Source organism: Tachypleus tridentatus, chromosome 6, assembly GCF_004210375.1.
Source record: "Tachypleus tridentatus isolate NWPU-2018 chromosome 6, ASM421037v1, whole genome shotgun sequence".
NCBI classification, from domain to species: Eukaryota; Metazoa; Arthropoda; class Merostomata; order Xiphosura; family Limulidae; genus Tachypleus; species Tachypleus tridentatus.
In genome coordinates, this window is record NC_134830.1 from 118,950,807 (window position 1) to 119,156,731 (window position 205,925).

At 32.9% G+C, this 205,925-nt stretch overlaps 4 protein-coding genes and 1 long non-coding RNA gene across 43 annotated transcripts in view; 1 reads left to right on the forward strand and 4 right to left on the reverse strand.

Moving 5' to 3' along the window:
- The window catches only part of LOC143253431 (uncharacterized), a 75,748-nt gene extending 61,016 nt beyond the window's left edge, over positions 1-14,732 (reverse strand). For 20 of the 33 annotated variants that reach the window (XR_013029586.1, XR_013029587.1, XR_013029627.1 and 17 more), the window contains exon 1: positions 14,504-14,732. This is a non-coding gene — a long non-coding RNA (uncharacterized LOC143253431). The other 13 variants (XR_013029592.1, XR_013029588.1, XR_013029595.1 and 10 more) reach the window with 4 other exon arrangements.
- Positions 14,733-17,456: 2,724 nt separating this feature from the next.
- On the forward strand, positions 17,457-45,927 carry LOC143253434 (uncharacterized). 2 transcript variants are annotated; one of them, XM_076507307.1, is made up of 6 exons: positions 17,457-17,627; positions 28,079-28,140; positions 36,271-36,441; positions 41,629-41,715; positions 43,651-43,694; positions 44,651-45,927. In XM_076507307.1, the coding sequence occupies exons 1-5, from the start codon at positions 17,519-17,521 to the stop codon at positions 43,684-43,686; spliced, it is 465 nt and encodes a 154-aa protein (XP_076363422.1). In that variant the 5' UTR covers positions 17,457-17,518; the 3' UTR covers positions 43,687-43,694; positions 44,651-45,927. The 2 variants fall into 2 exon arrangements, with proteins under 2 accessions (XP_076363422.1, XP_076363423.1); XM_076507308.1 differs by lacking the exon at positions 43,651-43,694.
- A 2,344-nt stretch (positions 45,928-48,271) lies between these two features.
- Positions 48,272-77,408, reverse strand: LOC143253433 (beta-galactosidase-like). Its single transcript, XM_076507306.1, is given in 16 exon segments — positions 48,272-49,023; positions 51,066-51,326; positions 53,695-53,829; positions 56,430-56,537; positions 58,913-58,996; positions 59,846-59,923; positions 61,312-61,430; positions 61,959-61,999; positions 65,687-65,867; positions 67,488-67,668; positions 72,954-73,048; positions 73,949-74,012; positions 74,987-75,022; positions 75,024-75,138; positions 76,491-76,660; positions 77,178-77,408. Coding segments are annotated over 16 exon segments (1,998 nt in total). The 5' UTR covers positions 77,265-77,408; the 3' UTR covers positions 48,272-48,780.
- Positions 77,409-82,644: 5,236 nt separating this feature from the next.
- LOC143253432 (dedicator of cytokinesis protein 3-like) lies at positions 82,645-178,395 on the reverse strand. 5 transcript variants are annotated; one of them, XM_076507303.1, is made up of 45 exons: positions 178,202-178,394; positions 176,925-177,008; positions 172,310-172,350; positions 170,401-170,456; positions 169,951-170,047; positions 161,139-161,287; positions 160,191-160,275; positions 159,489-159,524; positions 157,008-157,153; positions 156,634-156,694; positions 154,939-154,999; positions 153,411-153,476; positions 152,447-152,528; positions 150,936-151,027; positions 149,420-149,542; positions 148,684-148,808; positions 143,181-143,279; positions 141,263-141,326; positions 139,381-139,484; positions 137,625-137,841; positions 136,854-137,044; positions 132,337-132,572; positions 130,970-131,081; positions 129,111-129,297; positions 128,240-128,517; positions 127,346-127,557; positions 125,904-125,982; positions 125,293-125,393; positions 122,499-122,557; positions 119,858-120,006; positions 119,321-119,406; positions 116,527-116,544; positions 115,815-115,916; positions 105,223-105,283; positions 104,136-104,378; positions 101,903-101,992; positions 101,005-101,109; positions 100,300-100,441; positions 97,595-97,761; positions 97,019-97,366; positions 95,679-95,905; positions 94,396-94,546; positions 89,619-89,868; positions 87,891-87,979; positions 82,645-87,587 (listed from the first exon to the last, which is right to left on the reverse strand). In XM_076507303.1, the coding sequence occupies exons 1-45, from the start codon at positions 178,236-178,238 to the stop codon at positions 87,234-87,236; spliced, it is 5,862 nt and encodes a 1,953-aa protein (XP_076363418.1). In that variant the 5' UTR covers positions 178,239-178,394; the 3' UTR covers positions 82,645-87,233. The 5 variants fall into 5 exon arrangements, 3 of the variants coding, with proteins under 3 accessions (XP_076363418.1, XP_076363419.1, XP_076363420.1); XM_076507305.1 differs by having other exon boundaries at positions 87,412-87,583; XR_013029632.1 differs by having other exon boundaries at positions 87,556-87,587; positions 87,891-87,995; positions 178,202-178,395.
- An 11,782-nt stretch (positions 178,396-190,177) lies between these two features.
- On the reverse strand, positions 190,178-201,444 carry LOC143253435 (uncharacterized). Of its 2 annotated transcripts, XM_076507309.1 has the most exons (4): positions 201,259-201,444; positions 194,574-194,645; positions 193,950-194,074; positions 190,178-190,508 (listed from the first exon to the last, which is right to left on the reverse strand). In XM_076507309.1, the coding sequence occupies exons 1-4, from the start codon at positions 201,296-201,298 to the stop codon at positions 190,326-190,328; spliced, it is 420 nt and encodes a 139-aa protein (XP_076363424.1). In that variant the 5' UTR covers positions 201,299-201,444; the 3' UTR covers positions 190,178-190,325. The 2 variants fall into 2 exon arrangements, with proteins under 2 accessions (XP_076363424.1, XP_076363426.1); XM_076507311.1 differs by lacking the exon at positions 194,574-194,645 and having other exon boundaries at positions 201,259-201,427.
- Between the last annotated feature and the right edge of the window lie 4,481 nt (positions 201,445-205,925).

Below are 205,925 nucleotides of genomic sequence, written 5' to 3' on the forward strand. Positions count from 1 at the left end.
ACTCAAACTCCTGTAATTAATAAACCTTTCAATACACACTGTTCAAAACTCTCAGTATCCTTTAACTAATAAACTCATCAATATACACCGTTCCTCACTCTCAAACTCTTGCAATTAATAAACTTTTCAATACACACTTTTCCACACTCTCAGTATCCTTTAACTAATAAAATCATCTAAATAAACTGTTCCTCTCTCTCAATATCTTATAATTAAAACACTTCCCTATACACAATGTTCCACACTCAGTATCCTTTAACTAATAAACTCTTCAATAAACACAGTTTCTCACTATGAATGTCCTGTAATTAAAAAAATCTTTTCAATATATAATGTTACTCACTCCCAATGTTGTCTTACTAATAAAGTTTTCAATATACACTCTTCCTCAATCCCAATTTCTTATAATTAGCAAACCTTCCAGTATACACTTTTCCTTGCTCTCAATCTCATTATATTAAGAAATATTTCAATATACACTGTTCTTAATTCCCAATTTTATGCAATTAATAAAGTTACAAATACACATAGTTTTTCTTTCCCAATGTCCTATAATTAAAACACTTTCCAATATACACTGTTTCTTTCTCTCAAGGTTCTGTAAATAATAAACTTTCAATAAACACTGTTCCTCATTCAAAATGTCCTGTAACATATAAGCTTATCAGAATATACTATTAATCACTCTCAATGTCTTCTAACTAAAACTTTTCAGTATACATTATTACTCACTCTCCCACTCCTGTAATTTATAAACGTTCCAGTACACACTCTTCTTCCCTTCTCAACGCCCCTTAAATAATATACATCTCAATATATACTGTTCCTCATACTAAATGCCCTGTACTAAATATACTTTTCCTCATACATGGTTCCTAACTCTTAATGTTCTGAAACTCAAAACTTTTCAATATACACTATTCCTGTCTCTTCATGTCGTGTAATTATTAAAGTTTTCAACATACACTTTTCTATTTAAAAATGTCTTGAAATTAATGAGCTTTTCAATATACATTGTTAATAACTCTCAAAGTATTGTAATTTAGAAAATTTTAAAAATTGACTACTCCCCATTATCAATGTCTTGTAATTGATAAGCTTTTAATATATACACAGTTAGTCACTGTAAGTGTCCTAAAATAAATCTTTCTGTATACACTGTTCCTCACTCAAACTCCTGTAATTAATAAACCTTTCAATACACACTGTTCAAAACTCTCAGTATCCTTTAACTAATAAACTCATCAATATACACCGTTCCTCACTCTCAAACTCTTGCAATTAATAAACTTTTCAATACACACTTTTCCACACTCTCAGTATCCTTTAACTAATAAAATCATCTAAATAAACTGTTCCTCTCTCTCAATATCTTATAATTAAAACACTTCCCTATACACAATGTTCCACACTCAGTATCCTTTAACTAATAAACTCTTCAATAAACACAGTTTCTCACTATGAATGTCCTGTAATTAAAAAAATCTTTTCAATATATAATGTTACTCACTCCCAATGTTGTCTTACTAATAAAGTTTTCAATATACACTCTTCCTCAATCCCAATTTCTTATAATTAGCAAACCTTCCAGTATACACTTTTCCTTGCTCTCAATCTCATTATATTAAGAAATATTTCAATATACACTGTTCTTAATTCCCAATTTTATGCAATTAATAAAGTTACAAATACACATAGTTTTTCTTTCCCAATGTCCTATAATTAAAACACTTTCCAATATACACTGTTTCTTTCTCTCAAGGTTCTGTAAATAATAAACTTTCAATAAACACTGTTCCTCATTCAAAATGTCCTGTAACATATAAGCTTATCAGAATATACTATTAATCACTCTCAATGTCTTCTAACTAAAACTTTTCAGTATACATTATTACTCACTCTCCCACTCCTGTAATTTATAAACGTTCCAGTACACACTCTTCTTCCCTTCTCAACGCCCCTTAAATAATATACATCTCAATATATACTGTTCCTCATACTAAATGCCCTGTACTAAATATACTTTTCCTCATACATGGTTCCTAACTCTTAATGTTCTGAAACTCAAAACTTTTCAATATACACTATTCCTGTCTCTTCATGTCGTGTAATTATTAAAGTTTTCAACATACACTTTTCTATTTAAAAATGTCTTGAAATTAATGAGCTTTTCAATATACATTGTTAATAACTCTCAAAGTATTGTAATTTAGAAAATTTTAAAAATTGACTACTCCCCATTATCAATGTCTTGTAATTGATAAGCTTTTAATATATACACAGTTAGTCACTGTAAGTGTCCTAAAATAAATCTTTCTGTATACACTGTTCCTCACTCAAACTCCTGTAATTAATAAACCTTTCAATACACACTGTTCAAAACTCTCAGTATCCTTTAACTAATAAACTCATCAATATACACCGTTCCTCACTCTCAAACTCTTGCAATTAATAAACTTTTCAATACACACTTTTCCACACTCTCAGTATCCTTTAACTAATAAAATCATCTAAATAAACTGTTCCTCTCTCTCAATATCTTATAATTAAAACACTTCCCTATACACAATGTTCCACACTCAGTATCCTTTAACTAATAAACTCTTCAATAAACACAGTTTCTCACTATGAATGTCCTGTAATTAAAAAAATCTTTTCAATATATAATGTTACTCACTCCCAATGTTGTCTTACTAATAAAGTTTTCAATATACACTCTTCCTCAATCCCAATTTCTTATAATTAGCAAACCTTCCAGTATACACTTTTCCTTGCTCTCAATCTCATTATATTAAGAAATATTTCAATATACACTGTTCTTAATTCCCAATTTTACGCAATTAATAAAGTTACAAATACACATAGTTTTTCTTTCCCAATGTCCTATAATTAAAACACTTTCCAATATACACTGTTTCTTTGTCTCAAGGTTCCGTAAATAATAAACTTTCAATAAACACTGTTCCTCATTCAAAATGTCCTGTAACATATAAGCTTATCAGAATATACTATTAATCACTCTCAATGTCTTCTAACTAAAAATTTTCAGTATACATTATTACTCACTCTCCCACTCCTGTAATTTATAAACGTTCCAGTACACACTCTTCTTCCCTTCTCAACGCCCCTTAAATAATATACATCTCAATATATACTGTTCCTCATACTAAATGCCCTGTACTAAATATACTTTTCCTCATACATGGTTCCTAACTCTTAATGTTCTGAAACTCAAAACTTTTCAATATACACTATTCCTGTCTCTTCATGTCGTGTAATTATTAAAGTTTTCAACATACACTTTTCTATTTAAAAATGTCTTGAAATTAATGAGCTTTTCAATATACATTGTTAATAACTCTCAAAGTATTGTAATTTAGAAAATTTTAAAAATTGACTACTCCCCATTATCAATGTCTTGTAATTGATAAGCTTTTAATATATACACAGTTAGTCACTGTAAGTGTCCTAAAATAAATCTTTCTGTATACACTGTTCCTCACTCAAACTCCTGTAATTAATAAACCTTTCAATACACACTGTTCAAAACTCTCAGTATCCTTTAACTAATAAACTCATCAATATACACCGTTCCTCACTCTCAAACTCTTGCAATTAATAAACTTTTCAATACACACTTTTCCACACTCTCAGTATCCTTTAACTAATAAAATCATCTAAATAAACTGTTCCTCTCTCTCAATATCTTATAATTAAAACACTTCCCTATACACAATGTTCCACACTCAGTATCCTTTAACTAATAAACTCTTCAATAAACACAGTTTCTCACTATGAATGTCCTGTAATTAAAAAAATCTTTTCAATATATAATGTTACTCACTCCCAATGTTGTCTTACTAATAAAGTTTTCAATATACACTCTTCCTCAATCCCAATTTCTTATAATTAGCAAACCTTCCAGTATACACTTTTCCTTGCTCTCAATCTCATTATATTAAGAAATATTTCAATATACACTGTTCTTAATTCCCAATTTTATGCAATTAATAAAGTTACAAATACACATAGTTTTTCTTTCCCAATGTCCTATAACTAAAACACTTTCCAATATACACTGTTTCTTTGTCTCAAGGTTCCGTAAATAATAAACTTTCAATAAACACTGTTCCTCATTCAAAATGTCCTGTAACATATAAGCTTATCAGAATATACTATTAATCACTCTCAATGTCTTCTAACTAAAACTTTTCAGTATACATTATTACTCACTCTCCCACTCCTGTAATTTATAAACGCTCCAGTACACACTCTTCTTCCCTTCTCAACGCCCCTTAAATAATATACATCTCAATATATACTGTTCCTCATACTAAATGCCCTGTACTAAATATACTTTTCCTCATACATGGTTCCTAACTCTTAATGTTCTGAAACTCAAAACTTTTCAATATACACTATTCCTGTCTCTTCATGTCGTGTAATTATTAAAGTTTTCAACATACACTTTTCTATTTAAAAATGTCTTGAAATTAATGAGCTTTTCAATATACATTGTTAATAACTCTCAAAGTATTGTAATTTAGAAAATTTTAAAAATTGACTACTCCCCATTATCAATGTCTTGTAATTGATAAGCTTTTAATATATACACAGTTAGTCACTGTAAGTGTCCTAAAATAAATCTTTCTGTATACACTGTTCCTCACTCAAACTCCTGTAATTAATAAACCTTTCAATACACACTGTTCAAAACTCTCAGTATCCTTTAACTAATAAACTCATCAATATACACCGTTCCTCACTCTCAAACTCTTGCAATTAATAAACTTTTCAATACACACTTTTCCACACTCTCAGTATCCTTTAACTAATAAAATCATCTAAATAAACTGTTCCTCTCTCTCAATATCTTATAATTAAAACACTTCCCTATACACAATGTTCCACACTCAGTATCCTTTAACTAATAAACTCTTCAATAAACACAGTTTCTCACTATGAATGTCCTGTAATTAAAAAAATCTTTTCAATATATAATGTTACTCACTCCCAATGTTGTCTTACTAATAAAGTTTTCAATATACACTCTTCCTCAATCCCAATTTCTTATAATTAGCAAACCTTCCAGTATACACTTTTCCTTGCTCTCAATCTCATTATATTAAGAAATATTTCAATATACACTGTTCTTAATTCCCAATTTTATGCAATTAATAAAGTTACAAATACACATAGTTTTTCTTTCCCAATGTCCTATAATTAAAACACTTTCCAATATACACTGTTTCTTTCTCTCAAGGTTCTGTAAATAATAAACTTTCAATAAACACTGTTCCTCATTCAAAATGTCCTGTAACATATAAGCTTATCAGAATATACTATTAATCACTCTCAATGTCTTCTAACTAAAACTTTTCAGTATACATTATTACTCACTCTCCCACTCCTGTAATTTATAAACGTTCCAGTACACACTCTTCTTCCCTTCTCAACGCCCCTTAAATAATATACATCTCAATATATACTGTTCCTCATACTAAATGCCCTGTACTAAATATACTTTTCCTCATACATGGTTCCTAACTCTTAATGTTCTGAAACTCAAAACTTTTCAATATACACTATTCCTGTCTCTTCATGTCGTGTAATTATTAAAGTTTTCAACATACACTTTTCTATTTAAAAATGTCTTGAAATTAATGAGCTTTTCAATATACATTGTTAATAACTCTCAAAGTATTGTAATTTAGAAAATTTTAAAAATTGACTACTCCCCATTATCAATGTCTTGTAATTGATAAGCTTTTAATATATACACAGTTAGTCACTGTAAGTGTCCTAAAATAAATCTTTCTGTATACACTGTTCCTCACTCAAACTCCTGTAATTAATAAACCTTTCAATACACACTGTTCAAAACTCTCAGTATCCTTTAACTAATAAACTCATCAATATACACCGTTCCTCACTCTCAAACTCTTGCAATTAATAAACTTCTCAATACACACTGTTCCACACTCTCAGTATCCTTTAACTAATAAACTCATCAATATAAACTGTTCCTCACTATCAATGTCCTGTAATTAATAAACTTTTCAATACACACTTTTCCACATAATAAACCTTTCAATACACACTGTTCAAAACTCTCAGTATCCTTTAACTAATAAACTCATCAATATACACTGTTCCTCACTCAAACTCTTGTAATTAATAAACTTTTCAATACACACTGTTCCACTCTCTCAGTATCCTTTAACTAATAAACTCACCAATATACTCCGTTCCTCACTATCAATGTCCTGTAATTAATAAACTTTTCAATACACACTTTTCCACACTCTCAGTATCCTTTAACTAATAAAATCATCTAAATAAACTGTTCCTCACTCTCAATATCTTATAATTAAAACACTTCCCTATACACAATGTTCCACACTCTCAGTATCCTTTAACTAATAAACTCTTCAATATACACAGTTTCTCACTATGAATGTCCTGTAATTAAAAAAATCTTTTCAATATATAATGTTACTCACTCCCAATGTTGTCTTACTAATAAAGTTTTCAATATACACTCTTCCTCAATCCCAATTTCTTATAATTAGCAAACCTTCCAGTATACACTTTTCCTTGCTCTCAATCTCATTATATTAAGAAATATTTCAATATACACTGTTCTTAATTCCCAATTTTATGCAATTAATAAAGTTACAAATACACATAGTTTTTCTTTCCCAATGTCCTATAATTAAAACACTTTCCAATATACACTGTTTCTTTCTCTCAAGGTTCTGTAAATAATAAACTTTCAATAAACACTGTTCCTCATTCAAAATGTCCTGTAACATATAAGCTTATCAGAATATACTATTAATCACTCTCAATGTCTTCTAACTAAAACTTTTCAGTATACATTATTACTCACTCTCCCACTCCTGTAATTTATAAACGTTCCAGTACACACTCTTCTTCCCTTCTCAACGTCCCTTAAATAATATACATCTCAATATATACTGTTCCTCATACTAAATGCCCTGTACTAAATATACTTTTCCTCATACATGGTTCCTAACTCTTAATGTTCTGAAACTCAAAACTTTTCAATATACACTATTCCTGTCTCTTCATGTCGTGTAATTATTAAAGTTTTCAACATACACTTTTCTATTTAAAAATGTCTTGAAATTAATGAGCTTTTCAATATACATTGTTAATAACTCTCAAAGTATTGTAATTTAGAAAATTTTAAAAATTGACTACTCCCCATTATCAATGTCTTGTAATTGATAAGCTTTTAATATATACACAGTTAGTCACTGTAAGTGTCCTAAAATAAATCTTTCTGTATACACTGTTCCTCACTCAAACTCCTGTAATTAATAAACCTTTCAATACACACTGTTCAAAACTCTCAGTATCCTTTAACTAATAAACTCATCAATATACACCGTTCCTCACTCTCAAACTCTTGCAATTAATAAACTTTTCAATACACACTTTTCCACACTCTCAGTATCCTTTAACTAATAAAATCATCTAAATAAACTGTTTCTCTCTCTCTCAATATCTTATAATTAAAACACTTCTCCTATACACAATGTTCCACACTCAGTATCCTTTAACTAATAAACTCTTCAATAAACACAGTTTCTCACTATCAATGTCCTGTAATTAAAAAAATCTTTTCAATATATAATGTTACTCACTCCCAATGTTGTCTTACTAATAAAGTTTTCAATATACACTCTTCCTCAATCCCAATTTCTTATAATTAGCAAACCTTCCAGTATACACTTTTCCTTGCTCTCAATCTCATTATATTAAGAAATATTTCAATATACACTGTTCTTAATTCCCAATTTTACGCAATTAATAAAGTTACAAATACACATAGTTTTTCTTTCCCAATGTCCTATAATTAAAACACTTTCCAATATACACTGTTTCTTTCTCTCAAGGTTCTGTAAATAATAAACTTTCAATAAACACTGTTCCTCATTCAAAATGTCCTGTAACATATAAGCTTATCAGAATATACTATTAATCACTCTCAATGTCTTCTAACTAAAACTTTTCAGTATACATTATTACTCACTCTCCCACTCCTGTAATTTATAAACGTTCCAGTACACACTCTTCTTCCCTTCTCAACGCCCCTTAAATAATATACATCTCAATATATACTGTTCCTCATACTAAATGCCCTGTACTAAATATACTTTTCCTCATACATGGTTCCTAACTCTTAATGTTCTGAAATTCAAAAACTTTTCAATATACACTGTTCCTGTCTGTTCATGTTGTGTAATTATTAAAGTTTTCAACATACACTTTTCCTATTTAAAAATGTCTTGAAATTAATGAGCTTTTCAATATATATTGTTAATAACTCTCAAAGTATTGTAATTTAGAAAATTTTAAAAATTCACTACTCCCCATTATCAATGTCTTGTAATTGATAAGCTTTTAATATATACACAGTTAGTCACTGTAAGTGTCCTAAAATAAATCTTTCTGTATACACTGTTCCTCACTCAAACTCCTGTAATTAATAAACCTTTCAATACACACTGTTCAAAACTCTCAGTATCCTTTAACTAATAAACTCATCAATATACACCAAACTCCTCACTCTCAAACTCTTGCAATTAATAAACTTTTCAATACACACTTTTCAATACACACTTTTCCACACTCTCAGTATCCTTTAACTAATAAAATCATCTATATAAACTGTTCCTCACTCAAACTCCTGTAATTAATAAACCTTTCAATACACACTGTTCAAAACTCTCATTATCCTTTAACTAATCATCTGATCAATATACACCGTTCCTCACTCTCAAACTCTTGTAATTGATAAACTTCCCTATAAACAATTTTCCACACTCTCAGTATCCTTTAACTAATAAACTCTTCAATATACACTGTTCCTCACTCAAACTCCTGTAATTAATAAACCTTTCAATACACACTGTTCAAAACTCTCAGTATCCTTTAACTAATAAACTCATCAATATACACCGTTCCTCACTCTCAAACTCTTGCAATTAATAAACTCAATACACACTGTTCCACTCTCTCAGTATCCTTTAACTAATAAACTCACCAATATACTCCGTTCCTCACTATCAATGTCCTGTAATTAATAAACTTTTCAATACACACTTTTCCACACTCTCAGTATCCTTTAACTAATAAAATCATCTAAATAAACTGTTCCTCACTCTCAATATCTTATAATTAAAACACTTCCCTATACACAATGTTCCACACTCTCAGTATCCTTTAACTAATAAACTCTTCAATAAACACAGTTTCTCACTATGAATGTCCTGTAATTAAAAAAATCTTTTCAATATATAATGTTACTCACTCCCAATGTTGTCTTACTAATAAAGTTTTCAATATACACTCTTCCTCAATCCCAATTTCTTATAATTAGCAAACCTTCCAGTATACACTTTTCCTTGCTCTCAATCTCATTATATTAAGAAATATTTCAATATACACTGTTCTTAATTCCCAATTTTATGCAATTAATAAAGTTACAAATACACATAGTTTTTCTTTCCCAATGTCCTATAATTAAAACACTTTCCAATATACACTGTTTCTTTCTCTCAAGGTTCTGTAAATAATAAACTTTCAATAAACACTGTTCCTCATTCAAAATGTCCTGTAACATATAAGCTTATCAGAATATACTATTAATCACTCTCAATGTCTTCTAACTAAAAACTTTTCAGTATACATTATTACTCACTCTCCCACTCCTGTAATTTATAAACGTTCCAGTACACACTCTTCTTCCCTTCTCAACGTCCCTTAAATAATATACATCTCAATATATACTGTTCCTCATACTAAATGCCCTGTACTAAATATACTTTTCCTCATACATGGTTCCTAACTCTTAATGTTCTGAAACTCAAAACTTTTCAATATACACTATTCCTGTCTCTTCATGTCGTGTAATTATTAAAGTTTTCAACATACACTTTTCTATTTAAAAATGTCTTGAAATTAATGAGCTTTTCAATATACATTGTTAATAACTCTCAAAGTATTGTAATTTAGAAAATTTTAAAAATTGACTACTCCCCATTATCAATGTCTTGTAATTGATAAGCTTTTAATATATACACAGTTAGTCACTGTAAGTGTCCTAAAATAAATCTTTCTGTATACACTGTTCCTCACTCAAACTCCTGTAATTAATAAACCTTTCAATACACACTGTTCAAAACTCTCAGTATCCTTTAACTAATAAACTCATCAATATACACCGTTCCTCACTCTCAAACTCTTGCAATTAATAAACTTTTCAATACACACTTTTCCACACTCTCAGTATCCTTTAACTAATAAAATCATCTAAATAAACTGTTCCTCTCTCTCAATATCTTATAATTAATAAACTTTTCAATACACAATGTTCCACTCTCAGTATCCTTTAACTAATAAACTCTTCAATATACACTGTTCCTCACTCTCAAACTCTTGCAATTAATAAACTTCTCAATACACACTGTTCCACTCTCTCAGTATCCTTTAACTAATCAAATCATGTATACACTGTTCTCACTATCAATGTCCTGTAATTAAAAAATCTTTTCAATATATAATGTTACTCACTCCCAATGTTGTCTTACTAATAAAGTTTTCAATATACACTCTTCCTCAATCCCAATTTCTTATAATTAGTAAACCTTCCAGTATACACTTTTCCTTGCTCTCAATCTCATTATATTAAGAAATATTTCAATATACACTGTTCTTAATTCCCAATTTTATGCAATTAATAAAGTTACAAATACACATAGTTTTTCTTTCCCAATGTCCTATAATTAAAACACTTTCCAATATACACTGTTTCTTTCTCTCAAGGTTCCGTAAATAATAAACTTTCAATAAACACTGTTCCTCATTCAAAATGTCCTGTAACATATAAGCTTATCAGAATATACTATTAATCACTCTCAATGTCTTCTAACTAAAAACTTTTCAGTATACATTATTACTCACTCTCCCACTCCTGTAATTTATAAACGTTCCAGTACACACTCTTCTTCCCTTCTCAACGTCCCTTAAATAATATACATCTCAATATATACTGTTCCTCATACTAAATGCCCTGTACTAAATATACTTTTCCTCATACATGGTTCCTAACTCTTAATGTTCTGAAACTCAAAACTTTTCAATATACACTGTTCCTGTCTCTTCATGTCGTGTAATTATTAAAGTTTTCAACATACACTTTTCCTATTTAAAAATGTCTTGAAATTAATGAGCTTTTCAATATACATTGTTAATAACTCTCAAAGTATTGTAATTTAGAAAATTTTAAAAATTCACTACTCCCCATTATCAATGTCTTGTAATTGATAAGCTTTTAATATATACACAGTTAGTCACTGTAAGTGTCCTAAAATAAATCTTTCTGTATACACTGTTCCTCACTCAAACTCCTGTAATTAATAAACCTTTCAATACACACTGTTCAAAACTCTCAGTATCCTTTAACTAATAAACTCATCAATATACACCGTTCCTCACTCTCAAACTCTTGCAATTAATAAACTTCTCAATACACACTGTTCCACTCTCTCAGTATCCTTTAACTAATAAACTCATCAATATACACCATTCCTCACACTCAAACTCTTGCAATTAATAAACTTCTCAATACAAACTGTTCCACTCTCTCAGTATCCTTTAACTAATAAAACTCATAAATATACACTGTTCCTCACTCTCAAACTCTTATAATTAATAAACTTCTTCAATACACACTGTTCCACTCTCTCAGTGTCCTTTAACTTATCAAATCATCTATATAAACTGTTCCTCACTCTCAATATCTTATAATTAAAAAACTTTTCAATATATAATGTTACTCACTCTCAATGTTGTCTTACTAATAAAGTTTTCAATATACACTCTTCCTCAATCCCAATTTCTTATAATTAGTAAACCTTCCAGTATACACTTTTCCTTGCTCTCAATCTCATTATATTAAGAAATATTTCAATATACACTGTTCTTAATTCCCAATTTTAGGCAATTAATAAAGTTACAAATACACATAGTTTTTCTTTCCCAATGTCCTATAATTAAAACACTTTCCAATATACACTGTTTCTTTCTCTCAAGGTTCCGTAAATAATAAACTTTCAATAAACACTGTTCCTCATTCAAAATGTCCTGTAACATATAAGCTTATCAGAATATACTATTAATCACTCTCAATGTCTTCTAACTAAAAACTTTTCAGTATACATTATTACTCACTCTCCCACTCCTGTAATTTATAAACGTTCCAGTACACACTCTTCTTCCCTTCTCAACGTCCCTTAAATAATATACATCTCAATATATACTGTTCCTCATGCATTGTTCCTAACTCTTAATGTTCTGAAACTAATAAACTTTTCAATACCCACAGTTCGTTATTCCTAGTGTACTGTTATTAATGAACTTTTCAATATACACCAGTGTCCTGTAATTAATAAACTTTTCAATATTTATTAATGTCCTGTAATTAATGAACTTTTGAGTATACATTGTTTCTCACCCCCAATGTCCCGTAATTAATAAATGTTTCATTCTGAGAAAAAAAAGAACGTCCCACGTTGAACAGCAGCTGGTTTGTCTATCCCCAGTAGTACAGAGGTAGAAGTAGGTATAATGTTCTCCCAGTAAAACTAAACAGGAACCCCGACCTCTTCCTCCAAATAGTATATTATCCTCTTAACATACGAATTTATTTTGAATTTCACGCAATATTACACGAGGGCTACCTGCTCTAGCCGTCCCTAACCTAGCACTGTAAGACTAGAAGAAAAGCAGCTAGTCATCACCACCCACCAACAACTCTTGGGTAACTCTTTTACCAACGAATAGTGGGATTTACCGTCACGTTATAACGCCATCACAGCTGAAAGGTTGAGCATATTTGGTGTGACAGGGATTCGAACCCACGATCCTCAGATTACGAGTTGTGTGTCCTAACCACCTGGCCATGCCAAGCCCTTAACATATGAAATATAACTTTTATACCAGTACATTGGGCCCGGCATGACCAAGCGTGTTGAGGCGTGCGACTTGTAATCTGTAGGTTACAGGTTTGAATCCCCGTCGCACCAAACATGCTTGCCCTTTCAGCCATAAGGGTGTTATAGTGTGATGGTCAATCCCACTATTCATTGGTAAAAGAGTAGCCCTAAAGTTGGCAGTGGGTGGTGATGACTAGCTGCCTTCCCTCTAGTCTCACACTGCTAAATTAGAGATGGCTAGCACAGATAGCCCTCGAGCAACTTTGTGCGAAATTCAAAACAAACAAACCAACCAGTACTTTGAACATATTATACTATTTATAATACAGTTGTGTTCTATTATTTTAATTTGAAAACATGATTACATAAATAGTGTATAAATCATGATAAATTATATTAATATAAACTTCCATATCTAATTAAAATGTTTACTCACAAAATAAATAAAATGTTTCTAATTATGATAAAGACTATGCTTCCTGATATACAAATACTTAAATAATTGCGTTCTGTAGCGTGATAAATTATTCAGTTTTTATTTGCATACATTTGTTGCTTATTGTACTTGGTAGCCTGGAAATAACGTAATTTAATAAAATAAAGAAACTACATTTATTTAAAATTCCTTTATAATTAAAACTGAAAAGCAAGAAATGTCATTATTATTAGCAACTGTCATCAAAATGAATCTTTCTCTCCATTATTATCACACAAACTACGTCCTTCTACTAAATGTAGTATTTGCTCAAATTAAATTAGGACAAGCAAATAAATAAAAAGTATTCACCATAACGACTGTTTTACTTTTAACTTTAAACCACGTTTTTCAACAAAACTTTAAACTTCAAATAAGTTAAACAAAGAAAAGTCCAACTGCATTATTGTCAACGAGAATTTGAAATTAACTTTATGTTTAGGCCTAAGCAAAGTAAAACGATTGTAGTTTCTTGTTTAAAGGTTTAACACTTACTGAATTTTTAGATATTAATTACTAAAAACTAAATATGTAACCTGCACATTCTAAACTGTTACACCTTGAACACAATTTTAGCCAAAGCGAACAAACATTGAAAGTTTAAAACGCCAAACAGTTTTCTGTTCCAAATTAGGCCTACTTCAACTAGCCATAAAATATGGCATGAGAAAAGGTAGATTAAATACTAAATTTGACATATTTCAAATTGAAAACTCATAGTACCAAATATCACGAAGCTTATTCAATCTATGTGTAATCAATTTTAAAAAGCATAAAGGAGTAAAACTAAATAACCCCAAAGTTCAAGTTACACTCTGGGAAATTATGAAGTGGTAATTAGTTTTCAAAGTATCCACCTGCAGGAATAGAACACACATAACGGTAAAAACAAGTGCACTCGAATTCAGCTCTATTCATCAATCTAACAATCTACTTCGCGCTCTAGAGGAACATTCTCAAAAAGTAAAATTTTGCAAAAATAATACATTAATTTTGTTACCAGAAAGGCAGACAAGAATGTTAAGAGTTCTCACTATTCTTAATGAACTGTCTTTAACCCTTAAACAGCAGGAATATTGAAATTAGCAGCAACAATTTATGAAGGCCACCATTTAACCGTTAAGTAACTTGAGGAAATGACGAAATTTGAATAAACGAACGACAACTGTCTGTATAGTCTTCTAAGAATTTCGAAACGTCATCCGCTTACGTGTGTTTTTACGACAGGCAGTTGCCGTCGATTCAACTAAATTTCATCGCGAGTGCTCTCGCTAAATAATATATCAATGAAACTTACCAGAGTTGAAAAACTGGCAAGCATAGACATGAAACTCTCCTAAAATTCTAAGCAAATCTTATTTAAAGCCTTTGAAACTTCTGTGATAAACTTTTGAAAACCTAGGTAAAAATATATTTATATATATGAAACAAAATCTGGTCTACTACGACCCAACACCAATTTAAATATAGCAACAAGCTCTCCAGTTTCTAACACAAGAAAATGGTGATTTATGCCTATTAGATCAATTCGATAAAGGGCTATAGAGATCATGAGCGATACTACCTGAACCAAATAGTTTCTATGGAAAGTATAGTTAAAGTTAAAAAAATTGCTCGAGTTATGCTATGTTCCAAAGCTGAAATTTTTTTTGAAGCAAAAAATTTTATTAACTTTTAATCTAAAATAAGTAAAAAAACCATTTAACACAATTCAGAAATACATTGCATAAGCAGAGGTGCAGATGCCCTGCATCATTAAAGTTGTTCACTGTAAATATTTGTGAGGAGGGACTTCTTAAATAATTATTATGCAAAAAAAAAATTAAAACAACCTCTGAGAATGATAAGAAAACTTATCGTCTGTGTTTACATTGTAGCCTTATGCCAGTTAAATAATGAAATACAGCATGTTACTGGGATTTCTGAAACATGACTGAATTAAATTTATGTAAGATTTATATGAGAAATTAGTCTATTACATTTTCTCTTCTTCAAAGTTGCTACAAAGAAAAAGCTATTTCTGTGTAATTCATTCTCGATTTTAGGGTTAGAAAGAAAATCTTAGAAACAAAAGCATCGTCTGGTAATTATATGGAGTTTGTTTGTTTGTTTTTAATTAACGTTTTAATTCTGTTAAGTGAATAGAATTGAAGCTAATTTTATCTCTCTCTTTACGTCACGAAATGTTGTAAGCAGCTTATTGAAATAGTTAGTGAAACTTGGTGGAGGAAGTTGGTAAAGCTTCTAAAGATAAAATTCAGTAGATAAGTAATCAAACAAACGGTTTAATCTTAGCAATGACACGAGCATTAAGCATGTTCTAACATTTCCCTCAGGTTTATTTTAACCTACGAAAGTTGTGTGCGTCATTCATATACACCATTCCATCGTCCTTGCAAAGTTAATGAAATAAATTCCGCGCCAGATGCGAATACTTGCTAATTATGTATGTTATGTATTAATATATCATTTCAAAATTATACTGTCATTCTTATATGTTTCACTAGATGGCGCGATATAATTTACGAAGGTTTTCGTTTGTAAGTTAATGCAAACTGAAACATTTTGGTCATTAAAAAGTATAATTCATCAAATTAAATTAAAACAACCAAAATAGTTAATATATATCTATTATTATCGTGGTAAAATAGTCGCATACAAGAACAAAATGCAACATTTATTGTCTACCGACAAGTTGCAATGTCTGACTTTTCTGTAACACCAGTGTTTGAACTGTTTATCACCGTCTACCCCAGTGGCTCAGCGGTATGTCTGTAGACTTACAACGCTAAAATCCCGGTTTCGATACCCGTGGGGGGTAGAGCACAGATAGACCAGTGTGTATCTTTGTGCTTACTTCGAAACAAAACAACAAAAGCACTCTCTATATTCAATTAACTAAGCTAAGATAATATTAATTAACTTATAAAGAAAAACTGATATATCGAAATGCCGCGTGCGTGTGTAGATGTGAAAAATCTGCAATCTCCTCTAGAGAGTCGTGGAAAAGAAATCTGAAAAACAAAATATCCATCCTAATAAATTTAGCATTATATATAACGTTCAGGCCATTTTATTTTTTAATTTATTTGGCATAATCTTTATTGTGACATTTGTTCTTCATACAAGATAATTAAAAAATATATTAATTCAAAGCAAGAAATAGGGATAATAAAACTAGGGACTCTAAAAAAGTAAACAGACTAGGCTGGAAATAGTGTATACATTATTTTCTGCAGCTACAAATTCCTATTTTGACTTCACTAAAATTAATAAGTACTGTAGACATACAATTACTAAGTCTTTCGTGATGATGAGAAACTCACTTCAAATAAAAATGTTTTAATACCCACACCAGCCGTCTTGGGAATACAATTACCGAGTCTGTTGAAATATTTCAAGACACACTGACTTTATAAATGTAGTTTCACTTTTACGCTTTTACCTCAGTTTCTTATATATTTGAGTAATATCATTGTCACGTGCTTTTCTTTAAAAAGTGTGGCATGTAAAATCGAATGTCACAGACTGTATATGCTTGTGTTCTCTTGTAGCTACGGAACGTATTTGTGTAGTTAATTGTATCCACGATATTGTTTAGAATGGATATATATATGTAAAAGAGCACAATCAAATAAAAACCAAAGACAAGACAAAATTGTTATAGATTTATATATAACTTGTTCATTATATATTAATTGTTTTATGAAAACGGAAAGAGCCACACAGTAGGCCCACCACTGGTATAACAAACAACTTTTTAGCGTTGTAAGCTTTCATGCTAGCCGTTATGCTACGGGGAGAACAATTCTATGAAGAAAAACCTATTTTAAAGGTAGGAAAAAGACATAAAGAGAAAACTCATTAACGATAAATTACGTGTATCGTCGATCAGTGATCGGTGGAAGAACTTGTGACGTCGTCAATGACGTGTTCTTCAAAGTGTCGACAGAGTCACTGGATGGTTAGTGCTGGGGTCTCGTGCTGTCTGTTCTGGTGGTGAGGGTCGAGAACAATGAAACCAATTGTGTTTTTAGCTTATCTAACCATCCTAACAACAGAGATACGAACACACCAAGTGCCCACCGTTTACGATGTTCTGTCTCTTGTATATAAACTCTGCGGTAAGCATTAGTTAATACTATTATTTTACTGTCAAACCAGTTGTTACGTATAACTTGGACACGATAAAATTACGATATTAGTATTTCGTTGAACGCAAATAAAAATAATAATACTCCTGACATAATAATATATTTTGTCTTTACGTTGTTAAAAAGAATAGTGTGTTTGTTTTTCTTATAGTAAAGCCACATCGGGCTATCTGCTCAACCCACCGAAGCGAATCGAATCCCTGATTTTAGCGTTGTAAATTCGGAGACATACCGCTGTACTAGCGGGGGTTTTGAAAAGAATAAACTCATGTTTGATGAGGAACATTCAGAGCTGAATGATTAATTAAAAATTAACAGAAACTTTTACAATAGACATGTTTTTATCGTATTTTGAATAAATAAACTCAGTTTAACATAATAGTTGTTTCGGGCATTAATGTTAGCTTCATCTTCATGTTTTGAACAAATATAAATTACTCAAAGTCGTTCACGTATTTTAAAGCGTGTTTTACTTTTTTCAATTTTAAAACTTTGTGAATTTTGTTTAAATTGTGAATGAAAGTTTAAGATGAAGACTTCGTGCTGTACGTTGTGGAATGATAAGGTCTAAAATTCATAAGAATAAGTGAGCTGTTGATTTCTTCTGCCATCGCCCCTCTCTCTATATGTGTGTGTATGTATGGAAAGAGGGGAGTGCTGTACAAAAACGTGGTTAGGTTAGGTTTTTGGAATTTCGCACAAAGCTACTCGAGGGCTATCTGTGCTAGCCGTCCCTAATTTAGCAGTGTAAGACTAGAGGGAAGGCAGCTAGTTATCACCACCCACCGCCAACTCTTGGGCTACTCTTTTACCGACGAATAGTGGGATTGACCGTAACATTATAACGCCCCCACGTCTGGGAGGGCGAGCATGTTTTGGCGCGACTCGGGCGCGAACCCGCGACCCTCAGATTACGAAGCGCACGCCTTAACGCGCTAGGCCATGCTAGGCCCTAATGTACAAAAACATAATATGTGTTTGTATTTTACCGTTAAATCGGACTATCTTCTGAGTCCACTGAGCAGAACCCGGAGTGAGTTTTAATGTGAAATGAAATCGATTATATTATTACACATCTTTCATTAAAAAACAAACAAACTATAAATCAAATTGTAGAGTTTATTGATACAAACATTTTTTAAAACTTGTATCGACACAAGCATGTCTTAGATTTTAGTGTAATTTAGCTCAAAATAAAAAAATACATTATTAGAATTAGCAGATTATATGCGTTAGTGACGTAACGTGAGGTTTTACAATTGTTTAACTGCGTCGTCAGTATATTTTTATAAAACCTAGAGTAACATTAATCTATCCACGGCCTCTTGGACAAGGAAATTGGAATTTTGAAATGCTAATTAGTTGCTAAAACAAATTATAGCTCATATAATAATAAATTGTTTGTTTGTAGTTAAAGAGAAAGCTGCCTATGCTGTGACAACCGCGTGTATTTATTTATCTCTCGTTTTTCATGTTATAAACTTTCAAAGTTGCCGCGGTGCCACAGGAAGCTTATTACAATTAAACCATTTGATATATTTCATTACGAGTCTAATTAAAAAATAAAAAACAATGCGGAAGGTTTTAATTAACATTTGAAGCATCATATAATTAATATATGTAGGAAATGTTTATCTTGTTTTATAATAGGGGTTCCTTTGAAATACAGCCATGTACACCCAGGTGAAACGGGTCAACGTGTTTTAATGTACCGCTTTGTAACAACAAGAAAGTGGAAGCAGCAACTCATTATATCTTGAACTTTATTTAGTACTAATCCAGGTGATGGTCTGATGTAGTATGGTGGTTAGGACCATCGACTCGCAAGCTGTGACTGATAGATTCGAGTCCTGTTACATAATACGTTCGCCCTTTCAGCCGTAAGGGCGTTACAAATATAACGGTAAATCCTACAGTTTGTTGATAAAATACGAGCCTAGGAGTTGACTGGCTGCATTCTTCTGGTCTGTCACTTCTAAATTACGGACGGCTAGCGTATATAACCCTCGACTATCTTTGTGTAAACTTCAACAAACAAACAAATGTTTATCAGACAGTCAATACCAATGGCGCTAGTGCAGACTTGATTAGCATCGTTTTTATTATGGTTATGGAGGATTTTTTTATAAGCTTTGTTTCCATATAATAAAGCAAAATAATTACTGAAAGCTATTTAACGTTCAAGGTAAAAAACCGTTCTGAAAAACAAACAAAGCCTTTTTTGTTGTTGTTGTTTTTGAATTTCGCACAAAGCTACTCGAGGTCTATCTGTGCTAGCCGTCCCTAATTCAGCAGTGTAAGACTAGAGGGAAGGCAGCTAGTCATCACCACCCACCGCCAACTCTTGGGCTACTCTTTTAGCAACGAATAGTGGGATTGACCGTCACATTATACACCCCCACGGCTGGGAGGGCGAGCATGTTTAGCGCGACGCGGGCGCGAACCCGCGACCCTCGGATTACGAGTCGCACGCCTTACGCGCTTGGCCATGCCAGGCCTCCAAACAAAGCCTAATGTTAATCTCGAGATATAAACTCCAGCACAACATGCATTCGACCCTCGGACTAGGAAACTGTTAAGTTCATTCTCAATTAAACAAACTTTTAGAAGTCCAGACTACAAAAAAAATGAAGTTTAACAAACAAGCAAGCAAAAAAGTTAACTGACGGTTTCTGTTTATTTTTGAATTTCGCGCAAAGCTACACGAAGGCTATCTGCGCTAGCCGTTTTTACCAACGAATAGTGGGATTGACCATGACATTATAACGCCCACACAGCTGAAATGGCAAGCATGTCTGGTGATGAAATTCGACCCTTTAACCCTCAGATTACGAGTGGAGTGTCTTAACCAGCTGGGCCTAACAAACAATAAAGTTAACTGACGGTTTAAGAACCACTATCTTGTGAACTACTGAAATAAATGCCAGAAAAATTCCTACTCAAACCGAAATAATTCGACGGTAGAAATGCTCTCCAATAGAAAGGGTGAAAATAGCAAACGTGACAAAAAAGAAATTTTTATAGTTATGAAAAGAACATAGTGATTAAACTTACAGAATTATATAATCCTGTTTAGTACCAACTAGAACATAAACAAATTAGTCTAGTTACGTAAGGCAACGACCTTCCCCCTCATTGAATTAAAACTGACTTTCACAGCTTTCATTTTCTCGTAAGACGAATAATGATTTTTTAAAATTTGTGAAAATGATTTTAGTCTAAAATATATTAATTTATCATTTAATGTAATAAAAAATAACAATGCATGGAGGAATGATCCAATACTAAATACAATATTATTTGATTGTTACGGTTGTCTCTCGACGACAAGGTGGTTAAGGCACTTGACTCGTAATCCGAGGGTGGTGGGTTCAAATCCCCGTCACACCAAACATGCTCGATCTTTCAGCCGTGGGGGCGCTACAATGTGACAGTAAATCCCAATATTCGTTGGTAAAAGAGTAGTCTAAGAGTTGGCGGTGGGTGGTGATGACTAGCTGCCTTCCCTCTAGTCTTACACTGCAAAATTAGAGACAGCCAGCACAAATAGCCCTCATGTGGCTTTGGGCGAAATTCAAACCACTTGTTTGTTTTTTTGCTTTTTCTACCGGAATATAACGTTAATTAATGTTACTTGAATAAAACGATGCAGCGCATACATAAACAGTCGTAAGAGCGTCACTGTGTTTCAGGTATATAGGAAATGCATTACAATTGATTTATCAATTATAGGAACTGATATCTGTGTCTAAAACTAATTGAAGCTAAGGAATGTGGGGCACAAGTACATCTGTTATAGCAGAGGCACAGGGGTTGCCTGGGGGTTCTTGGGACCTGAATAAAATCTTTCTCTCGCTTTTACTGAGAATAATTATCACAATATTTACTGGAATAGATTTTTTTTTAAAGTGGGGGACAGGACCCCCGCTTCCTACACCATTTCATAGAGGTTGATAAAGTATAAACTAGAAAGCATTGTTGACAGATAAAAATTGATCCCAATGGTAGGAAACAATAGATTGATGCGAATAAGTATTCTGTTTGACATCTGAAGAGCGCCCCCAGTGGCACAGTCTGTACTCACTCCGTAAGAAACCGGGCCTCGATACTTGTGGTGGGCAGTGCACACGTAGCCCATTGTGTAGTTTTCTGCTTTTTCAGGTGTTTGTTTAAAATTAAGCAAAAAACTAAACCTCGAATGTTCTAGAATAACAAAATATCTCGTTATCTTTTATTACATTAAAATTGCACAATACTTTAGAACCTGAGTTCAGCTTAATAACGTATAATTCTAAAACAGGTTTCTTTGCATTCCCTGAAGGAAAGCCTCCTTTTTAAAATTTGTAAATCACGTGTTGTAGATTTTTTCTTTGTATGTACAGACTTATGATGTTGTCTGAAAGAAAAAAAAAATCGACGTGTGTTAATTTCTTAAGAAAGGTCCTTTGTTATTCAGGCATAAACACTGTCTGGGACAAAAAAACACACTTGTTTTACGGCACATTTTACGACTCAGAATATTTATGAGTCCTTCCAAAATACTCTGTTTTCGTTTTGTTTTGTACTTTCTGACATTCAAAGTTTTTATTCATATATTCTTTATGTTTCTACAGCGTAGCTCTGTAAATGTTTTTGTTCCCACGTGTAGATGCCATTGCATATGTTTAATCTTACCTGTCCTGGAACCTTGTGTAAATCAACTGAGATCCAAAGGTTCGGTTTATTTTGAATTTCGCGCAAAACAATTCGAGCGTTATCTACCCTAGCCGTCCCTAATTCGGCATTGATAGATTAGAGGGAAGGCAGCTAGTCAACACTACCAACAGCCAACTCTTGGGCTACTCTTTTGCCAACGAATAGTGAGATTGACCCTTACATTATAGAGTCCCCACAGCTGAAAGGGTGAGCATATTTGGTGTGATGGAGATTCGAACCCACGACCCTCGGATTACGAGTCCAGCGCCCTAACCACCAGGCTCGAGATTTAAAGGCATTGGTACTTCAAAATGATTCTAGTAGTTTTATACTGTTATCGAAAGTAAATTATATGTTCAAAATAGTTTATATCTTCCGGAAAGCCGGGCGTGGCCTATTGGTTACTGTGACCAGACTGTGAATACCAATGCTTCCGCATTATGGGTGCGTTATAAGAGTGATAGTCAAATTCCATTGTTTTGTTTTTAAGAATAGCCCAGAATTCGGCGGTGAGTCCTATTTACCGCCTGCCTTGGCTGTAATTTAAAGACAGTTATAAATAGTTTTGCGCGAAATTTTTGAAACAAACCCTCGGCGTGATTGCATATATTTTGAAGTTTAGTTGTCACATTTTGTAGGTAAAAGTCTGTTTGATATTTTATTGTTTAATGTTTTAATATACATATAATTCGGTGTACTTAAGAGACTTTCAAATGTGTGCATAGGGTCATTTGTCACTATTTTCGCATGGTTGGTCTGGTTTTGAATGTTAAGGCGGGTTTGGAAGTTTCCCATGAAATTATCCATCATGACATGAGGGAAATGAACCGACGTATGAACGTTGAACTAACCAAGGTGTGAAAATAAACGACGAGCCAGAAAACTTAGTTAATCACTGTTCGTGCCCGAAAAATGGCGCTTTAATTACTAGTTTCTTTGCAGTGGTTTTAGGTTACTTTGTAAACGATTGTTGTTTGCTTTTAGTTAAACAGGAAGTTCCATAATGGGCTCTCTGTGCGTATGTAGGTGATTTTGTGTTTGTTTGTTTGTTTTTTGTATAGCAAAACCACATCGGGCTATCTGGTAAGTCTATTGAGGGGAATTGAATCACTGATTTTAGCGTTGTAAACCTGTGAACTTACCGCTGTACCAGCGAGGGATTAACTATTTTTACCTCACCAAGTGCATGGAAACCGAGTTTCTAGCGTTATAAGTACGTAGACTTGCCGCTGGGGGCGAAACCATTAATAATAATTTTAAAAAACTTCACTATTTAGTCCTTTAAGTTTTACGATAACATTTAACCTGATATCACACTATTAAAAATGATCTTTTTTCTTATAAAATGCACAGATTTTCAACGTTACTTTGCAGTTTGTCCCTCGTGAATAAAGGTCTGCCGCTTTTCAAAATCGCCTGGGTTAGAGGGTTTCTTAATTGTTTGTTTTCTGAATTTCGGGCCAAGCTACACGAAGGCTATCTGTGCTAGCCGTCCATAATTTAGCGATGTAATATTAGAGGGAAGGCAGCTAGTCGTCACTACCCACCGCTAACCTTTGGACTACTCTTTTACCAACAAACAGTGGGATTTACCATAACATTATAACGCCCCCACGGCTGAAATGGCAAGCAATGTTGGTGTGACGGGGATTGGAACCCACAACCCTCAGATTACGGGGTCGAGCGCCCTAACCTCCGTGTTTCTTATTTTTGTTTTTAATCTACTTCTTTCTCTAATATCATGGATTCTGATAATGATGTTATGTTTAAAGTGAGAAATAAACAAAATTTTAAGGTTATTTCTTTACGCAAACTCTCCTTATTTTGTTTCTTCTTAGAAAAAACAAAACATCTAAAGCATGTGGTTACTACTTTGGCTAGTATTTGGTTCTTTCATATTGTTGTACTACATCAAAAATTCGTTATTTTTCATATTTGATAAGTATCTTCCACGAGTAAGTTATTTTAGCTTGTATTCCGATTTTCACTAAAAAATGCACGTGAGTAAATATATGATTCTGAAAGTTCTGAAGTCACAGTGACTATTTTTTTACTGCTCATCTCTTATTAATACCTGCCACCCCTTCACAGTAGAAATGCAGTTCTCATTATAATAGAGTTTTCAGTTGAATAGATCACTTCATGTTCTTCAGTGTATTGTCTCTTCTCTCGTTATCAAAATACTTCTGTTGTCTATCGTAGAAATGGTTAACTAGTCCATCCTAGCTCCCACGTGGTGACTATTTTCATGGGTATTATTTCATAACAAGCTGGAGTACCCGTTCCTGGACGGAAGTTATGTTTATTTGTGATTAATGAAAGGTTATGTTAGGACATGAAAAGTTACTTCCCTTATATGTAGTTGCAAAAATCTCCATAAAACTGCAAAACACAAAATGTAAACCCTCATATTTGCTCGGATCTATGCATGGACCCGATGAACCTCTTTTCCAAATTAGGTGAAGACCCATCCAGAAAAGTTAAGTTTGCAGTAAAACACACAAAAACGCCCATAAAAACTGCAAAATGTAAAACTTAAAATGTGTGTGTGTACCTCCTTATGGACCTAATAAACTTTAATAACAGTTTTGGTGAAGATCCATCCACACCCTGCAAAGTAATTACTTGGACATACAACAGACGAATACTATCAGCTCCATAGTGGCACAGCGGTATGTCTACGGACATACAACGCTATAAACTGGGTTTCGATACCCGTGTGGGGCCGAGCACAGATACTAATGTGTATCTTTGTGTGTGTTTTCTTATGGCAGAGCCACATCCGGCTATCTGCTGAATTCACCGAGGGGAATCGAACCACTGATTTTAGTGTTGTAAATCCTTAGACTTACCGCTGTACCAGTGGGGGACGTGTAGCTTTGTGCTTAACTACAACCAAACAGTACTATCATGTTAATATAGAATCATTTATATAAAGGTATTTAAAATACATCAATAGGTAAAAGGAGACCAGCCTTTCGAACCGGCCCAGCACAGCCAAGTGGTTAAAGCACGGGACTCGTAATCCCCTTCTCACCAAACATGCTTGCCCTTTCAGCCGTGGGGGCTTTATAATGTGTCGGTCAATCCTACTATTCGTTGGTAAAAGAGTAGCCCCAGAGTTGGCGGTGGGTAGCGATGACTAGCTGCCTTCCCTCTAGTTTTGCACTGCCAAATTAGAGACGACTAGCGCAGATAGCCATTGTGTAGCTTTGCGCGAAATTCACAAACAAACTGCCAAATTAGAGACGACTAGCGCAGATATTCTCCATATAACTTTACGCGAAATTCAAAACAAACAAACATAAAACGAATACACAATTCACCAAAGAATAAAAAATATTATTTTATCTTTCTTATACTGGTTTCCTAAATTATTAATAATACAATTTTGTTGATTGTATTTTAATGCCAAACCTTAAGTGGAAATCAAGGGAGAAAAAACCAAAACAACTAATTGTACTCTTTCATTATACATTCATCTGCCGTTTTCGCTGCGAAGAGAAAAGTTGACCAAAAAGTTGTTTTGCTTACATCTGGGTCACATCTGTCGCGGCGTGCTCTCATTTGTTTCGCTTTCTATTTGTAATGCATAAATCTTATAAATGTAGTTCACTCGTAATGATTTATTACGAGTAATGGGGTATTTGTACACAAAATATTATCTTAACAACAGTTAAACAGGTGGCGAAATGTGTCTCTATTATCGTACTACTAAAAACAAGAATCTACCCTCCCCCCAAACACATTGTTTATTCTAAAAATATTTTATGAACTTGTTTTATTATTAAACCCGAAGTTGTTGCAATACGAGTTATACTAGCTGGAATATGGCAAAGTGTATTCCTATAGTCTGATCTAGCAGTAATTCGTTGACTGATAACCTAGAAGCCATCGCATGTGTTATAGCCATACTTTGAAATTTGATTTTGAAACTATTGCGCATTGCAACTTAATGTCCCCTGGTTTGAACGCAGTAAATCTGTGGACTTACGACGCTAAAATGCGTTCCCACGGTGGATACAGCAGATAAGCCAATGTAACTTGTTCTAAAAAAACAAACTACAGTTTAATACATAGTTTAACGACTTGCACTGTCTTATAATTAGTTGCAGATGGTTCAGTATATTACGTTAAACCGATTTTGAATGTCCAAATAAAGTGAAATCAAGTGACAACTACAGCTGATATCAAATCGCGATGGAACAGATTGTACCACAACTACATTTTGACATTGTTTGACATTTCGTACGTTGTGTGATAATGACAAAAACAGATCACCTTTTCCACACCACAGTGCCATTCAGATAATAAATATGTGTTCAGGCAGCATTTGCTACAGCAATACTGTTCTTAAAACTAAAAAAAAAAAAGATTGATCAATTTGAGTACCCAAAACCATTCAGGAAAAGACCTGCAACAAGTCATATCTAAGCTTTGGTGAGTAAAGTATGGAGTATCATAAAATATGAGAATCCACAAACACAAAAGTCAGTAGCAAAAGTAATTTACGTGTTCCAACGCAACATAAATATTTTAGTCTTACTTCCAGTTCAACCGTTGCAAACCTCAAGCATCAGGGAAATAAAATAGGTATTTATGCTATTCCATAACAATCAACTTACCTGACGCAGTGTCTAACATTTATTATATGTTCAGACTGATGAACATGAACGGACATGACGACATAGACTGTAACAACACAGTTAAGCTTCAAAATGGTTTTACAGTAACATACTCAACTATGTTTACTGTGAAGCCTGTCAAGAAATGCACAAACTCTATTGAATGTAACATGTTCCAAACCGACATTGTCCACTTCTAAGATACCTTTTGGCTTGTATAGAATTTTCTCGTCAGTTTTTTCGTAAAGTATTTAGACCTCGGTAGTTGAAGAAAAAGCCTCTGTGAATATAATTTTCTACTTACTTAGCTTTGTCATAAAATATCTAGATCTGAGTACACAAGAATATCATCTTGTCCATAAATGTTTACTTGTTCTGGTATATTTTAATTAAAAATTTGATTTGAAGCTTTGAATATAAATAAAGAGTTAATATATATACATTTACAATGAAAATCAAATTATATTAAAATGTAGCAAGTAAAAGAATCTTTCTTGACTAGAAAAACTCATTATTCTACCCCCTTGTATAAATTATTTGTCATGATTGGCCGGGAGCGCATCATGTGGAATGAAACATCATAAATGTTGCCTTGAAAGCCGATTATCAATGGAGCCTGGTTGTCAAGACCATTACCATCTATGCACGAGGTCACAGAAGGCTTTTGCAGACGAAAATTTTTTTCATAATCTCAAGTGAAAACACGCTGATTTATTTAGAAATAATTTACAAATGACATCATAAATCTCCCTAGCAATCTCTAGGGAAATTTTATGTTAAAGACAGATAAGTGCTTCTTTTGTACGTTTATTTGAATGATCAAAAGATGATGGAATGTTATATTTTGAATATGAAATAAGTTATAAACCTTACTAATTTGTTATTGATTCTTAAAATCAGATCCACATATTCAACAAAATATTAAACTTTTAATTTTACAGGAAGGTCTAAGGACGTCAAAAAAAAAAAAAAAAAGAAGAGAGAATATAATAAATAGTGACTAATAATTTCAGACAACTTATCTGTTGCCTTCATAATTAATCAATAAATGCCCATTGTTTTCGAATGCTAGTCATGAAAATATTCATCTTTTATATGCAGCTACAAACGAATTACAAGTAGAGACAAAGGTTGGATGCTTGGAAGAACGTTTGGCTAAAAAGGTAAGAGTTTGGTTTTTACTAGTTTCTGGTAATCTTTGTAAACGGAACTCGAGTGCATTTAGTAGATGCCCATATTCGTGATGTTCGCTATATCAAACAGTATCGTGTCACATATCGGTCGTTATTAAATGCTTTGTTTTAAAACGCTGGTAAACAACACTACACAGTATCTTATAACCTTTGTACACCTTATTAATTCTGCTTTATCGAAAATATTTTTGATGAGAAACACGAGAACTTGAACACTATACTAAGCTATCTGCCTGTGTAAAGTTATTAACATATATTTTAATCAACACATACATAAAAGCAAATTATAAATCAGAAATAAGACATTTAAAATAATGCTAGTAGGCCCGGCATGGCCAGGTGGTTAAGGCACTCGACTCGTAATCTGAGGGTCGCAGGTTCGAATCCCCGTCACACCAAACATGCTCGCCCTTTCAGCCGTGAGGGCGTTATAATGTGCGGTCAATCCTACTATTCGTTGGTAAAGAGTAGCCCAAGAGTTGGCGGTGGGTAGCGATAACTAGCTACCTTCCCTCGGGTCTTATACTGCTAAATTAGGGACGACTAGTGCAGATAACCCTCGTGTAGCTTTGTGCGAAATTCAGAAACAACTAAACAAAATGCTAGTAATATTCAACGCTTCTTGTCTTTGGGAAAATTGTACCTAAGCCTCTGCATAGCAGATTTCAACAAATCGTCGGGTAACTCTTGACATTAATTAAATCATGATCGCTTAATGAAAATACACTTAAATGAAGTATCGCGGTCAATCATATATAGAACAAATAGATCAAAAGTAAGTTAAACCAGGTGATAACAAATTAAACATCGCTGAAGTTTTGAGGTTGGTTTAATAGCTCAAATCATACCAACGAAGAAATATAATTTTTTTTAATGTTGCTTATGTTGACAAATGTTTTGTCCCAGAATAAGATATAGTTTACCATAAGCACCGTTCCGAATTAATCACTCTTACTAAATATTCATGTTATACAGTAACTTTTTATCAGTGATGTCGAGAAACCCACTTGTTGAGAAATTTATATGCAAAAACGGCTCGTTTGGGTTAAGAAGATATTTTACATAGAAGAGCGAACAACGTTTCGACCTTCTTCGGTCAAGTAACTTTTTATCGCTCCCAGTGACACAACAATATAAACATTAAAGTTATTTAGTAACTTTTTTATAATATCCCAGCGGCTCAACAACAAGTCTCGGGAGTTATGGCGTTCAAAATCACGCTTAACAACGAATAAACAAACGAAATTTTGACCATGATGTCACCTGGAGGTTAGGACAAAAATCCTCCATCTCATATGTTTGTACTAACAGGGGTCGTCTTTTAAATCTCTTGATGACATATAAACAGCAGTCAGAAACGTATTATCAAGCCATGACTTTGTAGGTTCTAATCCGTTCAGATGTTTCGGTTTGAAGTTGTACCCGTGCTAAGTATAATGTGATGTTTATTTAAGTTATAAGATACGGTTATGATGTAACAAGTGCCAAAGACACGATGTTATTTACTTGTCCATACAGCAATGTCAGTCTTATCCTGTTAGGCCCCGGCATGGCCAGGTGGTTAAGACACTCTACTTGTAATCTGATGGTTGGGGGTTTGAATCCCCGTAACACCAAATATGCTCGCCTTTTCAGCCGTGGGTGCGTTATGATGTTACGGTCAATCCCACTATTCGTTGGTAAAAGAGTAGTAGCCCAAGAGTTGGCGTTGGATGGTGGTGACTAGCTGCCTTCCTTCTAATCCTACACTGCAAAATTAGGGACGGCTAACGCAGATAGTCCTCGTGTAGCTCTGCGCGAAATTCCAAAACAGAAAAGAACAAAAACAATTTTATCTCTTTATACATACAATATTAACTCAGATTTGGATGGCTGTGTATATATATATTTTTTAAAGTTCCCGTCGCATAATCCACATTATATTCCTGAGAAACAAAAAACCTCATGATTTGATAGATATTTGATTTATTCTCCGAATCGTGGCGTGTCTGCTGACTTTGTAATATCTCGTTCTTAGAGACGTTTGTAAAAACAAGTACTAACAGGAAAAGAAAAGTGGAAAGTTCGGCGAGGATTGTGCCAAGAAACAGAATAAAATAAACAGGCAAAGAAAATACCTATACCGAAGTGTTGCTTAACGCGTCACATGGAAGTCATTGTTTTGGTAATATAAATCACACATTATTTGTCCACAAAAACACAAAACCTGAAGAACTTTTATAAAACCCAAATAACATATTTTAACTGTTCTTCTCCTATCGGGAATTCCCGTCTGACCTTTCAACAATCTGTGGAGGTGGAATTCTAATCAGTGATGTCGAGAAACCCACTTGTTGAGAAATTTATATGCAAAAACGGCTCGTTTCGGTTGAGAAAATATTTTACATAGAAGAGCGAACAACGTTTCGACCTTCTTCGGTCATCGTCAGGTTCACAAAGAAAGAGGTAACTGACCGGAAGCTGACCACATGTTTGAAAGGGGTTGTGTAACTGAGTGTCGGAATGTAGAGGGCGGTATTAGATGTTTGAATATGTAATTTTATTTATTTTATTATATTAATATAGGTATAAAGGCGTTCCTTTATATTGGTTTATTTTGGGTTTAAGTTGTTGTATAAGTAAGGCTTCTTTAATTTTGCGTTTGTTTATGTTTGTTTCTTTATTTGGTATTTGAGTGTTTTCTATGGTTATGTTGTGTTTATTTGACTTGCAGTGTTCGAAAACGTGTGAAGGTGACTTTTTATGTTCTTTGAATCTGGTTTCCATTTTTCTACTTGTTTCTCCAATATAGAAGTCGTGGCAGTTATCACATTTTATTTTATAAATAATGCTGGTGTGGTGTTTGTCAGTGTAGTTTTTACATAGTATAGACCTCAGTTTTGTGTCTGGTTTTTGAATAAATTTGGTATTAACTGGAATGTCATATTTTGTTACTAGTTTTTGCCAAATGTTGGTTATTTGTTTGCTGATGTCAGGATTATATGGTATACAGCAGTATATGGTTTCGTGATTTTTTGATTCGTGAGATATATTTACTTTAGTTGGTTGATTTTGCTTTCTGTCTAGGTGTGTGCGTATAATGTTTTCTACGGTTTGTGGAGGAAACTTATTGATGTTGATGAAGTATTGTTTTATTTTGTCTAATTCATCGTTAATTTTTTCTGGTGAGCATAGTTTTATGGCTGTGTTTATTTGGTTTCTTAGTATGTTGAGTTTTTGTTTTGTTTCATGCTGAGTCCCAAAGCAGATAAAGGTAACGCTATAGTCATAATGAACACGAATGAATACATCCAAAAAATGAATAACATCCTATCAGACACGAACAAATTTAAACCAATACACACAAATCCAACAAAGACACACGAGACACAACTGAACAAATTGCTACTACAAATGAAAAAAGCCAACACAATTTCACAAACACTTTATTCCTACCTACGTAAAACCGACTCACGCACACCGCAAATATACGGCATCCCCAAACCTCATAAACCAGATTGTCCACTACGATCAATAATGTCCACATATGAATCGTTTAATTACAATCTTGGTAAATTCATAGCATGGGCATTCTCCAAATATGTAACATCAGCCACTCATTCATCAAAGACTATTTTAATTTCAAGTCTAATCTAAATCAACTTAATCATAAAGCCTTAATGGCCAGTTTCGATGTTATATCCCTCTTTACAGAAGTTCCAACCACTGAAACCTGCAAGATAGCCTTAGAACTCTATATCCGAGACCCTAACCCAACTATAGACATTCCCAGTAACCAATTAGCAACCCTCATAGAATTCACCACGATAAAGACAAACTTCATGTTCAACAACCAAAACTATATACAAACAAATGGCCTAAGCATGGGCAACCCAGTATCACCAGTTCTAGCCAATATTTTTTATGACACAAGTTTAAACACAAGCAATTAACACAGCATTACATCCACCACTATACTGGTACAGATATGTAGATGACACGGTTGCGGGATTCAAATCTACAGAACACGTACTTAATTTTTTCAATCACATTAACTCTATACATCCCAACATGAACTTCACATGTGAACAGGAAGAAAGCAATCAAATATCATTTCTTAACCTCAAAATTACAAGAACCGACACACAATTCAAAACAGAAATCCACCGAAAAATCACCCATACTGGACTATACATTCCTTGGGACTCAGCACATGAAACAAAACAAAAACTCAACATACTAAGAAACCAAATAAACACAGCCATAAAACTATGCTCACCAGAAAAAATTAACGATGAATTAGACAAAATAAAACAATACTTCATCAACATCAATAAGTTTCCTCCACAAACCGTAGAAAACATTATACGCACACACCTAGACAGAAAGCAAAATCAACCAACTAAAGTAAATATATCTCACGAATCAAAAAATCACGAAACCATATACTGCTGTATACCATATAATCCTGACATCAGCAAACAAATAACCAACATTTGGCAAAAACTAGTAACAAAATATGACATTCCAGTTAATACCAAATTTATTCAAAAACCAGACACAAAACTGAGGTCTATACTATGTAAAAACTACACTGACAAACACCACACCAACATTATTTACAAAATACAATGTGATAACTGCCACGACTTCTATATTGGAGAAACAAGTAGAAAAATGGAAACCAGATTCAAAGAACATAAAAAGTCACCTTCACACGTTTTCGAACACTGCAAGTCAAATAAACACAACATAACCATAGAAAACACTCAAATACCAAATAAAGAAACAAACATAAACAAACGCAAAATTAAAGAAGCCTTACTTATACAACAACTTAAACCCAAAATAAACCAATATAAAGGAACGCCTTTATACCTATATTAATATAATAAAATAAATAAAATTACATATTCAAACATCTAATACCGCCCTCTACATTCCGACACTCAGTTACACAACCCCTTTCAAACATGTGGTCAGCTTCCGGTCAGTTACCTCTTTCTTTGTGAACCTGACGATGACCGAAGAAGGTCGAAACGTTGTTCGCTCTTCTATGTAAAATATTTTCTCAGCCCAAACGAGCCGTTTTTGCATATAAAAAAGGTGGAATTCTGTCCCATTAGATACCCAGTGGTTAGTTTGGGTGATGTGCTTCCATGCTTGTGAAGTTCGAGCGCTTTCCGCTAAGCGGCAGCACTTAGTGAGTAAAGTAATTACACAGCGGAGAAAACGTTTTAAAAATACTGTGTTAACAGTCGTTGAACAGTGTTTTTATTAACTCAACTTTAATTTATACGACGCCTGTTGTTATTCACACGCGCATGTATGAAATTTTCCAACTACCTCAGCGATGCTAGCAGTTATCAGAATTATAGTCGGAAAGCGCGTGATTAGTAGCACTCATATTTAGATGATAGGTAACAAAATGTTGACTACATGTTGTGTGGGTCAACACTGTTCATAGCATTACTAACGTTAACTTGGTATACATTTACGTGTCAGAGCTTAGATTCCAAAGAAAGGTGATGGTTAGTAAGGATTTCTGGAAATTACTTATGAATTCTAGTGAATTTTTATGTCTACCTATAGCAGGGTTTCGTCCTATTGTGTCTAAAGCTTCTACACATTAAACTGTTGGTTGTGAAAAATGCTAAAGTTTATAATAGACAGAAGATCTGACAAAAATCTAGGATTAAAGAAATGTATGTTTTGAGGAACCTACAAATAAGTTTGCCTGTAGTATGTTGTAGAATGTAGCGAAGTTTATACAATACATGATGAGGGGTGTGGAATATTAGAACATTTTTTTTTTTATATATTTTTGGAATTTCGCACAAAGCTACTCGAGAGCTGTCTGTGCTAGCCGTCCCTAATTTAGCAGTGTAAGACTAGAGGGAAGGCTGCTAGTCATCACCACCCACCGCCAACTCTTGGGTTACTCTTTTACCAACAGATAGTGGGATTGACCGTCACATTATATCGCGCCCACGGCTGGGAGGGCGTGCATGTTTGGCGCGACGCGGATGCGAACATGCGACCCTCACATTACGAGTCGTACGCCTTAACGCGCTTGGCCATGCCGGGCCATATTAGGACAATGATGGACCTTAGTCACGTTTGGAGTCTACGTCTCAAATTCTGATTATTTTTCAAACTTACATATTATAGGATTTGAATTTTAAACACGATTGGAGTTTGTATATTAAATATTGTACATTCTGAGTAAATTTGGTGTTTGTATGTTTTAGAAACATGGCGTTTATTAAGCTCGTGTTAGTTTGTCAAGAAGGCGTTTGGTTACCTGTGGTACTAGCTTTGAAACTTAATATATGTATATGTACGTTACTTGTAATAAATTATAGAACATAAATGAAATGGTATGTTTATTTGTAATAGACCAGTCCAGTGAAACATCGGGCAATATTACGCATTCTTAGAAGTGGAATTTAATTTTTATTGTATAGAACACGTGATGTTGACCGAGTTGGTTCTGTAATGCTATCTGCCCTTGTCTGTAGTAACTTGTAATGAGTACATTACGAAATGCAAAGTCTGTAGGTTGTACCCGTCCTTTTTTTAAGGCTCGAACAAGTGTTAATTTTTTCCTCATTTAGTTTTTTTAAAGTTTCATAGATGTTTTCTTTAGTAATTAGTCCTCAGATAATTAGCGAGAAATGATCAGTCCAGAATGGACCTGTGAGAATAACAACTCACTTTATATTTGTCAACGTCCTCATAATAACTTAAGCCAGTACAAAACTAGGACAAATGACTAGCGTTAAAGATTACGTTTACGACATCTGTAAACGGAATAAAGAGGGTGTTCACTCTACATCAATCTACATATTGAGATCACCTTAAAAACCTAGCACTTTCAACAAGGTTACATTTAAAACTGTTCTAACGTATACATGTCAACAAACTGTCACAGCCTGACTTCACAAATAAAACCAATAAACAACCTGAAGTCTCTGTCAACATTCACATATTATGTAGTTTTTCTAAAGATGGTTAAAGTACAGATAATTAAACTGGTAAAAATACCATAGTGGTGATAACGTTTTTATTTTCAATAAAACTGCATCTTCCTTTTCTTTCTGGATTTGCAGAAAACGCCAAACCTGACAACGAATCCATCAAACAATCCGAGTTGTCGTTTCCCAAACGAGATCAGCTGGCTGTACAACTTCACTCTAGAAAACTCCTGGACTTAACAACCAGACAAAACTAGCTGTACACCATGGCTTTACAAAACTCTTGGAATTCATACCAGACAAAACTAGTTGTACAGCTTGACTTTAGAAAACTCCTGGACTTAACAACCAGACAGAACTAGCCGTACAACTTGACTTTAGAAAACTCCTGAATTTAACAACCAAACAGAATTAGCTCTACAACTTGACTTCTAAAAACAACTCCTGGACTTAACAACCAGACAGAACTAACTGTGCAACTTGACTTTAGGAAATTGCTGAACACAACAACCAGACCAAACTAGCTACACAACTTGGGTTTAGAAAACTTCTGGATTTAACAACCAGACAGAACTAGCCGTACAACTTGACTTTAGAAAACTCCTGAATTTAACAACCAAACAGAACTAGCTCTACAACTTGACTTTAGAAAACTCCTGGACTAAACAACCAAACAGAACTAGTTGTATAACTTGACATTAGAAAACTTGATAGTAGCATATACTGAATGGTACCATTGTAGCCGATGGTCCAGAGTGCCCAGACAGCGAAACTGGGTATTCCAGTTTGTGAACAAATTCAATAAACTGGTTAACAACGTGACATGTATTTTAATAACATTTGATGAGCGTGTGGAAATTCTAAACAAAATTTATGCACGGTGACATAAAGTGCGAAAAATTCTCGGTAAAGTATGGGTGAATATATCCAAAAGCTCCAGACAACCCTATTTCATAAGTAATCACGCGTTCCATAAGTGTTCACCTCTCGTGTCACTCGCGACACGTGTGCCTCAGGTTAGCCACGTATGTCCTAAATTGTACAGTTATATGTTTAAGTGAATTTCTAAGTCTGAAAATATAACTTATTGTTCAGTTTGGGTGTCTTTCACTAATTTGCTTTAACAATAAGGTATTTATTTCAGGTAACCCCAGCTTTTCAGCAATGTTTTAGGGGAGTCCTGACAGAGGCAGGGGTTAATAAAAACAATCAAACACTTCACGTGGAGAGGTTAATAACCACACTCTGCTTCCAATCAACATTTGTTCCTCAGTGGCTCACAAAATATCACAAGGCACCTACACCTTTAACAACCGTAAGTTTTATTTTTGTGGAATATGTTTTTGTTTGAGTCGAGGACGACGTGTAAGGTACATTAAACAAAAAACGGTCCGCTATTATTATACTACTGTTGTAGGAGATTTTATTGCGCTAAAATAATCTTTGTTTATTAGGGTCTGAATTTATCATTCTTTAGCAAATTTAAAGTTCGAGTACATATGTTTTTTTTTTTAAACAATGGAATCAAAGGATTCAATCTCTAGCATGATTGGTCCGGCATGGCCAGATAGTTAGAGCACTCCATTCATAATTCGAAGGTCGCGGGTTCGAATCTCTATCACACCAAACATCCACGCCCTTTCAGCTGTGGGGGCGTTATAATGTTACGGTCAATCCCACTATTCGTTGGTAAAAAAGTAGCCCAAGAGTTAGCGGTGGGCGGTGATGACTAACTGCCTTTGCTCTAATCTTACACTGTTAAATTAGGGACGGTTAGCGCAGATAGCTGGCGTGTAGCTCTGCGCAAAATTCAACAACAAAAACCTCTAGCATGATTATATTTCCCACACCATTATTTTAGTTCCAGAAGCTCTCTTATATATATATATATACATAAAATACCCGAATTCCTCTCTGTGACGCTCTAAATCACCTGGCCTCTCAATGGCACATCGGTAAGTTTGCGGACTTTCAGTGCTAAAAATCAGGTTTCTATACCCTTGGTGAGCAGAGCACAGAGAGACAGAGAGTCCTATATATAGCTTTGCGTTTAACTACAAACAAAGTGTATTTCCTAAATTTATAAAATAAATTATGTATCAAAGTGCTTCTTTTCAAGAGTACATTAGAAGAAAAGTTTTCGTATGTGCTGAACTATCAATTTGAGAAGAAAAAATGATTAAGAACGAAACTGTTACTTTTTTCTGAGGGAATTTCATGGGCGAAAACAGGACTTCCTCCGTCGACTAATTAAAATAAATATTTTGAAGATAGAAACATGACGAAATAAAAAACGCATGTCGAGGGAAACGTGTTTTGAGTATCTATTTGTTGTTGTTCAGTATATGTTTTTGATTTTACTATTTCTAATTAACATGCATGATTTTATTGTACCATGTCGAATAAATTGATTTATATTGAATTGAATACGTCCCCATTGGCACTAATAGAAATGACAACTGTCAAAAAACACTCACTTCAGTAGCCTTATTTTCTTGCACTCAGTATATAATAAGGAATGATGACATCTATTGGAAAAAAAAATCCGCGGTTATTTGGTGAACTTGACACTGTTGTACTAGATGCGCCCATTTGTATCGAAACTCAAAACAATTTTGCCAATAATGTATTGCAGTGAGTCTCCTTTGCTTATAAATAAACGCGATGTAATTTTTCGCCTTGAAGTAACACATGGAATGACAAAAAACAAAGGTTATAAACGACCCGCTAGACCAGGGGTGTGCAACAGGCGGGCCGCGGGCCACAACCCGGCCCGCCAAGCCATTTAGTGTGGCCCTAGTTGTTGTAATCTAACCATGTGGCCTGATCTGTAATCCAACGCAAATGGAATATTTTTAGAAGCATCGATCCTACGGGATTCCCAGGCTTCGACTCGACAAACTTCTAAAATTATCTTTGCTAGAGAGGAGCAGGCCGAATTCGATTGGTCGGCCTCCTTGGGGCATGAATAGGTGACGTGCACTAGCACTATTGTCTACGACTCAACGTCATGTCCTGAACCTCGCCTTCGCCCGCTGGCGACAATTTTCCCTAACCTCTGCTGTCCGTCATTCATTATTGGTGAAAATTTTATTACCTTTTACAGTTACTACAAGAGATTGAAGGTAAATTGATTATTATTTAGCATATTGTTGTGACTTTACTGAATTTATTAAAATTTTTGCTTTCAGATGCATCTGATTCTATGTACAGTGTGACCTCGTTATTCGCGGGGGTTACGTTCTTTACCCTCCCGCGAATAGCGAAAACACCGCGAATATTGGACGCAGTTTTAAAACGTATATGTATGCGATTATATACTATATGAAATGCTTCCCAAACACTAATGATACTTATACTCATTGATGCAGTAATAATGTAGCAATATTGCATACTGTTATGTATTTCACTAAATTGTACCGTGCGTTACCGGGCTGTGCTTTGCCGTTTGCGTTGTTGGGGAAGCTGAGGCAGTCAGCCAATAGCAGTCCAATCTTGTTTGGTGAAGACGACAATTGATAAAAACGGCTTGATTGAGTAAATACAACAGAAATCTCCTCGAAAAGCCCTTTCAGTCTCTGTGACTTACAAAAACACAGTTCGCGCATAACCCGCGAATATGCGGGGCCGCGAATGGCGAACCGCGAATAGGCGAGGTCACACTGTATTTTGCTATTCTCAATTAATTTAAGTACCGGAAGGCTATGATCGGGATGCCAATTTAGAAACATGTGTTTCTGTCCATAAGAGGTTCCATGTGTAAATAAATTCTATGTTTTTTTCTACTTTGCTATTTTCGTGAGAATAATTTTTGTTTTGATTTCAGGGCTAGTAAAATGTCAGCAGTTAAGAAACGAAAAATTGATGATGAGGGAAGGTTATTCAACAGTGAATGGTGCACAAAATATCTTGTTGTCCCACATAATCAAGGTGTTGTCTGCCTCGTCTGTCAAACTACAATTGCAGTCATGAAAGAGTACAATATTAAGCGACATTACGCAACTAAGCACTCCTCCCAGTTTGATGAAATTGTTGGTCAGGCACGAAAGGACAAAATTGAACATTTAAAAACATCCATTGAAAAGCAACAAGGTGTTTTTACCACTTTCAAGAAAAATTCAGAACTGGTGACAAAACTGAGTTTTAAGCTTTGTGAATGTATGGCAGAAAAGGAAAGCCTTTCAGTGATGGAGAATTTATTAAAATTGTTTAACAATATTCACAGAATATGCATGTCCAGAGAAAAATATTTGGTGGAGCAAACTAGCCTTTCCCGCTTTACTGTCTCACGCAGGACAAAAGATCTTTCAGAGGACATCAAAGAAACTTTGAAAGAGAGATTGAATTCGTGTGAAGCTTTCAGTCTGGCTTTGATGAAAGCACTGATATCAATGACACATCCCAACTTGTCATTTTCATCAGAGCTGTTACTGCAGGCTTTGATGTTTTCGAAGAGTTTTAGATATGGCAAGCCTTTCCTCCACAACCACAGGACAGGATATTTGTGAACAAGTGCTTAAGGTTGTAGAAAAGTTTGAACTGAATCCTTATAAATTATGTGGTGTTACAACAGATGGTGCTCCTTCCATGACAAGTAGGACAAATGGATTCACCAATAAATTTCTAACTGCAATTGGAGCACAAGACGTAGTTGTAAGCCATTGCATTATTCACCAAGAGAGCTTGTGCACCAAAGTTCTGGATTTTGCAGAAGTCATGAAAAATGTCGTCCAATGCGTAAATTATATTCGAACACGAGGATTAAATCATCGACAATTTAAAACTTTTTAGATGAGCTGGACAGTGAGTATTCAGATGTTTTGTACTTCTCTGCTGTACGTTGGCTTAGTAGAGCTGCTACTTTGAAGAGATTCTGGAATCTGCGAGAGGAGATTAAGTTCTTCATGGAGAGCAAACGTCAGAATGTGGACTTCTTGAGCAATGAGAACTGGCTGAATGACTTAGCATTCCTCACAGACATTACACAGCATCTGTCTGATTTAAACTTAAAACTACAAGGGAAAAGTCAACTTGTGAATAAGTTGTTTGAGCATATTTGTGCTTTTGAGAAGAAATTGGAACTTTTCCAGGTTCAGTTGAAAAGAGCCATATTGACCCATTTTACATGTCTTGCAACCAGGAAACTGGAATTTCCTAATCTGGATTGCACCAAATATGGAACCAGTGTACAAAAGCTGCGTGATGAGTTTGGAAACAGATTTCCAGATTTCAGACAAACTGAAATTAGATTGAAATTGTTCGCTCAACCTTTTGATTTGGCAGTGGAAGACAGTCCTGATGATTGCCAAATGGAACTCATTGAACTGCAGGCTGACATGGACACTAAAAGGAAATTCTCTGAAAACAGTTTGCTAGACTTTTTACAAACTCTGTGTACGTGAAAAGTTTCCCAATTTGTCCCGTCATGCACAAAGAATTGCCTCCCTTTTTGGTAGCACCTACTGCTGTGAGCAATTTTTCTCCAAAATGAAGCTCATCAAAACCAAATGTAGAAGTCAGCTGACTGATGAACATTTGACCAGTCAGTTAAGAGTGGCAACCACTTCTGTCAAAGCTGATATTGACAAGCTCTGCAAGGACTCTAAATTTCAAGTGTCGCACTAAAATGATCACTCATGCAAAAATATAAAATATTATTGCTTGCATTTTGAGAATTTTTTTTAATTTATTGTGCATGTACACGAATAAGCTTGTTTTTTTAAGTGGCCCCGCTTGATTGATGAAGTTGGTTATATGGCCCACCGACGAAAAATGTTGCACACCCCTGCGCTAGACAATCATATTGAATGTACGCTATTATCTCATGGATTGGGTTTGACTGCACATTTTATGTTTACGGAAGAACTGCCGTTGGAATATTTCAATCGGCATTTGCTAGTGAATTAATAAAATCATGCTTTCCTGTTTACAACCGAGATAAGCTGTTGACTGTCAAGCAATGGCTATTTTAAGGCAGTTGTTCAGTTGAAAATATTTTTTTGGTACTTGGTGCACTTTAAAGGCCTATCTAATCATTATTTATCTCAGCCTGGCAGGCATATTCTTTTTTGATAAGTACTCTTATGCCTTTTTAAAAATCAGAGAAGTTATTTTACCTATGTTCTTGCAGATTTACCATGATATAACTAAATTTCCAAATTTATAGAGTTAAGGACACCAATCTCCTATAACATTATGTTGTTGTTTTTTGCATATGTAAATAAATACAGTGCTTCATGAACGTATGTAGGGCGTTTATAAAGTTTCCAATCAATGTCAGAAACTTTTGTTAACTATTATAAAACATGTCGAGATATTTTTCTTCTACTTTCTGACCTAAGTTCCATGACCTCAAAATCCTTTCTTTTTGTATATGGTTGTGCAGCTCAACTATGATAGTTTATTATTAAATGTCTAGTAAGAAATCTTCAATATTTCGTGCCCATAAATTACTATACCCTCTTTCACAATGTGCAGTAACTGTTTCCTTCACTTTCCACAGGTTATTAGCCTAACAGCTTTGGGACGAATGGCGTGTGTGATAGGAGAAATTCAGCGTCCTCTAGTAGTATGGAAGTTAGCATTTTCGGTAAAATATTTTTTATAAATCTGCATAATACATTATTCTTTGTTATAGAACGTGGAGTAATTATAAAAGTAACACTGCAAAATTTTCAAAAGAGGTAGACATGTTTTAAAATACCTGAATGCCATTATAACATGATTAAGTTAATTAAGGTTTTCTAAGAATCTGAGGGTTGCGGTTCGCATCCCCGTCGCAAAAAACATGCTCGCTTTTTCAGCCGTAAGGGCGTTATAATGTGACGGTCAATCTCACTATTCGTTAGTAAAAGAGGAGCCCAAAAGTTGGCGGTGGTTGGTGATGACTAGCTGCCTTCCCTCTAGTCTTACACTGCTAAATTAGGGACGGCTAGCGCAGATAGCCCTCGAGTAGCTTTACGCAAAATTAAAAAACAAACAAACTAAGAACAAATAAATATATTCATCATTGATCCACGCGTGCAATGTTTATAATAGTAACTCAAACCTAGTAGCTTGTAGGCTAAAGTTTGAAATTCGCTTCCTCCCGATGTATATAGCACAGATAGCTTATTGTGTAACATTGCGCTTAAGTCTCCTAGAGGACCAACAACAAGCCTACATACCCACAACTCTAATATCCGGGCTTTGATTCCCACTAATGAACCAAGTGGCTAAGGCGTTCAACTCGTAATATGAGGGTCGCAAGTTCGAATCCCCGTCACACCAAACATGCTCGTCCTTTTATCCGTGGGGGCGTTATAATGTAACGGTCAATCCCACTATTCGTTGGTAAAAAATAGCCCAATAATTGGCGGTGGGTGGTGATGACTAGCTGTCTTCCCTCTAGTCTTACACTGCTAAATTAGGGACGATTAGCGCAGATAGCCCTCGTGTAGCTTTGCGCGAAATTCAAAAACAAAACAAACAATTAAGGCTCATTCCAGGGGTGTGTGAACTGACAGTTTGTCCTTCGTGCGCATGCATTCCCAGTGAAGTTTAATGTTCCAATTATTGAATAAAAAATCTATTTACATAACAAAAATAATTACTTTACTAACTATTGTACAAGTTTTTCGATGAAAACGCCTTTAAAATTATTGCTTCTCTACTCACAATAAACTGGCCGAGCTTAAGAAACAGTCCCTGAATGATATGTTCTAGTACTTGCAATTCAATAATCTGGGTTTCAATAGTCGTAGTTGACAGAATGCAGATAGCCTATTGTGCTTCAAAATAGACAAACACACACACGCGCGCAGGACGCCATAATCATGACATAACAGAAAAATGTATTTATAGTAAAAACATCAGCGCTGCTTGAGGTTAAATTTCAGAAGCAAATTATTGTTAAGGTCAGGTCCAAAGAAACTGTTTAATTTTTTTAAATTGAAAATACAATAATATGTATCCTATCATTGGATTGTACCGCGACTTCACAGCACAGACAGTAAAGTCATAAAACTGATATGTCTACTGTCAGGTTGTCGCAATTAACGCCTTTTCCCACAGTAATGGGTTTATTCACTTACGATCAAGTTACAGATATGACGGAGTGATTAGCTAGCTTTCTTACACAGTGAAATCGATAGTTCGTGGCTCATCAAACTTTTTAAAAAGGTCTAACGTTAGGTCGTAGAATCATAGTATAATTTATTTATTAACAGTATTAAGCCCATTAAAGTTTAGCCCTAACTAAACTAAAACAAAAAAATGCATACAAGTTATAGTTTTAATTTATCTCTCTCGATTATAGGCCGTGCATAATAAAGGCTTAACTCATGTTAGGCCTAAAAGTGGGCATATTAAATTTCAGTGACTGAGATTACAAAACTTTTGTAATTAGTTTAGCACTCCAATACTTAAATAAGTGTTTTTCCAATAAAGGTATTAATTTTATCGCAAAAGTTTTGCGGGTCTCTCTGTTAGTTTGATAATAATATTTTACTCCCATTCCTGTTGATTTGATTTTTTTTTCTTGCAGAAATGTTTCCCTCGTGATGACTCACAAAAAAATTAAAAATTCTGGTAAGTAAAGTTCTCAAGAATGTATTCATAAAGTCGCCAATTTGGCCTAAAGTAGTTAACCTGTGATACAAAGTTATTTCAACAGGTAAAACCATCGCCTAAGCCAGTGGTTCTTAACCTTTTTCAGTGTTTGCACCCCTTTCAAATCAGTAATCATTTCTCGCACCCCCTGGAGAAATATAAAGCATACTCTTATGTAAAAATATAGATTTGCTTTAATTATTCATGGGCATCCTCGCACCCCTTGGGAATCATCTTCGCACCCCCTAGGGGTGCGGGCACCCCTGGCCTAAGCTATAATTACTACATTGTTGAGGCACGTGATTACATAATTAAAAATCTATTGGTTGGTTGGTTGGTTTGGTGTTTCATGGCGCAAAAATTCTATTGACACTCAACAAGTAGTGCCTCACATAATGAAACGGTTTCTTATAACAACAGTTGAAAAACGGCGCATTTATTACGTTGATTTCTGAAATATAAGCAGTATTTTGGTTGTTTTACCAGAACGGTTACAAATATGCGTCATAAATATAGGTGTCGTTGTGCAGCGGAAGCTTTTAACAATTATAAACAAGTTAATTCTCAATAATATGGGTGTGCAGATGTAATTTTCGGTGTACAAACATAAAAAGATGGAAGGCGAAATGCAGTTTACAAACATTAAAAAAATGGACGTATACAATAAGTAGACTTAAATGCCAGTATGTAATATTTTGGTAGTTTATTTAAGTATAACATTCGTCAAATATGTAATTAGTGTATAATTTAAAATATTGACAAATATTGTAAACTATGTATATTTATTGTCATTTTAGATAATTCTATTGTCAGTAATTTGCGATGTGTAAAGAGGGACGTGGCTGTTTAAAATGTGTTATTATTCATAATTATAACTTTTCGAACTGTTCTAGCATTTACTTGTTTCAAAGTAACATTGATAATTGTTCTTTCAGGACAAGAGTTGATCCAATGAAAAATATTCATCTCTTATTGACTGAAAAAGTAATAATCGAACACCAGTAGCATATAAATAAACGATAAAAAGTTATCTTGTTTTTCCTTTTCGAAGAATCGCCTCGAAATTCTGAGCACGTCTATTTTCTGCTTATCTCACGTATGCTAGATAGAACAGCCACATGACCTGAATTTTATTTTGAAGTTTCAAGACACAGTTACTTATTTAATATAACTATTGTACAAGTTATTGAAATTTATCATTCATTTGTTGAATAGTGTTTACTCACACAGTGGTTACAAGCTGCATGTAACTATTTGTACATTACGACTGTGTATTAAAAAAAACGTGAATTCCATGTATGTAAAACATAAAACGACAGTGACAACATTGTATATTAATATAAATTACTCAATATATCTTTATAATGCGTAAGACTAACATTGAAAATATAAATGATTAGAATTATTCGTGATTCCATTACCTATCTTATAAATTGACTGCGAAGGTTGGATGTGACGTACTCTTGTCAGCTTCCAACAAAACTAAATAGAACCTTCTTAAATACAAACTAAAATAAGATTTTATTTATAATCCGTGTACGAAAGAACGTTGGACACAAAGAACTACTAACGTCCATGAAAAAAAAACATACGTTTTTTACATAACGTCATCTGCTGCTATTTTCGCTTTAAGTAATGTTTTGTTTTTAACTAATTTACAATCTTAATGTAACATGACTTCTACAGGGTGGCCCGTAAGTCCCTACCCATCCATATGTTATACTAAAGATGAGTTGAAGGCAGCTGTTGCTGTGGCATTTAGAACAATAACCCCTGCTATGTTGAGGAAAATGTTTCACAGAACATGGCGTCGCATAATATTATGCAGCGAGAATGAGGGACAGCACACAGATACACTGGATGGGTAGGGACTCACGGGCCATCCTGTACAAGCTAGGCCTAATAACCTTCTCCGCTCTTTTCATATTAGTTCAACCAATAGCAGATTACGTTTTTTTCAATGTGTCTCATGGATGCAGCGAGTATATAGTTTTATGGGTTTTAACTCGTTTTAAATCATTACTTTCCATAAGCCTAAAACTTATTAGCGTTTAAATTTCTGCAGTTTCATGCATTCCGCATAAATGCATGTACACATAGTTCATTCGGTAAATTGTTTTTATTACTAACAGAAAGCAGTCTGTATTAATTAAAACTTACACTTATGGGCTTGGTGATTAAGGCACTCGACTTGTAAAATGAAAATAAAATGAAGGTCATTGTGATGATAAACAAGTACTTTTATTTACTATTCTAATTAACTGGTCTTATTGCTTCACTAGCATGATTAAAGGTCAAAGGTTGATTATCACTTATTCTTATTGCCTATTGTGTGCCTCTTAACAAAACGTGCCTAACACGAGCGAGTGATTTATTACCAATGTTTATATTTAGACTGAACTAGATCATTTGTATTTGGGGTTTTCGTTCTCTCATCTCCCCTCCACCCTTCCTTGCCGCGATAACTCGCAGAACATTTGAAAAGTGTATGATTGTATTATTTTTAACTGTATATAAAGATACTCAACACAGGTAACAGTAGCAGATACCGCGAAATATAAAATCGTAAACTGTCGTTATTGTAGTTAAGGGACATTATCCGCGTTAACTTCGACTAATGGCGGGAAAATGTAGCAATACTTCGTGATCCCGTTGCTAAGCTGGTGACGTCATTGTTTACTGCTTAGAGAAATGGAGGAAAGTCTAGAGTTCTGTCTGGAATATGATTAATCTCAATATATGAAAAAATCTTGGGGGGAAAAAATCATAAAAGCTCAAAACCTCCACCCTAATTCAACGTGGTATAATGCCCTCAGCCGCAAAGATAACGATATAGTTACAAAATAGAACTTCAAAAAACAAAAAAGGTCGTAAAATGGAAACTATAGCATATATCCTTGCATCAATTGAAAAAACTTGTACGTTGTCTGACACTCTCGTCATTATTACGTTTGTACTCCCACATTGTTTGTTTTGGAATTTCTCACAAAACTACTCGAGGGCTGTCTGTGCTAGCTGTCCCTAATTTAGCAGTGTAAGACGAGAGAAAAGGCAGCTAGTCATCACCATCCACCGCCAACTCTTGGGCTACTCTTTTACCAACGAATAGTGGGACTGATCGTAACATTATAACGCCCCCACGGCTGGGAGGGCGAGCATGTTTAGCGCGACTGGGATGCGAACTCGCGACCCTCAGATTACGAGTCGCACGCCTTAACACGTTTGGCCATGCCGGGCCCTGTACTCCCACATTAAACCTTTAAAACTTAAACATAAAATAAAAGATATCAACAGCAAATACATAGATAAATAAACATCGCTACATACTATGTTTATCCAACGCAAAATCACAGATTTTGAATAAAAAAAATAAATTATATTATTACTGTTATCTTTTACATGTATTTCACTTTAAAGACTGGCTGTGGAACTTTTGAAGTTGTATCCATGATCTATATCTATCCAGTTGAAAACTAAGATTTACGGTTTTTAAAATGTTTTTCTATAAATAAATTCACAAGAAAGCGACGCTAAATAATCACACAACCCACATTTTTATACACATAAGGGGCCACACAAACCAGTTTTGTATAGATAAAGCTTTACACAACCCACATTTCTGTACAGATAAGGGACAACACAAACCACAGTTTTGTATAGATAAAGCTTTACACAACCCACATTTCTGTACAGATAAGAGACAACACAAACCACAGTTTTGCTAGTTGGTAAGATTATACTTATTTGTTGATAAGCATTGAGCTACACATGGGCTATCTGTACTTTGCCCACCACGAATACTAAAATCAGGTTTATAAAATTATGTGTAGAACATATCAGATCCCATTCATCAGACAGATTGTTACAAGTATCCAATGTAGCACTACTGTATACAATATGCTCAACGTTACATAATGCACGTTGCACAAGGTGCCTCTTTCTTGCTTCTGATTGTCATGTCCTACCTCACGTGGAATCTGTTAAATAGTGAAGTTTACTGAAGGTATGCCTCATATCGCTGTATGTCACATCCTACTTCATTTGAAGTCTGTTATGTAGTGCACGCTAAAGAAAATAACTTGTTAAAATGGGCAAAGAGCACACTAGATGTTTATCTTAACTTGCATTCATACCATTGTACTCTTAATACGAAAGATCTGTTGTACATGAAAATAATGTACAGCTATCCTGTTGTTTTTTTTTAAACATGTTCCATCTTCTTTCACATCTTGCATACATGAATTGCAACGGACAGACACACTGCACATGAAAGAATCTACCAGGTACACCCACAAGACTCGTTATTTCTTCAATAGTTAGTTCAGCAGAGAATTGAAGTGTGTTCATTTGTTCTTGTACACACACAAACTGGGTCTTATTATTATATACCAAATACACTAAACTTGTTAAGTTTAGACAATTAGACTTCTACACGCAACTACCTAAACTGATAGTTTTCATCTTTTCTAATCTGTATATTACGTCAAAAATAAGGACTGAAATATAGCACTAAGTCTCCTAATTTGATCCAACATAGAATCTGAAAGTGAAAAACGTTTAAAAAAAAGTGTATTTTATTATATATTTTTTGTTGTGTTCAAAGCAAGTTTGAATTATATTTTTCAGTTACAAAAGTCATTTAAAGTAATTACTATTGAATATAAAAATTTAATTTTCCTTATGTCTTTGGCATAAATTCTAGCTTTCATTTATCTTTGAAAACTTTATTGTTTATACATATCTTTAACTGAATTTATTAATTAACTAAAAATACACACGTATTAATAAGTTGATGATTTGTAATTTTTACATAACTAATACATATACTAGCTTATTAACATGATATAATACGATAGGTAACATCCCAAACTGTATATCCAATCAGACCAACTGTTCTATAAGCATTTTCCTGCCCATTGTTCAGATATAAACAGTTTTCACCATTGGTATTTGGGGAACGTTACTTGTCCTTCAATAGTTATGATCTCTATTTTTCTTACACAAATTAAAATAATTTTGTTCACTTGGCTGACAATCAAGGAATTAACGAATAGCTACTCCTGTTTCACGAGTCCAGTTCATTCATCTCAATGCTGTTAGGAGTAAGGCTGTTAATCACTGGTTTTGCTACAAACTCCACTGAACAGGTTGGCTTCACTTCACATGGAGACCGTTCCTGCTCCATGACTGTGATGGTGTTGATGGAAGGATAAAGTCTGAAGAAACTTCCTGGGACGTATAGAGTTTCCTGTGGTCCAACAACAGGCCAGTAACGACCAAGGCTGTAGTTATTTAGAGACACCACACCCTGAAAGATAAATACATTATTGATTAATGCACAATCACATTTAAATAAGTAACATGGCCAAAAATGACTATTATTTTTCTTGAAATTCAAAAAATAAAATAATTATAGTCAATCACTGGGCTTGGCAATTGGTGGTACTTGCTAAATATTATTAAGCAGTGCTACCACTAATGTTAATAAAATTATAACCCATAACCACCAATGTTAACTAAATTATAGCAGGTTACCACCAATGTTGAGTTACAACCTACAACCACTAATTTTAATTAAATTATAACCTGCAGTTGCTGTCATTAAAAAGTCTGTATGCTTATTGCAATGACCATATAAACACTTTCAGAAAGACAATACACCTTTCTAAAACAATCCTTATTTAACAAACAAAAACAAAAAACAGCATCAAAACAGATAAATGCAGAGATGCCAACTATTTCAAATGACTGAGTGTAATGATTGCAGACAGAGCCCTTTATCATTTGCAGGTACTAGGCCTGACTAATGTTTCTAAGCTGTTTATTAATATATTATTATTATATTTATTATCATTTATTACTGCTATAGATTGCTCATTTATGACTATTTTTTCGCTATATTAGTCTGGGAACATTTTTCTGAATAGATGTGCTGCATGATCGGCTACAGCTAGGGGTAAATTATGAGCAATGACGAATTGCGTGAACATCACTTCTGCATTTATGGTTTCATATTCTGAATTCTTACTCATAAATGTTGTTATCTGCATCATTTTTGTCTTCGCCTCAGCCTTTTGTTGGTGAGATGCCAATTTTGTATGTCTGGAACAATCATTTATCCCGCCATGCACCACAGAAAAATCGATGTGACAAACTGTACAAAATGCATGACTGTCACTGACTTTTGATGCAATTATCAGATATTTTGCACTATACTCTTTCCTAAATTTTTGATTCACAGTTTTAGTAGTTCTTTTAGATTTGCCAGAAACAAGACAATCTGGTGAACGAGGCCTCTTTTTTTCCATCTCATGAATGATCACATTTGTGTTTCTATGCCACTTAGAAAACGAGAAATACCCATCTACGCGAGCGTTGATTGGCTGACAAGCACTGATGACGTAACTATGGATTCCCCCACGTACCCAGTATGGAGAAGCACCACACTCAAACTATTGATAGACGTAGGTGATACAAATATTTTTTTATTATTTCAAGCACAAACATCATTATCGCAAGTAGCCATTTCGACTATGTCTTTTATTTATTATCAAAATTTATTTGTATCTCACTAGAAATTTTCTTTTCACCCTTTTCAAGTCCTGGGAGAACAATTTATCACTTTATTGTATAGGCCTATATAATATATAATAAGTTGGGAGTTGCAACAAGTCGTAATATTTGTCTGTATGAGCGTATAGTCGTAATGTATACACCAAAACCATAATGATTATGCTCAACTCATTATGGTTGGCATCTCTGTAAATGTCTGCCACCTATAACAATTAAAATGATCCTTTTAAACAGTATGAACTCTTATCAAGCCACATGCTGTGGATTATACTACACACTATCTAATAGAGCTAATTGCACTTTTACATGTGGTTCGGTTTGTTTTGAATTTTGTGCAAAGCTACACAAGGGCTATCTGTACTAGCAGTCCCTACTTTCTCAGTGTAAGACCAGAGGGAAGACAGCTAGTCATCACCACCTGCTGTCAACTCTTGGGCTACACTTTTTACCAACGAATAGTGAGACTGAACATCGCATTATAACACCCACACGGCTGCAAGGGAGAGCATGTTCGGTATGATAGGGATTCGAACCCATGACCCTCAGATTATGAGTGCCTTAACCACCTGGCCATGCCATACCTTTTTCCATGTGAAAGACTACCAGATTTGAGTAGATTCTGTTACATTCTCAGGAGATTACAAAATGGTATTAGACCTACAACTTTCTTGGTGACATCACATTCAGTTTAATCCTATGAAAAAACAAAAAACAGTGTAATTCCTCAAACGTATAAGAATAATTAATTTTTTTTTAAAATAAACAAACAGATAGTACCTTATGCCATCCATCTAGCCTCAGAAACGTATCAAAAGACAAATTAGTGATGTCCTCTGGTAGAACAAAGCTTCCTCTAAAGACTGACGGATAAATGACCTTGTCATTGTTATTCCATAGTCCTAAGTTTACATTCTTGTTGCTATGTTTGAGCAGAAGTTTTTCAAATAAAGTATTCTCATGCATGAAGTCTGGATTCCAAGGTAAAATTGTCCAGTTTGTCAAGAGAACAGATCCTATTGTCACATTGTCTATGATTCCCTAGACATAGAGAAAAGAAACTAAAACAAGAGAATTGTGACAAAAACTAATTAATCACTAGATCTATAACACAAGTTTCATTGTTAAAAAACACTGTCAGTCTAAAATGGAACCAATTCATGTTTCTAATGACACTATACATAACAGAAACCTTTTAATAAGAAAAATCTTCAGTTGGCCTACATTATACATTATTAAGCAATTCTTACAATAGTTCATCAGAAAAATTAAAATATTACAAGATAAAAATCCTTTACTTGGGGGTCATGTTTGTTTAAGAAGCTAAAGATATAAAGGCACAAAAAAGTGCAATTAATCTAGTAAAAATGTTAATTATTGTATGACACACATACCTGTAATAAACTTACCTTAACACTCCTACGAAAAGTGGGGCCTAATAGGCCCCAGAGCAACTTGAAAGGTTATTAATATTAGGCTAATAATTTTGTATTTAAATGAAATTGCCATTTAAATCCATTAATGAATGGATTAACGAGATTCCCACTGTCCCTATCTACTATCTAGCGAAACCACAGCCAGGGGTACGGGCTTGGAGAAATCAGGACTAGAAACGTCTTTTCGTAGGAGTGTTAAGAATTCTAAATAATAATAGCTTTAAAGCAAAAGAACAAAACCATAAACAAAGTGTTTATAGGTGTGCATAGGAACACACACTTCCCAAGAAGAAAGTAATTTACTTAAACTGTGGGAAAGATCAACTGGAGCCAGAATTCCAGCTAAACTATAACTATAGTTTTAAAAACACGTTAACCAATGCCAAGCCTTCATTTTTAATACCAATATTGTGGCTATGTATTTTCAATTGGATAACATTGCAAAATCAATGACTGGACAGGACTTGTAAACAATGTTCACTCTAATTGTTTTTAATTCATGTGTTGAATGAATTTTTTCATATGCATCAGTATCAAGGCACTGTGAAGATGTGTGCTACCAGTTTTATTTAGGCAGAGGGTATTATTAGATCATTGACCTGATTGGATCATTAGATCACCTTGCAATGCTACCAGTTGGTTACTTGGGCTTTAGACCTATCAACTTCTCAGATCATTAAGGCCATCAATGCGTTGAGAATACTCACCATTCTTGAGGATGTAGGGTCTGGAATAACGAAGTGTGTGGCACTTGATTAGTTATTATGTGTGCATGTAGCTTAGAAAGAACACTGTTCAAAAAGTTAGGCAGTATATACTGATAGGATTAGAAAAATAATTACTTTGGTTATATCAGATGACTAATAAACCGAGTCCAAAGTTATGAAAGTTTTATTGTGTAAAGCACTTTTGCTTTATTTCATGTAATATTGTTAATAATTCACTCATTCTGAACATTTAACAATCTAGAGTTGAGTCTTTTTTTCTTCTTTTATTCATTGATATACTTTAATAAAAATGCTAAATACAAATATTTGACTATGAAAAATCTTTTTTGTTTTAATACTGAATTCACCTATTAACCATTCCTCTCTACAAACAAAAATAAAAAAAATTGCTAAAATATGACAATAAATTTTCACACCATTAGATCCAGAAGGGTTAAATTTTTCAGTTTTGATTGTTATATCATTTATACCAAGGTCTTAAACCATCCAAAACTAGCACAAAAACTGAAATTAATTTCAATACAACTTTCACAATGGTTTGTTAACATGAGTCGACTGTTGTCTTTGGCTTAAACCTGACCAGAAACTTTGTTCTAATAATAACAAGTATCAAAGAATAAGGGCAGTACCAGATGAAGTAAATGAAATGTCTCTTGTAAGACAAACAACTGTCAACCTTCATTAATACCTGAATAATTATATTCAAGATCCAACATAAGAGTAACTTTCTTCTTTTCTTCATTTTTTTAAGTTTTCCATTTAAAACGTTTTGATAACTTTGTTTAAATGAATATCTCATGATGGTTACATACACATCAACTGAATTTATTTAACTTGGAACACCTGTTCATTCTACAAATGGAAGCAATATGTTTTGATACTGTTCTACACTCATTTTATATACATTAAAATAGCAAATAGCACAGAAAAAAAAACTGACTTTTGGCCATAAAAAAATCAAGAAAGGAAAAAATCAATCCAGGGGTTGGGTAAAAATGTCCAATAATTTTCAGTGCAAAAAAAATATTACTAACATTTCATCCAATCAAAATGAAAGCATTAATCTAAAGTTGTCATTCTAGTATACTTTTAGCAAAAAACAAAAAATAAAAGAAATTTCAAGTGTTACACTACTTCAGAATTATCACTAATCTAGCCTTGATTAAAATGCAAATTTAGGGTTCACAGCTGCAATCAGTTAAACAAGTATTTTGCAAATTATAGACTTAAGTTTTAGTCACCTACTTTTCTGTCATGAATGCCATCTCCAAAACAGACACGTCCTTGGTTTTCTACAAAAATTGCTAAGTTCTGACTTTGAGAAATCTTAATTGGCAAAGTGAAAATCTTTTCCCCACGATCCAAGATTCCTTGTAATTCCTAAGAATAAAAAGATACGTCTTTCTGTGTAGAGTTACACAAAATGACTGTTAGATTAACATACCTTTTCAATGTCATGCAACAACTTGAATATACTTGTACAAAAACAATTCAAATTTTATATTTGACCAAAATAAACATAACGTCACTAACAATGAAGTGACCCAAACACACATAATGTCACTAACAATGAATGAATATAAGTCAAAAAATTATTTATTACTGTAGCTTCAATGTCAAATTTTATTACTCCATGGGGATTAAATCACGTGAAGAAAATTGTATTAAATGTCTTTAAATTTCCTTTATAATAAATGAGTGGACTAACAATAAATCTTACAATCGAATCAGATAGTTCTTACAATTACACACATACATCTGTAAATACTACTAAGACTATACAGATGGTTTGTTTATACCACTTAGCCACAAGAACAGGCACTGCAGAAAATCTTGTAAAAATCACTTGTAGAATCAGATATATAAGCACAAAAAATTAACATGACCAAATATGACCCAAAGTTTACACCATTAGCATGCACTGACAGATAGCTATATGCAATTCCCACTTTACACAACTAGCAATCACTGAAAAATAACTCACAAAGATCGGTATCAAAGTTTACAAGTTTAAAAAACACTGAATTAAGTTTACAAGAATAACAAAAAGTGAAAGATCTTTTTTTTCATATTCAAAAAAAGATACATCTAAGAAATTCTACTAAAATTGACTGTTACATCATCACAGGTAAGGACGGGCAACCATCTGCACAATGACCTTTGAAAGGTCAGTAATACTGTTCTGTTCAGTATAATTTTTTTGTCACATTGGATCATATTCACTTCTGATAATTTCAACAGTTAAAAATTTGATACAGCAAACTCAAAAATAATAGTGACAACATAATTATGTTAATATGTCAAAAAATATTTTACATTCAACTATAATAAAAGTTCCAATTATCTTTTGAGTTTATGTGCATTTTAGGCTAGATCACTGTGTGGACTGGTATCATCATTTATAGATTAAACCCAACAGAAGTTGGGATTAAACCACAAGGTTTCACAATGTTCTTTTAAAAACGTTTTGAAGGTCAAAGAGGAAAGACACTTCTGCTTTAACCAAATGTGCACAGGGTCAGTTGATCCTGTATCAGAAAAGGAATGTTGACTTTAATTCTGTGTTTATTATATACATCTACAAAACTAATCCAGCAAGTTGTTAGTAAAGTGAACACTTCTGACTCGGATTGTGAGCATTTAACTGCAAAGTGATGTTTAAGTAAAAAATAAAAATATTTTTTTCCATCATTTAGTTCACATAACCTCGAACTTCTGAAATGTACATCTGTAATTCTTTTCAGTTTCCCTGTATAATGTATATCGTATTTACTCTCCTCAAACCCTACATTATTGACTTAATGACAGTTTAAAATAAACAGTTGATAACTCTGACATCAAATAAATATCTATCATGTTAAATGGCAACTTGTAAAAAGTCATGACATTCACACTCTGATTCACACCCATACACAGAGAGTTAAATAGTTTTCCAACCTTAGTTTCACAGTAAATTATAAAGTACAACTGAAACTACTACTTGTAATACAAGTTTGAGCAGCCCATGGTTGCTTACATACATAAATAGGATGTTATGTTTTTCAACCCTTTAACCATCAGAAAGTTTGTATTTCTAGGAACCAGAAAGAAAAAGGGGAAATTTGACAAATTATTCATCAAATTTATTGTACTTTTTATTGAAGAATAGCTTTATAAACTATATATCATTTGACTGAGCATGATAAAACCTTACCACAGTAGGCCTATTCATGGTCTTTGGGTAAAGTATTATGTTTAATGTTCAAGCTTTATAAATTTAGCTGAAGTTATCTCACTGACAAAAGTTAAAAAACAAAACATAGACAAGATAGTTCTTGACAATAAAACCTAGTGTTTACCATAACATAGTCAAAATAAATTATGTCTCACAGTAAAACTTACACAAATCAAGCATAACAGATAACAATACAGCTTATTCAAATTAACATGTATACAAGTTAACAATGTAACAAGCACAAATGAACTTGAGGATAAGAATGAGACGTGTCACCTGCAAAGAGACTGTAACAATGCAACTTAGAAAAATCAAACTGTGCAAAACAAAACAATACAACTTATTCTAAGTTTGTTTTTTTTTTTTTTTTGTTAAGAACAAAGCTACATAATGAACAATTTATGTTGTTTATGAATTTTGCTCATGAACTCTGAAATCCAAGACTCTTAATTCTTTAGTGAATATAATTAGGTTTGTTTTTTTAAATTTGAAAGCATTAAAAAAACAAATAACTGCTAGAAGAAAAATAAACATCCAGTTACTACCACGAAAATTGCAAATCAGGAATTACAAGAATTTCTAAGAAGTTTTAGAAAGGTATTGAAGATTTTAAATGTTAATGTCAAACAGAATTTATTAGTACCAAGTACCTCACACACATATGGACAACTTAAGTTTTTTATCCAAGTAATATTAGTGTCTCATAATAAAAAGGTGTGTTTATAAAAAAAAAGAAGTTAAACTACAAGTACAAAAAAACAAATACCTTTTCCACAAAAATGTAACCTCGATCCCTTAGGCCTGGAATGTTTAATATAGCTGGATCAGTAGGAAGAAAGTCCACTTTTGTGGTATACATTAGAAAACCATCTCTCTAATAGATAGAAAAAAAAAATTAATTATTATTTTTTTAATAATTTTAAAACAAACATATCCACAGTTATAACTACATATTGTAGTAAAAATTGTCATGTTGAAAAAGAAAAACGTCTCGCATAGAGATCTTTGTTGCCATGCTGCTCTCTAGTGATACAAAAACTATAATAGCTGTTTTTATTAGATTTAAGTTTTAAAAAATTCCAGCCTCGGGTAATTATACATTGTTATGAGTAGTAGTTATGGTCTGTACACGTTTATACATTATGTGGTTCTCTATCTTCTCACACTGGATCTTGTAATTTTCCTACAAGAAGGCTTTTAAAAACAATAATTAAAAATATTTTACATCTAAACATGGAGATATTGGTAGTAAAATTACAGAGTATCTAGCTGTCTATATGTCACTTTAATTAGGTGACATAATGCAGTCGTCATGTTTCATGTATGTACACAGAGGGTTAAGTACATTACATTAAAATGACTAACACGTAACTCGGCGATTCAAGCAGTGACCATAACCAATATAAAGTCATGGTGAAACATAGAGAACTTCATTTACACATTGATGTTTACCAAACAATGTGATGCTATTGAAAAGCAACTCCTTTGGGGAAGGTTAAATAACATTCAAAACTGAAATATCCCTTTACCTAACTGCACTAGAAAACAAAAATTGAAAATGGAACAATTTAGGAAACCAGGAACATCCAGAAAGGGACCTGCAACAAGTCATACCACAGTCACAGTAAGAAAAGTGTGAAGTCTTGTTTTATTTGTTTGTTTGTTGACTTTTGTGAAACGTTATTCAATGACTAGCTGCATTAGCCATCCTTAATTTTGAGATGATAGACTAGTGGCCAGCTAATCAACACTTGTGAGGCCCAAGTAATGAGATCTGACCATCAGTTTTAAAATGAGCCCTCATCCCCAAAGTTCAGAGTACAATTTTGTTATTTGATTTTTGTGGTAACACAATGCAAACTATGGAACCTTTAATTCACTACACTAACTCTATGGCATCTTGTAACATGCAAGAATTTACCAACACAAAGGTCAGTGGCAAAATCCAGCTACATGCTCCAGGCAATGTGATCAAGAAGGATCTCCAGAAGAACAACACAAGTGGCATAAGCACTAGTTCCTTCAAAGTCATAGCCATTCAATCATTGCACACTTCAAACAAATGGAAAATTCCACATGGAAACATACTGATCAAGTTAATGGGCACAACATTTATGGATTTCTGTACAATCAAAACACTGAAATTAGACCTGAGATACCATATTTTCTTACACTAGATGGATTAACCAATCTACATATATGTAGATATGTATTTTTTCCAAAACACATGAAATATGATCACTTCAATACTTGTACACCATGCTCAAACAAACTGACATTTAGGTACTGCTGTTTGAATAAGTAATCAGAAAATAAGTTTCTTTCAGTTAACATGTTAAGAAGAAGCTTCATGATGTGACAAGGATGTAAAATCTACTTAAAGATTTGTTTCCCTGCAACCATTTTCTTGGATTGAGGGATGGGATTTACAGAAGCTTTACAGAGTGTTCACTTGGATATAAAGTGTTATTTACAGAAGTTTTAAGGCTCGACACGAAGTGTTCACTTGGATCTAGAATGGTATTCACAGAAATTTTAGGGCTAGTCATGGAGTGTTCACTAGGATGTAGAATTGTAGGTTATGTTTAATGCACAGGCTGTGGCTACAACTATCATTGGCAGAAAATGTACCCAAATGAGAGATCACAAAAGTTCTTGCTATACAACACTGCATAGTCTAGTTAAATTAATTCTAGGTTAATTCTTAGTTTGTATATAAGCAACTATAACTAGCTTAGAACAGCAGCTAATGAGAAATATTTAAGAATATAGTATCCTTTACTCTATTATGTTCTTATTAAAATTAAAACTATATAATTTAAATGCAACATTATTCTACTTGATAAAAGATGTTAGCAGACACAAGAATACTTTAAGACAACTTCTATTTCCCAATCAAGGCTTTTAATACAACTCTACAAATAAAATAATGACAAAGTAAATATGCATGTTTTAACACAACCCAAGAAACATTCAGTAACCTAGTAATAACAAGTACTTATCTTGAATAATTAAGTAATGCTAGAAAGATATATGTATAATACAAAATACACCTAAATATCAAAATATATTGATGCTTACCAAACATTTTCAAAAATGGTTTCGAGTTGTTGTTTGTTTTTTAATCAATCAGTTTCACATATTCTTGGAAAAAAGAACAAAGACATGAATTACCTTTTCTACAATTACTTATGAAACCACAGCACTAAAAACTTCACATTTTAAAACCTAAAGAAAAGAAACAGTTACCTGCCCAATATCCTCAAATGATAAAGGGTATTTACTTTTGAAAGATTGTACCATGTAAGGCAAAAAGTCCAACAAAGGAAACCACTGAAAGAGAGAACATTCAGTAATTCAGAATACAAAAATAAGTAAATCAACAGACATTAAAAACAGTTCCTATTTCATTTACTCATCTACTACATTCTAATTTCTCTGATTAACTAAACACGAACATTATACTGAAAACTTCACTAAGAGAAAAGTTATGAAGAATACATTATACATGTTAATTATAATTTATTATCCTCTTCACTAAAATGTTTAATTTCAGTGAAGAAAAGAAAGAATCCATAAATTAAGTTGAGCCATAAATAGCCCACTCTTCGTTTTGCTTACTTCCTTTGTAGTAGACCAGTTTCATTGAATGCACATCTCTTCACTGCTGCTTAGAAGAGTGAACCAAAGAATTACAGAAGTCACTTACAGTGATAAAATGTGAATTACAAGATATATAGTTTATTGACAGCTATCACACAAAAATGTGGGTATATGTGAAAGTTGGTATCCCACATCTTAAAAATAAAGTATTCAAATTTTTGTATCAGTCTCAACTAAATACTGTTGAATGTCCCTAGGAACAACACCTTGCTTTGTCTCTGCCCAAGAACCACATGCACTTCAGTTGTTTCTAGGAAGTACATGTTGTTTTGGTCAAGTCTATTGTGACAAATAGCTATTTTTGTATAACATTCACATCTTTTTTTTTAATCAATATGAATGTTATGTATTTAAGTTGTTCGTCATATAACGTAAACATTTTATACAGAACTATAACTTGCTTGTCAGATTCAGTGTTATCTTATCAAAACTAACAAATGAGAACTCATGCTTTTAAACTCTAGCATGATTATTATACATTTCAATTTTATATGATTTAAGTTAATTTGAAAATCTTACAGTGGTCTTCATGTCCACAGTTCCAAGAGCAAGTTTCACACTCGGCCCAGGCACTGGTTCTGATGGAAGAGGTAAAAACTGAAAAGTAAACCATTGTAAAAACATGAGGATAGAATTACAATCAAACCTTTAAAAAAAACAAAAACACATTACATGAAGAATGAATACACAAGTGTAAATATTAGACACCTGAAAACAAACAAACAGGAATAATAAATAAACAAAAGTTACCACACTCCAATGTTTAAAAATACTATTAAAAAATGAAGCATTGGAAAAATTATGGTAATATTTCAGATTCTATTTAATTCTGTGTAACAAACTAAAGTCATACAAATAGCAAAACACAGGCTAAAAGTAACATATCTTGAAAAGACGGATTAATTTATTATCAATATTTATTTTGGTTGTTTCACTAGGGAATTACTTAACTGATTAGCACATAGAAACCAATCTCACGAGGTTTTTAATGCATTCACTCGGTTTGGTTTGTTTACGATTTTGTGCAAAGCCACATGAGAGCTATCTGTACTAGGCATTCTTAACATAGCAGAGGGAAGGCAGCTAGTCAACACCACAAATTCTGAGGCTATTCTTTTACCAAATGCTGAAAGGGTGATCGTGTTCAACATGACAGGGGTTTGAGCCTGCAACCCACATATTATGAGTAATGTCCTAACCACCAGGCCAGCATTTACTGACAATCAAACAAAACACTATAAATTGATATATTTCTTGCCTCGTAATACACTTTCGTGATTAAGATAAACAAACATACCAATACCATGATCAAATTAAACTGGTATATTTTCCTACTTGTTTCAATCAAGAAAGAGGGATTCTGTTTTTTAACTAAGTACGGTTGGAGAATGTAATCCTTATTACTAAAATATTCCCAATTTTTTCATTTATTTTACTTTTAATACATCATAAATTATTTCTATACTATTAGTACTCCAAATTTCTTAGGTTTACCGTGGATGGGTTATTTATTCTTTATTTGGTTTTATTATTTCAAACTACCTTCCTATAATTAGTTGAAGACAGTGAATGAATAGTTTTGTTCAATAAATCACAGGTACAGCCTTTAACAATATTGAATGTTTTCATCTGTTACTGCACAGCCAATTTTTACCCAAGCTGATGAATACACACACATGCACACTTTGTCTTTTCACATTTCTGGATTACATTTTTAAGATGTTTTCACTTCATTGTTTTGTGGTTGTTGACAACTTTCATCCCTTTATATATACGTCAAATACTCCTCTCTCTTACTTGTATCTTCATTATTGTTACTACATCCACAGACAGACACACGTTTTAAAATTGGAGACTTCAAGATAATCCAAACATTAAGAAATTTTCTCACAGATAAACATGTAAAACTGGCTTCAACAAGTAATTTTACACAAACATTTTGAACAAACTAACAAGTTAGTTACACAAACACCAGTAGCACAAACCTTGCCAATAACTTTTCTCATACTAAAATATTTTTCAGTAGGATCTCCAGCTTCAGATAAAGGTGCATCATAGTCATAACTGGTTGGAGTAACTTTGAAAATGCGGTCAAGACCAGCACCTACAGAAATACAAGAGAAAACACCTATTTGAACCTTGTAACAGCAATAAAATTTCATCCACTGATACATTTCTGAAATGAACTTCTTTCTCTTAGAAGAGAAGTAATTAAAATTGCTTTTGTAATATCCAACATTAAACATTCTCAAAGCCTAAAAATTACATTAACCTAGAAGTCTTGTACTTATCAGTTTTGTAAAAATACACGGACATACACACAATAACATATACATTATATAAATTATTACAAAACATCTTATAATAAGAAAAACGTTAATACTATGGAAAATTATTTATTTAATGGCAAACTTTAAAACAAACACTACCAAGCTTTAAGTTATTTTTCCAGATAGTTCTGTATTCTGAATTTCAAAAAAGTACAAATGAAAGAAAATTCTAATTTGAGATTGACAATGTTTAAGAAACAACCACAAGTTTGTTAATCTTTTTAACAACAACAACAAAAATTATAAATTCCAGTCTGTAAGAAAAGCAAATGAAAATTTTTGAGTTATTGAAAAAAACTTACCACTTCTAAACCCAAAAGAAGTTCCTCCATGAAACATGTATCTGCAGAAGACAGAAAAACAAAATTATACATTTAGTTTTTAGATAATAAAAAAACTGTACTGAAACATAATGACAAAAACTCCCCACCAACAGAAGGGTGACAACATTTATACACAGTATCCCCTCTTATGCACTTGTGATAATTTCAATCTTTGATGAAGGAAGAATAGTAAGATGTACTTAAAGTGGAAAGGGTTGGTTGTGGAAGGACCAGTACAATATATTTAAAACTTAAATGAGCTCCTATCTTCTGAACAGAAAATCAGTATCATGAGATATCCAATAGCAGGGTTTACATAGGGACACATCCATAGAACACCTCATCTCATCATGACCAGGATAAAAGAAAGGAACAAATGAGCCTCAAGTGTTACAGTGACTAGTGAAACAAGAACATGACTATTCAAGCACTTGAACATAAGTGGTCAAGGAGCCAGTATGTGTAGCAAGGTTGGGACACAACCATGTGCTCACCTTAACTCTACTGAACAGACTATAGCTGTAGGAGAAGGGTATAATAGTTTAGTGGTATTTTAAGGGGTACCCTTTACTGTAACAACAGTGTTAACAAAGCTCCATGTCTCCCCATGTTGTGTTAACCCCAATCAGTGGGGATTTTCCATGGACCATAATCCCTACAGCTAAGAACTATTAAGTCGAAAGGGTCTCCTGTGCTCTACTTGATGAAAAGAGAAGAATTAGCATCAAAGAGACACAGAAATGTCTGGATCCCCAACAAACCATCATCCACAAAGGTCTTTCAGTGGAGATGGGGCAATGTCACTGTGAATTTATAATCTTTAAAAGCTGTCAAACGACAGCCAAATAACTCGACAGAACACTTCTCCATGGAATCAATATGATCTGGACTGGACAAATGAGTAATAATGAATACTGCAAGGATACCTCAAATGATCATGTATATCACAGTGGTGAGCACTGGCAGAACCAGAGTGATTGGTCTGAGCTGAGTGCTTTCCATTATCCTGGCTAAATGGGCACTTTGGAAAAATAACCAGAGACAGCACCAGCCACCTGAATGGATCTAATAAAGACAGAATGGATTTAAAAATTGAAATTGTACTTACCATTCTCAAAGATGATATGGAGTGTAGAGTAGTAACTAGAATGAATAAAAAAAAACCTTGCAGGAAACAAAACAGTTAGATGAAGAAGATAACAAAAGATCCCATTCAAGGGTGGGTGAAATTGAGGTGGAAGAAAGTGAAACAGATGGAGAAAGTAATGTGATGAAAAGTGAAAAAACAATAAGGGAAATGCTTATGTCAAATAACAATGAATAATCTAAGCCACACACACAAAACAATACAAGGCCACAGGAAGTTTTATTATGTGGATGTGAAATGAGAGCTTCATGGGAACTCCACACACGAGGTCACTTAGACAGACAACCAATCCCAACAGAGAACCATCTGTGATCAGATTGATATTCTGTCAGGTAGAGAACAAAGGGATGTCCCACCATGGTGATAACACAGTCAAAGTACTAATAAAAGTCATTAAATGGAGGAGAAATAAACACACAATGGACGACATCAGAGTTTTAAAGAATTCCAAGGTACCTGCAAATACTTTTGGAGGCATTACGTGTTCATAGCCCAACAAGATTGGCATTAGGGAAGACAAAAGGTTCCAAAAGTAGAGTGCAAAGAAAGCAAACTTTGGGAACAAAAGATTTAAATATTGGCAGGAAAACAGGTAAAGACCAAGACTGATGAAGAAAGTTGAAAAACACATACAGAAGTAACAAATGGAGGGCAGGCATGAGAACAGACATGGAATCACAGCCCTGATCTGCAAAATGATATAGACAAGTGGGACCCTCAGGGCCAAACTTGTAAGGGTAAACATCAATGTGACAAGCAGTTATCTCAAGATAAGGATAGAAAGGAAATAAGGCTGGGGAGCTCATAAAAAGGTATGCAGGGGTATGTAGAGTCAGAAGGCCTAGAAGTAGGAATAGAATGGTAAAGAAAGAAAGACAAGAAACTATAGTATACAATTGGGCCAGATGTTGGGCCACCACAGACTGGGTCTCCAGTAATGTGGTAAATATCCCTGAAGACCTATGGGCAAGTAAAAGAAGCCTAATGAAAACAATGGAAAGATGTGTGAGGGAGGTGTACATAAGATGGAAAAGTATCCCCACCCAACAAGTACCAAAAGAGGAGACAAGTAAGGCATAGTAGATCAGAAAAACTAGAATAGTTTCATGTAATGAAAAGAACATATCTCTCCAGATAAGTAGGAGGTAATGCAGGATGGTAGTAAAGAAGAGAAAAATGTACAAACTGAACACTAAACACAGAAGAAGTAAAGTTTATCTCTTCTAGCTTGTAAAGAAAAAGTTTCCAAGACTGCAAGATGAATAACTGAAAAAAAGAACAGATGTAAGCCAGAATAAAGGAGGTCAGTGAACAACAAGGATGAAGCACAGTAGTATAGGTGTAAAGTTATTTGAAAAACCAGACAGTGTGGATTATAAAAGTATGTGTATCAGGAAAGTTTGTTTGTTTGTTTTTGAATTTCGCACAAAGCTACTCGAGGGCTATCTGTGCTAGCCATCCCTAATTTTGCAGTGTAAGACTAGAGGGAAGGCAGCTAGTCATCCACCCACCGCCAACTCTTGGGCTACTCTTTACCAACGAAAAGTGGGACTGACCGTCACATTATAACTCACCCACGGCTGAAAGGGCGAGCATGTTTGGCTCGACGGGGATGCAAACCTGCGACCCTCGGATTACGAGTCGCACGCCTTAACGTGCTTGGGCATGCCGGGCCATTATCAGGAAAGAAAAAAGAGTTATGGGTATGAGTAACATATGGTAATATAAGGGTAGGATAAGAAGGTAAAGGGTAAAGAGAAAGAAAGAAACATCTGTAAAACAAGGTCAAGGAAGAACTCAAAATGGTGAGAATGTCTGCTCACAGATCAAGCAAGGGAATCAACAACACATCAGACAGTGACCCTTACATCCACCCTGTATACATGTGACTCCCTCCTGTCAATAAAAAAAGACCTTGTGTTAGGAAAAGAGTCACTGCCACTTCAAAAGTTATCATGGGCAAATATTTACAAAATGCAAATACAAACAAAATTGACTTTTATGTCTTCAGTCACGAAAGAAATTAGTGAAACAAAATGAAAAGTGTCGGAAACTATTTCAAATCTCACATAATTGAATAAGAAATTTAAAACATTTTCCAGACTGAGTCAAGGGAAAGAATGAAGTTACTTACTGCTCATGGAGGTTGTGTCACCCTCCTATTGGTGGAAAGATTTTATTGCATGGTGATATTAGCACAGTTCATGTTAAATAACTGAATTTAGGTAAGAGTTAGCTCAAGGCTAGTGGTATGCAAATTATCACCTTGGAAACAATGTTTTTCAGCTTCTCCATAGATGGAAACACAATGACAAAGACTAACACATACGAGAGATTCTTTAAGCATACTGTTCATTTTTTACTATACAAATAATTTCACGTAAGCTTGCATTATATCTGAATAAAGGTTGACAATGCAACCTGTTCTGTAAAATAACCTTTTATTCTACAAAGATAAAATGCTGTATGTAATAGGTGAATCAGTAGGGTTAACACCTCCCAGAAAATGTTTAAATGTACTTTTTCACAAAAAAAAATTATTTTAATTACAGATTCTTACATATTGACAGATGCATCCATGGAAAGAATTTCTTCAAGCGTTTCACACACAGACTCAGTGCTGACATTGGCATGTGGGTAGCCCCAGTGGTCAAGCCAACCTGGATAAAACTCTGAATTGACCAGTGGTCCTCTTGACTGGTGAAGCCTTTGATGATGAAAAGCATGAGTAACGTTTGTTTCTGATAAAAATTAAAAAGTGTTGTTACAATTTAACAGAATACACTCATAGTTTACACTGTAGTTGCGAGTGAAATATTTCATTCATAAATAACCTTTCAGTAACTACTATTATAACCAAAACCTGTCAATAAACTTGTAAATAATAAGCCTTACAATTATGACTTGCAAATAAACAATAATATAGCTGTAATCAGTAATAATACTAAACTATAAATATACAGTAACCAATAACACTATTACATGGTTTGGTTTACTGTTACTGAAGAGAAATTATCATATTTGACATTAACCTGTAATTAACTACATGACAAATAGCTATTTCAACATTTTGATGATCATACAGTTCACCATCTTGGGAGTGGCACCATGTGAAACTACAGACAACCTAAAACAACCACGGTTCCTCTTAGCAAAACAAATTTTCAAATAATTGTACATTTGAAGCCCTATACCAAACAAAGCAACAACCAAGACAGATAACAAATATACAGCTTGGAACCATACAGCTTAAATAAGCCTATTTGTTCCACTAAGATAAAACACCTTTATATCTCATAACCACACGTCATAAACAAATCTGTAAGAGCTTCATCAGTGAGTATTTGTTTTCCAAAATCTCTCTAACTTATCTAAGTTATTGTGTAACCATCATTTTCTTTACAGCTGTAATTTTTCAGTTATATTGGTAACACAGTAATAGAGATACCAAGTACATACAAGAAAAATGGCAAGTGGAATTACTATGTTACGGCTACAACTCATTGAACACTGGGTTTGTTACATAAAACCATGTAACTTGTAGTAGAAAAAATAAAATGCTTTCATTAAGTGGAAAGGATTTCTCATCATTCTGTTTTCACATAAAACCGAGTAAACAATACATAGAGAAATCATATCTAACCTGAATTAAGATACGAGTAGAATAATATGCAAAAAGTAATAATTGATTGTTTGAAAAAAATTATATATTAGTTAAAAAACTTATTCAAAATAAAAATAAACTAAAGATACTGACTTTTCATTGTTTTCTCATTGAACTCACAAGAACAATTAATCACTGCATCACATTAAAACAACATACAGAAATATTTAAGCTTTCTTGGACACATTAGAAAATTATTACATGTAAAGACAAAAAAAAGTTAGATTATTTTGTCAAATGCTAATATGTCTTACTCACATTACAATGTCCAAATGTTATTATACTTTTGTGTAAAGCTGTTCACAACTGTCTCCAATTTTGAACCAATAAAATAGGAGGAAGGCAGCTAGTCAACAGTATTTGGTGCAAACTTGTTTCACCAAATACTGAATTCTTATAGCATAACCACATTCCCAAAAGTCGCACATTTTTTTGCATCAATGGGGTGAACACTAAGATCCCTAAGATTCACAGCATGAACACTTACCACCAAACCAGTCTGATGACGCACTCAGTGGTGGAATAAAACGTATCTTTACTTTGTTCTATACTATTTAACTAGCAAGTATAAATACTAAACCAGCACACAAAATACAGTACGCATGTACAAATCACAGAAAGTAATTTTGTTGCCATGAATATTTATATTAAATGGTACAGAAAGACAGCAAGAAAATAAGTGAATGTTTACTCTTACCAATTCCAAAGTCAACAGTTGAGAAAACTCCATCAATCTTTCCACACATCAAGTCAGAGTCCGAGTAGCCATCGGTGGTAAATAACACAATGTTGTCACCCAGAAACTTTATGAAAAGGTCTCTTAAATAAGCAGTGTAAGCAAAATCACAGGCCAAATAGCTTCCATATTCATTTTCTACCTGATAGTGATAAAGAAATTGTCATAATCTCAAGAATTAAGCTATTTTCATACAAATTTGTCTGATCTACTGGTTTATTAAAAAATTGTGGGAGATGTAAAAATAAAAAGTTGGAACTCTGAAAATCACACCTTACTTAATTTTCAATATAACAGCTCCAAACACTATCAACCAAGTGTTGGTCATGAAACGCAAAAATTATATATTTAGCCCTGAAACTGCCCATCCCCATCAACTGATTAAATACATTTTTCTAACCTATTTATGTACCAACGTGGTTGCAGGTCCATGATTGCATTGGTCAGAGAGTCCTTAAAAACATACAAAAAATTGAGAACAAATATATCAGTATTGCAAATAACACTTCTAATAAGTGATGCAGTTTCCTATGTACATTTTACATACAGAATGAGCAATTTTTAGACTGTATTGGTCAGTTTTTTTATGCCAAGTGCTGTAATAGGAAAACATGTGAAAAACTGACTAAAAACAAAAACAAGGTGTAGATTTAACTGGCAAACTTTATAAAAGGATTAGTACATGCTTACAGTTGAGGCATCCAGTCAAAACGAAAGTGGTGAGTTACATAAAGAAACTGTATTTTTTTAAATTGAAATATGAAAATGTCAAAACAACTGATAATTTAAAGATTTCAGTTACAAGATCAACTGTAGCAATAGAAATAATTTTTATCAAATACTGTATACTCAAGCTTTCTTCTTCATTTCTGATGACAGTGTTATAAGACTAATAAATACTATACCAGATATTAGGAATAACAACAGTTGATTAGTTGGTTGGTTGATTTGGTGTTTTATGGCACAAAGCAGCTAAGCTATCTGTGCCAAACATTCAGTAAAAAGTTAAAATTAAAGTAAAATTAGGAAATTTATAAACGGAATTTAAGGTAAAACAAAACAAAGTAAAAATAACAACATAAAACCTATGTTTACATCTTGTCTACAGCATTAAGAGATAAACTACAGCAATACAAGTGGTAATTATCTGAAGCTGCCAGGAAGACTAACAGGTAAGTACAAAAACCACAGTCAGTCACCTTAAGTTTTGGCCTTTCCAGTCCTGGTTCCAAGTTACTTGACATTATGACCATTTTCAAAAAGTAATAAAAATTTTAAGACTAGTAGCAAAATTTTAATAATAACTCACCAGGATGACTAACAGGTAGTTCGAACAAAAGTGTTAGTCAAATGAAGTTTGCCTTTCTAGTCCTAGTTAAGTTATTTGACTTTACAGCCATTTTCTAATTTCAAATCGAACTAGATAGACTGTGATTCTTAAAAGGGAATCTCATTAAAAAGGTCTAATGTATAAATTAAAAAACTTATACAGCATTAAAAAGATTGATGGCCTTTAAAAAACTAAAAATATTTCCAAGGTAGACAATGTCACCATCAACAATAATGCTGTCTAATGTTATGGACAAACCTTGGGAAAGAATATGGTGAAAATGGTGCCATCGTTGAGAGTCATAACGGCAGCAAGAAAGTAAAATGTGGTTTACTGTGACCTCAGTATCACACAGACAACACATTAGTGCATCATTGAGATAAAAGAAAATGATGAGTTAAAAAACTGTGACCAATATGTAGTCTAGTTAGAACAACTTCCTCTTTCTGATCCTCATGGAAGTAAGACGGCCAAAGTCCAATATAGGGTTTTATTTAGAAAAGCTTGTTTTCACGTTACTCACTCCGAGCCCACTGCCAAATGGCACGGAGCCGAGCCTTGAATACAGGACCACAGTCTATGTATGGAACAGGCACAGCAGTGATAGTGGCAGAGCAGATAGATTTAGCTGCTGTGTCTGTGACCTCGTTCCCAGGAATACCAACGTGGCCTGGTATCCAGAAAAACTGGATAGAAATAGATGTCAAAGAGAAATAGGCCAGTCAATTTTGAATATCTGCGAGAACAAAGTGTGAACTAAGGTGAAGCGATTCCAGGGCCAGTAGAGAACTAAGCAAGTCAATATAAATAGTGCAGTTTGAATACTGCTTAGCTTCTATGTGATCCAGGGCAAGAGAAATGGTGTACAGTTCAGCAGTAAACACAGAAGCTGTAAAGGGGATTCTGCACGCAACCACTGAACCACAACAAACCATGGCAGAGCCCACACCGTCACCTGATTTTGAACCATCTGTATAAATAGGAATGGAAGGATGGTTCGAAAGAGGTTCAGCAAATAACAAACAGTATTTCCAATCAGGAGTGTCTGCTTTTCTCAGATGACTTAAAGATAGGTCACATTGGGGGACCATAAGAAGCCATGGTGGGATGGGCTGACCAGTGGATACAGCAATGTTATCCAAGGACAGACCCAATTCATCCAACTGTGCCTGGATACGAAGGCCAAAAGAAGGAATGGCAGATCGTCTGTTCTGAAAAAGTATGGTCCACTAAGGAAGGAAAACACAACCTCAGGTGGGATGCTTTGGTAAGGAACAAAGTTTTGAAGCATATAGTAAAGACAGTTGCAAACAGTGGAAGTGCAAAGAATGTTCACAAGACTCTACATATAAGATCTGAACTGGGGAAGTGTGGAAATCCCCAGTGCAGAGCTGAAGTCCTTGATGATGAATGGGGTCCAACATCTTTAAGGCCGAAGTCCTAGCAGACCCATAGACCAGTGATCCATAGGCAAGTTTCAAACTAATAAGAGCATGATATATCTTTAGCATAGATCATCAATCCGATCCCCAGGTGGTGGAAGAGAGGACATAGAGAATGTTCAATGCTCTTGTACATTTGACCCATAGCTGCTTGATGTATGGTATAAATGTCAGCTTATGGTCAAAGATAAACTCCAAGAACTTAAAGGACAGAGATGTTTGTTCTGCTTGAGTCTTGATGGCTAAGAAGGTGAAGGAAGAAGCAGAAGTGCTAGATACCCAGGAAAAGCTTTCATCTAGAGTATCAGCTATTTTCTGGCCATCACCTTTAGAATCTTTTCCCATATGACTTTGGAACTGGTAGTAGAAGATATGCTGGTTGTGAACTTAATCCAAGATTCCTTCTGGCTTTGACATCTTACCCACCAAGCATGTGCACAGGCCTGCTGGAAAGCAATGTGGTGCGAGAGTGTGGAATACCTACAAAAAGTATCCCAGGCCCATTTTTGAGCCTTCCATGCAGGATTCCACCACAGACAAGGATATCATAGAAAATGTATTGAGGTTTTAGGAATACACTGAGCAACTGCCTGTATAATACAGTCAGTTACTACTGCCACACAGTCGTCTATTGATGGCTGACAGATAATGGCAGAATCAAGTTCTGCAAGAGCAGCAAGAGAGGGCCAGTTTGCTTGATCCAGCTTCCACAGCTTTATGTGGGTTGGGCGGCATTGACCACAGTCAGTCTCTCTCAAAGTTATAGGAAAATGATCACTGCTTCAAAGATTGTCAACCCTCCATGAAAAATGGGAGAATAGTGAAAGGAAGCAAACTGAAAGATCAATAGCAGTAAAGGACTGACTAGGTGTATGAAAATAAGTAGAAGAATCAGTATTGAAAAGAGAAAGGTTGTGATCAGAGAGCATATGCTCTATGGAGTGACCTCTCCTATCAGTATCAGCACTTCCCTAGAGGGGATGATGTCCATTAAAGTCCCTCAGGATTAAAAAGGGAGACAGCAACTGTTCAATGAAAGCATCAAAGTCTGATTGATCATAAGTCTCCCCAAGTGACAGGTAGAGACTAAAATAGTAATGGTACGACCCAAGGAAACACAGATGGCTATGGCCTCCAAGGACGTGTCGTGTGGCAAAGACAGGGTGGGCACATGCTGATCAACCAACAATGCCACTGGTACTTGGCTGACCCTAGCCCAAGTGGACCAGCCAATGACCCAAGGGGGGCTACCCCAAGTCCACCCATCTACAGGGATTCAAGGCCAAAGTGGTGTGTTAGGGTTGGACCCCTCAACCACCAGGATCTTCTCCTCCCCTTCACGGGTTGCCACACACTACAAACACGTGGGGGGATGTTTAAATCCCAGAGGAGGTAAACTGATAGAATAGAACCTTTCCTGGGAGGTCCCCTCACCATGTACAGAAATCTACAGTGAGAGGAACAACAGTTGAGAAAAATCCATTATGGAAACAACTGTCAAGCCTACACACACTCTCCAACCAGGTGTGAAAATTAATGTCAGGGAATTAGTACACAATACATTTTAAGAATTATTCCACTATTAAAGCTCTTCAATGTACCACTTTGGGAGAATTTTTTGAGAAAACATTGTAGTTGCAAGGAAATATTTAACTCAAGTCAACAGCTACTTTGACTACAACCTACAGAAATTTCACCTTCCAACTTCCTACTCCAATTACTGCAAGTGTAATGGATAACATGAAAAGAGATGAGAAAATCACACTAATAACGTTCACTAGTTAGTTATTGACTAAATACAACCTTAATAGGACAGTAAGTTACTACCAGAAGAAATTTAAGGTTTTTTTCCCTGCAGTATCCATAAATACACAAACAAAATGTTGGTGTTGCAATTCAAAGTTGGTTGGTTCTGTGAGAAAAAGATGTCAGAATAAAACACATACTGTTTAGGGTGTGTGTGTGTTTCATTTTCATCAAGTTATAATCACAAACTCTAGTGACATAAATGTATTTCTAATTAATATCACATTTTAACAGATGTACCAGCTAATTCAACAGATACGGGTCTTATCGTATAAAAGTATGAAAAAACATATCAATGGTATCAAAAGTTTCTTAAAATATATTAATAATACTAAAGTAAGAGCAAGTTTTTAACAGATTTGGTATGTAATACAAAATTTACTAATCTTATATATGTGTAAACTTTTTAATTTAATTATAGAATAAACTATAATTAACTAAAAAACTAGAGCTAAACAAAAATCATTTAACAATATCAAGTTTCATGTCCAAATGATTGTTCACTTTATCTCACAATAAATAATAATTATAATGTGCTATTAATCCTTCTCCTAATTATAGCTGATTTACAACTGACTTAAACTGATAAAAATTGCATTTCACAAACGTAATATAATCCACACCATTTGGTAATACAAACAGTATCTCAGTCACAGCTGTCTGTCATATTCTACTTGGCCAAAATATCTCTAGTGTCAGAAGAAGGGTGTCATCAGTACTGTATTTACCATGATTCATAACCTTTTTTACTTTATCTTGTAATTTCTCATAATTGTACTCCTTAAAAAATAAAAATTATTTTTAAAAACTCTCATTTTATCTTCTATCATCTATAGACCCAGTGCTCACCTGAACAGCAATGACTGGGCCTCCATTAGAGTACAGTAAAGGCCAAATCATTGGTAACAGCTTGCTGAACCATCGATCCACATAGTACATGTACTCTAAAAACACAATGGTAAAGTTTGTTCTATGAAAGGAAAATAATATTCGACATGTAAACAGATTTAAAAAAACAATTCCACATCTTTAATATTTACTCAAAACACAGAAATAAGAGTACTACTATTGTAAGAGTTATGTTACGAGTTAATTTCTATTGGCAGATGCACCCCTCTGGTGATAAACAACTGTTACATCTTACAATCCAATTAACCAAAATATTCCAACATATAAGCATAATAATACAATTATTGCAGAATTATAGGTAAAAACTGATAAAACAAACAAGTGAGAAGTTTATGAAAATCATGAATGATTAAATGATTAGTGGAATGGTACATTATTTTATGATGAAAATCAAAACGTAACTAGAGAATCACAGCAGCATCAAAATAGAAGGCTGAACACAAACCATGTATTTTATCCATCTCCATGTAAAGTTGCTGCCTCTACAAGACAGAAATAAAAAGACACACTGTTCCCATATCTCAAATGATAATAGTAGCATCCAAACAATAATAATAATAATAAAATATAAATTCCAATCACATCAAATATCTGAGAATGCTTTAGAGATGTGGACTCCTGAGATATTTTTTAACCTTGATAAAATAAGCTAAGCTTACATAACTCCTAAAAGTTCTAATGACATTCTACAGTAAATGTGTTATTTTTGCTATAAAGTGAATCTAGTTGGTAAATCTACAAACTTTGAAAAGTTTTCTAGTAAATATAATTTAAATAACTCACAATAAAGTAGTTTAATTTATCTAAAAACGTTTATTCAAAATTACTGTGTACCAAATAAAAACAAAAATACAGAATATGGTACATATTAACCTAACTAGCAGCAGACAGTTTAAAATATAACAAAATTACCACAGTCAAACACACCAGCATACCTGGGTCCATGGAACGGAGTTTTATGTCCCTCTTTACTCCAAGTAGCCAAAATGGCAGACCTCCCTTGAATTATAAACTGTTGTTACCTTTTGTTCTTCAAATAACACTAAAAGGTTTTATGATAGTAGTTTTTAAATCAAAACATACATAAAAAATTTGTGTAGATGAATACACTGGCAAATTAAAACAAATACATCAGCATTTAAAGCATTTATTTTGACAAAAGTACAAAATATGTTATTTTTTCTTTTAATTTAGGTAAAACAAAGCACATAGCATAGAAGCCTACAAACTTTATTAATAAATCTCCTGGACATTTAATCTGTCTGAACTACACAGTTGGAAGAACCACCACAGACTCTTTAAATACTAATAACCCTATTTTTGTTATTAAGTCAGTAAGGAAAGATGAGAAATGAATTAATATTTATGTGAGTTAATCAGAAAGATATAAAGCAAACTACAGTGACCAGGTGTAATCACAGTAGCATGTAAGAATAATACATTTGTTTACACATCTGCTAAGCAAGATGGAGGAATCCATGTATGGCATTTAAACTATAATGAAGTGTAACATCATTGGTTAAAAGAATCACCACTTCCTACTTCCATTTGTCAAACTAAAATCCTTATTTCCCAAAGATTCATTATAACAGTGCAAAGTTTTTAACTAGTTCAAACACTGCAGCAACAATGGCTATTTTATTTAAGTTGAAACTTACTGTTAACATAATAAAATATGTACCAAATGTGCCTCCAAATAATTATTTTATGAAAGAGAAGTTATAAAAATACTAGAAAAATGTAACTAATGAAAACTTGTATATATACACGAATTTCAGCTAACTCGTACCATACCACTGGCAAATGAATTTAGAGGTGATAAAGTTTTACCATTAATTCTTTGTTTCAAATTTAAAATATTACACAAAATAGTGTAGTGGAATTTTTTCCATTATTTGTATTCAAATTCTTATACACAACACCGAAAGATAAGAACAACAATTAGTTATCTTTCTTAAAAAAGAACTGGTTACCATGTCTCTCTCTGCATCAATATACGGGCCAGGTCGAAAGTATCACAAGTAACCCCACCTCTTGTGCTGTTTTAATGTACTGCACCAAGTCGTAATCTCCTTCAAAATAAAACAAACCAGGCTGGACCTCATGACTGCCCCATTCTACATATCTATGTGTGGAAATGTAAACCTTAAGTACTTTATATGCCTCATTCATGTTAGTTGTGCTTTGACAACAACTTGATAGGTACAAATAAATAACATATTACTCCCCAACTTTGTATTTTAAATCACAGATCCTATATACTGAGAAACTTCTCAGTATGTTTTAAGTTTCAATGACATAATAATTAACAATTTCAAAATAAGACATTTCCCACAAATTTATGTCTCGTTGATGTTTCAACATTACCTTTCTCAATTTAAAGAGTTACACAAAGATGAAACACAAGTATCTACCTCACAATGTGTACCTAAAATAGAAGCTACAAGAAAAAAATTATAGATTTAAAAATGGCTGGTATAGATAGAGAAAGCACTAGTAGAGGAGCAAACAACATTTCAACCTTCTTCAGTCATTGTCAGAAAAAAAGAACTCGCACACAAAATATATGTTATTACAAACATGGAGAAAACAAATATCAAACAATGAGTGTTTTTTTAATTTTTTATATATATTGGAAATTGAATTAAAAATATATCTATGATTTTCATAATTTCATGGTATATCAGATTCATAGATTAAATTACAAGTTTGCTTTCCACAATCCATGTTTCTCTGAACTTTAAAGAATTATAAAAGTACAGTTTAATACTCCTTGTATATTTCCCTAACTCATCTTATGAAAAACGAAAACCATAACTGATTAAATAACAAACCTCAAATTCTATCAAACAAGCAACCACTTTTAAATCTAAATCAGCTAAAAATCAATAAAGATCATATTTGAACCAAAGACTGACAACTTGTGGTTTCCATCAGACTAGCATAGTTATATGGCACAAATTTATTATACACACTTCACGTCAGCTGTCTCTCACTAGAAGAAGCTGCACACACTTCATACCAACTGTATCTCACCAGATAGAGCTGCACAAGATTCATTTCGACTGTCTCTCAACAGATACGGTCACACAAACTTTACATCAGCTATCTCTCACCAGCTGGAGTCACACACAATTTATATCAGCTGTCTCTGATCAGATAGGATTGCACATACCTCATGCCAGACACAGTTACAGAACTAGATCTGCACGTACTACATATCAGTTGTTACCACATAGTGTGTGTTTTCTTATAGCAAAGCCACATTGGACTATCTGCTGAGTCCACCAACGGGGGATGTTACCAGATGGATCTACATAAATTTCTTGTACTAAGCTGTGAAGTAATCTAAATAAAAGAACTGAAAAAGGGTTATAAATTATGGTGTACAATCATTACAACAATAGAACTAAAATTTAATCTAAGTGTAAATACCTGGTAAGTTTTTGAAATTAGAATTAAAATGTTGTTACATACGTCTGTAGTGCATTTAGACCTGCTGCTTTCATTTTGGCCATCCTATCTTTCCAACGGCTTCGTGGGACACGAAAGTAGTGCATGGAACCTGATACATAGCGAAATGGCTTGCCATCCTTCAAGAAGCAGTTGTTAGTATAATCAATTGTGAATGATGGAGACTGTTCCACCTTCATAAAATTAAAACATGCATGATATTTTATTAAAGCTTAGCATATATTCAACAAGAAATTGTATTGTTACTTTTTTCGACTGATTTATCAATAAATAATTGCACTATAATTTATAACAACAGTATTGTTTTATCTTTAATATAATTTTCAGCAAAAAAAATCTATATGCTGTTAATTTCCGAGTACCATAATTTAATAACTTATACGGTATCAATACCAGTCAGCCATAAATTTCAACTTCAATACACAGAAGCCAACAAATAAAAAACTCTCAATCAAGTTAAAAATATTATTTCTTATGCCGTAATGCAAATATGTATATTTTTATATTATATACACTATTCCGTAGATTTCGCTGCTCACTGTTAAAATAATTGTGCTTAGTAAATACTGTTACAATTAGTACAGTTGTACAACTATGTAGCTATACTTTTAACGTTATTTAAAATAATACACAATGACTTATCAGTAAATTATTCAAGTGTAAAATTTCTGAAAAGTTAATTAGGCTTACCCATATTTCATTTCCATTTGCCAGCGGCACTAGTAATTTTACCGTAATAAAAATTACTAAAAGAACTATGTGATTCATTTTATTCATTCTGGCTGTTCACTACTTCAAGAATGAATCTTAAGTTAACTTCGTATCTAAACTACCTCCTCTCACTAACAACGTTTAATACACTACTTTCTTTTCCGTGTAAATGTTTGGTATCCTCTGTGACACGTGATAACAACGACGCTGTAGAAGTTCAAAGTTTGGTACTGACTAACCACTAGTCTAGCCTACAAAGCAAAACGTCAACAAGAAGAGGTAATAAAGTTATGAATACTATATGATTATACTTTTTAAAACTAATTGTCTAAATTATTTTCAGCTTTTGTGAAGTATTAAATATTAGATATTTCATGAATGGCAAAAGACCAAAATGAATTAAATTGTGAGAAAACCAAGAAAGTATGAGGAAGTTCGTGTATCTTATACGATGGTGTATTTCTCGTTCTATGGGGTCAAGTAATAAATTATGTAATTTAAACTTATAAAAGTATAAAAACAAAAAACAAACAAACAAACAAACTATTTATTATCTTGTGAATAAATTATGTTCTTATTTACGCAAGCACTTGGCTTCGCTCGTGTTGATAGAGTGATGTAATCTAATCCTATTTTAACATAAAAGTATAAACCTTTATTCTTTTCTTATTAATCAATATGATATCTAGCCATTGTTAGAATGCATTATTGCCCTATGGATAAGATAAGTAATGCACAGGTGTGCACACCGGGGTTCATTTAGTTTGTGCACAAAATTTAAGGCTTCTAGGCTTTTCTTCATGAAAATACAGCAAACCTATATTCTTTTCTAAGTAATAGCACTCCAGAGCACACCCTCAAGGTCCATTTAGTACGTGTGAACAACTTAGTTATGACAATCGCGCAGATTCATAGACACGCCCTTTTACTATTATATATTAGCTTGTTTTGGAATTTCGCACAAAGCTACTCGAGGGCTATCTGTGCTAGCCGTCCCTAATTTAGCAGTGTAAGACTAGAGGGAAGGCAGCTAGTCATCACCACCCACCGTCAACTCTTGGGCTACTCTTTTACCAACGAATAGTGGGATTGACCGTCACTTTATACGCCCCCACGGCTGGGAGGGCGAGCATGTTTAGCGCAACGCGGGCGCGAACCCGCGACCCTCGGATTACGAGTCGCACGCCTTACGCGCTTGGCCATGCCAGGCCCTTTATGTAATGCTGGTGCTAATCTTCTGAAAATTTTAGATAAATTCTACATGCATTCTGTGAAAATTCTGCTGAAATCTGTGGAAATTAAGCTTCTTTAGGCCTTAATATTGTTTTAAATTTGACAATAAACTCTCAGATTTCTGAAACAATAAAATAGTGATTGATGTTTCATTGATCATTGGTAAATAGGCTGCAACGATAATGCCGAATCCACTTACAACTATATACTGCCAAGTTTGCCATTAAGGATAACCCAATATGATAATTTATAAACAAATTTTTATTCTTGTAAGAGAATCGGACAAGAAGACTTTTAATTTGCACTTGATCCACTTAGCTCCTAAAACAAATAACGTTAGGAACTGTCTCGAGCAGCATTACATTTAAATTTTGAGAATTATAGAGAGAAATAAAATAAATTTGGTGAACTTAACTTTGAGGAAGAATGCAAAAGAAGATATTTAGTACAACCCAGTGCTACAGAAACATAGGATCAATAGATATGCTTAACTTTTTAAAAGTTACCTTTAACTTGAGAATTATTGATGAGGCTCAGGGCGCTATTGGTTTTAAACACCTCTTCTCTGAATTATTTATGCACAAAATTTCCTATGAGTCCATAGATTTGAATCTGTTAGATCTATAGTACAATTCATATACACATACACAATCCCCACCACAGACATAGTAGCTCAGCAGTAAGCCTAAGGGTTCATACAGTCCCAAATAGCTCAATGCGTAGCTTTGTGCTAAACAATGAATAAACAAACAGATACAATGTAAACAAAAATGCCATGCCACCAGTATTGTATTTGATATAAGTAAGAGCTATTAGAGAACTTTATGATTTAATGTAGTTTTTGTTTTCTTCTATTCAGTTTTTCTATATGCACACATACTTCACGCTTTACTTCGATTTTATGTTTAATGGCATTTGTAAACTGATCTGTACCAATGCATTAATAAATTGTAGGCAGTTCAAACACCCACACTACCCATGAAGCTGATGCCTCTGGTGTGATGCAACATGTAGACTCTAATAGCAATGAATGGTATAAAAATATAAGAAGGGATTGTAATTTGAATTAAGGTTACATCAATTACTCTAAATTAGTCAAATACTTCTATGCTAATTAACTGCTTTAGTGAAAATATTGTATGATGACCAAAAGTAATGAAAACGAGACAAGACGAGCAAGAGGAAGATAAACGAGAAGTTATGATCCAAAAAGAAAGCCATATTAATGTTATCATATTTACCGTGATCAGGGGTAGCTAACTGATTAGAAATGGTACAAAAAAGGACGTTTTATACAATATATTTTTTAAATCCAACTCTGTCCACACGTAGTATTCTTGAACACAAAAGAAAACTGGTTTCAGAAGGTGTACATAAAATCGTTTGATTAAAACAAACGTATGAAAAGATCGTTGAAAGTATTGCTTTATCAAAACGAGTTCCTTTGTTTTAAAACCTAGTGTTTGTGACATAGAACCTGTTCGAAAATTTAATGATTATCAAATATCGTTTAAAAGTATAGAATAAGTAAGGGTAATAATTGGGAATAATAGGATGAACGAGAAACATACATTAAGATCAAATACATTAATTAATAAAGTTTGAATAAACATATATAGAGTTAGAAGAGGATCAGATTGAGATGTTTAAGACTGTAAAGGGAATTGATACTGTAAGACTTGGGGACATAAGAACAAACCTTTGACAGGGCAGGAGTCATCTTCAGCTGAAACCATTTCACTTTTCTAACAGGGTGATTTGCTTTTGGAATGGGTTACTTTCTGATGTTGTGAAGCCAGTAAATTGATGTGGGTGAGAAAGGTTGATAAATATATGAATGATAAGGGCTGGGTTTAAGATATTTTTTTACTTTTTAATTATTTTAATTTAGTTTAGAGGATGAAACAGCAGAGATGGACTAACAGGTTTCATGTTGTCCTAAAATGTTGTTATATTTGATATTGAATACAAAGGACATTTACTTGTATAATACAAAAAAGGTTTTCGTTTATTGTGGGACACATGCATAGAATACAAAACAAGCTCGAAAAATTACACAATCGCATTGATGTCATCATTTTCTTTTCTTGTTGTTCCTTTAAAATGCAAATTGAAAATAATATGAATTATTTTGTCACGCATTACGATTTGAAATAGCTTGAAGCTGAGTTAAAATGTATAATTTAAATTTAGAAATGAATTAGATGTTGATATGTATCAAATTTATGATATTTGTCAACAAGATTGACACACAACTTTCTTTCTAAAAACAGATATATTTTAATGTAAAAAACAATAATACAATTTATAATAACGGCTATTACGAATAATGATTTATATACAAAGGTTTTACAAACTTACAAGCAATATTGAGTCTTCTATCTGAAACGGAACTTCCTTGATATCCTATTGGGGATCACAATGTGTGAATTAATTTTGCGTTGATATCGGTACAGTTTGCTGAATGGGGAGCTAGCTCGCTCTTCGTTTATCACGCGCGAGTTAAACAGTTTGTAATGTCTGAAATATATAAACGTTCCTGTTCACATATCTGTAGTTTCTCGATTAATAAGCGTATATCACAATTATAGCTTCTGAGATTTATAGTATACCAACTATAACAAACCAATTATACATACTGTTTTATGGTGCATTGCATTGGTTAGTAAGTTATTTTTGAATTTCGCACAAAGCTACACAAGGACTATCTACACTAGCTCTCCATAATTTAGCAGTGTAACACTATTGGGAGGACAACTAGTCATCATCACCCACCTCCAACTCTTTTACCACCGAATAATGGAATTGACCAAAACATTATAAACGCTAACACAGCTGAAAGGTGAGCATGTTTAGCATAACGGGGATTCGAACCTGAGACTTACAGGTTACGAGTCGCGCGTCCTAACCACTTGGCCAATCCGGGCCACCTTGGTTAGTTTTATAAGCGTTAAATGAAATTACAGAAAATTCAGTTAAAACAACAACAGTGATATTTACACGCACGTATACATTGTTCATTCTTACTCGATAATCTTCCAAAACTTAAGTAAACAGGTAAGAATTTTGCAATACGCATTTAACAGTATAAGTTACATGCATTTCTAAATATATATTTAACCTAAACAAACATCTTTATTAAATATATAATGGTAAATCAGTGGAAGAGAACAAGTTCTTATCGAGTATAATTCAAAGTTAGTCTTAAGTTCTGAATTATAGATGCATAATATTTTACTTTTTATTTTAGTTAATTTTAGCATATGGAAATCGTGTTCCTTCAAATTCTAATAATTAAAAGTAAAATAAAACAAGAATTTATAAAAATATGTCATCCACTATGTATGTGTTAAACCAGTGCCTTTTTCCTGATGAGTCCTGATATTAGAGAAAGGCCTCATAAGCGATGTATATTTCAGATTAATGTGGTTTACACATGTACTTTATGATTTTATGTTTTAAACAATGTCAATGTTAAGACATTTTTAGATTCTTACGAACTTGCCAAATCATGTGTACATATTGTTGAGTGTACAATGGCACAATTATAAATGATTTCCCCAATCGCGTAAGAAGTAACTGAGCTCCCTACATTTATTCCGCTGGTCGACAATTCTTAACCTTATCAGGTCTTTCTAGCCCCTTTTTAACTTTGCCCTAATTATGGGGGTTGCAGAGGCTTACTTATGCCATTGACAGTGTGATACTTATAGTCGGGCGAAATATTTTTGTTCTCTTTGCAGTTAAGCATAAAGCCACACAATGGAATATCTGTGCCGTTCTAAACAAAAGCATCGATACTCAGTTTTTAGCGTTGCAATTCTGTTGTGTGTTTGTGCGAAAAATCGATGAATTTTACATAAAAACAGTTAAAGTTACAACAGTAGTTAGGTGAGAAACCTGCTTAAGTACAGGCCTTCTTTATTTTGTAAACAACATTCATTTGTTAAATGTTTACAAATTCAGTAAATGTTTTGTGTGCATATTTACTTATATTTTAATCTCATTTGTAACAGCCTCCCAGTAACACATTGTTACATATTATACTTCTTAATTTATCCACCTTTTTTTTTAATTAAGTCTTTATATATTTATTATACGTTCACAACTATTCTCACAAACCTGTATATTTTTATATAATCTCTGAACAAGTGGTAGTTCTCACCTAGTCACAGAGTTGGTAGCATTTAAATAAAGACACGTAGAAAAATTGTCAATGTTTTAAGGTTTTTTTTATTGGTAAATTAGGTGATAATAAATACATGCAGGTTTGTAGTTACAACGTACCAATCAGTTGGAAGTGACTGTTGATGAATATAGTAAAAAAAAAAACAAACAATTTCCAAAATAAACAATATAAAATAACCTAAAATGATTTATAAGTATCTACCATAAATATTAGTTTTCTTGGTCATTCTATCAGCAATATAATTAACTGGCTTAGTACAAAATATTTGTCGAATTAATCTCTCACAAAATCATGTTTTACCAATTCAACTCGCAAAGTTTTACACAAAGGTTTTATACTCATATAGGTTTTGTAACAGAAACATCTTTAAAAATTAATTTTTATCATACACTGATTAAATTATATAGAAGCGTTAAATAATTTATGCAAAAATTTCAGACCACTTTCTTGCCAGTAGAGTGAAATACATCAACAAGTAGATACATGTGTGCTATTCATCTGAATACTTAACTTCATACACATTTGAATTTAACTGTCCACATAGAATGAACCCTGTTTAGTTGTGGATTGTCCCTACATTTATCCATCATAAGGTATACAACTGTCCTTTCCTTACCTTAAAAAAAAATAAAAAAAAATCACAAATTATTTTTAATATGGCACACATGTTCCTCATTTTGAAAAACAAAACCTAGACCTATCACGTACATACTAAATAAAGTTTTGGCTATAATTTGTCTAGAAATGTGATTCGGTTATACCAGCATTCAAACTGTCTTCCAGATATCTAATACAAGTGCCAAATGTTCATAACTTATTCTCCGTTTCTTAACTTTGAATAATTACATTTTTGTAAATAGTTTATAAGATACCACATATGAACATTAGGCTGTGAAGAAAAGTTCTGAAATATACATGAATACTTAACTAAATTCTCAGTACATAAATCAAGTTGGAGGTGTCTTCACTTACACATTTAACTAAAACAGAATAAGGGCAACTTTTAAAAAAACTGAAATTATTACAAAAGAAAAAAAACATAACAGTGAACATAACATAGTAACAGCAATTCTAAAAAAAATGCACATATATAATAAAAAACAACAACAATAAATAAACCATAACAATGACCAGTCTCTTTTCCTCACACCAATAAATATGACTTCAGTACCTTTCGGTTAGTAATAATTAAAGTTACCTTAACGTTTTTACATTATTACTATTTTAAACGTAATTAAGATACTAGAAATTTTTCTGCCTTGTTGTCTAAACATAAACAACGAAATTTGTTTTTATTCAAGTTTATAGTTTCCCTCTTTTAACAGCAAATAGGAAAAACTTGCCCTATCATTTAAGAGACACTAGTCACTTATCTCGAGTTTTTTAATAAACTAAATGCCTGAATACAAGAACATCATAAATAAGTAGAATCAGACTATGATTAGAGTACAAGGCTATGTGAAGTTATATAACAGCAAGGAAGCAAATTAATAGTGCTAGTTAACTAAAGTTTTAGCCTTAAAATGTAAAGCTTCACATTATAACATTCAGAAATAGTCACATGAAATAAGATTCAAAGTGATTATCAAAGTAAACATATGTGTCTCCTATACTCATAATCTACAAGCTGAATAATATATTTATATTATTTGAAACAAATATTTAAAAAAATTATATAATAAAGACCCACATAATGTTACTTAGCTCATTATTATTTAAAGATGAACAGAAATGGGGGGGGGGGTGAGAGAGATAGCAATGACAATTGAAATTCCTTTTAATCTAGACCTACAAACTTTTAGTCTTAAAACACTTTACCAAACCAATGAGCATTTCTACTCAACTTAGGGCACAAAACTTTGGTCAAGGGAAGGTGGAGGTTTTTATTACTGAGATTTAAACTAACAGAAACTGAACAGTCGTAATCCTTCCTTTATGAAGACTGAATATTTAGTTATTTAATGCAACAAGATGAAGTTTAGAATTGAGTTAATTATGACATAATAAATCAAAGTCTTGTAATGGTGTAAAACCAGTAAGGATAAAATTAAAAAAAATATTCAAGATATCAAAAAACTGTTGGATATTCTAGCAACATATCCTCTATACTCCTGTAAAATGAGTTGAAGTAACCCACAGTCTACAAAATTTTCCAATCTAGTATTTCTACTTTCATAAAATTCACTCATTAAATATTTACATTTTCAGATACAAAGATAGCAAATAATTTGTATTCATTGACACATAACATTTAGGTCATGAATCCATTCACAACTGGACTGACTAGTTGCTTCCTTCACAATTTAAAACTCAAAAGTTAAATTTTCTTATAAAAATTTGCTCATAAAAAAACAGTTTGTACTTTATATTTAAAAATGTTCTAGTATATTACTTATTATTTTGGAAATTTCTTCTCTATTCTAATACAAATTGAAATTGGTTTAAAACACTTAGACAACAAAAAAATTAAAAAGTAAACTTAGCAAAGATATTCAAGTTAAATACAGAAGACTACATGCAAAAAAAAAACACGTATATTCATACACTCAATCCACGTTGGTGTATTATTAACATACTATCGATTTTGCCTTCTATACACCTATGAAGAAATATGTCTGAGTAGGTGAGTTTCAAATTTTAGCTTTTTCGTGTATTAGAAAGATAATCACAACATATATGAATTCAGTTCATGTTTGTGTATGTTTGACTAAGCAGGTAGCTTTGTAGTACATGTTGTAAAGCTTTAAAACAGAAACTTGTCACAGGTGACCAGCACACTGTGTAGAATTACATCAGGACTCAGGGCTGGCAAGCTGTTTCCACTTGTCTGTGTAGCATCATGTTAATGTTCATGAATGAACCTAAATGAAGGTTTCTAAATACTTTTGTCAAAGCTTATTGTAAGGGTTAACTTACACTTTGTGTAACATTGCAAGGATACTGGTGAACATTCTTTTGAATGGAACACGGTTAAGAACAAAGCATCAAAATTTACGCGAGACAGCTAGTAAGCTGTGGAAATCCAAAACAAAAAAAATAACTATTTACCAGCTGGAATGAATACAGTAAAGGAGGTATTAATGCTATTGTAATAATATGTTAGTGTTTACACTAATAGCATCAAAGATTTTAAAAGTCCACCATATCAAATTATAAACTTAAATAATTCACATTTATATTTTCACTTGTAAAAATAAATAAAAAAATGCTGGTCTACCAATGAATTCTTCTCACAATAAGTTTTTTAATTACCAAGAAGAATAACACATTTTAATCATGAGAAATTCTTGTTGTCTTTTGGTAAATACTTTACACTTCCTGATTCCAATTCCAAAACTCCTTAATTCTATTCAACTGTGTGACAGACTCTTAATCTTTCATTTGTTACAATCCAGATATTGGCACATTGAAAGTGATATGAAGACAACTCACATTTCATAGAACATGGTGGAAAATCAATAGGCTTAACAAATTTAAGAGTGCTTTTTGTGTAAAATACACTCAATACTATTTCATAGTGTTCCTGTAATTTTGTGTGAATTTAAAACAGTCAGAAATGGAAAGAAAATGCAAATTTACTCCAGTGGGTTTATATTGGTGATGGTAGGATAAACTTTACACCAGAATTCCAGTTTCAAGATCTGGGTTAGCATCAGATAACTTTATTAAAGTGTGAGGAGATTTCAAAACCAGTGACACAGAATGGTATAACTGATTTCATCAAATTTCATGAGTTAAATAAAAGCTCATTTAATACTTCAGTAATAAATTGTTTGACCCATGTTCATGAACTTGAAAAAAAAAAAAACATTGTTCACAGAAGGTAATCACTATGAGAGTATCTAACGAGTTTGATGACAAGGCCCAAGGTTAAAAACTACACACTTTCAGTCTGTTTAAGGTAATTAATAACTTACTGATATTAAGGTTTGTCAATTAATTTAAACTGTAAGGTATCTAATGTTCCAAAAACAAGTTTTGTCTTTAGCATTGTTGAAAAACAATTTATCCTAAAAGTCCTAGGAATGTTATATTACAAGGGTTTTACTACTGGACTTTGTCAAGATATGTAGATTCTCACAAAATTTCAAGATAAGAAACAGTAACAAATTGGTATTTGCTAGTCTATTATCTCACATCAAAGTATGAAGGTTTTCTTTAATAAATAATAACAGCCTAGTTATGTATTTTACAACACAATAATTTACGGTTATATCAAACAAGACATCAAATATGGTTCTTACTACTATTAAACAATGTTTTGTGACCTACAAAAGTGATAAAAGAGGTATGGAAAAGAATAACAGTGTTGTTCACATGAAGATTTGAAAAGATTGAAAAAAACACACAAAAAATATCAATGAAATGAATAGCATCCCGTCCAGTGGGGAAGAAAAACTGACTTAATCTGAAATATTATTCACATACATGTTTTGATGCAACTTAGAAGGACAAGAATGAGTGTGATCTAATAAAAAACAAACACCGATATCTAGTCAATTTTTCCATAGTTTTTGGCTACGACCAACAAGTGAGGAATACTTAATGGTCCTACATTAAATAACACAGCATGATATGTGGAACACGACCCTCAAGCATCACTTTATTAACAGTTAGGAGTCATGGCTCGCTGACGATGTACTCTGACCTGACACAGAAGTTCGACAGGAAGTCACAGAGCACACATTTCGAAATGGGGAGTCCGGAGTTACTGATGGAGAATCAAGAGGCGTGTTTGGAGGTGAGGGAGGGTTGAAATTTCTTCCACCGTTAACAGATCTTTTGGCTGGGATGGGAGGAGGAGGGCGAGGCAGCTCTCGAGCAAAAGAGACAGAAGTCTCTGGGGTCTGTACAGGAGAGGAAGGTACTGGTGATGCCTCGTACGATGAAGTAACTACAGAATCTGAATATACCGATAAAGATGGAGTTTCTTGTGTCTGAAGCATCACTGGTGGAGCTGACCCTTGCTGAAAAAAAGTATATAGTTTTAGAACAGTTAGCAATTATGTTACTGGACTTAATGATTAGACAATACCAAGATGCTGATGAACACAAATATTATGCCACCAAGTTTATGTGCAATTTAAGGAATAAGGTAATGAAATATGAAATGACAACTGACAATAAAATACAACATATCCTGTGCTTCTTTTGCCAATATTATATGCATGTCAAAATCATAAGCTGGGAGTTAACAGAACTTCTAGTGTTACAAAGACACCATTTTCAGTTGAATTTCTTTGGTTTTGAAACTAAAAATTTGGACTTACTTTCCTGACCACACGATGAGGAAGTGCAGGCTTTGATTCGTCAGTACTTAGTGAACCATTTAAAGTTGTGGTCAATCGTTTTTCATTTCCTGGAATGATAAGAAACTAAAGAAGTGAACAGTTTAGTTAGTTAAGGCTAGAAAGAATGTACTTTCCACTTTAGAATAATTCTTAATCAAATAGTACATGTAAACAAGTAATACATCTACTGTAAAATAAAAGAAAAACAACAATTTTTGGGATGTTAATAAATTAAATCATGTAAGTACCTTAGCAACAGAAAACTAAACTACTTATGAAATCTAGTAACAGTAACTTAGCAACAGAATCCTAAGTATCAGTCATCATCTCTCATCAAACAACCAAACAAAATTTTCACAGTTAAATAACCATGAATTTTTAACAGAAGACAACAAATTATCAACTACATAAAATGTTATTTTGAAAACTACAGAATTCATAACTATAAGTTATTAAACACAAAATAAAGGAGAATTATAAATGTGGAGATAAGTTTTGCTTAAAATCAAGAACCTAATTAACTATGTAATATATGTGTCTGTTAATAAAAAAAAATCAGTGTCTGATGCAGAAAGACAGGTTGTGTTATTACATATGAAGCTCGCATTTCTTATTGGTTACCAGAAAGTTGCACAGTGGACTATTAGAATTGCATCTGCATCAGGAGTGAAACCTGCAATTATAGCTTCACCAGTCATAATGTTTATGAATGTATATATAAACTGGTTTTAATTCTCCAACAAATTAATTTTTGCAAGATACAGATGTGACAAGTATGTATAAGTACACAAACAACAAAAGAAATATTTTGCTGAAGAAAACAATGAATAAAAAACAAAAAATATAAAAATTACTTTAACAATACTTAAATAACTATTTATTTATTACTCTTAACTTATAAAATTATTTTATATTATTCAATCTGTAATAAAACTCTCTAACAAAACCAACTTAACAACATTAAATCTTACATTGTTCAACATACAGAGGAAGTTTAATGTTGTGAAGTTGGTCTTGTTAGAGAGTTTTATTACAGATTGAATAATATAAAATAATTTTGTAAGTTAAGAGTAATAAATAAATAGTCATTTAAGTATTAACAAAATAATCTGTTCTTTTCACAAGAAATGCCTGCAAAAAAGGTTCTACCAAAGTACGATATTTTTCAAGAATACACTTATTAATGGACTTCATAACAGGTAATGGGCTAGTATTTGCATTTTTGACACAAGATTTATGTAAATTTATTCTCAAACATAAATTTTCTGATTCTTTAACATATATTTGCTTACACAAAATACAAGATAACATTATGTGAATTACAACTATATGTAGAGTTCAAAAAAATATTTTCTCTTATTTCCATACTTTAAAAGAACCATTTTGTTCCCAAATATTTCCATTTTGGTGTTCTTATGTAAAGAATAAAAGGTTATTTTATGAAAATTATTTTATTAATAAATATAAAACCACATTAAATGTTACAAAGTTCAACACACAGAGAAAGTTTTAAAACATATTAAAGCTTTAAATTAAAAAATACAGGATGTTTTATTGTAGAAACTGAAGCATACTTTAAATGGTACAAAATTGTTTTTATTTATTTATTTTATTAAATTAACAATAATAAATGAATAGTTATTTAAATATTGTCGAAGTCATTTTTATATTGTTTCAGATATTAAGGCTCAGCTCTACAGTACTGACCTTTATCTGAACGTGGAGGTAAGGGCGGGGCATCATCTGGACAACTTGACTCTGACCAACTCTTTCGGGTCATTGAAGACGGTGAAGTGTTTCCAGAAGAATGGGACCACCTGTTTGGACTTTCCTCTTTACAAGCTCCATGTTGCTGGGGTGAAGGTGACGCATAGCCAAAGAAGTCTTCAGCTGAATCTGTAGGAGGCTGTGAAAAGTCTCGAGAGTTGGAAACTATTCGAGAAGGTCGCTCAGATCCCTGAAATCCACAGCATAATTTCAATAACAACAAAATGTTTGAAGTTAGAAATTAACCAAAGAAAATATTAAATTTGAAAAGAAAAAAAGTGAGATAGTATAGAAATATAACAGTTTAATTTTATGAAGACTGTAATACAAATAATATTCACTGATGTTTAGAAGCACAGAATTTCTAGCAGACCCATTACAGTATAAAAAGCCAGAGAAAGATTTATAAAACAAATGAAAAAAACTATTGAACCTAGGTTAAGCCAAAAAGGTTCACTTAATGAGTGATATTACTTATTGAATTATTTTAATCCAAAGCACATTCTAAACACATCATCAAATAAAAATGAAATACAAAGTGGCCCAAAAGTTAATGAGCCCCTAGTTAACTGAAGTTTTAATTTACCCAGAAGAAAAAACAAATAGGATAACTCAATGTAATTTAAACCCAAGATGTTATTCTGAAGTGAGAAAACTTTCCATAATTTGATAACATGCAGATAAATTGATAATTGTTCTGAGGGCATCCAACTGTAGAGCTACAACCTAGTTACAAAGACAAGACCAAACATAATACAGATCTTATGCAATCGTCAGTTATTAAAAGCAAAACAAATAAAATTATTTCTAAGTAGGTGAAAGTACCTCATTGGACAAAGTTGAAAAACTGAATCAATCAGTCTTGATTTCAGAATTTTCTTTATATTAGAATTGAACAGTAATGGAAGTATCTATGTTATCAATAATTGATGACAAAAAAAAGAGAAGAATTTTGCAAAAATAATTTCTCTTCTCAACCATTCTGGTTCAAATTTCAGATACAAGAGATCTTTGGTATAGTTGAAACTTTCTCTTAGAGTATAAAGCAGTGGTGCACAAAGTCCAGCCCACAACGAGTCACCGAGTGGCCTGCAATGACCAACAGGAAAGTTCTTGTGCTTAGAGTTTGTGCCTGTGCGAAGATTATATTAATCTTCTATTAATGCATAGAAGAATATGCATTAGATTAGATACTGGATGGTTCCATATTTGTGACGAGCAATAAAGAAAATTTAATAAGCAAATCTTGTTAATGCATAGGCATTTAATCATTAGCGCAGTGACGTAATATTTCCGTAATTACGAAATCTCAATTCTTCTGAAAGATTCACTTACGAGCCCTATTTGATATTATTTTGCAACAAAAATGGCAGCTAAAAGAAAAGTTAACGACAAAAACCGACAGTTTCATGATGATTGGACTGCGCAATATTGTTCTGTTCAACAACAGAAGAATGTGATTTGTCTGCTGTGCCATTCGATAGTAGCAGTGGCGATGGTATCCAATATAAAGCATTGAGTCGAAGCATAAAGATTTCCACAATGTTGTCGGTGATGAACGAATAGCTAAAATTGAATCCCTGCGGCGGTCGCTGAATCACCAGCAGAATATTTTCCCAAAGCAGTCAGCAGATTTAGGTGCAGCATGTGAGGTCAGTTACGATATTTTGTTGATGATAGTGAAATCTGGCCAACCATTCACTGATGGTGATTTTGTCAAGCAATATATAATTACTGCATCGGAAAAGTTGTATCTGGAGGCAGTTCGCAAGCTACAGATGGTGGCTTTGAATCGTATGACAGTTCAACTAAGAATTTCACACCTCTCAGCAGATGTGACAAGGCAGCTTACAAATAAAGAGCCAACTTTATCTACTTCTCTTTGGCAGCAGGCGAGTCAACTGACATCAGTTCAACAGCACAGCTACTAGTTTTTGCTCGTGGTGTGTTGTCATCGTTTGATATCACAGAGGAACTAATCAGCATGGGTTCCATGAAGGGTCAGACAGCTGGGTCTGCTCTATTCGAGGAGACAGTACAACTGTGTAGTAGTGTTTCATTGGATTTCATGAAACTGGTAAGTGTGAAATTGATGGAGCACCATGACTGGAGAAAGTAGCTGGCTGGTAGCACTGTATTATTCACCAACAGAACCTGTGCAATAAAGAATTTGGTTTTCAGGCACTGATGGCATTAGTGACGAAAACCGTTAATTTCATCAAATCACGAGGGCTCAATCACCGTCAGTTTCAAAGTCTTCTTGAAGAAATTGATTCAGACTATGGTGACCTTGTGTATCACTGTAAAGTACGTTGGCTGAATCGAGGGAAGATACTCAGAAGATTCTGGGAGTGATTTCCATGACTGATCCAGCATGGCAAGCTGATTTGACCTTTCTTGTCGACATGACACAACACTTGAATGATAAAAATTTGAAGTTGCAAGGCAAAAATCAGCTTGTCTGTCTGCTTGCAAATCACATCTCAGCTTTCAAGACAAAGCTGTTCCGGCAGCAACCAGCATCAGGCAACTTTGTGCACTTTCCCACTTTTCAGTCACAGCTACAGAAGAATCAGGACATTGACACAGAAGTTTATGTTGGGAAGCTAGATATCTTGATACAGTCCTTCAACTCACGGTTTCATGACTTTGACCAATGCAGATTGTTGATGAAACTTTTTGCTGATCTGTTCAGTGTGTCAGTGGATGACTTGTCAGCAGAAAATCAGCTCAAACTTACTGATCTCCAGGCATCTGAAGAACTGCGTGCTATTTACCGAGAAAACAGTTTGCTTGACTTCTACACAATGTTGCCTGATACATTTGCTAATCTGAAAAAGAACACACTTGTCCACACCAGCATGTTTGGCAGCACGTACTGCTGCGAACAGGCTTTTTCGCATATGAAACTGAACAAAAACAACACTCGCAATCAGCTGACTGATGATCACCTGAAAGCAGTCTTGTGTCTTTCAACGTCAAACATCAAGCCGGACATTTCTAAGCTCGTAGATGACATGCAGCACTATCTATTGCACTGACTTTGTGACAGTTGATGCATTATAACATTTCTTAGAATAACATGCAAACTCTTTGATGTAATCGTTATTTGTGTGTTCTTAAATGTGATGTCCATCTTGTGTGAAACAACTGTGGGACGATTTTAATCTTCACTTTTTTGTGGCCCCCAACAGTTATGAGAAGTCTGTTTGTGGCCCCTGACTCAAAAAGTTTGTGCATCACTGGAATAAAGTAAACAAATATATAATTCTGCTGTATTATCAATACTACATTCAACATCTTATGAAATACTGTTAACAATTAAAGTTCATATTAGTGAAACGACATTTTGATCTTCTCGTAAGTTATATACGAAAAAATTTGGACTTCATTTTTGTTGAACATAAAGTAAATCAGTTAAGCCTTATTTAGCACAGTAATAGTTATATTCAGATTATTAATGAACTTGTACTGAAATATGTAATAAAGTAATACAAACTGAGCAGAAATTCCAGTGTACCCTGTAATTAAAGGTTGTTACACTACACAGCTAACACTGGATTTAGGAATTTATCTACAATGCCATTGTCTATTGTTGAAAAACATCATGAACATCTTGGTAATTTATTTTTTCAGAGCTCTCATGACTGAAATAATGTCTAACAAAAGTGTGGCCTACTAAGTGTAAACAGCCATTCTTATAAAAAGGCCTAACCATTCATTAATATTGAACAACGGGACACCTACTTAAACTAGAAGACGAATTTTTATCTTAAGTAATTTAAAAACATTAATAGCAAATACTAACAGATGAAGAAAAAATCTATGAAGAAAAACAATAACTAATGACACATTTGACAGAGTAATTTATATAAGATTCCTTATTCTAGAAAAGTTTGATAATATTTAATATTCATAACACAAAGAAGGAAAGTGATTACATACATTTCAGACAATAACAGCAATCATGCAGTGAATGCTGGATTCATCACTATAAATAACATAACATTCAATTGCTGAAAACAAGTTACCCTAGTATCAGTTGAGGGACCCAGGATGACTGAGCGGGGTCGAGTAGGAAGAGGCGGGGGACCACCAGGGGGTTAAAGTCCTAGGGCTCGTGTAGGGGGTTGGGAAAGAGGCCTGTCAACTATACTCCTAGGCTCTGCATAGTCCTGACAAAAGGTCAACATAAAAGTTCATGACAATTTTGTCTATCATATTAGATTGTTAAACTCTACTGGAAACTCTTTTTGGCATTGAGAGACCAGTAGTAGTAGGTAGGTTTTAGTTTACATTTTACTTCCTTAATTTCATACAACTTTAATCAAACAACTTACTGACAAGCGTATAGAAATGTTACGTTTATGTGCTTTAAAAACAAGCTTTGAGGTAAAAACTAGGTGTGAGGAAAATACGAAGGTTCACAAATAGAGTGTGTTTAGTGAGTACAAATCATGCTAAAAAGGTGAAAAGTAAATCAAAAGTCTCACAGATAAATTAATATTATATGTAAACGAACATTCAGATGCTTCAAACCTAGTGTGGGTGAATAAAATTCAATGCATTCACATATTATAAAACCTTATTTTGTACAGTTAAATGTGAAAGAAAAAAATCTTATAAACAATCAGAATGAAAGAGATGTTAACACTGTTAAAAAAGGTGATAGTCCACATTCTCCAACATATATCTAACATCTGGAAGTGGGACATACTTGAGGCTTAGTATAGAAATCATCATCATCTGACCCTTCTGGTAAAATCTGACCATATCCACTTGACCCTGAGGAAGAAGATCTATTACTAGTAGAGTCTGGTGGAAGCTTCTTTAAGGGAACTTCTGATGGAACCGGAGGCAGGGGAGTGCTAAAAACAAATAATAACAACTAAGTATCAGATGCAGACAGCTGCCGTTCAATGAACAAGAGTACTGATGCAGACAGCTGCCGTTCAATGAACAAGAGTACTGATGCAGACAGCTGCCGTTCAATGAACAAGAGTACTGGTGCAGACAGCTGCCGTTCAATGAACAAGAGTACTGGTGCAGACAGTTACCGTTCAATGAACAAGAGTACTGGTGCAGACAGTTACCGTTCAATGAACAAGAGTACTGATGCAGACAGCTACCGTTCAATGAACAAGAGTACTGATGCAGACAGCTACCGTTCAATGAACAAGAGTACTGATGCAGACAGCTACCGTTCAATGAACAAGAGTACTGATGCAGACAGCTACCGTTCAATGAACAAGAGTACTGATGCAGACAGCTACCGTTCAATGAACAAGAGTACTGATGCAGACAGCTACCGTTCAATGAACAAGAGTACTGATGCAGACAGCTACCGTTCAATGAACAAAGAGTACTGATGCAGACAGCTACCGTTCAATGAACAAGAGTACTGATGCAGACAGCTACCGTTCAATGAACAAGAGTACTGATGCAGACAGCTACCGTTCAATGAACAAGAGTACTGATGCAGACAGCTACCGTTCAATGAACAAGAGTACTGATGCAGACAGCTACCGTTCAATGAACAAGAGTACTGATGCAGACAGCTACCGTTCAATGAACAAGAGTACTGATGCAGACAGCTACCGTTCAATGAACAAGAGTACTGATGCAGACAGCTACCGTTCAATGAACAAGAGTACTGATGCAGACAGCTACCATTCAATGAACAAGAGTACTGATGCAGACAGCTACCGTTCAATGAACAAGAGTACTGACGCAGACAATTACCATTCAATGAACAGAACTACAGATGTATACAGTTATCACTCAATGAACAGAAGTAATAACATAGATAGTTACCACTGAATAAAAAAGAAGTACTGATGTAAACAGTTATTGCTGAATGAACAGAAGTACTGATAAACATACCAACCTATGTTCATGATGCACCAACCTGAAATTACTAAAAAAAAATCTAATATAACAAAACTCAAAACATGAGGCTTATTACTACAAACAAAATCGAGTATTGTTACTAATACGTACTGGACAATTGATGTTTTTTTTGCATCTCCTGTTTCCCCTACACCAGATATGTGGGGTAATTCTCCTTTTCTTCCAATATTTAAGCGTGCCACCATGTTTGGGGAGCCTGATTCTCTGATTGATTGCTTCATGGCAGCAAACCTGTCAACAAGTCGGTGGTGTAGGGGGAGGACTTCTGGAGGAGCCAGTCTTCCATGGAGAGACAAACCACCTTCCAGGATCTGAACCTGAAAAAGTACATATCTATGAGCAAAAATCTGAACACACACAAGAACCTAATGTATATGGAGTAGAAAGATCATACAATTAACATAAATAATGTAAACCTGAAAACAAGTAAAATGGAATCTTTAGAATGGAAATAAATAACTAAATTAAATTTTAAAAAATAAACTTAAAACTTCTTTAAAATATAAATGTGTGAATATGTTGAATTTTAAATTATAGATAAAATGTGATGAGAACAAAAAAGTATAAGCATGTTCTCAGCTTCAGTTGACTCTATGTACAAAACATAAATAGTTTTCATGTTCAATGTGTCAAACTATAATGTTCAGAGTTAAACAACTTAAGTAATTAAACTCGGTGCATATTAAAAGTCCAACATTGTCAGAAACAAAACATCATCTTTGTTGTGCTGAATACAGTGATAAAAGAACTATGTACATTAACTTATATTCTATGAAAATGTAAAAATTCAGAAATTATTCTATTTCAATCTCCTGATGTTTTGTTACTAATCTTATTTAATCTCATTTTTGTAACCAATCTTATTTTAATTTAAAGGAACTGTTCATCAACTTACATACATGTTTTTGAGTTTAATCAAGTATTGTCATGTAATTAGAAATCTTTACACGGACTTTTAAATATGTAATTTTACTTGCCATTAACAAATATTGTAAATAGTAATAATGATAAACAGGAGATATTCTATAATGTTGAGCTTCATGTGTGAACTATCCAAGTGCACACACAAGAGATGTTCCATAATGATGACACTTTGTGTGAACAGTTTGTAAGTTAACACACAAGGGATGTTCTCTAATGTTGAGCTCTGCTTGTAAACTGTCTGTAATAAAATGCACAAAAGATGTTCTATGATGCTGAGCTTTATGTGTAAGCTGTGTAGGTGAAAACATAGATGTTCTATAATGTCCAACTTCAAATGTGAACTCTCCATAGGTGAACACACCTTTCAGTTTTTCTTTTACTAACAGATGTTCAGTTCTTTATTATTGTTTATAAGTATATTGAAACAGTTACCTTGCACATGTTAGGCCTATTTCTTAAAAAAATAAAATATCAAGAAATGAAAAGGGAAACGAACTAAGCCTCACCTTTTCTAATATGAGGATCTTAAGTCTGTCGATGTACTCAGTCTGTTCAGGGTTCTGAGTAGCAAAACTAGTAGTGAAGAAAGCTTCCTGAAACTTGGCAATACCACCATTTACTGCAGCTTCAATCACTCCTTGAAGTCGCATGCTGAGTGGGCTAATGGACCGTTTGGGGTCATTAGTATACTGGGCTATTAGTCGTCGCAGTTCCTTATTCATATGATCGACAGTTTCGCAGGCATGTGCAATTGGTGAAATTTCCTCTACTTGACGATCAGTCACTTCAAACCATCGTAAAATCCCTGGCAGACGAGAACCTATGGTAAGAGTTGTGCGTTCGATCCATAAACTCTAAAAAACAGCAGTAAAAACAGTAATGTAGATTAACGCTTTTTAAAATTAAAACATTATTACATTTTGAAGAGCAAAGTTTTTTTTTTTATATACATAGTGTCTGAAATATTTCAAGTTCACAGGGAAGAATACACTTCACAAAAATACAACTTGTATGATAATCTAAGAAAATAAATGCTCCATAAATCTTATTATAAACACTTCTGCATGCTAACCCATATATACCTTAAATTCATTATCTTTCGATATTGGACCCTTGTGGACAGGTCTATCAAACTGAAACGTTCGAACATCATTGACTAAGTAGTAGCTTAAAACCTTCTCGGGAACATGCTGACCCTCAAACTCGGGACGTAGTTCAGGAATTGGTTTGACATTGCAGATCTGAATATCTAATAATGAGCTCAAGAAAAGTATATTGCCAGACTAATCATGTTTGTCAACCAAAAGCTGATTTAAACACTATACTTTTTAAAATGAAACAATTATGGCCTACTAGAGATATGAAAATAATGCAGTATTCCTTAAATGTATAAAGTCTATTTCAACCACTACTTTTACTTACTTTCTGTTTTTCCAATGTCTATTAAACCACAGAAATCATTTTAACATAAATATTTTGTGTTAATTTGTTGAACCTATGTATTTTCTTAACATCTACAAAGAATTATTTATAAATGAATCTTCTACAATTCCATAAAGAGATTGAATTTTTTGGCATGAATCTACTGTGTTCATGTATACGAGTTGTTTTTCTTGAAAATAAGAAATCAAAAACTTGTACAAAAACATTATTCTCGTTTTCTACAGATCCTCCAGAAACACTTCTGTATAAACAATGATTTCACTTTTAACTAAAATATATTGTGCAAAGAAATAATATGTATATTGCTTATCAAAGCAAAGCTACAGTCTGAGAACAGTTTCACATGCTGATACTGACTGCTTTGTTTCTGTCATATATTTGAGTCATATATGAAAAATATTGTATTTGAACTTAGTTGTTTTGTTAACATGTAAGTTATGGTTGATAAGAATATATATATATAAAACATAGCAAACAATTAATTATATATTTAATTACTGTTGTTTTCTTTCCTAAAACGAATGTGGTAGTTAATGATCAAATCTTTGCCGAGCACTTTACTGAGTGGCATGAGCGGATAATAATGGTAATGTATTACTTGTGAACAAAGTACCAGTCAATCATAAGTTAATACCCAGGTAAAAGATATAGATGGGTAGTCTAAAACAATCAGGGTAAATCACTTATCTCAAAGAAACAATGGCACAACACAAACCAGTCTCAAAATCTTAGTAATATGACTGTGAGTCCAAGGTGTGAAGACAGTGAACTATGCTTCCCATGATGGTTAATAAGGACATATAAAAATATTGAATTACATGAAAATATTGATCATTGTATTTGAAACACAGCATTTAATTTTTATTGCTATAGTAAGCAATGTTCAGTTTTAGACATCTCCGAGAACATGCATCTACAATGTCATATTTTAAAAATAAATACTAGATATAATAACAACAACAATTTTGAACACTTAAACTAGGAAGAAGGGCACCTAATCAATAGCAAGATACCTCGTCAACAGTACTCATCACCAACTCTTAGGATACCCTTATCCAATAGTGGAAGATGATTATCACTCTTATGATTATCAAACTCACAGTCAAAACTGTGGAGCACAATTTTGAGGTAAAAAGTAAACATGTATGAATCATCAAGTCCATAGTATGCATGGTAGGTATTATACTATGCCCAGCCCTAAGAACAAGTACACAAGTTTTAAAACTGTGAATAAAATTTACAAATGTATACATGGAAGTATCATACAATAAAACCAATTACTGGTATACAAGTCCTAGAGAAAAATGAGATATAAATTCTTATTCAGTACATTTCCTACAGGACTATAAGATATTATTTCTTTTCACACAGAATCCTACATATCTATATCATTTCTTATGATGTATAGGACTAAGAAACATTTTCAAGGGTAGATAAATAACTGTTAAGGAAAGCAAAATCTAACTGTTAAGTTCAGAGATAAGTAAATAGCTTTCAAGTAAGTGGCTTTGTTTATTGCTGTTTTATGATGTGATAAGCACAAGTCAGCAGTTCAGTAATTAGATATTACTTATTTATTGTAATTATTAAATATTAAAACAACAAAAGCATGGAGTTACATTTTTTCACAGAAAATTACCTTGAGCATTATATTTGGATATTTCTTTAAGTTATTATTCAAAAGTTATACACTAAATTGTTTAGTCACATTTCGTTAACAGTAAGTAGTGAACACAGCAAATAATGTAAAAGTAGTTTGTCACTGTGTTAAAAGCATAAGGCACTTCTTGATAACCCAGTTAAGAAATCTAAGTATTCTTCACAATGGCCTATTTATCCTTGTAAGTGAAGGAAAAACAAAAGAAAAAAATAATTCACAAGAAAGCCTGAATTTAATAAAGGTTTGTAGTTTATTTTCAAAAATCAAACTTATAGATTTTTTCCCCCATAAATCCACAAAATATTTTTTACTTTTTGATACACAGAATAGGAAAACAGGAAATATAGATTTTTTTTTAAAAATCAAGCAATGCTGGGTAGCTTTGCTAAAGTTATGTAAAGTGGAAACACTATAAAATTATAATTCTGAACCATTGTTTTCACATTTCTCTCTTTTAATATAATACGAAGATTAATAGTAAAAGTCAAATTTCAATATCCATAATCACCATAAATTCCACCTTAATTTCCCAATTGAAATACTTATTAAACAATTTTAGTTCCTGACTTTCACCAAATTCACTCAAGGACAACATAATTTTACAGCAGACTATCTTAAAACATTAGATTTTGAAGAAAATTCCAAATGGAAAAATTGCTTTCATGCACACAAAAATAAGGATACACTGTCCATCTGAACTCATTATACTTTCATCAGGGGGTGTACTCTTCATGAGAATCTGTGCTTGTGGGAACTCCGTCTGTAGTCTCTGAGTGAAAGCTCCAATACGCTCATATTCCAAGCCACGGTAAACAAAAACTCTATTCTGAACCACAAAATGGAAGACTTGAGCAAAGTACCACATCATATTTAGTGTTACAACAGAACTGAAATACAGAATTTGTTTCTGTACAAATGTTTAATGAGCAAATATTATGCTCATTACATATCATGTGGATTTACTGTTAAATTCTATTCCTCATGTTCATGAAAAATGCATTTGAGCTTTTTTTTTAAAACTAAATCAGCATTTCTATGTATTAATTAAACCCTGATATTATATTTCACCAACAGATTTTTTCTGGTTACATTTAATTAAAATATATTAAAAATTTCACATAAAAATATTACAATTCAGCAAAAATATCAAAAGTAGATTTTAATTACAGGAAAAGTTATTACCTTGTTTGATATCTTAAAGAAAAAGTGTCTCTTTACCAAACAATACTTCAATTCGCAAAAACATTGGGCCATAAAAATAACATTCTCCAACAAGATCTAATCAAGTTAAAGTAGGCTTACAGAAAACACTGCTATAAGACTCAGTAAAACTCCTTAAACAGCAGATGTCATGGCTACTGTTATTTAATAAACAGGATATGTACTGACCCGCAGAAAGAGAGGAAAACCCATTCCATAAAATCCAACCCGAAAATACTCTGGTTCTGGCCTCAACTGGTTAAGGATGTTGTCAAAAAACGTTGCCTGTATTTTCTGTATTGGAATTACATAGCATAAATATTCTGTCAAATCAGATATATATTTCTTTCTGTTTATGTTTCTTCATCACATGTTCAGTTCAACTTCAGAAACAACAAATAAAACATATATATATACACAACTGAAAAATGATATTTTTCACATTGAATCAAAGTCAAAACTTAAATTTTCTAAATGTACCAAGTGCTATAATCTAACATATAGCAAACTCGGTTACTTTGTAACATTACAGTCATTTATATGGCCAGCTATAACCAATTCAATACAAAACAACAGAAAAACATTTAATTGCTTTTAGTTTTTAAAATGTTAGTAAATAGAATATTCATTATAATTATGCTGGGTTTTAAATATGAAAGTAACAAACAAGTATATTGTATTCTTTGACAGACTGTTTAGGCAAAGTATTCATAATGAAACTTTATAAAATGGACAGCAACTGTCTGTTGTGGAGACACAGTAGGCAGTTGCCATCCATTCTACAAAGTTTCAAGTATATTGTAGTAAGTTTAATTCTAACAATGTTGAAGGATCTAACTGTCAATGAAACCACAATCAGATTTAATCTATTGACTGCAGTTGGTCTAAGTGTACATGGATTTTGTACAAGCCAAACACCTCCTGCAGCACACTCCCATTCAACTGCCAGATGCAGACCATACCATACAAGACAAATCAGCAGTCAATGGGTCAATTCAAAATCTGAAACACAGTACTTTTATATTTTAGTTTTTTTGAAATAGTAAAGGATATTCTATTTCATTTCCATACTCATAAATGAACTTACCAAAATTGAGCTAAGCCTAGCATAATCAAATAATTTCTTCTCATACAGTTTGGCCAGTTCTTTACACAGTGGAATGCCTTCTTCCCAGCACTAAATCAAAGATTCATACTTTAGTAATGTAAACTAAACAAGCTTTAAACTACAACAAAAACTGTTTTATTTTCATTTTGAAAAGCTTTACAATTTTAATGACTTGTAATTGTGTTAATTTTAAACGTTGTATGAAAATATCTAAAAAATATTTTTTAGTTTCATCTTGAAATGATCAAAATGCTTCACTCGCTTGTGTCAGGTGAAGATCTGATTGATTTATTATAAACAATGTGTATAGATGACTGCTTACTAAAGCAAAAACGTAATGGGAGTACAACCTTAGAAAATACACACACACAAAACTGCAAACTTAGACTGAAAGACTGGGGATCACGGCTAACAGTGTTGTTGTTTTTTTTGTTGTTGTTGTCAATGCTCTGCCCACTGTATGTACCAAAAGAGGGAACTCTGACAAAAACAACAACAACCTCTAGGTTTGAAACATGTTTATCCATCTAAAACCTCTTAAAAAATTTAAACTGGTATTTAACTCATTACCTACTAGTTTTCCATTTACATATCTTTACTGATTAATCATTCCACATAATAATTTCTGTTTAATATACTACTATCATAAATAAATCACCAGTGACCTTTTAAATAGTGTTAAAAACACTCATGGTTAGTTGACAATATTTTATTATTGAAAGGTATTATTTAGATTAGTTGGAATTAAGTACAAAGCTACACAATGGGCTGTCTGTACTCTGACCACCATTGGAGTTGAAATCTGGTTTTTAATAGTGCAAGTCCATAGACATGCCACTGAGAGGCACTTTTATTTAGGACTTATTTCATTATAATAAGTAAATGTTTTATAATATAAAGCGTATACTGCAAAAATAACTTTAGATTATAATTTATTCACTGTGAAAACAGACCACATAAATTACAAATTTTATATTTTGGAACATTACAGGTTTTTTTTAATAAAGAAACATTTTATTGTACCTGAGTTTTCGCATTTGGTAGTTTCAGCTTTATTAGAAATAGTAACTTATCATACAATTTATTGTTAAATGGTTGTATCTTAGTGTGGAAGTTAACAGATAAAAATAAATCCTTCCTCTATTTTCATCACATAATTATGATGGAATATAACTTGTACTTTTATCATATTCTTCAGTTATTTAATGATTAAACTGAAAATAGATCAAGCACTCGTGGTTTTATTCATATTATTATAATTCACACAGAATTATTTATTAAACTGACTGTTTCATAGATCTCAGCTTCAACATAATTATTCTACACACTTACTGTTATTCAACTTCATACTTCAGGCTTTAAATTCAACCAATAAATCTATAATATGACCATGTGCAAAAATACAACTATATATTTAATCTACAGTTACACAATTACTGTTTTAGAAGTATTATGCATTTTGATTTGACCCTTGTAAAGAGATTTTATATTAAGTAACCAAAACTAATATTACAAGAAAACTGCCATAAACAAAAAAGCTTTATAAATTTAAGTTTTCAACCAACGAGTTTAATGAGATATTATACACACTTCTATTCATTATTACTTTTAGTTATCTTTGCATGCACATACATATGGCTAAACACCATAGTTTCTTGAGATAACACCTAAATCTAGGAATATGCTGTTAAGTCATTTGAGGTAGCACCTAGTTGCAAAAACACAGTGTTAAGATGACTGAGATAGCACCTAGATCTAGAAACAAGGAGCTAAATTTCTTGAGATGGCACCTAAATCTTACTAGGTGGTGTTAAGTCACTTGTGGTAGCACCTAAATGTTGCTGTACAAGTGTTAAATCATTTGAGATGACACCTAAATTTTATCTATATGACTTTACATCTCTTGAGACTTTTCCCATAGAAAAAGTAAGACTGAAAAGAGATGAATAACTGGAGTCACTAAGAAACAAGTGAGAATAAATGCACCACTTTCTGAACGACTCAAGAGTTATCAGTTGGAGAAAACTTTGTTAGCAAACCTTAAAGAAACACACAGCACCACAATGTTCAGTCAGTTGTCTCTATACATTTCTTACAATATATAAACCGTACAAAGTACAGTACTGCATCCAATAGTTTTATAAATGTTAAGCCTAATATTCTTGTTTTCTGTTTATATTTCTTTAGGTGTTCACAGACTTTTAATACAGACCTTTCCTTTGTCAAAATAGTCAATTATTTTTAGATAAAGAGCTTCCTTCCTCTGCCATTCTTGTTGTTCTCGGTATCTCTGGTCAACTGGAAGAATGCAGTTGGACCAAGACAACAGATCTGCATGCAGCTTGAGGGTGAAGGCTGCCTCTGTGTAGTTCTCTGCAGGCAGATGAATATCACAAAGCTTGTAGATGTATCGGATGTACATGTCTTTCCTGTTGATTTCATTTTTGTAGAAGTTCTAAAACAATGGCAGATATTATGACAACTGTTCTCATGTGGAAGAGTTTTCTTAAACTATATACAAATCACAACAGTCATAGAATTTTCAGCAATTGCTAAATAGGAAAAAAAGATGAAGTGATAAGATTAAAAAATAACAATTCAAACAGTTATCTGAATTCATGAACAGTATCAAACATTCTTGTTTTAACTTTGAGAGAAATATTTACATCAGTAATTTTATTCCAAATAAAGATGAGGGTAGATGAAAAAAAATTAACAAATTTTAGTAACCATAAATATATTAATTTTATCTATGTATTACCTACAGTATATAAACTATACACATCACAGTAGAGTATCCCATCTCAATTTTAACCTTCTGAGCTTTAAATATTTCATAATAAAGTTTCCAACATTTTTACAAATGTTAAATGTAATATTCTTGTTCTGTATTTATATTTCCTTGAGTATTAAACACACTGTTGTAGTAAAAGAGAGAGAGAAAACAGTTTCAAAAGAACTGAATGTGAAATGTACAAGTGGGATGTAATATGATAATAACCACGTGTTGATGTAGATTTTATATCTAAAATCTGATTACAAAAGAAGTTACAAACTTCACTGTTACTGAAAGTACCCCCTATGAGATATCGTAACATCAAAGATAGATCAATAAAATTAATATTATAATAAGTTATTTTCTTTTGTTACACTCTAGGCTGGAAGAAACAAACCCACATCATGTATAGATGGTATAGAGAACTAACTTACCAGCAATGTTCACTACATCATCTGTACAGCTCATTCTCTTGTTTGATTCTCTTCACATTATATCTGGAAGATGTATAGAATTAACTTACCAGCAGGTTAACTGTACAACTCATTCTCTTGTCTCGATTCTCTTCACCCTCCATGACATTCCTAGATTGACAGTCAGTGTAAAATTCATATTAACAGTTTCCAAAATTTAATTTCATTATTAGTTAAAAAAATAAGTGAAAGAAAAATGATAAAAAAGCCATGTAAGGAATAACCTTCTCAGTGTCTTAACAATACACAGAAATATAATTTTAAGTTTTGTTTCTCTTTTTAATTTTATATAAAGCTACATGAGGGCTATATGTGCTAACCATTCCTAATTTAGCAGTGAAAGACTTGAGAGAATAAAACTAGTCATCAACACCCACTGTTAACTTGTGGGCTACTCTTTATGACACAACCCCACAGCTGAAATGGTAAGCCTGTCTGATTGAATGGGGATTTGAACCTGTGACCTCACATATTATGATTTGAGCACCCTAATCATCTAGCCATACCAGGCCAATAGGTTAAGAAAAACTGGTCGTACTTCATCAAAATGATGAAGAACATATCAGAGATAATTATTAAGGGTGAGAAACACCTCACCTGGTAACAAAGTAAAAATGAAATACTTAGAACTTATTTAAAAAGACTTCTGACAGAAGTGCATATTTCAGATAGAGAAAATGAAAGTTAAACAGTCCTCTCCAATCACAATGTCAAGAAGAACAGTGTTTGCAAGTTTGATGGGAAACTAAAACATGTAATTTTTCAAAATAATGTGATCTTCACACTCTGATGATTCCCTTTACTTCTTGGTTTTTTAAGAAGATTTGGAGGCAGCAGTTGGTTCACAACTTACGTTTACCAGACTCTTTGGTGTTATTAGCTCGAGAAAAAAATTTTAAATTGCAACAGACTGTATACAAAGATTAGACTAAGGATCTCTTTCTAGGTAAAACATATTGATGCATCTCCCTATGAAACCTGGTCGATATGAAATCAAGGTTAGTGAAAGAAAGTTAGTTCAAATGGTATCCTTTTCTTTAAAACTTGACATTTTAATCCCTTCTTTTTAGAACAATAACTACAAATGATGCTACTACAATACAAAAATGTGGATACAAAGTACACACTGAAAATATTTAAAATTATTTAAATACTGCAGGTTATATATGAATTGCTTATATGTTACCTTTCTCAACATAGGCACAGTCAATTTCGCCAACCATGTGACCTCTTTGCACTCACAAAGTTATTGCAAATTTCATACCACTACTATCTTTTATATATATGTGTGTGTATACCTTCACGAAATCTGGAAGACTTTCATTAAATGTTGTAAGTCTTTCACACGTACACACAAAATTATATTTTATTAGTGAAGTATTTTGAATAAATTAAAGAGATTTTTTCCACGAATATATCAGGTATCTTTTTCTTTTTTAAAGTCTGAATGCAGTGATTTGTTTTGTTAAGACTGAAAATAATTTTCTTCATCTCAAAAATCTGAAATTTCATTTATGTAATCTCTAAAACCTCCTAAATACATTTCAAATGTTTGTTTTCAGTAAAACAGATGTTTTATCTGTTATTTTCTCTTTATTAACTGTTGTTGGTCACTTTGACCGACAAGATAACCATCAAACAAAAACTGATAAATCAAATTTACCTTTTTCTTCTTTGCAGAATAACTTCAAATTGTGTCAAAACTATATTTGTTTATCCTAAGTAGATTTAAACTTGTAACAGGATACATCTATTTATACTTAAGTTATACTGTTTTATTATTCTTTGATTTCTCTTTGATCCATGTATAACTACTACTTTTCATGCCATTATAAGTCAAAATCACTTGGGTACATGCAGCTCACAGTATACTATTGAATTATATTACCCATAAGCTACAAGCTGCTCGTGTGAGCCTTACAAAACATTTTTTATAGTTATTATTTATTTTACTTAATAAACCTTAAATAAACCTAAAAATATCCCTATTTTTGCATTTTAGTTACTTTAGAATAATAAATAAAGAATAAACATGACAAGGTATTTACCCCAATTTCTTTTTTCTCATTGATGACACTTAACCCTACTTTTTATACTTATGTTAATAATTCATTAAATACTTATTTAATTAAATAATACATCAAAGAACATTGACTAACAACACGAAAATAGTAGACAATTTCTACTAGCTCTCACAATTTTTTCAGATTTCTAACTATGCAACAAAAGCTGTTACAAATTCAAGGCTTGTCATTATCTTTTCCATGGGAACAAAACTTGTGTTGACAGAGAAACTGCCAATTCTCTATTCAGAAATAATGTAATATAATAGGTCACTTGACAGACAAAAACCTTGGCTTTCTATTTGCTATACATAATATAGTATTAAAAATAAGAGAGAACTACTGACAAATCCTGAAAGAGAGGATGTGACTGGTGGTTATAGCAAGAGGGGTCTGATTTTCCATTTGATAACTCTGTAACTGAACAAGATTGAAGACTATAAAAATTATGGTTTGTCTGAACAATGATGAATTTATAATGAGTGATTTATCTTGAATTTTTTACTTATTGGAAGGGTGGTGAAAAAAATATAGAAGATGGGATGTCTAGAGAAAATATGCAATTTCTCACACTAGGGAAACTTCAGAATTTTTAAATATTTTCTTATAACATTAAAAACTTAAAACTTATATACTATTAAAATAAGGTTGATTGATTGATTGATTTAGTGTTTTATGGCACCAAGCAGCTAGGCTATCTGCACCAAACGTCCAGTGAAAAGGTAAAAATAAATTAAATGTAGTAAAATATATAAAAGGAAATGAAGGTAAAACAAAACATCATTAAAAAACAGAAAAAGTATAAAATCAATGTTGACACCTAGTCTACAATGTTAAGAGAGAAAGCAGAGTAAAAGAAGTTGTAAATGACTTCCTGTAGCAGAATGGTAATGATCATAACCCGCCAGGAAGACTAACAGGTAAGTACAAGAACCACCATCAGTCACCTGAAGTTGGCCTTTCCAGTCCTGGTTCTGGGTTATGTTGTCAGCCAACAAAAGGTAAAATAAGAAAAGTGTTAAAAGACCATTATCAAAAGGTAAAAAAATAAGAAAAGTGTTCAAAAGACATATAGCATAAAGTGTAATAACAACATTCAGTCTAAAAGTTGTAAAGGACTTCCTGTAGCAGAATGGATGACTAATGGGTAGTTCAAACCTAAAGCAGTTCTGGGTTTAGTCACCTGAAGTTAGCCTTTCCAGTCCTGGTGTTGAGTTATTTAATGTTCTGGCCATTTTACAATGTCAAATTGAACTAGAGAAATTGAGACTGAAAAGGGCACCACAATTAAAAAGATGTAATGAATAAAAAAGAAACATTTAAATGAGGTTAAAAAGATTAATGGCCATTAAAAAATTAAAAAACTTTATCAAGGTGGGCAGTGTCACTATCACCAATAACACTGTCCAATGTCACAGACAAACCCTGGGACAGAAAATGTTTAAAATAGTGCTGTCCATGAGAGTCATAACAATGGCAGGAAAGTAAAATGTGGCTTCCAGTGATTTGAGTGTTACACAAACTACACAGTGGTGCATCAGTTCCAGATAAAAACTGTGACCAATGAGTAGTCTAGTTAGAACAACTTCCTCCTTCCGATCCGTACTGAGGCAAGACGGCCAAAGCCCAATATAGGGTTTTATTTGAAAAAGCTTGTTGTCATGTTGCTCACTCCAAGTGGACTGCCAGCTGGCACGGAGCCGAGCCTTGAATACAGGACCATAGTCCATGTACAGAATAGACACAGTGATGATAGTGCCAGAGCAGATAGATTTAGCTGCCATGTCTGCAAGCACATTCCTGTGATTACCAACGTGGCTCGATATCCAGTAAAACTGGATAGAAGTAGATGTTAATGAGAAATGGGCCAATCAGTTTTGAATATCAGCGAGAACAGGGTGTGAGCCAACGTGAAGTGATTCCAAGGCCAGCAGAGAACTAAGGGAGTCAGTATAAATAATGCAATCGGAGCACTGCTCAGCTTCAATATAATCCAGGGCAAGAGATATGGTGTACAGTTCAGCAGTGAACACAGAAGCTGTAGGGAAGATTCTGCGCGCAACCACCGAACCTTAACAAACCATGGCAGAGCCCACAGAGTCACCTGATTTTGAACCATCCGTATAAATTGGAATAGAAAGGGTGTTCAAAAGATGTTCAGTAAATAAAAGACGGTACTTCCAATTGGGAGTATCTGCCTTTTTCAGATGACTTAAAAAAAGGTCACATTTGGGGGCTGTAATAAGCCATGGGGGGATGGACTGACCAGTGGATTCTGCAATGTTTTCCAAGGACAGACCCAGTTCATCCAATTGCGCCTGGATGTGAAGGCCAAAAGGAGCAATAGCAGATTGCCTGTTTTGAAAAAGTAAGGCCCCACTGAGGAAGGAAAACACATCTCCAAGTGGGATGCTTTGGTAAGGAGCAAAGTTTCGAAGAATGCAGTGAAGACAGTTGCAAATGGCGGAGGTGCAAAGAAGGTTCATGAGACTATGTATCAGCTCTGAACTGGGGAGGTGCAGAAAGCCCCTGTGCAGAGTCAAAGTCCTTGATGATGAATGGGGTCCAGCATCTTTAAGGCCGAGGGTATGGCAGAGCCATAGACCATTGATCCATAGCTGAGTTTTGAATGACTAAGAACATGATATATCTTTAACATAGAACATCGATCCGCTCCACAACTGGCAGTAGAGAAGATACGGAGGATGTTCAGTGCTCTTGTGCATTTGACCTGCTTTAAGTGTGGTATAAAGGTCAGCTCACAGTCAAAGATAAGCCCCAAGAACTTGGTCTCAGGGACCACTGGCAGCGAAACTTCACCAATATGGAGTTCGGGATCAAAGTGGATACCCCGTTGGCAGCAAAAGTGCATGCAAACGGTTTTAGAGAGAGAAAAATTAAAGCCGTTTACCATAGTCCACTTCAGTACATGATTGAGGGCAGTTTGTAGTTGCTGCTCAATATATCTCATGTTCGACGACTGATGTGAGATGTAAAAGTCGTCAACATAGAGCCCGTTTGCAACAGTGAGAGGGAGTTGCTCAGTGATGGCATTTATCTTTACACTGAAAAGTGTGACACTCAAAACACAGCCATGAGGGACCCCAAGTTCCTGTACAAAATAACGGGAAAGTGTCGAACCTACACGAACTTGGAATCTCCTGTCCATTAAAAAATTTTTTAAGAAGCATAGGTAAATGGCCACGTAAGCCATATATATGGAGGTCTCACAAAATGCCATACCTCCATGTTGTGTCATAAGCCTTATGTCATAAGATGTTGGCGTTTGAGAAAGGCGAATTAGGTGGTCCGTGGTGGAATGCTGTCATTGGAACCCACACCGGTGGGTGAGAGGAGGTTGTTTGATTCAAGGAACCAAATAAGACGAGCATTAACCATCCTCTCGAAGGTCTTACAAAGAGAGGTCATCAAAGCAATTGGACGGTAGTGTGAAGGAATCTTGGGATCTTTCCCAGGTTTAGAGAAGGGTAAGATAATAGCCTGGCACCAGGCATCAGGAAAAACATTCTCCTGCCAGATCCGGTTAAAACAAGTAAAAGAAGCAGGAGAGAGATAGCCCAGCATGTCATAGTGTACATCATCAGGTCAAACAGATGTACTGCCTGACTGATGAAGGGCCATTTTCAGTTCCACCAGTGTAAAGGGACAATTATAGTTAAAAAGACAGTCAGTTCGAAAGGAAAGAGGTGAACACTCTCCCCGAGCCTTGATGGCCAAGAAGGTGGAGGAACAAGCAGAAGTGCTAGATACCCAGCAAAAGCTTTCACCAAGAGTATCGGCGATGCTCTGGACATCAGCTACCTCTTGGCCATCAGAGAGCAAGATGGAGAGGGGGACAGAATTGTAGTGTCCACTGACCTTTCAAATTCTGTCCCATATGACCTTGGAATTGGTGGTAAAAGATATGCTAGTTGTGAACTTAATCCAAGATTCCTTCTGGCTTTGATGTTTTACCCACCTAGGATGTGCACGGGCCCGTTGTAAAGCGATGCGGTTCAAAAGTGTGGGATATCTACAGGAAGTATCCCAGGCCAGTTTTTGAGCCTTCTGTGCCAAGTAGGATTCCACCATGGACGAGGATATCGTGGGAAATGTGTCAAGGTTTCAGGAATACACTGAGTAACTGCTTGTATAATACAGTCAGTTACCGCTGCCACACAGTTGTCTATTGATGGCTGATTTACAATGGCAGGATCAAGTTTTGCGAGAGCAGTGAAAGTGGACCAGTCTGCCTGGTCCAGCTTCCACCGGGGCACACGGGTAAGGTAGCATCGACCATGGCCAGTCTATCTCAAAAGTATAGGAAAATGATCACTGCCTAGTGGATTATTGTCAACCCTCCATGAAAAATTGGAAAATAATGAAAAAGAGCAAACTGAGAGATCAATAGCAGTAAAGAACTGACTATGTGCATGAAAATAAGTGGAAGAACCAGTATTGAAAAGAGAAAGATTGTGATCAGAGAGCTAAGCTCTACAGAGCGACCCCTCCTATCAATAACAGCACTTCCCCAAAGGGGATGATGTCCATTAAAGTCCCCAGGATTAGAAATGAAGACAGCAACTGTTCAACGAAAGCATCAAGGTCTGATTGATCATATGTCTCTCCAGGGGACAGGTAGAGAGAACAAACAGTGATGGTAAGACCCAAGGAAACACGGATGGCTACGGCCTCCAAGGGTGTGTTGAGTGATAAAGACAGGGTGGACACATGCTGATCAACCAATAGTGCCACACCTCCATGTACTTGTCCATCACACAGCCTGTCATTTCTGTACAGAGAAAACTGTCGAATGGTGACTGTATCAGCAGGTTTCAGAAATGTTACTTGTAAGGAAAGACAAACAGGATGGTAGGAAGCAATCAGTGTTTTGGTATCATCCAGATTAGAACATAAACCTCGACAGTTCCATTGTATTAAGGTGGCCATTTTTAATGATGGGTAGGTGAAGTGGCTGGAGAACCCTTCTGTTTACGACCACGTCTTTTTTCCTTACTGTCCTTATTCGGAGGAGGTCTATCGACCTTCATGGATCCTGCCCTGGGTCAATTGGGCAGGTCCTTGTTGTTGGAAGAGGATTCCAGTGACTGAGAATGCAAACAAATGATTGTTTTGCATCGTGGGGTTGGAGAAAAGCATGTATCAGAGGAACTGCCTGTATTTGAAACTGAAGGATGTGGATCTTGAGATTTGTTGGACTGTATGAAAGGAACAAAGATGGGTGTAGAAGTCGATTCATCAACCTTTTTAACCATGGAGGTCAAAAGGCTTTTCATTTGTTTTGAAAATGATTCTCTGTACTCCCACTGTAGTTGTGGAACGAAGTGCAGCAGCAAATGTCCGAGATGGAGTGGCGGACAGCAATTTCTGAGCCTCAGGATAACTAATGTTATGAGTCGTTTTCAAACGCTGAACCTCTTTTTCCTCCAACCATTTTGGGCAAGAACGAAAGTAGGAAGGGTGGGAACCATTGCAGTTGACACAATGTGGGTCCGTGTGACACTCATAGGCATCGTGGTTCTTGCCACCTCAATGAGTACATTTCAGGGAACCACGACAGGACGTCTTTGAGTGGCCAAACCTCTGACATTGGTAACATCGAAGAGAGTTTGGAATGTACGGCCATACCCTGCAAATTAGATAACCTGCCTTGATGGTGGCAGGTGCACTTGGTGATGTAAATGTCGAAACAAGGATATTTGTCAGCAGTGTAATTCCATCTTTTCAAGTGGAGATGAGCCTCACTGCAGAAACTCCTTGAGTGGAGAGACCAGCGAGAATCTCTGACTCGGGGACGTTCTTCAAGTCTTTCTCAACAATAATTCCTTGTGATGAATTCAAGGTAGCATGAGGGGTAACCTCAATAGGTACATCCCCAATTGCCTTTGAATTCAAGAGGAGTTCACTGTGTTGGGATGTGGATGTTTCAACCAATATGTCTCCAGATCGAAGCTTCTTTACTGACTTTGAAGAGCCAGCAAGTCCCTCTAGTCCCTTCTGAATAAAAAAGGGGGACATTTGCCCTAAACATTTTTCTGAAAGAGAATGTAATATAAGAAAATGGGGTACAGGTGTTACAGATGTTGAAGATTGCTGCTCAGAGTCTTCAAGACATGGTCATTCACCTATTGACTGTTTTTTCACTATTTTATTTACATTTTTTGTTGGAGGATCCATAAAAAAAAAGGAAAATTTCAGTACCCACTGACTCCACCCACCATGGAGCCATACAAGGGGATGCATTACAATGTCATGCAAGGACATTGCAGCAACGCCAGGGTTTTGTGAGCACTATACCCAAAACCAGTATCAGACACAATGTCCACAACACCCATTGAGAACTTCCAACACTGGTACTTGGTTGACTCTAGCCCAAGTGGACCAGCCGATTGACCCAAGGGGATCCACCCAAAGGCCACCCGTTTACAGGAATTCTAGACCAAAGTGGTGTGTTAGGGTTGGACCTCTTGACCACCAGGATCCTCTCCTCCCCTTCACGGGTTGCTATGCACGGCAAACACGTGGGTGGATGTTTAGATCCCAGAGGAGATAAACTGAAAGAACAGAACCTTCCCTGGGGTCCCCTCACCACAAACAGGAATCCACACCAAGGGGATTAAAATAAGGATTATTAGCTATGATTTTATGCTACACTAATTGGTACAACAGAAAGTGACATGTGCAGTATATAATGCAGACATGCCAATGACATTTATGAAAAAAAGAGGAAAAGGTATATAGCCTGGTGCCAGAGGCGCCACAGCGCCGCAGCCGTGCCTGACTAGGGGAGTCATTTACAGTTTTTAGCAGATTGATTTATTCTTTTAATTTGCATTCATTTTTTAGAAGATATATCAAAATATCTAAAATTAACAAATAAAATAAAAAGTAAATAAATGAAATTTAAGATTGTTTATTTGCTATTTATTCAGTTTAATTTTTTTCTAAATCAAAATATATTAGTAATATGAGTTAATAAAGCCAAAATAACTCAGTAAATATTTCAAATACAAATCATTTCATTATTATCCTTTTTGTCATCAATAACATCATCATCATCAACTACTGGTATGCTGCCAATTAAATGTTTTACAGTCATTGCCAATAACTACTTCTCTGCTGCATATATTCCATACAATTTTCAAATCACATAAAATTACTCTTTTGACTAATCATGACTACCTACAGTAAAACTTGTTCATCTATACAATCATGTAGGTAAATTACTGGTACCTCAATATCAGTATATTTTTCATTCTTTCACAATACAAACTGAAACAGCAAATCAAGGAAAGCTTTGACATTGCTTCAAAATAAAATTAATGATATGCTTTAAAATAAACCACTGGCACTGTATGCTGCAGATAATAATAAAATGTTTTTCAGTCACTGATATCAACTTCTGCTCTGCTGCATAAATTACAGTCAAATTTCAAATCACATAATTTCCTTTAATCAATCTTGGCTACTTTCCTCTTTTTCGAGACAAGGGTTTCCAGTGCTCTCTTCCAAGCTTTTTTTCTCTCCTTCTCTGAATGGCCAGCTCTCTGTGCCTCTGCGGCTTTCTGGACTTTTTCATTAGCCAAGGTGGCTGGGCCAGATTTCACAGAACCATAGGCCTCAAGCCTTTCTGCCCTTTTCTTCTGATTCTCCCTCAGCTTTGAGGTATACTTTGAAGCTGCTGATCTAATGTCCTTACACATTCTCTTGTCTACAGGATCAAAATGAACATCTTTCCTTTTAAACATTTCAATCGCTGTTGTTTCTTTGGAGCGTAGATAATATTTTATCGTCTGGTATGCACACGATACCAGACCACGAGACTAAACGAGACTGCCTCCAAGATGGCAGTCAGATTTTTTTTTTCTGCAATAAACATTGAAAAAATATGATTTCTCCTCAAAAACCACCTACCCGGCCCCCAAATCGCTCATATTTTCTCCTCAAATTTACACGAATCTCGTGGGTGATTGTTGGCCGTTTGAAAACTGCGGAAATCCGTGTTTCAGTGGAAAAATGGCACGCATGATAATGTGAGTGGTAATAGAATTAAGGCAATGTCCTGCAGCCTCTTTCAAGTGGTATTTGGACCCAATGGTGAAAAAAAGGTTTATAATTTCTCCAATTTTCAGAAATGAAAAAAAGATCTTAATAATTCTAAACCAAAGAAAATCAATGATTCAAGAAAAATGACATAACTAGGTCTCCATAACTTTCAGTATTTGTTGTGGTTTTTCATAAAACTATTGATTTTCTTTAGTTCCAAATTATAGCAGCAATTCCAGAGAAATTTCATCAAACTTAATAATTCATTAAAATTTCAATCAAAAGAAAGCTTTGTGTTTGTGTTTGAAAAATAAAGTAATTTTATCAATTCAATCTGAAGTACTTTAAATGTAATGTAAAGCTATCTCTCCAAGATTGATTATTTAAAATACAATAAGTAATTTAAGTAATTCACAATAAAAGAATTTTTACTTGTAACTTATAAATTCCCAGGAGTCTGATGAGCAAAATTAGAATAAGTAACTTAGGTGGTCTAAAGAAAAATGGTTTACCTGTAATCCAAAAGCCTCTCCAGAAGTCTGGTGACTGAATTAATGAAAGCAATTCCATTCTTTCTCCATACTGGATCATTTGAACGGACCTTTTCCAAGAGACTATTATATAAAAAGAAATTTAGTTAGCTTTGCCCTTTTTATAAATATATTTTTGGGTATTACTAAAAATATAGAAAGTTAAAACAAGCTTTTATTTCTTTATGGAAATTTCAAACCAAAACAGAGAGGCACCATTAACCAACAAATTTAAATTTCCTCAAAACCTTTGCTTGTATTATTCCCTTTAATAATAAATACTCTTATTTTTAAGCATTACATCCTTTGTTTCCCCACCTCACAAACAAACAAACACAAAATTTTCTTCAAATTATTTTATTTCTGATGAAATTTGATTTTCAGTTTAAATACATCCATGTTTCACAAAAATAATAAAAAACATTAATATATTTGGATTCAAATAAAACTGTCTCAGCAGTTCTAGTAATATGACCTAGAATTTATAGCACATTTATATAACTACACCCATCAACCCTCCTCCTTCATAAGTAAAAACTATATCTAATGATCATATATAAAAACTTATATAAAGAAAAAAGAAATTTTCCCAACTGCCAAACTATTATATACAATGGACTGATTTAAAAATATTTACACCAAGCTGTAAAGAAATCACAATTTTGTAAAATGAACAAACGAAGCATCAACTTACACAGCACTCAAATGTTCCCTGGTTGCAGCATTGAACAAAATTAAATAAAGTCGTTAAATGATTTTCAAATATTAAATAACGTTACATAATAGTAACAAGTCATAATTCTAGACAACAGACGAGTAAAACAGCTTTTAGAACAAGTATGTAATGCACATAACATAGCATCAAACTGTTAACAAACAACTGAAGTAACCTTTCAAGTACTCATAAAAAGTATATATACAATAATTGTAAGTTAATGTAACACTCATAATACTTAGAACTGGAAGTGTGAATGTTCATTATACAGCAATAAAAACATCAAAGCAGCTCTTCGTAGTAAGCAAAAATACTTATAATGTTTTGAAATTACAAACTGACATTAAAATCATGTTCACATATCTTAAAGTCTCATTTCAAAATTATATTAATATATTCAATAAATATGTCAACCATACAAATTATACTGAAGTGTTGATAAAATAAAATCCAATATCAAAAGTTATGTTCAAGTATTAATGAAATTTAGTCTCATGCCAACTTATTTTTAATATGAATAAGATACAGTTTAACATAAACAAATATAACCAATAGTTAGTTGTTTGTCAAACAAAAGGTGGATGAGGCAAACTGGATGTAATCAAGCGAAGTGCAAGAAACAGTGAAATGACATCACGGCAGACTATCATAATAACCTCTTACGACAGATAACACAACAACCTGTTACAGAAAACTGCCATGATAACCCCTCGTGGCTGACCACCACAACAACCTGTCATGAGAAATCACCATGACAACCCAGAAATCTTTTGGATAGCTTTCAAGTGCTGTAAGTGTGTTTCATTACTGTTCTGCAGTGCAACAGGAAACTAGAAAGTTGGATACAAAGAGGTTTTGTTTCAAAACAAACATGTCCAGGGAAACTATACTGAGCACTAATAAAGTAGAATAAAATTCCAAATTTAACACTAAATCAGAAAAGAATACTAAACAAAAGAATTAGAAAGATATAAAAAATGAATGCAGAAAATTACCCTAAATAAATAAATAAATATTAAGAAAAAAAACTTTGGAGTAGAAATAAAGAATTCATACCACACATGAAAAACAAAGAACATTTTTCTGACAGAGAAATAATTATAATTAATGATAGTAGATCATTGATTGCATGATTTAGATTCATTATACAAGACTGAATGGTATTCATAGCAGCAACCCAATAAGTGTTTGGTTTCTAACAGCTTTAATTTTGAACAGAAACACACCATTAATAGAATAATGAGAATGATTTAAATGTTTGGTAACTGGAAGGAATGTTCTAGCATTAATGGAAGATTTATGGTTGTTAAAATATTCTTTAGCCATTTGAATGTGTTCTACAACAGTAGTGACTGTATTTTTACACCATCTGGGGCAAATTAATTCTTTAGGAATTTTGAAGTGTTTTGATGGGAAAAAAAAAAGTTGATAAATTTTATGAACTTGCAAGTCGTGCAGCTGTGCATTCAACACTCGGGAAGCTCTGACTGGTCATAACAGGATTAGAACATTTCTAGTATCAGACTCACTTAAGTATTCATAGTTCCTGCAGAGAACCCTAATGTCATGTTGTGAGTAACTATAAACATGGTGAAAAGAAATGACATGTATCTTGAAATTTTCCACTCTTTACATTGAAAGACAAAGGTTCTTATGATTACAAACAATATTAATTACAATTATTACTGATTCCTTTTCACAACCACTTTTCATTGTTAGGGTATTACTGTATCCATGGATCTAAGAACTAATGTAAACCTTCAAATAAACAGGATTACTTCACCCAGAGTACTGTTGTTTTGTCTATTTAGCAATACATTTGGGGAACAGAACTGGCATATATGGACAATACATTGATTTAACCTACACGTACAATGGAATTGTTCTTTCTGCATAAAAATTATGAAATTTTGAAATATTTAATTGGACTTATAAACAGGAGTGAATTAGTAAACATTATTAATGTGACATATTAAATAAACTCCTAACAAACAGTATTTATAAAAATACCAGTTAAACAGTAATTATTTATGTCATTTCAGACAATTTTTCCTGAGTGCCATGCAGAATAACTTATTTTGTTGCAAACTGTTTAAATTCTTATCAACACTTATAACCAACAACTGTTTACTTTATTTCATGTTGTTTTAAGTGTGCTGTCTCATGAATTATTATTCCTAATATCTTAAAAATTAAAAAATAAACTATATTCTCACAAATCCAGGTGGCTTTATTTTCACTGATCCCCAAGGTGACCCAATAGGGAGCTTCATCCCCTTCACCCATGGTATTTGCTAATAGATTTTTAACTGAAAGCTTTTTTTTTTTACAAAATTTTGTTTTATTTCTAACAACTTGTTAGGAATATCTAAGCTGTACTACAATGTCTTAAATTTTACTGAAAGGTGTGTAACAATCATTACGTATTAATGGGTAATATTCATTACATATTAGTGCAGATAGCCCTTGTGTACCTTTGCACGAAGTTCAAAACAAACCAAACAAATCATTACATGTTAATCAAGTATTTATCAAACAATTACAAAGATTTATTTCAAAACATTGATAATGGATTCTTTTCGATGACATAAATTTTAAAAGCTACTTAAACATGTGCATTAAGATGTCAAATTAATGTAGTGGCAGCTTTATGTTTTTAAACAGCTGTCTGCATTCAGGAAAACAAACTGTGACAAAGGCTGCAGTGTTTATCCAAGTAAATACTCTAATAAGATAATTTTTTAGGTTCTATACAAACACGAGTCAAGCTCACATAGTGTTAAACAGCTGTCTGTACTCATCCTCTCCTTTGTTTTCACTGACAAGAATGTCTAATTTATCTATCAGCTCAGATTCCACCTAAAACAATAAATTACAAACTACTGTTAGTTGTTGCCTAAAAATCTATCTGCATGCACACATTTGAAACAATAATTAATTTAATAACAAATACAATTATCACTTAACTTTTCTTTAGTTAGGGTTAGTACAGTTGTTTGAAACATATCTACTGCATACTAATTTTTCTAATAATAATACCAAATTTAATTTTCATATTTTCAATTCTCAGATAGTACATTTGACAAAATCATTTCACAAGGCTAAATAACTATCTGTACAGTTTAAACAAGTCATAACATTCTACTACTTACACACACCTGTTTAAACAAGTTATAACATACCACTACTTACACACACCTGTTTAAACAAGTTATAACATTCTACTACTTACATACACCTGTTTAAACAAGTTATAACATTCTACTACTTACACCTGTTTAAACAAGTTATAACATTTTACTACTTATACCTGTTTAAAGTTTCCCCGAGTTTTTTGTTCACATTCCATCATATCAAAGAAAATAGGTAAGGTCGCTTTCCTTAACTCCATTTCCGGAACGAGTGTTACTTCCAAAAATGGCCCAACCATGGCAGGAATGAAGAACACTTTATGTTCTTCTGTAAATATGAACCAAGTTACAAATTACTGTTATCTCAGTCTGTTACTGGTCCTTATATCAATTCTTAAAAAATTTACTTAATTTAAAACATTGTTGTTTCAAACAAAGAATTTTAATTGTGAGAAATCTTATTTCAATGTTTTATAGCTTATTTGTCAAATTAGTTTATATTACTTGAGCAACTAGCAAGGAAATAAGTCATAATTACTGTTTTCATTAAATATATCAGATATTTAATGTTTAGCATTTAAACATACATCAAACTACAAAGTAAACTGTACAATATTAATTGTAAAGTTAAATAATGGTAAAAGAGCTATGTTTTTATTAAAGCAAATTTACAATGAAGCAACAATTAAATATATGGCCTAAGAACAAGTCATGTTTCAGGGGGAACAATTGCTTTCTACTTTATCAAACTTGTACATTAATCATGTCTTGAAATGTTGGTATTTTTTTATGCTTTAGTATTGTACATATCAATGTGTAAAAGTAGGAAAGGATGTTCACTAGTGTTTTCTATTTTTAGATGTTCTTTATCACAAAACAGACTCAACACAAACACATTAAGTTACTGTTCGATGTCACTCGACAAAGTTAACTTTATGCTGCAGATATTTCTGTAATGAATATCAGCAAAGTGGACAAAAATAGAACATTGTACATCAAATACTTACTGTTATTAAATAAATATAATCACATCTATACTACTAGCAGTTAAACATGAAATTACAAGAAAATTCCATATTACTTTAAGCTAGTTTAAATATTTATGCTTTCATATTAAGAATACATTCTAGACTTTCACTATTATTAATGTAAAATGAGATAATATCAATTAACCTTCTTCCACAGACGTTTGCTTTCTGTGTACAACACAAGGTTTTTAGTGAATTACATTCAAAAGTTAGTGTACTTTCGTTTCATGGTACATCAATAATTATAGCATAAAAACATTGCTAATAATAATAATAATAATAATTAATATTTTAATAATATACAAGTTTTAATTTCCTACTTTTAAATGTCAATATTTTAAAAAAATAATAATTTATCTTAGTTTGAGAATTTTGACATTTGCTCTTTAGGTATCCCCTCTTCTCCAATTTAGTTACCACCCATCCAGTAATTATGAAACTTAATACAAAGTACTTGTTATAATAGTCACCACCAGGTAATGCATAATTTTTTTTTTCTTATTTGGTTACTGAAATATGAAATAAACAATCAGACCTCTGTTGCCATGCCCACCTATCACATACTCTCTTTCAGAAATTACCAACAGTTCTCTCTAATGTTTAATACTATAATACTGATAACCAATAGAAAGCCAAGGTTTTCATTTATCAAACGACATACTGTATTACACTGTTTTCTATAAAGAGAATTATCTGTTTCTCCTTAAGTTCAAGCTTGACTCCCATGGGAAGCAAACGAATGAGCTTAGATGAAGTTTGAACAGCTCTTTTTTGTATAGTTAGAAAGCCAGAAAAATTGTGATACTTATGGGACATTGCCTGCGTTTTGCATTATTTAATTAAATAAAACATTAATTTGTTTCACACTACTATAAGTGTAAAAAAGTAGGGTTAAGTGTCATTGGCAATCAACAGCAAAAAAAGAAGATCCGGGTTAAATACTTTTATATTGTTTTTCATATTTATTATAATAAAAATTACTAAAACATAAGAAGAGGAATCTTTTTGTGTTAGTTAAGGTTAGATTGACTGAAATAAATAAAATTTTTCTCGCAAGATACTCTCTTAATAGCTTATGCACTATATAATTTTATTGCATAACATGAGCTGCATGTTCACTAGGTGATTTACAATCTACAATGACATGAATAGTAGTTATACCAGGTTCAAAGAGCAATAAAACAATAAAGATTTAAATACATATAGATATTATGGGTGTACAGCTATTTAGGATAGACAAAAGTTTTATATTACAATTTGAAATCATTCTAAAAGGAAAAAAAATAGCAATTGAGATTTATTTAGGCATTTGTTTTTTTTTGGTGGTTACAAGGTCAGTCAAATTGACCAATCTTTATGTCGTAATATTGGTCAATTTGACAGACTTTGTAGTGAGAGTTAATTGAAGATATGTTTTGTTTCCAATAACTCATTTATCAAATTTAAATGCACTTTGCTCATCACTTATCTCCAATAGTTAAAAATGCATTATATTTATCCAATAGCATTGATAAAATTCCCATATTTTCATGGATCTATCACCCTCACAACAAATTTGAAGAAGAGTCCTTGAAGCTGTAATAGATTTTACAAACACAAAATACTGTAGTAACCAGAATATTTTAAAAGGTACTGTATTTTAATTTACCATTAAGATTACACAACATACTACTTGATGCAATTTAAACAAAATAAATACAAACTGTACAATGTTTATTTCACAGAAATAAGAAGTCAGCTCATCTACTTGTTTAATTGAACTTATGACTAAGGTATGAAATTTGTAGGTTACCTAATTTATCCCACATGGAAAGTATTTGAAAACCCATTAATACTCGCATGTCTCCATATCTAAAGAAAAACAAAAGCACATTATTATTAATACAATCTTTACCAAAAACAAACTTATCTGTATGCTTCATGTTCAACAACAAAAAAACAAATCAACCCTATGAATAAAATAAAACAAAGTTGGTGAGGTCTGATTACCCACACAAAGTTTTCTATAATAAATTTGTTTAATACTTCTTTACTGATTAAAAAAGTAACAAAATAGACACTTTTCTAAACCGTTGAACACACAAAAAAAAAACATACATAAACTATATCAACCAATTTTACAAGATTATATTACATATACTGAAACTATTAATAACCCTACCCTGTGTAACATAGTGTAGTGTTGTGTTATGTAGTTTATTAGAATATCTTTCAGCTTCTTGAGACGGAGAAAATTAAAAATACTGCAAAACCTTAACCACATAATATGTTTGACTTTACAGTGTTTTATTTTTACTGAGAATATAGCCTCTATAAACTGTTGGATAACACAACTCTTTGTATCAAAATAAAGCCAAAAAAAACTTCATAGGTAAAAATACTTTTGTTAAGAATTACTGATGCCAGATGTGTAACTGTTATCTTATAAAAACAGCTGAAAATACATCTTTCACAGTCAAGAAACTCTCGTAGGGTTCTTGTTACTTTTCAACAGTTATGGTTACATTATTTGATACAGCATCAGATACTTCATGGAAACATAATCATTTTTATAAGAATGACATATTGGTAGAACAGCCTGTTTCAGGTTGATTAAAGCCTCAAGAACCAGAATAGACAAACGTATTTCCAAACAAATAACAGTTTTTTGTGTTGTTTTTTACATTATGTGTTTCCTCTCCATGAAGTTCATGACTTTCTAAGTACCTATAAATAAAACACAACATTCCACTATTTATGACAATGAATTGGAGAGATTCAATGATCCATCCCTGTCTGGCTAAAATAATACAAACAAGGCAGAAAAAGAACAACCATGATATATTTACATCACCCTTAATGTCATGTGTTCAGGAAAATGAAAAACTACAATATGGAATGAATATTTGGTGATAGACTAAGTAGTGTACTTGATAAGAAGAAAATCTAAAGATGCCATTACCATAGTGGTTAAGAAAACTTACTCTTTCCAGGTTCAGTGAAAATAATAGAGAAACATCACTAAAGTCTTTTATTGAAGTTAAAAGTACTGCTACAGTTGAATCTAAGATTCTGTGATAATTAAATTATAGGTATAAGACTAAATTATCTATAAAAATAACAATTCTAATAGATGTAACATTTTATTAATAAGTTGTGTTAAAACTGTTAATGTTTTGATTAATTATCTATTTTTCTAACCATTTAGGTAGATGTCACTGTTGTTACTAAGAGATACTTTGAACTCAATCCAATTATGATTTTAAACAATATACTCTGTTTTAACCACAATATCCTTCCAATTAAAAACAAAAGTAAGAAAGCCGAGTGTAAAAATACAATTGTTTCTGTAGAAATTTATTAGAGTTTCTTAATATAGAAAGAGGTTATACTATACTCCAGTTTAAAAATATGTTTTCAATGAAGATATTAAAAATGAATAATTACAAACAAATGAAATGTAACATATTGTAAAATAAGTTTAAAGCAGGTAATCTAGCAATGCAACTTCAATCAACATACCAACTTCATCACTGCAGGTAATGAACAATCAGACAATAACATAATTCAATTCTAACTTTTATAAAATTAAGGTGATTAGCCTTTATATCTATGTAAGTAATAGTAATAACAGCCATTCCATACATATGTCAGCCATACATTCAAAAACTACATATAGAGGATGTCAATTTCAATAAGAAAAAGGTAGAAGTCCATTTACATATAAAGTATTATTAACCAAACAATGAAACTAAGTGAACAAACTTTTGTGGCTCATTCTTGTGAATTTTAGACAGTTTTACTTCAAGTTTTTTTCTTCTAGCACAAGTTTACTAAATTTGTATTAGAATTATCACATACTTAAATACAAGGTTTTTAAGTAAAAATAGCTTTTGGCAACCAAGTGGCTCTGTTCTCAAAACTTCAAGCAACTGATTAAGTGTCAAAAGAATTTCAAAATAAAGAAATACAAGGTATAATCTATTATCAACAGACAGCATTTGAAATTTCCTTAGACAAAATAAAAGCAAATTAATCTACGTCTTTTTTTTTTAACCTTTTTAACAGCTATATTTTTATACACCAGAAATACCAAGCATCGGTCACACACATATATCTGACTCAATATTATTACTCATTAGAATTTCTATCAGCTTACAGTCAAACTGAAATTATTTTGGGCAAAATTAAGTAAACTGATGTGTGAGACCTTAGGCTTGGAAAATATATAAACTGAAAAGGTTTGATCTCTTGAGACCAAAACTATAAATAGATCTCAAATTGGTCAAGAGATGATGGAGCTACATGGTAAAAGTTTGCACTTGAAAATAAAAAAACAAAAAATTCAGAACCATTCTATGAGCTGTTCTTAGCCTGAAGATGACCTAGGAAGGTCAAAATGTTGTTCTCTCCTTATTAATAAAAGTGTTAATACCCATACTATTCATTGAGACATTTTATTTCCAGTGGGTTTCTTGTCAGCAAGGATATCCTATGAGCCGCTATGCCACGACTAAAAAGTTAGGTGATAAAATATTTGTGTTAGTTTCACGTGTACAACAAATTAATGATGCTCACAACATTTTGACATTTATCAAAATACTCACTTTCCCAAAATCTTGTCTCGTTTGGCCTCCAAGAAGGTTTCCAGTTGCAGTGATGGTTGAGTGAGAAAGGCTACAGCTAAGGTGAAGTAATTACTCCAGAGCTGAAAATTACATTACACAAAGTACAATAATGCTCAGTCAAACCTAACACACAGTTCACAAACATTTCACATCACATGTGTGTAAACTTATCTTAATACATTTATTCTTCAGATGTGTTGAAAATTTCTTATAAATACAAATAATTAACAGTTGCTTCTTCAAGCAAGGAATTATTAATTCCTTACAATGATATAGCCAACAAAAAGAGAACATTTTGTTTCACTGATTTCATTACAAGACCAAAATGTTCAGGTGAAAGGTTGGGAAATATTTGACCTCAGTTTCACTGTTTGCCACTGTTGTGTTTGACTGAACCAGTTAAACTTTTTTTAAAACACATTTATAGCTTAGTTATAAAAACCAAATAAATTATGTTCCTTATTGCATATTTCAAATATAAAAATTATTATACTGTAGAAAATCAAGATAATTAAAAACAAAGTACTTTTATGGTCCTATATTTCTGACAGCAAAAAAAAAGGAAAAAAAGAGCAGATTGGCTGTATTACCTGGGCATCAAAAGATCCATTCTCCAAAAAATAAATTGTCAGTGGTTGAGCAAACTCTTGTAAAGCACAAAGAATGATGCTGAAAATAAAATAACATATGCAACTATTATCTTACACTTAATAATAAACACTAGTAACAATAAAGTTATGGAATAAATAATATTCATATCTCATAGAAATCACATACAAAACACATAATCAAATCCTATTACTTTTATAGTAACTTCAGTCAGTCAAATAAATGTATTTTTCATTATTATATATTTCAGCCCAACTATTAAAAATATAATACTTTTCAGAAGGTAGAACTTTATGACAGTTATACTTGTAACAAAAGCACATTCTTTAATATAAAATGATAGATTAGAATCTGATAACACTTTAGTGTCGCAATCTATGTGGAAGTTCTTCCAACAAAAGTACTACTGTCCTTATTGTCATATCTACTATTCTTGTTACTGTTTCAGTAACTGGGAACTATAAACTTTGTGATTTAATGTCCTAGTTCCTTGATATTGCTTGTTTGTTTCAGTATCAAAGTCTTTTTATCAACAGACTAAGGTTACAAACTTGGTATTTCTGTCATTACTTAAACTTATCCTGACAAAACCATTTTAGTGAATATTGCCAAGGCTACAAAACAGGCTAACTATGCTGTCTGCAGGTATCAAAACCCAATTTTTAGTGTTACAAGCCTTCACTGCTGACCCACTAGAGGTATTTAAGTTAGTAAACACATGAAATAAGGATTTAAGTGTTAAGTAATCATTTGAAATATCTAACTACATCTTCCTTATATCATATTTTAGTGCTAGGGTTATAAATTATATTCAAATATTACCATTTATTACACTATATTCACATTTTAACAAAGTATCTAATTATTAACCTGTAATACTGCTGTAACAGTAAAATAAGGATTATTACTTTTATAATAAAAATGTTGATAAAGAAATAACAACAAAAATTACAATCTAAGACATGATTATGTATTAAAGAAAGCAGACATTTCACAAGGTACACATTAAAAGTATGTTATTTTGTGATAAACATCTGTAGAATCAAAAAATATAATAAAAAAATAATTTTCATCCCTCAATAAGATATATCATGTTAGTTATAAGTTAAATGGTTATTTTACTTTGTTTTCAACAACTGAACCTCAAACTAAACTCCACTGTTTAGAATTAGACAATAAACTGGATTAACCACAGATAATGTTCATGTTATAATACACTAAAACAAAACCTGTATCTCTTAATATGAACACTAGTGTTGGCTACAACAGCAAATGAACTGCTGTTCTTGTGACTAGAAGAGTATTTATGTGTATAAATACAGTGAATTTAAAGTAACATTTGAGGTAACACAAATCAAGTGATTAAACTGTTATGTTCTGACACAAGTTTTGTGGTGGTAAGCCAGACACTAATTTAACTTACTGATTGGTGACCATTTTCATAACAACCCAATCTCGAGGAAAAATGTCCTGCTTTAGAAGTTCACGAAAAACGATGAAAACTTGCAGCAAGAAATCTTTCAACTCTCTATGATCACTCATCTGGTGCCTGTCACCAAATTTCTCCCACAAATGGGAGTAATGTTGTTCGTCCATTAGACGAAGCAAAGTGATAAGGTTTGCAACTAAGGGACCCTGAACAATAAATACAAAAATTACATAAAAAATAATTCTTAAACATGAAAAAAGAACATTTTTCAAACCTACCTAACTCTTAGTAGGTATCTACCAACAAATCTTTTCCAAAGATGGCACTGCTGTTGTTTATCAATGTTTAAAAACAACATACAAGACTGAAACAAGTCAAGAAACTTTAATATATATCTGACAAACATGAAACATATCATACTGAAAATATTTCAACACTAAAACCAAGAGTATGTTTTCTTTTTGTATTAATTATCTGTTCCTTACTTATAACATGTTGTTCAAGAGCTCTGTAATGATTGAAATAATATCCAGGAACTAAGTTTCAGTCTCTCAACATTCTTTTATCTGGTCACATAAAATAACTACTATTAGACCTACAACAGACATTAGCAAGGTGTTTCAAACACACATATCATACAGTAGTAATACTCCAACAGAACTTTCTATCATATAGTTTAATTTGTAGTTTTCTCCACAGCAGTTTGAGTACAAGTCATACAAAAAGAAAAGAGAAAGAAGTCATTGTTAAAAGACATAAAACTTAATTACAGCATGACTGAACACACATGACTCATTTATTTACAGCATGATTGGACACGCGCGTCTCATTTATTTACAGCATAAATGGACACACACATCTCATTTCAATATATTTTATGACACTTACAGCAACAGTAGACGTCCTGTCAATGTCCCTCACACTACGAATAAGGGTTTCTAAGATTCTCGTAACTAGAATGTCAACATCCTGGATGACAGAATGATCAGAGAAACCTAAGGCACTGCTTATACTAAGAGGTCGATTCTGCTGCTGCTGGTCTTTCTCCCAGTATAAAACCTTCAAGATCTCCCCCAACATGTCAGAACAGAGCCGAAGCTCTTGCTGGTGTGACATGTGGTCCTGTAGGTGCCATGTCAAGATTTCCAACAATTCCTTCCGACATTCTGCAACCAGCATCAATAACAGTAAACTCTTCAGAACATACATACAGCTCTTGCTTGTGCAACATAGGGTCCCAAAGGTACCATGTCAAAATGTACAATAATTCCTATTAATATTCTATACTCAACATTAATAACCAGTAAACAGAAAACACTTCAGACAATACATACAGCTCTTGTTTGTGCAACACAAGGTGCTGAAGATGCCATGTCACGACGTACAACAATTCCTGTTAATATTCTATTACCAACATTAATAACCAGTAAACATAAAAACAGATGTGCCAAGTTGAGACCTCCAACAATTCCTGTTGATATTCTATAATCACTATTAATAATTAATAAATGTAAAACTCTCAGTGAACTTTCTGAATTATACATCTACTCTCAACAACAAAATAATAATAATAAAAAACTAGTAATTCACAGGATAAAGCTAGTATTATCATACATATAGACAAAATCAATACAAAAGTCAGCAAATAAAATTCACCAGTCTACGTTTATTAAATTAACTCATATAAGAATTCAATTTTCAGTGTATCTTTTTTTTTCACAATTTAATTAAAAAAAAAAACACACTGGTAATAACTTACTTTGTTTCTGAAAAATAGGAGACTTTACAATACAATGGAAACATTTAAGTTTAGACTGAACCAGAGGAATAGGAAGGTCACCAGGAAGTTGTCCAACAGTCTCTTTGATAAGAAAAGTAACTTCCTGTACACTAAGGACTTCCAGAAGTTGCTCAAACACTGAACTAAGACTGTTGACCAGAGCCACCTACATACAAAGAAAACATTACTGTCAAATTTGTATTACTGAATAAAATCATTCCCATTAAAATTCACAACATTGGTAAATTAATACACAGAATTAGACGTGGATTTTTCTCTACATTAAAAAACTTTCAGTCATCTTACCACAGCCTTTGTTGGTCAACAATTTACAGAAAAGACTATGTATAATTCTACACTTTAAAACATTTTCCATGTTGTTACAGGTAATTACAGGTAAGTATTTTACATTAAAATGACTTGGAATAAGCAAATCAGTGAATCATGTGACAACCATGGCTGATATGTAGTTTAACAGAACTCAATGTTGACTTTGTTTGGTTTATAGTAGATAACATAATCCCATCAAAAACTGATCACTTTTGGGAAGGGATGTTAAAACCCTTTCCAATGTGAAATACTCATATTTTTGATTCTAAAAGACATCTTAAGGTCAGAGATTTTGAATTTCTAAGAGTGATATCCCTTGTAGTTAATGACATTGAAAAAATAAAGAAATAAGGATCAAACTGAGACACTAGAACAACCCAGAAAGAGACCTGCAACATGTTATTTAAGTTGTTGTAAGTAAAGCATGACGTCTTGTGACAGATGAAAATCCACGAACACACAGGTCAGTTGCTGAAGGTGTCTACTTGCACGAAGGAAAAGTGCACAACACAACAAAAAGGAAGGATTTCCATTTGGCAAAAAGACCAACAGGATATGAATTCACCAAAATAAGGCTCTAGTCAATATCTACATTTCAACCACCTCATTACCCAAACACCTGGAAAAGGAAATAGATATTCTTGCTATTCTATAAGAAAACATACCAATCAAGTTGCTAAATGCAGTACCTCTGTTTTTCTTTGTCATTGGACTCTTGAAATTGGCAATCCTCCTTGTACACTAGATAGATTATGAAATATATCAGAGAAGATTGGTGTGCTTTGAACATGAAAGCCTTCTGTAATGGAAACTGCACTGAATAGTCATCACATGAAACTTGACCACATATTTCGATGTGGACTTTATAAATATATCGAAGCTCCAAAATTATTTTAATATAATGTCCTAAACCATCTCATAATTCAATACAACTCTTATATTATGATACTGTGGTATCTTCCTTAAAATGATATATCAGTGAGACTGTTTTATCTTTTCATAGCCTGACAAAATAACTTTGCAGAACATGAAATTTCTTAATGTGTAATAGTTTTTAATACCTTTATTACACTATATTAAACTTTACTTACATTGTTTTTGTTTGTTTGTTTTTTGAATTTTATGCAAAGCTACACGAGGGCTATTTGTGCAAGCCGTCCCTAATTTAGTAGTGCAAGACTAGAGGAAAGGCAGCTAGTCATCACCACCCACCACCAACTATTGGGCTACTCTTTTACCAAATAGTGGGATTGACAGTCACATTATAATATCCCCATGGCTGAAAGGGCAAGCACGTTTGGTGCGACGGGGATCCGAAAAACTTTGATATGTGATCTCATGTATCAAACAAAGTTTTTCCTACCTATTTTAATCTTGAAAATATTAAAAAATAGTCCTAAAGTTTGATCTGGAGAACAGAAATGCTAGATTGTTCATATAACTCACACAACACATAATGACTGATTAAATATTTAATTCTAGATGAAAATCTGAATGAGAAGAGATACCTTTGTTGTCAAGATTCCTTGGATGTTGCTGAAACCTAACATGTATCTGAAAGAACTGAACAGTGCTTCCAAATCTTCTTTAAAACCTTCCTCATTCTGGTTACCTGTTGCTCTATAAGAAAATTTTTTTGCAAAATGTTAACAGGCAAAATAAAAAAAAAACCCTTATGAGTTAATGCTAACATTTCATGTAAATATTGTGTTAAAAAACACAGAAACCTGTAAAGAAAAAAAAAACATGCATACACACATACATGCCAGTATAGTTCGATTGCTGTGTTGTCAATTAGTGCCTTTCTACCATATGGGAGCTGGAATGCTAACATGAAGAGGTAAGATTTTATCTTACTTACCCCCAAATGGTAGAATCTTATTTCTTTATTTTTATTTTAATTAATTCTTTACTTGGGAGAGCAGTCACCTTTCCACAATTGTCTGCAGGCAGTGAATGGCAATATAGATGTGAGACGTTATGGACTTGAGTATCTACATCTCGCTCTCCTAATTTCTAGTCTAACTGTGTCTATTTCTAATGTGAGACTAGCAAATTGGAGGTTAAGACTGATAGATGGTGTATCCCCACTGTAATGTGGGTCCTACTTCCATAGTCACCTCCAAAACATAAGATACATTTTATAATCCCACATTGCAGCTTGTACCCAAGGATCTTTCTTTACAAAATGCAGCATATTTTGTTTAATTTTTGTGTGTTTTGATTTGGCTTTTAAAAAATTATGGTTATAATATAATTAATCATAGGTTAGATTTGTAACACAATCCTTCCTCATGGTTTTGTTTATTCATTTAAGAGATGTATTCTTGGAGTGACAATAACCTAAAATGATTTAACTGCATTCAGTAGTATATCTACTGATGATGTGTGGAAGAAAGGTAATTCTGAGACGATAAATCCCATAAAAATTACTTGCTAAGCATTTAAAATATGAATATTTGTAAAACACATGTATAAGACATGTTTCTGGACTATCAATAATCTAAAATAATTTACTTGCTTTGATAACCACAAATACACATGAGTAGATCAAACAACATTTTCTGTTGATTACATGAATTCAAAGTTTAAAAAAGGTTAGTAAGGTTTAAAATAAAATGTCTGATTAACATAATTAATAATACAAGTGAATTGCCTGAGAAATTAATTACGTTTATTTCATTACATTACTAAAGCATTAACTTCATAAAAAAATAACTATCGATCTGAAAAGATACTTTACACACTAAAAAAAACATAACCATCAAAAATACACTTTTTATTAGCACTTGTCAGAGAAATAAATACAAGCATATGTATTTACATGTGTAAATACTCATACAAGCAAAACACAAGAAAAGTGTTTTAAATATACCTTGCAAACAGCTTTCTAGACTGTATAATGAACTTGATAATATAGTCGAAGGATCGAAAACATTTCTGAATAGCCTCTTGCTTTTCACTATCTCGTACCAGTTCTGCAGAATTCTTTACACATGTCAACAATCCCTTATAAACAAGAGCAGCTGCAAAATGGTCTGTGATATAAGCATGAATGACCGGTTTGAAGTGCTGAAATTTGTTATCTTCCAGTAGGGTTAGTATGTGAACCTAGGAGACATTATTGATGTTTCAAGGTGACACAAAAGTTAAAAAAAACAGATACCATTAAAACATTACATCACACATACTAACAGCCAACTGAAAACATGCTATTTGTCTGAACAAAATGAATAATGTTACATCAATATAATTGTTGTCTAAATGATTAATTCAATATACAAATCATAGAAAAATTAAAATGCTAAGCCTAACTTACTTCACTACATTAGCAAAATCTAATTTCAGAAGTTCTAGCCATTAAATAAAAGAAAAACAGCTGTAATACATAAGCTTATAATTTGCTCTTACTATGTCATAAGAGGACAATTATATATACATACACTTTTTTTCATAAAAGTATTTTTTGAAGTATTAAACATTTGAAGAATAGATGACTAACTATAAGAAGTATTAAACATTTGAAGAATAGATGACTGACTATAAGAAGTATTAAACATTTGATGCCAAACAACAAACTGTTAGAGCCCACACAAATATGGTTACACCTTATTCAAGTAAATCTACACAAGAGCTCTGCATTTTAAGAATACCATCTTTAAATGTAATTAAATGAAACATCAGCTTAATAACAATTTTTACGAGAAACTGAGCATACGTGTTATGATTCTATACAATTTTTATATCTTTTTTAATTCTAAAACACTTGTTTTGTGCCTGGCAAAACACAATAAACCCTGTGTTTAATAGAACTTGTTAATTCTATAATTATGTGGTCTCCATATATCATCAATCAAATAAAGGGTGAAACTTTAAATTTGAGATCTTTTCATGAAACACAGGAAAAGGATCTTTTTACAAGTGTATCATATTGAAATGCATATTAAATTATTTTTAAACCATAAACCAGGAAATGTTAATTTACAGTTGCACTTACTTTTAAACAACATTCCCAAAATAACTATTTTAGTATCTAAAAATAGTAAATACTAAAATATGGTTGTATTTAAAAATTTCTGAAATTAGCACACATCCAATTGGTTTTTAAAAAAATCAAGAAAGATGTCTTCCACACATCTTTGGTAACACACGGCATTAAAAAATAAATATAACAAAAATACAATTTATTAACTTTTTCTAATTAGAGGTAACAAGAAAATTTTAATATAAATACAAGTTGTACATTTATTAATTTTAGCTTAAATGATTAATGGAACTCTATGTGTCTTCCACCATTCACGACAATTAATCTGTGTTTAAATTCTGAAAAAACATTTTACATCACAGCAGTAGCGATGGAAAAGATAGCATCATGAATCCAAAGTTTCAGTTCTTCAAGGTGTTTTGGTTTGTTATGGAAGACTTCTGTTTTCAGAATCCCCCAGAGATGAAAATCTAAAAGGATTAAATTGGGCAAACAAGCAAGCCATTTTATAGGTCTGCTTCTACCAATCCCATGTTCTAGAAAAGTTTGGTTTAAAAACATTTTAATAATTTGAGCAAAGTGGGGTAGTGCTTCATCCTGTTGGAAGATAGTTATTTGTAACAAGCCAAGAGATTCTCAAAGTTGTGGGATAAGGAACTCTTGTAGTGTGTGTAGATATGAATTTCTAGTCATAATTTATCAAAGAAACAAAAATAAAACAAAACCTACATGTTTATTAGTCATATTTGTTCAACTTGTTTTGTTATCTCAAATAACAATAAAGTTATTCAACTTTATTTTTGGTATATTCGTTTGTGGACACCTTGTATAATGGTTTAAACTGTTTGAGACAATTATATAACACAATTTCCTCATAGTAACTTAAACATGTAGAGAACCAACTTATCTGTTTATTTGTTTTGTTTGTTTGGAATTAAGCACAAATCTCCAAAATGGGCTATCTGTGTTCTGCCCACCATGAGTATTGAAACCCAGACTTTGGCGATGCGAGTCTACAGACACACCGTTGTGCCACTGGGGGTCTTACCTATTTACAATGACAACATTTAATCCTATCGATAGAGACCTTCTCAACGTGACTGACTATATAATCACCATGTAATCACAAAACCATACATACTGTAACCCTGAATATACTGAATGTATTTTCACAAAAACTGACATACCTTTCTTAAAAATTAAATGTGTGTTGGTCATAGAATTTTGGAAATTTGATTTGTTTTAATGAAGTATTTTTATTAAAGATTTTCCTGTTCGTTTATGAAACCTTTAACGAGTCAGAGTGAAATTTGGCATTTCATTTCCATAACCTGTAGTGCCTCCTAAACAAATATCAATTTTTTTTTACAACTCTTTACTTTATCTCTTATTTTATCTACCCTAACTATAGTGAAATCATCAATGTACAGTGAACTGAAAAGTTAAAAAATACCTGTACTTTTTCTAGAATTACTGCAGATTTTAAAGTCATAAGGATATCAAAATGCAGAGAACAGAGATAAGAGAAATAAGATTAGAAATTTAGTTAATACATAATTTTTAATTATAAACTCTGTTTTGTGGTAAAATTTATTGGCATATAATAATAGTACAGATGTTTAATTACATTCTGAGTTATCTGTGTAAGAATATTTTGTTAATTTTGAACAGTTCTCATAGTAAAACTCAAACTAATATTAATGTGGAAAAATATTTATAGTGAAGTTTCAGGTTTTCACAGTTTTGACCCTAAACTGTATAAAAGAAACTTATCTAACAAGTTTTTAGCTACAATTAAATAATTTAGTAATGTAGGTAATTGTACAGAAATATTGAATTAGAGAGATTACACATGAAAAGCATTAACCAGCTTGGATGATAATTTAAGAAACTGAAGTTAATACTACATATTTGAGAGAAAGATGTTTATTAAGTTACCTTTTTAAGATAAAAAAAGTAAGAGTAATATATGAAACATGTTATAATGAAATCAGACCAGTTGGTTCAATTTATGGCATATTCTATGAATTAACTGAAGTTCATAACACAAATTGCCCTATGACAACAGTTCTTAAACCCCTGTAACCCAAGAATCCTCCCCACTTAATCTAAGATCTTTTCACAGACCTTCAAACCTACTGATGTTTTTGGTTTATAAAAAGAAAGAGAGAGAGAGAGAGACTCCATGTACATGAAAAGCAAAAACCCAAAATGAAATTTTATGACATATATTGTTTATTCTGTAAATTTGTTTAAATACTTGTAGGAAATTTTGGACATGACTCAACTGCTAACTTATAACATTGATTGCAACAAGTATTCATATCTTAATACATTGTAAAACAGTTACTTCTTTTTCTGGGTTTCATGAAGAGGTTGGAAAATATTAAGAAATAATTTTCCCTTTTATTTGACTGATAACACTATTACAAAATAGAGGCTTTATATAACTAAATTTAACAAATGTTTCACCACAAAACAGATAGTTTATGCTTTGCTGCATACAGAGACATGTTGTAAAAGTAAAGAAAAAATTTAAAAATGCTTTGAATTGTAAAATTTATCCTCATCTTCAACCTAGAATTATTTTCAAGCCAATATTCTGTTCAACTCTTTCAGTAAGGGCTTGGTCAATTTGACTGACCTTGCAACCACCATCACCACCACCAAAACTCTAAATTACTCATTTTGCTTTCTAGAATAACTTCAAATTGTGACATGAAACTGTGTTTATTTATCCTAAGTAGCTTTAAGCTCTTAACTACTGACAGTGCCATTACAAGTTGTATACTGCTTATTGTAGAGAAGACAAGATACGAGGAGAAAATATGTCATATGTGTCATTTTATGCAATGCTGATTGTTATAATATATAACAAATGTAGTTTAATAAAATTTTGTTAGGCATAGTAGAGGATACTCTAGGTGAAAGAGTTAAGTCATGACATTAAATTTAAAGAAAGTGTTCTTAAAAATCAATGCTCTTTTGTCTTATATGTAATTTATATCTCCAAGTTGTAACCACAGCAACATGGTCTCTATAATTCATTGAGTACAACAAGGAATTAAAAGCCCCAAACATAACAACACAAAATCTACATAAAATGATAACAGTCAATGTTTTGTAAAAGGCACATATGAGACTGCTATTAACAAATAACCATAATAGATAACATAGGTTATTCTCCGATATGTTTAAAATTTTGATACTATTATATTTATCATGCCAGATGATTCTGCATTTCAAAATTACACACACAATAATTCCTGTTGTCATATTGTTACGTTAGATATGAAAATTACATTTGAATACTATGTGATTGTTTAAAGCACATCTTAGCTAAGACTAACAACACAAACTCTGTAAATGCAAGCTTTGCATGAAGCCCAAATATTGTATGAACTTACAAGGACTTTGAATACCAAGCCTGAGTGAGTTGTTGCCTTGCCATCAATGGTAGAAAACATGGAGAACAGTGCATCTAGGATGTCCTGCAGAAACTTGACAATCTCCTCACCATTTAGTTTCATCACCTTCCATAAGGTGTCTTGAATTCTCTCAGGATGAGCTTTCCACTTAAGGAGAGCAAGGAGATCTCCTGTAAACAGTTACACAAAACGAAAAATTCAACATTTATCGAGACTGGGATTGAGTAACTAACATACACGACGAAAAATAACCTACTATGATGTAATGAAGAGTTAGCATAATGAAAATGCTTTCAATAATGTGTGTGTGTGATTGATACCCGTGTTAACAGTTCATGCTTTCATTCAAAATTTTTCATTCACTTCTTCAAGACACAGTAAATCCATCACAATGTAACTCTTAAATTTAGAAAATAATTTTTTTTTAATTTTTTGGGTCTTTTAGTCATCATTTCCTCAAATAGAATGTTTAAGTTTAATTCACATGAAAAATGATATAACCAACTAAGAAAAAAAGTACAAAACACAAATAATTTATTGTGTTTTTAGAAAAGATTTCTGATTAGTTTGTTTCACAATTAGTAACTTTATAAATTCACAAGTTTACTTTGTAAATAAACATTTCTCGGACTTTAATTAATAGAAACAATTATAAACATTCTACATATTTTAAACAAGCTGACATTAGGCTAAATCTAATCACAGGCAGTATGAAATCTTATCCTACTCGTTCATACTACAATAACTCACCATTCTGCGTGAGCTTAGTTGAGCAAAGTAAAGTATTAATTTCAAGTATTTCTCTTGGACTACGGGTGAACTGCTGCCCCACAGCTGAGGTAGTGTATGGTTGTGAAACTCCAGAAGAAGCTGATCCACAGGACTGAACAGGAGCTACTCCATCTTTTGGTCCAACAGGAAGTGAAAGATAAGCCATTGGTTCTTGTAATTTGGTCCTATCTTCACACTAGACATGAGTACAAGAAGACTTAACTGTAGCAACGTTCAACCATAGTATAGTTTTGTTTCTATTCATATTTCACAATACTCACTTGACATAATAAGATACTGAATTGATTAACTAATAATTATATTAAGTGAGAAATATAATATTTACAATTTAAATAAATTAAAAGTTACATACTTAATGAAATGTATTTGTGCACAACCAACCAAAAGTACATCAGAAAAAACAATACATATAAACAGGCAATCATCATATAAACCAACAACCACAGTAAAAAACATTCCCAATTAATCTTCGACAAGTAATATTACTGCACTGAAAAAAATCCTTCACATTCTTTCAGGTAAGTTAAACACAATGGTAATTATTCTTTCTTATTCAATGCTCAGAATTTTAGCATTACTCATTGATATTCACAGTAAAGTCACAACAATTGGATATCACTCACTGCTGTGGTTAGTAGCCTATAAAAATCACCTAGGCCTAATTATTGGCTTTTCTTATTTTTGTATAATTAGATAATAGTTACTATTCTTCCTATGTGATGAAAAACAAATGCAGATGTGATAACATTTTAAAATAAACAAAAGTAAATAAAATGAAGCAGCAAATGTTTCAAACTATCTGTCCAAAAAGTTGACCAATTAATTATTTTTCCCTTACAGACCCTTTTAACAATTTCTACTTATGTTCAGATACTTTCTAAACAGTTCCACTGAAAGTTATGGAAGATTAGTACAGAAACTATGTAAATGAAGAGTCACTCCCTCTAACTACTTGGCATCTTGTATTGTTACTCACACTTTTTTTTTTTACACAATTAGTATAATCAATACAGGTAGCTCATCAATTGCAAGTAAGCAAACTGAAACCAACAAAATATTATAATTTTGCATAATACTGAAAAAACAAACCACTCATTCACTAACTATACATGACCCTCACAGCAACTATGAACATTTATAGTATAAAAAATCCCTTTTAAATATCTAAGAGAACAATATTTTTTTTCCCAAAAATGTTTGCAGTAATTTTGTCAAGACCACAGACAACAATTGGAGTTTTTCACAGGGATTATAAACATCATAAAAAAAAGCCCTTATGAGTTTTCTACGAGTGCAATCATTTACTTATCTATAAAAAACCACACCTCCCCGAGTGATTCTAAGTCACTATAGGTCATTTTATTTTGATTGGATCACCTGTGTAAAACTAAACGAGGGCTTTTGTACACTAGTCTAGATGAAAGGAAGCTAGTCAACACTACCCCACTGTCAAACATTGGGTTACTCTTTTTACCAACAAAAAATGGTATTGAGCATCACATTTAATGACTCCATGGTTAAAAAGGTGAGCATGTTTGGTGATGGGATTCGACCCTGTAACCCATACATTGCCAGTTGAACATCCTATCCAACAAAGAGCAGGAAAGAAAATTACACAACAGTACTTACCACCATCTCTCAGACTGCTCTACACAAACAATGGAATTTGAATGACCTTAAGCCAAGAATTTACAAGTGATATCCTTATACGTACCTTATATATGTACAGTTCATGGTTTCCGTTGCTTATAATTGCTCCGTGCTCATCCATAAGTGGAATAAAAGAACATCCTAAAAGCTTCTTCTCTTTGTCCCTTGCTGCAAATTTATAATTAACTTGTACAAAAACAAAACTCAATTAATTTTATGAAAAATTATATAGATTTTTTTTGGTAATTTTATTATTTTTGACTAGTTTCTGAAATTTCATATATATTTGTATATATTATTACTGGTGCTTTTCAAAAGTGGAAATATCTACAACTCATTTCTAGTGAAGTACCAAATTTATTTTCACTTTTGGTAGAAATATATTGTAACAACTTTGTTTTTGTAAGCTTACACAATTATTAGTTTTTTAAACTACACTTTTGATTTCTAGCAAACATCATACTTTAAACCAAAAACTGATCTTACTCTACTATTGAACTTGATGCTCATGTTAAGCCTATTTAATGGATTAAATACCCAAGTGTAAAAAAATTATAAAGGGCTATAAATTATTAAATGCTTGCATAAAGCCTAGAAAAATTCTGACAAGATACTAGTTTTTTGTACAGCACTTACTTCTTACTGAAAGTTAAGTAAGTGCTGCCACCAACTCAAACAAAGGTGAAATATCTGTACACAATAAATTATTTTACCTCCCCCCCAACATGGTAGTTTAAGCTTAGAATGAATTACTTTATACCTTAGCTACAACAATGATATGAAGTGACTGATCAAGGTAACAAAACATTAAACTTCTACTTTTATTTCATTGGAACAGTCTCAGTCACCTCATTCAATATCCTCGGCTAATTTATAGCCAGCAAACCGTGGATGGCATCTTTATTATAAACAAGTAGAAGAATGAATAATACAGACTCGATGTATCATACACTATACTTCTAGAAAATCCTCTTGTGTTAAATCTTGAAAGAAGTTACTTCTACATTGGTATTCCTTTAAACAGTTTGAATATTAAAATTTTCTACTCATTTCTCTTTCCTCTAGAATTTTTGCTGTCTTACACCAATCTCATATAAACCAATACTTTTAATTTCAGGCTAAAGCCACATGGTATATTCTTGGAAGTACCAAGTGTGAATCCTCTAGATGAAACTTCATTGAGAGGTGTCCTCCATTTATCAAAGTAAATACCTAATTGTTTAGAGGATGGAACTGAAAGATAAATCTCTTTCCCCTTGTTTTGCATCTCAACTTCAGCCTGCACTAGACCTTAGCATTTCACAGTACTTGAGCCCCCAGTGATGATATGCTGACAGATATCACTTTGACAAGCATTCTTGAGTTTCAATCAAATTTTGACTGCAATGACTCCACTCCACTAAGATTCCACATTTTTATCACTTTCACAGAATACCAAATAGAAAACCGAAAAGAGTAATTTACATAAAAACTGTTAGTTAAAATTGATTTAGTTAACTAATTTAAAGAAAATTATTTCATCAGATTTCTTTGAACAATATTTTTGAACTACATTTCAAAAATGTAAGTGAAACATGAAGGTCCTAACAGTTATGGTAATAACCCTACAACAACAACAATGATAAAAAAAAAAACTTAAATTGTCCATTCACAAAAATTACTCTAATGGAAGGTTAACATAATGCTCTATGAATTTAATTATTTAATTGATTACTGAACAAGAAATTTCACAAGTTTCCACAACAACCTGTTGTGATACAAACAAACACAATTTACAAATTCTGAAACTATTCTTCAAAATCACATCACAGAATTCTTTTAAACAAAGGTAAACTTGAATATATAATATCTGTAACATAAAGGCCTAATGAAAAATAGAAAATTTAACCTACAGTTTAGAAGCTTTGGTAAAATACTTCAATTTAAGGAAAGTAGAAAAGACTTACTTGAGCAATGGCGGTACTCTATACATAAATGAGCAGTATCAAAATTCTCTATAGGAATAGTAAGCTGAAAAATAAACTCATTTTCAGGAATGTTTGAACTCACATATACAAATGTATTTAAAAATGTTATTAAGGTAAATCAACCAATAAGTTAAAAGTTACTCTACTCTCTATCCACTTTTAAACCCAACCAATAAACTGAAAGTTACTATCAACATTGTAACCCAAACAATAAACTGAAAGTTATTATTGATGATGAGAAACCCACTTGAAATAAAAATGTATTTCAGAAAGGCTGGTATGGGTATTATTACTTTTATTGATAACCAGAGAATAACATTTCGATCTTCCTAGGTCATCTTCAGGTTAAGAAAGAGGATGATGAGAAATACACTTGAAATAAAAATATATCTCAGAACAGCTGGCATGGGCATTATCACTTTTATTGATAAGCAGAGAATAACGTTTCGACATACCAGCCATTCTGAGATAAACTGAAAGTTACTTACTACCCACATTGTAACCCAACCAATAAACTGAAAGTTAATTACAACCCACTTTTTAACCCAATCAATAAATTGACAATTATTTACTATTCATTTTAATGAATTTTTAGTGTGGCAAAGCTAAGTTTATTCAGCAGAAATTAGACCTGATGAATATATATGTATACACTAACACTCATATAGATTTGATGCTACCAAAGCTATATTTAACATTAAGTATTGTTAATAAAGCTAGCTAATACACACACACACACACTCATATATAGGTTTGATGCTAACATAACTATACTTAACATGTAGTATCATTAATAAAGAAAACAGTTACTTAACATGTCTGGTGATCTGATGCTACCAGAGCTATACTAGTTTGTCACAACACTTGGCCTCATATGTAAACTGATTTAATGCATAAAGACAATGCATGTATCAGCACCTTAATATAATTTTTGTTTTAATAAACACTGATGATGTAAATTTTGGAAGTAAACAAAGATTATTTATTTAAATTTGGTCTTTATAAAACAGAAGACAGGTACAGATTATTATACAAAGCAAGTCACCATATTTTATTTTCAAAATGTAAAACTTGCTCTAACATAACTTATGTATTTTACTCTACAACTGTAGTTGTTTTTTGTAGTTCTCATTTTAAAATTAATAGCTACATGAGCTCAGTTATTATATTCAAACACAATACGTTATTACCATTTGTGCTCGTGTGCCACCTGAGTAAGTATTTGTTAATACTATGCCAACTAGAGGAATCTAGTAGTGTGATAACAATAGAGTTTTTGTTGAAACTACCAATGTTTAGTTATGTAATGATGAAAAGAATGACCTCTATATTTGACCACAAGAGCAGAAGCCACAAAATTACATTTTAATCACTATTCGTAATACTAAATTAACATGAACACAAGAAAATTAGACTTCTAATCACAAAACATTCTTGTATGATGTCTAGTAACCATAAACTCATGAAGTGAAGACTATTTAAACATACCAACATAAAAATTTAGCGATCTTCTAAAAAACTTGAAAACCTACAACCACAGGTTTAAACAAGAAATGATGCCAAAAATAACCAATAACAAAATGACAAAAATGAGCTTTGTGACTTGGACTCACAGCTATTTGTACTGAAAACTATAGTTGGATATAAAAAAAAACTTCTTTTGAAATCCACAGTTTATTTCAAGTCATCAGGCTAATGCAAAAATCTGTTTTTAAATAATACCAAGAAATAGTATAGTTTTATATAATATCAAAGAATAGCAAATTTTTATATGAGAAGGGAAAGCAAACTTTAGTTTTCTTTAGCATTACAACTTGTATTTGCACCAAGAGAAAATGTTCAAAATGTATGATGTCACCTCTTAATATACAAAGATGTTACTGGCTGTATTGCTTACCTTAATATTATCTGTCCAACGAGGACTATTATTGTGATATAACACAAGAGACTGATATTCTGTAACATTCTCGTGGCCAGCACCCGGACAAATGCTTTTCTGCAAACAAATATTTATGTATATATTATACACATACACACAACAAATGCCATTAAAAAAATATGCTGACAGCATTTTCATTACCTAGTACAGTGTTTCACAAAGTGGGAGCCACAAAGCCTTTTCTAGGAGAAGTTACCAAAACATTGGCCAAAAGCCAAATGAACTTTAATTATAAATAAACAGTAAGCTAATAAAAAGTATATTGAATTAATTAAATGATACAGTATGTCAACAGGAGATGTTATTGTTTTTCAATCACCATGTTCAATCTTTTAATATTCACATCAAGGAAGCCTCAGAATAAAAGTTTTGGTTATCCACAATTCTCTAAAGACAAGTAGTAAATTATGTCTAAACTTTTCTCTTAACCTTTTCATTTCCTTACTTGTATGCTTACATTACAACACAGCAATCTTGGTATTAGTGTTGAAAATGTAATCTAATATAAAGCTTTTTCCTTCTTGGAATGACTAGCATGACTTTTATGTTCATGATATTCCTAGCAAAATATGAAAATCAAATTATTTTACTATTCAAGGAAGCATTAATGGAAAAAAATCTGAAAATTATTAAAGAAGATTAGAATTCACTCTGGACTTTCCACCTTTTCAAAAATCCATGCAATAAAAATTATGCAAAAGTGGATGTCAGAGAAAACAAACTTGGTTCTACTACACACAACTGGTACATTTAAGGTGTTAATAAAAACAAGGAAACTTTGTTTCAGTGCACATTACTAGTAATAACAATAAGTTAAGAAAACAAAGACACTTGGTTCTAGTACACACAACTTGTACATCTGAGGAATCAATAAAACAATCTTGATTTTAGTGCACACAACTTGTGCACCCAAGGAGTTAATAAAACAATCTTGATTTTGGTGCACACAGCTTGAATACCCAAGGTGTTAATCTTGATAATAACAGCAGCTCTTCTTATCTAATTAACTAGATTTATTGATATATTTTCACAAAATATTCTAGCAACATACAAACACTACAACACAACAAAACCATCACATTTTCAATAAAATAATCATTACAACAATGTTACTTTCAGCTGCATTCAGTCAAGTAAAACAAACCCAAAATGAAGGACTGAGATACAAGTGAACAAGTAAATAATATTCAAACATCTGATTTCACCACACTGTACACCACAATTCCTTTAAAATATTTAATTTATTATAAATTCATTATTAGAACAATTCTATTGTCATTTCATAGTACTGAAAGAAATAAAATTTCACTCCAAAAACATGAAAGATATACTAAGATTCTGTATTTACAATAATTATATAATTTTCAATAACCATGTATTTAAACAAGTAACAGGAATTTCAATGGGAGCTAAGATTGTAAAATTTGTAATAAATTATAATATTATTATTAATATTGAAATATTGATACAAAAATTAACAGTTAATGGATTTAATAAACTCTAAATAAAATTAAAACATTATCAAATAAAAATATAATAATGTATTAAATAAATATAAAGAAATAAAACTTAAGTAAATTTTACTGAAAATTTCTGACAAGTATGTTTACTTGTTAATAAGGTTATTTAAACAGCTTAACACTACTTTATACAGATAAACACCTTATCGCAAATAAAGGCTTGTTTAGACTCTGAAAACTGGTCTTTACAGTGGATTTAATAGATGGTGGTTGGGAGTTATACCAGTTAGTTTATATAACTGGTTGCGACTCTGTATTAGTAAAATGTGTTTACTATGCTACTACTTAATGATTTTACCACCATAATAGGGTCCAGAATGCCAACTTCAGGAGGTAAGTTTATTTTATTTACCCCTAAGTGGTAGTACCTTATTTTTTTCTTCTTCTTCTTGAAGAACAGTTACATTCCACAACTATCTGCAGGCATAAAAGAATGATATAGATGTGTCACTCTCCCAATTTTATTTCTTTAGATTATCATCATCATTTAATATTGATTATTTTATTATTTATATTCATGCAAGAATGCCAAATAGAGGCTAAGACAGATAGGTGGTGTATCCCCACCTCAATGTGGGTCCCACTTCCACAGTCTCCTCCAAAACCTAGGGTACATTTTGTGTCCTACATTACAGCCTGTACCCTGGAGATTGTTTTGATTTGTTCAGAATTTTTTTATTTTTGTTTATTAGAAAACACACACATACACATATATAGATATATATTCACTGATTTACTAAGTAGATATCATTTAAATAAATATATCTCCTAGTAGGTTCAACATTATATTACAACATACAGTATCTTACAAATATGATGTATTACTTTATCCCCAATATCCAACAGGCCATCTCTAATTTGTGAATAGAAATTACCTGAAAAGAAACTGTTGATGACCACCAATCAGGACATCTGTTACATTACTTACTACTATAGGGTCTACTATTAACACCAGACACATCATTTGTACTTTTCTTACCTGTTTATGAAAGTTCATAAAATGGTTATAAAGTTATGGAAAGAAAGCTGCACCTGAACTTCCACTTTTAACCAAAAATATGAGACCTTAGCAACTCAACTTCAGAAACAGAATTGAATGTACCCACATACGTCACTAAATGTGACATGAAAACATAGTTTGTAATTCAAATTTTTATATTATCTACATTTAAACTTCTTACTTTCAAACAGAAATATATAAAAGATTTTCAATCTCCATTTTTCTGCCATATGAATTGTATTTTGGCTTGAATTTATCCATTCCAGAATTTCTTCACGTCAATAAGAAACACAAATTATAGATAAATACAAGCAAGAATCTATAATTTGAGCAACCCTCCTTCTTTTCTGAGATATTAATAAATCCACCAGACAATCCCTCCTTTCCCTCTCCAACTTTTTGAAAACTATTTGCACAAATCTAATATATGTTTTAACCAACAGAAAAGAGAAGATATAAATATATCGTATATATAAATCTTATAAGTTGTTTAACTTTTCACATTAAACTGCTACCTACAAAATGGATTGGCTTGTGGTGTAATCCTTCTCTGTTTCTACTCCAAATATTAAGAGAATTTTTAAAACTTACTTATAGCTTACACAGAAAGCAGGATAAACTATAGTAGTTTTGAGACATTCTATTCTGGTGATTGATAAATTTTTGCACTTTAAAATACATAATTAAAAACTATATGAATTATTTTTGGATACCAAAATTTGTAACTCAAAGAGACTTTCAGAAAGTCTCAAATTTTCACTAGAGTGCAAACAAGTTCGAGTATGCAGTATCTACTACAGATCTTTGTTTTTGTATACATTTCATTTATTTTTATATATTTCAACAAAAGTAACTTGAGTACAAAATAATTAAGTCCTCAGCTAAGTCTAAACAAAACTTCCTTAAAATAAAAGATTCAAAAATTTCATAAGCTGGAACAATATGACATCCAGCAATCACCTGGTGATTACATTGACAACTGCTGAGCTCTCACTGAGATTTATTGCTTTTCAGGTGAGGATTAATGCTCTATTGAGTAAAAAGTACAACAAACGAAAGATAAAGTTAAACACATCTGAACACACAAACAGTTAAAGATGTTAAGAAAAGTAACTTGAAACTTTCTGACAAATATTGTGTTCAGTGAAGTGGGGGGGGGGAATTAATTTTGGTTCTGGTACAGTCAGTCTTGAGAAAATAAGAAATAAGGTATAAAGTTTTACCGGAAAAGGACTTTTGTTATAATTCAGTTAGGACGTTGTAGAGGTTAAGAAAATGTAGCACGAAAAGAAATATTTTATTTTTAACTCGAAAATAACCTTCACTCAGATTGACTCAGTAAATGTTTCACAGTAAAAAGAAAACACATTTACTAAAAAGTTGCCAAGTTTTGTGCAGACATACGTAATAAATTTGGAATTATGATAAACAGCAGTTTAAAAGATACGAGGTTGGATAAAACGACAAAGTTCATGAACAGATGATTAAAAGGAAATATTTAAAACAGTCAAATTCTATGTGTGTAAAAATGGCTCGTTTGGGTTGAGAAAATGTTTTACGTAGAGGAGCGAAAAACGTTTAGACCTTCTTCAATCATCGTCAGGTTCACAAAGAAAGGAAGAGGTATAGTCCAGTATGGGTGATTTTTTGGTGGATTTCTGTTCTATGTTGTGTATCGGTTTTTGTAATTTTGAGGTTAAGAAATGATACTCGATTGCTTTCTTCTTGTTCACATATGAAGTTCACATTGGGATGTATAGCATTAATGTGATTGAAAAAATTAAGTAGACTATACATTCCTTGAGACTCAGCACATGAAACAAAACAAAAACTCAACACACTAGGAAACCAAATAAACACAGCCATAAAACTATGCTCACCAGATAAAATTAATGACAAATTAGACAAACTAAAACAATACTTCATCAACATCAATAAGTTTCCTCCACAAACCATAGAAAACATTATACTCACACACCTGGACAAAAAGCAAAATCAACCAACAAAAGTAAATATATGCCACGAATTAAAAAATCACGAAACCATATACTGCTGCATACCATATATTCCCAACATCAGCAGAAAAATAACCAACATTTAGCAAAAACTAGTAACAAAATATGTCATTACAATTAATACCAAATTTATTCAAAAACCAGGCACAAAACTGAGGTCTATACTATGTAAAAACTACACTGACAAACACCACAACATTATTTATCAAATACAATGTGATAACTGCCACGACTTCTATATTGGAGAAACAAGTAGAAAAATGGAAACCAGATTCAAAGAACATAAAAAGTCTCATTCACACGTTTTGAACACTGCAAGTCAAATAAACACAACATAACCATAGAAAACACCCAAATATTAAATAAAGAAACAAACATAAACAAACACAAAATTAAAGAAGCCTTACTTATACAACTCAAGCCCAAAATAAACCAATACAAAGGAACACCTTTATACTTATATTGAAAATAATATAATAAATAATAATAATAAAATAAATAATGTAAAATTATATATTCCAACATCTAAGCACATCCTCTACATTCCGACACTCAGTTACACAACCCCTTTCAAACATGTGGTCAGCTTCCAGTTAGTTACCTCTTCCCATCTTTGTGAACCTGACGATGACCGAAGAAATTTTCTCAACCCAAACAAGCTGTTTTTACACATATATTTTTCTCTACAAGTGGGTTTTTCTTGACATCACAGTCAAACTCTGTTTACTGTGTGGTCCACCAATAAATCAACAACTTAGAGGAAAACTAACAGAATAAACAAATTACAGAACCATTGCTAAGAGGAACTATTCATTACACTAACTAGGACCAATCACATATTCTCATATACCACACTCAGCTAATAAGATGTTGGTAATTATTTCTAGATGTTATGCTAAGACAAAGTCATTATAGTTTTAACTCACCTCAAGAAACTGTCCATCAGCACCAACTAAAACTACAGTTGCCTCAATGTTTTTCCCTGTTGATTTTCCTCCTCTTTCAAATTCTGCTTTCTCAAGTTTCAGGTAGATATCATTTCGTACATCTCCTATCAGTTTGAAGGAAAAAAAAAATCACATTTTGTATTTGGTGTAACTTATCTGTGAAATTTCAAAAAAAATTGTTCAATTTCTTTTGAGTTATTTAAAGTTTCAAACATACATACAAACATTCATTTATAGAAATGTTGTGCCCAGTGAAGAGAGAGAGAGAAAAAAGTTACCAAAAATGCCAGTATCAAAAATATAAAAATTTAAATCACATTTTCTTTTTCTTGAAAGATTACCTCATAATACAATTTGAATCAAGTAACTTATTTAACTGTAACCAACTAAACTTATTTTAATATTCAAATTTATGTTTTCAGGAAAATCATAAATGTGAAAAAAACTCTAGGAATCAGTAATTAATTTAAACTTAATTTTTAAACAATGTTCAAATAAATCAAATTTATAAATAACCCTCAAAAGCCGTATTACAGAAATCAATAATTACCAGGCATTATGACATCTGAAAAACCACATTTATATATGATAACTAGGTTTGTCCTTAGTGCATTACAGACTCTAATATGCACCTCGCATTATGACATCTGTGAAAACCACATTTATAAGTGACAACTAGGTTTGTTTTTAGTGAATTACAGACTCTAATATTTACCTGGCATTATGACATCTGAAAAACCACGTTTATAAGTGATGATTAGGTTCCTGAAAAACAGAGGATTTTCTTGGTGAAGTTGACCAAGATCACCATGAAGGACTCTCAATGACACAATCAACCCTGAGAAATAGTAACATGCTCTTTTGCATGAATGTGTCAACTAGTGACATTACATACAAGAAAATCTTTCAAAAAAGAAACAATAAAAATATGAAGTTTTCAATTACAATTCACAACACTAGGACTACATAATAAAGAAACAAGAAAAATCATTTTGTTATCATAAACTGTTACCATAATGAGAGAACAAACATAAAGTACTCGAAACACATTCCTATTCATAACGTTTTCAATTACAGCAAAGTTCCAAGAATTGTTATACATTAGAAATAATTAATTGTAAGATTAAAGAAAAATTACAAAAGTAATAAATCATTAACAACTCAACAAAAAATCTATAAATCCCCAAATAAGTAGTGATAACATAGAACTACATTAAATAAATTTCATTAACAATGAATTAATACTGGGCAGTTGTACACTTAACTTCATAGATTCTTATTTTAAACTAATACAGTAAGTATTTATTGTCTATTAAAGCATTCAAGTGAATAAAAATAATCAGTGTACAAAAGTCAGTATTAACACTCTTGCTATGAAGTCAGTCAACTTGACTGACCTTGTAACCATATTGTTCTTGTTATAGTTTCCATACTATAGCTTTTAATACACTTGGGTGTATCTTCACAAAATTTGGCAGAATTTTAATAAACATTACAATTCTCTTGTGTATAAGTATCAATTTTTTTTAAAGTATTTTTACTAAACAATAGTCCATGAACATAAATAGTATTTCTCTATGCAAGTCCACATGCTAAGCGATTTTCATATTAAGATTAAAAATAGCTTTTTCATCTCAAAAATCTAAAATTTTATTGCATAATTTCTGCAATCTCCTGAATACACTTCAAATGTTTTTTTTTCAGCAAATCCATATATTATAATTATTTTCACTCCCCTAAATTTATACAAAGTAGGTCAATTATAAAGTAATTTACTTTATATTATTTATAACATAATGATATAATTATTTAAAATATATTATTTACTTTAAGTTATTAAGCAATTTATGTTACATTAAGTAATTTATATTAAATTTCACGCTTCTAGAAGTGACGATAAATAAATTAGAGAAGAGAGAATGCCTAGAGAGCAAATGTAAAAAATTCTCACGCTAGGGGAAATTATAGATTTTTTTAAAATACTGCCTTATAAAAGTGAAAACTCAAAATTTATATACTATTAAAATATGAATTATCAGCTGTGTTATGCTACAATTATTAGCATGTCATTGAAAAAAGTAGTTTACTTAAATTTTGAATGTTATTTTCTAAAATCTCATGACATGCACAATAGAAGATGTCCATGGTTAGATTGTTAATACCTTTTTACAATAACTAATCATACAAACAGGTTGATTTTAAAGACATAATTTTATGATAAACAATCTTACCATAGCTGGGTTGTCCAGAAATCATATTATATTTGTTGCTTTGTTTCCTGATGATGAATTCATGAAGCTGATGAAAATCTGATTCATTACAACTATAAAAAGGGATAAAAAATAACTAATAAGACTATTTAATTAATACTAATACAACTTAAAACATTTCTATGTAAATCAAAAGGAAATTCAAAAGATGGGTCTGATCCGACATTCCTTCATGATGTGTAGAACTTCCAATATTTACCATTCTTTGGTAAAATGTGGTACTTTTGTTTCACTTGGTGATACATGGTACTTACGTTTATGTAAACTGGTAACAGTGTTTCTTAGGTTCTTTACGAAAGTGTGACAGTCATATTGCTTATATCCTTTAGTGATGTGTGGCATTTGTTTATACAAAACTTGGTAGGTGCAGTTGTACTTCTTGAATTCTATCACCAAAGGTAACTGTTTGTTTTCTAAGAATCAAGTGGTGATAATAATACTCAATGACAATTTGATATAAATTTTGTCTGATAAATGCCATCTAGGAACTGTCTGTTCCAAACACATGTGAAAAACCTACTAAAAAGCAATACTAATTTTATCTGCAACTGAGGAAAATACAACTAAAATATCACGAACATATTTAAAAGATATTTCCATCAAATTTTTGTTAACTGAATAAAACTGGAATTTAAATTTATTATGTTCTATAATTAGAGAACGTTCTTTTATTCATAAATAAATTTTATATTCTATATCATAGCTCATCACAACGTTCAACTAAGTATAATTTCTTTACAACTCAATTCATTTACTCTTCAGACGAAGTTTGAAGAATGTATTATAAAATCGGTGAACTTTGATTTTTAACCACATATTTTATTGCAATTTTTTTAAACTAGAGATTACTAGAGACACACAAAATAATGTTTTTCATTTTAAAACACCCTAGTTTGAAAAGTCACTCTTAAAAGATTAAAAAACATTAAAGTATTGAATACTAAAAGCCCGCCAACACAGTGAAAATAAGAAATATGAATACAAATAACTGCAGTATAACAAAATTTTGACCTACTGGTTTTCAGTGCTTTGTTTTTAAATATCTAACACTATAATTCTAAGTTTTGTGATGAACATACAAATAGACTTTTGCCTTCCCTAGTTCAGTCCAACTGACCAATATGTTATCTGGGCAGATATGTGCAATATGCAAAAAGATATTTTTGGACACTCTCACTCTGAGTTTTGTGTACAGAATGGAGTGGAGGAATAATGAAAAATGATTATAAAATAACATGTACACTTCACACTTCTGTTTGCTGTCATACCTGCATCAGAACTGTGGTTTTCACCAGCAACATGTACACTTCACACTTCTGTTTGTTGTTATACCTGCACTAGAGTTGTGGTTTTTACGAACAACATGTACACTTCACACTTCTGTTTGCTGTCATACCAACACCAGAACTGTAGTTTTCAACAACAACCAAGCTACATGTTAACACTTTCTACATGACACTAAAAACACTCACGTGTTAAGTTTGAAGGTAAATTCCCTCTCTTCTTCTAATGTATTTTCCTGTTTTTCCAGCAGGACATCACAGATACTCAAAACTACATACACAAAAGAAGAAATTATATGTAACAGACCATGAGTTTAAAAAAAAAAAATGATAACATATATTTTTAAAGGGAAGTGATAAAGTAGTCTTGAACCACTGGAGTTTCTAAAGGAAGACAAGCAGTACCAAAAAATCAGAAAATATCAATATATTTAGATTTCTAAAGGAAATAAAACGTTATTCAACTCCATTCATAACAAAATGTATTGTTTAAAAGTGGAAAAGACCAGTTATAGTGAAGTGTGGTATCCAGATATTGTTTTATATCTAGATACGTACACATTAAATATCACTTTCTGATTTAAAAAAATCTTCAAAACATATTTTCTGAAGACAAAACTGAACTTATATATGCAAAAATGGCTCGATTGGGTTGAGAAAATATTTTACATGGAAGGTCGAAACGTCGTTTGCCCTTCCATGTAAAATATTTTCTCAACCCAATCGAGCCGTTTTTGCATATATATTTCTCTACAAGTGGATTTTCTCGACATCACTGATAACTGAACTTAGCTTAAATATTAAATAACAAACTTTTATAGAAGAGCAATTCTGATTTTAATTATTAGAATGTTTCAATCAATAGTATCAGGTCACCATCTGGTAACAGTTTTCATTTATTGTAACATACTGAAACTAGTCATTGAAAGGTCAAATTGTTTTCAATGCAAGAGATCTCACAAACATATTCCATTTTTAAACAATCATTTGTAATATTAAGTTTGATGATACAGCTATATCATTTGTGTGAAAGTTCCCTGACAAGAATTAATTAACATAAATGACATTAACTCAAACAGAAAATTTTGTAAACTTAGTTATTACTAAAAGTTTCATTGCACTGATTTTTAGGTTGCTGGAAAAAGAGACTTACCTCCACAACCAAACGGCCTTTTGTACATCTGCCCAACTGACTTCTTTGTGTCACTCAACATTCGACCTGGTAGATTATAAACAAAAACCTTTTATTGCTCTAGTATGACTTTCACTGTAGACAGAAGATTGTCAGTGTTATGAATAGTTTAATTCTTCCTTATTCCATTTTAGTTTTCTCACAAACAATGTTTCAGACTAGTTTCTTTCACCATTCCAAAAGTGAAATATCACACCTTTTATTATATTACTAAGATTTACTAACTTTCAGTTTAACAAAATAACCAATATATTTTTCCAAGTAATCAAATGAATATGTACTTTGAAAAGGAATGATGAAATAATAATAATAAAATTAATCATGGTTATCAAATGAAATAAACAATTTTCTATTTCTATTTTATGAGTATTTGATCTGGTTTATTTTTTTTCTTTTAAAACAGTAAACCATTTGAATTATTGTCATTAAGTTTTATAACAATATTTATTAAAACTTTTTATTAAATAATTACTTACAATATTTTATGACATTTTGCTATCAAATTAAGTATGCTCTTATGTATCTAATATAAAAACCAAATAGAATCCATCAACAACCATCGCTTTTTGTTGAAACTTAAAATGTAAGTTAGAAAATGGTACATAGTATTTGAAGCTTTTACCAAAACAGAAAATTTTACATTTAAGAATGTCCCCTAATTAAAAACATTATAAACAATATGAATTTTATGATCAGTACGAAAGTTCTGAAAATTTATTAACACATCAAATGTTCTAAATCTTCACCTTCAATTTACACCATTGTAATCACAGGGAAAATTATTTTGGTACATGAGAGAACTTAGTTCCAGTTTGTTGTCTGGAAATGTTAGTGTACTGGTATTCCTTTTTTTTGAAACTGTAATAAAGTTCCATTATTTTTTGGTAGTTTCATTTCAGTACTTGAAGGGTTATCATAAACTTACAGAAAACTTTACACCTAGTAATGCTTAGTCCTGGCTGAGTTTATTATCAGTAACCCTTTAAGTAGAATTTTGTTACTAGTTATAACCATCATATCAATACTAAAACTTTGGCTATTCTGTGGTTGAATAGGCATAACTAATATAAGGGCTTTTTTCATAAACTCATAAAATAATTATTCTATTACTCGTCAACAGACAACAGAAGTTCTTTGATTTAAAAGTACATATTAAGTGTAGATGGTTTTTCACAATGTTTCTGTGACTAGAATGTTTTCTTTTTTGTATAAAATATTACCTGGTTCAGTTTAATACTTCAATATTAAAAATTAATTAGTTCTCATTCGTATGACAACATTAAATGTAAATCTGACTTTTACTTTCATGAAACAAACAAGAATTTAAATGTACAACGTTTTTGGTTGTTTTTTTAAGGAGCTAATTAATATTTAAAATACCAAATGATGATGTGAAAGCAACAAGATAGCCAAGATTCTGTACAACATTGAGAACAAAAGAGATCATAACCACCTAATTTTTATAAGAATTATTTCTGAAGTAACTTACCTATTCTCACAACCTGAACAACTATGTACATATCTCTATTTAAATCTGCATTCCCTAAGTCCTAGATAAGACAGAAAAGGCATCTAGGTTAAGTGACCAATTAGTGGTTAAAGGGAAAGCATAAAGTTCAATTTTATAGATCAATGACAGCTAAGAGTCAAATTTGGGGTTAACTCGCCAATTAAAAGTACAACAATCAGTTAAATTTAGGGATAACTCACCAAATAAAAGTGCAAAAAGCAGATAAATTTTAACTCACTGATTACAAGTACAAAGTCCTACCCAGCTAACACTAAGTAAGATATTTTTAAGTACAGCAAAGGAAAACTAAAGAAAATGTTTCTTAGAGATGCCTTTACACTAATAAAGAAAATGTATAAGAAAAATAAAACATTCAAGACATCATAACAATTTCAATTTTTGAGTAAAATAAATATTCTATAATATTTTTCTAGGTACCTTTCTCAAACCACACTTCACCATTTAAAAGCTTAATATTTATTTTAATTACGAAGTTGTTAAAGAGCAGTAGGCTTAATTAATTTAATTTCTAACCAATAATTAAGTTTTTTCTCTTCTTCGTCAAGAAATAATTTTTCATTAGAAAACGATTAGTTAACTCACTGCATTATCAGCCAAAAGAGACCCAATTTTATCCAACAATATATTGTATGATGCTATTAAAATAAACTATACCATTTGTGTATAGTCATCCCTAATTCTGAACTGATCAGGAAGTCTACAAATCATTGTCAATTTTTGATGTATTCTTGTCTCAATTAATAGTGAGGTTTAAACACCATTTTTGTAGTGTAGCCATGACCCCAAAGAGTGTAAAATGCTGTAGTGTAGCCATGGCCCAAAAGCATGTACCATGCTGTAAAGTAGCATGCTATACTTCCTACTACCCCAAACTATGGAATTTCCTGTGGTGTTGCTATGACCCCAAAGAGTGTAGCACTGTAGTGCACATGGAAACAAACAATCATGATACACTAACAACTAAAACCATATAATACACTTCCTTAACAAGTAATATAAACCTAGCCACCTCCTTGCATAATAAACATTACACCAGACAGAAATGTTCTATGACTATTACAACAGATCCTAGTTTTGGTCAATTGAGTGCAGTTTCTTCCGCATGGAGCAAGTTCATATGAATTGATCCTATATATAGAACTAATAACATGAAATGAATTAAAATTATAGACAATTAAAGATCAAAAAGAAATACTAGGAAAAGCAGGTAGCTGTAACAAATGATTTTACCATTTTGCCAAAAACAGTTTTTAAGAATAAAAAAATGCACTTGTTGGAAAAACAAAAGAAAGCTAATTAAAATACAAATTCTATAGAATATCTAGAAAGCAAGAAAATGTTTACTTACTTCATTCTTTCCACTTTTCTTACTTAGAAGCATGTTTTTGATAATTTATGGATCAAATATTTCTACACTGCACAAAGGTTTTTGATTTTCTTAGACAAACAAAAACTACCATTATAAAATCAAATCATTAGAATGAATGCTTTGAAAGGCTGTGATGGTTTTAGTTATTAAAATATGTACATTTCATTTCTGTTGTACGTAAAACACTTTTGAAACAAAAGTTACCATATTTTGTACATTTATTCCAGTGGAATTTCTGTTTGCACACAATGATACCTAAAAACATTACAAAATTCACTACATACCGTAAATAATGTACAGTGATTGGACTGTCCGTATCTGGCAAGCTTGATTAGAAATCTTTCACTGGAAAAATATAGGTATTAATCCTTCTTAAAACAGTTATGAAACTATATAGCATTAATTTGTCAAAACTTAATATCAAATGCAATTAACTATGAAGGGCTCCAGTGTGTACCAAGTAAAGAAAATAAATAAAAAACAGTTAACTTATAAATAATACAGACACATACAGAGAGAAAAAAAAGATTATATCAAGTGGATTAAAAGTAGAAGTTTTCTCATACCATTATCCTGAACTAAGAATATCAAAAAAGATTCATGAAGATGTTTCATGGAAATTATTATCCAAAAAATAATTTTGAGTTAAATAACTCACCTGATGAACTCAGCCTGCTGAGTATCGTAGAGTGAACAGTAGATTTCCAAGTCTTCTCCTGCATAATATCCAAAATCCCTCAAGTGCATAAAAATATGATGAGTTAGGGCACGTTTGGATTCTTTTTTCTTATTGGTCCCTCTTCCCTGTAAAAGAATTCAAATATAATTTTTTTGTTCAGGGAATAAAAACAGGAGGCACACACAGAAAACAAAAGATCACATTATGCATGAATTCAGAAATACTTTCTTAGATAAAATACAAATATGTATTATGCATACAGAAAACCTAGAGAAATGTGTTGTAAGTTAAACCATCAAAGAAAATAATGTGTTAATTGCAGACACGTGTATATTTTGACATATACTGCTGTAGATAACAACATTTTGGGCAATGCCCTCCATTAGGTATTTCTAGCTGAAAAATAAATCTATGAATAAAAAATTCTAAAAAACTGGTTGAGTTTGGGCTTAGCTGCTGCTTAGTGAAAAAAATAAATTAGATCTAGCTTCTGAATGGTGGAACAAACTAAATATAGCCAGCCAAAAAATGCCACATTATCCAACTGAGAAACCTTTGCATTTAAACAATAGCACCTTACTTTTATGACTTTCCATAGACCTCGTAGAATGATATCCATATTAACCTATATAGGTACTTTGCTTTATTTAGAATTTAATGAAAATGGCATGCTTTTACATTGATAACTTATACATATAGATATATTTACAGCTAAGAAATGGACATCAATAAAAACACTTCAGACTTCCATTTTCATCATCTAAAAACACAAAAATACGAACTCAAGTTACCCTGTCTAAACATACAAAACAAAGTGTTGTTACAAAGTATAATTCACAAAAAATATTTGAGATTTTATTTTTTCAGCTATTTAATTAATATAAAAAAGCTTTCATACTTAGATTATTTACCTCCCAAGAGAAAATTTACCAGAAATTATACTGCAGAAACAAAATGCAGTAAAAAAACTATATTCGAATACAAACTTTTACAGCCAGTATAAACACTGTCCAAAGTACCTGAATTACACTCGTACCTACATATTGGGTGATGAAACATCTTAAGTATTCCATATGAAATCCAAAGTGATTCCTCATGTTAAAGATTAAGCTATAGTAAATCTCTAGTTATCTCACACAAGTCTAACCATGTTTATATTGTACAGCTAAAACTTAAAAAAAAACTTTTGTTATTGTTGACACAATCTAAGAATTATTACTGTATGAATGCCTGTTTTAAGCTGGCAATAAAATAGGCCTAATGTTAATGTCTTGTAGTCTAATAATTGCTACTATGTTTATGCTTGTTTTAAACTGGCAATAAAGGAAAAAGGTCTAATGTTAATATCTAAGAATTGTGAGTGTTTAATGCCTTTTATATAATGGAAATCAAATAGGTCTAATACTAATGTCTTGTAGTCTAATGACTAATTGATCCTTCAGCAAGTTTCAACAATATTTAAAACAATGTAATAATAATTAAACAAACAATTTTCATTCTGGTTGATGAATTACCAGCAGAAAACCCTGTTTTTTTCTTTATCAAAACAAGTATTTTTTGTTGATGGAAGTTATTGATAAAGAAAAAACAACAAAAGATTAGTCCCCTGTTTCAAAGTAATTTAATGTCTAACTTTAAAGCATATTTGAAGGTATGAATTTTTCTTTATGTTTTGTGTAAAAGAAATATATCTGACTAATGTAATTCTTAAAGTGATACTTTAACCTTCAGTTCAGTCATAAGTGTGTATATTTTTAACATGTTTTTATAAACATAGCTTCTAATTATCAAGGTGATAACTATATGTTTGGTCCTTACATCAAAAATACAAAGCCAAGTGTACATCTTTTCAGCTGGAACAAAAAATGATTTCTAAACATAACAAAACTATTCTTCAAAGTATTAAAATAACCAAATTGTTTTACCCAATTATCAACATGAAGATAAATTACTACTATGAACAATAAAACCATGAAAATTTTACTATCTGAAGATACACTTCCATAAAATGAAATTTCTAAAAATATTTTTAGACTAAACTCTCCTTAAATTTTAATATCAAGTATTCAGTACTTAAATAGTCTCTTAGTCTTTCCATGCACACAAGTTTCCTGCACTAGTACATAGCTAGAAAAATGTACTAAAACATTGAAGAATCATTTAATTTTTATTTCTTTCAAAATTTAGTACCCAAAGGAAAAACAACAAAATCTATTTGCAGACTTAATAGAATAAAAGTCATTATTATTTATACCCCACGTAATTGTCTAAGAGCTATTGAAAGACAGAAACTTCTTTACTGACTCAGTTTAATACCATTTATAACAATGTGAAATTTTTACCTAACCTGATGAGCACACACAAGAAAAGTTAAATGCCTATTTAATAACATTATCAAGATATTTCTGATAAGAAAAGCTTTGCTGGTTCATTATGAAAAAAATAACAAAAAACACTTACTAAAGGTCCTGACACATTTTCTGAGCTTTGGAGGTGCTGAAAAAAAAACAAAGTAAAAAAATAAAATGGAGCACCATAAAATCACATACTCATAAATAATGTGTAAAGAGACATTTAAACCTAAAAACAGTTGTTTAAAACAAAACCCTTTAAAAGCTTTAATTATTCTTACTGCCTTAAACAAACAAAAATGACATTTATACAAAACGTAACAGCTTGCTAAAACTACAACTCCATATAAAAGAAAGAACTTCTTTATCAAAATATTATACACTTTCTAAGCATGCTTTATAAATAACTTGCAAAATATCTCTTATAAACCTTCATAATAAAGTTTTAGCTTTGAAGAAACTGAAATTTTCACATTTTTAGTTTGACAAAAACAAAACCAAATCATTAGGACAGCTACAAAAATCAAGTTAATGTAGAAAAAGAAATTTTTAAAGATGGTTGGTTGTTTCTTAGTACATAAGGCAGTGACAATACTTCCAGTGCATAAATGAGGCAGTGACAACTCTTCTAGTACAGTAATGAAAGTTATAAAATGAAAGTAAATGTTGTTTTAAACTTGTCCTGATTCTGAACTGTACAGTTAACTTATTAGTTATAACAAGAGTTTATTAAAAACAGAAATAATTCTTATAGCTTTCTCATATATTTACTGTAAGGCAGTTACTATAAGACAAGAATAAAGTTCCTCACCACTTCATACAACTCCACTGGACTTAATGTTTCAGTATCAACCATTTCACCATCCACTCTGGGCACAAGATCCAATCCTAGTTGTCTAAAATTAAAAAAAAACATCTCACTTTAATATTACAACCACCTCACTATCTCAACATTAATGTATCAAACAAAAGCAGTGTGTATTATTGGGGAATAAAAATCAACTTTTAATACAACAAAACAAAATGGCTATAACTTTTAATAATGATTATTATCCAACAATAGTTGTTACCAAACTGCTTAAGATAATGATTTTCACTTGAATGTGGTGCAATTTGTTTTTCTAAAGTTGTAATATAGAAGTCTCTCCAGCAAATTCTGGTAAAACAAGATTAAAAACACATTATTCCATCACAGACAGAACACATGGTAACTATTCATAAACCAAAAGCAAATTGGCTAACAACAATTTATAAGAATAATAGTGCTTTATTTTTCACAAGCATACCACATGGTACAAAGAGTACTGGGCCTTTTTAACCGACCTGTAAATACACGAAGTACGTGACACAAAAATAATCCATTTCGTTATACTTATATGTCATCATTGTTTATCAATTTATATCAGTGTAAAGCGTCTCCATGTAGAAGTATTCAGAAAGCAATGAACTGACTGAAATAAAAATGATATACAACAAACTACATATATTACATATCAAAATTAAAACACTTTTTTTACAAGTGCTTTAAAAAAATTAAAATCACATTGTTTAGGTAAAGTTGTTTGCATTTGTCTCAGACTCAAAAATTGGACACCTTTTAAAATGTTTTTTTAAATAGTTTAATGGATTATTAAAAAAAATGTGCAATTTATTTATTTTTTTATGATTGTATTTCTTAAGTGAATCTAATTTTAAAAACAGCTGTCAACTATTTCTGTAGGAATTTTGTTAATTAACATTTCTAAACTAGTTCAAATACCTGTTTCCCCAGTCAATTTTGGCAGTGATTTTTATCTTAAGCTCCCTTATCTGGTCTTGGGTAAGGGTGCCTCCAATTATCTGTCTCCGCCACTCCATCAAGTCCCACATAACACCCTGCAGCTGTGACACCAGTGTCAGTTCTCTTCTCTAGATGAAGAACATATCATGTGCATGATACAAACAGGAGAAACAAAATTAGGGAAAAGATTAAACTTCAAATTATTATCAACAGAAATAACTATTTTGTGCATTCACCACCACACACACACAGGTACAACACTACATTAGTTTATAACAGTTCATCACTATAATGTCTGGTCTAATTCTCAGCAGAATGACAACAATATTAATATTTTCTGTAGCTTCTAACAGTAGGGTTAATTCTGTGAAACAAGTGCATAAACAGCAAAGAGAGAAACATTGCAATGTACACAACATAAAAGAAAAGTACGCTCTTGAAATAAAGCAGCACAAAAATATTACAAGCCATTACATATGTCAATTCCCTGTTTCCAGATTCAGATTTGATAAAATTTTAAAAAAACGTACCATTAAAAGAGACTTCAGTATCATAACAATAGCAGCTTTAACAACATAAGTCTAAGACTAAATATTTTATATGTTAAAATTCTTAAGAATTACTCATTTGTTCAGTACAAGTAGAACAAATAAAGCATAGATTATCTAGTTATATATCATACTAAATAACAATTAAATATCTAACATATTAAACTTGGACAAAAGTATTAGTTAAGACATTAACTCGACAAACACTGATGACTTACAAAGCATGTTTACCTATGCCATACCATACCACTTAAATATCCAAGATTTTAAACTTGGGACCAACGTTAACATATTCCTAAACTTAAAATGTATTTCCAATAATACTTACACCTGCTGACAATATAGTTATTTCTTGATGTTGGTTTTTGCCTATCTAAGCATTGATCTCACATGATCCAGTCTTTTACACCCTACTTAAGTGCCCTCGGCAGTATCTAATTTGCAAATCTATCCATTCACTTCAGTGAACCCTTTATCCTAGTACTGTATATAAGCACCTCACTCAGATAATAATTTTTTCAAGACTTACACCATCCCAGTCACAAACACTGGCTCTCAGTTGAAAGAGAGGGCAGGATATTATTGGAAACACATTTTCAGTTTAGGAAAATGTAATCTTCCAAAACATACTTACCATCCACTGACACTATAGCTAGAATCATACACCAACAAGGTGAAAAGGCAGGTGCAGTCATGACCTATACAGAAAGCATCTGTATAAAACAAGACTGTAACAATATGAGATTGGTACCCAAGTGGGGGTGCTACACTACATCTGTGATTCTTAAACGGGAATCACATTAAAAAATGTCTGAGGTATAAGTTAAAAAACTCAAATAGCATTAAAAAGATTAAAAACTAAAAACATTTCCAAGGTGGACAGTATCCCCACCACCAATAACACTGTCTAAAGTTATCGATAAACCTTGGGACAGAACATGTTTAAAATGGTGTCGTCACTGAGAGTCATAATGATAACAAGACAGTAAAATGTGCCTTATTTTGACCTGAGTGTTACACAGACTACACATTGGTGCATCAGTCCCAGATAAAAGAAAACAATGAGTTGAAAAACTGTGACCAATATGTAGTCTAGTTAGAACAACTTCCTCTTTCCAATCCTTACGGAAGCAAGATGGCCAAAGTCCAATATAGGGTTTTATTTGGAAAAGCTTGTTTTCATGTTACTCACTCCGGGTCCACAACCAAATAGCACTGAGCCGAGCCTTAAATACAGAACCACAGTCCATGAATGGAACAGGCACAGCAGTGATAGTGCCAGAGCAGATAGATTTAGCTGCAGTGTTGGCGAGCTCGTTCCCAGGAATACCAACATGGCCCGGTATCCAGAAAAACTGGATAGAAGTAGATGTTAAAGAGAAATAGGCCAGTTGGTTTTGAATATCAGCAAGAACAGGGTGTGAACTAACATGATGTGATTCCAAGGCTAGTAGAGAACTGAGACAGTATAAACAGTGCACTTTGAGTACTGCTCAGCTTCTATTTGATCCAGGGCAAGAGAAATACCATACACTTCAGCAGTGAACACAGAAGCTGAACCACAACAAACCATGGCAGAGCCCACACAGTCACCTGATTTCGAACCATCTGTAAAAATAAGAATGGAAGGGGGTTGGTTCAAAAGATGTTCAGCAAATAACAGACAGTATTTCCAATCAGGAGTGTCTGCTTTTCTCAGATAACTTAAAAATAGGTCACATTTGAGGACTGTAAGAAGCCATGGTGGGATGGGCTGACCAGTGGTTACAGCAATATTATCCAAGGACAGACCCAATTCATTCAACTGCACCTGGATACGAAGGCCAAAAGGAGCAATGGCAAATCATCTGTTCTGAAAAAGTATGGCCCACAGAGGAAGGAAAACATAACCCCAGGTGGGATGCTTTGGTAAGGAATAAAGTTTTGAAGCATACAGTGAAGAGAATTGCAAATGGTGGAGGTGCAAAGAAGGTTCATAAGACTATGTATCAGCTCTGAACAGGGGAAGTGCAGAAAGCCCCAGTGCAGAGCCAAAGTCCTTGATGATGAATGGAGTCCAGCATCTTTAAGGCAGAGGTTCTGGCAGAGCCAAAGACCAGTGATCCATAGTCGAATTTTGATCGAATAAAAGCACAATATATCTTTAGCATAGAACATCGATCTGCTCCCCAAGGGGTGGAAGAGAGGACACAGAGGATGTTCAGTGCTCTTGTACACTTGACCTGCAGCTGCTTGATGTGTGGTATAAAGGTCAGCTTACGGTCAAAGATAAGCCCCAAGAACTTTGTCTCAAGGACCACAGGCAGCACAACTTCACCAATACCAAGTTGAGGATCAGGGTGAATACCCAGTTGGCAGCAAAAGTGCATACAAATGGTTTGAGAGAGAGAGAAAAGTTAAAGCCATTTGCTGTAGTCCACTTTAGCAAGCAATTGAGGGCAGTCTGTAGCTGCTGCTCATTATACCTCATGTTTGATGACTGACATGAGATGTAAAAGTCGTCGACATAGAACCTGTCTGCAACAGTAAGAGGAAGTTGTTCAGTGAATGCATTAATCTTTACACTGAAAAGTGTGACACTCAAAACACCACCCTGAAGGACTCCAAGTTCCTGTAGAAAAAAACGGGAAAGTATCGAACCCACAGGAACTTGGAATCTCCTGTCCATTAAAAATGTTTTAATTAAAATGGGCAAATGGCCATATAAATGGAGGTCTCACAAAATGCCATACCTACATGTTGTATGATAAGCCTTCTCAATGTAAAAGAATATTGATACAAGATGTTGTTTGAGAAAGACTTCTCTGATTGGCATTTCAAGTCGAATCAGGTGGTCCACAGAAGGTCATTTGATTTAAGGAACCAGACAAGACGAGCATTAACCATCCTCTCTAAGATCTTACAGAGACAGCTTTGTCAAAGCAATTGGAAGGTAGTGTGAAGGAATCTTGGGATCCTTCCAAGGCTTAGAGAAAGGTAGGACAATAGTTAGGTGTCAGGTATCAGGAAAAACATTTTCCTGCCAGATCTAGTTGAAAACAATCAGAATAATAACAAGAGAAGCAGGAGATAGATGGTGCAGCATTTCATAGTGTTACATCATCAGGTCCAACCAATGTACTGCCAGACTGATGGAGGGTCAGTTTGAGTTCCACCAGTGTAAACGAATTATTATAGTCATAGAGACAACCAGCTCAAAAGGAAAGAGGTGATCACTCTGCACGAGTCTTGATGGCTAAGAAGGTGAAGGAATAAGCAGAAGTGCTGTATGTAAGGGACAGAGATGGGTATTGAAGTTGATTCATCAACTTTTTTAACCATGGAGGTTAAAAGACTTTTTATTTGGTTTGAGAATGATTCTTTTGGAGGCACAAATAAATCTGTCTGCACTTCCACTGTAGTAGTGGAATAAAGTTCAGCAGCATACATCGGAGATAAAGTGGTGGACAGCAACTTGCAAACCTCAGAATAAGTAATGTTATGAATTGTTTTCACTCTCTGTACCTCTTTTCCTTCCAACCATTTAGGGCAAGAATGAAAGTAGGACGGGTGAGAGCCATTGCAACTGATGCAATGAGGGTCCGTTTTACATTCATAGGCATCATGGTCCTTGCCACCACAACGAGCACATGTCAAGGAACAACAACATGACATCTTTGAATGACCGAACCACTGACACTGGAAACACCCAAGAGGGTTTGGAATGTATGGCCATACCCTACAATTAAGATAACCTGCCTTGATGGTGGCAGGTAGATGTGATGATGTAAATGTCAGAATGAGGACATTGGTCAGCATTGTAATTCCATCTTTGTGAGTGGAGATACGCCTCACTGCAGAAACTCCTTGGGTGAAGGAACCAGCAGGAATCTCTGACTAGTGGATGTTCTTCAAATCTCTCACAACAACTCCTCATGATGTATTCAAAGTAGCATGACGTGTAACCTCAATAGGTATATTCCCATTCACCTTTGAATGCAAGAGGAGTTCACTGTGTTGAGATGTGGATATTTCCATCAATATGTCACTAGATTGAACCTTATTTACTGACTTAGGAGAGCCAGCAAGTCTCTCTAGTCCCTTCTGAATTGAAAAAGGGAGACATTTGCCCTAAAGGTTTGTCGGAAAGTGAATGCAATATAAGAAAATGAGGTACAACAGGTGGTACAGATGTTGAAGATTGCTGCTCAGAATCTTCAAGACATGATTGTTTACCTATAAACTGTTTTTTCACTATTTTGTTCAAGCTTTTATTTGAAGGATCCATAATAAAAACGTAATATTTCAGTGCCCACTAACCCCACCCACCATGGAGCCCTACAAGGGAATGCACTACAATATTAAACAAGGACACTGCAGCAATGCCAGGATTTTGCAAGCACTATACCCAAACACCAGCACAAGATACAATGTCCACAACACCTGTTGAGAACATCCAACGCTGGTACTTGGTTGAGCCTATCCCAAGTGGACCAGCCAACTGACCCAAGAAGGGCCACCCCAAGGCTGTCCATCTACAGGAATTCAAGGCTAAAGTGGTGTGTTAGGCTTGAAACCCTCAACCACCAGGATCCTCTCCTCCCCTTCATGGGGAGCCACACACAGCAAACACGTGGGTGGATGTTTAAATCCCAGAGGAGGTAAACTGAAAAAACAGAACCTTCCCTGGGACCCCCACTCACCGTGTGGATTCCTGTACATTCCTGGCTAAGAGTATAGGAGTATGCTGTAATGTTCTGGAGAAAAAGCCTCTCTCCACTAGTGACAGGAAATTAGGGGATAGAAAGAAATCCCTCGCATCACTAGTAGAGTCTGGGAGGTAATGCACACTAAGGAGTCTTGACAAACAATGCAAAAGGTGAAGAAAGTTTCCTAAATTTTTAAAAACAAAGTGACTCCAATTTATTCAATTCGATGATTGGCAGGGACAGGCAGAATCCCCTGTAGCTTTATTCATGATAGTCCATGATAATAACATCTGGTAAACACCTAGATGGTGTTATGGAACACCTCATTTCTACAGGGCCTGATACAACCAGTAGTAAAAATAGTAAATTGGTTACAAGTACAAAAGTAGACTGATAAAAGCACACCTGTGTGAGCAACACTTGTCACAGAGTGGGATCCAACGAAAGCAAGATATGAGAAACCCATGATAATAAACATACAAAATGGTGACAAAAGTACCCATCCTCTTTATAATCCAGCAGATGTTAAAATGTCCATGGGGATTGTGGAAAACTCCCAGAAGATAAGCTGCCAAATCACCTACAGAGCATGTGAAAAAGTACTGGAAGAAGTCCAAGTACCAACCCATAAAATGTCCTCCAGTTGATAAATGGAATGGACAGTAAAAAATATAAATGTGCTGAATCTAATGAGATGCAACTCAGAAGATTTCTCACATGTAAATATAATAATATGCAATATGAACATCTGCAAATCCATCTCTAAATAATTGTGTACAATCTCAGGAAATTAAAGAGTCCCAATGAACACAAAGCTATCAGCACAAAAGGAGGCACAATGAGCCTAACAGAAAAGATCAAATAATCAGAGTACAACTGACTGCAGAGGTGAGAAACAATGTCAAAACAATTGTGGAGAGGAATGTCTCCCTTTTCCCAGTTGACAGAGTCTTAGAAAGAAAGGATCTATCATGGAACAGCAAGACCAAAGGGTAGAGATAAAGAATCCTACAAACATGACAACAACTCCAACTTATCAGCATGCCAGCAGTAACAAAAATATCCATTAAGGAGAAAGGTGATACACAGTACATGAATGGTTGTCAAGACATTATATACCACACTCATATGGTGGTTCAGTAATTGAAAAAGCCAGTTGGGAAGAATGCTGGATAGCACTGAGAAGTCCAAAACCTTTAGATATTTAGAATAACTAAGAGTAGTTGAAAATCTTATCTGACCTAAAGAACAGACAAAGGCAGACCTAAATGAAGACCAGGCCAAAACAGGATATTGTTGACACATTTGGTAGAGTGGGTAACAAACTCCTTACAAGTTACACCCCAAGCAACTTTAGATTTTAAATCACAATAAGCTTTGAAAAATCTCAGTGCATGATGAGGGATTGAGGATGCCAAGAAATATAGCCATAGAGGAAGATGCAGAGGTGGACTCACTTGAAAATACTGTAGAAGAAGAAATCATGGATAGGCAAGCCAATCTGGGGCTTACAACAGCTCACAAGTCGAGGACTGAAACATAGCTAGAACTCTGAGTAACAAATCAATTGGAAGAAAGCATAAATGTGAAATCCCATCCAATCAGAATGGAATGCATCAACCACCCAAGTCTGAAGATGAGGAACTGAAGACTACAAAGCTTGTTGTTGAGAACCAATGAGTGGTCAAAAGTGATCAATGGAGACCCAAACTGGGAGCAAGTCCTTTAAAAAACCACACAACAAAGAATCCATTTGGTCAGGAAAAAGCGAGTGATGAGACTAACAATCTGCTAAGAAGTTCATCATCCCAAGAAAATGTCAAACAAGGAGGTTTGATATGATTGGCATAAGTCCTGTAAAGAAAGAACCGTATTTCAAAAACAATGGCCCTAAAAAGGCATGTTTCCATGATAGTAAACTGAAGAGTTCACTGTGGAATTGATGAAATGTCTCATGAAGATACTCCCCTGCAAGAGATCTAGACCTTGCACTGTTGGACAGCAAAAAGACCTAAATTACTGGTGTAGAATGAAATTTCACCCTCCATTCATAAACCCTGGAGTACTTGGCCTAATACTCACAACTCATCCCTGAAGGGATGTATCTGTGAAGAGATAAACTCAGGACAGAGGGGCAGTAGACATTTAAACACACATACAAACACATATATACATACACATCAATGGTAAGATTCATCAAACCAACCACTACTCAAAATCTAAGATGCTGTTCCTGATGAAAGAGACTGGAAGATCCACAAGATTAAAGTTCCAGATCTATTAGTCACACTAGAACTACTGAAAGGAAAACATGCATCCTCATCCCAAAAAAATCAGAAATTTGAGGGAAGCTTATATGTAGCTGAAGGCAAAATGAATTTACTATGAGACTGTGGAGAAATACCTCAGAAACCACATTCACAAACCTGGTGAAGGATGTCAATGAATGGTGATAAAGGAAACTTTTATGGATCTGTGAGGATCAAAGAATGGTATTAAATAGAAGAATGATGATAGTCCATTAATCTCTCCTTGTTTCAGGCATAACAAATAAACAAGAATAACATCCCAGAAAAATAGTATCAACTGTCACCATCAACTTCATAACCAGTAACTCTGATAGCTATGGAAAAAAAAAAAAAAATCCACACATCACTGTACAGGTGGGGGATGGAAATACCACAGGTTGGAAGTTTAATTGAAGTAATATATTGAATTAAAAGATTAACGTTGATATACAAAACTGTTGTACCCTTGGGTCTGCAGCTGAAGTAATACTAGGTACCATAAATAGTTTTAACCTCACTTTTGTCCAAAAGTTGATGTGGGGAGGGACATAATGGACCAAGAGAGAGGACCAAGTAAATACAAGAAATGTGATTGGTTCAAAGTAGTCACATAAACCATCCTGGAAACCCCCAAATATATCCAAAAAACCTTCAGAAGCCCCAGAAGAAAACAATCCCAGGTTGAATGTACATCTTCATCTCCCAATAAAACACAAACAGCCTCAACTGAGACTGACCTCTGCAAAGAGACCCCAGATGACAGAGAAAGAACAGGAGAAGTTGATTAGCCACCATGCTGACAACAGTAATATGGAAATTCATATCTTTAAATATCACATCTATTTTCCTTAAAGGAAATTCTAATTATACAGAAATCCATAAAGTGGTATGAAAATTACAATCCATGAAGGAACAAAAAGCAGCACTTCATCATATAAAAACGTGACCAATGTGTGTTTGTCAAGAAGAAGTGATTACAATTTAGTTTCTCTTACAGGCTTCATTTTATATCTCACATATGATGTTTCTGTATTAAAAATCTGAACCAGTTTGGTAGCTGCTTCTCCTTTAATTAGTGATATAAAAATTAAAATCTACCTAAATACTTACTGAAAATGCAACATTTTCCTTCAAGAAGATTATTTTTACCATCTTAAATTATACGTCAGTTCACGAATCTTTTTTGTCAAAATATATTCTGTTACCACATAATTGTCTTAAAAAGAATGAAAGTTCACGTTGACAGTAATCAAATGGAAAGGTTTACCACATAAAGTCTCTTCCATATCACGTGCCATTCTCTCAGGACACAGGCCACTTCTCGCACCGAGCTGTCATCCACTGGAGTAACTGTTTCATACAATCTGCAGACCACATTAACACAAATATACAAGAAATTCTTTGCTGCTGCACTGTTATTATATCAGGTTGGCAAACAACAATTTGTAAACATAAGATACTGATGGTGGAACATACTACATTTTGATAAAACATTACTGCAACTTCATTCTTCGAAACATAACATGTTCCACTGTCAATAAAATTCTTCCTTAAGCTTATAAACTGTTATTTGCCAATCCATTGTTATATTAGAATAATGTGTTTTTTACATAATTATACTATTATTACATACATTACAAGAAAAATTATACATTAAAAGTAACAATAACACAACTGCACCATGCTTCATGTACAAATTCACTAAATGTAAACTTACCCTTCATTTTCAATTCGGAAAGCTTTTAAATGGATGAATGATGCTGGAAAAATACCCTGAAATTATTTTCAAAAGATCTAGATGATACCAGTGCCTATCAAACTTCATTATAATAAAATTTCAAAATGATTTTCAAAAAATGTACACTTTCCTCCTGTTTCAAAAATACTTCAGTTATGTTATTTACTGTAGATAAATATGCACTACTTCCTCTATTGGTAGACTGTATTCCAACACATTTGATTGCCAAGTTAGGGAATCATGTAGGTCCTAAACTACAGACAACAACTACACTCTAACAGAAAATTACATGCCTTAAAATGAAGATGGTAACTTTACTAACGGGTAATTATTATATGAGTTTTTAAGTGTACAAAGTAACTGTAATAGGGAATTATATAGGTTTTCAAACTGGAGACAGTAACTTTTCATAATGGGGAATTATATGGGTTCTTAAACTATAGATAGTAAGTTTGCTGTAATGGGGAATTAGATTATTTTTGCTTGTTTTGAATTTTGCACAAAACTACATGAGGGCTATCTGCACTAGCCATCCCTAAATTTGCAGTATAAGACTAGAGGGAAGGCTTCACAACCCAATGCCAACTCTTGGGCTACTCTTTTACCAACAAATAGTGAGATTGACCATAACATTATAATGTCCCCACGACTGAAAGAGTGAGCATGTTTGGTGTGACAGGGATTTGAACCCGGGACCCTCGGATTACAAGCCAAGTGCCTTAACCACCTGGCCATGCCAGGCGGGGAGTTAGACAAGAGCTTTATTGTAAACAGTAACTTCATTATAACAGTAAATTACATGTATAAAATGTAGACAGTATCTTTATTCACACTGGCTATATAGTGTGACAAGTACCTTAGAATACCTTACACTTGTCCTCAGAGAGATCTCCAAATTAAACTACATAAAACAATTTCTCAGATGCACAGAAAATTTTCAATGAGTGCAAACATTTCACTCTCGGGGTTCTACATGTGTTATCACATCCCTTCACCTTGCTTATTGTAATTTTTTACACCATTGTATTTCTTTTCATTCATTTGTTTTTGATATTCATGCAAAGCTACATAAGAGCTACCTACACCAACAGCCATTAATTTGAAACTGACAGATTAGAAAAGGCAACTTGTCAACAGTACCCACAGCCAATTATATGGTTACTAGAATCAAATAACAGGAACTGACTATTACTCTCATAATGCAACCATGATATCAAAGTGGGAAGAGGTTATTGAGTGTCAGAAACATGACTCACAGATGACTAAATTCACGGTCTAGCATACTGATAACCACTAGACCAAACCTGGCTTGTTTTTTTCCCTTTAACAGAGAACAACAACAACTGCCAAATATAGCAATGACTAAGGACTTATTGATGTAACACACAACAATGCTAAAAAGTTACTAATTACAGAGAAAAAGAATTATTTGCCAAACAAAGAGATAATGGGTTCTTGAAGAATACAATTTCTTAGCTTTTCAATGTGTTTTTAATGGCAGGAAGAGTATCTAGTGATATTTCTGTTGAAAATTACAAAGTAACTGTAATGGGGAATTATATAGGTTTTCAAACTGGAGATAGTAACTTTATCATAATGACAACGTTATTATATCAGAGAGTAACATCAGTTTAAAAACAAACAAACAAGGCAACAAAAGCTGGGAAAAGATGAAAAATCTGACCATAAGCTAAAGTCTAAGAGAAAATGATTTTGAATATGCTGATCCTTTTCCATCAGAGTGCTGAACAAATCATGCATGTACGTAACTACCTCTCATGTGCTTATGTCAGAAAGATATTAAATATCTTGAAGAAATATTTCACTATAATAAAAAAGTCACTATGTTTGATATCATAATATAACAAAAATACTTGCATAAACATACCTTTACAGCTTTATTCCTTGTAGAAAACCCACGATACCAACCTGCTTAACAAAGGTTCAAAATTAATAAGTTAGTTGTCAAAATGAAATTGTAAATAAAATAGTAGTTCATAATTCCCTCACCAGGAAGGAAAGGTATTATATTACATATAGTTAAAGCAAATAATCCTAAACAAAAGTGAATATTTTCTAACATGTAATTTTGATTTGATAATGATAATACATAGAAAATATTTTGAAATAATTATAAACAAAGGGTTTTGAATGTGTTTTGAGGACATGAGGTTACAGTAAATACAAAGCATGAGGGACTACAGCTAAATAAGGGATTTCACTGCATGTGGGACTACAGGCTAAACGTACACACTGAGGATTTCACTGCATGTGGGACTACAGGCTAAATGTACACACTGAGAATTTCACTGCATGTGGGACTACAGGCTAAATGTACACACTGAGGATTTCACTGCATGTGGGACTGCAGGCTAAATGTACACACTGAGGATTTCACTGCATGTGGGACTGCAGGCTAAACGTACACTCTGAGGATTTCACTGCATGTGGGACTGCAGGCTAAACGTACACACTGAGGATTTCACTGCATGTGGGACTGCAGGCTAAACCTACACACTGAGGATTTCACTGCATGTGGGACTGCAGGCTAAACCTACACACTGAGGATTTCACTGCATGTGGGACTGCAGGCTAAATGTACACACTTAGGATTTCACTGCATGTGGGACTGCAGGCTAACGCATACACACTGAGGATTTCACTGCATGTGGGACTACAGGCTCACCTTACATACTGAAAAATTTACTTTTGGTGTATACACTCAACAGCAAATTAAAGTAAGTATATATATCAGTTATCTATGAAATAATTATCAATCAAATATTTTCCAGATGAAGCAACATTACCAGACATGTCAGAGACTGTTACTGCCCACTTTTGCAGCCAAATTACACACACCAAAAACAAATTTCATTAATCACAATGTTAACAAGCTTACATAATTATGAACATGTCATGTTTATCATTCATTAAATTAGTAATAAAACAGACATGAAAGTTACACCAAATTTACACTTTCCAGTCATGTTATGATCCATAAAAGGTAAACAGTGTTTCAGTTTTTAGTAATAAAAGTAAAAAATAATATTAAAAACTTTAAACTTATTTAGAGGGTACATCATTAACTCCTATTATAATTTCCACACAATCATTATTAATAAAACACAACTAATATGATAACAGCAAGTCAGAGAATGTGTCCCACTATAAGTAACTATTTACAAGTTTCCTGTTAATAACTACAAATCTTTCAGACATGAAATCAACATTAACACTTTCCAGCTAGTTAAAAAAATAAAAATTTATATTAAGAGCAAATCATAATCATAGTTTAAAAAATAATAAACGCAAATGGAAACCAACCTTATGATTCGTTTCAAATAACTATTCTCTCAGTAATTTTTTATCACTGACACATATGCAAGTTTTTGAAATATAAAATTTTCTTTCTCAGATTAACTGTTCAAATAGCTAATTTTTGCCTATATTTTGGTTGGTTTAAAAACTGATTGGTAGTAAGAATTAGAAGTAGTATGTATTCTATAATAACTTACAACAGTGAATTTAAATATCTAGCCACATTTTTATACGTATATCAGGCATTATTTGAATAAAGATTGATTTGTGAACATACCTGGGGAATTATGAACAGTACTCATCAAGAGAAATTATCTCACAACTGAGTGGAACACTCAGTTATATCAGTTATTAAAAAAACAAAAGTGAACATTTTGGTCCATCTAGGCCATCTATCCACTAAATTAAACACTATAAACCTCAAAGCCAGCCCTTAACATTCAAATAGTTATCTAGTCTTCCCTTAAATTGATTATATTTACAATATTTGAAGGCAACCCATACCAAAGGCCAAACACCCTGTTAGAAAAATGAAACTGTCTTAGCTGAAGATGACTCCTACCCTACCAAAATTTATGTTCCCTATTCCCACTGTTGAATATGAAAAAATCATCCATCAACACTAGTGATTCCCTTTACAGTCTCAAACACATCAATCAGATCCCCAGAGCTCTTCTTTTTTCCAATAAATAAGTTTAGAGATCTTGCGCTATCCTTGTATGACAACCTTTCCATCACAGATACCATTGTAGTAGCCTTCCTCTGAACACTTTCCAATAATTGAATTTCCTTTCTAAGTTAAGGAGCTCAAAATTGAACACAATAGTCCACATGTGGTATAACCAATGGCCTATACATTCAAACTTCTTTAAGACTAGTATTCAGTAATTCTGTAAATACAACTTATAATCTTATATGCCCTACCATGAGCAGTAACACACTGATAAATGCAAATTCTGATTATATCAACTGTCATAAAAATAATCAACTGACTGAAATTAGTGTTTTCAACTATTACTATTTCTGATTGATTCCAACTGTAAAATTAATTGAAATATTGCAATTATATCAATTTGTTATTAAGAACAAAACTAAATACTGCATTATCTGTGTAAACTGGACAGCATCTTCTCCAACCTTTTATTTAATTAATCAGTTAGTATATACCACTAATTACTTTGTGCTTGTCCTAAAACTGTCAAATATATATATATATATATATGAGGTACAAAGAAACTTCTGATATGGATTGGGTGGAATCTACCCAACTCATTAGCCACAAAAGTAATTATACTACTGTTTTTGATAATTTATACATATATATCTTTACAACATTTTGAAGGTTATTTGTAAACATTACAAAACTTACAAACACAAAATATCAGTTTTATAAATTAAGTATTAAGATATTTTAATTAAATATTTTGTTGTAAATGCTTCTCTTTTCACATGTTGACTATCCAACAAAGTAATTTTGATTTTAAAATTAAAAATACTTTTATGCATCAAAACGTTTTCAAATTTCACATACAAAAGGTTTGTAATCTCCAGACACTTATAAAATATGTTATGAACACAAAAACACACATTTAGTGTAAATAACTTAAATTTCATAATTTCATAATAAATAAAGCAAAAAGTAAACTCATGTTATCATGTTTGCTGGTTGCCATAGGTTGCTAAGCCTTATTGTTTTCCACATGGAAAATACAATTTTTTTTTTTAATTTTATATATACATTTTGAATTAACCAAGTATCATAAATTACTATATCAGTAACAGAATTCTGCTATAATTTATGATGCTCAGTAATTATGCTTTATTTAGGACTAAAAAATATAAAATTTCAAGGTCACTAAAGTTTCACTTTACTTTTTTACTCTAAACTTTGAAAGAATGAGTTTGGCATTGCATAATTCAATTATGCTGAGAAAACCACCAGGGGTACAATCTGAGCTTTTGATTGGTTATTCAAAAACAGTAGACAGAAGTAAGTGTACATAAGAATGCCTTTCCAAAAGTGAAAAGAGGTAGACAGGGCCACTGTATTTTTCCAGTACAAGCAAATGGAAAAGATACAAGGTTCTTATTTGATATTCTGGCTTGTTAATAATAATAATTTGAATTCCTAATTTGTGAAAAACTAAGGACTTTATATTTGAACATCACAAACATCAAATTTGAACCAAGGCTGCATTCAACATACCATGTGACTAAAAAAAATTGATATAATTTAAAATTTATTTTTAAATTAAAAAATTAACTAATATATAATTCTAAATTTCCATTGTAATCTACAGTTTGATACCAAATAAACTGATGTAAATTCATAAAACAGTAATTCAATAAAATCTTTGAATGTAAATCAACAAAACATGGCATGGCTTTTGGTAGCATGACCAGTAGAGATAGGGTTAACCTACCATATAATTTGTATATTAAAAATGACTCATTAAGTCTGGTAATACTATACATCAATTATACCTCTAATAGCAGACCAGTAAACAACTAGAACACTGCAGGATTCTAGATTAATAACAACTAACTTACAAAAAAGTCAGAGTTTGGGAATTTAATAAGGGACACCAGAACTATATTATAAATACAGTTGTAACCAATAGGCAAACGTATAAAAATGAAAAAAACTGACTTGATGCAAAACTTACAGAAAACACAGAACATTAATAAACTGATAAGCCATTTCCAATATTTTGTTGTGCATTGTTTTAATGAATTTTGCAATAGAATTATCCAAGATTTAAAGGAACAAGTAAATATAGTAAGTTCAAGGGAGCGTTTCAATTTATTTGTCCTCGTCTTTTTTGTTGTCACATTAGGAAATTTAATCATTATCTACAAAGACAGATTTAACATGTTATAGTATATTAAATTTAAAATGTAACTACTTTTTTTTCCTTTTTCTTTCTTTGTTCTGACAAGAGGCTAGCACTTTTGCAAATAACTTTTAAACTAACTGACAAATCCTTACCAGTAAGTTTCAAGTTATGTTAAAATAACAAAATTTACTTAATATATAACAAAGTTATTGTCCCAATAGAACTTTTTACAAACTACAGAACAAAGTTTAAAACTTGATTAAATGGTTTAAACATGCTTGCTATGAAAGAATACACATCCACACAACATATACATAAAACAGTATTAAGAAAAAAGAAATAACTTACCTCCACATTCTTCTAAAATCTGTACAGTTTCTCCAATTTCAAGAGCCAGACCATATTTTGTGTTACCGTCATAGTTGTACAATACTAAAAAAATACTCTACTGACATCAGTGTTTTTAAAACAGGAATAAATAAATGAAACCAGCACAAGTGAAAAACACTTCATTGAAAGAAATGTGTCACAAATAAAACCTGAAACATGAGGTAAGCAGATGGTTCTAATATGAAAAAGTAACACTATAGCATCAATATATCAATGCTTTATATCCATAATAATGTAAATGTCTATATTTACCTATACTGACAGGCCAAAATATAAGAAATCTTCCTATTTCAACAACAAACTGGTCTTCATTTTATAGTTACACAAAGTAGGTATTTAAATGTTAGATACATAATAAATAACACTAGGAATCAATAAATACAATTTGCAGTTGTAATTAAAAAGGATGCAAACATTATCAAGCTATAAATACGATGTTATTGTTGGGATTCAACAAATAGGTGCCTGGTCAATTACAAGAATAATCAATCTGGCTTAACAAACAAAAAAACAACAAATTTAGGGAAAGGAATTCATTCTAATCATTTTTTGCATTATAATTGTAACAACTGTTTTTATTCATTCAACTTAACTGGAACAAAATAATATTTTTTTCAGTTTATTTCCATATTCTTTATGTTCTGTGCTATGTGTTTAAATATTAAAACTAAAATATTTAACACTTCAATACACTTTCTGCATTTATTCTAACAACTTATGACACTTTACAAGCTTGATTTTATTGTGAATTAAAGGTAAAAGAGCTAAGAGTAAACTAATAAGAAGACGGGATACAACTAAACACAATGTTGTTAATAATAATGTTTTTCTTTTATCAAACTCAAGTTTTTCATGTATAGTTTTTATATAGACTGTAGGTTTTATTATTATAATACACAATAATTGTAGTTGTATACCACAAAGGCTTGAAAATTATTTTAGTTACATCTACAAAATATAAATACAACTACTACATTTCAAAGAAGTCTAAATTTACTATGATATTGTTCTTATAACTATTATAAATAATTATTTTGTCATTTATCTTACCGAAGATGTGTTTTAACATACGTTATAAGTGCATTTTTCGTATTAGACATAGAAACTGATATTATGGTAGTACTATTAAATAATCATAACTGGAAGAAAAGTCTAATTTATTATCTGAAAAAAACCAACAAAAAAAACATTGACATACTCATAACACTGTTTTACCAAAAATCCAAATTACTTACCCACACCATACTTTTTATTCTTTGTCGGAGTCCACATCTTTATCTTTACAGACTTATCAACAGCTTAAAGGAATTATTAAGAAGAAAAAAACAACATATATCTCCATACTACTATATTCAAACATTTAGAATCACAATAACTACAATTCTATAGTCCTCATCCACCATTTTCTTTAAAAAATTGATAATAGACTTACTAGTAGTGACACCTAGCGTTAAAGCCTGGAAGGCTAACATTGTAACATCATCCCATTCAATGCTTTTCAAATCGATACGAAGGTGATGTCTCTAAACATTTTCACTAACGGTCAGGGTCAATGTACCAGACACCTACTGATTTCGATTACTTTTGGGACAATTAGGGATAGTATATTTTATATTACATAAAAACGTCTTTAGGATTCTATTTAAAGAACATGATTAAAAACAAACAAACGAGTATTACATTTAATTAATAAACATGTTTTGAGCTTTCATTTACATTTTTGCGCAATCGTATATTGACCAATATTTAACTGATATTACATTATCAGAATGCAAAGTCATAGAATGCGCTTTTTTCTTTTATTAAATTTCGTGAAACCAATATTTACCGTATCTCTTTAAAATTTCAAAAATGTTATAACAAATAATTTTTTTATAAATTTTAATACTACCAGAACACGCCACCAGATGCCTAAAGCAAAACAAAAAATTATTTATTTTCAAATATAATTCGCCCAATAAATATCTAAAAAAATGAAGACTCATTTTATTGAATAAAAAACATATTGGAAACTTTGTTAACTGAGCTCAAAGTTACACAATGTGCCCGATTTTTAGGATCATAAGTCATAAAAATTACTGCTAAGCCGCCTGAGAGAGGGGGTTATTTTGAAAAAGAAAATGACGTAATACGTTCCCAATAAAATGTTATGAGACTATAATAAATTTCTTTTAACTTAAAAAAAACTCTTATAACTGGGCTGATCGACCTATCTGTTATGAAAGAACGTCATAAACCCTCAGACTTACAGACTATCGTAAAGTTACCAGAAGAGGCATTTCAAATAATCAGTGAAGACCATCAACTGGCATGCTGCATTAAACCAGAGATTTACGGACTTATACAACGAAACATAAACCAAATCAACACTAAGAATGACAGAGACAAAAAGATCTTCCACAACAAAAAACTAGAAAAACTAAGATGCAAACAACAGAAAAGACATCACGACGAACCGTTGACTAACCACATAATTAACAGATCCGACCGACAATAAACACAGACGAGATACATCCACTTAACAAAGGACTCAACTTCGCAATAGCACCTAGGTACATTCCAACTTTAGAAATCAAAACATGTTTAGAAGATCTAGCCAGTAGACTTCTGATACTTTCCACAGAATACAAAATCAAGAAAACAACCGAAAACAACCAACAGAAAGAAGACAACTTCGACAAATCTATTGACATCCAACAGCCAAACTTCCCAGAGACAAATTAAAAATTTGTATTTTCCAGAAACACCTAGAAACAACATCTTAAACGATTTTTTCAAAGAGTGTTCTTACAAAACCATCAACATAATTTCACAAAACAGAAAACTAAAAAGCAATCTTACAAAAAGAGACATTAATTCCACTAAAAACCTAAAACAAGACAAAAACATAAAAATTCTAAAAGCAGATAAAGGAAACGCTATTGTCATAATGAACACGAATGAATACATCCAAAAAATGAATAACATCCCAGACACAAACAAATTTAAACCAATACACACAAATTCAACAAAGAATCACGAAACACAACTAAACAAAATACAACTGAACACTTTATTCCTACCTACGTAAAACCGACTCACGCACACCACAAATATAAGGCATCCCCAAACCTTATAAACCAGATTGTCCATTACGACCAATAATGTCCACATATGAATCGTTTAATTACAATCTCGGTAAATACATAGTATGGGCATTCTCCAAATATGTAACATCAGCCAGCTCATTCATCAAAGACTCTTTTAATTTCAAGTCTAATCTAAATCAACTTAATCATAAAGCCTTAATGGCCAGTTTCGATGTTATATCCCTCTTTACAGAAGTTCCAACCACTGAAGCCTGCAAGATAGCCTTAGAACTCTATATCCGAGACCCTAACCCAACTATAGACATTCCCAGTAACCAATTAGCAACCTTCATAGAATTCACCACGATAAAGACAAACTTCATGTTCAACAACCAAAACTATATACAAACAAATGGCCTAAGCATAGGCAACCCAGTATCACCAGTTCTAGCCAATATTTTTATGACACAAGTTTAAACACAAGCAATTAACACAGCATTACATCCACCACTATACTGGTACAGATATGTAGATGACACGGTTGCGGGATTCAAATCTACAGAACACATACTTAATTTTTTCAATCACATTAACTCTATACATCCCAACATTAACTTCACATGTGAACAGGAAGAAAGCAATCAAATATCATTTCTTAACCTCAAAATTACAAGAACCGACATACAATTCAAAACAGAAATCCACCGAAAAATCACCCATACTGGACTATACATTCCTTGGGACTCGGCACATGAAACAAAACAAAAATTCAACATACTAAGAAACCAAATAAACACAGCCATAAAACTATGCTCACCAGATATAATTAACGACGAATTAGACAAAATAAAACAATACTTCATCAACATCAATAAGTTTCCTCCACAAACCGTAGAAAACATTATATGCACACATAGAGACAAAAAAGCAAAATCAACTGATAAAAGTAAATATATCTCACGAATCAAAAAATCACGAAACCATATACTGCTGTATTCCATATATTCCTGACATCAGCAAACAAATAACCAACATTTTGCAAAAACTAGTAACAAAATATGACATTCCAGTTAATACCAAATTTATTCAAAAACCAGGCACAAAACTGAGGTCTATACTATGTAAAAACTACACTGACAAACATCACACCAACATTATTTATCAAATACAATGTGATAACTGCCACGACTTCTATATTGGAGAAACAAGTATAAAAAAATGGAAACCAGATTCAAAGAACATAAAAAGTCACCTTCACACGTTTTCAAACACTGCAAGTAAAAAAAAACATAACCATAGAAAACACTCAAATACTAAATAAAGAAACAAACATAAACAAACGCAAAATTAAAGAAACCTTACTTATACAACAACTTAAACCTAAAATAAACCAATACAAAGGAACACCTTTATACCTATATTAAAAATAATAAAATAAATAATATAAAATTATATATTCAAACATCTAACCCCGCCCTCTACATTCCGACACTGTTACACAACCCCCTCCTGTGGTCAGCTTCCGGTCAGTTACCTCTTTCTTCCTTTGTGAACCTGACGATGTTACCGAAGAAGGTCGAAACGTTGTTCGCTCCTCTACGTAAAATATTTTCTCAACCCAAACGAGCCGTTTTTTCATATATACATATCAAAGAATAATCTGTGTGACTCCTAAACAATCTTTACAGTTGAAGCATTTGTATATAAATACTCAAGGCAAGCACTGAATGCAAGATATTACGTTTTTACCTAAATACCTCACAATAAAACACTAATTATTTTGTTTAAAGACTAAAATGCTACACAGTTTTTATCAAATATATTTTAATGTGAAATTTAAGACTCTTAGCGTTTATGTGTGTTAGCTTAGAGTAAAGCCACATCGGGCTATCTGCCGAGCCAACCGAGAGGAATCGAACCCCTGAATTTAGCGTTATAAATCCGTAGACTTACCGCTTTACTCGCGGGTGGCCAGACTCTTAGCAAATATATACATAAATATTGTAAATATGATATATTCAAATATTTTATAATCAGAAGTTCATTTTAGTAAGCAAGAGATAACTAAAAATACCACATATAATAAATACAAAAAATATAGATGGATGTGAAACGTAACAATTAAAAATTCCTCATGTCAGCTTAAATTTATTTTTCATGCACCTTTGTATGATTCAAACACTTAAATTAGACAAATAACTATAATAATAAGCTTTATTTCTTATACGTTTTGTATACAGAACATAAATGTTATGTCTTTGCAGTTGATAAAAACATTAAAATCCTATTTAGGACAGTGTGTCCAGGAAATAAATACACGATTGCATATCTATTATTCCATATCTGTTTTGTTCGAAACCCCGTCGCACCAAACATGCTCGTTCTTTCAGCTGTGAGGGCCTTATAATGTGACTGTCAATCCCACTATTCGTTGGTAAAAGAGTAGCTCAATAGTTGGCGGTGACTAGCTACCTTCCCTCTAGTCTAACACTGCTAAATCAGGGGAGGCTAACGTAAATAGCCCTTAAGTAGCTTTGCGTGAAATTTCAAAACAAGCAAACAAATAAACAGTCTGTTCTTTATGTGTTTCTACATTGCTTGCTCAAATCAGCACCAAATTTGACAGCATTAAAGGTAATCATGAGTATGTGTGTGTGTATATTTTCCTTATGCGTTTCCACATTTCATTACCAAACTTTACACAGTGCTATAGGATGACATGAAGGGACTTGAATCCACACCTTACATATAAATAAACGTCACTATGTGTATATTTGTTTATTATACGTTTCCAAATTTCTTAAACAATCAGCATCCAACTTGGCACAGCGATACTTGATAACATGAGTAATAAGGACATGGAGGATCGACCCCCTATAATTTCGGAGCCCCCCTGCCTGGTACAGCGGTGTATCTTCCGATTTACAACGCTAAAATCAGAGGTTCGATTCTCCTTAGTGGATACAGCAGATAGCCCGATATTGCTTTGCTATAAGAAAACACACGCACATATACTAATTTCGGAAAACACCAGTGTTGTATATCCCTCAGTATTAGAATGAACTATATAACCACTGTTATTAGAATGCCTCAAAACGTGAAGTTACTGTTGTTTTCGAATTTCACGCGAAGCTACACGAGGGTTTCTGCGTTAGCCGTCCCAAATTTAGCAGTGCAAGAAAAGGGGAAGATCATCACTACCCACCACCAACTCTTGGGCTACTCTTTCGCCAACGAATAGTGTAATTGACCGTCATATTATAATCTTGCATGTCTGAAAGATGAGCATGTTTTTTGTGACGAGGGTTGTGGGTTCCAATCCAATACGAGTAGAACGCACTAATTACCTGGCCCTCCCAGGCCTAAAACGGCAAGTCTTTCCTTTCACTGTTGGTACCTTTATGTATTTTTATTGCACTTTTAATTTTTATCATGTTAAAAATAGATAAAATAAAGGAAGTACAATTTCCTATCCTTTGTTATAAGCGAGTTTTATTACATTCATCCAACGGATGGGTACTTCAGCTATTTTTTTTTTATATAAAAGTTCTATCTTTTGAATTACGTATCTTATAACTAGAATATAAAACAAAATCCGTGTTTTAATTGGAGACCAAGTTACATCATCGGAATATAGTATCAGGTCATCCCATAAGTCACGTCCGAAAATTTAATACAGAAAGTGTACACTGCACAACAATTTTTTTGAAAAGTTTTTGCTGATTGTGACAGGTACCTGGTGGGTATGCAAAAATATAGTTTTGGTTTTGCTTCATCACGTAGGAACTCTGAGAAATATACAGTTAACTGTTTAACGGCAATAACGTATTTAATTGCGTTTATGTTTGTAATACACTATTAAGTTCAACATAATTAAAAGTGTTTTGCTCCTGATTTTCGTTTGTATTCAATGTCCGGTGCATCAAGTTGCAGTGTCCAACAGTAATCAGCAAGCATTGACGGATTCCAGTTACCCTGATATCGTTTTTCCATTGCAGGAATGTCCTGATGAAACCTTTCGCAGTGTTCGTCACTGACAATACCAAGATTTGCGGGGAAGAAGTCCAAGTGTGAGTGGAAGAAATGAATCTTGAGTGACACGTTGCACTTCATTGTTTTGTATGCTTTGAGAAGTTTGTCTACCAGCCGAATGTAACGTGAGGCTCTGTAATTGCCAAGAAAATTACCAACAATGTCTTTGAAGGCTTTCCAGGCAATCTTTTCCAGCCCAACTAACAGATCTTCGAACCGCTTGTCACTCATAACATGTCTGATCTGAGGGCCAACAAAAATGCCCTCTTTGATCTTGGCGTCAGTTATTCATGGGAACATCTGTCTTAAACAACAAAAACCTTTGCCTTCTTTGTTCATTGCTTTCACGAAATTCTTCATAAGTCCCAATTTTACGGGAAGAGGAGGCAAAAAAATTTTTGCCAGGTCGACAAGTGGTTCATGCGCCACATTTTTCTGTCCTGGAACTAACTTTTTACGGAGTGGCCAGCTCTGTCTAGAATAATGTGACTCTTTGGCACAACTGTTCCATTCACAGATGAAACAACAGTACTTTGTATAGCTGAGCTGCAGTCCCAGTAACAGAGCAACGACTTTCAGATCTCCATAGATATTCCAGTTGTACTTGCTGTACTGGATGTGCTTCAGCAACATTTCTATGTTCTCGTAGGTTTCTTTCATGTGTGTTGTCATTGTGTAACAGAACAGCTTTGAGGCTTAACATTGATGAATCAATAAAGAGATGCCACCCTTGCGGGTCATTGTCACAACCCAAAGTAGAGAATAATCCTTCGATGTCAACACAGAAACAGAGACTGTCAACTTGTGCAAAGAATTTGGTTATATCATCTTGGCGGCTTCGAAAAACAGAAATTTTCGAACCTAGTAACAGCAAACACCATTCCTGCAATCCAGCAATTCGACTTTTGCTTTTGACAGACCCAAATCGTTTAACTCTGTGTTATGAGATGTGAATTGTCTGAGGAGCACAGTTTAAAATCCGGATCAATGTCATTGCCAGTTCCCTGCATATCAGTTTCTTCATCTGGTTCGTCTGAGGTCCATTCCTCTGATGGTTTCGGAATTGGAAGACTGTCGTAATATGGCACGGGTCTCGTTGCTGAAGGCAGCTTAGGTTATTCAATTGACTTGTTGTTTTTGGCAGAGAAAGCAGACACATTAGTCAAACAGAAGTAACAGCCCGTCACATGGTCTTTCTGTTCTCGCCATATCATCGGGACAGCAAACGGCATTGTCTTTCGAGTGCCTCTGAGCCAAGCTCTCAGACAGATAGCACATGTCGCACAACGCATGTGAGGCGCTCATTCTTGGTTTTGATCACCAGTTTTACAGCCGAAGTCCAGATGATATGCTTTCTTCACAACAGTAGTCATTGAGCGTCTCTGATGAACAAGCGTATACTCGCCAGAAATATAACAGAATGTATCGCGGCTGTTATGACATTGACGAGACATATTGATCAACACCAATCGTCCTGTGAAACGTCTATAACATCTAACTTACTTGTTACAGTGCTACTGAGGCAATGCTATATTCTGAAACAATACGTACACACTATAAAGTCTATATTAATCCAGTGAGCAGCATCTGTGTATGCAAGCCACTTTTATAGCCTGCTGAGACAGTGTCAAGCTGTCTCCGGCCTGCCCGTGCTGCTTACTTCCACAGAACAGCTTCTAACCATGCCTGATTTCACACCTAGACATGCGCAGACTGCACAAAACATTGTTAATAGGTCTCTTACAGAAACGAAAAATTTTTGACACAAATATAAGAAAAACTGAAGATTTTGATGAAACGGTACATGATGAGCAAATTTGGATGTGATTTTCCTGATCAGCAGCAAAAAATCTATAAGGAACACCCAACAGTGTTCAAGAAGCAAAAACTTTGCTGTGCAGTGGTATCACCATTTCTCTCTTTGTTGGTTTTAATGACTAAAATCTGTAGTAGGACGTGTGCAAAAATGTTCAAATAACAGAAACTAACCCAACTTCCACTTTTTCAAATAATTAATCAAATAAACACTTATGAAGATGATGTGTCTGAGAAGCACATTACACATATAATGCTTTACGAGTTTTAAAAAGGCAACAGTGCATCAAAAACTACATAAAACATTCAAGGTATTTATGGTGCGGAGTCTCTCGATGAAAGAAAATGTCAAAGATGGTTTCAGAAGTTCAGGTCACTAAAGTTTAAGCGCCACGTTCAGGTCGTTGAGTTTAATTATTACTTGCTGCTAGCTGCACTTGATAAAGATTGTTCTGTAACAGTTGAAGAACTAGCACAGAAGCTTAATTTAACCCATTCAACAGTTCACTGTCATCTGTAACAGCTTGGAAAGGCATCAAAACTTGTAAAATGGGTCTCCCACAATTTGACAGAAGCAAAAATAGACATTTGCACTTCTTGTGAACTTAACTCACTTTTTTTGACAGGTTAGTGACTGGAGATGAAAAATGGATATTTTATAAAAACATTAAGTGCTGCAGACAATGGCTCACTGCCAGTAAGGTGGCTAAAGCACAGCCCAAAATAGACTTATACCCAAAGAAATTCTGGTTATGTGTTTGGTGGATATTGTTGGTGTGATCCACTTTGAGTTGCTGCCACTCAATGTAACGATTATATCACACTTACACTTACAACAGTTGGAGCACTTGAATGTTGCACTGAAAGAAAAGAGGCCTACTTTGACCAATCATAAAGGTGTTGTGTTACACCAAGATAATGCATGGCCCCATACAGCAAGTATCAGATCTGCAAAGATTGAAGAGCTAGACTGGAAAAACTTCAACATCTTGCTTATTCTGCAGGCGTTGCCCCATCTCATTATCATGGAGAAGAGCTTGGAACACATGAAGATGTCAAAACTCCCCTCTCTACATTCTTTTTCTCCAAACACTAAAAATTTTATAGAAATGGCATTCAGAAGCTTGTGAATCGTCAGCAGGAAGTAATTAATAATAATGGAACATACATTGTTGATTAAATAATATTAAAAACATTTGAAATCCTTTCTCTTTTTTTTTTAACCTAAAATCAGACATTACTTAAGGGATGACCTGATACATTATTACCGAAAATCAAGTTTGGAAGTGACACATTTTGCCATATTGTAAACACAGCCAAAATATACAATAACACATGACCGTTTTTATTTTTATAGGTATTAATAGTTGGGTTAAATCATAAATAGCAGTATTAGTACTTACGCACCAACTTAATCTAGTTGACATCATAATATTTATTATTCGAGTAGTTTGATAATGTAATTAAGCGTCTCAAGCACAACTATATCTGTCGTATTTCAGCTAGACTGGCGAAAGGCCTTGTCGGCATGGATAAAGACACTATATATATCAATACAGCAGTAGAGAACATTAACAATGGCACCATATTTCAAATTATGGTGTGGAAAATTATAAGACAAGCCGATTAATCGTGGCGCCACTGCATTAGATCCGCGCGTAACGTATTAATGACGTTACATTTGCACACTGAGAATGGAGAAAAATAAAGTTTTCCGTGACGGGGAATGGAAGCGAAACGGGAAAACCGTGACCTCTGTTGTAAATTTATATGCACACAGAATAAAAATATCGTGAAGCTGAGGGTTGCATCTCGCGATTAAAGATGCTTTTCTAGTATCATATAAGTAAAAGTTCCATTATGGTATGATATCGTAGTTACTGTGAAATCGGTGGAAAAATTACCTTCACAGCGGTAAAAATATATCGCCTACTAAAATTCATTTTGCATGCTTCACTCATAAAAAAAAAAAAAAAAAAACATACACATACGAGTGCTAAAATCCCTATAAATGTCTCACATCTACGCCATCTTCCTATAACTGCAAGCTCAAAAAAACGTAACCAGACGATTTCATTTCTGTTTTTGTAATAAGTAAAAAATGCAAATTGAGATGTATCTCCTATCTTATTTTCGGTTTTACTTCCTCAAATCTAAAACACATTGAAAGTTATTCACACTATAAGACTAATTTTATGACTTGATGTTTATGTTGTACTACCTTTTTGTTACATTTTTAGGTTTTCATCGTTTACGTAACTATAATCGTCATAGGTTTGGAAGTGCTGTTTAAACGTTTTCCTTGCTTGCAAGCAATAATTTGCTCTCATTTTTTTTATTGTAAGTACATATAGAACTCTTTCTTAAAAGTGCAAACATTTCAGATATAAATACACTTTTTAAATCAATATTAACTTTTGAGAGGAGGAAGCCATGTATTTACAAAACTAAAAATCAACTTAGACATCAGCATACATTTTTACTTATAAACATTAGAATGCATCTTTTCATTAGTTGGGTACCCTAACTGTTAGCAACGTTTTTGGTTGTAATTCCAAAAATAACACATTGATCATATTTTCATTTACCCTAAACATTCCAACTTTAAAACTACGAAAGTTATTGAAGCTGAAAACTAGAACTTGTGTTCTACAATAAAGGTATATTTTATTAACAGTATTATTTACAGTGTTTAATACATGTAGCTTTATTACAATTAATGTTTTATGAATATTTTTTTTTCAAGAACTTTGAACGAAATACTATAGAGTTTGTTTTGCACTGTTAGCATAGTATATAGACTCAGGACTAACCTAAATCTCTTATGCTGGCTGCAATTAACAAGACACTAATAGGTTTACAATCAAAGACGTTGTTAACCATAAGGGTACCCAGAAGTGGAAACAACACATTCTAATCTTTACTTGCAATTTTATCGAATTAACTATATTCATAACCATGTTGATTTTTAGTTTTGAGATAAGTATATAGCTTTTGTTCTAATCAGAATATAAATTAGTGACAAAACAATAAGAAATATTACCTAAAATGTTTTACCCAAAACACCAAGAATAATCAACCATCATAGTAGTACAGAATATATTGTATTCAATGCTGCTTTTCTAAAAAAAACCTCATATTATCAACTTATTTTAATAATATACACCATTGATGGGTTCAGACATTGACTAAATTTACATATTTCCCTGTTAATTAATGTAAAGAAGTGACCAAAAACTTTGAATAAATCATCCAAACACATAATTAGATAATTTAATTACAAAACTGACAGAATTTCAGATGACATTTTTGACTAAAATTATTATACTCTAGTAACCAACTAATTCATGGGCTCAGATACAAATTGTTAGGTAGATAGTTTAGAAAAAATCCATTTCAAAATCTGTTAAGAGTCTATATAATTCTAGAGTTAAAAACAGAATTACTCTCATCACAAAGAATAATATAAATGAAAACTTTGACAAAAATGTCCCAAGTTTTTACAATAAAAAATTTACACTTACATTATTAGTATTAAAATCAAACCACACACATTGAAAATAAAATTTGGGTTTTTCAGTTTGTTATGCATAGCACAGAGTTTTGTTCATATTTAGAAAATTTGTATAATTTTTTACAGAGAAAAATACCATGTTTTACAATTTCAGTTTCCTCAGGATGTCGATGTGTGCATTTCAGCAACATTTTACATACAAATAACTGCTGATAATATAGCTGTTCAGAATCTGTTTGTTACATTTTGTATTTGGAAAAATTAATTAGCATGACTTTAGAAAAGATCAACATTTACTATAGTTGTTAATGTTGTTTATATACAGGAATAATAACACAAGCTTTACTAGCAGGTACGCATTAGCCATAAATATTTAGTGTAAGCAAAACTGTCAAGTTCACAAGGCAATAAATAGTTTGATTAGAATTTTTATGCAAAACTACCAAAGAGCCATCACACAAGCTGTCCCTAAATTACAGAAAACTAATTTAACAAAACTCTCATACTTTAAAATACACATTTTCTATTTCAGACATATAATTTCAGTTTGGGGCTGTAATAAATGTCTGTGGCAAACAAAAAAAATCAACAAATACACACATTTCTGCAGTTAGGAAACAAGATAAAAATATAAACTGGCTATTTTGTTTTACACAGCAGGATAAAACCTTCGAATTCTTAAAATGCCCAATTCAAAACCAACTAAGCCATCTTACAAGATAGAACTGTAACTATTGAACATGCTGTCATAACAATTTGAAGTAAAGAACAAACACAGAAAGTTACATAAACCAGTTTTGGTGTTTTATTCGAGAATGCTGAAAAGTGGATCTGTACATGAAAATGCTTCTGATTTGTCTACCACAATATAGATGTTCATGAAACAATTTACCATCAAAACTCAGCAATGTTCAGAAAGAAACATTAGGTCTAGTTATCTGAAGTTAACACTTCAATTTTAGGGTTTATATTTTTTGAAGGTTTATCAATTTCTAATAAAGGTTCCATTTTTAAAACACAATTTTCATCTTCATCAGAAGAGTCACCAGAAGAAATGTCATGATTTTCATCCTCTGAATTAACGTGTCCATCATTTTCAAACACAGCCAGTGTCTACATTAGAATAGAAATCATTCAGATATATCTGTTGGCAATAAGGTCATCCCTAAATATATATACTTTATATTCATTGTGGCTGATATCTAAATATACCTTTAATACAAGCTATGAGATAATATCAGCATTGGTTTCTCTTCAAGAATCAAAACACTAAAAAACAAATCTAAAAACATAATGGAGAAAAACTGACATATTTACTTATAAGATTCCTTCAAAGATGAAGAGTTTCAGGGAAATACCAAAGTTTATAAACTGGCAACACAAAAGCAATTGAAGCTGTGATCAGAAATATTCTTATTAACTATATTTTATCACATATTTTTGTGTTTGTATGAATAATGAAAACTGTTGTGAAGAAGTAAGTCAGTTATAATCAAAATGTAGGTTATGTGAGGAACCATAACTAAATTTCATGCCTGGAAGATCGATATTTCTACGTTATTATTCGATAGAACTTAACAATATTATCAAAATATGATCACAACCATAAAAAAACAAAAAAAACTTAATACAGATATCACCAGTTAGTACCTCACTAAAGAAATTTTGGAAACTTGAGTTTTTAACCTATTCAGGAGGAGGTAGCATTGTGGTATGCATGGGGGGATGGTACAAATAGAAGTAACTTCACTCCATTCTTCAACCATAAGCCCAATCTTTCTATTCCTCAATCTCTCATGAATTTGATTGTGGAAAGGTATGAAAAATAGTGTGATTAGTGAAAACAATTTACATATCATTCATGATGAGAAAGATTTAAATATAACTGAAGGAAAAGAAATGGTTGAGCTGTCAGAATAGATAGGAAGGTGCTCCTTTAAATGTTGCTACTGCTGACTGTATTCATAGGAATGTGTTTCTTGCCATATATAAAAATATAAAATTGTCTTTGACAGTATTGTTCACAGCACCAACCGTTGACAGAAATATTAAAAATACGTTACTAGACATACTTCTGTACGGTCCCAGAAAGTGATTCGTTTCAATAAAACCAAAATTATTTTTCTTTCTTTCAAAGTTCATATGCCATGATGTGTTGTAGTCTACGGAGTACGTAATTTGTGGCATGCGTATTCTTTACTGATGTTATAATAGTAGAATCTGCAACACTAAGCATCTCTTGTGACATTTTAGTGTCTACTGACAGACAACACATCACTATATGGTGGTGGAATTGGTTAAAACAAGTAACCCTTCCAAACTGCCCTCTTTTAGGGAAATTAACAAAATCACTAAAAACGTTTCATCAGTTAACTTAACAAAAAAGTAAGGAATAGTTTTTAACACTTCTTGAACATTAAAACATGGTTAAAAATGTAAGCATCTTCCACACCACAAATGTTCTCATGATCTGTAGCTGGTATGTATAAAAGAACTGATGGAAGTACTAGCAGAGAATATCGATATGCCTTTGTAAAGGATTGCCTATCACATTAACTTATGGTGTAATTAATTAACTGCAATCACTTCCATAAATGTAAAACAACATTTTAATACTGGTCAAATGTTTGGTTTACTAAACACATAAAGAAGAAAATTGGAGAAAAAATGTTAAGTTTAAGAACCTTAAACTGTCAGTTATAACAGAAGACTTAGAAATACACTGCTAGCCAAAATCTTACGGTCAATGAACATAAAGGAAAAATATGCATATTGTGTTGTTAGACTCAACCATTTATTTGAGTAGAGCTTCAAAAAATGAAAATAAGAAAAGGGAAAATAGAATTTAATAGGGAAACTGTGAACACTATAAAATTAGCCTAAATAATAGCTGGTCAAAAGTTAAAGACCATATTGAAACAAAGCATTGATCGGTAAACACGTAACAAAATTTAGGCATTTGTGTTCAAGCATTAGCATTGTCAACATCTTCCACTGAGATCTCCTGTGTTACATTGGGTAAAAATGTGGCAAAAGCTAAAAAGTTGACAGAGTTTAAACGTGGAAGTTTTGTCGAGCTGCAAAAGCAAGGTCTCTCTCAATGTGCCATCGCTGGTGAGATTGGGCTTAGTAAAACTGCTGTTGCAAATTTCTTAAAAGACCCTGAGAGATATGGAAGGAGAATTTCAAGTGGTCGGACCAAGAAAATTTCACCGGCGTTGAACAAGAAGATTCAACATGTTGTCCAGCAAGACACCAGCCGATCGTTGAACCAGATTAAGGCCCTTATGGACGCAGAATGCAGCTCAAGAACAATAAGACGGCATCTACGAGAGAAAGGCTTTAAAAACCATAAACGTCTTCAAAAGCCACACCTCCTTCCACACCACAAAACAGGGCAGTTAAAGTTTGCTTTGAAGCACCAAACATGAGATGTAGAAAAGTAGAAGGTCTAGTTCTATAATGAAAAAATTTAACCTGGATGGTCCAGATGGCTCAACCAATGAAGATACTCTCTTGTTTCTTATTTGCAATAGACATTCTTTGAGGAAATAATGATTACACAAGTAACATATGCTAATGGTAAACTCTGTACTGAGGATATTGAACTGTTAATCTGACATATGTCATGTTGGTTTTTAATTATCATTTCAACTGTCTATAATTTAGATAAAAAGTTTGACTTATTTTAAATGGTAATGTATTTGGGTTGTCATAATTTGGATCTTACGTTTATTGTATGTGGGACCTAAAACAATGGTACAACTTACGAAAAGGCTCTTGAAAAATGGAGGATAAATCACTCAAGTCATTGAAGTAATGCTCTGTTGCTAATGGTAAAACTAATACAATTTTAGGGTGTATTTATAAAATACTAATTATAAATCAAGAGTTAATTACAGAAATAACTGTACACTGGCATGTTTGGTCTTTTATGAAGTAAAGCAGATTGAATAATTGAAAATTCAGATAAGGAATACAAAAATGATTCTAGGGATTAAAAAGTTGTCTCTTATGGATTGGTTAAAACTGCTTATTTTTTCTTGAAAAACAAACAAGTTTAAGAGGTTGTCTACATGGATCAAAAGGATGAAGGCTTAAAAATTTCTTTGTTGTACTTTGAAGACAAAATGATGACAGGACACAAGATTGGAAAAAAGATGGACTATGGACCACTTAGGAAAGTTTTATTTTTCTAACAGGTGTGGTTGTTTTGTAGGTAAACAAAGCTACACAATGGGCTATCTGTGTTCTGCTCATCACAGATACCGAAACCTGGTTTCCAGCAGTGCAAGTCCAGCCATACTACCACACCACTGGGGGGCATTGTAACAAGTTGATCAATATACAGAATGATTGTCAATCAGCAGTAATGGAGGGAAACAACTTCAAGAGCATAAGACAAGAATTAATGATTTTCTGAAAAAAATTAAAATTTTTCTTGTGAGTGGACAGCTCTGAGGGACTGTTGGAGTCTTGTCTGTTGCTTAAGTTAATTTTGAGGTGTTTTTTTTACTCTCAATAAGATCATGCTGATTTTATGTTGTCACGTACCATTTCAATAACCGGACCATCACAGCTGTTCACGTTTTCTATGTCAACTTCTTCCTTAGTCTTGGATTTCAGTTCCATTTGAGATGTCTCCATTTTGGGTAAGAAGTTCTTGACTTGGTTTAGAACTGTTATAAATTTTTAAAAAATTGTAAGTTTTATGGATGTAATTAAAAAACAATGAATTACCTGTTGACTAAATATAAAACTACATAATTTTAACCAAATAAACCTGTAATTTAGTAACTGACTTCTAGGGTTTAAAAGAATAAAAAGCAGTACTGAAGAGGTACAATTATTATTTTTCAAGTTGTCTACTTTTATTATTTAGTGTACTTACATTATACTATACATTTCACCAGGTATAATCTGTGTGTTAAATTCAATAAATTACATGTACCTGCTTTTGTAATATCTGTGAAACTGTTCACAATAAACATTATAATATGCTATATACATCATAAATCCAAAATCAGCCACTATTACAAAATATTATATTTTTATATTTTACAACAACTTTTCACAATAACTAATGACTCACATAACTATATAGCAACATTAATTTCAAAAACTCTTTCAAAATATGAAGGACTTGTAACTGAAACCTAGTAGTATCAATAAAATTACCTGAACTTCTGACAAAGAAAGTCTTTGGTGGAGATTTACTCTGAAATAAAGCTTTCTGAACATAGTCTGATTCTAGAGAAATAAAGGATTATACTGATATTTTTATTAAAAACACTAAGTCACAATCACTGTTACCTTAATAAAAACACACACCACTCTTATGAATGATACAATTGTTAACATCCTACAAACATTGTTCCTAAACATAAGTTTTTCTTTTTGAGTTAACTCTTTTTTGATGGGTCATGGGTCAAAGGCCACATTGTCTCGTTTGTCAACTTGCATTTGAAATTGTACTGAACTACTGTTTCATAAATTTATGTTTAAGTTTGGAATCAAATTGTAGATTATAATTCAAACTTTAATATTATATATAAATTAATTTCTTAAAAGTAAATATTAAAAGAACTGATCTAAATATAGATTTTAGTGAGTCACATGGTATGTTGCAGCATTGTAATTAGATGTTTGATGTCAAAGTACTCATTCTATAGTTTTGTATAAATTAGGAACTCAAATTACTAATATTATCAAGCAGGAATACAAAATAAAGACCTCATTTTTTATTTTGCTGAGATACAGCTTGTGTATTGAATCAATCACAGTGGCCCCATTCATCTCTTTTCATTTTAGAAAATGGTCCCTTATTTATACTTGCTTCAATACATGACCAATCAACAGTTTAAAAAGTTTTCAGAGTGGTGTCTCAGCTATTTTAAACTTTCAAAAGACTACCACGTTCTTTCAATCCAATATTTCAATGAGGTAAGTTGCATTTTTAGTCTGCTCAAAGTTTCATAGTTTTTAAAATATAAAAATATTAGTTATTATGCTTAATAAATTATAGTGAAATATATGTTATGATTTTTTAGATATTCAATTACAGTGGTACCTCGGTTCTCAAACTCAATCCATTCCAGAAGGCTGTTCGAAAACTGAATCAATTTTTCCCATAAGAAATACTGTAAATTAAAGTAATCCATTACAGACCTCCAAAATTTATGCATTATGAAGCATTTTAAGTAAGAATATTACTTATTTATACCTGTATAATAATACTTACATGCATAAAGTCAACCACAAAAACTATAAACACAATAAAAAAACAATAAATGAAAATTTAACTACACTTTAGCTGTGCTGAGGACAGCTGATGGTGTAAGTGAAAGGTGGTGAGGAACGTGGAGAGTAGAAGGGTTATTATTGTTTGGAAGGGGAGTCACCTTCCATAAAAACATCAGGTAACTCTCCTTCTGGGGTTCTTTCTCTTTTCTGTCTCTTTGCACCGCTACAACCTGCTTGAGACCCACTGGACCTATTTCTCACTAAAGACTTGTTTAATGAGGTTTGTTTCTGCCTGCATTTTAAAACGTTTCTGAAGTAAGACATGGCACTGTCATTGAAAAAGTTTATGCTGTGGTTTGCTACAGCTTTGTTTGGGTGAAATTTTTCCACACAACTTTGTAACTCTCCCCATTTTCCACACATTTTCTTGATTAGTGAACTAGGAACATCCTCCCGTCCCTCCTCCTCATCTGAAGACATTTCCTCAGTTGCCTTCTATTGCTGTTCCTTCTGAAGGTCTTGAAGTTCTTCCATGGTGAGCTCAGTGTTGTGGTCTTCCACCAACTCCTCCACATCATCACCACTCACATTCAAGCCCATACACTTGCCTAGTGAGACAATATCCTCAACAACAGGCTCAGCCTCAAAACCTTCAAAGTCTCTATCTGCTACTGAGTCTGGCCACAATTTCTTCTAGGCTGAGTTCATGGTCCTCAAAAACACTTCCCTCCAGGCTATGTCTATAATCCTCAAGCAATGGAGGATATTAAAATGATTTTTCCAGAACTCTCTGGGGGTTAACTCTGTGTCAGAGATCACTTCAAAGCACCTTTGAAACAGTGCTTTTGGTGTAGAGTTTCTTAAATTTGATATGACCTGCTGGTCCATGGGCTGAATGAGAGGAGTTGTGTTAGGGGGCAAAAGCTTCACCCTAATGAAACTGTACTCCTCCACCAACCTGTCCTCCAAGCCTGGTGGATGAGCAGGTGCATTGTCCATCACAAGAAGGGCCTTGGGTGGTAACTGTTCTTCTGTGAGGTACTTCTTTACACTTGAAGCAAACAATTCATAGACTCACTCTATAAAAAACTGCCTGGTTTCCCTTGCTTTACTATTAGCCCTCCACATGACATTTAGTTTACTTTTCAGGACATTATTTTTCTTAAAAACCCTCAGGTTCTCAAAATGGTACACAAGCAAAGGCTTAAGTTTTAAGTCCCCACTTGCATTACCACATAACAATAGAGTTAGCCTGTCCTTCATTGGCTTGTGTCGTAGCAGTGACTTTTCCTTCTTGGTGATGTAGGTCCTTTTTGGCATTTTCTTCCAAAAAAGGCCTGTCTCATCACAGTTGAACACTTGTTGGGGAAGAAAACCCTCAGCTTTTACAGTCCTTAAATTCCCTAACAAATTTATCAGCAGTGTCTTTGTTAGAACTGGCACCCTCCCCATGTCTCACCACACTATGTATGCCACTTCTCTTCCTACATTTTTCAAACCACCCCCTACTAGTTTTAAAGGCATCACTTGTATCAGCACTCATTCCAGGGGTGTTTTTCAGGAAGTCAGCATGCAACTGCTTTGGTTTCTCACAAATGGTGGTCTCAGAAATGCTATCACCAGCTAACTGTTTTTCATTTACCCAAATCAACAACAGTTTTTATACCTCTTCCATTGTTTACAATCTTTGTCTTGAAAGCACTGTCACTCCTTTTGCAACATCAGCTCCTTTGATGACCTCTTTATTTTTCAGTTTGGTGCAGACTGTAGGCTTCGCCATACCAAACTGTGTAGCAAGGTGAGACACGCAAACACCACTCTCATACTTCGCTATGAGATCTTTTTTCACCTCTATTGTGGCTCTAACAACTTTTCTTTTTGGTTTGCTACTTTCATTATCCTTCTTTGACCCCATGGTGGCTTATTTAATCAGAATATTTAGAAAAAAGCAAAAAGCAAAACGAGAACGTTTACAGCAGATTTTAGTTTTGGGCAAGATTGGCATGGACCGAAAATGGTCGAAGGGTCGTCCGGGTCATCAGTTGGGTTATTTCAGGGGTTCGGTCCACAACAGATTGGTTTGGGAACCGAGTTTATGTTTGACAACTGAGACATTTTTTTTTTTTACAATCTGTTCGAAAACCAAATTGTTTGAGAAGGGAGTCATTCGAGAACCAAGGTACAACTGTAATATATATAAAACCTCAAAAATTTTTTTTGATATCATCCACATACAAAATTTTAAAAGGCTTAGCAACCTATGTCCATGAGTACAAAGGTCATAGCAAGAAGAGAACTGTTTGCTTTACTTCTTAATTTATTGTTCTATATTTTAATAAAAATAAGTTTAATAATTTATTTATAAATAGTAATAATTTATATTATAATAGAAATATCACTATTTTACAAAATAGTAGTCCACTAAAACACAGCCAAGATAGGAAAGACTAAAGGTCAGTTTTATATTACTGGATGGAAGTTATGTAATGTGTTCGATAGGCATGACTGGAAGGTCAATATAATAACAAATGTGCATGTTAATATATAGCATTATGAGACTTAAGTTGCTTCGACTAAACATTTTGATTTCATGTTATGAAATGCAGTTGTTCCAGCACACAAAAAGCAATGTTGGTTAAGTAACAGACCCTACACAGAGTATAAAAAATAAAATATAAAGGCTTACTGAAAAAAAAATAATTTTAAATGTACTTAGAGGTTTTAGAGATTATGCAAGTAATCTTTGAGATTTTGGGGATGATGAGTTGTTTTTGTAATCATATCATGAAATCATTTTGCACTCAGACTAGCATCAAAACAGATTCTATTATCACAAACAAACCTTTAGTCAAAATATTTCATGAAAACATCTGATTTCTTTGTACACAAAAAAAACTTGTAATCTTTACTGAAAGTTTACCAGATTTTGTGAAGATTCACACACCATATTAAAAGTTATAGTGCAAATACTTAATGTGTAACTGAACCTGTGTGTATTATACTGAGCCTGTAGTGAAATGGTTGATACAGTACAGAATAAAGTAATACTTAACAAATTATTTATCACATAGATGTATATATTTCCTAATTTACATTTAACAGTCCATCACAGAATTGAATTACAAAACAAAAAAAATTGGTCAAACATTGTGAGGCTAAACATTTATATTCAATGGATTTGTAACTTCAATAGCCAAGATGTTAAACAAGTGTTAGATAAAAACTGAAAGCAAACTCTTTAATCTGATTTTCCTGACTAAGCAAGTATCTAGTTATGATACTGCAGAAAGAATTTGTTGCAAATAAATGACAATGTTTAGAGATAATGTGAAACCTATTACTCCATCTGGGCTACCCCATCTTTTAAACTAAACTAAAAGTATTAAATAATAATAATAAAAACCCTCAAAACCAACCCTTATCATTCATATAGTTAAAGCTTTTTCTTAAATTCATTGAAGTTTCATGCCTTCACAATATCTGAAGGCAACATGTTTTAAAGTCCAACCACCCTGTCAGGAAAATAAAACTTTCTTAGCTAAAGAAACTCCTATCCTTCCATTTTTATTTATATTTATCTTCCAGTCCTACTATCATCACTATTAATTTATGAAAACAATGATGCATAAAAACCATTCATTCTCTTTTATAACTTTAAACACATCAATCAGATACCCCTAGCTCTTCTTTTTTCAAGAGAAAACAGTTTAAGAGATCTTAACCTCTCTGTCTATGACAACCCCCTTCAATCCAGGCACCATTCTAGTGGCTCTTCTCTGACCCTATCCAAAAATTCACAAGATAAGGCACTCAAGATTGAACACAGTACTCCAGATGTGGCCTAACCAGTGAGCTTTACTATTAAATTATAACCTCTTTAGACTTGTATTCAATATTTTTGTAGATACAACCTAAAATACTATTTGCCCTACCACTAGCAACATTACATTGATTAAGTGGATTAACACAAAGACCACAATTCTTTGCACATTTTGCCAAAATTGTCATGATTTCCTATTAATCATCATCATACCTTATGAAACTTCAATTTTCTTAATTTTGTGAATAACATAAAATGCAGAAACAAATCCCATTCTGTAGAATTGACCTGTTACACATTTTTGGACTTACGTTAACTTGTTATTCAAAACTAATCTGTTTTGTAAAAATCAACATGTACTTTAACTCCACAGAATAACGTTGGTCTCTTACAATCAGTATATAAAATTTGAAGGAGTTAAGCAAAATATTAGAACATTCCTGTCTTGTAAATATTTGGTAGGAAAACCATCTTCATAACTTGTTATAAATATTAAAATCAGTCAAAATGATGGTAATATCTAAGCTTAGTTTCTAAATAAAGTTATTCTAAAACATTTTCTTTGATCCAATAATAACATAACATTAAAGTACAACATGGTACTTCTAGCTCCAAAGCTATTCCATCCACTCAAGTTAAAAAAATGTTCAAAATAAGTTCTTATCATAAAAATATTTATTTAACCTTCCTTTAAGTTCTCTTGACGTTATTGCATCTACCACATCCAAAGGCAGTTCATTATAAGGGTTAATCATTTTATCATCATCTTTCCTGCCAAAATTTACACTTACAGCCCTTTGTCTTATCATTAACACAATTAACAAGTATGGAAAACATGGTGCATCAATGTTATTAATATTTGTCATTAGAGCTCTTTCCAACAATTCGTGTTTACTGGAATAATATTATAAATAATAGAGCTATATGCCTCCATACTTTCCAATAATTTAGTGACCTCATCAAGATTATACCTAATTAATAAATTAAAGTGTGTTTCATTACTAGATCAACAGTTGCAGTTTCTTCAATTCAGAATTTCTTAGGCTTATAAGTAATAGTAACTTGGGCCAGCAAGCTACAGCTCTACAAGATTTATGTGGCTCTCGGGTTTTACTCTTACTGTGAATAAAAATTGAGAATATTTTCTGGCATAATGGTTGTTAAAATTTAATCTCAACATTTGTTATTTTTTATTTAGAATAAAGTTGCACTGTTAACATTTTTGTAACTCTTAAAATGCCTTTGAAACTTAGCTGGACAAAAAATAACATTAAGTGGAGTCAAACCCCTGATTTTAGCATTGTAAATCTGAAGATTTAGAGCTGTTCCACTGGGGAACATTTCTTTTAAAATAGATCATTACTGCGTTATAGTATATTGCGGGTCTTGAAATGATTTTGTCTTAGACACACACACAAAAAAAACAAATGATTTTCGACCCCTGTACTACAGGGTGTTTGGAAAGTCACTGTGGAATTTTGTAATTATATTTTATTCAGTCTATTTCAACCCAGCAATTGATAGCGGTGTTTAGAAACAAAATAAGAAGGATCCAGGCCTGTATTGATGCCAATGGGGGCCACTTTCAACATTGCTTATAACTGTCATTCATATTTACCTCCTGTATTCTATATTGAAACGTCTGTTAATAAATATATAAGTGCACAGTGAAATTCCGAACACCCTGTAGTAGTAACAGATGTAAATATTATAAGACTATTATTAATATTCTTATAAGTTTTACTTTAATTTCATATTAGCTTACGTACACATATTGTTATTAATAACATTTGTTCATACCATTTGAATACTCTGATGGAAGGAGCTGTTTTGAAGACATTTGATAACTTAAACGTACCTTTTCAGTTCTTTTACACTAATTCTTTAAACACCACAAACCATTACACCATACCACATTGTGAAAACATTTAGTTTGTGAGCGCGGTTGTTTCTTTCACATGTATTTCGTTATCCACCTGGTGATTAAAATCCAAAAATGTTTGAATATTAATATTCATATTGAAACCAGTCAAGTTTATTTTAAAGCAAAGCTACATTGAGTTATTTGCTATATTAATTGTATGAAATCCAACCACTGATTTCAGAGCTTTAATTCAATAAACTTACCATTGTCTCACTGCAGGAAGAATTCAGTCATAAGTGTGTTTATTCAAAAATACTTTAGTGGTAAGTTAGTTAGTTATCACCATTAGATTCCATCTAGGAACATAGGGCCGCAATCGCTTGCGTATTCTTCAACAAGTATTTTTGAAGTGAGTAGGTTGTTAGCCCACTGCACCGAGCCGTCCCTAATTTAGCAGTGTAAGACTAGAAGGAAGGCAGCTAGTCATCACTACCCACCGCCAACTCTTGGGCTACTCTTTTACCAACGAATAGTGGGATTGACCGTCACATTATACGCCCCCACGGTTGGGAGGGCGAGCATGTTTAGCGCGACGCGGGCGCGAACCCGCGACCCACCTGGCCAAACACGATTTCCGAAATACAAGTTCCTCTTTCTGAGCCATTTTGTTCTCTCTCTCTTTCACACACACACACACAAAGAGATATAATCTGAAAGCAGTAGGGTTACATATTTCATAATATTACGCCTTATAATGAGTAAAGGTTAAGTTAATAAAATAGGTATGTAATATTCGAAACGTTGTTTTGAATAAAGCAAAAGCTACACAATGGGCTTTTTGTGCTCTGCCCACCACGGGTATCGAAACCCGGTTTTTAGCGTTGTAAGTCCGCAGACATACCGCCGAGCCACTGGGGGGCAATATTCGAAACAATATGTAGCTTGGTATACGTAAAAACCCTAAATCTAAATATGATTTGTTGTATTTTGTTGTTAAATGCAAAGTTACACAATAAACTATTTATGCTGTACGGGTACGAAATCCATTTTCCATCATTCACTAAAACTGCTATAGCTCAAGCAACTGAAAATACAAAACGGTATCTTGACTAATACTATGTTTTTTTCATATTTCAACTGACCCGGCATGGCCAGGTAGTTAAGGCACTTAAATCGTAATCTGAAAGTCGCGGTTTCAAATCCTCGTCGCACCAAACATGCTCACCCTTTCAGTTGTGGGAGCCTCATAATGTACGATCAATCTCATTAGTCGTTGGCAAAGGTGTAGCCCAAGGATTGGCGGTAGATGGTGATGGCTAGCTGCCTTCACTCTAGTCTTACACTACTAAATTAGAGAGGGGTAGCGCAGACAGCCCTTGTGTAGCCTTGCGCGAAATCCAAACAACAAACAAACATATTCCAACTGACCTGCTTAATCTTAGTATTAATGGAAAAAGTCTCATCGGCATTTCATATAATGCTGGTGCAATATTTATTTTAATTCACTGATATTTTATGTAATTAAAAACGTATATTTAATATCACAAAATATATAATATCCTCATCTTTTATTGTTAATTTACTTTCTTTCACAATGTTTCAGCCTTAGACGTATTCCCAGAAAATTTTGTATTTAGTCTAACTAAATAGTGTGTTTACTGTGTCTGCCGGCCTGGCATGGCCAGATGATTAAGGCACTCGACTCGCAATCAGAATGTCGTGGTTCGAATCCCGTCCCACCAAACATTCTCGCCCTTCCAGCCGTGGGGGTGTTATAATTTTACGGTGAATCCCACTATTCGTTGGTAAAAGAGTAGCCCAAGAGTTAACGGTGGATAGGGTTAATTAGCTGCCTTCCCTCTAGTCTGATATTGCAAAATTAGGGACGGCTTTAAAAGTTTTGTTTTAAAGATATTTGTTTAGAACAATAAAATGTGTGGCATCGCCAGGTGGGTTAAGGCGTGCGACTCTTAACTAGAGGGTCGCGGGTTCGCACCAAACATGCTCGTCCTTTCAGCCGTAGGGACGTTATAAAGCGACGATCAATTCCACTATTCGTTGGTAAGAGAGTAGCCCAAAGAGTTGGCGTTGGGTGTTGATGACTAGCTGCCTTCCCTCTGGTATTACACTGCTAAATTATGGACGGCTAGCGCAGATAGTCCTCGGGTAGCTTTGCGCGAAAACGTTAAATTTCTGTTTGTTTTAGCGCATAATTACATAGCGAGCTATTTACGCTCTTTCCACCGCAATGAATCGAAATCCGTTTTTTTTTCTTGTTATAAATTCATAAACTTATTTAATGTCGACTCATAGATGAACAAAGTTTAAGTGGTATAAACCGTTTTGCTTGGTTTAATATTCAATATAAATATTCATATATCACACCAAAAATAATGTTTACTAATATCGGGAATTTCTTGTTAATGAAAAAGATACTCTTAATATTATTTATTCTTTTGTATTCATTTATCATAATCTCAGGGCATGCTTTAAAAATCAATCTGAATCGTAATGACATTCACGGCATTCCATGGTTTGCAGTATGTCATCTCTTTCCATTTTACCAGAAGTGTATTTATTTCTTCTTAACAAGTACAAGTGAGCATCGTTTTTGAATAGTTCATATAATGACCGTTATGATTGTAGTAAGTGCTCTAAAGTACTCAAAATGTCGGTGTAATATGTATTATTAATGATTACGTAAAATGTCATAAAAATAAACACAGAGTTTCAAATTTCATTTCAGTATTATAGTATTCATTCTGAATTTCTTTACATATGCAAGTTTCACGCAACACTAGAATAGAGAAAACCATAAAGTTTATTTCGTTCTAGCTCCGTATAGTTCCGAGAAATGAGGGAGACATTGCTGTAATATTGCAAAGTTATCGACAGTGGTCGTTTAGGTAGTATCAAGATGCTACCTACACTGTAATGTGAATGACCAGTCACTAGAATAGTGCTAGTCGCTTTGGGTAAATGTAACATTTCTTATAAACTAAGATTTAGCTTTAGAAAAGTCTGGCACATAATTTTGATAGAGAAGTAGTTGAAAGAATCTAGTAAAGGCAACAGTTCATCTTGATAAAAGGTACAAGACATACACACCCAGTTTTAATTATGAATAAAATTTGTTAGGTTTACCTGTATCCACCTGACCACACCAAGGAAATTTGAAAGTTTCTTTAAAACTTAAAAGCTTTTAAAAACATAATACTTGTTTTTATTGTGTTGTAATAAGTATTAATCTTACATTTCATTTTGTGACCATTCATGATTCTACGTAGAATTAAACAACTTGCATTTGTTGCGAGTTAACAAACATCACTCTTCCGGGGTGGGGGGGTATTTGCTTTGAAACATCTTTATTCAGTATATCATACAAATCATAAACATGTTTGTAAAGCATTACATCCTACTTATTGGCATATACCCTTACGCTCACCCCCTTGTTTAAATAGTGCTACAATACCGAGTTTGTGTGTGTTTTCTTATAGCAAAGCCACATCGGGCTATCTTGCTGAGCCCACAGAGGGGAATTGAACCCCTGATATAAATCTGTAGACATACCGCTATACTAATGGGTGGCACAATACTGAGTTTACTAAATATGGGACGAAGTAGCATTGCAATTATGGTGAAATTCATAATGCCAGAAAAAGAAGTCTTAATGTAAAATAATAAAAAAACCCAAGTTCTGTTAAAAGTTGTGCCTTTTTTCTTCTATTTTTTGAAGCTGTATTAATATTTGTAAGAAACTACTAATGGTGTTAGTCTTCTGAATATCATGAACAGCCATAAAAACCACAACTATCAGTCAAAATCTCATGATCAAAGTTGGCTGTATTTTATCTGTACAGTGAAATTTTTAGTAGGAAGAAAAAAATCCTTATAATGTTCAATTTCAGGTAGAAAAAGATACAAATCATTCATCTTTTGTTTATTTTAGCAGAAAGCTATACAATGGACTGTAGAAAACTGAATTTTGACAGTAAGTCCATAAACTAACCACTCATCCCACTGTAAAAAACTAATATTAGAGTTATTATCCTAGTTACAGCACATTCAAATGTGATTTAGAGCAGTGTCATTAGGATATCTGCTGTGTACACAATGGGGGAATTGAATCTGTAGATTTATCACCATCTTAAGAGACTCATTCAATGAAAACTTCTAAAGATCAAAGATCATAATACCACCTCTTTAAGTGCTTTTAATTGTTAATTAACTACTGACATTCGTTTAATGGTCAGATAAGATTTCAAATGTACTTTTTATAATAGATTAAAACAAAAAGAAATAACTGTTTATATTCTTACTTAATAACAAAATTTATATTACTACAAAAACTAATTAGAAGGCAAAAGCAACATCTACTGATATTCCTGTAAGTATTTAATGTAATCCAAAAGCACAAAATACTTACGTTGAAATATTGAGGAATTACAGTTGTTATTATTAGGCTTAACTTGTGATAATGAACCATATTTTATTTTACATTCTTAATAATGTACCTGATAAAATATATTTTTGGACTGTAGTTAGAGCTGGGAAATTAGCGAATTTGGTAAATTATTAATTGCCAGGCTAATCAATTATGTTC

Excerpts from the sequence above, each read along its gene's own strand:
- LOC143253435 (XM_076507309.1), bottom strand. The coding sequence starts at position 201,298 with ATGTCTTCAAAACAGCTCCTTCCATCAGAGTATTCAAATG. Across the intron at positions 194,646-201,258 it reads TCCATCAGAGTATTCAAATG|AATCAGACTATGTTCAGAAA; the intron begins GTATGAACAAAT and ends TTATTTCTCTAG. Across the intron at positions 190,509-193,949 it reads ATGGTCCGGTTATTGAAATG|ACACTGGCTGTGTTTGAAAA; the intron begins GTACGTGACAAC and ends ATTCTAATGTAG.
- LOC143253434 (XM_076507307.1), top strand. The coding sequence starts at position 17,519 with ATGAAACCAATTGTGTTTTTAGCTTATCTAACCATCCTAACAACAGAG. Across the intron at positions 28,141-36,270 it reads AAGAACGTTTGGCTAAAAAG|GTAACCCCAGCTTTTCAGCA; the intron begins GTAAGAGTTTGG and ends TATTTATTTCAG. Across the intron at positions 41,716-43,650 it reads TATGGAAGTTAGCATTTTCG|AAATGTTTCCCTCGTGATGA; the intron begins GTAAAATATTTT and ends TTTTTCTTGCAG.
- LOC143253432 (XM_076507303.1), bottom strand. The coding sequence starts at position 178,238 with ATGTGGACTCCGACAAAGAATAAAAAGTATGGTGTGG. Across the intron at positions 160,276-161,138 it reads AAAATTGACTGGGGAAACAG|ACAACTAGGATTGGATCTTG; the intron begins GTATTTGAACTA and ends TTTTAATTTTAG. Across the intron at positions 129,298-130,969 it reads AAGGAATCTTGACAACAAAG|GTGGCTCTGGTCAACAGTCT; the intron begins GTATCTCTTCTC and ends CTTTGTATGTAG.